This window comes from Saccopteryx bilineata, chromosome 12 (genome assembly GCF_036850765.1).
Source record: "Saccopteryx bilineata isolate mSacBil1 chromosome 12, mSacBil1_pri_phased_curated, whole genome shotgun sequence".
Lineage (NCBI taxonomy): Eukaryota > Metazoa > Chordata > Mammalia > Chiroptera > Emballonuridae > Saccopteryx > Saccopteryx bilineata.
This window is the reverse complement of record NC_089501.1, coordinates 4,552,814-4,796,606: the sequence shown is the minus strand read 5'-3', so window position 1 is coordinate 4,796,606 and position 243,793 is coordinate 4,552,814. Positions and strand designations below refer to the sequence as shown.

At 40.8% G+C, this 243,793-nt stretch overlaps 1 protein-coding gene across 3 annotated transcripts; it reads right to left on the bottom strand.

Moving 5' to 3' along the window:
- Positions 1-642: 642 nt before the first annotated feature.
- ARMC2 (armadillo repeat containing 2) lies at positions 643-139,885 on the bottom strand. 3 transcript variants are annotated; one of them, XM_066247950.1, is made up of 18 exons: positions 139,698-139,885; positions 133,748-134,007; positions 133,240-133,312; positions 125,484-125,655; positions 115,862-116,069; positions 99,975-100,051; positions 95,277-95,375; positions 91,279-91,454; positions 77,523-77,625; positions 75,539-75,762; positions 40,090-40,235; positions 36,274-36,373; positions 16,411-16,729; positions 12,708-12,830; positions 12,273-12,386; positions 10,057-10,189; positions 9,537-9,694; positions 643-1,271 (listed from the first exon to the last, which is right to left on the bottom strand). In XM_066247950.1, the coding sequence occupies exons 2-18, from the start codon at positions 133,963-133,965 to the stop codon at positions 1,120-1,122; spliced, it is 2,595 nt and encodes an 864-aa protein (XP_066104047.1). In that variant the 5' UTR covers positions 133,966-134,007; positions 139,698-139,885; the 3' UTR covers positions 643-1,119. The 3 variants fall into 3 exon arrangements, with proteins under 3 accessions (XP_066104047.1, XP_066104048.1, XP_066104049.1); XM_066247951.1 differs by having other exon boundaries at positions 133,748-133,969; XM_066247952.1 differs by lacking the exons at positions 125,484-125,655; positions 133,240-133,312; positions 133,748-134,007; positions 139,698-139,885 and adding an exon at positions 122,349-122,380.
- Between the last annotated feature and the right edge of the window lie 103,908 nt (positions 139,886-243,793).

Genomic DNA, 243,793 nt, shown 5'->3' with positions numbered 1-243,793 from the left:
CATCCTTGTCCCACTAGTCTTGATATTTTGCAGGCTGAGAGATGAACCATGAACATCAGCTTTTCTCCAAGTTGAGTAGTAAACCTACTTTAATTTCCAAATCTTCATTTGCCTTGTCTCAGATAACAACAGTAATTTTGATTTTTTGGTTTTTATAACTTATTCTAAAGCCAAATTTATCCTTCAAAGAATGGCGAACTAATAAACTAGGATCATATTAATTTATTGACTACCTACTACATTCTAGACACTTTACTAGGCAATTTGTCCATTGCCCCCCTAACCTGCACTATGATAAAAAAAAAAGGTATTATTCCTATTGTATAGTTTCAGCTCAAGAAATTAAGTTACTTGTCCATGGTCCAACCAGGGGAGAGCTAGAATTCAAACTGAGACTTTTCATACGCTTAAACCTACATTCTTTCTAGAACATTCTATCACCTCCCTGGTCATAGAGAATTACAGTTGGAAAAACTATCTGAGCTAGTGATTTTATTTTAAATGAAAACAGGTAAAATACTTCCTTCTTCATTTATTTTACTAATTTAATAAAGAGTAGATGGCCCAAAGTGGTCTTTCCTAAATTTTTTCCACTTACTTCTTCTCTTAATAGGAGAACAACAAAAAAACTGGTGCCTAACCAAAAAATTATTATTAGATGACATAAGAATTAGTACAGATGCTCACGTACTAACATATTCCCTAACAATATTGACCACTATTCTTGCTATATACAAAATCTAATAGCCTTCATTGCACAGTTCATTTAATTATTGGATTAACAAGCACTTAAATTCCAGAATTGTTAAATCGGGATTTTAAGACTAGAACTAAATTATTGAACAGAGAATAGAAAAGTCATTTACTCAGAAAACCATTCATATATTTTTTCATCTTACACTTCTCGTAGCAGAAAATACATGTACATTCATTTTCACATAATGTGTAAAAAGAAGAAATGCTTACTTTTTTAAAAATACTTCTACTGCTCACTAACATCAGTACCTGAAAAACTTTCAGTATTTGTTAATACTGAAAAAGAAAATATTCATGTTTGTTACCACTGTTTAAGAATAAAGGCCACCTGACTTCTTGTTTCTGGTGTTAATTTGCATCATGTTAGAAAGGAGGACTAGGCAGGGGTTCCAGGAAGCTGTGACGAGTCTGAATTCGGCTTAGAAGCTGCTGTGCCACAGGTTTGAATTCTGTTTCCCAGTGGAGTTTGTGGTAGTTTTTTAGGTCTTGGTCAAAACTCGCATCCAGTTCTTCATCTGTATCAGAAAAAGTAAATTACAGCAATTATTCGGAAATGTAATCCCATTGAATAAAGTTAATTTTTAATGGCATGAGTTAAACGTATCCTGGGTCATCCCAAATTCCAACATGACACTGATAGGATCTGGGGCTTAAAAGACATTTTTTACTCGTTTTTTGTTGTTGTTGTTTGTAAATTTTTTTTTTTTGGAGAAGTAATTTACTCTCTTCTGTTCTTTACAAATATTTATATATACATAGAGGTTAGTTTCTTAATATAAAAAGGACAATAATAAAAAAATTTCTAAATTGCATTGAACTTTTATTTTAACTAATCTCTTATGTGTATAAGTCCACATCCAAAAAGTCAGATCACAACTGCTTAAAACAAAGTACACGGGGTCCTCTGGTTACGACAGTCTGGACATACGCCGTTTTGAGTTCATGATGTTCACTCCCATTAAAACTTAAAAAAATCGAGACATGAGTGTTTTGGCTTAAACCGTTAGTGTCGTACTTACAGACTACGTGGGCGAACTAGTTTGGTTGCACACGGCAGAAGAATATGCAGTACAGTGTACAGTACAGTATATTTATGTCCTTTTCCTTTTTCTTTGGCTTAGTTACGTTTTTATGTTCTAGATTATGATATTACAACTATGTTAGGATAGGTAAGTGACTTAGGCTAAGGTGTGTTTTGACTTACACCAAAATTCGGGTTATATCACTGTTGCAGGAACAGAACTGTGTGGTAACCCAAGGATCCCCTGTATTAATAGGTTACTTCCTTATCTGTGCTAATTACTTCAGTGGATGACAGATATAAATGGAGTCAGGAAATTCTTTGGGAAAGTAACACAGTTGAATTTGACACTTAAAACTCGACTAGAAATCAACTTTGCTCTCTTCAAAGCAGCCTGGTGCCCTGGCTGGTTGGCGCAGTGGTAGAGCATCAGCCAGTGGGTGGATGTCCTGGCTTTGATTCCTGGTTTGGGCACACAGGAGAAGCAACCATCTGCTTCTCTCTTTCTTTCTCTTCTCCTCCCGCAGCCATGGCTCAATTAATTTGAGTGCATCGGCCCTGGGTGCTGAGGATGGCTCCGTGGAGTCTCTACTTTAGCTCGGTTATGAGCATGGCCTCAGATGGGCAGAGCATCGGCCCAAGATGGGGGTTGCTGGCTGGATCCTGGTTGGGGTGCATGCAGGAGTCTATCTCCCCTCTTCTCACTTGGAAAAAGAAGATGAAAAAAGAAAAAGAAAAGCAGCCTGGACATACTTCTTTAAAAAGACAACCTCCTATCCCTATGCTCTGACCTTTAACAGTAAAAAGTGGGAGACTTTGAGGATCTCAAGGAGTATAAGAATTTCAAATGAGTCCATGGATAGTGCAGAAAAGAACTTGTGAAAAATTGCAAAATTACAATTTTAATTTCTACTTAATCCAAAGACATCCTGAATTCCGTAAACTATCATAGGTATATCTATCCAAGCAGGGAGATGAATGGCCACTAGGGTTTCTGCGCTGACCCGCCACTGCACTTTTGCTATTTATATTGAGTCTCACACCTCAAGAGAAATACTTTAGGAAAACACACTGGCCTGCCAGTCAGAAGGCTGGCTTTGCCACTTCCTAGGTCTGTGGCAGAGGCAGGCTCCTTAAGTGGTAACCACTAAGTCCTAAAATGACCACAAATATTTCAAAATAATTTGAAAACGTTCTTCATAGGGCTAATGAAAATCCTATTATGAACTGCTTTATTGCTGTTTACATCAAATTTTCTACACTGCGTATTTCTGTACACTGTGTACTTTGGCATTATTAGTGGTAGTGTCCCCACCCAGAGTAAGATAAGGGAGTCTGGAATCCCAGTTTGTGCCTTCCCCTCCTCTCCTCACAGCTGGGTGAGCAGCTATGCAGCTCTGAGATAAGTGCTGGGCAGACAAATACTTCAGCAAGGCGCTCCATGGACACCCTGTAAGCAAACCTGCACCACACCCACTGAATTACCAGCCCTTGGAGAGGAGAGTGCTGACAGTGATGCCTTCAAAGCTCTTCCCATAAGCCTGCTGCTGGACAAGAGGAGTCTGTGAGACTCAGTGGTTTCAGATTTCTAGATCTTCTTCCTGCTCATTCTTTTCCAGATCTTCTTAACACTGAACTTCCATTTAAAAATGAATCCTCTGGGTTTATGCCCTTCTTTCCCAAGATGCTTAGGGCTGAGGTCTGTCCGTGTATCTCACAGTCCCTGCCTCTGCCCACAGCTTTGGTTGGATTTGGTGGTTTTAGCAAATCTCTATTTTCATGCTTTAAAAAAACATCTAATATCAAGACCGTGTTACTTCTTGAGGCTTAGCCTATAATTAATCTACACTCAGACTCTATTAACTCTAAACTGGGTTAGACAACATAATAAAAGTGGCCAAATAGCTACAGGTAAGAGAAAAGCAGGCCCAAAATTTCAAAGTAAATAGAGCAAATACATTTTTTAAATGCCATATTACATTAGGGATTAAAATTTGGAACTTCTATTGCAAAGAGTGGCAGAAGCTAATGTAGGAAAAAATATATTTTGATATTTTCTTTCTTTGCTACTCTATTCTTTAAAGATGCTGGCCACAGTGTGAAAAGTGCTGATCTAGGAAATCTAGCCATTCCTAAATCCTCTGTGCATAGCACACTTCCAAATACCAGCATTTTAGGCAACGTATCAGAGAAGGTTAAAAGACTCAAGACAGTGTAGTTGTCAGTGATCATTATAACACAATCTCCATTAGTTTATGTGTCCTGTGGCAGCGGTTTTCAACCTTTTCACACTTGAGGAGCGGTGAGAATAGGAGAGTTATTCTGGGGACCACTAAGGCAGAAATCACCCTGAGCATAAGAGAATTTCACTAAGATCACTGGATCTATAATTTTCATACAGTATCGGGGTGGTTAACTCTTTCGCCGACTGACATGAAATTTCTGGTGGACTGCTCCACAGCCCAGCAATTGAAAAACTGCCCTACAGCCTCCATAAAAGCTTCTCCTATTCACTGCACTATTTCCAAGCTTGCTGTTCAGCTACTTAAAGGATCCAGTATTGCCCTATTTTCTAAGAAGGCACAGTCCTCACGTGTTACAGAAGCATCTACTGGCTCTTTGACATAAGCTGAACCATGTGCTCCTCTAACTCGAATGCTGTGCCCCACTCTACCCACCCAGATGCTAAGTCCCACGCACCTTAATGGACATTAAACAAAACTGAGTGTATTCTGCAGTCACAATAATAAACCACACACCCTGGTCACCAGTTGCCAGTCCCCCAACAGAAGCTCATGGCAGACTGCTGTGCTAAGGCAACCATTTAGAAACTTCAAGATAGCCTGACCTGTGGTGGCGCAGTGGATAACGTGTCGACCTGGGAACACTGAGGTCGCCGGTTCAAAACCCTGGGCTTGCCTGGCCAAGGCACATATGAGAGTTGATGCTTTCTGCTCCTCTCCCTTCTCTCTCTCTCTCCTCTCTCTCTCTCTGTCTCTCTAAAAAAAAAACAAAAACAAAAAACAAACAAACAAACAAACAAACAAAAAAAACCTGAATAGAAACTTCAAGATAAACATAGTGATAATGAGTTTATAAAAAGTGATTGTAATACATCAGGAAGTTTTAGACAACATTCTTTTCAAACTACTTTCTAAAAAGACTGTCAACGTCCCGGCATCCCAACTGTGTTGTGGACCATTACTGTATCCTTTTCATTTTTCTAGTCACCCATCAAGAAAAAGTTGGGTAACTTATATTATTTTATGAAAAACAGTGCTCACACTTCAACACGGGACTTTGTTATTTAATAGCTCATCCTGTTTTCAAAGTGGCCTGTTTTTTTTGTTGTTGTTTGTTTGTTTTTTTAGCTATCTTTATAAAAGAACTGAAATTCAAATACACTCCCAACCACATCTATATTTCACTTACTGCTGCCCAACTGGCCAGACACAGCTACAGCCCTCTCAGAAGTAAGGTTTTGAGGCCCATGTTGTGGAGAGAAAAGCCAAGAAGCAGCCCAGTCCTCACGGTTCGTAAGAAGGGATCTCATGGATATGAGAAATCCTGACACTGTGCTGGTGACTTAGACCCCTGACCTTACTGTGTTTATTTTTGTCATCCATGCCATAGCCCCCTTCCATGGTGTGGGGTGTGGGTATACTATTGTGGACAAAAAAAGAAAAATGTTTTTTTAATAAATCAAGATGTGACCACTAACGTAACCTGACAAGCTCAGGGAAGACCTACACAGTGGCCTTAACTCAGAGAACTAAGGTAAACACAGGATGGTCTAATCAAACCTTTCTAACTAAAAGCAGTTCACCACCCTCTTGTCCGTGTCCCTGAGTCTCATTTTTATGTCCCACCTATGTATGGAATCATATAGTTCTTAGTTACCAGGTTGGGGGGGGGCATAGAAAACCAGATAGAAGGTGATGGAAGACAATTTGACTTTGGGTGATGGGTATGTAGCATAATCAAATGTCAAAATAACCTGGAGATGTTTTCTCTGAACCTATGTACCCTGATTGATCTATGTCACCCCATTAAAATTAATAATAAAAGAAAAAAAGAATAAAAACAGTTCATGGTTGGGTAGTCATGTCCTATAGGGAAGAACTTGCTCTAAACACAGGTCAATAGTTGCTTTTACTCAAGCCAGTCTGCTGTCTTTTGCAGCTACAATAATATACCTGATAACATGCCTCTGGAATGTACGGGTCATCTTCCTTCTCCTTCAGGCCAGACATCCCACCAGAGCAGAAGCCGATAGACACCTCATTGTTATTGTTATGTGAACCTCGAACTGTTAACTGTCCTGCTCCTGCCTATGTAAACATTTCAACAACATATACGTTTTCACTTTTACCCAATCCCAGAGATTTCCCTGCTTTGCCTTCTCCTGCCTCCCTAATCTATCACCAATCAAATTCATGTAACCTCCCTACGTCTTCCCCTTTGATTCTGATGTATAAAATAAGTGGTGAAACTGCCATTTTTCAGAGCATTTCCTCAATCTGTTGAGACTGCTTCCAGGCAATTGTCCACAGTTTGGCTCAAATACACTCATAAAAATTCTTACAGATTTAGAAGTTTCTTTTTAGGTGACACTATGAACTGGAAGAGCAGAAAAACACGGGGCTAGATGTTTATTTTCTGATGGAAAGTCCTGACTTTGCTACTATGACCTTAGGCAAGTCACTTTAACCCCTTAGACCTTTCTTCATCTGTCACCTAGCTGATAACCTCAGAGAGATCTTATGAAGATAGAATGAACATGCTTTTAAACATCTATAGCACTATTAAAGCAAAGGTACCACTAATGTGAGTCACTCCACAAGCATCTATCAAGAACCTACTTTGTGTGAGTCAATATCCTTTCCCTAAAGCGGCTCAATTGGAGTGGGGAAATGAAAGAAACCAAACAATAGCACAGGAGAAGTCACACAGTTCATGATTAATTGCTATATAAGTACAGATTTCCTATGATTAGACAGGGGACTTGAAAAGTGATCTGAGACGGGCTTGCAAGGACAGGAGCCTCTGGCTAGGCAGGTCAGGGCTATGCAGTTAAAGGTGCAGAGTTTGGGGAAGCACACGCAGAAGCCCAGCCTGGCTCTAAGGGAAGGCTGAGGGTGGGATTGGTAGGGAGCTGGCCCATGCCACACCGTCCTGACAGGTATGCTGCCCTGCTGAGAAGCCTACTGTGTCCACACCCCCTTCTAAGCTGTCCTGGGAGCTCGCGGTCCCACCATCCTCGTTACTTATGGTTGACTGTCCCAAACTTAGGTGCTCCAGGAAGCCACAAATAGTTGGTGGAGTCAGCTGCTCCCAGAGGCAAAAAAGCCCTATGGCCCAGAAGTGACTCTGGGACCCAATCACATCTTCTGTCCAAATGGGAGACAGAAAAGTGCACCAACCACAGAGGAAAGGCAGTTGCACACTACGGGTACAGTAAGAAGAAGCCTCGAGGTAGTTGGCATGACCAAGCAGAGCCTGGAGGAAGAAGGTGGGGAGAAAGGGCTTCTTGCATTACAGCAGAGACAGAGCAGAGCTGGGGCTCCAGCAGGTCCGGCCAGGGTGCCTGCTGCTGAGGGCTCACTCCAGGGCTCTGGTTCCGTCCGCAGCAACCTCGCAGGTCTGCTCTGGCAGGCTTTGGGCAATATGCTGGTTTCCTGGCCTCCACCCTCCTACTCTTTGCACCAGACTCACCTGTGAAGCTTTTTAAAAACACAGATTATCAACCCCCCCCCCCCCCCCCCCCCCCGCAGAGCTCCTGAATCATTAATCATTATTCCCAGGCCGGGGCGGGCAGGGATAAGGGTGTTTTCCCTACATTCCGAGCTGAGTCGATGCTCTGCCGCAGCAGAGACCTGCGTTAAGGCGGATGGAGTGTGCACGCTTGCTCTTGGCGACCTGGGAAGCCTCACGTTCACAGAGCAGTCAAGTGAACCTCAGTGATTCAAAACCGTACTCATTTTTCTTACACCCACTCCCACAAAATTATGTTTAGCTGGAGAAAAAGCAAATTTCACATCAACCTAGCAAACCTCCTAGTTGTGAATTCCTGTTTAATAACGTATGGTTACAACGCTTAAGATTTATGGAGCGCTCCGCGACCATGTCTGCAGGGCTTGCTGTGTGACAGGCGTCGCATCAAGGTCTTCCTATGCGTTGGCTCGTTCATCAGCCTAACACCTCTGCACAGTGGGCATCCATCGCGCCCATCTGAGAGACGAGGAAATACTGTATAAACCGAGAAAGCTTAAAACTTCTCCTGTAAGTGCTGACACAGGACTGAAACTCGGCCCTGACAACAGCCTGTCATTCCGTAGTGCCCTCAGGCTGTTTGTTTGGTCTCCATGGTTCCCTGCAGTGGAGCAGGGATTACCAGGTCCCCATTTTAGAGATAAAAACATGGGTTACTAAGAGATTCTCTTATCAAAGGACACCGACACCGCCTAAACCACAGCTTCCAGCAAACGGTGCCTTTTCACAAGCCCTTGCTGATCCAAAAGGGGGCTGGGTAGTGGGAAAAGTATGTCTCCATTTGGGGACAAGGATGATTGAAAACACTCATCAGCTGCCTCTAATTACTGTTGCTAGGCTAACCCAGTATGAAAACAATTATCCTAAAAATGGAAATTTTAAAAACGGACGAACCTATCTGTAAAGCCGGTAGCCACGGCCACCATCACAGCCGCCTAGCTTTTGCTGGTTCGCATTTAATTCCGGCAGACGGTAATGAAACTGCGGAGCCAAGAACTGGTGGGCCATTACCTTTATTCCTAGCTCACACTCAGCAAGCGAGTAAACACAAACACACTGGGCTCCAAAACCCACTCATTCGGCGCTCACAAAGCTAGTGACACATCCAAGTTTTCCTAGAATCAAAGGCCCCCACCAGTCTTATGCCCTCTGGTTCCCCATCTCCCTTCCCCTCTCTGCGCAAACTGGCTTCTCCTTCAGCACCATGCCAGCTTGACTACCTCCTCTCCTCTAACCACATGGCCTCTCTCCCCTGGAGCAACGTGGTCTCTCTTCCTAAAATGGCCTCCTAGCTCCTCTTTTAAAACTTTTCGGTGGGACAGTCCCTCCTCAGCACACGTTAGCATAACCAAGCCTATTCCCAAGAATGAAAGGCAATTAGCTGTATCATGTGAGGGCATCATCACGTGAGCAGCGGCCATTTTTAACAATAAAAGCGATCATAACAATCACATTATACTTATTTGCCCAACACTATCCTCTTTCCTTTGGTTTGTATCATTGATTTTCTACTTAATGTCAAATAGTTTCACAGACTCTGAACAAATGCAGACCAGTAATGCTCAGAGTTCTCAGCTGCTAATTAACACAGAGGCTAATTAAAATATACAGATTCACATAAAAGCATGACAATTTGGAGTGGCTTTTAGCCATATTTTCTCAATTACAACAATGTTGATATACTTTTAAACAATAGCATCTTGTATTTATGCAATCTATAAAAAATGCAAAAAAAAAAGAAAAAAGAAAAAAGCCATAGTAGAAACCATAAATCATGACAACGTCCAATGAGTTAAAGTTTTTGTGCCCCCATTGTAAATAACATTCATTCTCTTCCAGATATTTCTAAATTAATCGTTAACAGGCAGTAGTTGCATATAAAAATACAGACACCCAAATGCATACCAATCTTTATTTGTACAGGGCACAGGAAAAATGTTTTGTGTCACTCTGATAATACTCAAAAGTTCATAGTGAGGAGTCTTACCTAAAAATGATGACAGCAGGCCTAAGAGTGTGTTGGTATCTTCATCTCCAAAACATGACGCGTTAGTGATATTTTCACTGAAGTTCCACAATGTTTTGCAAACCAAACAAGCCAGCTGCCAGTCGGTAGGACCAAAATCTCTTAAACAGTCCACTAACCTGAGTTCATAAAGGCAAATTGAGAAGTAACTAGGTCAGAACGTCTTATATTTAACTTTTATATTTTTAGAACAATAATGATAACCCTTCTGTAATATTTAATATGTATTGTGTATCATTCAGTGATTATTTAAAATATTTTCATATCTACAAATTTAAATAGCTATAAGTTGCAGTAATCAACTCCTGAATTATTTTCGGTGTCCAGTGGAACCTAAATCCCCTCTTTTCAGCCCTAACCTGGCTCTTCCCAGTATCGTAATACCTCTGCCCTGGAGGAAAGACTAGCCGGACCCAAACTGCCTGAAAAGTTAGGTTTTCTGAATTCTGAGACAGTTGGAACTCCACGCCTTGAAACTTACTTTTTAATGCTGCCTTCTTCTTTCAGGATGACATGCTTGTCTTTATCCACAGTGAGATTTAGGAGAACACCACAGGCGGAGAAGCAGACATCCTGATGCTTCCTGTCCAGCAGCGTAATCATGAACTTGTGGACTGAGGGGGCAGAGAGCAAATGCAGACCCGTAAAGCTCGAGCTTCCCAGCTGCGCCTTATTCCCCATTCTTTAAGGGGAAAGGGCAAAGGGGACATGAGCAGGAAGTGGCTTGCAAAACTGAAAATCCTACCAGGGGATCTAACCTATTCTTCCTATCGCCTGCTAGTGGGTTCCCCAACACCCACCCACCAGGTCCTCTGTCCTCAGATATTGCTGCGGCTGGACCTGGACAGCAGTTCCTTCTCCAAGGCACTAGTCGAGTTGGAAAGGAGGAAAACATGGATTTCCACTCACACAGGTGACCCTCATCTTTAACAACTAAAGGCCTCTTTGAACCTCCAGCAGCAGTTTTCTCTACACAGCCCTGCAGGAGGGCTCCTGTTGAGATCTTCTCTGAGGTCTTCCAGGGCCACAGAAGTCTTGATCAGAACACAGAAACCGGCCTGTGGCAAGGCAGAACTTACTGAGTAAGGGACATTTCAAAAGGGAGACAGGCTCCCTGGCTCTGCGGCCTGGCTTCCCTTTCTCCTAGGAAATGAAACTCTTTGTCTTGTTTTCTGGTCCCCCAGCTGGGCTGGGCTGAGGGCTGGGGGAAAATGGATAGGTGTGTGTTTTGCCTCCCCTCCGTTTTCCTGCACACCTGAGAGGTGGCCACCCTGTTCTGACCTTGGCCCCATCGACAAGTCCAAAAGTGAGCTTGGCAAAGGCTGTGTAACACACATTTGTGTTAAGAGTCTGCAGAATGTACACCAAATGTGAAAAGTTATCTCTGTGGTAGTGAGATAGCGGGTGACAGTTTGCTGCGGCTGGGCTTTGTTCTTTTCTCTCTGTATTATCTAAATGTTTTGATCATGAACATGGATAATTAGTTATTTATGGACAAAAAAGGGGTGCTGTAATAAATCATAAATTCCTAACTGGGCAGGTCATGGTGGGTAGTCATACCCCAGACCTGTAACTTCTTTAGTGAAAGGTTTTAAGTAAGCCCTGTCCATTGTTCTTGGGCCTCTAGGTTAATACACCTTTGAGATGCCAGAAGTAATACCCTCGAAGGGGTAACCACTCTTCAGAAAGCATACAATCTTGAAACTTAATCCCCACCTTGCTTTCACCCACCTGCACATAATTCTCTTTACCTTCCCCACTTAATTTCAAATGCAGAAGAGAAGCTGCACAATCGTTATTCTCAGGAGCATTTGAGATTTTGCTCCCCAGTATATGTCATCAGTTTGGCTTAAATAAACTCATAAAATTCTCTACAGGTTTCTTACATCAACATATTTTTAGTTATTATTCTTATATGAAATAGTTGAGACATACAGAGGATGGTTAGTGTAAGCTCTTGTGTACCTGCCACCCAGTTTAAGAAATAAAACATTATAGATTCAAATTTACATTTGGGCATTCCTTGCCCTCCAAAGATAACTTTTGTCTTAAATGTGGAGTTTATCAATTCCAAATACCACTTATACCTCATACCATTACTACATGAGTCCATTACATCAACAAAACCCAAGCTTGTTTTGCATATTTTAAAGCTTACTTTAATGGCATTATTCTGTATATATCCCTCTCTCACGAATGCTTTTGCTCTTAAATTATGTGTTTGAAGTTGATCCACAAGCCTCTAGTGCATTTATTTTCATTGCTGCAGAGCATTTTTTGGCATGAATATACCAAAAAGTGTTTATCCTTTTGCCTGTTGATGGGCATGTAAGTTGTTTCCATTTTTTGCTATGACAAGCAGTACTGTAATGGCCCTTCTCATACATGAAGGAGCATGTATATCTCGAGTCCATTCCCATGGACAGAAATGAGAGTATAGACAACTTGTTACACACACACACACACACACACACCCCATCTAGGAAGTCAGAAGACCTCTCATAAGGAAGAGGGCACACAGGGCACACTGCCTACACCGCCTTGGCATTCTGAGCCGACGGACGTACGTGTGTACGGAACAGAATGTAAAGCAGAGCGGAAACAAGCACCACCCTGTCAGGACCCAGGCTTCGAGACTGCTGCGCTGTCTATCGGCAAGAAGGGCATTGTGTGTGAACGCAAGCATCATTAACTCACCATTCTTCTGCACAATGAAATCGCAGATGTCAGGGTCCTGCGAGAGATTTCCGAAAACACGCACAGCCTCCAGGATTCCATCCATGTTGTTACTCATGAGAAGCTTTAAAAGCACTGGATTTGGTGACCAGAGAAATAAAATCAGTGAATTTAAGTTTTGATTTAAAAGCTACTGGAAACCAGTATTATAACTTAATAATCATAATAAATACACTGATAACTCAAAAATTAAAAATGATAATAAAATACAAACTTCAGGGGACTTTAGCAAGAAGTAAGAAGCTAACTTTCCTGCATATTCTAATTGCTCAGAATGAAATCAGATATTTGTACCAGGAAAAGAGAAAATCTGAATGCTTCTAGTACTGTATTTAGTTAACACAACCAAAGCCGTAAATGAACATGTATCTACCCAAACCCAAGTCTGAACCTTACATTCAGCAATATGTAGCTTCTCATCTTGAATTACGGAATTCTTCACTTGGTAGTAAGATAAGTTGTTGATTGTTGTTGTAGTATTGATCACCAGCTCCTCACAATCATCAATTGACGTGTGTTCTGAAACAAAGTAAGGGCGTCACCAGCTCACAGTAGGGGCAGCAGCAATGCCATCCTAATGCAGCAACAATCCCAGCTGCAGCAGGGATGAGCTGTCGTCCTGGGCAAATTCTGTGCAAGGGTACCATCTGCCCTTGCTGTTTGCTGCTTTATTCCCCGGCTCTTCCTGCAGGGATATGCACCAAATGCAGAGGACCACTCCTTGCTCAGGATTTGGAACACTCTCTGCTCTATTGCTCTAGCCAGGGGATCTGGGAAAGTGGGCCCCGTGATGTAGGAAAGCAAAGGTGCCAACACGCCAGTCAGCCCAGCTCTCTATCTCTAATCCCCTCTGGTTTGCCCTGACCCTAAACAGGCAGAGTCTGGTCACTTCTCACTTACTCTGCTGCCAGCAAGCTCAGCTCTCATCCCCCAACTGGCTTCTCTTCATCCGCCTCTACCTCCCTGCATTATCCTCAGCATGGTGATCCTTTAAACGTTAGTCAGATGATGTCGTTGGTCTCACTTAGCCGCCAGGCCCTCCCTGCACTGCCCTACACAGTCCTGACCTCTCTGGCCTTGTTTGCTGTTTCCTAAGGCCAGTCACACTGGTTGTCCTTTTTGAACATGTCAGCATGTTCCTTCCTGAGAATGTTTGCACTGCTACTCCCTCTGTCTGGAACGTATTCTTTTTCCAGTTACAAATATTGATCGACTTACGACCTATGCAACTCATGACCATTCGACTTTATGACCACAATAGCTAGCCACGATTGCTCTGCATCTGGCAGCGCAAGCGTTGCCCAGCTGGGCGTACGACAGTGCGGACCAGCTCCCGGCAGCACTATCATCTCCGCGTGCACCATTTCAACTGTTATCCCAGACTCGGTACAGCAATTTGTGTTTTGTGTCTTGGATATTTTTCATCAAACCCCTTGCAAGATGTCTACCAAGAGGAAATTGTCTTTGCAAATATTCAACCAGTTGTACTGGTAATGCAGTGTTTTACTTAAACCTGACGAATGTAAGAATAAGAAACAAAATGGTGTAGAGATGATACAAATGGCATAAAATGAACAAAGAAAATTATGATATATAAAAATAATGAAAGAAAATTATAATAAAATATGACTTAAAGATTTTTATAACATCATTTCTGTACATATAGCCTACTCAACTTACGACCAAATCGTATTACGACCGGTCTGTCAGAACCAATTGTGGTCGTAAGTCAAACGCTAGCTGTATATGCTTGCTCACTCACGTGCTTCGGGTTGCTGCTCAGATGTCACCTTATTGGACATACTTTCCTTAATCACCTATATGAGATGGTACCCATTATTCTCTTTCCCTTACCCCACTTTAATTTTCTCCATAGAACGTGTGACCACTTGACTTAATGTTTAATGTATGTCTTCTAACACCTAAGTTTCTGCAGACTAGTGATTTGTGTTTTATTCATTGCTACATTTCCAGCATCTTGAGCAGTGTCTGGCACAGAGGGGTGCTCAGTAAATAATTACTGAATGCAAGAATGAGTGAATGAATGAATGAACAAATGAGAGAATGAATAAGCAAATGAACACTTTAGCTTAGCACACCAGACCCTTAGTAATTCTGTCCCTGCTTTCCGCTCAGCCTCCAGACTTCTCTGGCCACCATGCAGACAAGGGCAGGGGCAAGGATGCCAGTGAAGGGCCTCCTGTGGTGCTCAGGTGACAGATAATGTAGCTTAGGCTTGGGTGATGGCAGAGATGGAGCAGGGTGACAGACTGAAAAACCACTTAGGGAGGAAAATGGACAATAAGAGGTGAAGACTAGATTGGGGTGAGGGAGAGGAATCACCCAACATGATCCCTGGGTTTCTGGATTATATAATTGGATCTACAGTGATCACATTCTATGAATTAAGGTCATGGGAAGTTAGGAGAAAGGTCATGAGTTCAGCTTTAGATATCTTGAGTTGTTTTTAAAGTACCCACATTTGGTGAGAGGTTAAGGCAGTTGGATACATGGTCTGCCTCTCACCTTTGATCCTGCACATACCCCCACCCCCAGGCCTTGCCCCAGCCTGGGAGGAAACCAGCCCAGCACCTGCACACACCTGGGCCCTTGCTTGGTAAAGAAGTGCCTTTTACCTCTTGTGTGAAACCAAACTTCCTCAGGGAATAAGAGCAGGGCTGGGAGCTGAGCAGGAGAACTGTGCTAGCTCTTGTGCTCTCTGATTTCCTTCTCTCTCCTTTTGGCCTTCTTTTCATTAAAGAGAATGGCCTTTTCATAGCTTACTCTATTCAAAGGAAAATCCAGTCATTCATATGCTACGGAAAACATATACTATACTCATTTATTCTTTCTTTCTCCAAGTATTTATGGAGTATCCACCATGTACTGACCTCCACACTGGCCTCTGTGGGTGGAGCTGCCCCTGGCTGAAGGACCAGTGTGTGTTTTAAAAGCTGACAGAATTACTTGTTAGGTTTCGGACTTGCTTGGGACCTGACAACTGTTCCGTTTTTCCTATTTCTCCCTTGTGGAATGAGAATGTGTATCTGTGCCTGTCCCATCATTGTGTTTCAGAAGCACATAACTTGCCTGGTTTTATAGATTTACAGCAGGAGAGGAATTTTTTTCTGAGGATAAACCATACCTCAAGTCACACAATATCTGATTTAGGTGATATTTAACTGAGATTATGAACCTTAGACTTTAGAGTTGATGCTGAAATGAGTTAAAAGACTTTGGGGATGTTGAGAAGGAATGGATGTATTTTGCCTGTGAAAGGACATAAATTTTTAGGGTACTAAGGACCGAATACTATTGACTGAATTGTGTTCAGTCTCCCAAATTCACATATTAAAGCCCTAACCTCCAATGGGATTATATTTAGAGATTAAAGTTAAACAAGGTCATAGGGTAGAGTCCTTATTCAACAAGATTGGTGGCATTATAACGAAGAGGAAGAGCGAGGTCATTCTCTGTCTGCACACAGCAAAGAAAGGCCATGAGAACACATAGCCATCTGCAAGCCGGAAGACAGTGCTCACCAGGAACCAAACCAGCCAGCACCCTGCTCTTGGGCTTCCAGCCTCCGGAACTCAGAGAAATACATTTTTGTTTTTTAAGCCAACCAGGCTGTGGTATTTTGTCATGGCAGCTTGAGCTAATACAGGGGAAAAGATAGGACCTGAATGACTGGTGATTGTAATTACAGATGATGTAACCACCTGAAAAGTGGAAAGATAAATACATTTTAATCACATAGACTAACTGTGGAAAAATTTGGGTTTGTAAATTCTTTGTGGTTATGTTTGGCCAATTCTTGGTAATTTGATCGGCCTACGTTTTAAATATTGCAAATGCAATTCACTCTCCTAAAGTGTACATACAGTTCAGTGGGATTTACAAATAATATGTATTACCATTTTATCATTTTTTAAAAATCTGGATTACTTTTGGGGCGGTTCTGAACAGAAGAGAAATTTTGTTTCACGGGGCTGAGAAGTCTCATGAAAGTGAGTTAGTTGATTGTACTAATAAAACTGAACCCACAGAACTGCCTCTGGCTGGTGGGAGCAGCTGCCGCCTGGGCCGAGGGTCTTACCCAGCACGGCGAGGAGCATGCCCACCACGGGTGGGCTGGCAGCCATGGCTGGCCCGATGCCCGGATGGATGGCCAAATTGGTGAGCATGCGGGTCAGCTTGACGAGCACGTCCTCTGCCTGGGCCGGGGGAGCCTGGGCCTGGGGCTGCTCATCTCCTCCGCCCACTTGCCCCTTGGGGCGCGGGTCCAGTCTGTAGAAGGTGCGGAACAATGACAGCAGAGTTGGGATGCTCCCTTTCTCTTTGTAAAACTGTTCACGAGCCTGGTTACTTTTCGAGGTCAGGTTGCCAAGAACGAAAACAATACGAACGACTAAGTCCTGCAATAGATGAAAGACAAAAGGTTACAAGTGCCCAGGGGCTGGGATAAATTGTTGGAAAGAGTACAGCATTTATTCATAATATGACTAATAGTAAAATGGAACATGTTTGGCTTTGACTAACTTGTACAGGATCGAGTCCCAAGCTGGGTGCACCTGGCAGCTCTGAAACGGGACCACTGAGGGATGCTATAGGGGTCCATTAACTTCAGATCCTTCAGCTCAAATTCTGGCTTTCTTTCTTCCTTTCTTTTTTTCTTTCTTTCTTCTTTCTTCCTTCCTTCCTTCCTTCCTTCCTTCCTTCCTTCCTTCCTTCCTTCCTTCCTTCCTTCCTTCCTTCCTTCCTTTCTTTCTTTCCTCTCTTTCTTTCTCTCTTTCCCCCTCCCCCAGAAACCAACCAGTGGCATGGGATATCATTACTAAGAATACTGTGTTACAGAAATCTAAGTTTTGATACTAAGAGGTTTCTGGAGCATCCAGACCTTTTCCTGAAAGTTCACCTCCTGTGGAAGCACTGGCTTTCTGAACACGAGGCAACAATGGCCAGTCAGGTTGTGTTACAACAGGGTTTCTCAGCGGGCGCTGCTGATGGTGGCTGGACAATTCTTTGCTGGGGGTGGGTGGCGGGCCCACCTTGTATTGAACAGCACTCAGGCCTCTAGTGCTGGATGCCAGTAGCACTGCCCCTCCCCCCAGGTGAGAAGCACTGCCTTAGATCTGTGTGCCACTTTATGGCAGAACGGTACCTGTCTTTCTTGACCTGGGTAGTGGTTAATTGGGTGACACTTTTATAACTCTAACTGGTACGTATGTGATTCATGAACTTTTCTGTATGTGTATTTCACAATAAATTAATAAATGTTTCTAAAAACCCCCAAATGAGAACATTTCACAACTAAAATAGATACAGAAACAATTATGTGCTTGGTTCAACAACAGACATGAGTACAGTCAGCCTTACACGTGGTGGTAAAGGAGCCCCTGACAGGGGGAGACCTTGAAGGAAGACTTGAATCAGCTACAACCAGCCTGGGTGCTAACACTTACTGCACCAGGTGTATGCTATCTCACAGACAAAAGGTAGGCTTTGGGCGCTGGGTCGCACAGACAGTGAGGGTGGAGTTGGGGTTTGAACTAGGGTTGCCCAGACCTAGAGTCCTTTCTACATCCACGCCGTACTTCCCACCTCTTTGTCATTTAACAATCTCTCCTTCCACATGTCTTATTTCAGCACAGTTATGGAATCATCTCCTTTTTAAAATGCAAACATGTCATCAGGAGGGATTCCAGTAAACCTTGTTGTTGTTGGGTTTTTTAGATTTTTATTATTCATTTTTATTAGAGAGAGAGAGGATAGACATAGAGAGAATAGGGGGAGGAGCAAGAAGCATCAATTCCCATATGTGCCCTGACCAGGCAAGCCCGGGGTTTTGAACCGGGGACCTCAGCATTCCAGGTCGACGCTTTAGCCACTGCACCACCACCAGTCAAGCCCAGTAAACCTTGTTTATCAGAGTAGTCGTGATCAGCAGCCTTAAGGAACAGGGACAAAAGGCAGAGGGCTGGGCTTGATTTTATCAGGGATCCACATTCAGATGGGACCCGGGGGCGTGGGGACAGCACAGAGACAGTGTGGCAAAGAGACAGGGAAGATCTAGGACAAAGGACAAAACTTTGGATTTGCCCAGGGCTGCTCTGCCAGTACCAACTTGTTCCTGCTTGTTCTTGAAAAAAATGTTTTCCCTGGCCCCAGCTGCAGAGAGATGAGGCTGCTGCTTGTGCAACTGGAAGCCATTTGCCAACATCAGAGTAGGAGGGAGTCTAGGAGTCCAACATGATGGCGAGAGCTGTGGCTGGACAGGAACGAGTCCACCGGGAGGAACCTCCGCTCTGCCTGCCACCACCTGCAGCAGCGTCCAGTCAGGAGAGCCTGCCCTGATGACCCGGGGATGGACTGCTGGTCCTCAGATAATTTTTGAATGTGGGGGCTGAGGGGAATTCATGCTGAGGAAAGAGTGAAGATAAGGAATATAAAAAATGAAGTCATTTTGTCCAAGCGGCTAAAATTATTAACATTATCTTTTTTTTTTTTTTTTTTTGTATTTTTCTGAAGCTGGAAACGGGGAGAGACAGACAGACTCCCGCATGTGCCCAACCGGGATCCACCTGGCACGCCCACCAGGGGCGATGCTCTGCCCACCAGGGGGCGATGCTCTGCCCCTCTGGGGCATCGCTCTGTTGCGACCAGAGCCACTCTAGTGCCTGGGGCAGAGGCCAAGGAGCCATCCCCAGCACCCGGGGCCATCTTTGCTCCAATGGAGCCTTGGCTGCGGGAGGGGAAGAGAGAGACAGAGAGGAAGGAGGGCAGGGGTGGAGAAGCAAATGGGCCCTTCTCCTATGTGCCCTGGCTGGGAATTGAACCCGAGTCCCCCGCACGCCAGGCCGACGCTCTACCGCTGAGCCAACCGGCCAGGGCCAAATTATTAACATTATTAACATCCATTCTTGTTCTAACTAGCCTGGGAGCTTCAACTTTTTGAAGTTTCCAGTTCTGTGTCAACGCCTGGATGTACCCCCAGATCTCCAGGCTACCCTCTGACTGTCCCCTGAAGGACTAGGCCACTTGGCCTCTTTCATCCAGACTGATCACCATCCGACTGATCGCCACCCTGGACCATCCTAGGGCCCAGAGCACAGGACTGATGATTCTCAAGAACGCACTTTTTGCTGTAAGAACTCTTATTTCTTCTTTGGAACACTTATGGGTTTTTGCCTAGCTGTTGTCCCAGTTTTCAAACTCCAAGACCCTCTAATAAATCTTCACCGTTTATTTCTAGCCAAAGCCTCTGGACCCCTTTTGTTCAACAGCATGCAGAAGCATGTTTAAGACCAGGCACTCTGAAGAGCTTCTAATCTATTGGAGAAGACAGGACCATCTGAGGCAGAAACTAGACAATGGAGGGGATTATGACTCCCAGCTCAAGGGCCAGGCAGTCTCAGTTCATATATGTCACTTTGCTTAGCCTCTCTGTGCCTGCACTAACTCATTGGGAAAATAGGAAAAACAAGATATTTTGAGATTGAGACAAAACATATAAAGCACAAATTGTAGTGAGTAATGATTCATGAATTGTTTTGAACCCTTTTCATGTATTATCAGAAAATTGTTAGTAGCATTAAACTATGTGGGACAGGCTCTCTGGTCTTAAAAGAGTTTCCACTGTAGGATGCTCAGTGAACAGTGTGAGTGTGGGTGTCAGCAAAGTTACCACAAATGAATTTGAGCTCAACTTTGAAAAATATATGAAATGCAGATATGTGGGAGTAGGGGGAGGGTTTGGCAGGGGCAAGGACCTTGGGAATAAGTAGCTGGGACCACTCCCTTCCTGGTGCCCAGGGTCACCTTGTCTGTCTCTGCTCCCCAGATAGTTCCAAGCTGAGGCCATGGGTCTTAATCTAAAACAAACACATACAACTTCATTATAATACTCTTCCAACCTGGCCACATCTGGAAGAAAAGCCAACATCTTTCCAACCAGCACGAGAGTATTTCTGAGAATTAAGCCCCTTGAAGTAAAATTCTATTTTATCTTTGTTAAGCTGAAGAATAGGAGCTTTTGGCATACCCTTTGATATATGATTCCTGATTACAGACATTGTACCTAAGTTTTACCTCTGGAAAACTGTAATAACTAATGCTAGTAGTAATGGTAGCAGCAGCTAACGCCTGGAGCTTATGATGTGCCGGGCACTGATATATAAACTAACTAATTCACTAGAAGTGATAACTTCCAGTTCACCAGCTGAACAAAGCTGCTTCCAGTCTCCACCATAGGAGAGCAGCTTCAGCAGGCACTGGGCAGTAGTCGAACATCGCCGAACTCCACGCTGTTCCCTGGATGTGTGCTCTTCTCCCATTTCCACAAAAGCACATTAAGCTAGACAGAAAAGATGTTATATGTGATTTTAAATGACTTCTTAAAGAATATGATAAATACTGGTATTCTGCTCATTAAATTATTACCAAGACTAATCACTGTTATCTCCTACTGTTGTATCTGAACAGCGAGAAATAGACATTTTGCCTCACAATTGAGTAGTCAAATTTGGCCCTGGCTGGTTGGCTCAGCGGTAGAGCGTCGGCCTGGAGTGCAGGAGTCCCAGGTTCGATTCCCGGCCAGGGCACACAGGAGAAGCGCCCATCTGCTTCTCCACCCCTCCCCCTCTCCTTCCTCTCTGTCTCTCTCTTCCCCTCCCGCAGCCGAAGCTCCATTGGAGCAAAGATTACCTGGGCGCTGAGGATGGCTCTGTGGCCTCTGCCTCAGGCGCTAGAGTGGTTCTGGATGCAACAGAGTGACACCCCAGAGGGGCAGAGCATTGCCCCCTGGTGGGCATGCTGGGTGGATCCCGGTCAGGCACATGCAGGAGTCTGTCTGACTGCAATGCCCTACCTCCTTCCCTCCAAGATTTGCTTTTCTGCTCTCATTCCATCCTATCATCCCCCTTCTCTCTGTCCACTTTCCCTCTGAACCCTTTGATCCGCCTCTGTCTCAATGCCATTCCTCAGTTCACATTGTTCATTGGATTCCTCAAATGAGTGAGGTCATATGATATTTTTCTTTCTCTGCCTGGCTTATTTCACTTAACATAAGAGTTTCCAGGTCCATCCATGTTGCAAAAAGTAATATTTCCTTCTTTTTCATGGTCCTATAGTATTCCATTGTATTATATATATGTACCACAACTTGTCAATCCACTCGTCCACTGATGGACACTTGGTCTGTTTCCAGATCTTGGCTATTGAAAACAATGTTGCAATAAACATGAGGGTGCATTTCTTCTTTTGAATTATTGCTGTGGTGTTCTTGGGGTATATTCCTAAAAGTAGGATGACTGGGTCAAAAGGCAGTTCCATTTTTAATTTTTTGAGAAATCTCCATACTGTTTTCCACAGTGGCTGCACCAGTCTGCATTCCCACCAGCAGTGCAAGAGGGTTCCCTTTTCTCCACATCCTCGCTAGCACTTATTCTGTGTTGTTCTGTTGATGAGCGCCCTTCTGACTGGTGTGAGGTGATCTCATTGTGGTTTTAATTTGCATTTCTCTAATAATTAGTGATGTTGAGCATTTTTTAATCTGCCTATTAGCCATCTATATGTCCTCTTTGGAGAAGTGTTTATTCATTTCTTTTGCCCATTTTTTGATTGGATTGTTTATCTTCCTGGTGTTAAGTTTTACAAGTTCTTTATAAATTTTGGTTATTAACCCCTTATCAGACGCGTTGTTGAATATGTTTTCCCATTGTGTGGTTTGCCTTTTTATTTTGTTCATATTGTTTTTTGCTGTGCAAAACCTTTTTAGTTTGATATAATCCTATTTGTTCATCCTGTCCTTTATTTCACTTGCCCGTGGAGATAAATAAGCAAATATATTGCTACAAGAGATATCAGAGAGCTTACTGCCTATGTTTTCTTCTAAGATGCTTATGGTTTCACGGCTTACATTTAAGTCTTATATCCACTTTGAGTTTATTTTTGTGAATGGTGTAGTTGGTGGTCTAGTTTCATTTTTTTGGCAGGTAGCTGTCCAATTTTCCCCAAACCATTTGTTAAAGAGACTGTCTTTACTCCATTGTATGCTATTACCACCTTTGTTAAATAACAATTGTCCATAACGGTGTAGGTTTATTTCTGGGTTCTCTGTTCTGTTCCATTGATCTGTATGCCTGTTCTTATGCCAGTACCAGGCTGTTTTGAGTACAATAGCCTTGTAGTATAACTTGATATAAGGAAGTGTGATACCCCCCACTTTATTCTTTTTTTTTCAAGGTTGCTAAGGCTGTTCATGTTCTTTTTTGGTTCTATATGAATTTTTGGAATATTTATTCTATATCTTTGAAGTATGTCATTGATATTTTAATAGGAATTGCATTGAATTTATAAATTGCTTTGAGTAATATGGACATTTTAATGATGTTTATTCTTCCTAGCCATGAACATGGTATGTGCTTCCACTTGTTTGTATCTTCCTTGATTTCTTTTATCAATGTTTTATAATTTTCCGAGTATAAGTCTTGATCCTCCTTGGTTAAATTTACTCCTAGGTACTTTATTATTTTTTTTGTTGCAATAGTAAAGGAAATTGTTTTCTTAATTTCTTTTTCAGACAGATCATTGTTGGTGTATAAAAATGCCTCTTATTTCTGAATATTAATTTTGTATCCTGCCACCTTGCTGAATTCATTTATCAGGTCCCGTAGTTTTTTGACTGAGACTTTAGGGTTTTCTATCTATAGTATCATATCATCAGCAAATAATGATAGTTTTACTTCTTCTTTTCCAATTTGGATGACTTTTATCTCTTCTTCTTGTCTGATTGCTGTGGCTAGGACTTCCAGAACTATACTGAATAAGAGTGGTGAAAGGGGGCACCCTTGCCTTGCTCTTGATCTTAAGGGGATTGTTTTTAATTTTTGCCCATTTAGTATGATGTTGGCTGTGGATCTGTCATAGATGTCCGTTATCATGTTGAGGTATGTTCCCTGTCCCACTTTGCTGAGAGTTTTGATCATAAATGGGTGCTGGTGGGCTAGCTTTTAAAGACAAAGTTACACACTGATTGAGGAATGGGGAGGAGGAGAGAAAACAGCAGAAAAACAAAGCAGTGAAACACACCCTCTTACAATGCTTATCTATAGGATTAATTCAGGGAGAAACATTCTGGGAACACCTGCAACATTGCAGAGTCAGTTCAAGGCCACAGCCTGGGAAACCAGCCTCAAGGCCAGGGGTGGGGAGTCTTAGAAAAACTAAGTTCTGCTAAAAGTCTCTTTGTTTTAGAGAGTAAGTTCTGCTAAAAGTTACCTATGTTAAATGCCTTTCTTTTCTATATTTCACTGCAACATCTCTGCCTTCTTCTGTAGGGTGCTAGACTATTTTTAATCCTCTTCTCCCTCTTCCTAGGCCCTGCAGCTAGGAAGAGGAGACAGATGAGAAGCATCAACTTGTAGTTGCAGCACTTAAGTTGCTTCTCATATATGCCTTGACTGGGGTGGGGGAGGGGGCTCAAGCTGAGTCAGTGACCCCTTGATCAAGCCAGCAACCTTAGACTTCAAGCCAGCGACCTTTGGGCTCAAGCCAGTGACCTTGGGCTTTAAGCCAGTAACTTTTAAGCTCAAGCTAGTGACCGTGGGATTGTTTTTGATGATCCCACACTCAAGCTAGTGAGCTTGCACTCAAGCCAGACGAGCTCATGCTCAAGCCAGTGATCTCAGGGTTTTGAACCTGAAACCTCAGCATCCTCCCAGGTCAAGGCTCTATCCACTGCACCACCACTGGTCAGGCGAAAAAATTTTTTTTCCAATTACAGTTGACAGTCCATATTATATTAGTTTCGGGTGTACAGCATAGTGTTTAGACATTGGCATAACTTACAGAGTTATCCTGTGTTTGTGTTTTCTGGTAGTCTAACTCAGTGGGCTCCTGTGGCCCTGCACCACCTCCATCTCTCATTGTTGACCTGTCAGGTGTATTTAGGCCCTGGCTCTCTAGGTAAAAGCAGGTTTCCTTAAAGACTTTCATTCTGCAAAACACAAATTATCTCCACCCAATGCCACCTGTGGTCAGATCCGGGGAAAACTTAAGTGCTGCTTTTCTTTGAAAAATTTTCTTGGGTCCCTCCCACTTCTGAGAGCCTTTGACTTTAACCTCTCTGTGGGTCCTGGCATGGCCTGGATGAGTTTGTCTGGCATAGGAAGAAGAAATTCTAAGTGTTAAGACGGGAAGAGTTAACACAGCTACAATACCTCTCTCCGTGCCTTCAGAGAGAAAAAGGAGGGGGTGTTCCTGGCAGCAGTGATGCCAACTGCAGGATGGCATGCGAGCTCCACGAATCCCCATTCTATACTGAACTATGCCGTCTGTGGCAGCAAACTCCCAGCAACTGCTGTGTTCACTGTTTCTGTCCTCTTTCTCAGGGTTGGCTAAGGTTTTCTACCCTGCTCCCTTCTCAAATATATTCTCCACAAATACAGGGAGCGCAGAATAGGCCAAACTAGAAGCAGTCTCAAGGAGCTTGGCAGAAGCGTTGTTTCCTTATTCCCAAGCCAGCGCTTGTCTTGACTCATCTGGAATCCTGGAAGCGGAGGCTGAGAAGCGGGGTCCGCCTGGCCCCTTAGCTCGCCACCAGCGGCCCCAGCGCCATGTGGGAGAGTGCACCAGGACAGTTTTGTGGAGAGGTTATTTACTGTTCCACAGCCACAATTCATCTCAAGTCTATAACATATCACTTAATTAAAATCTTCTAAAGGTTTGAAAAATTGGACAAAGGTCAAAATCACTGATTTGCAGAGACTACCAATTTCACAGCAGAAAACTCTTTCAATATGTAATTCTCCTTTAAGGTACAGATGCTTTCCTTCATTCTTAGACAATATCTGAGAACCAGCATTTCTGTTAAATACAACACAATGCTGCATGTTCCCACAACAGTTATGAAAGAGCAAAATGGAGATCAGTCAGGAGAGATATTTTCTTTTTTTTTTTTTAAGGAAGGCAGTCTAGTATAACCAGTTCATGTTGACTTTCTAATCTGGCTTAAAATGGATTCAGCCTTGCAAAAGCTATGGCTAACCAGAGCTCAAATAGGTATGCCTATGGTAAGAGGCCTGATCTCAACTGTGCACTCCAGCTATAGCCCGTGGGATATTCTCTTTGGTTTCACATATGTTGTGCCCTAGTGAGTAAGCATGTCACTCAATCTGAATGAGCTCCACATGACTGTAAATACGATTCCTTCAACTTGAACAAAACAAGGAACGAGACACTGCTCACTAGGCAGAATGGTCTCTGTCAGCTTCCAGCAGCAGTGCTAGTGGTTGTTAAATGTCACTTCCCACACAAGGGACAATGGCCCAAAGTCAATAAAGAAGATTTCCTCCTACTCAGAGATCTGGAAACTGAGGCTCTTAGAGGCTCACTGACCCTAAAGTCCAACTCAGTGAAGAGAAGAGACAGAATTTGGATGGATTCAAAACCACCAAGAACCCATCTCTGAATTCCCAATGACCTTCCCCTTCCCAGTCTGCTAGGCTCAGCAGATTGGTGCAGGTGTACGGGACATCTTTGATTCCTCCTTGTCTCACTGCCCTCACCAACCAGTCACCAAGTTCCCTCTGTTCTCTCATCTCAAAATCTCCCCTAACGCCTCTTTCTAATGCTTACTCTGGTTAACCTGTTGGGAGACTCTTGCCAGAGACCCTTGACGAGCTCCTCCCTGTGCCATCAATGCTAAGACTACTCCCTGAAGCACAGCTCTTACATCATTCCCTTCCTCAAAACAGCCCTTGCCTATTAAATGTCAAAGCCAATATCTCATGCACTATCTAGCCCCATGCGACCACTCTGCATTACCTCACACTACTCCCCACCCACAGCCAGCCACAGTGAACACATTCCTCTCTGACTCCCACACCCTTCCTATCGTGCCTTAAAATAACCGATATGTATCATGTTGACCACAAGGAAGTATCCACCTCATGCTGTCACAGAAAGAATAAACTATATTCAGCAGACTTCACTTAGTAGAGGACTACTTCTTTTTTCTTCTTCTTCTTCTTTTCCAAGTGAGAGGAGGGGTGATAGAGAGACAGACTCCTGCATATACCCCAACCAGGATCCACCTGGCAACCCCCATCTGGGGCCAATGCTCTGCCCATCTGGGGTCATGCTTGCAACTGAGCTATTTTTAACACCTGACACAGAGGCTCCATGGAGCCATTCTCAGTGCCATCCTCAGTGCCCAGGCGATGCACTTGAACCAAGTGAGCCATAGCTGCATGAAGGGGAGGAGGAGGAGAGGAGTGGAGAAGCAGATGGTCTCTTCTCCTGTGCACACTGACCAGGAATCAGATAGGGTATCCACACACTGGGCCAAAGCTTTACCACTGAGCCAAACGGCCAGGGCCAAGTACTTCTAAGGAAAACATTTTAGAAAGATTTTCAAGAATGGGTTGAAACTAAAGGGGTTTAAATGTGCTTACAATTGGAACCTTCTCCTAACCAGAAAATTAATGACATGCCCTGTTTAAAACTTGGTTAGAAACCTGCATCTGAGAACCAAATCAGAATTCACAACTTGCAACATTTACCCAACTTCCCACCCTCAGTCAAAACCTCAACATGAACGGAGCTTACAGGTGGCTAGAAGACCAGATAAATTGTACCAGCCTGGAAGACAGACTGCAATGTTGTCAACATGCTAATCAATCTTAGCCAGGGTACTGAAAGTGGGTCAACAGTTTGTGTAAGTGTTGAACCACACACAACGGAAGCACTGAGATGTTTGAGACTCAAAATCCAGAATCTAGTAGAAAATCATTTAAAAACCAGAAGAGATTATCCTTGATGCCTTGATGCATCGAACCATTCCATTGGCAATCATTTACTGAACGTCCACTAGATTAGTGATTTTCAGCCACAAGAATTATTTTTAAAGGGTATTTTTAAAATTAAAAATATTATATATTTTATTTATTCACTTTAGAGAGAGAGAGAGAGAGAGAAAGGGGAGGAGTAGGAAGCATCTACTCCCATATGTGCCTTGACCAGACAAGCCCAGGGTTTCAAACCGGCAACCTCAGCATTCCAGGTTCATGCCTTATCCACTGTGCCACCACAGGTCAGGCATGAGAATTTTTAAAATACATAATACCTAACTATTTAGTCAGAGGCACTGACTTCTCCCTTAGATTGTCAAGTAAAAAAAAATTACACAGTCAACACAACAATAACCATCTGGTGTGAATGAATCAAAATTATACCTATATTTTTTCTTAATCTGACAAGGTGTGTAGCTGAATTTTAGTAATTAGTCTGTGTGCCATGAGATGAAAAAGGTTGAAATACTGCACTCTACACTTCTGAATGTGTTATCACTCAAAGCACCAGGGCAATGCTCGAATTTCACTGTGTTCCATTCTTTAAGTCAGCAGACATAAATCAGGCATTTGGGCTCTGTGCTGAGTGGAGGAAGAGCCAGTTCCACAAGGGCAAAGCAGCAGGAGCTGGAAAGAATGCGCAAGCCGAGGGTTTATTGTGCTGCCTGCTCTCCCAGTCAGGGGTGCAGACCAAGGCCAGGGCTGAAAAAGAGAAGCAAGCTCAGCCAAAGGTTTTCGGCACCCACTGGGAATGTGCCTGCAGAGGGGCTGGGAAGAGAGCCACAGGGCACACTCCTGCCAGGCAGGAGGCAGCGGGGAACCAGCAGCCAAGTCACCATAAAAAGGCGCCAGGGTTAGGGGTGGAGGGGCCTCCCTAACCAATCCTCACTGGCCCCAAAGAGGATGGAGGGGAGAGAGAGGTCATGTTATCTCTGGATGGTGCATGACAGAGCTTGCGTTGAAGATGAATGGCTAGAAACATGGCAGATGTTTGTGTGCTTTTAGCCCACACTGTCCAGACATTCCAAGTCCATTTTCAACACCCTGATGCCTCAGAGCTCCAAATCAGACAGTGCTCACATGGTTGGAGGCAGCTGTTTAAGAGGAAGTCTCAATGCAACGAGAGAGGCATGACTTTCAGAGCAGCACAAGCAAAGACGTGTCTGATGATTTGCAGACAGGGTTTGTGAAGGCTCTGATGATGGACCTTCATCTGAAAGTTATGTTTGAACCCCTCTCCCCCAAATTGACCATTTCTATAAGTAGAAAGGGTTAGACAGACAGTTGATCAATGGACAGAGTAGTGGGAATATAGATAAAGGTTATTATTATTTTTTTTTTTTGGACCATGACTTTGCAAAATATTGCCAGTCTTTAAAGTCATATTTGAGGTACTTTACCAGATATCTTGCCCAGCAGATATTTATAGAAGGAATGGGGAAAATCCCTTTATGTTCTTTCAAAAAACAAACCCACACATATTTTGCTAAGATGCTAAACGCAGCCACACTGACGTCAGAAGCACCCCCAAGGCAGGCCTGCTCCGCACGGCCACTATCCACCCTGCTCATTCTTTTGATTCTAGGCTCATCTGTTTCACATTTCGTTTGTACCAAATGCAATTTCCACCATAAAGCATACAATATGTGCATATTTCTTAAATGGAATTTGTCACTTAATTGAATTTTGGTCAGTGTTTTTAATAGATGTTTTACCTAATGCTAAAGTTTAGCTTTCAAACTGCATTAAGCCAACTGAAATGTTGTGTTTCGGTCTCACTTTTTGTGTGGATGGAAACTAGAATTATTAGCTGTACAGTGGATCTTGGACAAATGAACCTCACAGACAGGAGCCAAAGACATTTCCCTCACTGTCCCTGAGGAAGCCCTTTGTTAGAGCTGGGAGGAGCAGATTCTTTTTCTCAGAGGCTGTGATGAACCACAAAGCGCTGGCTCATTCTCGGATCATCCTACACAGCCAGGCCCATGTCTCCATGCAGAGACCTGACCATGTTTCATTTTAAATGAACTAATGTCCCTCAAATTTATTTGTTGCAAACTTATAAAGTTTAGATATGGGTATATACTGAACTTTCTCAAAGCAGGATATCTGCAGGAATATTTTGTGATTATTTTAAAATAAAAGTTCGTTGTTTTTTCACTAACAAATCAACAACTGAGCGCTGCCCTTCCTAGACCACTGGAAGTTAAGGAGTTCTCCCTTCGTCAGGCAGTTCCGAGGGTCCCACTGGAGAGGCCCTGTGCTCACCCCTCCTGAGGGGCCCACTCTGACCAGCGCCCAAAGCCTCATCATTGTGATGGCTACCTACCCATTATCAACGTTATCAGTGGGTTTGGTCTCAGGACCCCTTGTTTTAACACAAGTCTGGTGGACAAAATTTACAGATGTGTCTACAGCAGCCTCCCATTTTCTCTAGCCAAGAAAGGAGCCCTCAGCAGCTGGTACAAAAGGCAAAGGCGTGTGGCTGTCACTACTGACCGAGGAAACTTACACCAACACCTGGCACAGCTATTCGGTTCCTGCTTCGTGATAGGCCCTTTTAGCCACATGCCTGTGGAGAAAGCCTGACCCTGTGTGGCTGATTCGATTAATCATTTTTAAATCTCTCAAGGTTTTGCAGAAAACTTTCTGCTGTCAATACTGAAGAAAAAAATGTTTTAAGGAACCACCTTAATTTATACCATAGGTTCCCAAACCTGCTATTTATTTGAAGCACTGTGAAGCCTCTTAAAAATAGGCTCTTGGGTCCCCTCCCAGAGCTGAATCAACATTTCACAGGGTGGGGCCTGAGAACCTGTATTTTTAAAGCTCCCCAGGTGATTCTGATGATAAGCCACTGATTTAAATCAAGAACGAATTAGAATCTCACCACCTTAATAGCTACTGTCTTTAATAATACCGCTTTATTAGAATAATCTAAATTTATGTTCCCTGTAAATAGTTCTCACAACACACGTAAAAAATAAAGGTGAAAATTTCAGAGACAGATTTTAAAAAGACCCATTCCTATGTGCTGAAGTCAGACTTTACCTTGACAAGAGATGAATATGCATAATGTCAAAAGATGGAAAAAGTTTTTGCTTTTGGCATCTTCTCGTATAAGTTTTTTTTTTTTCTTTTAACAGGAAACAACAACAGATGGGGGAGTAAATATTGTATTTCTCCCAGCAGCAGCGAGTCTGGTGCTTACTGGATTCTAAGCAAGATTTCCCCAGAGGCAGACTGTGGAAGCGCCTGGCCTCACCTGGTTGATAAAATCACTTGAAGAGGTGTGCTAAGATATTGTGTTTATTACTAGAGAAGGGCTTCTTTCCTTTTCTTTTTAAGATTTTTGTTTCTGTTCTCTGAAAATACAGTTAGTCATAAACATGATTTAATTGAAAAATGAATCTCTGAAAAATGATATCTCTGTTGATTCCAAATGTAGTCTTCAGGCTTTGAAGACAGAGACAACACTGACCTCTCCAAACAAAGATAAGGTGTAAAGATTCTTCCGGACTGTTTAATCACTTGGTGGTAGCGGGATATATTAAGTGACTACAAAGCTTCTAAAGTCTATGTCTACAGCCCATGGTTAGTTTTGCAAAAACATTTCCTGGAGCTCCAACAAAAATAGTTATAAGAAGTGATCATTCTATTTAAAAAGTTGCTGGAGAGCTGATGGATATTTCAAAGGTCAGTTCCAAGCCTCAACTGTTCAAGTAAATCTCAGGTGTAGCAAAGTTCTTAGACACCACAAATTAATACATTCACATCAGATCATGGTGTGAATTTCTAGAAATTGCTTTTCTTTCTAGGAAAGGGAGAAAAACAAATTGTATTCAACTGGCCACCTGGGCCAAGTGGAATGTGAAGTTAAGATCTTCAAGTTCTTATCAGTTCTGCCATACTGATCTGAAGCAATTTAAAATTCATCACTTCTGTTTTGCTGTTGTGTAAGGTAGCCCACCCAAACGTGAAAAGTGTGGGGGAAATTCTTTTTTCCTCCTCCAAACAAGGAAGAAAGTAAATACTTATGGAAGTAGTACTAAAAATACTAGAAAAATATTTTTAATGCTTTACAGACTTCAAAACATTTCACACACTCAAAATTCATTCTTTGAATACTTATCATGAGCCTCCAGTGTCAAGCCTCATCTCAGTTTTATCAAGACAGGGCCATGTCCTCTAGGCTCTCCCAGTAGTGAGTGAGGCAGCTACACAAATGATAACCATTTGGAGAATTACAGAAGAAATATGTATTTCTAAAGACCTATGAGAACTTTTGGTTAATGATTTTAGGAAGTAGATAGGACACAATAATTTCCTTGTAACCTGAACAATTTCCCTGCTCTTCAAGAATAATTTGGTTTTGAGAAAGAAATAAATTATGTATCTATTTCTTATACTAGAAAAAAGTCAAAGATAATTCAAAATGGTAACATTTCATTCTTTAGTACAAGTAAAAGATAGTATAGAGTCAAAGTATAGTTTTAGGAGACTTAACAACAGTCCTCATATAAATATAAAATTAACACATTAAAAGAAGTATCTCAGGCCTCACTGGTGTTGGCAAAATCGAGAGTGTCAACCTGGGATGCTGAGGTCCCAGGTTTGAAACCTTGAGGTCACTGGCTTCAGCGCAGGCTCATCTGGCTTGAGTGTAAGTTCACCAGCTTGAGCATGGGCTCATAGACATGACTCCATGTTTGTTGGCTTGAGCCCAAAGGTCACACTGGCTTGAAGCCCAAGATTGCTAGCTTGAGCCCAAGGTTGCTGGCTTGAGTGAGGGGTTATTGGCTCAGCTTGAGCCCCCTGGTCAAGGCACATATGAGAAACAATCAGTGAACAACTAAAAAGTGACACAACTACAAGTTGATGTGTCTAATCTCTCTCCCTTCCTTTCTCTCCCTCTATCATTTAAAAAAATTATCTCATTAATGAAGGATCCAATACAATGGTAAAGTTGGTTCCAAGAACAACAAAGAACTGGGTGTTTGCAGCATTAAAAAGAATGTTGAGGTGCTGGCCATTTGGCTCAGTGGTAGAGCATTGGCCAGGCATGTGATGTCCAGGGTTTGATTTCCCATCAGGGCACACAGGAGAAGTGCCCATCTGCTTCTCCATCCCCCTCCTTGCTTCTCTCTCTCTCTCTCTCTCTCTCTCTCTCTCTCTCTCTCTTCCCCTCCTGCAGCCATGGCTCGATTGGAGTGACTTGGCCCTGGGCACCGAGGATGGCTCCATGGCTTCTGCCTTAGGCGCTAAGAAAAGCTCAGTTGCTGAGCAACAGAGCAATGCCCCAGATGGGTAGAACATCGCCTCCTAAGTGGGCTTGCCAGATGGATCTCAGTTGGGGCATATGTGGGTGTCTATCTCTCTGCCTCCCCTCCTCTCTCTGAAAAAGAAAAAAAAGAATGTTGGGTGCCCTGACAGAGTAGACCAGTTGGTTAGAGCATCGTCCCCATAGGCCAATGTGGCAGGTTCAATCCCAGGTCAGGGTACATATAAGAATCAACCAATGAATGCATAAGTAAGGGAAACAACAATCTGATGTTTCTCGCTCTCTCATCTCTAAACTCAATAAAAAAAATGTTAGGATAACAGTACTAGGTTAGATACACACCTGGCAAAAAGCCTACAGCAGTAATTTTCAAACAGTATGCCACAATAATTTTTAAAACATGCAATACTGCAATACCTGACTATTTAGTCAGGGGCAATGATCTTGTCTCTTTTAGACTGTCAAATAAAAAAAAAAACCCCAGCCAATACAACAATAGCCGTTGGTGTGAATGAATCAAAGTGATACATTTTTGTCAGGTTGGCAAAAAATGTAATATATTTTTTGGTCTGTTGCAGAACTTGGACAATTAGTTTATTTGTGCCATGAAATGAAAAAGGTTGAAAATCACTGGCCTACAGGGTAATAAAAACCATAATTTTTGAGGTTATCTTGTCTACCAGAGAGAAATCTAAAAATTAATGTATAACTTTATAGTAGCTAGGTTATACTTAAGTAGTAAATAGCAAGTTTAAACACAGATACATTCTCCTCATGGATTAAGCCCTGCCCATTAAACAATACCCCAGCATGATTTTGTTAGGACATGCAGACTCCTATACCACAGGTGATTTCTCAGTGTTAGGTAATTTTTCTTAATCTCAGTGAAATGGTTATTAAGATCATGAACACACTAATTGAATCCTTAGCTCTGAGTACACTAGCCAAACGTACTAGCTACACTGATCTTTAAGATGATACACTGATGATGGAGGAATTGACTGGTCTTAAGAGGCTTCACAGAGAAAAGAACATGAGAGCCATATCTTGAAATATACACTGGCTTTTGAGGATGAGAAGTGACAAGATAAATTTCATCAGCACCCTTTAGGTTCTTTTCACTTAAGGGTCTATTTGTATTCAATTTTATTTTAGACATTTTAGGTGTTACTTTTAACAAGCTTGGTTATGATGTTCCCCTACTAATTGCAAGCAAATACATAATTGCCAAAGGCAGGTAACCATTACCAAAGGCAGGAGTAACAACCATTAGATAGGGAAGAGAGAAATCTACAAAAAGAAGACACAAAGATTTAAAGAATCTCATCAAGAGACTCATGCTCCCTGAGGACCAAGAGCCAGAGCATCAAGAAGAGGCTAAATTATTTTTAATATCTTTTGTAATATATTTGAATATGATTTTCACCACAATGATTAAAATAAGTTTGGTAATTAAAGGGATACATTATGCATTTTCTTGATGGTTCTGAATAAACAGGTTATTTACTGTATACAGTTTGCAAGGTACTCTTTATTCTTTGAACCAAAATTATTTTATTAGAAACACAAAGTTATAATATAAATCAATAGAGAAAAATACGGCTTTTAAACACCAATTTTGCTTTGCAGATAACTATTAGATTAAGGTGAAAAATAGTTCAGTGAGCAGTGTGGTAAAATTTTAGGCCAATTAGATTTGAAGTCACGCAGTCTCTAAAACTAGAAAAAGCATACCCTTACCATACTGACATCTCAAGGCCTCATATTGGCAAGATACCAAACTTTTTGTCAGTTTACTAAACATGGCTATCATCTAACTACAGTCAGAGAAATAAACAGTAGTTTATTAAACCTATTAGTAATGCCATAAGGCTATATGTTAGTACTCAACTGATGGGTTTTCTTTCTTTTTAAAATTATAAGTATGACAGCTTGAAATCAAGCTGTTACAAACAAGTGTTTTCTTTTGTCCACATTTGAAAATTCTAGTGCAAGGCAAAGACGTCTTCTTCAGTTACAATCATGTAAGTCATGCATGATCAGAATGTCAAAGCCAAAAAGAATACCGCTGGTAAATAAAATTACAATGCAAATCCATGTAGTAAAGCCATAAAATAAAATTACAAAATGAACAATTGAATCTTTTTTTATAATCTAAAATAATTCTTATAATGCTATAGTAAACTACTTTTTCTACCATTTTAGTTTTTTCCTTAAAAAAGAAAACCAGTGTATATGCCTAAGCTTTTCATGGGATTAGTTCACTTGTCCAAAGACTTCCGTTGGGATGATATAGTTTATCAAAATATAAATTAATAAATGTTTAAAGGATACTTACATTAACAACAGATTGTGAATACTTTAAAGATTACTCAAATTGACATGGCAAATTCTTACCTTGAAATCTTTCAAAGTATGTAATTTAGAAAAAATATAAACTGCATAGGAGAAGGCCTTTGTAAGCCAAACACTCAGAAGCAGAAACTTAAGTACACATTCAAAATTCATTTTTTAACAATTAAATAAAAACTTAACCCTTTAAGCAAGGTTTTATTATCTTCAAAATGTAGTAATAATATATATAACAAGAGCATAGAATTTTCTCTGTCATCTATATAACTAAGAAAAGACCTGTAACTTTTTAATAAATAGCTAATAATAATGTAATAATCTGATAAACTTTGTCATTCTCAGCAGAAGTACTTGGCTGGGTAAAAATAAGTTCAATGGTATCTGTGGCAAATTTGGGTTATATTTTGAGGTGATTTTGATATGGTTAATATAATAATAACAAATAAATATTAGTATACACATCACTTATTTGTTAATTGGTGAAACTATGTGATTTTGAAAATTTAGCACACTTGAAATATATATATATACACACACACACACACACACATATATATATATATACTGCTCACAAAAATTAGGGGAGCAGGGAATGTGCAGATACTCCAGTACTTTCAGCCTTTTAAATAGTGCATTTTTACCAGTGAAATAAAAGTTGGTTTTACATCTTGTTTGCATAATCAAATAATAATAATATCTATATAGTATCTTCATCTATAAATGTCTCCACTGAAGATGTGATGTCACTTTAATCATTTGTAAAGGTGAATAAAATTTGACTACATTAAGTGATTATTCAAAAAGTTATGATAAATATTTATATTTGTACTATTATGGCGTAAGGAGAAGCTTTTGTAATTTCTTCTTTTTAAAAAAAACTATACATGTTTTTGCTCAATATATTAAAAACAAATTATTTCCTTTAAATACTTACCTGGGCATTTCATTTTCTAAGTACAAGGTCAAAGAATTAGAGAATTTCAGTTCTAGAAGAATCTTTAGAGTATACTATGTAATGGGTATCCCAAACTTCAGTTTGCATCAGAAGTCCCTATTGGTTTTTTTGTTGTTGTTGTTGAAATGCAGATGGCTAGGCCCCACCCCATCATCTGACTCAGTAGGCTTGGGTGGGGTCTGAAAATAACCAGTGTACCCCCACCTCACCCCAAGGGGATTCTCATGTAAGGAGCACAGATCAGTGGGAAGAACAACACTGCGGGAGTCCACTCACCCGCTCCCTAGATCAGGAATCCCTCTACCACATTGACAGTTTACAGAGGGCCTTCCTGCTTCCAACTACAATACTTCCTTCCCAACTCCCGCAGGTAACTCTATGCCTCCTGGAGCACCCATTACACATCTAATGGAAGCTTCTAATAGAAACCTTTATATTTAAAACATAAAGCCATTCAACATGGCTTACATAAATATACCAATACAGAGACATGGTGAAAAATTTAATACATGAAGAACTGACCTGCTTTTTCTGGTATTTGTTTATCAGATTCAAAAACAAGGCGTAACATCTGGAATAGTTGGCCAAGGCAACACAGCAGTCGTGGTAAGAAGTCAGTTTGCTACAGAAATGCCAAATGGGAAAATAAAAATAAACTTTGTGTTTCTATAAAAGTCAAGTACACACTGTTTTACTCTGAATGCAGACCTTCAAAGCATCACCCAGTGCATGAAAAAGAGTCTAGAAATACTGCCCATATCAGTTCAAAGAAGCCTTGGGGAGGTTTTCTGTCTGCTGTGGAATCTGGGGGCATTGAGTGGGAAAATTAAAAAAAGTTCTTTGAAAAATAGAAACCTGAAGCCCATAAAACCATGTATATTGTGTAAATTTATACAACTCACAAAACCCACATGGTTCAGAAAATGCAAGCTGAGAAATTTACACAAAATCTGGGGGGGATACCAACCAGTGAATGCCCTGGGACCTCACTAGCAGCAACTGTGCTAGGAGTATACACTAAGCTCGTTGTGATATGCTCTTATCAGGCACATCAGGGCTTAAGGCAAAAAGCCTTGAAAATAGTTTCAAATTTTCTAAATCAAGCAAGTTTGCAAACAACAAAACCAACAAGGCAATATTGACAAACACATCAAATTAGGAGATATTCATAAATTTCTCATTAACAGAGAGATTAATAGGTAAAATGTCATTAATATTTTAAAAACCTGACCATGTACCAAGCTATCAACAGGTCTCAGTCAATTTTCAGATAATTGGTAAGATACAGATCGTGTTTTCTGGTAAATGAAACTAAATTAGAAGCCAGTTTTAAAAATACATTAAAAACACACATTTGAAAATTTAAAAACACATAATTTGTGGGTCAAAGAACCATGAAAATAAAAAAGCACTTAGATATACAACAAACACTACATGTCTAAATTTGTGGGATATAGCTAAAGCAGTCTTTAGAGAAAAATTATAGCCTGAAGAAGGCTAAAAAGATAGGAATTGAATTTCTAATTAAAATGGAAGGATATATCTCCAAAGACAGTAGATGAAAGAGATTAAAAAAGAACAAAAGGAATAAAATAGAAAGCAAACATACAATAGGGTGGATCGATATATCTATTGGTTTTGCAAAAACTGGCAAAAAAAATTGCCAAGGTTTTGCAAGACTGATAAAGAAAAAAGAGAAACACCATAAATAATCAAAATTAGGAATGAAAATCAGTATCTACAATAAAGAGGCAGTATACATGGTGGTTAAATGTATGAACTCCAGAGCCAGACTAGCTGGTTTGAATTGCAGCTCTGTGATTTATTAGCTGTGTGATCCTGGAAGAACTACCAAAGCTCCATATACCTCAATGTCCTCATCTGTAAAATGAGGATACTAGTAATACCTATCTCTTAAAGTTGTTTTAAGGAATAAATAAATTAGTATTTGGTAAGTGCTTAGACTATTGCCTGGCACATAGTAGGCACTATCAAGTATTTGTTAAATAAATAAAATAAATAAAAGGGGCATAATTAGAGATGCAACAGAGATTAAAGGGATAGTAAGACAATATTTGGAACAACTTTATCTTGTTTGAAAACTTAGATAAAATGGACAAATTCATATAAAAATATAACTTTTTGAAACTGACACAAATAGAAATATGAAATGTGGTTAGGTATTTAACCATTAGAAAAAGTGATGCAGTAGTCAACAATATTCACACACACACACACACACACACACACACACATACATATCAGGATAAAATAGTTTTTCAAGCAAGTTCTATAAGCTTTTCAAGAAAAAGATAAGTTTAATTTTCACAAATTTTTCTAGAAAAGAGAAAAAGTCAGAACACTTTCCAATTCATTTTATCAGGCTCACATAAACCTGACATGAAAGCCAGACAACGCCAATATGACAGAGGAGAAACACAGGTCAGTCTAACCCATGAGCACTGATGAAAAGCCCTAAACTAAATATCAGTGAACCACACCAGCAAAGTGGGTGGTTTAACATGAGAAAGTCCTACTACATCAAAGAATTAAAAAAAAAAAAGAAAATCCACATAATCAAAATAGATTCAGGGCAAGCATTTGAGAAAATTTAATAGTCATTATTAGATAAAATTTTCCTTAACCTCTAAAGTTATCTACAAAAACCTGCAACAAATATTATTTTCAACTGGTAAAACCACAAAAATACTTTCTTTAAAGTCGGGATAAAGGCAGCAGGCTGAATACTCTCACAACGTTGCATACTAAGTAGTACAACATGAGGTACTTAGTACAACGTTGCATACTTAGTAGTACATACTAAGAGGTACGGACATGAAAATCAAAAGTTGTAATAATTGGGAAAAATACAATTCTCCAAGAGAATTTATAAAAACAGTCTTAGACTTAATATTCATCAAGATCCCTCGATACTTCGATACTTAATGAGCAAACATCAATACTATTCATATATACTTACTGTAACCTATTAGAAAACACTTTTTTAAAAGATTACATTCATAATCACAGTGAAAGCCATTAATACATAAATCTAACACAAAATGTACAAAATACTTTTGGAGAAAATGATGAAATGTTATTGAAAGATATAAAAGAAAACATCATAAAATGTATGGATGAAAGACTCAGTATCATCAAGATGTCAACCTCCTCACCACCAACCCTACTACTCTGCATACCCCAAAGTTCCTAATGCACCTTAGTTGACTCTTCAATTCATAAAGAAAGAAAAAGAATTTGGATTTTAAAGGAGAAAAGAAGTGATGGGCTCATCCTGTGGCAAGACAAATTAAATCTGTAATAGTAAAACAGTGGGGGCTGGTATGAGCACAGACCAAATGAATGCCCAGAAACAGACCTGTGGTGTATGGAACCTTCTGTTTAACTGACTAGACATTTAAAATCAGTGAAAAGGGGATGGTGTCGTCAATAAAAGGCGGGACAATCAACTATCCATGAGGGGAAAACGTTCAATTGGATCCCACATGCCGCCATACACAAAAATAAACAGATTTACAGTGCTTCAAAATGGGAGTTACTAAGTGCCCAGGACAAAGCTCAGGAAAGCGCAGTGCTGAAAGATCAAACCTGGAGTCACATTCTTGAACTGGGGTCAATTACCAATTCAGTCTTCAGGAAATTTTCTATTTTTTTTGAACAACTATAGTACTCTAGTTCAAGAAAGGGCAGTTCTCTTGAGAAGGACCATTACGTAAAAATGCTGGCGAAGAGTAGTGAGGAAGGAAATCTAAAGACATAATTTAAAGATGGTGTTTAGATTTGACATTTTGCTTTGAGGCAACCTGGATTCATCACTTCTGCAGTAAAAGTAAGTATAAATAAGACCAGTTAATGTGTGAACCAAAGTTCAGGCAAACAAGCGAAATAAATTTCCATTACAAATTGTTAGATCAGACTTTCTAAGTAATGGTTTTCTTTTTGAGTTAAAAGCATTATTATTTCTAAGTGTATCAGAAAGATTGCCATGTTTTGTGATATAGTCCTTTATCTCCAATAAACCAACAGAAATCTTTGTTTTTATTTGTTTTGTAAGAACACTAGGATAACTCACAACCTACCAAATAACTACAGTGACTTACAATCGAGTTTAGAAGCACATTTAGAAGTACATAGGAAATAGAGTCATTAGTTCAAATCATTATTTTCAACTTGGGCCATTAGATTTACCTTTGCTGCTAGGTGAAGTAAGAAGCAAAAATAAGATTCATTGCCAGCCCCACACACAAATATTAAAAATACCCTGAAACCAAGCATTGGCATTTTCATATGGCTACTTTGTTTTCTGAGTCCACTGACCTGAAGATTCTGGCAATGTTGGTGCAGACATCCTTGTCACTCATGTACTGCTCCATCACCGTGCAGAGCTGGGGAAAGGCATCCATGCTCAGCAATTTACTTCTTGCTGGTGTTGAATCAACCAAGTTTCTCAATGTAGCAGTTATCTAGGGTAAAAAAGCATGTTTGTGCCATTTTTTAAAAACTAGAAAATAAGAGCAACACTCATCAGCACAGCACAATTCATCCTGTAAGTTTCATTTCATCTGTTATGCATCTCCCCCCAGCGTACATGGGCCTAGGCACAAAGAGGATAAAAGGAAAACCAAGAAATGAATACAAAAAAACCTATGTTGGTTTAAAGGTAAAGAATGAAATAATCATGTTAATAATCAATTAGCATTCCAAAACCCCAGGGTTATAGAAATCATCATGAGTTTGTCGACAGACATGAGATTTTTAATTGACTCTGCAACATGCCACACCAGTACCACAGATTAGAAAAGGCGTGCTCCATAGTCTTATAAGTAGCACCAAATAATGCTGTGGCCAAAGAACATTTGAGACTGTAAGCTTCATTCATTCTCTTCTAAGTGGCAAGTGTTGATTTCTTGCAAATTTGTCTTATTTTATAAAAACTGTTCAGGACAACTATCTTTGTCTAAAGATGGAGGAGAGAACCACCTAGTAAATCCGTAAAGCTAACATGTTGTTATCTGATAATTTTAATATGCACGTAATCTTCCCTCATAGGATAGTTATGGGTAGGATACTGGTTAAGAGAGTCACTCAGGAGTTGGACAACCTGGTCAAGTCCCAGCCCCACCACTTACTAGCTTGTGTAAATTAGTTAACCTCTCAGAGCACGTCTTTTCCCTCATCTGTCAAGTGGGGGTTGTGGTGTTTGCCACGGAGTTGTGAGGCTTCAATGAGAGATGTGGGGACTAGCACTGCCAGTGCTGATTACCCAACAACAGCTCAAAGAGCCCGGGTCTGATATCCCCACCTCTGCGCTAGGGCTTCACATCCAAAATGCATGAAGAGATCTCTGGCCTTAGACTCAAATGATGAAGATTCAAGTCTCAAATCTCTTCCTACTTATGTGACTGAGGCACTCACTCTTTCTCAACTTCCCCCTGTCCTCATCTGTGAAAAGGGTGTTACAATCCCCACTCACCTCTCAGGGTGGTTGTATATCTCCAATAGAAAACACATAACAGTTTTCGTATACTGTCATATTACGGCGATCTTCAACCTTTTTTCATCTCGTGGCACATGTAAACTAATTACTAAAATTTTGCAGCACACACACAAAAATATATTTTTGCTGATTTGACAAAAAAAAGTATAATTTTGATTCATTCACACCAGACAGCTGTTGTGTTGGCTGTTGTCATTATTTTATTTTTATTTGACAGTCTAAGGGAAAGGGGATCAGTGCCCCTGACTAAATAGCCAAGGATTGCATGTTTTAAAAATCCTTGTGGCACGCTGGTTGAAAGTTGCTGCTATACAGCATCATTATAACGGTGACCATCAGAGGGAAAGGGGTGTGGGGAGCTGGAAGCAGGTAATGGGGGACAGATGGGGACAGGAGGAGGCTTGACTTGGGGTGGTGAGCACGCAGAACGATATACAGATGATGCATTATTGAATTGTAGACCTAAAACCTATATAATTTTATCAATGTCACCTCAATAAATTCTACTTAAAAATAAATTTAAAAAAATAAAATAAAGTTATTTTTGGTGACAATTGCACAACACTTTGAATATAATAAAAACACTGAGTTGTATACTTCAAATCAATGAATTGTATAGTTTATGGATTATAACCCAATAAAGCTGTTTTTTAATTGGAAAAAAGCATTATTATAGCCATAGTTAATAAACTTTAAAAGCAGTTATTAAAATGACATGTATCTTTGATTAGTTTTTCTTTGTAACAACAGTAATGAAAAAATTTTGTTAAAATGTAACTGACTAGCTGAAAAGCAGAAAAAAATATATAATGCTTTAAATAAATGAGTACAAGTCTTTTGCAGTCAATTGTACATCAATTTTAGTAACTACTTCCCTGGAAGCTTCTGTAGCAAAAACAATGGAGGGGAAGCAAACTATGAGTACATTCCATTTAGCTATGGTTCTACACTGTAGTCTCCTAAACTGAGGAATGGGTCTTTTGTGAAGGCTAATAAACCATTGTAGGCATCCCGGGCCATCACTGTCATACAATGGAAAATGCTCTTTATCTCTGAGCCTGGCTCCGCCTGTTCTCCTTCCTCAGAGAGAGCCCTGACATTCCAGCAAGCACTGCTGGTTTCTGTCAATCCAAGGAATGACTCACAAGCTTTCCCACTCAGACACCAAAGAACACAGATGCCCATGTGAATCTGGACCTGAACCTAGGCAGTCAGAGACTACAGGAGACTGGAACACTCATTCTAACCTCGCACACAGAAATAGTTTCTTTTCCCTGCTGCTCAAGGCTTCAGATTGCCATCTTGATCTCCAGTTGTCTTGTTCTCCACATCTAACCCCCCGCAGAGCACACTGTCAGCAGAAGCAACAGTAGTTTTCTCGAGAGCTTTTTTCTTCTTGTTTCAACATTAGTTTTTTCTCCATCAACCCTTTTTCTCACCACATTAGAAAAGGTTAAACCTGACTAGGTAATGTCACATTAGATTGAGCGTTGACCTGGGATGCTGAGGTCCCAGGTTCAAAACCCTGAGGTTGCCAGCTTGAGTGTGGGCTCACCAGCTTGAGCATGGGATCATCGACATGACCTCATGGTCACTGGCTTGAAGCCCAAGGTCACTGACTTGAGTCCAAGGTTGCTGGCTTGGCTGGAGCCCCCCACCCCAACCCTTGTCAAGGCACATATGGGAAAACAATCAATGAACAACTAAAATGCAGCAACTATGAGTTGATGCTTCTCTATTTCTGTCTCTCTCTTTCTCTCTTAAAACAAACAAACAAAATAGTTAAGACAGCTCAAGGTTCTTTTGCTCCCCAAATGCTACTTTTACAAATGGCCCAACTCAAGAGTGGAAGCACAATTCATGTGTGACACATCATCTGATTATAAATCCTTACACATTTACTGCAATATCATATTGTGTGAATGCTCAGTCAGATATGATACCTCAAATATTTTTATACTTATAGTTGTGATGCTGATAGAATAATATATGTGAAACATATACCACACAATTAAAAATTACACAGGAATACCTCAGTATGTGACACCACCATCAAGTCAGTTCTTCAAGTCCCAAATCTCAGAGACATCCCAGAATTCTGCCTTTCTGCTTTCTGTTACCCTAAGCCCTGCTGGCTTTTTGTTCATTGCTCTTAGGATAAGATTCTGTTTCCTAATCATGATTTACAAGGCTCTATACAATCTGACTCTTATCAAACGTCCTCTTATACCATATACAAACTATTTAATATTAGATTATTTAATATTATGTCTTATTGTCTATTCCTCTATATGAGGAACATCAGTGAGTGCATATAACTGTCTGTCTTTTCACCATTATGTCCTCAACTCAAATCTAGTGCCTGGTACATAGTGGGTCTTCAATAAACATTTCTGGATGGAATAAATAAAAGGTGAATACGGCCTGACCAGGTGGTGGTGCAGTGGATAGAGCACCAGGCTGGGATGTAGAGGACCCAGGTTCAAAACCCCGAGGTTGCCAGCTTGAATGTGGGCTCATTCAGCTTGAGTGTGAGCTCACCAGCTTGAGCACAAGGTTGCTGACTTGAGTGTGGGATTATAGACATGATCCCATGGTCACTGGCTTGAGCCCAAAGGTTGCTGGCTTGAAGCCCAAGGTCGCTGGCTCGAGCAAGGGGTCACTCGGTCTGCTGTAGCCCCCAGTCAAGGCACATATGAGAAAGCAACCAATGAACAACTAAGGTGCCACCGCAAAGAATTGATGCTTCTCATCTCCCTTCCTGACTGCCTCTCTCTGTATCTCTCTCTGTCTCTTGTCACACACACACAAAAAGATGAATTCCTACAAAGAAAAGACTTGGGTATAAACAGAAAGGTTAGAATATCAGGAAAACATGGATTAATCTATATTTCTGAGGTAGATGCATTTTAAGATGACTTTAAAGGAGTGATGGACAAAGACTTGACTTGGTAGGACAGGGGGTGAACACACAATAGCATAAATAAAAAGGTATTGTAGAGGCAGCAAGATGGCGATGGAGTAGGCAGACGTACCAACTACCACCTCCCAGAAACAAAGTGGATTACAACTTAATTTTAAGAACAATCATCTGGAAAAACCAACTTTGGACTAAACTAAGAGGACTCTTCAACCAAGGATCACTGAAGAAGCCACACCGAGACTGGTAGGAAAAGTGGAAACGTGGAGAGGGCTGCCCAGCTCCCAGGAGCAAGCGGCAGCCTGGAGGGAATCGCATGGCGGGAAGTGAGTTTAGTGGAGAGGGGAGGGTTCTGGGACCCAGGAACAAAGCCCCAGCCTGCGGCCCCAGAACCTAGAAGAGACGTATGAACAGTATTTAGCTGCGAAACAAGCCAGGATACTGTTTGCGAGAAAAAGATTTCTCAGACCCAGGATTCATCTTAAAGGAACTGTGCAGAAAACCTCTTTCACAACCACTCACCTGGGGCTTTAGGGGACAGGGATTGCTGAGAGGACCGGAGTAGCAGGAAGAGAGTGTAATCTAGGAGACGCAGGGAAAAACACTTTGAGGGACAGCCACCCTAACCCCTGGGCAGAGTCACTCCCCAAATCTAAAGTGAATATTTTTCCTGGAACCAGCAATACCAGCAAAGAGAAGCAGGTCACCAGCCAAACAGAAGCTCTCCTACTGCAGTCAGAGCAAAGAATCACTTAGAAGCAGGGAGCCATCAGGGATACAGTATTGAGTGCTAAAATCTGAGCTGCATCGCCATCCCCACATTGCTGAGTGCTCGCCGGAGGTCAGGCAGTGGCAGGATGCAGAAGTGAGGTCCTGTTGGCAGGGGCAGAAGCCAGGATGAGTCACAGTTATGGCCCTGTGAGCACAGTCCTGCCAGGCTGGGGTGGAGGCCAAAGGTGGCTATGGTGGCAGAAGGGGCACACAAAAGTGATCCGACCCACAACTGGAGGCTGGGCATTAAAGAACGGTCCTGCCCGCAGTCCGGCCTGCAGGGACAAGGCAAAAGCTGGGAACTGGCTGAAGCTTGCAGCCCAGACATAGGAGCACAGTGTTGCCCATGGAGTTGGGGCAGAGGCAGGGGGCCATTCAGGGCTTGCAGACCAGGTACGCGAGTGCAGTCCTACACTCAGGGGTGGTGCAGAGGCTGGGCCGGCTAAGGCTTGCAGCCTGGGCACACAAAGTCCCACCCGCAGAGGCAAGGAGGAAGCCAAAGCAAATGCTGCAGCAGGCTGGTGCCAGCAATGCCCATGCCCGAATGCCCGAAGCAGTAGCACAGGGGTTGGCGGGCCTGAAGACAGACCACACCTAGGAAACACAGAGGCCACACCCATTGGACTCTGTGGCCACACCCTTCTTATACACAGACAAAATGAAAAGGCAGAGAAATGCAACCTAAATGAATCAACAAGAGAAATCCCCAGAAAAAGATTTTAATGAGATGGACATAACCAAATTACCAGATGCAGAGTTTAAAATAATGATTGTTAGAATGCTCAAAGATCTTAGAGCAACAATGGATGAACATAACGGGCACCTAAACAGATAGCTAGTATAAAAAAGGACATTGAAATAAAAAAAAAATCAGTTAGAAATGACAAATACAATGTCAGAAATGAAGAACACACTGGAAGGAATTAAAAGCAGGATGGATGAAGCTAAAGATAGAATCAGTGAGTTAGAGGACAAGATAAACAAAAGCATGGAAGCAGAGCAGCAAAAAGAAAAGAGGCTCAAAAAAGTCTGAGGAAACTCTAAGAGATCTCTGTGACAACATGAAGAGAAATAACATCCGAATAATAGGGGTTCCTAAAGGAGAAGAGAAAGAACAAGGGGTAGAGAATCTGATTGAAGAAATCATAGCTGAAAACGTCCCTAAATTGATGAAGGAAAAAAATTACACAAGTTCAAGAAGCAGAAGAGTTCCATTAAGGATGAATCCAAAAAGGCCAACACCAAGACACATCACAATTAAAATACAAAAATTAAGACATAAAGAAAGAATACTAAGCTGTTAAGAGAAAAGCAGTCTATTATCTACAGAGGAGCCCCCATAAGGATGACTTCTGACTTCTCAACAGAAACATTAGATGCCAGAAAGAAATGGCAAGACATACTCAAAGTAATGCAAAACAAGAGCCTACAGCCCAGACTTTTTTATCCAGCAAGGCTATCATTTAAAATTGAAGGAGAAATAAAAAGCTTCCCAGAGGAAAAAAAAAACAAAAAACCTCAAGGAATTCATTACAACCAAACCAATGCTACAAGAAATGTTAAGGGGCCTGCTGTAAACAGAACAAAGGGGGGGAAATCTAGTAAAAGAGGAATGTAGATTTAAAGAATAAAATAACAATAAACAACTACATATCAATAATAACTTTAAATGTAAATGGATTAAGTACTCCAATCAAAAGATGTAGTGTAGCTGTGTGGATAAGAAAATAGGACCCGTACATATGCTGTCTACAAAAAACACACCTCAAAACAAAAGATACACATAGACTGAAAGTAAAGGGATGAAAAAAAATATTTCATGCAAATGGAAATGAAAAAAAGCTGGGGTAGCAATACTTATATCAGACAAAATGGACTTTAAAACAAAGGCTATAGTAAGGGATAAAGAAGATCACTGCATAATGATTAAGGGAGCAATCTAACAGGAAGATACAACCATTATAAATATCTATGCACCTAATATAGGAGCACCTAAATATATAAAGCAGATTTTGATGGGCATAAAGGGTGAGATCAACAGCAATACTATAATAGTAGGGGATTTTAATACCCCACTAACGTCACTGGATAGATCCTCAAGAAAGAAAATTAACAACAAAAAAAATAGCAGCCTTAAAGGACACACTAGATCAACTGAATTTAATAGATATCTTTAGCACCTTTCACCCTAAAGCAGCAGAATATACATTTTTCTTTTCAAGTGCTCATAGTACATTCTCTAGGATAGACCACATGCTAGGAGACAAAATGAGTCTCAAAAAATTTAAGAAGATTGAGATCATATCAAGCATCTCAGATCACAATGGCATAAACTAGAAATCAACTACAATAGAAAAACTGAAAAACAAACACTTGGAAACTAAACAGCATGTTATTAAATAACAAGTGGGTTAACAATGAGATCAAGGAAGAAATAAAAAATTTCCTTGAAACAAATGAAAATGAGCATACAACAACTCAAAATTTATGGGACACAGCAAAAGCAGTCCTGAGAGGGAAGTTCATAGCTCTACAGGCATACCTTAAGGAGCTAGAAAAAGCTCAAATAAACAATTTAACCCTGCATCTAAAAGAACTAGAATAAGAACAGCAAGTAAAACCCAGAGGAAGTAGAAGGAAGGAAATAATAAAGATCAGAGTGGAAATAAATGATATAGAGGCTAAAAAAAATAGAGGATCAGTGAAACCAAGAGCTGATTCTTTAAAAAGGTTAAACAAGATAGATGAATCTTTAACCAGACGCACCAAGAAAAAAAGAGAGAGGACCCAAATAAATAAAATTAGAAATGAGAGAGAAGTAACAACTGACACAGCAGAAATACAAAGGATTTTAAGAAAATACTATGAAGAATTGTATGCCATAAAATTGGGCAACCTAGGCAAAATGGACAAATTCCTGAAATATATAATCTTTCAATAATCAATCTGGAAGAATCAGAAAACCTAAACAGACTGATTTCATCAAATGAGATTGAAACAGTTATCAAAAACTCCCAACAAACAAAAGCCCTGGGCTAGATGGCTTCACAGGCAAATTCAACCAAACATTCAAAGAAGAAATAACTCCTATCCTTCTCAAGCTATTTTAAAAAATTCAAGAGGAGGGTAGACTTCCAAACTTCTTTTATGAGGTGAGCATAATTCTGATTCTAAAATGTGGCAAAGACATTACAAAGAAAGAAAACTATAGACTGATATCCCTGGTGAACTTAGATGCTAAAATTCTCAACAAAATATTAGCCAACCAGATCCAGCAATACATGAAAGAAATCATACATTATGATCAGGTGAGATTTATTCTAGGGAGACAGGCTGGTACAATATCCATAAATCAATCAATGTGACTCAACACATAAAACAAAGGATAAAAATCACATGATAATATCAATAGATGCAGAAAAAGCATTTGATAACATTCAGAATCCATTTATAATCAAAACTCTCAGTAAAGTGGGGATACAGGGATCATACCTCAACATGATAATGGGTATCAATGACACACCCAAAGCCAACATCATAATCAATGGGCAAAAATTAAAAAAAAAATTCTCTTAAGATCAGGAACAAAGCAGGGGTGCCCCGTTTCACCACTCATATTCAACATAGTTCTGGAAGTCTTAGACACAGCAATCAGACAAGAAGATAAGATAAAAGTCATCCAAATTGGAAAAGAAGAAGTAAAACTATCATTATTTGCTGATGATATGATACTATAGATAGAAAACCCTAAAGTCTCACACAAAAAAATACTTGACCTGGTAAATGAATTCAGAAAGGTGGCAGATATAAAATCAATATTCAGAAGTCAGTGGCATTTTTATACACCAACAATGAACTGTCTGAAAGAGAAATTAAGAAAACAATTTCCTTCACTATTGCAACAACAACAAAAAAAAGTACCTAGGAGTAAATTTAACCAAAGAGGTTAAAAACTTGTATTCAAAAAATTATAAAACATTGATAAAGAAAATCAAAGAAGATACAAACAAGTGGAAGCATATACTGTGTTCATGGATAGGAAGAATAAACATAGCAATCTATAAATTCAATGCAGTTCCTATTAAAATACCAATGACATACTTCAAAGATATAGAACAAATATTACAAAAATTTATATGGAACCAAAGAAGAACACAAATAGCCTCAGAAATTCTGAAAAAAAAGAATAAAGTGGGTGGTATCACACTTCCTGATATCAAGTTATACTACTAGGCCATCGTACTCAAAACAGCTTGGTACTGGCACAAGAACAGACATACAGATCAATGGAACAGAACAGAGAACCCAGAAATAAACCCACACCTATATGGACAATTGATATTTGACAAAGGAGGTAAGAGCATACAATGGAGTCAAGACAGTCTCTTTAACAAATGGTGTTGGGAAAATTGGACAGCTACCTGCAAAAAAATGAAACTGGATCACCAACTTACACCATTCACAAAAGTAAACTCAAAATGGATAAAAGACTTAAACGTAAGTTGTGAAACCATAAGCATCTTGGAAAAAAAACATAGGCAGTAAGCTCTCCGATATCTCTTGTAGCAATATTTTTTCTGATTTATCTCCATGGGCAAGTGAAATAAAAGACAGGATGAACAATTGGGACTATATGAAACTAAAAAGCTTTTGCACAGCAAAAGACACCATTAACAAAATAAAAAGACAACCCACACAATGGGAGTATATATTCGCCAATATGTCTGGTAAGGAGTTAATAACCAAAATTTATAAAGAATTTGTAAAAATCAACACCAGGAAGATAAACAACCCAATCAAAAAATGGACAAAAGAAATGAGTAGACACTTCTCCACAGAGGACATAGAGATGGCCAATAGGCATATGAAAAAATGTTCATCATCACTAATCATTAGAGAAATGCAAATTAAAACCACAATGAGATATCACCTCATACCTGTCAGAATGGTGCTTATTAACAAAACAACATATAATTAGTGCTGTAGAGGGTGTGAAGAAAAGGGAACCCTCCTGCACTGCTGGTGGGAATGCAGACTGGTGCAGCCACTATGGAAAACAGTATGAAGATTCCTCAAAAAATTAAAAATAGAACTGCCCTTTGACCCAATTATCCCACTTTTAGAAATATATCCTATGAATACCAAATCAGTAATTTTAAAGAAGAAATTCCCCCCCCTGTTTACTGCAGCATTGTTTACAATAGCTAAGATCTGGAAACAGCCCAAATGTCTGTCAGTGGACAAGTAGTTTAAAAAGTGGTGGTACATATACACAATGGAATACTACGCAACCATGAGGAAGAGGGAAGTCTTAGGTTCACAACAACATTGATGGACCTGGAAAATATCATGCTAAGTGAAATAAGCCAGGCAGAGGAAGAAAAATACCATATGACCTCATTCATTTGAGGAATCCAATCAACAATGTGAACTGAGCAATGGAATAGAGGCAGAGGCAGAATCAAAAGGACCAGAGGGAAAGTGGTCAGAGGGAAAGTAGAAGAGAAGATGGGATCAGAGAAGGGAAAGAGATTAATGATATATACATAACACAGTGTTACAAAGAACAGGACAGCAAATCCTGGAGGGAAGGGGGAGGTATTGGGGGTGGGGGAATTGGGGGCCGAGGGGAATAAGGGGTGGGGGGACATATATTTGGTGGGACACTTAAATCTATGTAAAAACAAATTAAAATCATAAATAAAAAAATGTATTGTAGAATTGGGCACCTGAAACCTGTATAATTATGTTAACAATGTCACCCCACTAAAATGAATTCAATGAAAAAAAAAGATGATTTTAAAGGACAAGTGGAATAAAAAATAATGGATAAAAGAAAAAATGAACTAGAGTGTGGCTGGTTCTCTGTGTATTCCCTATTTTATCTTATTCATGACAGCAGCTCTTCCTTAAGCACCTAATATCCTTCTCCTTCTCCCACTCAATTAGTCATCTGGTCTACATCTTCTTTCCATCACCAGGTTGCTGGTTCAGTTTAATCTCACTATAGCTTCCCAATCTCTTCAGCTCATTGAAAGGGCCCCTTCCACAGTCTCTCCCTTGTCTGGTTCACTTCTCTACAACGTCTCCCTACTGCCAGAGGGAGTATCTCAAAACCCAACCTTCCCTGTTCAAACACCTCCTCTGACTTTTGGTGGTCTATTGGGCAAAATTCCTATCCTAAAGGTGCTTCCCTTTCTAAAGTACAGTTTACACCCCCAGACTCGCCTCCTCTTCCTTCCCCTCCTCTTTCAGACTGGACATCATACACCATGTCCTTGTCTTTCACAATTCCAAGCCTTTCAATAGACCATTGCCTCTGCCCAGAACGTCTTCCTCCATCACACTCCTGCACCCTTTCTCCAACCTGCTCACTTCCTGTTTGTTTTTCTGCACACTCCTCAGGCTCCCTTCTCTATGAAGACATTCCAGCTGTTGATCACTTTCTCTTCCAGGTTTGCAAACCACCCAGTTCATGCCTGCCCCACACCCATCACAGAATCATAACTACTTGTTTTATGCACCTTTTCTCCCGTGATGAGCTCCTCTTTCTACTCAGGGGATAATAAATATGCCCAAGGAAAGCTTGCTGGGAAAAACCATAAGGTGAAGGGGGAGAAGGAGAGGAGGAGAAAGACAGAAAGGGAGATAGGAGGAGGTGAGGGGACAAGGGAGCAGGAAAGGGAGGCATTTCCCCTTTAAGGAGCCTCTGGCAAGAAAGTGCCTGGATTAGCAAGGGCTAGTGGTGAACCAGTTTAAAGCCCTGAGGGAGGAGGATCAAGAGAAGGTCACGAGGCAGATGCAGCCACAAAGGCCCCCCATTTTGAGATGCTGGCTGTGAGCTATCAATCTCACTGTGGGGGTGGGGGTGGGTGAATGCTGAGCACAGTCAAGTGGCCTTTTCTGGGAAAACTGTAAAAGGATCGGTGGGAAGGGAGTCTAGCAAAATACTGTGGTAACAGTAGAGGCTAATTCCAAGTCAACCCATTTAACTCTCAACCTCAGTCCAACTTCTAACAGAGATAAATTTGATGAGCACTGGGCTCTGTAGCAGTCTTTGTTTTCTAGCCCCCAGGAAAGCCCACCCACTGGGACTGCAGGAGTGCACGAAGTCCTCACTTTATGCTTAGAAAAATGTAGCATTTGTTTCTTAACTTTCTATTCTAATTTATAGTACTCCTAACTCCACTTAATTATGTACTTTTCTATTTTATTGCATATAATCTTTTAAGCCATCTCAGATACTTTGTGACAAAAAAAGAAGTAAAAGTTAGATGCCTATCTAGACATCTGGTGAGTTTCTAAAGGACTTACTGGAACAATTCCCAACCTCTTAACTGTCATCTCATCAAGAAATATCAAACTGAAAAACATGAGTTTCAATTTTTATTTTTCCCATTTCCTAAAGTGCAGCCCCTTAGGACAGCAGCTACACTGAGCCCAAGGCAACCAGAGGGGAGAAAAGGAGAAGAATGTGGTACTGATCATATGCAAAGAGGATTAATAAAATTTTAAGTGTCCTTCTCTAGTGGTAGTTGTTAGATGATGTCTGGGACAAAAAGGGGCCTAAATATTTGGTATGGATCAAGGAAGGAACATTCTAGTGCGGTTCTGGTTGCTAATCTGCTGAAAAATGATTCGGATCCCCTTTACAAGTTCATGGTGCTCCCTTTTTCTGAGGCAGCTATTTCTCTGTATTTCCCGATTCCTTGACATAAAAGGTACTAACTCTTCTCTCCCCAGCCAGAACATCCAGGTAAAATGCCTGGTGAGTTTGGCAAAGCTGTCCTATCTCACATTTGAATTAGTTGAGCCTCAAAGTTCTCACTGTGCGGTTAATGTTGGGAGATTCAGTTTAAAGGGAAAATTATATATAAGAAGTGCTTAGATAATTTATGAAGGCTAAAACAGCATTTGAACACAGCAAAGTTAAAAGGCAAAAGATTTAGCATCTGTTTTTTCAAATCAATTATAGGTACTTAATTCTCAGTTTCAAATTATATTTTTAGCTACTAATTAATTGAAAAACCTTAGTAAACACAAGAAATCTTACACAATAAAGCCCTGATTAGATCAGTGAACCTACAAATGCCAACACAGGCCCAGCAGGTATGGCCCCATTCCCAGCCTTCTTTATGCACTGGGGTGGGCACAAGATGCACAGGGCTGGTTGGCCCACCTGAGCCTCCACATACCATTCACTTCCCCAGTAAGTGCCCTTCAGTCTTCCCTTCGCACTATTTCCTCCATCAGAGTCCCAAGGGATCTCATCCGATTCTGCCCTAGAAGGCATTCATTCTTCAGAGCTGCCCAGATCAGAGGCTGTAGCTCACAGCTCACCACAGAACTCCTGCTTCGGGGCATCAGAAGTTATAAAGGCTTTTTGGCTAGCCCAGGAACTTCATCATCAATCATGACATTGTTTCTTGGAGAAATAGTTTCCCGATTTCAAAAACCAAGCTTTCAAAGATTTCTTTGGAACATAATGCAATTGAAAACTGTACCACTAATACAGGTAGTTTGAAAGTTATTTTTCTTCCTCTACCAAAATTAGCATCAAGATTCAGTTTTATTTATTTTTATACATTGAATGCTATTATGTAAAGGACTTGAGCAGCTACTTTATGGTTTATAAAGCTATCTCCTGCACTTGATCTCATTTGTTCCCTAAACCAACCCCAGGAGGCAGACAGAAACGTATTATGAGCCTCCCTTTTCAGATGAGGAAACTGAAGTCCAGAAGTTCATCAACGACAAGGTAGGTGGGCAACCCTGGCTCCCACTCCTTGCCTGTTGTATCCCCCACTGCATTTGGCTGTCTCTAAAAGCATTTTTCTTCTCAATCATCTGGAATATCCAAAACCAACATCCCTTGAGCTTTATTGCAACTTAGCTGCCAACTGCAAAATGGTTCACTTCCCACTGATGATGTGAAAGAATAAACACAGCAGCCAGAGACCACAAACAGCGTCAAATGATTTAAGAGCAAAGCCACACCATTTTCCAACCTCAGCAAAACCATCTCCCTCTATTAATAAAAGTACACTCATTTTTTGGATTTGTGCCCAACTGAGACCACAAATATGCCAAAACCAGAGCTTATGTGGTAACCCAAGAAGTTTCATATTGTCTCATATATCATTAGTGCAATTCTGGCTGAGACAAGACAAACCAATGACAAGATGCTACCATATCCATGAAACCACAAATTACCACTATATACAAGTACCAAGAATTCCTTAGCATTTCATTGGAGTTAAGATATATGCATATGAAAGTAATATTAATTCATAACCTCAATAACTCTTGGTGCCTAGTTATGAAGCCTGTTTGGCATTCCTTCCATGGGTGTTCTACGTCAGCAGATTATGGCTCTGTCCTCCTCAAATCCTCAGTGTCCTACTTTGAGACTCTATTTGATGTTTGCCTATGTTTATTATTATTTCTCCATTTACTGCCCTTATGTCAGTTACCTTGGTTAAAATGAATAGGTAGCTGATTCTTTTAATTGTGCCCAAATATAGCTGAAATTTTGAATGTCACTAACTTTATAGAATGCCAATGAAGTAAAATAAGGAAAATGAATCTGAAAAGGCAAGGCATCAAGAACTATCAAGTAATAACACTAATTTGCACAATTACATGTTAAACTTAATGACATGTCTTTATTGCCACGCTAATATGTCCACAGGAAGAGATGAGGCTGAAGCTGATATGACAACAATTGAAAGCCAATGGCTCTCCCCAGAAACAGCAGGAATAGAAATATACATTTCCCACTCTTGATGTTCCTTCCTTGTGAGGAGACTTCCCTTAGCATAATACTCCTGATCACTCTCCACCTCTCACTTCCTGTTGGCAAGCACAGGGTGTCTTCCGCTCCACCAATGGCACGAGCAGCCTGTGGCTAGGTGGGCAGGTCTAGTCTGGGGGTTCAGGATTAGACCTGCCTCAGTTTAAGCTATGATCCTTCAACCATGGTGATAACTTTCTTCCCTTACCCATTGGCCTAAGTTTTTTTCCTATTTCCAGATTCAAAACCCCAGGCATTACATGTTTGGGGCCTCTGAGTCTCCCCAAATCTCCAGACATGTTGTCTCTGGAGAACCAGAGAAAAAGTGAGTTGCTTAAATGTGGCTCCTTCCAAAGAAAGAGAAAGGTTAGGCTCTGATCGCCTACTCTTTCATGTTGACTGGGTGAGAGACTGTTTAGTTATACTACTGGGTATCCTTTACAAGGATAAAGAAAAATTAAGTAGAAGATAGATACTCTGGCTGGTTAATTTGGTTGGTTAGAGTGTCATCTCCATATACAAAGGTTTGGGTTCAATCCCTGGTCAGGGTACAAGGGTACATACAGGAACAGATGAATGTTCCTCTCTCTCTCTCTCTTTCTCTCTTCTTTCCTCTTTATCTAAAATCAATAAATAATTTTAAAAAAAAGAAAACAGCTGTCCCCTTTCCACTAACAAACACATCATTAAAAAATTAGCAAGCCTAATAACCAATACCAAAGAAAAAAAGTTTTATCTAATCTCAAAAACAATATGTTAACAAGCAAAATAAGCCAGACGTAATGCTCTAGTTAACTGTATGAACCCATCAATTTCCTCACTTTAGTAATGCACTATAATTATGTAAGATGTCACCACGGGGGGAAGCTGGCGATGGGTACACAGGACCTCTCTGTACTATTTTTGCAATGTCTTGTGAATCTATACTTAGTTCAAAATAAAGGTTGAAAAAAGGCAGACACAAAAAAGTACATACTCTGCATTCCATTTATATTAAATTCTAGAACAGCAGAGCTTATCTCTAATGAAAGAGATCAGAAAAACGGTACCCTTTGGTGGGTGGAGGGGCAGGAGAGTGGGAATTAACTGGCAAGAGGTAGGAGAAAATTTCTGAGAAATCTTCTGCATCTTGATAGGGGTGTGGATTACATGGCTGTGTGTTTTTGTCAAAACTCTTCAAACATATCAGATCTGAGCATCTCACTGAATTTTAATAAATTATATACCTCAATTAAAGCAATTAGAAGATGAATAGACACACCTGCTGCTTTTTGTTAAAGAGATGCTTTAAAATATTTTTTATTTAATCATCAAATCTCCAATAAAATTATCTGTATGAATTTAAGATATAGTATATAATCATGGAGATATTTGCTCCTATTTTATAGGTATGCAGTTTATTTCCTCCAAAAACCAGAGCAAGGTTCCATCAGGCAGAAGTTACTGCCTTGCTCTCACTTCAAGGTCTGAAGAGGCAGGCTGCCCACAGGTAGGGTCAAGCTATAGAACAAAAGTTAACATACTGTCTGGCTTAAGTATGCATATTCATGATAATTAATTACCTAAATATACATTTATTAATCTGTACATTTAAAAAATATTAAGTATTTCTGAAGCAAGATTTAAAGGGCCCCAACCACCTGATACAATCCTTAATTACTAATGGAATTTAAATCACTGCTTAATTGATTCTTCAGACCTCAGTCAAAGGCCTCTCTTAAACCCCCCAAGTCCTCACAGCAGAGAATAGCTGGCTCTGAGAAGTTGAGGTCCATCATGTGCAGAACCCTGTGCTGCCGATGTAACACCCTACCCCCACTTTCAATTTTACTTTATGTTCAGCAGTCTTCTCCACATAACTTGTCAAAGCCAGAAAAACAAAAAAGAGCCATGATTGGAAATCCATCTTGAATGCATCTTGAACTCTGTCATCTTAATTTCTTGTGATTATTTTTTTCTTATCAGAAGAAATTGCTCTTTGAACTTCAAATTTTGCTAATTCTGATCTTTATTTAATAGATTTCTGCTGAGTGCCAACTATGTGCTTTAATAAGTCATCTCAATTTTCCCAACTAGCCTGCGGCATAGCCGGTCCTCCAGAGCTGTGGAAAGGGAGCCCTGAGGTGGAAGAGCGCCAGGTCAGAGCTGAAGCACCAGCTCAGGCCTGTGGACTCCAGAGTGCTCAAGCTCTTCACTAGTCCACACGTGGCACTGAGTGCTGCCCCGCACTGGGTGCACACCAAACGGCCCACCAGTGTTTTCAAAGATGATGTATTATGTGGTGGGCAAGGAACGGAACACAGAGTACAGGAGTGAGCTCAGGTCAGCCAAAGTGGAGAATTTTCCTCTAGGGCTTAGAAATGTTTTTAGAACTCAACTATATCAAACATCTTTTCATTTAAAAACACAGAGATAAAGAAATCATGTAAGATTAAAAAATCATTTTAATTTATTTAGAAAATTAAATTTAACAGGGTGACATTGATCAACAAGAGTATATAGATTTTGGGTTAACATCTCCACATCATTTGAACAGTCAATTATGTTGTATACTCATCACCCAAAGTCAAATTATCCTCCGTCACCTTATATTTGTCCTTTTTTATACCCTTCCCCCAACTCCCTCCCCCTCCCCTACATCACCCTTCTTCTGGTAACCACTGCACTCTATGTCCATGAGTCTCAATTTTGTATCCCACCTATGAGTGGTATCATACCATTCTTAGCTTTTACTGATTTACTTATTTCACCAGTATAATGTTACCAGTGTTCATCCATGTTGTCCTAAATGATACTATGTCATCGTTTCTTATCGCTGAGTAGTATTCCATTGTATATGTGTACCACATCTTCTTTATCCAGTCCTCTATCGAGAAACATTTTGGTTGTTTCCATGTCTTGGCCACTGTGAACAATGCTGCAATGAATATGGGGGTGCACGTGTCTTTACATATCAATGTTTTGACACAGTAGAGGGATTGCTGGGCCATTTGGTTGTTCTATTCTTAATTATTTGAGGAACAACCATACTTTCTTCCATAATTGCTGTACTACTTTACATTCCCACCAGCAGTGAATGAGGGTTCCTTTTTCTCCACAGCCTCTCCAACACTTGTTATTACCTGTCTTGTTGATGGTAACTGATCTAACAGGTGTGAGGCGGTATCTCATTGTAGTTTTTATTCACATTTCTCCAATAGCTAGTGAAGATGAACATCTTTTCATATATCTGTTGGCCATTTGTATTTCTTCCTTAGAGAGTATCTGTTTATGTCCTCTCCCCATTATTTAATTGGATTGTTTGCTTGTTTGTTGCTGAGTTTTGTGAGTTTATTATATATTTTGGATATTAACCCCTTATTGGGGCTGTTGTTTGAAAATATCATCTCTTATTTAGTTGACTATTTGTTTTGTTGGGTTTTTTTTTGTTGTGCAGAAGCTTCTTAGTGTGATATAGTCCCATTCATTTATTTTTGCCTTTATTATTGCCCTTGCCTTTGAAGTCAAAATCATAAAATGTTCTTTATGGCCAAGGTCCATGAGTTTAGTACTTATGTTTTCTTCTATGTAATTTATAGTTTTAGATCTTATATTTAGGTCTTTGATCCATTTTGAATTAATTTTTGTGCAGGGGGACAAACTGTAGTCAAGTTTCATTCTTTTGCATGTGGATTTCCAATTTTCCCAGCACCATTTATTGAAGAGGCTTTCTTTTCTCCATTGTGTGTTTTTGGCTCCTTTGTTGAAGATGATTTGCCCATATGTATGTGGTTTTATTTCTGGGCTCTTGATTCTGTTTCATTGGTCTGTGTGTCTATTTTTTCGGCCAACACCATGCAGTTTTGATTATCATAGCTCTGTAGTATAATTTGAAGTCAAGTATTGTAATGACTCTGGCTTCATTCATTTTCTCAGGAGTGTTTTGGCTATTTGGGGTTTTTATGGTTCTATAGAAGCCTGGTAATTTTTTGTTTCATTTCTTTAAAATATGACATTGGAATTTTGGTGGGAATTGCATTAAATTTGTATATTGTTTTGGGTAAATATGGCCATTTTAACTCTATTTATTCTTCCTATCCAAGAACATAGGATATTTTCCCATTTCATTATGTCTTTTTTTGATTTCCCTTAATAATGCTTTGTAGTTTTCCATATATCAATCCTTTACATTCTTTGTTATGTTTATTCCTAGGTATTTTATTTTTTGCTGCAACTGTAAAAGGAATTATTTTTTAAGTTCATTTTCTGAAGCTTCATTGTTGGTGTATATGAAAGCAACAGACTTGTGTATATTAATTTTGTATCCTGCAACCTTACTGTATTGGTTTATTGTTTCTAATATGCTTTCTTTGGAGTCTTTAGGGTTTTCTATATACAGGATCATGTCATCTGCAAAAAGTGAAACTTTTATTTCTTCTTTTCCGAAATGAATGCCTTTTATTTCTTTTTCTTCTTTGATGGCTCTGGCTAAAACTTCCAGCCCTATGTTAAATAGGAATGGAGAGAGTGAGTATTCCAGTCTTGTTTCTGATTTTAAAGGAAACGCTTTCAGTTTTTCACCATTTAGTATGATATTAGCTGATGTTTTGTCATATATGGCTTTTATTATGTTATTAGGTATTTCCCTTCTATACTCATTTTATTCAGTGTTTTAAACATAAAGAGATATTGTATCTTATCGAATACCTTCTTTGCATCTATTGATAGGATCATATTATTTTTGTTCTTTGTTTTGTCAATATGGTGTATTACATTAATCGATTTATGTACATTGAGCCATCCTGCTCCTGAGATGAATCCCACTTGATTGTGCTGTATTATTTTTTTAATGTGCTATATTCGATTTGCTTGTATTCTGTTTAGGATTTTTGCATCCATATTCATTAACCCTTTGAGTAGTACAAACATTCATGTATATCCTTGTGCCTCCTGACCATCCAGAGTACGACTGTACAAAAATTTTTATTTTAAAAATGTGTAAGGCAACATTAAAAAAAGGCAAATGTATGTTGTTCTTGTTTCCATAACTTGGTTATCAAACCAACATGATTTTAAGTTAATAAAACTGTAACTGGAACTAATTTCATTTTTTGAATATAAAACCTCACTCCCAGGGGTCAGTGAGCATGAAAAAAAACCTCACTACTCAAAGGGTTAAAAATATTGGTCTGTAGTTTTATTTTTTGTATTGTCCTTGCCAGGTTTTGGTATTAGGGTTATGTTGGCCCTATAAAATGTGTTCAGAAGTATTGCTCTTCTTCAACTTTTAGGAAGACTTTGAGGAGGATAGGAACCAAATTTTCTATGAATGTTTGGTAGAATTCACTAGAGTAGCTGTCTGGTCCTGGACTTTTATTTTTGGGGAGGTTTTTTATAGTTGTTTCTTTTTTCTCTCTGTTCATGGGTCTATTTAGGCTTTCCACTTCTTCATGACTCAGTCTAGGAAGATTGTATAGTTCTAGGAATTTATCCATTTCTTCTAGATTGTTGAATTTGGTGGCATATAGTTCTTCATAGTATTCTATAATGATCCTTTATATATCTATAATATCTGTGGTAATTTCTTTAATTTCGGATTTTGTGTATATGAGTCCTTTCTCTTTTATCCCTAGTGAGTTTGGCCAAGGATTTGTCCATTTTTTTGATCTTTTCAAGAATCAGCTCTTTGTTGTATTGATTTTTCTATAGCTTTTTGTTCTCTATTTCATTTATTTCTGCTCTAATTTTTATTACTTCCTTTCTTCTGCTGATTTTGGGTTGCCTTTGTTCTTCTCTTTTTAGTTCCTTAAAATGTGATGTTAAGTTGTTTACTTGAGATCTCTCTTTTTTCTTGGTATATGCCTGTAATGATATAAAATTCTCTACTATTACGGCTTTTGCTGCACCCCAGAAATTTTGATATGTCATATTGACATTTTCGTTTGTATATATCTTTTGATCTCTGCTTTTATTTCTTCTTTGACCCAGACATATTTTAAAAGTATGTTGTTTAATTTCCACATTTTTATGGGTTTCTTTACTTATTTTTTGCAGTTGAATTCTAATTTCAAAGCCTTATGGTCAGAGAACATACTGGGTATAATTTCAATCTTCCTGAATTTGTTGATGATGGTTTTGTGGCCCAACATATGGTTTATTCTTGAGAATGTTCCATGTACAGAAAAGTGTATACTCTGAAGTTCTGGGGTAAAATGTCTATTATGTCCATTTGGTCTAGTGTATTGTTTAAGGCTGATATTTCTTTATTGTTTTTCTGTTTGGATGAATAATCTAGAACCTTCAATGGTTTGTTGAGATCTCCAAGTATGATTGTGTTTTTGTCTGCTTCTATTTTTAGATCTGTTAATAATGTCTTATATATTTTGGTGCTTCCTGGTTTGGTGCATATTTATTAAGAGGTGTTATGTCTTCTTGATACAATGTCCCCTTTACCATCATGAGACGGTCATTGTCTCTGGTTACCTCTGTCATCTTGAAATCATCATTGTCAGATATGAGTATGGCCATATCTTCTTTACTTTGGGTATTATTTGCTTGGAAAATCGTTTTCCAACCTTTCACTTTGAATCTACTTTTGTCCTTGCAGCTTGGATGTGTCTCTTGAAGGCAGCATATACTTGGGTTTTGCTTTTTGATCCAATCTGCTACTCTGTGTCTCTTTATTGGTGAGTCCAATCCATTTACATTTAGGGTAATTATTGACACTTGAAGATTTTCTATAGCCATTTAATATATTGCTTTCTGATAGCTCTGTGTCTCGTTTGGTTCTTCTCCTTCATTCCCCTGTCAATTATTTTTGTTTGGTAGTATTCTGTACCTCTTTCCCCTGTTTCTTCTTTTTCTAAGCTGTGTGTTTCAGTAGTGGCATTTTCATAGGTGGCTGCCATTAGGTTATTAAAAGAAAAATTGTCATATTTACAAGAGTCCATTATCTTATGAGTGCTTCTGCACTCCATCCTCCTTTGTTACTGCTGATCTTTACCCTCCCCCTTTTATGTTATTGTTGTCACAGATTATCCTTGTTTTTATTGTGATCTTGTTGGAGCTTATACATGTAGTTTTGTTTTGCTTTGTTCTTTGTTTCTGGTCAAATAACCCCCGTAAGCATTTCCTGCAGTGGGGTTTTCTGGTGATAAATTCCCTCAGCTTCTCTATATCTATAAATATTTTTATTTCTCTTCCATATTTGAAGGATAGCTTTGATGGATATATACTGCTCACAAAAATTAGGGGATATTCCATTGCTTAATATTCATTTTGAAATATCCTCTAATTTTTTAAGCAATATAGTATTCTTGGCTGATAATTCCTCTCTTTCAGTACTTTAAATGTTTGGGTCCACTCTCTTATGGTTTGTATAGTTTCTGCTGAGAAATCTGAAATTCATGGGCCCTCCTTGATATGTTGTATTCATTTTTTCCCTAGCTGCCTTGAGGATTCTTCCTTTGTCATTGATTTGTGATAATTTCATTATGATGTGCCTTGGAGTATGTCTGTTTGAGTAGAGGTGACTTGGTGTTCTGTTTGTTTCTTGGATTCAAAGCCCAAACTCTTTCCATAGACTTGTGAAGTCCTCATCAATTACTTGCTTGAGTAGGCTCTCCATTCCCTTGCTTCTTCTTCTGATATACCCATTATTCTTATATTGCTCTTTCTGATGGAGTCAGACAATTCTTGTAGGGTTCTCCCATTTTTTTTTTTTAATTTGTGAGTCTCACTCATCTCTCTGTAGTATCTTTAGTTGTCTGTCTTCGATATCACTGCTTCTCTCCTCTATCTGGCCTGTTATTTTTAGCTAAGCTTGCTACCTCACTTTTCAGTTCATGTATTGATTTATTCACCTCTGTGTATATTTTTTAATAGTTTCAACCTCCTTGATGAAGTACTCTTTTTGTTCATTTATTTATTTTTTGAGTTCATTAAATTGCCTATCAGTGTTTTCTTGTATCTCCTTCTGTATTTTTAGGACTCAAATTTTGAATTCTCTGTCATTTAACTCCAAGGTTTTCATGTAATTAAGATTTTTTGACCAGGTGGTGGCGCAGTGGATAGAGCAGCGGTTCTTAACCTGTGGGTCGCGACCCCCGGCAGGGGTCGAATGACCAAAACACAGGGGTCACCTAAAGCCATCGGAAAATACATATTTATTATACATTTTTAAATAAAATATGTATTTCTGATGGCTTTAGGCGACCCCTGTGTTTTGGTCGTTCGACCCCCACTGGGGTTGCGACCCACAGGTTGAGAACCGTTGGAATAGAGCATCAGACTGGGATGCAGAGGACCCAGGTTCAAGACCCCGAGGTCGCCAGCTTAAGCGTGGGCTCATCTGGTTTGAGCAAAAGCTCACCAGCTTGGACCCAAGGTTGCTGGCTCAAGCAAGGGGTTTCTCAGTCTGCTGTAGCCCCACGGTCAAGGCACATATGAGAAAACAATCAATGAACAACTAAGGTGTCACAATGAAAAACTAATAATTGATGCTTCTCATCTCTATCCGTTCTTGTCTGTCTGCCCCTATCTATCCCTCTCTCTGACTCTCTCTCTATTTCTGTTAAAAAAAAAAAAAGGAAAAAAAATGCATGTATTCCTGTGTATCCTCATCTTACTTCCTTCTGGGAAAGATTTTTTTTTTCTGGAGATTTTTCATTATCTATCTGAACTACATCTCTGTCTTGTGTATTCATGATATTTGATTTCTTCTTCCTTGATGGCATTTGAGAGTGGTATTGTTAATAATGCCAACAAAAGACAACTAAATATGAAAAAAAATTGAAAAAATACAGTGAAAATTCTAAATATAATAAGTAGAAAAAAAACTACAGAAAGCAAAGAGCAAGAACTGAGAAAAAAAGGGAAAAATGAAATTAACAACAAACAAAACATTAGAAAAATAAGAGTAAAAAATATAATTTGAAGAAAAATAAATTTCATATGAGAAAAAGAGAGAGAAAAGAAGAAAAGGGAAGAGAGTAGAAAGAGTAAAAGAAACTGTATCAAAAATAAAACCCTCACAAAAAATAAGAATAAAAAATATATAAAAAACTAAGGATAATGAAATTCAAATAAGAAAAAGAAAGAAGAAAAATGAAAAGAAAATATGTGAAAAAGAACTTTTTTTCAGTTTTGAGAGGTTACTTTTTACTTTTTCAGTAGGTATAACTGTACTACAAGTTTTGGCTCTATAAAATTCTTGAGCATTGCTGTTATAATGATGTAGGCAGGGTTGCAATCTCATTGGTGGGTGGGACTTGTTAGGCTTTTACAATTTAAGCTTTATAGCTTTGCAGCTTTACAGTTTTGCAGTTTTATGGCTCTAGCAATGGTGATCTCAGGTCTCTGAGTGCTCCTCCTCACATCTCAATAGGCCAGGGGATCAAGTGCTGGGTACCTCTGCCTCTCAGGGAAGAGAATGGCTCCAGAGAGTCAGCTGTGGGGAATCTACCATGGACACTCTTTTTATGAGAGGGGAGGGAGGCAGGACCTGGGAGGCTGACAGGACACACTTTGGTCCTCTCTGACACTGCATAGGGACCGTGGGTAAGCACAGGCTGCACACTGTGAGCTGACTGTGCCTGAGTGCTGTGCGGCTCACATGCCTATTGAGTGAAGTGCCATGTGGGCCAAACTCCATTGGTTAAGTGAGTGCCAACTAAGCAAGCGCTGTAGGCTGTGCATGTGCCCAGCACTGGGGATCACAAGTGGAGCCCAGTGATGTGGGCAGACCATGGGAACCCTGACCATATCCCTGCTCTTGGTTGTGCCCGCCTTAATTCAGCTCCTTCCCCTATGCCCCTCCCTCTCTCTACTTCTCTTGGCTCCAAAACAAAACCCAAACTAAATATGCCTTCCTCATCATATCAGCAAGGAAAGAGAAAAATTCAGTCTTCCAGCTTCTCTCCTTTCCAGAGTCTACTGTGAAAGCATTTTAGTTTCTGCCCCACATTTCAACCCAACCTGCCTTCAGTCCATTGGTGCACGGATCTTTCAGGCATGCCAGCAAGATCACCTGGGGTTCCTTTCCTGCATTATAGTTGTTCAATTTATTGACATTTCAAGAGGAGAGATTAGGAGTATATCTCATGTCACCAATTCTCTCAAAATCATATAAGATTTAAAGGGAGTGTGAACCCCTTGCAACATGACCTGCCTACTCAACCGGTCCATACAAAGTAGCAGAAAATTACAGATGACAAGACACTAATATCAGGGGTCAGAAACCTTTTTGGCTGAGAGAGTCATGAACAGCACATATTTTTAAATGTAATTCTGTGAGAGCCATACAATATGTTGAACACTAAATACAAGTAAATGTGTGCATTTTATGTACGACCAACACTTTTAAAGTACAATAAGTCTCTGAATTCTTTTTAATAACATTGTTATGCTGTTGCTAACCAATGATGAATAAAGTACTTCTTACCATTAATGCGACTTCTGGTGCTGCATGATTTTGCTGATGGCTTTGTAGTCTGGTTGATACGTGGTGAGGTTAAGCTTCATGTGGGTGTTGAGACTTCCATCCGTTAAACGTGATTGTAGGTTGGTCTTAATGTTCTTTATATGTGAGAAGGACTTCTCACATGCATATGTAGAGCCAAACATTGTCAATACAGCAATACTCACATGCTGCAGTGTGTGGTATGTGTCGGGAAGCGCGTTCCAAGTTTTGACAATCAGCTGGTCCACAAGTTGAAGTTTTTTCATTTCTCCCCACTTGTGTTTGCTCGCCAACTCTGCTTGCTGTCATGCAAGTCTTTCCAAATCTTCATTCAGGTGACTTGAACTTATTCACCCACGTGTCTGAGGCCTTCAGGTCAGCAGCTTGTAGCTCAAAATCTCTGATGGAGACACCAGGGATGTAACTCAGGTCGGCGCTGTCCACTGCACACTCATGTGGATGGGTGATGAACTTAAAAAAACGAGTGCACTCACAAAATTCTCCAAAGCACGCTTTGAATGACTGCAGGAGATTAGATGTGAAACCTGCTAGCTGCTGGAGATCAAGATGTTGAGCAGGGTCACTTGCTATGCATGCATCTTTAAACTCTCCCAGGTTTTCAAAGTGTAATAAACTACCTGTTTCAATGTCATCAATGAAGAGTTCCAGCTTGTTTTCAAATACAAACACTGCTTTGTTGAAGGGATAAGACTGTATTTCCAACGCCTTGCATTTTCACATTGAGCTGGTTCACATGTTCAGTCATGTCCATGAGATAGTAGAACTTCAGGAGCCACTCAGTGTTAGCTAACTCAGGATGCTCGACATTTTTCATTTCAAGAAAAGTCCGGATTTCGCTCAGACAAGCCACGAAATGGCTGAGTGCCTTCCCTCTTGACAACCAACACACATTACTGTGCAGAAGCAGACCAGGATAATATTCCCAACTTCATCCAGCAGTGTTTTAAACTGGTGATCATTTAAAGCTCGGGCAACAATAAAGTTGACCACCTGAATGACCAGTGACATCACCTCACCAAGCTGCTCGCCACACACCTGAGCACAAAGCACCTCCTGATGTAGAATGCAGTGAAAACTTAGGATGGGTCTCTTTTCATGTTCATGAAGAAGCGCTACAAATCCTCTGTTTTTCCCTACCATGCACGGAGCACCATCAGTACACACCGAAATGTTTATCCATTGGTAGATTTTTTCTTTAGCGAACTCAGTGAAAGACTTGAATAAATTATCCCCCCTTGTTGTCTCTTTCATAGGCAAAAGAGCAAGACTTTCCTTACGTAGTGTGTCACCGACAGCATACTTTGCAATCACGCTGAACTGGGATAAATGGCTTACGTCTGTTGACTCATCCAAAGCGAGAGAAAAGAATGTTGCTTTCTTTATGTCCTTCACTTGTGTTGCCTCAATTTGATTTGCCATCATGATGGTATGATCGTGAACAGTTCTCGCTGATAGAGGCATGTCTTTTATTCATTTGATTATCTTGTCTTTATCTGAAAAGTTGTCAAAAAGTTCACTGGCAACATCAAGCATGAATGTTTTGGCATACTCCCCATCTGTGAATGGCTTTCCGTTTCTCACAATTGCTAAAGCATCAGCAAAGCTAGCCGAATTCCAGTCATCTTGTTTGGTCCAAACATGGAGTTGCTGCTGACTAGCTTGCACTCTGCACAGTAGCTCTTGACATGCTTTCTTCCTGCTGTCCTCCGCTAGATATTTTGATGCAAATGTATTAAGGTGTGTGTCAAAGTGCCGCTTTATATTTGACCGTTTCATCGATGCAATTTTATCATTGCATATTAGACACATTGCAGAACCTGCTCTCTCCACAAAGGCGAATTCCTCTGTCCATTCCTGCTGAAAAGTACGATACTCATCTTTTTTTCTTTTAGCCATCTTCTTCATCAAAAGGGTTTCTGCAATTAGCTAGCTGACTACTTGATTAAAAGGAGGGAAGTTTACTTCCTGATCTCACAATGACCCATGTACATTACGCATTATCCAATAAAAATTTGCTGTTGTCCCGTAGCTGTGATTGGCCCCAGCCACCCGCAACCATGAACATGAGTGGTAGGTAATGAATGGATTGTAATACAGGAGAATGTTTTATATTTTTAATGTTATTATTTTTTTAATTAAAGTTTTGTCTGTGAGCCAGATGCAGCCATCAAAATAGCCATATCTGGCTCACAAGTCATAGGTTCCCGACTCCTGCTATATAGAGAGAACCCAAAGATTTCACCCAAAAACTACTGGAACTGATAAATGAATTCAGTAAAATAGCAAAATATAAAATAAATCTCTAGAAATCAGTTGCATTTTTATACAATAGAAAACTATCAGAAAGGCAAAGTAAGAAAACAATCCCATTTACAATTGCATCAAAACATAAAATACCTAGAATAAATTTAACCAAGAAGGTAAAAGACTTATACTCAGAAAATTATAAGATACTGAAGAAAGAAAATAAAGAAGATACAAATAAATGGAAGCATATACTGTCTTCATGAAGAGGAAGAATTAACTCTGTTAAAATGTCCTTAATACCCAACGCTATCTATAGATTCAATGCAATTCTTATCAATATGCCAATAAATATATTTTACAAAACTAGAACAAATAATCCAAAAATTTATATAGAATCACAAAAGACTCTAAACAGCCACAGCAATCTTGAGAAAGAAGAACAAAATTGGAAGGTTCATGCCACCTGATATCAAACTATACTATGAGGACAGAGTAATCAGAACAGCATGGTACTGGCATAGAAACATTTAGATCAATGGAACAGAATAGAAAGCCCTGAAATCAACCCATGCCTTTTTGGTCAATTAATATTTGACAATGGAGGTAATAACATACAATGGGGTAAAGGTAGTCTATTCAATAAATAGTGTTGGGAAAATTGAACAGGTGCAAAAGAAAGAAAGAGAGGAAGGAAGGAAGGGAGGGAAGGAAGGAGGGAGGGAGGGAGAAAGAAAGAAAGAAAGAAAAAGAGAGAGAAAGAGAGAAAGAAAGAAAGAAACAAGACCACCAACTTATACCATATGCAAGAATAAACTCAAAATGGATTAAAGAAAATGTAAGACTTGATATCATAAAAGTCCTAGAAGAAAACATAGGCAGCAAAATCTCAAACATTTCTCTTAGTAATATATTTTTTAATATATCTTGTTGGGCAAGGGAAACAAAAACAAATGGGACTATATCAAACTAAAAAGATTTTGCACAGCAAAAGAAGCCATAACAAAATAAAAAGACAACTCACTGAACTGGAGAACAAATTTGCCAATTATATATCTGATAAGGATGTAATGTCCAGATTTTATAAAGAACTTCTACAACTTAACACTAAAGAAACAATGAAATTTAAAAAATGGCAAAGGACCAGAATAGGCACTTCTTCAAAGAGGACATACACCAATAGACATATGAAAAGATGCTCAATGTCACTAATCATGTGATAAATACAAATTAAACCACAATGAGATACCACCTCACACCTGTCAGAATGGCTTTCAACAATAAATCCACAAAAGACAAGTGTTGGTGAGGATGTGGAGGAAAGAGAAAACTGATGCACAGTTGGTGGGAATGCAGATTGGTGCAGCCATTGTGGAAAACAGTAAAAAGGCTCCTCAAAAAATTTAAATTGAAACTGCCTCATGATCCAGCAATTTCACTTCTGGGTATAAATCTGAAGAAACCCAAAACATGAATTCGAAAGAACATATGCACACCTGTGTTCACTGCAATGTTATTTACAATAGCCAAGCTCTGGAAGTAACCTAAGTGCTCACCAATAAATAGATCAGTGGATAAAGAAGATGTGGTACATATATACAATGGAATATTACTTGGCCATAAAAAGAATGAAACTTTACCATTTGTGACAGCATGATTAGACCTAGAAGATATTATGCTAACTGAAATAAGTTAATCAGAGAAAGACAAATATGTGATTTCACGTATATGTGGAATCTAAAAAACAATATAAATGAGCAAACAAAACAGTTACAGACTAACAGATATAAAGAACAGACTGATGATGGTTGCCAGCGGGAAGGGGAGTTGGGGGCCTGGGTGAACAGGGTGAAGGGATTGAGAACTACAGATTGGTAGTTACAAAGCAGTTACAGCCTACGAAATACAGCCAGTAATACTGTAATAATTGTACATGCCAGGCGGGTACTGGTAATATCAGGGAGGACACTTTACAAAGTATATGATTGTCTAACCATTATGCTTCATATCTGAGACTGATACAAAATAATACTAAATATAAACTATAATTGAAAGAAGTTTTTAAAAATTAAAAAAACAAAAGCAGCAGAATTCCTCCTCCCCTGCATGCCCTCCACAACATTTGCCAAAGCTGACCAATCCTTGCTTTTGAAACCTCTACTCTCTCATATATCATCATCCTTTCTTAATTTTCTGGTCACTTCTTTATTCTTTCTTATTCCACAAATTTGTCCATTTCACAGAATCTGTCCCCATCCCTTCTCTATTCTCTTCCTATACCCTCCCCTTAAGTAATTTCATTGTCTTTGTTGACTTCAACTATCACCTCCATGTTGATGACCCTAAATCTGGTCTTTTTGGCTTTACTTTCTCTGTTAAGGATCAGTTCATATTTCAAATGGACTACTGGTCAGTCCCACTTGGCTGTTCTGGTACATTAAAGTTTTGCTTTAAGACTAATTGCATTATTTCCTTCTCTTCTCTCACCAAATCAGTTCCTTGTATAACTCTAATTTTTAACAATAGTATTATCACTTTCTAAAATATCCAGGCTCAAAATGTCTGAGTCTTCCTTCTTTGTTCAATTCACTTTTCTTGTCCCCAGACTCATGCCAAAGTGAAAGAACAGAACAGGGATTGACAAAGGGTGAGAAGACCGACCTTTCTGATACGTTTCCGTCTACAGAATGGAAGATTGTGACCCCAGAGATGTACTGAGCAAGGACTGGAACGATTTAGGTGTGAACGGCCCTCCAGGGAGAAGCCCGCAGGCTTAGACACCAGAGAGAGAAACAGGTGTGAGGGGAGGAAAAGCAAACCATATATCCGGGTGCTACAGAACAGTTTTAACTTCAAAATGTTGCATCTGGGAAGGGAAAGAATATATTTCTTTAAGGACTGAACTCCAAATCAAATGGGCCAGGCTGTAAAAAACAAATAAACAAACAAACAAAAAAACAATTGAAAATATAAAGGAGTAATAAAAAATATAGAAATTCAAGTCAATCTTGGTGGTTTTTAAAATTTTTATTGATTGATTTGAGAGAAAAGAGAAAGAGAGAGAAGAATTGATTTTGTTGTTCCATTTAGTTGTACATTCATTACTTCTTGTATGTACCCTGACTGGGGATCGAACCCACAACTTTGGTGTATCAGGATGATGCTCTAATCAACTGAGCTACCTGGCCAGGGGAATCAACATGAGGTATTTTTTTTTCTGAAGCTGGAAACGGGGAGAGACAGTCAGACAGACTCCCGCATGCACCCGACCGGGATCCACCCGGCACGCCCACCAGGGGCGATGCTCTGCCCACCAGGGGGCGATGCTCTGCCCCTCCGGGGCGTCGCTCTGCCGTGACCAGAGCCACTCTAGCGCCTGGGGCAGAGGCCACAGAGCCATCCCCAGCGCCCAGGCCATCTTTGCTCCAATGGAGCCTTGGCTGCGGGAGGGGAAGAGAGAGACAGAGAGGAAGGAGGCGGGGGGGGGGGGGGGAGGGTGGAAAAACAAATGGGCGCTCCTCTTATGTGCCCTGGCTGGGAATCGAACCTGGGTCCCCCGCACGCCAGGCCGATGCTCTACCGCTGAGCTAACCAGCCAGGGCCAACATGAGTTTTAATAGTATATTATATACCTATAAATTACCCAACTATAACTGTGAATACCTTGAAATTTTTCTTCAATTACAGTATAGCAACTTTACACATGATGTTCTCAAGAGACAAGAGGACAAACAAGGTGCCAGGGGAATTTGGGGTTGGCTGTGATTATGATGTACATAGAAGACTGTGCTCTACTCCTCAGAAAGGGGGCAGGGTGGAGACTGTCTGATGGAGGTGACTTCAGCAATCTTCCTCAGCTCCAGTGTTACGCCTTCTCACTGTTGGCCTTTACAAGTCAGATATGAACTCTAACACCTCGTGATAATCTTTTCTAGATCAATAAAGACAAATCTCTGTTTCCATGGGTCACCTCCTTGAGTCATGCAATTCACTACTGGAGCTTAGGGGGCCTTGCTTTTTACCTGGCCTGTGTTTCTTCTCTTTTTTGAGCGAGCTCTCCTAAAATTTTGGAATTTTTTGAAAATGCACTGTTTAATTTTCACTCTTAATATTTTACAGACACACTCATGTCTCCAGTTTTGCCAGACTGGAAGCATTAATGCTTCTACTTGGGTCGTAGTTGGTGGCCCCTCAGTTCCTCTGAGCACCAGCAATTACCATTTCAACTGCCTCAAAATGCTATCAGGTATCTGACAGGCAGAACTGAATGCAGCACTGAACATGTGGAAATATCATGGTTTGGTAGAAGAATATGGCATTAGAATCTAGACAAAAGCATCCCCAAAAGGTGAGCCTCTCCGGCAGCCGTCTTGTCCTCATTATCTTACTCAGCACCCAGAACACCTGGCACAGAGCAGCCACTCCACAAACACTTGTGTATCAATGTCTTTTGATGTGAGCCACACAGGGATAACATATATGTATGTGGATATATAAGAAAAAACACAAAGAAAACCTTCAAAATCACCACACTTCAGTATTTCCCCCCCTAAGCAACATCAGCCAATATGCTGTGGAGAGACTTTTTTTCACACCATTCTTTGATCTCATTCCTTTAGCTCCATTAAAATCGGTCTAAAATCTAATAACTACAGCAATGTCTCTTAATTGGGGCTTCTAAGTGTGAGATCTTAACTCTCTAACCTGTCTACAGCACTGACACATCCTTCTTCCATCACCGTTCAGCTTTTGGTTTTTTATCACTTGAGAATCTTGGGCACATTCATCTTTCTGCCACTCTGATCTCATTTTCTCCTCCCCAGAAGCCGACCTCCAGTTTCCCCCTGTTGCTCAAAATCCACACTCTGCCGCCTGGTATTCGAGACCCAGCACCGCAGCCTCTGAATCTCATCTGAATGTCTCCCACACAGAACCCTTCAGACAGAAGCACGGGTTTCACTTTCTCCTGCTGGCTGGATGAGCATGTGGGGTGCGGGTTGTGCTCCAGGGAGATGACTCAGGACATGTAAGCAGCAGACCTTAGCAGGTACAGAGGAAGGCTTGGGGAACGATCAGTGCTTGGGGAGTGCTGGTGAGCGGTGAGGAGGAATTTACTATAGTGCCTGCCCCACAACATCCTAGGGGGTACATGGGTGCCAGGAAAGGAAAGGGACATCTGACCTAGTGAGTCTGTTTGCAGTGAATGATGCTGAGGTGAGAGAAAAAGGAAAGAAAAGAGAAACACGGGGAGAAAAACACTGCACTTACATACCAAAGGTCCTGTTCTTGACTTGATATATTTTTGGTCACAATAACACCCAATGCTCCTACATATCAACTGATTATATTTTATATTATATAGCAGTATATTTTATTACATATAAATAAATAAAAGTATAAATTGATATATTTATATACATATACATTATAAATATATAATTTTATATATAAAAATATAGGTTGGAAAGAGCTTTTTATTTTTTTTATTTTTTGTATTTTTCTGAAGCTGGAAACGGGGAGAGACAGTCAGACAGACTCCCGCATGCGCCCAACCGGGATCCACCCCGGCACGCCCACCAGGGGCGAAGCTCTGCCCACCAAGGGGCGATGCTCTGCCCCTCCGGGGCGTCGCTCTGCCGCGACCAGAGCCACTCTAGCGCCTGGGGCAGAGGCCAAGGAGCCATCCCCAGCGCCTGGGTCATCTTTGCTCCAGTGGAGCCTTGGCTGCGGGAGGGGAAGAGAGAGACAGAGAGGAAGGAGGGGGTGGGGGTGGAGAAGCAAATGGGCGCTTCTCCTATGTGCCCTGGGCGGGAATCGAACCCGGGTCCCCCGCAAGGAAAGAGCTTTTTAAAACCAGGCTATCTATCTGTCTATCTATCCATCCATCCACAGATCTTTCTCTCTCTCTTTCTCTCTCTCTCTCTCTATATATATATACACACACATACATATAGACATATAGTTTATTTTATATATATGGCTTTAGATATATAGTTTACTATATAGCTATATACAAATACATATATATATAGAGAGAGTCTGGTTTTAAAAAGCTCTTCTCAATGCATTTAAATATATAGATATTTTTATTTCATTATATAAATATAATTTATCTTTTACAATTTATTTTTTTCTTAAGTAAGAAGTGGGGAGGTAGAGAGACAGACTCCTGCATGTGTCCCTACTGGGATCTACCTGGAAAGCTCCCAACAGGGCAATGCTCTACCTATCTGGGGCTATTGCTCTGTTGCTTGGCAACCGAGCTATTTTAGAGCCTGAGGTGAGGTTATGGAGCCATCCTCAGTGCCTGGGGCCAACTTGTTCCAACTGAGCCATGGCTATAGGAGAAAAAGAGAGAGATAGTGAGAAGGGAGAGCGGGAGAGGAGGAGAAGCAGATGGCCCTTCTCCTGTGTGCCCTGGCTGGGAATCAAACCCGGGACATCCAGATGCCGGGCCGATGCTCTACTACTGAGCCAACCAGCCAGGGCATATTTTAAAATTTATAACTTACAATTTTATTTTATAATTTATTTGATTATACACACACACATACATAAATGGATTGTAAAGAGCTTTTTAAAACTAGAGAAGAATGTCAGAAGCTATTGCATAAAAACTAAGAACAAGGTAACTATCTCAACAGGAGAAGGGTTGATTATCTGAAGCATAGCCTAATCACAGAATATCATGCTGCCATTAAAAAGAATAAAATGAGTCTATAGAGTTGACTCAAGGGGGTTTCACTACTGTTAAATGAGAGGAGAGAAATGCACTCCCACATTATTTTGGAAAAGCTATGAGTGTACTAAAAGATCCTGAGATGTCAGTGTGAACAGACCTGGCTCACTGGGAAGACCACAAGGAGAAACAAGGAGGGAAAATAATAATGAGAAACAAGCAAAAACAACTAAAAATCACAGATTCTATGATAAAAAGCAAGAATTATATAAAATTGTATATATGTAAGCATATATATGCATAAAAATGCTTGCAAGAATGGTTACTAAAATGTTGGAGGTGTGTTATCTCAGAAAGAAAAATAAAAGCTTTTTCTTATACTCTTCCTTATACGTTTTTGCATAATAAAAATATAATTATATAACCAAAATAACGATTTATCAAGGGAAAATTTGAATGACTCAATAACACTGGCAGCATGAAAATGATGTTTCTGAGTCTTTCTAGCCCAAAGATGGCATATCCAATAGAATTTTAAATTATTCATGACCAAAACAGGTTTCCACAATTTTTTTCAAAATGGAGATGGGTCACAAGGCCAAGATTAATAATCATCATAAACACTTTAAGCACCTTTATACCAGGGCTTAAATCTAATTTTTACCACTTTCCCAAAATCTTCAAGTGCTCTGAGTGCTTAATCAATCCTCATTAATTGACAAGCACATTTCAAATCTCGTGAATTATTACATTGAAGAGGCTATTATTTGACCTACAAATGCTATTAAAGAGTAAAGTCTCATCTAAATAAGAACATGAGAGCTGAAGCAGTTCCAATGAAAATAATTTAACTAGGAAATTTAATCTGCCACAAAAGTAGTAATAAAACTCTAACTCATAACACATTTTTTTCTTCCTGCCCTGGTTGTAGTAAATGTATTCAGTTTTGTTACCTTCGTTCCTGTTGTCTCAGGCCTGCATGTCACCTACAACCCCCTCAACAACTGTTCATTCAACAGCATTAACTTTCTGTTTTTTATTGTAGATATAAGAAGCATGACATTTACTACCCACCAACATGAACAATCTCCATATCATTATAATTCTGATGAGAACGCGCGATTGTTTTGCAGAGAGGAGCTGCATTTCCATGCTTCCAGGCCCCCCTTCTCTGCTAGGAGGGGAAAATTTGTCTGCAAGCTGCGTGGACAGCTGCTCTGCGAAAAGCCATGAAATTGCCTTTCCAGGGGAAATGGGCACACACAAGGAGGAGGTGGGGCAGTGACTGCTGCCCCTGGCCCCCAACCTCCCCATCACCTCTTACATTCACCTAACAGGTAACCACGACCATGTACCATGAAAACTAATTTTACACATCTCAGCTTTTCAAGTAAAATACTTACTTGGACTAACAAGTGGCCTAAATTAGGCAAACATGTACTACATTTCTTGGTGGTCTCATATACTTGCTTTATCAAATTCATCAATATTTCCACAGCACCTTTGCTGATCATTTCATTGAGAAATCCTGGATTACCAGAAATGAATTTGATAGCCCCCATACAGTATAAAAAGGCTTCCGTGTTAGTTTGTAGATCTTTGCTTCTCAGGACCTCCAATAATGTTTCTGTCAAAAAGACAGATTATTACAAATGTATGTATGATTATAATAGCTGTAGAGAGATATATTAAAGTGTTTGTATGTGAACATCAAACACAATCTGTAGAATGTTAGTCAGAACCTAGTCGTTTCTTGTTATGGAATACTGATTGGTATAAAGAGGAAAACCTACTTTTAGCTAAATCTTCTTAATAGTTAATGACAGGCAGTAAAAGGATGGGATTATAATATATAAATAAGAAAGTGTTCTTTAAATGTCATCCCTTGCCTCCTATTAATATTTATCAACCTTATTTCTGGTTACTAACATTTTGCATTATTATAGAATAATTATTAAAGCAATTTAAGGGTCACATTTCAACAAATCATTAAGAATAAACCAGTTGCTGCATGAATGGGAAATTAATCAAGATAGAACCTTTAAAAAAATCTCGATCAGTATAGAAAGAAAATTTTAAAATATTACTCCCACCCTTTCGCAAAACACCTTAAGAACAACTGCCGCCAAACATGCAATTATTAGGATTTTGGAGTAATCCAAGCAACTCTAATAAGGGAAATCATGTCTATATCACAATTTATTTCATTAATATCAATGTGAACATTTGTCAGAATCTTTCTTTGTTTTTAGTATACAATCTCAAGAGCTGACTCAGTGTTTGACACTTTTTTCAGTACTGGCTTGTCCCTGTTTGCTGGGGTGAAAAACAGATGAGACTATTTATCCTATGTTGTAAAATGAGGACACAAAGTATTTTCCATGCTGCCTTTCTTGAGATCAGCAATGCTATTTCATAAAAGACCTCTATTGAGTGTAGAAAAGAAAGGTGATAACATAAATGATTTTTGGCAAACTTACTTTCTCTAAAACAAAAAGACTTTTAGCAGAACTTACTTTTTCTGAAAGTAAGTTACTCCCTATTGGCCTTGAGGCTGGTTTCCCAGACTGTGGCCTTGGACTAGCTTTGCAAAGTAGGAGGTGTTCTCAGAATGTTTCTCCCTGAATTAACCCTATAGCAAAACGTTGTAAGAAAGCTTGTTTCACTGCTTTGTTTTACAGTTATGCTTTCTCCCCTCCCCATTCCTCAATCAGTATGTAATTCTCCCTATAAAACCTAACTCCAAACTGTGCTCCGGGCCACATTGGTAAACAACTTAGGTCCATGTGGTTCCTGTAGCTGGCTAATTAAAGACTCCTAATTTCTTAATTTGGCTAATAGATTGATTGATTATGTGGCAGGACATCTTATCTCGCTGTTCTGATAAAACACTACTTAAGTAACTATTAAGCATCTTAATTATTTAAGGGCATATCAAGAGATAGACCCTATTAACTAGGTAGTAAAATTTATCTAAATATTTGAAACACATTTGAGACATTTTGATGTCAAATTTCTACAACAGTTATAGACGTCTCTCAAGTTTTAGTAATTCCTACTATATCAAAAGACAGAATTTCAATTATGTCAAGTACTTTTAAGTGTGTTTTTTTTCCCTAATAGTAGACCCAAGACCAGGAAATGAATTTTTAAATAGGGAACACTTCGTAAAGTCACATAATGTTACTTTGAACATTAAAATATATAGCAGACTATCCTACTAAGCTTCAAAGGATATATTAAATGGGATGTGAGAAACACAGAGTGAAAATAGGCATCATGGGAAGTCTCCCTAATACTAGAAAATAAAATATCCCTGCTATCATTAATTGTAACCTTGCACTCAAGTGCAATACTTGGTTGATGGTAGCACTAAATGATACTCACCCAGAATGCTGTCATTTTGAATCAGAGAATCATTCTTTTCATTTCTGCTAATTTTAAATATAAGTTTGCAGACATTAAGAAGATTCTTTTTACTTACTTGAAGCTGTGGAGAAAGAAAACACACTTCTATTACAGAGGAAAATAAAGACAGGCCATAATTTCTTTTTAATACAAACATCTAATTTTAAAAGTACAGTAAGAGTATTTTTAAAACATAAAGAGAAGTTCTTAAGAAATGAACTTTCAAAAGTTCTGGCCACCTATTTGCCAACTGTCAAATATAAATAATATCCAGAGTAAGCACCTTTTAATAATAAACATTTCTTTTTTTACTTATTAGTCTCATGCTCTTTTGTGACATTACTTCAAAGAGTATATGAAGAAAAAAGGTAGGATGATGTTGATAAATTCAATTATATGGACTAATTGCTTTAAATTACAAAAGTAAAGGAGGATGTATACTAATATTTGGAAAGCACAGGAAGGTGAAAGACAGAAAAAGAAAGGTGGGAGGAAGTATGATTCTCTATCATTTGTATAAAAAAAAGTCATTTTCTCATTAGATAATATGTATTTATTTTAAGGCAAGTTCTGGAATGCTTTGAGATAGTGACAAGTAATGTTCAAAGTTTAAAATTACCTTCTAAATCACACAAAAATATTCAAGTAAAGTAAAAATAGGGGCAACAAGGAAGTATACATTTTTAAAAAATGGTGTAGGAGGGCTAACTGAATCAAATAGTTTAAATTAGCTGTGTATTATCTAAAGTAGCAACAATGAAAAAGAAAAATCCTAAATGTCTAATATCCTAAAAAATTCACTATTAGGTAATGATTTAATACATTGTAGATCATCAATTCTAGTCATATTAAGCAGTCACAAAGAGTATAACTGTGAGCACTATGTTTAAAAAGAAAGATTTATAAGCTATTATAAGATGGAAATATTATTAAGTGTCCTCATTGTAAGAGTGTAAAATATGTAGGAATAGGGTCATCTTTACAAATAAATTTATCTGTGTGAGAAGAATGGCAGATGGGTCATTATTTTATCATTAAAAAGTATCTTTCTAATGATCTTTAATATTATTTATGAATGAACTTTCAGTTAGCTTAAAAAAAGATCATGGAATTTGTCAGACATATTTTTTTTTTTTTTTTTTTTTTTTTTTTTTTTTTTTTTTTCATTTTTCTGAAGCTGGAAACAGGGAGAGACAGTCAGACAGACTCCCGCATGCGCCCGACCGGGATCCACCCGGCACGCCCACCAGGGGCGACGCTCTGCCCACCAGGGGGCGATGCTCAGCCCATCCTGGGCGTCGCCATGTTGCGACCAGAGCCACTCTAGCGCCTGGGGCAGAGGCCACAGAGCCATCCCCAGCGCCCGGGCCATCTTTTGCTCCAATGGAGCCTTGGCTGCGGGAGGGGAAGAGAGAGACAGAGAGGGAAAGCGCGGCGGAGGGATGGAGAAGCAAATGGGCGCTTCTCCTATGTGCCCTGGCCGGGAATCGTACCCGGGTCCTCCGCACACTAGGCCGACGCTCTACCGCTGAGCCAACCGGCCAGGGCCAGACATATTTTTTTAAAGATTTATTCTGTGCTTGATCCACAAATATTACTGAGCTCTTACTGTGTACCAGGCATGCACTGTTCACTGGAGGAGATGCTGTGATAAACGCTGTCAGCCCGTGTGGAGGGGCGGAGGGAAGGGAGCGTTATCCATGGAGCAGCTTCCATCTGCCCCCTGCTCTGGGTCCCTCACCTGTTATCTCAGAGCCACTCGCATATTAGCTGTTGTCATTTCCATTTTGCAACTGGGGAGGATGCTCCTCTAACAGGTCATGTCAACTCATCTTGGCATCACCTGTATTAGAAATGCAGACTCCCAGGCCCCATCCATCAGAATCTGCACTGTAACCAGTACCCCAGGGGTCCTGTGCACATCCCAGTCTGAGAAGCCCTTGGAGGAAGCCTCAGAAACTAGACATAGTGTGGAAAGGAGATTCCTTCTGTTCTCAGAAGGAAAAATGGAAACCAGAACTTGTAAACATTTTTAATGGTTAGGTGTTTAAAAAATATTGTATAAGCATCCATAAACTAAAAAAGAAAAATACAAAAAAATCGATATCAATGTAAAATAGAATGTCCTTAATATTTGGGAATATATTTTAATCAGTCAACAATCTTCTACTATATTGTGAGTCTTTGAGGTCAAAATCATGATTTATTACTCTTGCTATGATGGTATGTAGCATGTCTTATATTACTTAATAAAGCCTGTTGAACAAACGAATGAATACAACTAACCTCAACCCCGTCACCCAAGTCTTACATTTTTAGTGAAAAGTGGCAAAGGGGGAAAAATGGTACCAGAGTTTTCATTAAAGAAAACAATACATAACCCACAATTTCCTGGTCTGCTATAAGGTCAGTGTACATTCAAAGCAAATTCCAATACCTTCTCTTTTGATAAGTGCAAAATTGTGACTTTGAGACATGAAAACATTATAAAAAATTAAATTATATGCAAGGAATGTAGACTACCTCACATAAAACAGCACCCCTCCCCCCAACACTGTCCGTTTTCTTTCGTCTGGTTGATTTTCTCCCCACAGAGCTCTGGGCTCACTCGGGCACTGCATGTGTTCACCGTCTGTCTCTCCTGCTACAGAGCCAGAACCGAGGGCGGGGCTAAGTTATTCACTCAGATTCCCAGCGTCAGAGTCCCGGGCACAAAGTTGGCTCCTTTACTGCGGTATTTTTCTAATATTAAAAACAGTAGTCTTTTCTATTTAAAGCAGGTTTAGAAAATTAAAAAAAGTTTTAAAATCACTCATAATACTACCACTATATATAATCACTGTTGACATACTGGTATTTTTCTGTCCACCCCCCAGGATGCTAGATATTTTCTCCCCTTCTGAATATATATAGTTACATTTACACTGTATATGTTTGTACTCCAAAAAAAAAGGTTAATATAGGCTGATATATTTTTTGTAAGATTTTTTAATACAAAGGTTAAAATTAAAATGGTCTGACAAACCCTGACTTAATCAAAGAATGCAAGAAATCAGAACTAACATTATCCTCACTGAATTTTTTAACTATAAATAATTTTAAATGTCTCAATTATTATATTAAATTGATAGATAACATAAATATTGGCAGGAAAACATTATTAAAAGCTTCTTAGTCCTATATATCTTTAGTTATTTTGCTGATTTTTTTCAACAGCTTTATATGTGGTCTTTTTAAAATTTATATTAGAAGCCCATCACCAAAGCCTGAGCGAAACGATGCCTTGCCTGGGACATTATAGGAGATTCAGGAGGCGGATGGGAAGTTGGACTTGATGGTTTTGAAGGCCCTTCCTGACTCCTGGGTTCATAGTTAATCAGGAGGGACCACCTACCCAGCTCTGCACCCTGCAGTGCAGCCTAGGAGTCTTGTTCCTGATTCACCAGGCAGGCAATGTCCCGGAGAGGGCTTCATCTAAACATATGTTTCAAATTTTTAACTTTTAAATATAAAGTTGTTGTATTACCTCTTTTTAACTTTTTTGTACTTAAGAACTTGATAAAGCACATAAATATTGTACAAGTATATAAGCAGCATCTCAATTTTTTATGTAGGGCAAAGGATTCAATAAGTTTAAATCTAAATTAATCGCTCTGAAATAAAACAGAGATGGGGGCTTAATATCAAAACTTTGCTTTACAAATACTTTTGATTGTTATCTAAGATTATGAACCAGGCCCTGACTGGGTAGCTCAGTGGATAAAATGTCCACCCAGCATGCCAGACATCATGGGTTTGATCCCTAGTCAGGGCACATACAAGAAGCAATCAATGAGTACACACAATTAAATGGAACAACTAATGAAACAACAAGCGGATGTTTCTCTCTTCCTCCTACAAATCAATGGAAAAAAAATTTCTTTTAATTAAAAAAAAAAAGAAATGATTATGAACCAGATGAAGAACTCAGGTAGTGTTCTCCCTTTCCAAGTGGCTATTAATTATTTTCTTTTTTTTTTCCATTTTTCTGAAGCTGGAAACGGGGAGGCAGTCAGACAGACTCCTGCATGCGCCCCACTGGGATCCACCCGGCATGCCCACCAGGGGGCGATGCTCTGCCCATCCCGGGTGTCGCTCTGTTGCATCCAGAGCCATTCTAGCACCTGAAGCAGAGGCCACAGAGCCATCCTCAGCGCCCGGGCCAACTTTGCTCCAATGGAGCCTTGGCTGTGGGAGGGGAAGAGAGAGACAGAGAGGAAGGAGAGAGGGAGGGATGGAGAAGCAGATGGGCGCTTCTCCTGTGTGCCCTGGCCAGGAATCGAACCCAGGACTCCTGCACGCCAGGCTGACGCTCTACCACTGAACCGGTTGGCCAGGGCCCTATTAACTACTTTCAAAGCCTAAAATATCTGTCCCTAACCAGTACCAAATAAGTAGAGTGTTCTATTACATCAGTTTTAGCTACTATTAAACAAACTTGAAACAATAATTTAAAAAATAGTCAAAGAAAACACATAACATATATTCAAGAGTTTGATTAGTATACCTGAGATGTGACCCACAGCTGCTGTCCTCATGTATTTGTTGGTAGTTGATTATTTTACCTACTTTTTAAAGACTTGTTTGTTCAAGTTGGGCTGAATATTATATTAAATGTGAACTAATCTAATGTTGGTTGTATTAAGCCTAGGTATATTGCATAATTTCTTAATTGTGTATGTCCACATTAAATTCAGTAATTCTTTATTATTCTATTTTAAGTAATAACAATTTAAAGTTTCACATTACCGAGGATGATGTCAGCGTAATGGCGTGGTAGGAAGCGATACCGATAAATCTCCCCCAAAACTCAACAAGATCTTCAACCAGAAACAGAAAAACCTATCCTTGGAGCCTCCAGATGTTTTGCAATACAGCCGAAGGTATGGTTGAGCGAAAAATTGGCTAAATATATAATCAAACACCGAAGGAAATAGGAAGTAAGAAATGCTCCGCTTTCCTCACTAACCTAAACAGGGCTGCTTTCACTGGGAACTGAGAATATAGAAACTGAGGCAGGCAAAGGGGGTGAATAGATCCAGGCCGCGGCACAAACGGCTGAACCAGGCTGTGGCACAGAGATCCAAGCCGAGGAAAAACTGTGCCTGTGGAAACCCAGTCAATACAAGCTAACACTCACGCCAAACCCAGACAGAGAAAGACAAGCGGGGCACCCATTTTCCCCGATCCCCTGCTTGGTGCGCACAGATAGTGGGCGAGAGATTCCTCCGAGTGCCTCAGCAGTGGGATCTCGTGTTACCCCACAGAGAGGCAGAGTCAGGGGCCTTTGTGTGCGGAATCTCCGGGCCGCCCCAGCGCCCTGAAAAAGCCACGCACGGAGAGGGAGCGAGAACTAATTCCAACGCTGGAACTTTTCCATGCAGGAGGGGGATTCACTCAGAGAGTGAGGTGGCTGGCCTGATATCCTGGTCGGCGTGCACGGAGAGTGAGCGAGAGTTTCCTCCGAGTGCCTCAGGAGTGGGCGCCCGTGTTACCCCACAGAGGGGCAGAGTCAGAGGCCTCTGTGTGGGCCGAAAGCAGAATCCCCGGGCCGCCCCAGTGCCCTGGGAAACCTGCGCACGGGGACGGAGCAAGAGCCAATTCCAATGCTGGAACTTTTCCGTGCAGGTGGGGGTTTCACTCAGAAGGTGAGGAGGCCGGCCTGATATCCTGGTCTGCACGCGCAGATAGTGAGCGAGAGATTCCTCCGAGTGCCTCGGCAGTGCCCGCCCGTGTTATCCCACAGAGTGGCAGAGTCAGGGGCCTTTGTGTGGGCCAAAAAGTGGAATCTCGGGCCGCCCCAGCGCCTTGAAAAAGCCGTGCCCAGGGATGGAGTGAGAGCCAATTCCAATGCTGGAACTTTTCCGTGCGGGTGGGGGTTTCACTCAGAGTGTGAGACTGCTGGCCTGATATCCTGATCTGCGTGCGCAGATAGTGGGCAAGAGATTCCTCCAAGTGCCTCGGCAGTGCGTGCCCATGTTATCCCACAGAGTGGCAGAGCCAAAGGTCTTTGAGTGGGCAGGAAGCACTGCCTGATTATGCTAGCAGCTCTGACTGACTGAGCCTTACCCAGAGCCCTGTGCTGAGTGGGAATAGAGTGGGAAGTTGCCAGCTCTTTGAGCCTCTTACTATCCAGGCAGAGGCAGCAGCAACCCCATAGCTGGATTATCAGGCTACTAATTGAGGAAGGAAAGACTAGGAGAAAGGCTCCAGGAACACGGACTCTCTCACTGGCGGAGCCTATAAATGCTAATGAGCCTCGACTGCCAACGAGACTAAAGCACAATACATGACATTGCCATAGAGACTTATCAACTGCAAACCTCTACCTGAGCGTGCCAAAGGGGCAGAACCCAAGGTACAGAGTCACCAACCAGGAAGAGGGAGAGAAAAGAAAAAGCAAGAAGATAACCTCTCAAAATCAAGAATAATACGCAGACTTTATAGCCTATCCCATTTTATTATATTTGTTCGTTTGTTTCTCTTATCTTCATTCTTGATATTTTTTATTCCTCCTCCAATTTGGTCATTTAACTCTCTGCCGGTCTTACTCTTTCCTCTCCTTGAACTACACTACCCATAAGTGTTACATCTCCCATTATCTTTTCTTTCCTCTTCCTTTCTCTCTATGAGGGTTGCACTCCAAAACCCTTAACTCTCTCTTTCTCTCTCTCTCCTCTTTTTTCTTTTTTCTTCTTTTAGTGGTTCCCTCTCTTTTCTCTCTCTCTCTCTTTCTTTTCTCCCTCTATATTAGTTTCTTTCTTTCTCCTTTACGTCTCCTCTCATTCAAACCTCAATAATGAACAATATCTTATCTGGGACTCAAACTTATGTTTGTGGCATTTTGGGGGGTTTTTACTTCACCTTTTTAACACACTAGCAGTGCTCCCATCCCTGGCTCTCCATTTTATCTAGTTCTTGTTCCACTAAATACAATAGTAATTTTTTAATTTGTCCCCCCATTTTCCTGTTTCCCTCTTATTCCTCTCATCATAACTCTTAGTCAACCAACACCTAAAAGCAAATCATTTTATTCTTGACCCAATTTTTTTTTCTTCTTTGCTTTTTGTGGGTCCAGATGCCCTTTTTTTTTCTTTTCTTTTTTTTTTTGCCCCTTTATTACTTCTCCCCAACTCAGGCCCTCCACTACAGGCATTGTTTGTTCTATTTAGTACAATATAATTCACAGTTCACCACAAGATTTTCTCAAGAAAGAGGGGAGAGGAGAGGAGAGAAAAAAAGGAGGGGGGATAATTTCCTTTTTTTAAAAAAAATATTTTTATTTTATTTTTCTTTATTTCATTATTAATTTTTTTAAAAAAAACAACAACCCTTTTCAATTTTTTATTCTTTATTAAATGTCATTAGTACTATCAACAAAACCACCCTCAGATGCCATTAAGGAAGAGAAAATCGAATATCATCGATACAAAAGAAAGAGAGGTAACACAGCTAGATGAGGAAAAATCTATGGAGAAAAAATTTAATATATTGGAAACCCTGGAGCTAAATGACAGAGAATTTAAGATAGAAATCCTAAAAGTCCTCTGAGATATACAAGAAAACACAGAAAGGCAATTTAGGGAGCTCAGAAAACAACTCAATGAACACAAAGAATATATTTCCAAGGAAGTTGAAAATATAAAAACAAATCAAACAGAGATGAAAAACTCAATTCACGAGCTGAAAAACGAGGTAACAAGCTTAGCTAATAGAACAGGCCAGATAGAAGAGAGGATTAGTGAAATAGAAGACAAGCAACTTGAGGCACAACAGAGAGAAGAAGAAAGAGACTCAAAAATTAAAAAAAATGAGATAGCCCTACAAGAATTAGCTGACTCCATCAAAAAGAATAACATAAGAATAATAGGTATATCAGAGGGAGAAGAGAGAGAAAATGGAATGGAGAACATACTCAAACAAATAATAGATGAGAACTTCCCAAGCCTGTGGAAAGAACTAAAGCCTCAAATTCAAGAAGCAAACAGAACTCTGAGTTTTATTAACGCCAACAAACCTACTCCAAGGCATATCATAATGAAATTGGCACAAACCAACGGCAAAGAAAAAATTCTCAAGGCAGCCAGGGAAAAGAAGAATACAACATATAAAGGAAGGCCCATTAGATTATCATCAGATTTCTCAGCAGAAACTCTATAAGCTAGAAGACAGTGGACCCCAATATTTAAAGTCCTGAAAGAGAGGAACTTCCAGCCATGAATACTATATCCATCAAAGCTATCCTTTAAATATGAAGGAGAAATAAAAACATTCACAGATACAGAAAAGATGAGGGAATTTATCATCAAAACCCACCCATTCCAGGAATTACTAAAGGGGGTTCTCCAATCAGATACAATGAACAAAAAAAAAAAACAAAGCCACAAGTAAAAGCTCCAAGAAGAACACAATAAAACCAAATTTAAACTGTGATAACAACAAAAAGAAAGGGGGGGAGAGGATGGAGAATAACAGTAGCAAAGGACGATGGAGTGCAGAAGTACTCACAAAATAGTGTGCTACAGCCTGACCTGTGGTGGTGTAGTGGATAAAGTGTCAACCTGGAAACACTGAGGTTGCCGGTTCAAAACCCTGGCTGGCCTGGTCAAGGCACATATGGGAGTTGATGCTTCCTGCTCCTCCCCTTTCTCTCTCTCTCTCTCTCACCCCCTAAAATGAATAAATAAATAATTAAAAAAATAGTGCACTACAATGAATAGGGTAGGAACCCTTTTCATTACTTAAAGGTAACCACCATTGAAAAAACCACCACAGAAGCACATGAGATAAAAAAGATAGCAACAGAGGAAAGATGTATGGAATACAACCAAATAAAAACAAAAGATAGAAAATGAAAGAGAAGGATCAAACAAGACACAAAATTAACAGAAAGCAATCTATAAAATGGCAATAGGGAACTCACAAGTGTCAATAATTACAATAAATGTAAACGGATTAAACTCACCAATAAAAAGGCACAGAGTAGCAGAATGGATCAAAAAAGAAAATCCAACTGTATGCTGCCTACAAGAAACTCATCTAAGTAACAAGGATAAAAACAAATTCAAAGTGAAAGGCTGGAAAACAATACTCCAAGCAAATAACATCCAAAAAAGAGCAGGCGTAGCAATACTCATATCTAATAATGCTGACTACAAGACAGCAAAAGTACTCAGAGACAAAAATGGTCATTTCATAATGGCTAAGGGGACATTGAATCAAGAAGACATAACAATTCTTAATATATATGCACCAAACCAAGGAGCACCAAAATATATAAGACAGCTATTTATTGACCTTAATGTGGTACTAGAGGTTCTAGCCAGAGCAATCAGACAAGACAAAGAAATAAAAGGCATCCATATCGGAAAAGAAGAAGTAAAGGTATGACATTTTGCAGATGATATGATCCTATACATTGAAAACCCAAAGAATCCACAAAAAAACTACTAGAAACATTAAGCCAATACAGTAAGGTTGCAGGATACAAAATTAACATACAGAAGTCAATAGCCTTTCTATATGCCAACAATGAAACATTTGAGAATGAACTCGAAAGAATAATCCCCTTCACGATTGCAACAACAACAAAAATACCTAGGAATAAACATAACAAAGAATGTAAAGGACTTATATAATGAAAACTATAAACCATTGTTAAGGGAAATCGAAAAAGATATAATGAGATGGAAGAATATTCCTTGTTCTTGGTTAGGAAGAATAAATATAATCAAGATGGCCATATTACCCAAAGCAATATACAAATTTAATGCAATTCCCATCAAAATTCCAATGACATTTTTTAAAGAAATGGAGCAAAAAATCATCAGATTTATATGGAACTATAAAAAACCCCAAATAGCCAAAGCAATCCTAAAGAAAAAGAATGAAGCTGGGGGCATTACAATACCTGACTTCAAACTATATTATAGGGCCATGACAATCAAAACAGCATGGTATTGGCAGAAAAATAGACACTCAGACCAATGGAACAGAATAGAAAACCCAGAAATAAAACCACATATATATAGTCAAGTAATTTTTGATAAAGGGGCCAACAACACACAATGGGGAAAAGAAAGCCTCTTCAATAAATGGTGCTGGGAAAACTGGAAAGCCACATGCAAAAGAATGAAACTGGACTATAGTTTGTCCCCCTGTACTAAAATTAACTCAAAATGGATCAAAGATCTAAACATAAGACCTGAAACAATTAAGTACATAGAAGAAGACATAGGTACTCAACTCATGGACCTGGGTTTTAAAGAGCATTTTATGAATTTGACTCCAAAGGCAAGAGAAGTGAATGCAAAAATTAATGAATGGGACTACATCAGACTAAGAAGTTTTTGCTCAGCAAGAGAAACTGATAACAAAATAAACAGACAGCCAACTAAATGGGAAATGATATTTTCAAACAACAGCTCAGATAAGGGCCTAATATCCAAAATATACAAAGAACTCATAAAACTCAACAACAAACAAACAAACAATCCAATAAAAAAATGGGAAGAGGACATGAACAGACACTTCTCCCAGGAAGAAATGCAAATGGCCAACAGATATATGAAAAGATGCTCATCTTCTTTAGTTATTAGAGAAATGCAAATCAAAATGGCAATGAGATACCACCTCACACCTGTTAGATTAGCTATTATTAACAAGACAGGTAATAGCAAATGTTGGAGAGGCTGTGGAGAAAAAGGAACTCTCATTCACTGTTGGTGGGAATGTAAAGTAGTACAACCATTATGGAAGAAAGGATGGTGGTTCCTCAAAAAACTGAAAATAGAACTACTTTATGACCCAGCAATCCCTGTACTGGGGTATATACCCCCAAAACTCAGAAACATTGATACGTAAAGACACATGGAGCCCCATGTTCATTGCAGCATTGTTCACAGTGGCCAGGACATGGAAACAACCAAAAAGCCCATCAATAGATGACTGGATAAAGAAGATGTGGCACATATACACTATGGAATACTACTCAGCCATAAGAAATGATGACATCAGATCATTTACAGCAAAATGGTGGGATCTTGATAACATTATACGAAGTGAAATAAGTAAATCAGAAAAAACCAGGAACTGCATTATTCCATACGTAGGTGGGACATAAAAGTGAGACTAAGAGACATTGATAAGAGTGTGGTGGTTACGGAGGGAGGGGGGAAAGGGAAAGGGGGAGGGGGAGGGGCACAAAGAAAATTAGAAAGAAGGTGACAGAGGACAATCTGACTTTGGGTGATGGGTATGCAACATAATTGAACGACAAGATAACGTGGACATGTTATCTTTGAATATATGTATCCTGATTTATTGATGTCACCCCATTAAAAAATAAAATTATTAAAATTAAAAAAATAATAATAAAGTTTTACATTGCCAACACTGCATAATATTAAAAGATAGCAGCATTTAAAAAGTATACCATATTTTAAAAATTCTATGTATGTACTAAATGCTTACTGAGAAATAAATATTTTAGCTAATCTTCCTTTCTAAAAGCAATTAAAAATTACTGTTTTATATATAATATCCACAATTCATGAATTTTTTCAAGAAGAGTTTTATCTCACATCTTACGTTAATTTTACATATAACACTTCTGTTTTAATGTGACTATTTCTGATTATTTCAATTGCCTTTGTTTTTATCATAATTTATCTTTATGAAAAGTGTACATGTTATAAATGTATTGTCCTCAGTATCAACTCTTATTTAAAACCCTCAAAATAATATTCAACACAATGTGTAATCTTATGTACATGTGTCATAGTATTTTTTTTTTTTTTTCATTTTTCTGAAGCTGGAAACAGGGAGAGACAGTCAGACAGACTCCCGCATGCGCCCGACCGGGATCCACCTGGCACGCCCACTAGGGGCGATGCTCTGCCCACCAGGGGGCAATGCTCTGCCCCTCCGGGGCGTCGCCATGTTGCGACCAGAGCCACTCTAGCGCCTGGGGCAGAGGCCACAGAGCCATCCCTTGCTCCAATGGAGCCTTGGCTGCAGGAGGGGAAGAGAGAGACAGAGAGGAAAGCGCGGCGGAGGGGTGGAGAAGCAAATGTGCGCTTCTCCTGTGTGCCCTGGCCGGGAATCGAACCCGGGTCCTCCGCACGCTAGGCCGACGCTCTACCGCTGAGCCAACCGGCCAGGGCCTGTGTCATAGTATATTAAATGCCATTTTATTTTCTGTATTTATGTGTCTCCATGTTATAATAAAGAAAACAGGAAAAAAATAAGCATGTGTTTCATTCAGAGCATGTTCATTGCCTGGCAGATCACTTGGCCTTTTGCCCTAAAATAGTTAAATTGTGTCATATATATGACTAATTAATGGCACATTTAATAACCAAGATAATACTTCTCTGCAAAGCATTAACAAATTCATGGCATTTTCCTTCTTTCTCTTGCTCTTTTATTTATTAATTTTTGTTGGATTGGTGTGGACAAAATGTCTAGGATCTAGATGGAAAGTCATGTCAGTCCCTGGGCAGCTGGCCGTACACCAGAGCCCTCTAGTCTCACACTGGAGCTCTCTGGGGCCAGAAGGTGCCCCATATCCAGAGCCAGAAAGGGAACTGGGCAAGCATGCTGATGTCCTTTTGTCTCTACTTACAACTCTTGACTTCAAGTCCCCCTGTGGTTTATGGTCCTTTTATTTCACTAACATGATTGATCAGTTACTACCAATGAAAGGGGATTCAAATACTACTGAAGTCATTTCAGAGAAATGTGGCTTTCTGAGTCATTTATCATACCACAGTTTTTATAAGGAGGGTGAGAAGTTTAGGATGACAGCTAAATAAGAATGTAGCTGCTCTAAAACCTTCATAGCACATGCAGTCAGAATATTCTGCTGCATGAACAACATCAGAATTAGAAATGGTGGACACCTGCTAAACTGTAGTAAGTATGCCAATGCTGACTTTCATTGTGTACTTTAAGATTTTAAATTATATGAGTTATGGGGTGTTAACATAATAGCTTTTATTTTTATGGAAGTGGGTAAACAAAGCTTCAGTTGTTTTAGTGGCTCTCTTAGAACACTCTATAATAATTGTGTCTTATCTTTTGGTTCCAACTGTTTATGGCTGTGACAACAAAGGGCTCCCCTCAAACAATGGTATCATTTTGTCTGAGACAGCATTTCTATGCTTTTATTTGGTGTCTAGCCTTATCTTCTAACACCTCACAGGAACCTACCATGAGCACCTTCCCATGAATGCATGCACCTGTTCCTCTGCTTCATGCTCATTCACAAAGCACCTGCCATTGTGTCCATGGCCCAAGTTCTCTTCTGTTATTTATTAAATCATGTGGCAAAATCAAGCACCCAACAGAAACTACAGCACAGAAACCACAGCCTGCGCTCTCGATACTGATCTCCAGTCAAGTTATTTGAGCAACTAACTGTTTTGAATATATTGGCCTATTGTCACATTTTTGTAACCTAGCCACAGTTCATGTGTAAAAGTTTATTTGAATGTTTCTCTGTGTCCTCAGCCTTTGCTCCTTAGATAGTACATTCTAGTCAAATTCTGGAATATCAGTTTATTGCCTTAAGTTTTTTCAAGATTCTAAATGAATGTATTGCATTTCTACTCATCTCTGCTATCTTTACAAATAACATATTCAACAAAACTTTTACGCGCCACAGTCTACTAGACCAGAGGAAAGAAAAACTTACTTCAAGAATAATTTTTGCAAGTTTGAGGCTGAGCGGGTCTGAACCGACATCAAACAGTTTGTATAGGGTCTTCAGGAGAACATTTCTTCTCTTAAACTTAGTTCCCAGCATGTTTCCTTCCTCTAACGCACAATGAAGTTGTGTGCAAGCAGCACAGACCGTCTTGATGTTTTCTTCTGTCGGGCAGAGAGAGGAAGGCAGCACTTACTAATTAAGGACAAGTTTACCAGTGTGTCAGACACAGAAGTATAATTAAAAACCCCATAATTATTTTCCTGGGCATCTTCAAATTCCTGAACTATGCTTTTCCCCTTATCTTAGCATTTTCATTTACTTGATTTTTTTTCCATCTTGGTGTTCCATCTTCTATCATGTTGACTTATTCACTAATCAGTCAGTTAGCTTATCTAGCACACACAGTCTTTCAAAGAGCATATTCATGAATGGAATTGTACCTATTTCAGTCGGTCCCTTTTTTCTATATGCCCTCCAGCTCAGACAGGGATCTGTTTGGGATCAGGGAACAGACCACTTACACCTCCATCTTCAACCCTCTGGGGCATAATCCTGATGGCCCTAGAATGTTCTCCTCCTTGTTCCTACTGACTTTGGTCCTTCAGGGTTCTGTTGATGTTCTTGCTTATCCAGAAAAGGTGCACTACTCCACATACAACAAGTGTTATCTTGTACTATTATTTTTCACACACACATACACACACACACACACACGTATGTTGTGTAAGATGCTTGGTACCCTCAAAGAGATGTCATGCTCAGTGAGTAGGAATCCTGTCTCACATATGTTTGAATTGGCAGTGCATGGTATAGGGAGAGTACTGTGCTGACAATGTACAGCATGGTCTAAGACATACTCATTTTCTAGTATATCTGTTGTAGAAACAACAAGCAATATTTTTCTGTGAATATAAAGCTTATTATCTGACAAAAGAGGGCATAAGTGGAATAAAATGTTACAACCACCACCATTATTTGGAGAGGGGTCATTATAAAAGAGGAGAATAAAAAAAGACAACCTAGAACATTTCATCTTATTAGAATTCTTAGGAAAACAAATTTTTTAAAAGTGGCAGCCATTCTAACAGGCATATAAGGAAGGGGAAAAAAGCAGCAGACGTGGAATGTGAGGAGAATGTAAGAATCCAAGCTCTAAGGTATTCAGTTGAAAAATATTATCTCTGATAGATTCCATCACGAAATTTAAAAGTAGGAAACCAATCTTAAATAAATACCATAATGTGCTCTTAAAAGCCCACACAGAGGAAGTGTGTGCCGGCAGAAGGAAATGACTCAGGCCATTTTTAGCTCTTTTCAACAATAACATCTAAGAAAAAATTTTAAACCTCAATAGCTAAGTAACCTTCAATGCCTTTCAGTTATGCACTTAAATAAATGAATTGATGGGAAATGACTTAGACTAACTTTAAATAAAGGGAAAACCTGAGCTCTATTGTAAAAAGCACTTTTTGTTGTGTTGTTTTATTCTTCTGTGACTGGTGGTTTCTTCACAAACCTGAGCCACGAGCCACTCTCTGGCAGTGGGGACAGTTTTCAGGATATTTTCCTCTACAAAATCTCAACCTGATGGGTTCTACTCAAGAGTGTGTTCGGTTTTTGCACACAGGAGCCAAACTTTAAACTATGGATCAAATTAACACTTTATACCAGTTGGTTTGTTATGAATACCATATAGCCTCAAAAGACAGCTTAAATCAAAGAGCTATCAAGATTCTCAGGGGCTAAAGCTAGTGAGTGAAAGTTTGCTGAGTAATGTAAAACAACATAGTCTCAAAGTAATTAACCCCCCCCCAATACTTTTTAATTACAAGATGGGAAATAGTGACTTTACAGTGGAAAACCTGGCAAACACCACCTTCCTTAAGTGACCAAAGCCCCATCACCAGTAATGGACCAAGTCAGCACCACGTACCTCCTGACAGGACATGCCGAGGACACAGCATGACTGATCTCATCCCATACACCTGCCCCAAAGGCCTAACTGGGATTGAATTGTGAGAACATACCAGGCACATCCGATTTGTGGGGCAGTATATAAACAGTTAGACTACATTCCTCAAATATGTCAAGCTCCTGAAAAAGACACGGCCACTAGACCAATAATTGAAACTTGTGATTTAGGATTTTCTTTTTCTATAAAGGAAATTATTAGGATAACTGGCAAAAATCTGAATACGGTTCATAGAGTATTGAATGGTAATTTCCAGATATATAACAGAATGCTCATTTGTAAAAATACATACCAGAGTACTTAGGGATATGGGATATCATGCTGGCAACTTGTTCTCAAAGGATTTAAAAAGGGGGGGAAATGTGTATGTGTGGGAGTGGGAGGGGTACAGAGAAAAGAGCAAAGGGGGAGGAAGGGAGAGAGAGAATGATGAAGTAGAGGTGGTAAAATGTTAACATCTGGGGGAAGAACATACAGGATTTCTTTGTACTACTCTTGCCACTTTTCTATAAGCTGAAAACTATGTCAAAGTAAAAAATAAATAAATAAGGAATGAAAAAAATCTCCAAGGGTCAGGGGTCAAATGACCCAGCTCTGCCCTCTTTTGTTGTTCTTAAAGTTGTCTATGGAGGACATGTCATACTTCAGCATTGAATCCTTCTGAGGAGGGAGATCCATCCACGTTTCAAAGCCCAAGCTCCTGTTCACTCCTGTTGGCATCCGTGGAAGCAGAGCCCTCGGAGTCCTCTTGAAACCCTTCAGGATGAAGACTTCCTCCTAGACAGGCCTCCGCACTGCCAGCCATTCTCCCCACCGGTTCTTCCAAGCATGTGCTCCTTTTAGACACTTCCCCAGACTAACTACTTTCCTCACTAGTTTTTGTACACATCTCCTAAAATAAGGGCTGAATTTAACTTGGCCTACTAACAAGAGGGTGAAAATGAGTGACTCTAGAGGGAACAAAGTCATCACATCCTTATTTCCAGGGATCTGAGCTGCAGTGGACTTGGCGAGGATCTAGTCTTCCTCGCCTCTCACCTGGCAAATGGGAACTGTATGGTGCAGAGATTATGTGGTTGCTCTTGGCCATGTGTCCCGGGCTCCCACATTAACCACGAACATGGCTTAGTACCTGCAGGGAGCCAAGGTCATCTGAACCTTCGAGGAAGTAGTTCTTCTGCACTACCTTCCCTGTTTGGCTTGTCTGCTGGGGATGACCCCTTTACCTGATTCTCCTAAGGGCCTCTTCCTGTGGCTACCATGCCATTTTGCTCATCCAAAGAGCACTCATTTTACAACTCCTAGTGAAGGTCAACTGTGCACTGTGCCAGGTGCTGAGCTCTGCCCCGGGGACACGACTGCAGTTCCACTGGAGCCTGTTTCAACTTCAGAAATGGACCCCTTGAGCAGCAGCAAGGAGAGAGAAGGCGGGGGCCATTCCCCTGATGAGTTTCTCATGGGTCACCTTTGCAGAGACCTGCTGATCACAGGCATTCACAGCTGGGTACTCCAGAGTGCAAGGGCTGGGCACCTCCCAGGACACTTCCTGCTCTGAGTGGCATCCCTGACAAATGTGCTCAACCTAAGGAGAGTAGCACATCTACATCTAATCTAGAAAACCAGGGACACCTGCCAAGGATGCCTGTCAAACTCTGACTTAGTCAAAGTTTCAGAGACCTGAAATATGTTTCAATCTTTCACTTTCTTGCTTAACTGCAACCCTAAAGAGTTCAAACCAGCACTTCCTTGGGCAGAGGAGGTGATAAGTAATTTCTATTCCAAGGGGAATTTTAGAAATAGGTTGTCCTGCTGCATTTAAGGTACAATTTTACTCACTACAAATTAGGTTTACATGTGATAGTTAATACTGGGTAAATAAGTGGATGCTTTCATTTGTTTTTGAACGTGTTCACAGAAATGATAGTCAAAGTATACTAAAAATATCAAGGCACCGGGGACATATACATAACCACAGATACTCTTATTTGGAACAAAACTGTCCTTTTATTACCTTTTTCTAATTTATGCAAAATTGGTACTATCCTTGTATTCCAAAAGACATCGTCTACTTCCATTTCTGTATCCTCTTCTCGCAAGTCAGCTCTGGAAACTGCAAAAGAAATCCAGAGCCAGAGAAAGATGATTGAAAAAAAGACTTCTAAGTGGAGCACCATCAAGAGTCTTTGCTATTTGTCACTAAATTTAATAAGCTTTAGAATTAAATTACACTTTGCTCCCTAAGCTCAACTAACACTAATTAGAACTATATGTCTTCTAATCAAATCACCCCAAATTAAACTTAGATAACGTAAAGACATCAGAACTGAAAACTCTAATTGGGATACTTCATAAGATCTTAAGCTTTAAAAATGTTGAAATTATTGTCAGTAAGGCAAATAGTTTTGAATTACTTTTATTTAAACTTATTCCTCTGTAGTGTAGAATAAATAGAAAACTATAGATATGTAAAGAATAAAGATCTTAACAATGTTTAACAGAAAGTTTTCTAAAAGGAATTTTCTGTCCTATATATAATAAAATGTCCACATCATTGGGGGCCAAGAGATTTTGTAGGGGGTATGGGAAAAGCCTGGGCTTTGGGAGCTGACAAATCTCAGTTCAAATTCCAACTTCATTACTGATGCACCGGGTGACCAAAGGCCAGTTTCTCCTTCTTTCTGAACCTCATTGGCAAAACAGAGATTAGAATATTTGCCTTCAAGATTATGCGAATTAAAAGACAAGAGATAGGCAAAGCTCTGAGCCCAGTGTCCAGCAGCTACTAACACTCAATAGATAGGAACTTATTTCCCTGGTTGAAAAACAAACAGGTCATCACTGTCTGAGGTGTGTTGGGCTGTGTGATACACCCGATCACTGGGGTGCATGGTGCCCGGGAACACAGGCTGTAGAGAAGTGCTGGCTACCATTCACTGTGCACTTCCAATGCAGCAAGCCTGTCTTTAATTCTTGTAACAACACTATGAGGAGGTTCCTGAGTTGTCTCCATTTTCCAGATGAAGAAATTGGGGCTCAGGGGTGCTAAATTACCTGCCCAAGGTCAAATAGCACCATAGTCTTTGCCCTTGATCTTTATGCTATTTGTCCTGCAGCAAATCAGCAAACTAAAAGGTAACTTTGAGGGAAAACGTAAGTCATATTAGAAACTGTAAATCACGATTACATTTCATACAGGAAATACTGTATCTTAAGCTCTGAAACATGGATAGTCTTGCTGGAGGGGCCTCGCTATGCAGGGCAGCAGGGGCAGAACTGGAGGCATACTCCTCAACTCCATTCTCGGGAGTGGCACCCACTCTGCATTGGATCAGGGAACTGTGCCCTCCTCAGGTGGACCTGATACCAATTAAGTGACCACACAGTGGGTGCCTGGACCCTAAAAATGTCACATGGTGAGTCTGAGCATTCCACAGAGCATTGAAAGGGTTGCGTGGCCTCCATACATTTAGGTTGTTTTAACTACAAAAAGGACAAGCTAACCAGGGAGGCTTGTTAAGAGAACAGGTTCCAGAGTCACTGTCCGGGTCTGAGGCTCTGCCACCTACTAGCTGGCTGACTTTGGGCAAATTGCTTTTCTTTTCCTCTATAAAATGGGATGACAATGGTCATCTCAGGTATTTCTTTTATGTGCTCTTTTGTATTTTCCAAAACATCTAATATACTTGTATTACTCTTGAACAGAAAATATATAATGCATATTAAAATTTCTAAGCATAGCCCTGGTTGGTTGGCTCCAGTGGTAGAGTGTTGGCCCCACATGTGGAAGTCCTGGGTTCAATTCCCGGCCAGGGCACACAGGAGAAGTGTCCATCTGCTTCTCCACCCTTCCTTCTCTCCTTCCTCTCAATCTCTCTCTTCCTCTCCCACAGCCAAGGGTCCGTTGGAGCAAAGTTGGCCCAGGTGCTGAGGATGGCTCCATGGCCTCTGCCTCAGGCGCTAGAATGGCTCCGGTTGCAATGGAGCTACATCCCAGATGGGCAGAGCATTGCCCCCTAGTGGGCTTGCCAGGTGGATCTCAGTAGAGCACATGCGGGAGTTTGTCTCTCTGCCTCTCTGCTTCTCACTTCAGCAAAATACAAAAACAAAAAATTAAATAAAAATAAAATTTCCAAGCATACAGTGATGATGCAGAGAGGCAGGAAAGCTACACAAATTACTAGTCCATCCATACACAGGCTAACCCCATCCCTGCCCACCTGCTATGCACTCCCCGTTGAAACCAGCCATTCTTGGCTGCAGGGAGTCTATCTTGTCTTTTATGAAATCTTCCTAACACCAGGAGGGCTGATGCTTGCTGGGTAGGAAGAGCACTTGACAGTAGTAACAGGAGACAAAAGGGGTTGTCAACAAAGCTGTAGCTAAACAGTGTAAGTGCTGTCAGTAGTTTTAATTGCAATGTTTCCCTTAATTTGTCTAACCCTTAGGGAGGAATTTACGGTAGAGCGCATAGTTGAACTGAACAGAATCAGTCTGTCTCAGTCCAGGTTCACAATCCCTCATTCAAAGCCTTTGGGACCAGATGTGGTTTGAGATTCGGAAAATTTTGAAATTTAGTAAGGTATATTACAGACCACCCCACATAGGGCCTTCTGGGGCAGCCGTGGCAGCAAAACATGGGAATATTCACCCCAGTGAAACAAAGCCCGCAGTCTGCCTCGGAGCGGTACAGGTCAGGCACTGTCGTGAATGAGTCTGAAAACTCTTTCAGCTTTCAGAGATTTGAGTGCTTCATAACTGCAGGCAAAGGACTGCAGACCTCTATCTCAAACCTTTGGATCATTACTTTTATGAGTCCGCCACAACTTTAATAAGTTATTAATATGAATTCTAAAAGTAAACACGAATATTCAAACAGTTTTAAAAAACCATACTTGACCCTATTCCCAGGCATGTGACATCTTCAAGGTCCGAAGTTTATAAATAAAATCAACATGTATCCAGTGAAAAGCCAGAAGATAATGCCAGATACATAATTTAATCAACAAATACTTATGATGCACTTAAATTTACCAGGAATTCAAATTTCAAGTCCGGTAAGTTCAAATCAGCATTTTTACCTTTGATGCAATATACCCTTTAAGAGAAGAGCTCTATGAGAAAGTAGGGTTATCTACCAGTTTCCCGGGACAAACAATATTGGTAACATGTTCCTCTGAAGAAGAGTTGAATTACAGGGGCTAATCCAGAAATCACAGAACAGTTTATTTAACCTTCACAAAGGAAAGGCCCTCACAAGCCCTTCTGAATGTTTCTAACATTTTTCTTTTCTTTCTCAGAACAGGGGTTAGCAGACACGATGGTGTAAGGGTTTGCTTTCATCTCTGCCAGGGCCCCCTGCGCCCTCGGCATTCTCCAGCGTGTCCAGCGCCCTTCCCACACCCTGCCAGCTCTGCTCTCCAAAGTCCCATCCTATACACTCAGCTTCTACTCCAGAAACTGAAGCATGGAATCATATGATTACTTTTTAAGAGACACAAAAAATAAAGTTCGTCTCAGTCTTAGGTAACAACCTGATATTTTAGAAAGCACTTTTATCTAGGTTTGCTAAATATAAAAATTATGATTCAACAGGAAATTGGGTAAGCCAAGTAGAAATTTCAGCATGTTTTTCAAGATTTTGCTGTCTCAGTGGTTATAATGCTTAAACCACAGCTTTGAATTCTGGACACAAAAACTTGACACAATGTTTATTGGCTGATGTTTTTAGCATGTAAATGTAAAATCCTCAGCAACAATGCTGACACGGAAATCAGTCCGGCTAAGATTTCCCTGAGCACTGTAAAAATTCTCACCAGCCACAAAAGTAATTTTATTTATAAGAAATTAGTTCTGAAGATGATAAAACATTTTTTGAACTTAATATTAGTTTCATTTAAAAAATTTTTACGTGTACAATAAAAGTATAGAGAATATAACAAACACCTGTACACCCAAAACTACTTTGGTCAAATATTAACCATATTTTCATACTCTTATTTTAAAGAACCAAAAGTTACAGATATAGTTGCCCTCTGTATGTCTATTCCCACCTGCTCCCCCCCCGCCCCGAGGGTTACCACTATTCTAAATCAGGTGCTTATTTTTATCATGCTCAACTTCAGGTTTACCATGTTGATCTGTAGCCATAAGCAGCATACACTGTTATTTTTGCAACCTAATTTTTCATGTAATGTTATGTTTATACTCATTTCATTCAGTATTATAAATGTAGTCTACTTCATTTTTCTAATTGCTATATTCCATTCCATGATACATTCTGTATATTTTCTAATCTATGATTTATAGTGTTATACATTTTTCTCAGTTAGACAGTTTAAACATCCAAAGTGCTGTCTTCATATAATTGATACAGTTTCATTTAACTGGGGAGTAATTTTGCACTAAAGTTTTGAACTCAATAACTATCGATGTCAACTCTTGAAGCTTTCCAAATACTTTCATGAAATCATTTCAATAAGATTTTAATCTTTAGATATTTGAGCTGGGATAATGGTAAGAATAATAAGACTGTTGTGAAAATAATAAAAATTTATAAAAATAAATGTTCATGTGTGACCAATTTGGACAAAGTTCCTGAAGTTTTCAGTGAGCCAACATCAGATATTTTTTGTGCAAATGTTTTTTTGTATGAATGGAGATGTTGAAGATGAAAGAATGTTGGGGAGCTCTAAGCACACAAGCACCTCACCTGTGTTAGTTTCCAGCCTGCTCAGGCCCGAGCTGTTGGGGCATGATGAGGCTCTCGAACGCCTGTACTCCTGGTCCCTAGGACAGAGAGGAATACACACAACACTTAGCACTAAAACCAAAGAAGTTCTCCTTCTATAAGTGTCAAGAGTCTGCCATAGACAGTTTCTGAGGAAAACTGTAATCTATACCTTATCTTAATCTCTAATTTCCAACTAAGATTTATCTTTGAAAACAAGTCATATTAGCTTAACCATATGAAATATAGTTACTAGAAACAACCACCAAAATAAATCCAAAGTTTACTTTGCAAATCAAAAAATTGACTCAGGTTATCTACCACAAGAGGTCACTGTTAGAATAAAAAACTGTGGTATGCTTGAATCACAAAAGCCTAGCATTTGAGTTGGGAGTAATCTCTCTCTCTGTCTGTCTTTCTGTCTCTCTCTCTCTCCAGACTCCCCCACCCCCACCCAAATGTTCTTAAGTTGGTCAGATATGTCCAAGGTCACAAGGCAAGGTCAAATCTGGAACCCAGGTCTTAACTAATATCACTTTTTCCAATTCACATCACAGAGTGCCTTGTTTCCATTTTAAATTTAAATTAAGGTTCTCTGAAAATATTTTCTTTTTAGACATAATTTAAATGTGAAAAATTGAAGGTAAATTCAGGTAGTTCCTAGATGACAAATATTTTGCATTCCACATATAAGAATGATGGCTAGCCAATAGCAGGCTAATACACCTATTTTTTTAAGGTTACATTTAATATAGAGATAATCTATAAAAGATATAATTTCTCTGTGGCTAGAGTTGATACTTAAAAGCACATACTTTAAAATATCTGTACAAAATTCCAAGGCAAAAAACACTGAGAGAATAATGAAAGTTTTAAAACATAATTTGATTCATCAAATAAAATATTTGCTATGAAAATCATAAAAAATGTTTATACATGTTGCCAGGATTATCCATAAACAGCCGTATGTATATCTATTGTTTCTGCTTCCTGTGGCCTGAGATGCCTAGTGAAGATTCAGACTGGTCTTGCTTGACCTTTACTACTGCCCCCAAAATTAGTTTCTCCAAATATCACTTTTTCCATAAATATGTTTTTATTTCTTTCTTTTTATTTTATTTTTTAAAATTTTTCCAAAGTTAGAAACAGGTAGCAGTCAGACAGACTCCTACATGTGCCCAATCAGGATCCACCCTGCATGCCCACCAGGGGGCGATGCTCTTTCCTTCTGGGGAGTTGCTCCTTTATGGCTGGAGCCATTTTAGTGCCTGAGGCAGAGGCCATGGAGCCATTCTCAGTGCCCGGGCCAACTTTGCTCCAATGGAGCCTTGGCTGTGGGAGGGGAAGAGAGAGACAGAGAGGAAGGAGAGGGGGAGGGGTGGGGAAGTAGATGGGTACTTCTCCTGTGTGCCCTGGCTGGGAATTGAACCTGGGACTTTCACATGCTTGGCCAACACTCTACCACTGAGCTAACTGGCCAAGGCCATGTCCTTTTTCTTTAACATCTGGTTTAACATTTCTTTTTATCATTCAGAGAAAAGATCATGTTAACCTTCTCAAAAATGTCTAGTTAGTTAATACTCTGAAAAAATTGCTTCATTCTGTGTGTGTGTGTGTGTGTGTGTGTGTGTGTGTTTCTGAAGCTGGAAACGGGGAGAGACAGTCAGACAGACTCCCGCATGTGCCTGACCGGGATCCACCCGGCACGCCCACCATGGGCGACGCTCTGCCCACCAGGGGGCGATGCTTTGTCCCTCCGGGGCGTCGCTCTGCCGAGACCAGAGCCACTCTAGCACCTGGGGCAGAGGCCAAGGAGCCATCCCCAGCGCCCAGGCCATCTTTGCTCCAATGGAGCCTTGGCTGTGGGAGGGGAAGAGAGAGACAGAGAAGAAGGAGAGGGGGAGGGGTGGAGAAGCAGATGGGCGCTTCTCCTGTGTGCCCTGGCCGGGAATCGAACCCGGGTCCCCCGCACGCCAGGCCGATGCTCTACCGCTGAGCCAACCGGCCAGGGCCTTGCTTCATTCTTTATATGCATAAAAATGTAGATCTGGTGGCGTGTCTCTAGTCCCGTGATGGTGAACCTTTTTATAAAAACCTGCCCACTTTTGTAGTGCTGGTCAACCTGGTCCCTCCCTCCTGCCCACTAGTGGGCTTCCAGCTTTCATGGTGGGCGGTAGCGGAGCAACCAAAGAGCACCACGATTGGTCCACCATGAAGGCTGGACTGCCCACTAGTGGGCGGGAGGGACCAAGTTGACCAGCACTGCAAAAGTGGGTGGTTTTTATAAAAAGGTTCGCCATCATGGCTCTAGTCAATCAAACAAAAATGGGGATGAAATTCTTTTTGTCAATACTCTCAGAGTTGAGATGAAAATGAGGTAAATGTCTCAAAGAAGATAGAAATAAGGGAAATCAACACTATGTAAAGATAAAGTACCAAAAGTTTGGCAGGGTATGAGTGGAAGTTTTCATATTATTACCCCTAGAAATATAAGGTCTACTGGAAAGTTCTGTCCATTTTTGGAATAAAACAAAATACAAATTTTTCTTACTGTCAATAAATTTTATTAAATAATATAATTGCCATTATTATTAATGATTTGCTGAGCTGAATTAAGCCTTTCTGTGATCTTCGATGTTGTCAGAAAAGGATCTTGTTCCAACATGGTCTTAACATTGTCATCGATCAAAGATGGTCGCCCAGAATGTGGCTTATCAGAAAGGTCGAAATCACCTGTTTCGAATTTTTTTTGTTTGTTTGTTTCAAATTTTTTGAACCATCTTCTGCATGTCCTATCAGAAACTGTACCTTCACCAAACACTTTCAATAAATTTCTACATGCTTCTGTAGCATTTCTTCCTTGTTGAAATTCGTAAAAATTACAGTGGCGTAAATGAACTTTATCAGTAGCCATGGGTACACTATTGCTTCACACATAAGACTAACGTGAATCAACTTTGTTTTAGTTAATTTGCTACGTCAGTATGTATACATTAAGTGATAAAAATAGAGAGGCACACGTGCGCCAAATAAACATGTGCTTACGTGTTGAAACTTGTTGTGATAGAAACAAACAGAACTTTCCGGTAGACCTTATAATTAGAAAGTTTGAGGACAGTAGAGGCAAGGCCTTCTTTTCATTATTGTCCTAAACAACTGTTGAAATCAAGCAAGACAGTTTTCAATTAATGGCCTTTCAAAGTCACTGGTCTACTCTCCCTGAGGACATGGCCAGCGACAAGGTTGCCTTCCTAAATACCACATTTGTGAGCCTAAGAGAGAAGAGTCCTTCTTATCATATAAAAGAGCTCAGCAGTGCTGTTATACTGGTTCTCAAGAACAGCACAGGATTGGAATTGACCAGCATGGTGCAGTGATCGAATGTGCACGCTTGGGGCCCAAACTACCTCAGTCAAAATTTGTGGTCCAACACTTATCAGCTAGGTGACCTTGGACAAGTTACTTAACCTCCTGGCCTTTTTTTTTTTTTAATCTTAAAATGAGGGAAATGCCTCTGCTTAGTACAGTGATTGGTACATTTGAAGAACTTAATAAATTGTCAATATTATTTTTCTCTTTAGTTCTGAGTCAACAAACACCTGTCTGAGCAGTCCAGTGCTAGATGTTATTGTGGTAAAGAACACATAAAGCGTTGCCCTAAAGAAGTCTAAAATCGGCTATGAGGAACTAGGGGACTTTTTGTTTTAATGGAAAGTTCCTATAGAGTCTCTACACAAGCACTGCAATGTGAAATTCAGCAGGTTACAAGAACTAAAGGGATGCTAAAGAGAAAGTGATTACCGAGAGGCCGATGTGGACAACGAAGTGGACCTTAAAAGAATAAAAGCAAATGACAAGTCTACTCCCAGGAGGAGAGTAGCATGAGCAAAGGTAAAGAGTGGCACGACGAGCCTGGCACTCAGGGCAGGGAAACCTGCACCAGGCCAGCAAGATAGCAATAGGAGGTTTCTGCCGGGATGGATTGGGAACAGCAGCCTGGAACTTTGGGTTGAGTCAGTGGACTCATTTTAAGAAGCTATGTGGAGCTGTCATAGGTTCTTATACAAGCATGTGATGGAATTTAGAACCATGCAGTGACAAGAATATTTAGGAGACTTGGAGAGAAGTTAACAAGGACCAGTCCCTTGAGGGTAAGAGTGGGACTGGAGAAGAAAGAACAAATTCAAGAGGTCCTGTAAATGATCAGTAGGATTTAGTGGTTGATTTCAGGTAGAAAAACAAACAGAAGGTAGACCTGGAGGAATGAAATAGTAGGGTTGTTACCAACAAAAATGGGGAGGTTAAAGAGTAGAGCATTTTGAGGTATAAAGTAAGTTTGGGTTTTTCCATATTGAATTTCTGATGAAAAAGCAAACATCTGCAAAGGAGATGTGGAAATCGGGAAAAGAGCTCTGTTAGAGATCAAAGCGGTACCCAGGGACCGGAGTCAGCAGAAGACCAGACTCACAGAGCAAGACTGTCAGATAGGGGAAACGGGCAGAAAGGGGAAAGAGAGTCCAAAGGAAGAAGAAGAGAAATAAAATATGCTCTGATGTATTCCACGCATGTTGTAAAATGAGCCTGAGTAGCAGTTTCAAGAAGATAAGGACTGGAGAAGAGCTGTCTAGTCTGGCCTGGGTAAACCAGAAAGTTTGAGTTGAGTCAATGGTCTTAAAAAGAAAAATCAATCTTTTGCTAAAAAAGAAGTTAGATGACCTTATACTCAATGCAAATATGTCTTATTATAACTTCTACCCATTGGTCTTGGTTCTACTAATTGGAGCACATGAAACAAATCTTTATCCTTCTTCTTGGCAATCCATTAAATATTTGAAGGTGCGTTCACCACTTAAAGCCATCTCCTATGCCTTACATCCCATAATTCTACCACTTATTAGCTATGTGACCTTGGGTAAGTTTTTTACCTAAGCTTTGGTTTTCTCATCTATGTATGAGGGGGTGGCAAATAATGGTACCCCTCCATATAAGGTTATTGTGAGGATTAAATGATATAATGTGGAATTGCTTAGTAAGTACATAAGTGTTTACTCTTATCACATCTGCTATCACTGATTTCATTAACAAACTTCTCTAGTCCCTTCAACTGTTACTCATTTGATATGCTTTTAAATTTTCTTGCCAGACTGTTTAATCACTTTGAGTGTCATTTTGTTTGGATCCCTTTTAAAGTCTAGAACCCACACTGAGCTAAAGGGATGGCCTGAGGGGCAAAGAGGAGATACTCTAAATAACTCAGCCTAGAACTGTACTAGTGGTTGTGGTGGTCCCATCACAGTGTGGGTCAATTCTTGTCTCTTCTGACACATGCAGATCATTCTTATTCACATTCAGTGTTGTATTTGGTAAAGAGTTCCTGCCTATCAGCTGTTTTTAGATCTCAATGTAGTCATCCAATATAATTGCTCCTCTTCCCACTTTCCTGTTCCATGTTGTTAAAGGCCATAATTAAATTTTTACAGTGATTTTGATGTACCAAAGATAAAACAATTCCAGAAATTATTCCTTAAAGCTATTCTGTGGCATCGTTCTTAGAGGTAGATTAACACCATTTTATTTATTAAGATAACTTCATCTACAAATAACAAAAACCTAATTCTAACCGACAAACAATAAATGGAATTTATTGACTCATCTAACTTAAAAGTCAAGTGCTAGGGTGGGTTTTAGGCACAGTGTGATCAGGGCTCTGGCTCCATCTCTCCACAGTTCTCTGGGTCTGCCCTTCCTTTGCTTCCATCTGTAACCAGGCTGGACTCCTGAGGAAAGCAAAATGGGTGTGGCATTCGGGGTCTCTCAGCTGCCGCCCACATGTTTCAGTGCTAAAGCAAGGTCTTCATTTCCCAGTTACAAACAAAGGTCCTACGTTTTACTCCGAACAATCAGCACCAAACTCTGTAGCCAAGACAATGCCATACACAGACTGTTACTAATACCCACCTGTGAGTCAGTTACACTGGTACATTCACTGCTAGATCAAACATACACCAAAAAATAATTAAAATACCTTTCTTTCTTTCTTTCTTTCTTTCTTTCTTTCTTTCTTTCTTTCTTTTTTTTTTTTGGTATTTTTCTGAAGTGAGAAGTGGGGAGGCAGAGAGATAGACTCTGATATGTCCCTGAGCGGGATCCACCCAGCATGCCCTCTAAAGGGTGATGCTCTGCTCATCTGGGGTGTTGCTCCGTTGCAGCCAGAGCCATTCTAGCACCTGGGGCAGAGGCCAAGGAGCCATCCTCAGTGCCCGGGCCAACTTTGCTCCAATAGAGTCCTGGCTGTGGGAAGGGAAGAGAGAGAGAAGAAGGGTGCGTCTCCTGTGTGCCCTGGCCGGCTGGAAATCAAACTCAGGACTTTCACATGCAGGGCCAACACTCTACCACTGAGCCAATCGGCCAAGGCAAAATATATTTCTTTAAAACTATTCTAAAATTCAGGTTTTGCTACAATTCAGATGGTTCTTCCATCTGAATTATTATGACTAAAGTTCTTTAGTCAGGGGTCAGCAAACTTTTTCCTAAAGAGCCAGACAGTATATATTTTACACTTTGTAGCCCAAGTAACAAAATGGAGGCTATTATGTAGGTACTTTTGTGACCATTTAAAAGATAATGGATTAAAAAAAATGTATAAATAATTCTTAGCTGAAGGGCTGTAAAAAAAAAAAAAAAAGGTGTTTGGCAAGATTCGGCTCCTGAACTGTAGTTTGTTGACTCCTGGTTTAGAGTAATAACTAGGATATGAAGAATTGTAAACTAAATGGAAGAATTTGGAATTAAGGGGGAAAAGGATACATTTATTTATATTTGGGAAAAATTACAGGTAAAAATGGAAAAGGAAATTCTAAAGGAATGTTTATAGTAAGAAAACTTGACAAATTTTGAGCTAAGCTTTTCCCTGCACAAAGAAGATGAAGCTTCGTTTTTAGAATTAGACTTAAATATATAGATTATGTCAGATAGTAAATATTCCAGGCTTTGTGGCCACACGGTCTCTGTTACAACTACTCAAACTCTGCTATTGTAGTGTGAAAGCAGCCAGTTACAACAGGCCAATGAATGAGTGTGGCTGTGTTTCAGTACAGCTTAATTTACAAAACAGGTAATAGGCTGGACTGAGCCCATGGGTCTTACTTTGCTGCCCCTGCTTTAGTCCCTTAGATTCTTCGTGACTTGGAAATGCCAACAAGGGGTGGTGGTCCCTTCATCATGTCCTCATAGCCTAAAGCACCAGATATATAGTTTCCAGCATTCTATTTTAATAATATTAAAAATAGAATTCTACAGTTATATACAAACACAAGGAAATTAAAAGGCATGATTTTTATTTTTTTGGCAGAGACAGAGAGAGAGTCAGAGAGAGGGACGGATAGGAAGGGAGAGAGATGAGAAGCATCAATTCTTTGTTGCAGCACCTTAGTTTTTTGGTTTTTTTTTTTTACTTTTTTATTTATTCATTTTAGAGAGGAGAGAGAGAGAGGAAGAGAGAGAAATGAAGGGAGGAGCAGGAAGCATCAACTCCCATATGTGCCTTGACCAGGCAAACCCAGGGTTTCGAACCGGCGACCTCAGTGTTTCCAGGTTGACGCTTTATCCACTGTGCCACCACAGGTTAGGCTACCTTAGTTGTTCATTGATTGCTTTCTCATATGTTCCTTGACCTGGGCTACAGCAGAGCAAGTGACCCCTTGCTCAAGCCAGAGACCTTTGGGCTCAAGCCAGAGACCATGGGGTCATATCTATGATCCTGTGCTCTAGCTGTCAACCTCAGGGTTTCGAACCTGGGTCCTCTATCCAGTGTGCCACTGCTTGGTCAGGCTAAAGGACATGATTTTAAAGTAACATTAAGATAAAAATTTTAGGAGAGTCCTCCTCGTTATCAGTACCATTCATTAGCCTGTGGCTCAAGATTTAAAATATATACATGTAAAGATTATATAACACACTCTTAGTAGCTTTTTCAATAATCACCAACTGGTTGTTGTTCAAGTCTATATGTATAAACTTGATTAGACATTGCTTTGTAACCAACCATGTTAGCCTAGCTTAGACATAAATTTCCTTAGAGTAAAGCCCACAGTTTCATGCTTCTGCTGACCTTTCTAGCTTCACAGTTCCAAGGAACCACATGTGGAAAGCCCTGGGGACTTCTCACTGGTGCACTACGAGGACTCCGGCACAGGAGACAGTTGCTGTGACTGCCCTCTTCCAGGGCGTGTACTGGGCCAACTGATTCCACGCTGATTTCCACTCCCTGCTTTTCATCCCAAATGCCCTGGTGTGCTGCTCCAGCTCCCACATTACCATCTTCCACCAGACATGCTGCAACTGCCCTCTGATGGCCACCTCTGTCCCAGGCTCTCCTTCTGAGTGTCACCCATGCTGCTGCCAGAGTCAGCTTCTCTGCTGAAAACCTCTCGGCGGCCCTGGGGTCTGCAGCCTCAGGACCAATGCTCCTGCCGCCCCTGGTCACCTGCCTTTCCTTGAACCTGCCACCAACAAGTCACATCAGCCCTGCACCTCTGCTGCTCCTTCAGCCAAGTGTACGATGCCTCACCTATGGAAAATCGGCCCTGGGAGCATGGCAAACCCACAAACCCCAAGAAACCGTCTCTGATCTCGGTCAGAATGAGGTGCTCTCGCCTCTACATGCCCAGACCTTCCTTTCAGTTCTCCTTGCCTTCCTCGCATTAGAGAAATCATTAATAGTGCTTAGAAACTGTTTGTGCACATGCAAATCACCTGGGTAGCTTATAAAAAGGCAAATACTAATTCAGCAGGTCTGGGGTGGGGCCTGCGAGTCTGCGGTTCTAATGAGTTCCCAGACGACAGTGATGCTGCTCTTCCAGGGACACACCTGAGCAGCCAAGCCAGATGCACCTGTATGCTCCTCGGGACAGGGCCCTTTTCTACCCCTCCTGACCCCCAGCACGGGGCTCTGCTCACCGAGAAACGCTTACCACATGAAAACTGTCAAATAAGGTGGAACTCTACCCAATCATTCTGGCCAATGCCTGTCTTTTCCAAAGGAAAACAGTTTCCTGGCCACATTACACTGAATTTCTTAAAAAAATAATGACTTTATTATTTTTGAAAAAAAAAAGATATATTTATTATTATTTTTAAGACCAGGTAAGATAAGAAAGTACAAAGAAAACTATAAAAAAAAATTAGCCAGGATCCCACCACCCAGAAATAAATATTGTTAATATGTAGTAAACATCATTCCAGGCATATTTTGCATATATTCAGATAAAAAGATAAAAGAACAAAAGAATAGAAGGGTGACTTGGAGGAAGGACAGGTGTGAAAGATGCATAAAGGTGGGGTTACAATACAATACATGTTGTTGTAATTCAAAAGTGTTAAATATAAATTGTGCTTGAGTTTAACAGAGAAACAGAAATTGAGGTGAAACTGAAGGAATTGTAGAATTCGGATGAATGAGTCTTTCCAAAAGATTTTAGTTTCTAAAAGATTTCTCTGAAGTTAAGGGGGAAAAAAATAATGAAAAACATTAGGATGCTCAAATCACTTTTTTAACAATATATTTCATACTGTAGCTACTGAAAAACCTATTTCCTATTATGAAATCGAGTAATTAGTACTCACACTTCCTCCCAAGCACCGGTTCTGATCGTTTATGTTACTATGACATCGTCAAGGTTTCTGTTCCAGAGCCATAATTTTCAGTTATTTAGTTTTAATTCAGTATGAAAACAAAGACAATACTCACAAGTGCTTTTACCATAGCTTCACTTCTGAGCCTTGACTTCTGATTCATCATTTTGTTGTCTAAGAGTTTTCAAGAGAGTGCATGAACACTATAGTCCCTGAATTCATTCACATTGGAAAACGTTTGTTACCTTTATACTGAAAGACAACTTGGCTGGCAATACAATTGTTGGTTTATTCTTCTTATACTTAGCACATCACAGACACTATCCCACTGTCTTCTAGCACTGAGGGATGCTTTAATAAAGCCAGAGGTAGCCTGCCTTTTCTCCCTTTTGTACGACTTGCTTGTTCAGCCTAGATGGCCAGAGAAGACCATCTTCCATTTATCCCCCCAATCAACAGTTACTGATTGAGTGTGTCCTATGTACTAGTGGTATTCTAATGCTGAGCACTGTTGGAAATGTCTCAATATGGATTATTGCATATCAAATTTTGTTGAGACATGATGTGTTCATTTGAGCTTCAGATTACAATCTTTATTTCAGAAAGTTATCTTTTATTACATCTTAATATTTTTCTGGTTCTTTTGGTTCTGATATTTTCCATTCTCAGTGGATTGCTATAAATATCAAATGAGTTAATGGATGTAAATCACTTGGAAGAGTACCTGGCGCTTACTCTAAAGTAAGACAGTACTACGAGGAAGAGGAGGAGCAGGAGCAGGAAGCAAATGATTCTCTCCTTCAGGGATCTGTGTCACACCTCCCATATCTATCTCAATCTCTCTAATCATTTCCAGTCTTCCTTTTTTTTTTTGGTGTGTGCGACAGAGACAGAGAGAGGGCCAGTGGGATAGACAGACAGGAAGGAAGAGATGAAAACATCAATTCTTCATTGCAGCACCTTAGTTGTTCATTGATTGCTTTCTTATATGTGCCTTGACTGGGGGCTACAGCAGACTGAGTGACCCTTTGCTCAAGTCAGCCACCTTGGGCTCAAGCTGGTGAGCCTTGCTCAAACCAGATGAACCCATGCTCAAGGCAATGACCTCGAGGTTTCGAACCTGGGTCCTCCATGTCCCAGTCCGACGCTCTGTCCACTGTGCCACTGCCTGGTCAGGCTCTACTCTTTTTCAATCTTTTTACTTATTTCTTTTCAAATGATTTCTCCTTGCCTGTTCACTAGGTCTCAAACATTTTCAGTTATTTTTATTCTCATTTTTTGTTTCTAATGTGACTTTCCTCTTCACATTTATATTTTTCTTTCATTTCTTTTTTAAGAACTGCAAGCATATTTTCATCTCTTTATGTCGGCTATAATCTCTAATTTGAATTCTAATAATTCAAAGAAAAGCTCTTTTTTCCATTTTTTTAAAAAAATCAGTAACATTATCTATAATTTCTTTGATGCTATGAAAAAGTGTTTTAAATCTTTCCTTGTTTTTGGAGAGTAACTCCTTCTACGACCCATTTTCTTCATCTGTCCTTTGTTAAGTTCTTTATATATCTGTGTTCAAGTCCCATGTTAACTCTTGTCCTCATACTACTTGTCTTTAAACAGAGCCATATATTTGCTGACTAATGAAAAGAATCCAGAGGGAGAGAACTGGGGTATGCTGCACCTTCAACTTTCGTTTTCGTGCACATCCATTCACCAAGTCTGTTATTTTTCTTGATTTGGAGTGTGTGTTCCCTTGGTTTGTGTGTAGCAGGTTGCTATGACTCACAGAAAAGCCATGCTAAACTTCCTGACTCCTAATATATCAAGCTAGTCCCCTCCACATACACACATGCACACAGACACACAAACTAGCTGGCTCACAGGAGCTGAGGGAGCATGTCACCCTTGGCTTCATCCCCCCCGCCCCCAGTTGCTTCCTGATCTGAATCTTGAATGGGGTCTTTACAGTGGCTTCCTCCCTTCTTCAGTGGCTTGCCCACATCCTTGGATCTTACTTCCTTAATTAAAGACTATTGGATACACCTTTCTGAACCGAGAGACTCAGCTTTAGTGAAATCTGTTTCTTGCTTAAGGACTGGGGAGGCTTTCAAATTACCTCTTGTTTTCATTTATATTTCAGAGTCTGGCAGGTTAACTAGACTTTTTTGGTTGCAATATTCCAAGCAACAAAAACCTAATCTGAAGTACCACAAGCTGTTTCTGTTAAAATAAATAAGTAAAGAAAAGAAGAAAGAGAGGTAAGAAAGGGAAAAAAAGAAAAAGGAGGGAAGGAAGGGGAAGGAAGGGGAAGGGAGGGAAGGGGAAGGGAGCGAGAGGGAAGGGAGGGAAGGGGAGGGGAGGGAGGGAAGAGAAGGGAAGGAAGAAGAGAGAGAAAGGGGGGGAGAGAGAGAAAAGAAAAAGAACATATTGGCTCAAAACAGCGCAGTCTACAGCATGGAAGTGGTGGCCTCAGGCATAGCTGGATGTAGGAGTTTATGTGACATCCTTGAACTTGGTCACTACCTCCATTTTGTTTCCGTATACATTATTTCCCTCTCAGAGTCACATTCCACAAGGCAATGAAATGGCCACTGCTGGCTCCAAGACAACCTCATCTTTTATAGCTTGTGAACTTGGAGAAGGGGTACTTTCCCCAAAGGCTTTGGCAAAAGTAGCAGGGAAGAATTTCACTGGTCTGGCTTGGATCCTGTGCCTACCTCTGAACCAACTGCTATGGCTGGTGGGTTGGAGAATTCTTATTGGCCAGCTCTGGGCCACTTAATCACCTCTAGAAAGATGGATAGGGAAGACAGGGACAGCCTTCCTCTAAGCATGGACTGAGCAGGATTTACTATACAAGGCAAGACAGCTAAGGGGAGAGGGATGAAGCCCATAATGCAGTGTCAAGTTTGCTTCCTGTTTTGTATTTTGGGGTTGGAATCATTTTGTTTGTTTGTTTGTTTCATTGATGACATTTACTTCTCTGTTTTTTATTCTTTGTTACTTTGATTAGGTTTCTGTAGAATGCCTTTTCTGTGTCATCTTTAACCAGAAGCCCTCTTCCTTATTTTTGACTCTAACAATACTAGCAGCACTTGAAAGTTTAAATAAAAACCTTTCAAGCCTTATTAATCATTCCACAACCTACAGTGAGGGCTGGGAGGAGATGGGGGTGAGGGAGCACAGTTATTTCCATTTTAAGAAACTGAGCCCTCAAAAGTGTTGAGAGACTTGACAAAGACTACGAAGCTCAGTCAAGGGGCGGGAGGATAAGCGAATCTGGGGCTTCTGGTTCCCAGGCAAGAGTTCTTGACTCTCTACAATTGAGTGCTCTTGGCCTTTCCTCGTAAAAATTACATTTCCAAACCACAATAGTTTGAAAAATATTTACACAAAAAACCTTAAAAGGTTTTTAAGCAGAGAGAGAGAGTAGGGCAAAAGTAAGTTTACAGTTGTGAGTATGCAAAACACAGTTTGTTCTTTTATTGTTATTTATTAATTATTGTATGATTTTTCCATATGAACAACTGTAAACCTACTTTTGCCTTACCCTATATATAAAGGATTTCATCAGCTTGAACCACTGGATGGACAGAAATTTATACACATAAAGAGGTGGGCAAAAATAGGTTTACAAAGAGTTAATAAAGCTATTGTAATAATAACCTGCATGCCTTTTTCCACACAAACAGCTGTAAACCTACTTTTGCCCACCCCTTTATACATATTTGAATGAAAGCTGTTTTCAATCCATGTAGCAACACAAAGTAAGGGAAAATGGAGTGTTGCTAAGGAGTAAGCCTACCAAACTTTAAATGAATCCTTAGAGAGACACACAGAGACTATTGTAATTGGCACACCGTTTTAAGAAATGATAATTTGTTAAGTGATTGAGAGTGTGTTCTCTTTTGGAAAGTTAAATAGTTCCCCAAGTTCTTGCTAGCAATGAGACCTTGCTTAGCAAATCCTTTTCTATCACAACCAGCATCAAGTTAAACTCCAGTCCATCCCACAGCTGAGTTACCTATATTCTAAATTAAGGGTGCTCAAATCAATGCGGTTTCACTGATAAAAACTTCTCCCTTTTCTCCGCAGCCCGGGAACTCAGCATGAAGGTGGCTGTCCCACACTGGACAAGCATGTAAGGACCTGCGCCAGGAGCATGTCCTTACTGCCTCTATCCCCTCCACACACTGCTCAGGCTCCTCTCAACTCGTTGTCATCTCAAGCCTCTGTGTTTACGCATTCCCCCCCCTCCCTTCCCCTAGCTCAGCTCACTGACAACACTCATCATTTTCCAGTTTATGGGTAAAGATGAAAAAATGTTAATTGAGGGGAAGGCTTTAGCATCAAAACTGGGAATACTCCACTGCATAGCAAAGATCATTTCTTGGAATTATTCACTTAAATGTTTACAAGAAATAATTAGCAAGTGTCCCAGACTGATTCACAAATGTAATTAATGAAAGAATTGCTAATAGTTTCCATTTGCTGGTTTGTTTTAATCCTACTGTATAAAAATTTGTTTTGCACCTCAACAAAATCTCATCCAATGACTAAAGGAGGTAAAGATTCCTAAAGCAAACTGTTATTGGAAGTAAACTTGCCAGGGTGTACTGCAAACCCAAATTAGTCACAGTCATAATTTGATGCAAAAGCCATGCTAACAAAACAAAAAGGAAACAATTAGCAATTAGTGCCAATGCCTCATAATTTTGAACAGTCAGGAAGAAGTGCACTTCTCCTTTACTGTTTGTAATTGGAATAAAATATGTAATTGAAAATGCATGCCTTTGCTGTCCCCGACTGAAAAGGACATAATGAATCTGGCTTGCCAGATTATTCTGCAACATTTGAAGATTTGCAAAATAAAAAGAATACAATAAAATAAAACAGCTCTTGTCTGTTTTTTCCTGGTCAACGTTAATTATGGCAGGGATGGGTGCAGCAGGATAAATGTTTCCTTTTACTGCAGTGCTGAAAAGAACACAAGTTCTCTGGCTGCCTTTTCTTACCGATTGGAAAAGATACAAAGATACGCTGCAATGGCCAGTTTGATGTTTTGTGTTCAACTCCCAAAGTCCCAATTTGAAGTTTGTTCTCTTTCACTTAAGGAGACATTTCATTTTTCCTTTAATTTAAAAAATATTCTGTATGCAAAGCACCATTACAAGAACTACTCGGTTGCTTAATATAAATCCCGAATGTGCGATGCTCTTTGGGCTGTGACAGCAGACAAGGTCAGTCCAGCTAGACTACCCAGCTGCCAAGCAGCCAGTTCAGGGGACAGTTTTAAGCACATAACATGTACAAACCAAGGTCAGGCCTGAAATCTAAAGTGAGGGCAACAAGTACTTGGTCTTAGGATGGACCATAGAATTTAATCTTGTTTGTCCAGTCCCAGGTCTCCTGCCTACCTTAGCATCACCACTGGCTGGGCCCAGAAGACAGAGCCTGCTCCGCCCACCCCCAACCACTCAAGACCGCCTCACGAGAGCACCCGCTGAGAGAATACAGGGTCCACATGGTGAGCATTTCATAACGAATCCTTCCCATGGCAGGAAATTGGCTCTTCAATTTTCTGGGTAAAGCCCCAGAAAGCCCTAACTAGGAACATGGTATAGGGTTCCCAGGTAGGCAGGTAGTAAGGAGGGAGATGATGTGTTGGTGAGAATTGGGGTGAAAAAGCCCCATTTAGGAATTCCTAATCATTCATTTTATGAGAGATTAGTAGAGGGATATCATGGATAACAGAAATCCATAGGAATCTCCTGTTTTAACTATTAATTTGCAAAATAAATTTTTTAATCCAAGTTTCTACTGGAGAATAAAATTAAGTGTCTGCTCTTTTGCAAACAATAGTGCACTAACTCAAAAGGAGGTAACAAGAGATTCCAGGACAGGCAAAAGTCCTAAGTAACACAAACATAATGATCAGTTGTCATTCCAGCGCGGGCCGAACAGTACAGCCAAAGCGAAGGCTCTATTCTGATGGTCCTATCAGAGCACTGTTTGGCAAGTATGCATAAATGTTTTCCTAAGGATTAAATGGGGAATGATGTAAAATCAACTACATTCAGCTGTGAGAAGAAATCTTTCTTACTCATGTATCATTAACTTAAAATTTTCTTTATATAAAATAGAAAAATGCAAACCAATCATCTATATAAGATAGAAAACAAACTGGTAATAAACAAAATTTTATCCGCATCAGAAAATTCAATTAAAAGAATACTGACCTGCCACTTCCGAGATGAGATGGCAAGGGTGTTGCCCCTTGGAACAGTGCTTGCTCCTTGATTTCACTGAAGTCTCCATCATAAGTTAGCTGAAGTGGGTGACTCTTTATGTGGTCAATGGCCTTTGATTTTGTTAAATAAATCCCACTGATTTTCACCATAGAGTCCCCCATCTTAATTCTTTCTTTGGATTCCACTGTCTTCTTTTCTGTAACGATCAAGGAAATGTTTTGTCAAAGCCTTTCTTATTTTAGGAATCACCATACTTAAAATTTTTTTCAGTCTAAGAATTTCCACAATTTAAAAATTACCTATTACTCATAATCAAGTCTGGAATTATATGGATAAAACCTCTCTGAACATGTAAGACCTCACCACTATTTTAAGCTTGGCATCATCAATTCAGCAGGTAAAAATAAATATAATCTTGTTTCTATTTGTTGGAGTCACTTGAATTTAGGTTTATGAACTACCTAAGTCCACTATATACTCTGTGTCCCATAATAATAACTCTTATTTCATGTTAGTAATTTTTGATTCAAAACAACTATTTATTGAGTGCCCCCTGATGTCAGGTACTGCCCTAGGCACCTGGGATGCATCAGTGAGAAAACAAACATCCCTGGCCTCATTGGGCTTACATCCTAATAGGTATAAACAGACAACAAGCAATATACTATAATAAATAAGGTATGGAAGATAATAAGTGCTATGGAAAAGAGCGAAAGTAGAAAAGTGGAGAAGGGCAAAAGGGTCTGGGAAAGGGGGAAGGCAGCAATTTTGAGTAGGGTGGACATGGTAGACAGATCCTTAAAGGAAGGGAGGCACCCAGCCTTCAAATGATGAGGGACGGTGTCTCCAGCAGAGGGAAAAGCAGATGCAGAGGCTCTTGGGCAGGAGTTGCCTGACACACTCAAGGAGCAGCAGGAGTGGAGGGTGTGAGGGAGAGCAAAGGAGGAGAGGTGTCAGAGGGGCGGGGGCTGGTGGTGGCGGGGGCTGGTGGTGCCGCAGGCAGCCCGTCGCTGTGTGGTGAACACGGGGGTGCGTGGGAAGCCCTATCTAGAAGACCTTCTGAATGAGAAGAGGAGAGAGCTAGACAAAGATGTCCAGTCTCTGAACTGAGACATCCATCTTGTTTATGAGTGCAGAATCTTAGACTTCTATACAACGCCACTGCTTTATCAGCAGCTAACATTAGGAGTAGCTTATCTATGCTGCTGCTGCTATGGTCTGTAGTAAAATATGTTTTTCAAAGGGGAAGGCAGGATGAGTTTCATAACTCAGAAAAATACTCTTTTGCAAGGTTTTCCAAAATGACTCAAGGTTTCCTTTTCTGTACTTGAACCAATACATCAAAACAAAAACAAAAACAAAAAAACTCCAACAACAACAAAAACACCAACAATGAAACACCACCGACTCTACTCCTCTGACAAAGCTCTTTGCTTCAAAACACACTGAATTTCTGAATTTCAAAGTTGAAAGAAACTATAGAGGTGGCTAGTCTAACCTTCATTTTTCAGATGAGAAAATTGAGAACCCAAAAGCTTAAGTGATTAATTTAAGGTCACAGAGGAAGTCCGGAGAGAGGAGGACCGTTCAGTGGGAAGAGCGAAGGCTTTGTGTTTCCTCCGACTTGGAGTCAAGTCTAGGCTGTGTGACTTGGGCAGGCCACGCAACTTTCTCTCACCTTCCTCAATGGTCCCCACCTCTTGGGAATGTGGTGAGAATTAAAGTGCCTTACATGGTGCTAGCACGCTCCAAACCTGAAGTTACTTTCATTATTATTAATGGAACTCAAGAATCCTGACTCCTTGTCCAGGGCTCTCTCCATAGCACCACGCTACCTTACACATCTTTCCTATCGAATTACAAAGCACACATTTTGTTTTAGACTACAAAGCATCTTTAGCCTGTGCCTATATTTTAGCATTTCTTTCTTTCATTCATTCACTACATAAATATTTATTCAGCACCCACTGCTGTGGGCCAGGTGCTCTTCCGGATGCCGATGGTCCACTGGTGAAGAAGCCCCAGCCAGCATGGGGCCACTGCTCTAGAGGGAGAAACACAACCATGTGCACCCCTTTATCTTCAAAATCTACTAGGGTGAGCTTGTCAGTCACTACTACAGTAGGAGCTGCGCACTTCTGCTCCTGATGGCTCTCCACCGTTAAACTGAGCATGAGTAATGGTGCTCTGTGTTGCCCTGGCAAATATCTGCAGCACACTGTACTAATTTTGTAACGGATCATGGGTGAACTGCAAAAGGATTCTACAACCAGTAGCATTACCATGCAGGAACAATGCCATTTCACAGCTATTTCTTAGCACCTACTCTATACTAGACCCAGCTTTAGGCCCTCAGGCTACAATACAGAAAACATCTTTACCTACTGAAGTTGTGCAGTCTAGTAGAGGAGACAGAGAAGCAGGCGTGTGTAAAGAAAGAAATGCAGTGGCCCCAGCCAGGTAAGTGAGGTAGAAGCCGGGGTGTCCTGAGGGGCTGGGGCTGGACAGGGAAAGATTCAGAGAGGAGGTGGAGCCTGCACAGCATTCTGAAGGGTTAACCAGAGGCAAAAAGGAGTTCTGAGAAGGAACCAAAGCCGTGTCAGAACCAGCTTCATGTGTGTAAAAGCTGAACAGCCAAGCAGGGCCCTAGGCTTAGAAGGGCCCCGCACTGGTTTAATGCTTTTGCTGTTGCCATCTTGAAATTCTGATTTATTTTTGAACAAAGAGCTCTGCATTCCCATTTCCAACAAATGATACAGCAAGTCCCGCATGAGGCTTGAAACGACAGGAAGGGTGGTATAAGGAAATGCAAGGAGTCCCACATTGCTGGTGCACAGACCATGGGGCCGGGAAGGCCGAGGAGAGCCCGGAGAAGGGCCTGGAGGCTGAGACTGGGGCGGAGCAGAGCGGAGCTGCACACACAAGGACTAGGGACTTCATCCTAGGTCGTGAGTCAGCAAGCTACCGCCAAGTCTGGCTGCTTCCTGGTATTGCCTGCAAACTAAGAATGGTTTTTATATGTTTAAATGATGAGGGTAAAAATAAAAAGAAAAATATATTTTGTAACATGATAATTATATGAAATTCAAATTTCAGTGGCCATAATAAATCAGTCTATGGTTGCTTTCCCGCTATCATGGTGGAGTGAATAGGTTGAAAAGAGACTGTAAGGCCTACAAAGTCTAAAATATTTACTATCTGGATCTTTAAAAAAAAAGTGTACCAACTTCTGTGCTAGATCAGTGTTTCCCAAACTGTGTTCCCCAAAGGACAGATTCCACAGCCAAGCAAATTTGTGACATGCTGGCTTGAATCAAAGTGAAACGAGTTTCTTTACCAGATGGCTTTACCAGCCCTTCAGATATGCTCATTGTATTGCGATTCTCCAAGACGGAGAGAAAGTAGGCAGATTTATTTTAGCACTGAACCAATTTTCCAAGGAAAAGCTATTAATATTTTGCTAAAATGTTCCCTGGAACTCAGTTTGGCAAACATTCCTCTAGGCACAAGTTTTCAGGAAAAGGTGACGCAATCTGATTTTTGTTCCTGACCTCCAGTCCCTTAGGACACTCACAGAAGATGACTTTTCATGGTCCATTAGGATAAAGGGATAAGGCCACTGCCCACGGCCAGCGGCTGGGCGCTCGGCTGCCCCAGCTTCCACCGGCTGCTCCAAGGGCAGCAGGTCCTCATGCTGACCCACTGCAGCCGCCACAGAGCAGAGGGCGGAGCAGGACAGGAAGGCTAGAAGCACAGGGACAAGGCAAGAGGTGAGAAAGGCAGCGGTGGGGATGGAGAGTGCAGGCCCAGGAAGTATTTAGGAAGCCCACTTCAGAGGCCCATGGATGGCCTGGCAATGGCGGATGACAGGACTGGGGGAGAAGGAAGAGATGACCCCCGAGTCTCTGTCCAGCTTGAATAACTGGAGAGGTGTTAGCAACACTGCCCCCTCCAGCCAAAACCCCACTTGGAACACAGAACAACTAAACTGCTGGTACCACGAAGAGGACTACACACACCTCTTCCCCTTTCATTCTCTTAAATCAGAAATTCCGAACCTGTCACCACACCTCCAGACCTGCCTGTGGCAGTCAGCTGCTAATGACTTCACACCAAGGGAGGGACTCACCTCTCTCTCCACGCAAGGTTGTCTTTACAATTACCCAATAAAGAACACCTTTTCTAAACAACAGAGTCTCAGAAATAAGCCCATGGGGCTCCTGTACAAATGTCAATGACTGCAAGGCTAGAGCTCTAAAATAAATTTTTTAATTGGCCGATGTGTGCTTTTAAAACGACAGTGACTTTTTATTGCCATTGTTTCCTGTGTACCGACACAGCTCTCAGAGGTGACGGAAATGGTGACAGGCAACAGCAAACCCGAGTGGATAAAAGTTGTAACCGCAGCAAAGACATGCTTCAGTGCAGCTTGGAAGCGTGAGGATGGCTTCAGTGCTGGGACAGGAGACCACAGATGGCATCTCCCCAAGCACAGAAGGGAGGAGCTAAGCCACGGGGAAGCCCCGAGGACAGACGAGGCTGGCGGTTGAAAGAGCCATCTCTTTGGTTACCTTTACAAAGACGTGACCAGCTCGGCAAGCGGCAGGGTTCTCATGAATCAGATCCATAAACATGGATGCAGCATTAGGGTTGAGAAACAAAACCATCTAGGAACCATTTAGGAACTAGGGTTGCCATCCTGTTCATAAGATGTGACTCTGTTCTTATCTAGATGTGACCTCACTCCCAGCTTCAGGCTGCAGATCCCATTCCTCTCATGTAGTCCAGGACTTTGCTCCTGCAGATACCAATCCTTTCTGACTGGCCTGGTCTGACCTGGTGTCCCAGCGTGGAATGTTTGGAAAGTTCCACAGGCGGTGTTAATGTGCAGCGGCGGCTGAGAAACCAAAGGTGGGTGATACTTCTCCCTTGCTTAAGCCCTGCCCTGGCATTCCACTGCAAGCCTGGCCCTGCGTGGCCCTTGTCCTCAGCTCTTAACCACCTTCCAGCAACACTGGCCTTCAGGGCCTCCACCACCGGAGACTGCTCCCATCTCGGGCCCTGCTGTCTAGTCAGCGTGGCACTTCTCCACAGATCTCTACATGGCTGCCTTCTCCTCATCATTTACATTTCAACTCAGGTGCCACCCCCTCAACAACACCTTCCAGAGCCATGCGCTCATGCAAATTCCTCCTGTCACCGTCACTCTGCATCCTGTCACCTTGCTTACCTCCTTCACAGCACTCATCAGAACCCAAGTCATCTGGTGTCTTTGTTTTCCTGTTGATTGTCTATTACCCTCTCACTGGACTGTAAGTTCTTTGAGAACAGGACTCTGGTGGCCTAGAATGGTGCCTGGCACTTAGCAGGGGCTCAATAAATATCTGATCGACCAACTGTTAGAAAAGAAACAAATTGGACAGACACCAAGATAGAGTGAGTTGCCTAATGATATGCAGTTGTTCCTGTACCCCTGCGATTTCAGCAACCACAGATTCAACCAACCTTGAATCCAAAATAATCTGAAAAACTGTTACATGGTTGGTGATGTGTACTTGGTTATTAGGCCTAGATCAGTGCATCTACAGACTTTTTTCTTCTCATTATTCCCTAAATAATACAGTATGACAACTATTTGCATAGCATTTACATTGTATTAGCTGTTAGAAGTAATCTTGAAACGATTTATGGTATACAACAGGATATGCACAGGTGATATGCAAATACTATGTCCCTTTATACAAGGGACTTGAGCATCTTTGAATTTTGGTATCCCAGGGGGTACAGGGAATTTTGGTATCCCCATCGATACTGAGACGACAGTAGTCTACTGCAGTATCTCCGTGGTGTGAGTGACACTCTGTGGTGTGCCTGTACTGCCCAGCTTTACTCTCCTCCTTGGTTCCTTCTTCAGCTATGTCAGGGAGTGCTTAAACCACAGGAACCAGACAGGAAAATGAGCGGAGTGGGCTGGGGGCATGGGGAACAGTGGATCGCATCTCCTGGGCTAACGGGTCATTCCTGTGGAGGGGCTATACAGGAAAGGGGTCCAGAGTTGCCACACCTCTTGATTTTTCATATAAAGTAATAAATCTAAACTCTTCCATGAGGTCTACATTAAAATGTGAATGGTTAGGAGAAAATGCTTGTATGTGAAATAAGAAGGGTCTGCAGGTGGCAGCTTGTAACCTTTGGCATCTATCCTCTGATTATTTCCTCTCTGGGACTACTGACCCCGCCCTCTTCATCCCCCCTTACACCAGGGGTTGGGAGCCTTTTTGGCTGAGAGAGCCATGAACGCCACATATTTTAAAATGTAATTCCGTGAGAGCCATACAATATGTTTAACACTAAATACAAGTAACTGTGTGTTTTTTATGTAAGACCAACACTTTTCAAGTACAATAAGTCTCTGAATTCTTTTTAATAATGTTGTTATGTTGTTGCTACCAGTGATGAATAAAGTAATTCTTACCATTATTGTGACTTCTGGTGCTGCATGGTTTTGCTGATGGCTTTGTAGTCCGGTTGATACATGGTGAGGTTAAGCTTCATGCAGGCGTTGAGACTTCCATCCATTAAACGTGATGGTAGGTTGGTCTTAACGTTCTTTAGATGTGAGAAAGACTGCTCACATGCATATGTAGAGCCAAACATTGTCAGTACAGCACTACTCACACGCTGCAGTGTGTGGTATGTGACGGGAAGCACGTTCCAAGTTTTGACAATCAGCTGGTCCACAAGTTGAAGTTTTTTCATTTTTCCCCACTGTGTTTGCTCGCCAACTCTGCTTGCTGTCATGCAAGTCTTTCCAAATCTTCATTCAGTGACTTGAACTTATTCACCCACATGTCTGAGGCCTTTAGGTCAGCAGTTTGTAGCTCAAAATCTCTGATGGAGACACCGGGGATGTAACTCAGGTTGGCGCTGTCCACTGAACACTCGTGTGGATGGGTGATGAACTTAAAAAGATGAGTGCACTCATGAAATTCTCCAAAGCGCACTTTGAATGACTGCAGGAGACTAGATGTGAAGCCTGTTAGCTGCTGGAGATCAAGATGTTGAGCAGGGTCACTTGCTGTGCATGCATCTTTAAACTCTCCCAATATTTCAAAGTGTAGTAAACGACCTGTTTCAATTTCGGTGATGAGGAGTTCCAGCTTGTTTTCAAATACAAACACTGCTTGTTGAAGGGATAAGACTGTATTTCCAAGGCCTTGCATTTTCACATTGAGCTGGTTCAGATGCTCAGTCATCTCCACGAGATAGTAGAACTTCAGGAGCCACTCAGCGTTAGCTAACTCAGGATGCTCGATATTTTTCATTTCAAGAGAAGTCCAGATTTCGCTCAGACAAGCCACGAAATGGCTGAGCACCTTCCCTCTTGACAACCAATGCACATTGCTGTGCAGAAGCAGACCAGGATAATTATTCCCAACTTCATCCAGCAGTGTTTTATACTGGCAATCATTTAAAGCTCAGGGAACAATAAAGTTGACCACCCAAATGACCAGCGACATCACCTCACCAAGCCGCTCGCCACACATCTGAGCACAAAGCACCTCCTGATGTAGGATGCAGTGAAAATTTAGGATGGGTCTCTTTTCACGTTCACGGAGAAGCGCTATGAATCCTCTGTTTTTCTCCACCATGCACGGAGCACCATCAGTACACACCAAAATAAGTTTATCCATCAGTAGATTTTTTTCTTTAGCGAACTCAGTGAAAGACTTGAATAAATCCTCCCCTCTTGTTGTCTCTTTCATAGGCAAAACAGCAAAACTTTCCTCACGTAGTGTGTCACGGACAGCATACCTTGCAATCACGCTGAACTGAGATAAATGGCTTACGTCTGTTGACTCATCCAAAATGAGAGAAAAGAATGGTGCTGCATTTACGTCCTTCACTTGTGTTGCCTCAATTTGATTTGCCATCATGATGGTACAATCGTGAACAGTTCTTGACGACAGAGGCATATCTTTTATTCGTTTGATTATCTTGTCTTTATCTGAAAAGTCATCAAAAAGTTCATTGGCAACATCAAGCATGAATGTTTTGTCATACTCCCCATCTGTGAATGGCTTTCCGTTTCTCACAATTGCTAAAGCACCAGCAAAGCTAGCTGAATTCCAGTCACCTTGTTTGGTCCAAACACAGAGTTGTTGCTGACTAGCTTGCAGTCTGCACAGTAGCTCTTGACATGCTTTCTTCCTGCTGTCCCCCACTGGATATTTCTATGCAAATGTATTAAGGCATGTGTTGAAGTGCCGCTTTATATTTGACTGTTTCATTGATGCAATTTTATCATTGCATATTAGACACACTGCAGAACTTGCTCTCTCCACAAAGGCAAATTCCTGCTGAAAAGTACTTCTCATCTTTTTTTCTTTTAGCCATCTTCTTTGTCAAAAGGGTTTCTGCAATTAGCTAGCTGACTACTTGATTAAAAGGAGGGAAGTTTACTTCCTGACCTCACAATGATCCATGCACATTACGCATTATCCAATAAAAATTTGGTGTTGTCCCAGAGGACAGCTGTGATTGGCTCCAGCCACCCACAACCATGAACATGAGTGATAGGAAATTAATGGATTGTAATACATGAGAATATTTTATATTTTTAATGTTATTATTTTTTTATAATGATTTGTCTGCGAGCCAGATGCAGCCATCAAAAGAGCCACATCTGGCTGACGAGCCATAGGTTCCCGACCCCTGCCTTAGACTGAAGAAGAGCCAGTCCTATAAAGTGGTTTTCCAACTTCTTTGACTACACAGAGTAATAATAACTGTATGGTATGATTTAATATAAATGTACTATATAATAAATTTATACTGTGGCCCTAAACATGTGTCTGAAGTAGTCTCTCTCTCTTTTTCTCTGTCTCTCTTTCTTTCTTCTTTTTGAAGTAGTCTCTTGAAGCAATACTTAGCTTTACTGGCTGTGGTGTATCCTGATATTTTCCATTACATTCTAGTCTACTTCAATTTTTTTTTTTTTTAATGCTGGTGTGATCCACTAAATTGATTGCCATCCCACTAATGGGACATGTCCTGCAGTTTGAAAAACTCTTAGCATACCCTGGACAGGGAGTGATTCCACTTGTCAGGGCCACTCCTAGAGTTCCAGGTGTTTAGCCTCCCGGTCCCCAGGGAGCCACCCAGCAGTTCAGTGACAGCAGGACAGCCCCCATTCTACTTTTGCTTATATTTTCCCATGAGGGGCAGATAGATATTTTCAAAGACCCAAGCTTAGTTCCCATTATTACATGAATTTTAAATATACCAAATGAAATTAATAACTTTTTAAACTAATTTAAAAATCATTAATCAAATATAGATAAACCCATTCATTAGAAAATACTTATCCTAATATTCTTTTCTACCAAGTAATGGTTTTTTTTTAAAAAACTGTGATATTTAGGTATTCTTTATAAACACCCAGAAAAATATGTGAACAGTACTTCTTACTCAGCTTTTTCACAATATTAACTGTCTTAGTTAATGTAAAAATCATGTGGAGTTTGAAAAAATTACATAAAATAGCTTTTGTGTACTATCTCAAGAGACATGCCTGCCCCCGATTTTAAAGATTGTTCTTTGGCCTTACGCTCAGCGGGAGGAAGGGTGCTGTCAGGCAGAAGAAGCCCCTGGGAGGCCGCCCGGAACAAGCGCGCCCGGGCACTGCTTACTCTCCTAATCTGCGCGGGGTCCACTGAGAGCTCAGGAAGGGCAAGGCAGGGATCTTCCTCTGTGGTGGGAGATGCTGGAGCTTTCGGTCTCTGGAAAGAGATTTTTTTAAATGATTGACATGAGTTTCTGTATCTCAGATAAGACCACCACCCTGAGCTACCCGGACGCATCCAGATGAACACAGACAGGGCTTTCTGCCTGGCTTCATCCTGGCCCCTGGACTCGAGGGCTTATTGACTCATCTTACTTAACATGTTATATAGATAACACTTTTTCATTGTTTTTTTTTTTTCAAATACATTATATTAAATACTCTATTCTCCTGCTTAGCATATTTAGCCATGCTAGGAAACAGGTATCTGTATAAGACACTTAAAAATTTGGTAGAGTATATTCAACATATTTTGGAAATTTTGGGGTTCAATTCGCATCAGAAAACATTTATTGGGCACCTGTATGGGTCAATGACTATATGGAATACAAATACTACCGTTACACATTTTGGACTCTCCGAAAGTATTTTTTTAAATGATATAAGTTTGTTTTTTTAAAAAAATAATTTAAAGTCACAAAATATAAGAGCAAAAAGTTGTCTTGGACTTAGGATATAAACATGTTTTATTTTCCATGTCTCCAGAATTCTATGGAGATATCCTTAGAAAAGAAACACTATTGGAAAAAATCCAATTGCTTAAAGGCTTTTCAAAATGCCTGCACCAAGCACTGTGCCACCCAGAACACCCCCGGTCCAGCCTCCAGTTGGCAGGGCCAGCACAGCTGACACGCCTCAACTCCCACTTGGAGCGTTGCCTGGTGGTCCATCCTTCCTCCTTCCAACTTTAACATGATTATCTGTCTGTGAAAAGACAGTATTATGGAAGCAAGTGCTTTGTAGCTCTCTGACTAGAAATAATCGAGTTCAAGTTCATCAAGTCACTTACATAAAATGTGAAATGACTGCCTCTCAATCCAACAGGTTTAATCAATAAAAATTGTTTAAAATTCCAGTGTGAGATTGAAGTCAGATAATTTGGAAATGGGTGAAGTCATCTATCATATATGACATAATTTTAAACATACATTTTCTCATCTAAATTGAGAATGATGTAATCTATATGAGAGTTTTCCTTCCAAGAAGTTGCTTATCTCAATAATGATAATTTTACAACATATTTTTTTTGTTTTCTTTTTGCATTACAGTTCACATTCAATATTATTTTATTTTAGTTTTGGGTGCACTCAAAACATTTTTATACCCTATTTTTCATTTGCATCTGAAATTGGTTCACAAACCACATAAAAACATTAGTTATGACTTTAGAGACACATTCTTCTAAACACAGTTAGAAAAATGATAAATAAACAATTAGCATAATATAGAGGAAGAATAAACGACTTTGGGATCAAACTGATTGAGAGTGGAATCCCCTTACTGGTTATGTGGATCGGGCAGGCCATTTACCTCTCTGAACTTGTCCAACTATCAAATGGAGACGGCAGTCCCCTTCTTGCAGGGACACTGAAACATATACAATGACTGTCATGGCGACTCATTCACTCTTTATTTACCAAGTTTGGTTCAAACTTTTAAGTTTCAAAGCCAAGGTCCTAGCTTCTGACACAGCCTTGCTGGCAAAAGATCCTGAATTCAGAGGAGTCTATTCTGAAGGAGATGGCACTCATTTGTCTGTAATCTGCTTTATTTGCTTGATAAATAGTCACTTTACTTTTTATTCTCCCTAACTTGTTGCAAAATATGCATTAGAATGTGACTTAGGTCATGAAACTAATAATAACAAAAAAAGCTAAGAGCATAAAACAGGAAAATAAGTGCTTTAGATATAATTATGGAAGATAAGATACATAAGGATAAACTCAATATTGACTGTAGATATGAGGTTATTTTTTTTTATTTATCTCAAAACGCCTATACTTTGCAGGTACCTTGAATATAAAACAAAGACTGAGAAGTCTACCAAATAATAATAATAATAATGCAGATAAAGTAAATATTCTCTTTTATAAATGCCTTCCTTAACTATTATAAATATTTTGGGTACTAAGTAAAAAATTTTATAAAAGCCCTGGCCGGTTGGCTCAGTGGTAGAGCATCGGCCTGGTGTGCAGGAATCCTGGATTCGATTCCCGGCCAGGGCACACAGGAGAAGTGCCCATCTGCTTCTCCACCCCTCCCCATCTCCTTCCTCTCTGTCTCTCTCTTCCCCTCCCACAGCCAAGGCTCCATTGGAGCAAAGTTGGCCCGGGCACTGAGGATGGCTCTATGGCCTCTACCTCAGGCGCTAGAATGGCTCTGGTTGCAACAGAGCGACGCCCCAGATGGGCAGAGCATCGCCCCCTGGAGGGCGTGCCGGGTGGATCCCAGTTGGGCGCATGTGCGAGTCTGTCTGACTGCCTCCCCGTTTCCAACTTCAGAAAAATACAAAAAAAAATTTATAAAAAGAGAAAATATAGTTTTGCAAAGCTAATTTATACCCAAAAGAGAATATCTGAATTACCCCTGGATGGCAAGATAAAGCCCCTCAGCTGTTCCTTGATAGAAGGCATTTGTTTCCTAGTGCAAAATTAGTTACTGTTTGCATAAATATATATATATATATATACATATATATATATATAAAATTTTGTTTTATTTGTCAAATACTTTGAGGTTGGTTCCTACAAAATATAAAAATAATGGCTCATCGCTGCTGTGAGAAGTCAGGACAGTAGTCACTGGGGGAGGTGCTGTCTGTAGTGCTGATAATGATCTTTTTCTTTTGAATGCTGGTTACTGAGTGTGTTGTATTTGTATAAGTTTATCAAGCTGCACTCTTAGGATCTATGTCTTTTCTGTATGTCAATAAAAAGTTTAATAAAAATACCTGGAAAATTATGTTGTGACAATGATCATAAAGAAAGACAAAATTCCCTATTTATTCACATGGTCGCATGTCTTTTCCTTTTTCCTACTTTATACTATCCAAAGCATGAGAGCAGCTGCTCCTATGTATATAAATCTGAATACCAGCCAATTACAGCCTCTGCATGCAAATGGGGATAACCACTACCACACACAGCCCCACATCTCAGAGCTGTGGGGAAAGGTAGGGGACTGCTAAGAAGAAAGAAAGATATACCTGAGCATTCCTACATAGCCAGTAGATGGAAATGTTAATGGAGTACTGTAAACTGCAGGGCTTTCCCCTGTCTCTCAAGATTATACGTATTAATGGGAACCCTGGTGAGCTAGTCAGACCAGCCAGCCAAAGTCTGAGGGGTCAAGACCATGAGCATCAGTTTTCCCATCATTCTGTGATGCCCAGGTCATTTCTGAGTGCAGCCAGCCCACGGCCAAACATGGGGAGAACAGGGGAGAAGGGTAGGTGTACAAAAACAGCGTTGAGCTGATATGATAACCTAGGAGCAGGAATGAGTTGTTCTCTGGGTTCTTCTTCCCTGTCTAACTGCTGGTTGAAGAATTATTAAAGGGTAAACTGACATGAGAAAGTGTCCCAGATACAAAAAGTACTAAAAATTCAATTAGTTAGGCCTTCACAAATTATTTTAGCAAGTTTGTTCCCTAAGAGATGCCCCACACCAACCTTACTCCTTTATCTACCCTCCCTCTTATTTCTGCTCCTCTCCTCCCTTTGCCAATTTAGTGGATACCAGAGTCAAATAGTTCATTAAAAGGTGAAGTGGAAAGGAGGAAAGAAGGTGGACAGGCAGGTAGTATGAGGCCATCTCCAGAATTTTTTGACTGGGAGTTCTAAACTTTAATTATTGTTCAAAATAAAATATACTTAAGACCCTCACATAAGCTGCTATAACAAAAATATTTCAAACTAAAGGAGTTATTTAACTTAACATGGGGATTTCTAAGCTCATTTTTACTTTGCACATAGTATCCAACCATTCTGCAGTAAAGAAGTATAATAGCAATGACTCTAAACAGAGGCCAATGCCAACATTATCTTTGTCTAACACCTGTGCAGTCTCAGAACTGTACCAGTTTTTGACAAGGACTAGGTTAGCTCTAGAAATAGATTTTTTCAGGAAAGAGTAGGCAGAAATTGAGTAAGTCCCCCCAAACTACAATAATATTAAAACTAATTTATAGGCGGCAAATGACAGAATCATAGACTAGAGAACCATTCTACAACCAGGTGGACCATTGGGCTACCAAACCAAGGGTCCTCTTATTGTAGCTGGTTCAAAACCCAAGTGGTCTCCAAGGCTGTAGATGTAAGAAGCCATAGGTCATATTTTGCCAATGGCTGGCAAAATATTTATTTTGCTTTGGTTCATAAGTACTATTTTGGAAACTTATTTTTGTCATCTGCAATATGAGAACAAGTATAATCTTTCCCACAGAGGCATTTGGATGACTCAGTTGGTTAGAGCATCGTCTAGAAGCCCAGAGGTTGCCAGTTTGATCCCCGGTCAGGGCACAGACAGGGAAAGATCAATGTTCCTGTCTCTGTCTCTCTTACTTCCTCTTTCTCTAAAATCAATAAAGATTAAAAAAATTGAGAAGCAGCTTGAGTGATATTCCAATTCCAGAAATGTCTAAGGAATTCTTATAGTAGAGGCCTGGGGCAGAGGTACGTAAAATAAGAAGGATTGGCTGCAAGTCTGTGTAACTCCTTCCCTCCTGGCTCGAAGCAACCAGGCTACTGAACCCAGGAGTAGATGGAAGGTTTTTTCTTTCAAGAAGGTAGCACAGAGAATCTCTGAATCAGGCTAACCAGGCAAAATTGAGAGTCAGAGTGCTTTTTGTAAGCAAAGATACTAATGGAACAATAAAATATGAATGTTAGTTATTCCAACATTTTTCCTCAACCGGGCTCCTGGAAGTTAGCAATAGGTAAGAGCTTAGAGTATACTTTATCCTCCAGGCAAGAGCTTAGAAAATACTTCTAGAGAAAGTTACCTAGCCCACAGTGAAGCCCTAAAAATACTGTTATTGAGAGTTTCATAAAAAACACAGCCCAGCCTGACCCTTCCCCTCTAAATTTAGGTGTGGGTAGATATCATTTATGGTTGACCAACCCATTCTATATGCTCGCACTCTCCATTAAGGACAGCCAAACAAGCAGCATGAGCTATCAGAGGAGGGCCTCTGATATGAAAAACAGCGACCCAAATAAACAGAAAAATGTGTCTTGTTAGGCACAGAGGAAAGACCATGTGAAGACACAGGGAAAAGGTGGCCATTCACATGTTAAGCAGAAAGTCCTCAGAAGTTATCAGCCCAGCTGCCACCTTGATCTCAGACTTCTAATCTTCAGAACTGTGAGAATAAATTTCAGGTGTTTAAGCCATACACACATACACACACACACACATGCAACAGAAATTTTAAAGGGAGAAAAAAATAATTGAAAAATAAAAACTATTATTAATATGTGCAAATAAGAGGCTACAACCATGAAATAAGAACTGAATGCTATATCTATCTATCTATACATCTATCTATGATAATTTAAAGGGGGGAAGCTCTTAGATATTAACAATATGCCCTGGCCGGTTGGCTCAGCGGTAGAGCGTCGGCCTAGCGTGCGGAGGACCCGGGTTCGATTCCCGGCCAGGGCACATAGGAGAAGCGCCCATTTGCTTCTCCACCCCTCCGCCGCGCTTTCCTCTCTGTCTCTCTCTTCCCCTCCCGCAGCCAAGGCTCCATTGGAGCAAAGATAGCCCGGGCGCTGGGGATGGCTCTGTGGCCTCTGCCTCAGGCGCTAGAGTGGCTCTGGTCGCAATATGGCGACGCCCAGGATGGGCAGAGCATCGCCCCCTGGGGGGCAGAGCACCGCCCCTGGTGGGCGTGCCGGGTGGATCCCGGTCGGGCGCATGCGGGAGTCTGTCTGACTGTCTCTCCCTGTTTCCAGCTTCAGAAAAATGAAAAAAAAAAAAAAAAAAAAAAAAAGATATTAACAATATGACAGCAGAAATGAACTCAACAAAAGGATTAGAATACAACATCTCTTCTAAAAAAAAAAGATACATAAAAGAGACAATAAGAAAATTAAAGTGCCAGTCCAGGGGATCCCACATCCAAATAATAAATTCCAGAAAGAACAAACAGACGAAAAAAGGGGGGAAGACATATCAAAATAATCTAAGGGCATTTCCCAGAGTGGAAGGCATGAGATTCCTCATTGAAAGTGCCCAGTAGGATGTATGTAAATGAACTAACACAAAGGCCCATTATCATACAATTTCTAACACTAAGAACAAAAAAATATTCCACATACTTCTAGACAGAAAAATCAGCAATCAAAATCTCAAATAATTTACTTCCCATACACCCCTTTTCTCAAGAAGTTATTGGAGGGAGAGCTCCACCACAGCAAGAAGAAATCAAAACAGAGAAGGACTTCGGGTCCAGGGAAAAGGAGTTCCAGCACAGGAGGGAAAAGCTGGCTCTGTGCTGGGTGGCCGGGGCAAGTGGTCCAGGACGCAGGCTGGAAAACTCTCCAAGGAGCTGAATCAACAGAATACCTCATATGCCTGAATATACAAAGGAGATCTGGAGCACTGGGGAAGGATTTGGGTTGAAATAGTAATAATACAAAATTATAAAAGGAAGGCAATTATTAATGCCAGGGAAAACAAAAAGTGGTGCAGGGAAGGAGTGATCTTCATTAATCATTACCAGTTCAAGGCACAGCTGCAATCAGGGTTTATGTAATCAGAGAAAAAGGATCTAACCAAAATTATGATATGTCTATATTGGGAGTAGCAATGGGGATAGAAAGGGTGAATGTGTTGGGAGAGGCTTGGGGAGGATAGACAAGAGAAAAATCTTCATCTTCCTTAATGTGATGTCATTAGCTACTTCCTCCAGCTCATAAGTCAGAGAGCAGCAAAACACTGTGTTATTTAGAAATTTGGATTGAAATACCAAAAAAATGTGCCAAAAGCGTTTAAAGTGAGAGCCACTGGGGAGGGGAGAATGAAGAATAAGGGAACAGGAGACTGCTGGAGCTTTTGTGGTAGCAAATCTTTGACTCCTAGGTACATGTATTTATTTGTATATAACTATTAAAAATAAAATAATATATATGCATAACTTTTTGAATTTTTTAAAAATACTGTGAAACATTTTATTTTTTTTCTTTTCCAAGTGAGAGGATGGGAGATAGAGAGACTCCCGCATGCACCCTGACCGGGATTCACCTGGTGACCCCGTCTTGGGCCGATGCTCTGCCCATCTTGGGCCATGCTGGCAGAGGCTCCACAGAGCCATCCTCAAACTAATCGAGCCATGGCTGTGGGAGGGGAAGAGAAAGAGAGAGAGAGAGAGAGAGAGAGAGAGAGAAGGGGGAGGAGGAGGTCTCTTCTCCTGTGTACCCTGATAGGGAATCAAACCCAGGACATCTACATACTGAGCCTACAACACTCCACCACTGAGTCAACTGGCCAGGGCCAAAACATTTTGTCTACTAGGTTACTCTGTATTTCTAAAAGTCTTTATTATTAACCTATAGGTAAGTAGAAATGTTTTATTAGATACCATTATATTTGAAAAAGTATAAAAGAATTTGTTTTCATATTAAATTATTGGTACATTTAGGTCTATGTGATCATTTTCTTAGCATGCATAAGTGCTGATTCCAAGTGTTTTTGACCAATTCTATTTCACAGCAGTCGTGATATTCTCAGGTACTCACAAGCTCCAGTGGGCTGAGACGTATGCCAGAAATGGGCCTGAAATCAGATGACTCAAAACTGGAGGCATGGAGGCTAGCACAGGAGATAGAACAGAAAGGTCAGTTTGTGAAGAATCGTTTTTTATTTCTAGTAGGTATGAGTTAACTCTAGCCCAAAACAAAAGCATTCAAATGCATAAGTCTTAAGGAAGAAGAAATATTTAAAAATTATAGTACTTAAAATATTTTATTAATAAGTCTTCTTTTATGGCTTTTAGGAGAATTGAAACTACTGAATAATGAAAAGAAGAAATGCATATGATTTTTTTAAAGCTTTGTTCATAGTATTTTACAAAGTAGATATGACAACCATTATTACCATTGCAAACCAACTTCTTGGACCCAAGGTCTGGAATTAGTATTGGGAACCCTGAACAGATACAAGAACTATAATTGGTATAATTAGCAGAAGTCAAAGGGAAAATGTCATTACATAACTGAATGTACAGCCAAGAGAAATGTCACATACCTGAAGGAGGAAGGGGGTCTATTTTCTGGTGTCCTTGAAGATGCAGGTCCAAACAGTGTCCTCTGGTTTTCCTGTGGTGTCAGTGGTCTTTGGGTCCTAACTGTTCTCAATGCATTTCGTGCTTCACTTATAATTTCTGCGCTGGTCTTCTGCTTGGCCACCAAAGGTCGATAAAATGGATCCAGCTTTTCTAACTTTTTATTATTTGGAGACAGCATCTTTCTTTTTAAAGTAAAATGTTCTTCAGCTCGACATCACACCTTACAAATATATGGTACAAATTATCAACTATTTTCATCCAGTAGTTTAGAAAAGGGTGCTTACACCCATCCATACATGTTTAAACTGTCCTCTACATTAAACTTGATAAATTTAAAATATATATATACCCAACAGTTACAGTTAGATGATCAGGATGGGAGATGTGCTTTCAAAGATATGAGTTGATGGGTGGAGTTATGCCTGTGGGAATACATGTGATTGAGGACAGCGACATGCTGGGGGGAGACACAGAATGAAAGAAGATGGACTAAGAGAAAATCACCTCATATCCTCCACCACCCCCACCTCCCCAAAAAACACTGGGTTTTCATTTCTCCTGCCCTCCACACAAAATGCTAGCAAAAGGTTAAATTTAGATAGATGGGGTCCATTTCCAAACTATATTTGCTTTTATAAGTGTAATTTGTAAATTAAGAGAAAGCTTTAACCCGAAATTTGCCCATATATTTAAATGAATTGATTAAAATCATCTTCAATGTGAGAGAATGTCCTATATGAATAAATGCCAAATATCGATATCATCGAAAGATCCCTTCCCAGGCCACCTATCCTCAGTTAAAGAGTTCAAATCATGCACAAGGGCCTGGAGAATGCAGATCCTTCTTAAGCGCTGGTGTGTCCAATGGAGACATGGTTAACTTGGCGAGACACCTCTGACAGCTCTAAACTTTAAACAGTCCAGATTTTAAAGATTTATTTCTAATTAGTACATGGTACTAGGTGTTCATTTTAAAAAAACGCAAAATCCCTCTAATTCCCTGAAAATGTTATATTTCTAGGGAGACAATGGTCTGAAAATTATTCATGTTTCAGCTGCCCAATTTTAGAATAATCTGCCAAAAAGAAAAAATTGGTGATATGCCAAAGGAAGCTAAAAAGACTCTATTTCCATAAGTAGAATCAACAAGTGATTTCTTAGATAAAGATTTACTATGTCATGATTTTATACCTCAAATTGTTATATAACAACAGATAACAGAACTTGTGTTTAGTTCTGCCCATTCCTTTCATATGGAAAGGTCATGGGTCGAGGAAAAACAGTACAAAAAATTACTAAATAAGCAATACTATCCTAGGATTTAAAATATATATATTTTACTTATTGATTTTACAGAGAGAAGAGGTGGGGGGAGCAAGAATTATCAGCTCATAGTTGCTTCTCTTTAATTGTTCATTGATTGCTTCTCATATGTGCCTTGACCGGGCAAGCCCAGGGTTTCAAACCAGTGACCTCAGCACTCCAGGTTGACAGTCCACTGCACCACCACAGGTCAAGCCCTAGGGATTTTTGATGTAAGAGTTTAAACATAAGCAAGGTCTCCAAAATCACTACGTAAATGAAAACAACAGACTATATGACAGGCTTGATACATTTTACTTCTAATATATGATATGATATGATTGGTTCTTTATTAAAAATATTCAATGATAATTATTAAAAGTATGTATAAAGTGTACTGAATATAAATGCAGATTATTTTTAGATGCATAATAATATAAATTCATTCCCACATATCTAACTTAAGTGCATGGCAGGCTGGTTGTTTTTGAAAGGCCTGTAGCAATAAGAAATTATTGCACTTAATGAGAAAAGCTTTAGTACAATGAACAAGTTTATTCCAGAACCCAAATCAGGTTTGTGACTCCCTTGGCCCCACACATCACTAGTAAGTCTAGCAATGTCCAAAAGTGATCTGACAAACCTAATAAAGGTGAGAGAAAGGGCTTTGGATGAATAATAATGGACCATTATTCCCAACTAAGGTTCTCCCTGGCTACATTAGTTTGTATTAAAAACTATACTCTTCCATAGAGTAAGCAGTAACATTTACTCAAGTCAAATTCTAGGAAGTCTAAATTATTTGGGCACACAGGAGTTTAGTCGGATCAAACACTGGTGGAAATAATGCAAATAAAGGACTCTAAAATTTTTGTCCCCAATTTTTTTTTAATTCAGTGAAAGGAGGGAAGGCAGAGACAGACTCCCACATGTATCTGGACCAGTATCCACCTGGCAATCCCACTAGGGGGCCATGCTCTGCCTGTTTGGGGCATTGCTCTGTTGTTCAGCAACTGAGCTCTTCTCAGTGCCTGAAGTGGAGGCCATGGAGCCATCCTTACCACCCAGGGCCAACTCGCTCCAATCAAGCCATGGCTGCAGGAGGGGAAGAGAGAGTGAGAGAGACAGAGAAGCAAGAGGGAGAAGGGTGGAGAGGCAGATGGGCACCTCTCCTGTGTGCCCTGACCAGGAACGGAACCTGGGACATCCACAAGCTGGGCTGATGCTCTACCACTGAGTCAACTGGCCAGGGCCAATTTGTATCTCTAATTTTTACCTCAAATTCTAATACAACTTTTTCACCTTTCTTCTCCTTTACCCCCAAATCTTACTTTAACAGTTACATTGTGAAGAACTGTTTTAATAATGTAGAATGGCATAGTTAATCTATTATTATATTAAATGAATATATTATTAATTAAATCAAATTTGGAAATGTTCAATAACACAAGTGAACTGAGAAGTTGGTTTTTTGGGGGGTGCAGTGAAGATTTTTTTCTTTATCTGTTAGGTTAAAAGTTCTTATTATAAATGGTTTTTGTAAACTGAAAAACAACCACACAGAGTTTGAAAGCTTGTCTCTTTAAAGTGCTATATAATTGTATCACAGAAATTTTAACTTTACAAGAATTCTCCTGACAACTGCAATAAATTTATTCAGCTAGAACTCATTAACTGTTTCCTATGTGCACAGCCCTCTGCTTGGATCACTGGAAACAAAGATGGGAATAAATACTATCTTCACTGTTGGACAAGAAGGACCACTAATGCTAAGTACTCCACGCACTATGCTAAGTACTCCAGAGTACATCGTCTCAATTATTCCCCACAACAATTCTGTGAGGTGAACAATCTTAAGCAATAGCAAAAACAAACAAATAAACAAACAAAACAACCCTGTGATATATATCCAGAGATCATATTCAAACTAGTACCTAGTAGATGGGGTGGTGGGGGAGGGCACTCAGAGGCATCAGGGCTGCAGCTATTTGCACATCACCAACATAGAGAGAGGCCAGTATTCTTACAACTGGAGTGGGCTTCTTGGTGTGTACCAGCTGAGTATCAGCCCATTTGAATCCAAATGATTTTAATGCAAGGTAAGAAACTGATGAGGGCAATTTAAAATGATAAACCACCACCATGTGATTACAAAAGAGAAATGGTCTTCTGTTTGGGAGAAGGTGTTAGGCAGACTTCCTGGAAGAGGTGATAACTGATCTGGGTTCTGGAAAAATGGCAATGGCTGACTTTGGGGCTGGAGTAGAGAAGGAATTTATAGCAAAGGCAATGAGTAAGCCAAGGCAGAGTATCAAGAACTTATGAGGTGTGTGCTGGATAAGAAGGAGCTCTGGAAACAAAGACTGGAGTGGGACCAGAGACAGAGCTGAATGGCAGGTCAAGAAATTAAATAATAGCTGATGATAAAATTAAGAGATTTTGAGGCATGATGTTATCTGGCAGGAACTGGCAAGATGAAAAGAAGGGAATAAAAACTAGAAAGGACAGAATCAGGTGGTTCTTATATATCACCCAGCAATCTCTTAGAGGTCCTCATGAACGCTTTTCTGGACATGCCTCTTGCCCTCCCAGCCTCAGTGAGATGTCTGTCCTCCATACTCCACAAGGTCCCGGGTTGGTATCTGTCAGTACACCCTTCCACTGTGCCTCTGTAACTGATGCTGCTCCATCAGGCTCTGAGCCCCAGCTCTTCATGTGAGGCATAGCTGAAGGTCAACCATCGCACACAATCGCTGGATTCCACTTTCAAATACAAACCTGAGCTAGGAAATATCCAGACAGAAATAGAATGGCTTCCTTAGTTGGAGCCATGTTGTTACAGTGGATTATAAAAACATATTGGACTTCATTTCAAAGGCATTTGATTCTTGATGCCATGCGCTCATATGAGATCAAATGTAGCCCCCTTTTCCCTTCTTGCCTTCCTTTGAGTCACCTGGCATGGAGTAAGACTTGATAAATGTTGTAATCAGTAGATAAGTTATTGAAAGCCCAAAATATAGCAGTGAAAGTGAAATAGAGGTAAGAAGAGAGAGGAGAACTAGTGAAGAGCACCAAGAGCCAAAGAATCAGCAGGAGTTGGTATCTAAGAAAACAGGAAGGAGGCAGAGGTGACACTGGGGATGCAAATGTAGGGAGCAGGAGGGCAAGGGGACCTTTTAAAAGAAAACAGGAGAAGTAGATTTTGAAGGGAAAGAGAAAAATGGCTAAGTCTGTCTTGCATCACTGTCCTGAGTTTATGGTGTCCACAGGACTTCTAGAGAGTAAATACCATCAGCGGTAGGAAATCTGAAACTGGAGACCATTTTAAACAAAATATTTCTTATTGGTTGGTAGAAAAATTTCAAGTCATCATTTATAAGTTTAGACCTAATTATGAAGACATGTCTTCACTTTTGCAGCTAACAGTCACCTGAATCAGAGCTTTCTTGCTGTATGCAACACTGCAACAGGGGAAAGACTGGTCATCTCCATACTCTTTTCCCTGCAAATCAAACACTCAGGACCCTTACTTGATTTTGAATTACCTTTATGTTAATATGAGCATCCAAAGAGGCAGTGGCTAAGTGCTTAGATGCTGGAGTAAGGATTCAGATACTCTGACAAAAGGTATGTAACCTAGGGCAGGGCTTCTAACACCTCTCAGCCTCAGTTTCCTCATCTATATAGTATAGGTAATAATAGTAATTGCTTCATAGAATTATTCTGAGAATTAATTGACATAATTCACATAAAGTGCTTTAGCATAGTTGCCTGGCCCTTAAAAAACATGCTATAAAAGAATACAGCAAACATTTATCCCATGAATGAAAAACTTCATTAAAAAAATTTTGCAAAAGAAAAGAAATGACATTTGTTCAGCACTTTCATACACTTTTATAAGTTTTACATTTAAATGAGGGGTGTTTTCCTTTATGAACACAAGCATTTTATTAAATATTTTAATATTGCATATCAGCTATGCTAAATCAACAACTAATCAGATTAATAGATTTCCAATAGGACACAAACAGAATGGTATTCGCTTTTCTACCAAGTTAAAGTAATTTCAAATCAGGGTGAGATGGAAGACATCCTGTGATACTTGTGGGAATGGGTGATAAAAGGCATTATATGTACATATGATATATTTTAATGTATACTGTTACACATACACTTATTCATCAAGTCTCCATCTGTTGAATTGAGGAGCCCAGATACAATTTGTGTGACCTTGGCCGGGTCACTGCGTGCCTAGACAAAGACCCTTAGTCTACTATTCTCTCATTCAACAAATATTAAGTCTCTGTTTCTGCACACTTGGCTAAATGCTCAGTTATAGAAGACAATAGGGGCCCAACTTTGAGAGTATGTACAGCACTCTCATTGTCTCTTTTCCCCATCCGGGAACAGAAAGAGCTGCGACAGCAGAAAGGGGTCCCCGGTGAGCCGGCGGGGGACGCCTCACATCCCGCGCGGATAGCGGCTCCCCTAATCCCAGCAATGCCCCCTCCTCCACCAGTCCAGGTGCTTCAGCATCTTCACCCTGGCGGTTGGCCCCACCGGGCCTGCCAACGGCTCCATGGCAACCGTACACAAACTACCTACCTGGGTCACCCGCTGTAGAGCCAGGTCACTGATGGGCGATCCAGGGAGTGGGCCAGGGAATAAGTTGGGAGTGGGAGCAGGGAAGGTGACTTCTGGCCAGACCCAAAGCACCTGTGATTAGCGCTGGAGACAATAACAGCTGCAGGGATTCATCTCATTTTCCAGTTTTACCAAGGCAGCGGCGTTCTCGACGGAGGAGGCGGGGTGGGGCGGGGCCGAGAGGGGCGGGGCAGGACCTGGCGAGCGGCGGGCAGGGAGGTCCCCCGGCGCAGGTCGGTCCCTGGGCCAGCGCCCGTTCCTCCCCGCAACGCATGCGTAGAAATGCCGAGGTGTGGGAATGGGAGGAGCCTGGACGAGGGCTGGAGGCGGGGAGTGTGCGGATCTCTTGATGAGAAAGGCGGGTTGAGGCTTCGTGTGGATGAACCCCGGTGGGACAGGCATCTACTTTCAGCAATTTACCGAACCACATTTGTGGAACCCCTTGAGATTTCAGCGCTTCTATTACGTGACAATAAGAAGGACGACTGCTTAGTGCTAAGAGGATTTACTACTTCAAGTTGCGGGACTGTATAATGTCAAAGTAGTTGCTTAACCTCGCAATCTGGAAAATGGAGGGAAGTAATAGTACCTAGCCAGGTCTGGTGGTGGCGAAGACTGAGTGAGAAAGATTTCATTATGCATGTGACAATCAACAAAATGTTAAGCTGTTGCAATTCTTGAGTCCTTGCATTTGTGCAGCACTTTATAGAGATTATAAAAGATATACTGCGTATTTTCTTTTTGAGCATCCCTGCCCCTCTGAGCTAGCCAGCGTGGCATCCCCCTTCACCAGAGACAAAATAGGGGACCGAGGTCTAATGAGTGACAACCTAGATTCAATACTAGGCCTCCCATGGGCAATCAGTTTTAGTTTTTACTGCATCATCACAGTTTGATTAGAAAAGATTAAAAAAAAACACCCACTTACATATTTCTGGTTTAAATTCTGTTCTCTCCTATTAGACCATTCAGCAACACTTTACAGTGTTAAATACAAGTGAGACCATAATCACTCTCCATTCAGGTTCACACTACATTTTACAAATATAGGAATTTTTTCTGCTGAAGTGTTGTCAACATTGGAAAAATGCCACATCCCTTGGTGCTAAATATATAGTAAAGAATAATTAAATTTTGAGTACATACTGTGTGTTAAAGCATTGTGCGAGCTAGGAAATGATACTAACCTGAACTAAAGGGATGCCAGTATTCTTCAGAGTACCCAACAGGATTTTGAACAATAAACAATACATATTTACTACTTGATTGGTTAATTTGAGGGCCTCAAACAAAGTATTTGTGTTCTTCAGGGTTGAAATCTTTCTTCCATGACTTGACATGAATGATCACATCTAGTCCCTTTTACTGGCCACTGGACTCCATTGTGCAAAGGGATCTTTGCCCATTTGACATAAGACCATAACTAGTATTTGAATTCACAGTATGCGAGTGTGACCAAAATGCAACTCCACTTTTGTCTCTTACTGTCATTTCAAAATATATTCAGTGTAGTTATCTTCTCCTGCTCCTGATGTAAAGTTGGGTAGAGTTCTTGTATTTTCTGCATATTTTTTGAAAACTGAGAGTCCTATTTAATAACTAAGTCTCAACCACAACTTCATTCCAAATGATAATGTAGGGTACAAGACAAACAAATGAAGCAAACATCACATGACAGTAAGGCTTCAGCTGCTTCTCCTGGAAAACCTAAGGTCTATAATTGACTTTCCCAGCAGAGATGCAGTGGCTTTGACTTACCCCTCCGAGGCTACTTAAGACCCTGCATGGGTAAAAGTGGGCAGAAAATGGGGAGAGGAGAAGCCAGTAGCACTTCCTCCTGGAATTGATTGGCTTTGAGCTTGCTGTGCCTGGCCTATGGTTATAGCAACTCATAAGGGTCTTTCCCGGATCTTTCAGAAGTTTCCTATTAATGAGGACTTTTCTCCCTGAGACTCTGAGTGGAGGCAGTGCTATTCCACAGTTGCTTACAACTCTTTCCCTGCTGTAGAAATCCAGGATTCATTCCAACCCCTTTGAATGGTTCCCAAGATAACCCCATGTCTTGTCGAAGGGAAACCCCACATGTCTCCTGCCCTAGTGACTCTGATAGTGCAGCCCCACCCCCTGAAGCCTCCTCCCTGCTGTTGCATGGAACTTTAGCTTTCCCAGGAGTGAGTGGGGCTCCAATCTTAGCCACCTAACTGCAGTCTCTGGCAGCCCCCTCCCCCACTGTGAAGCCCCTCTAACTGGGTTTGAGATGTCTGAGGTGGCACCCCCACACTCCTCTCCAAATAAATGTCCTCATACATTCTCCCACTTCACTCTCTGGCTCTTTATTTTTAGCCTTGGAGTTTGTATGTTTCTTTTCAGCTTGCTCTGGGAGGACTTTGCCTCACCTTCACTTTGGAACCGATGATTATACAATCACCATTGCAACTGAAACTTCACTTTAAACACCTGTTGTACAGCCAGTTACTAACTATGCTCTTGCACTCTAGGATCTTGGTCTAAAATAGACCTTGTAAGCACACTATTGGACCCTAAAGCTAGCCAGCTAAGTAGGCCAGGAAATGTCTGCCAGGCAAGTTCGAACAATGGAAAAGAATGACAAGGCCAGGATTATAGGAAGCAATTATTTAAAGCAATGAAGCTGCCCAGTTTAATTCGCTGAAGGGCACGATATGGAAAAGTATTGAGGCTATCATAGTAGTGGCTTATTAGAGTGACCTGGCTAATTCTCCACAGTTACCTAATGGCTATTTAACAGAATTTGATATAGTTAAGCTTGTAAGTAGAATTATTTTAAAAACAAAGTTGTTGACATTTTTTATACCTTAGAGAGATTAAAGAGAGAAACAAACTATTAATTGTAAGTATGACATTCATAAGGCACTTTATAGTTAACAAATTGCTTTTTCATTTGGAGCATTTTATTTTTATTTTTATTTTTTGGTGTTTATAATAAGCCTGAGAGGTAGTCAGTTTAGGGATTATTATCCCAATTTGAGAGTGGTGAAAACTGAGCACATTCACACAGGTAGGAAAGTGATCTGATGCCTGGTATTTTTGATGCCCAAGTCCAGAGTGCCATCTGCTATTGTACATGTATAAATACAATTTCTTCAGGCTGACGCCTGTGATTCACAGCATTGAGAGGTACTTCCTAAGCTGCTGAATCTGTTAAAGTGTTCTCTTAATTTGCTCCCCTCACTTATCTAAGAGTATGTCCTGTGTGAGGCAACAGAGATCAAGAACTTAAGAATCTTTACGCTCACTTAAAAATGCTTCCTGGGTTTCTGGGTTTTGAGTTAAGGTGAGAATTATATAGATGGTTGGATGAGTAATATAATCTTACACACTCCAAAATGCAAACATGTAACAAAGTGATGAACTCATAATACTTTTATCCACACAATCTCCCAGTGTATTTTATAGTTTATATTACAGTGTACATCCCACACACCTCATATTTAATGTCTATAGCTTATTCTGATTATATATATTAAGTATATTCTTGAAAAGATACAGTTTAAATAAATACTTCTTTAGTGCTTACAGTTTCCCCAATGATTTTTATGACCAGAACAGAGATGTGACTCACAGAGGGAAAAAAATTGCTTCTGGCATAGAATAAAAATCACCAATTTAGAATTCTAATATTCACTTCAAGACACTTTCTGCTTTTGTAAATATAGAAACTCAATGCATTAATTATATTTATCACATAATCCCTGTGAGGAGTTCATCAAATTGATAGCCTATGCAATCTTTGCATACAGATTTAAAGGAACGAATGCATTAAAATTCAAGTTGGCGGAAATTTATAATGCATTCAAAATTAACTAACTTCATGGAACTAGATAGGCACAGCACTGTGGAATGGTTCTAAAACTTATTAGCTGAAAAAGCTTACATGAAGATTCTGTATTTAATGAGGCTCAGCTATTATGTGTGTACCTTAAGGATACTTTGCCTTTAAACGCATTATCCCTCACAGCTTTCCCACCACCCCAGGCCACATTCTCTGAGAACAGCCAAGTCAAGTGTTGCTAGGGCTACTCACGAATAAGGTCCACTTAATTACCAGTTGATTATGAAATCTCTGACTACCTAGCTTTGCACTGGAGGAGAGACGGTTCTAGTTTTCAGGGATTGACTCAGTAGGAGTCTTAACTATGAATTGCTTTGTCTGAAAGAATGGCTGTTGTACCTCCTGTATATTGAAAAAGACAATCAGCAATCCCCTAGTCTTTGTTAAGCTCACCTGTGAGACATTATTAGTGAGCATGCCTGAATCTCTTGAAAGCTCTGGACTGCAAATAACAAAATACCCCATCAAAGGTAGCTTATGTACCAAGGATGTTTATTATTTTGTTTGATAATAAATCTCCAGGTAGGCTGCTTCAGGGTTGGCCCTGCAGCTCGGGGTTGGCATAAGGAGTGTCTGTCAGTCCTGCCTCCCACGTGCTCTGGCTGTGGCAGCACTGGCCTGTGCATTCTTACATGATAGAGTCTCAAAGCAAGGAAGGGAAAGAGGGGCAGGGCCCTCTTCATATGCATTTCTTTACACAGGAAAAAAAAAATCCAAGAAGTCTTCAACTGTGTTCTTCTTACATCTCATTGGCCAGAACTGGGTCACATGCCCAGTCCCTGCCAGAGATGAATGAAATTACTCTAAAAATGATTGACTTAGATCAATCAAGTTTCACACCTTGGGGTTGAGGGGAGAAGCCCATCTTCTCTGAGCATCTTGCCACCACAATCTGAACCAAACTGGAGTCTGTTTAGCAGGAAGAAGGGGCCATGGCTGCTGGGTAGATGCTAAGGATGTCTGCCACAGTGGTCTGAGTGAACTAATGAAGAGCGTCTCCTGATAATTTTGCAGGTTGCTTGTCCTGACTGGATCAAAAGAACTGAAAGTAATGCTCTACATACAAGGCAGGGTGCTGTGGTTTGCTGCTACCTGAGGAGGCGGGGCCATGGTCCCGGGTCTCACTGCTGCTCAGTTCTGCCTGCCATTAGACCCATGTGGGAAGTTTCAAAAACTACGTCTGCCCAGCACCCACCCAGATGTTCTGATTCACTTGCAGGGGATGAGCACACAGGGAATGGGTTCAGTTTTTCAGAGTTTGGAAGCTGTAACACGCAGCCACCAGCATGGAGGCCCCAGGCCTAGTGAAGGCCAGAGTTCCCTGTCTGGCGGCCTCAGTCACAACCCAGCTGGAAGCAGAGATGTAAGAAGAAGCCTTGACTTTCAGAGCAGAAGGAATAGAGTGGACTCTCTGCGCGACCCAGAGATAAGTCTCACAGACTCATAATGCTCTCCTGGACGTCCCTCCTCCTGTTCACATGTCAGCTTGGGCACTTTTTATTTTGTTTTTTTCCCTTTTTTGTATTTTTTCTGAAGCTGGAAACGGGGAGAGACAGACAGATTCCCGCATGCGCCGGACTGGGATCCACCTGGCTCGCCCACCAGGGGCAATGCTCTGCCCACCAGAGGGCGACGCTCTGCCCACCAGGGGGCGATGCTCTGCCCCTCCGGGGCGTCGCTCTGTTGCGACCAGAGCCACTATAGCGCCTGGGGCAGAGGCCGAGGAGCCATCCCCAGCGCCCAGGCCATCTTTGCTCCAATGGAGCCTCGGCTGCGGGAGGGGAAGAGAGAGACAGAGAGGAAGGAGAGGGGGAGGTGTGGAGAAGCAGATGGGCGCTTCTCCTGTGTGCCCTGGCCGGGAATCAAACCCGGGACTTCTACACGCCAGGCCGACGCTCTACCACTGAGCCAACCAGCCAGGGCAGCTTGGGCACTTTTTATATCTCCTCTCCAACTGGCCCCTATGACCTCGCTCATTCTTCTTCTACTCCAAATTCACCCTGTGCTCAACAACCAAAGTGACTGTTATACACCACAGTCCTGGATGTGCCCATCTCTACTTACAAGCTCTCAATGTCTGTCCATCGACCAGCCAATCAAATCCCAGATCCACTGTGCCGTGCACTTCTATCTTACTATAATAACTAGGCCTTAGTTAGGGGTTATAACAGACCCTATGTTAAATGCTTTGATGAATTTAAATCAGCAAATCTTTCAACCCTGGAGTCCTACTATTATTCTCATTTTACATGCAAGGAAATTGAGGTTTAGTTTCACTTGCCCAGGTCACACAGTTGGGGAAAATAGTGAATCTAGAATTCAAGCCCAACTAGTCTGATTCCAGAGGCCACACATCTACACAGACCAGGTACTCAGTCAAACCAACTACTGCCATTCCCTGGACACTCCCTGCACCTCCCTGTCTCTGTACCCTGACTTTGGATAGTCCCTCCCCCTTAGAAAGCCTGGGCACTCAGCAGAGATATTTATGCCTCACTGGAAGGACTGCAAAGAGGAGGTGACCATGGAGTAGCCCACAGGAGGAACAAAGAAAATGAAATGAATCTGCCCATTCCCTCCTGCCTCCTGTTTTCCATTGTTCAAGTTCATGGTGGATCTCTTTGGGACACTTCTGTAGCTTTCTATACAATGTCTCATGGCTCAGAAAGAAGAGCAGAAATAGTGTGGATGGGGATGACCAGGACTGGGGATGCCAGAGGATAAAGTCTGAAGGGGCAGGCCCCAGGCCTGGGGTGATGGGGAAGGAAGGGGAGGGGAGAGGGTGCTGGGCTGTTAGGTTTAGGGGAAGCTGGAGGGAAGAGGTCATGCAATGCCCAAAACAGATGAGGCGGTTTGAGGGAAAGAACTGAGAACGTCCTACAGTAGACTGAGCTCTGGACTGGTGTCAGGAGACTTTAATTCATATGCCACTTCTGCCACTCTAGCGGTGTGCCTGGGAACATGTCAATCAATAACTGCAGTTTTCTCATCTGTGAGATGTGGCATTTGAACAAAATAACCCTCAGAATATCCAAGCTCTAGAATTCTATGGGAAGAGTTTGTAGAGAGAGAGGAGGCTGAGGGTTAGAGATTTTGGAAGTGGCTTAATTGTGAGAGCCAGATAATGAGGACCAAGTGTAGCCTGGCTGGCCACTGTCCTTGAGGAAGGCAGGGTGGTGGGAGAGGCCAGAGGAAGCACTGCTAAAGGACAGAGGGGGAGGAGAACCTGGCCTGTCAGTCGTTCATTCCTGAAGACTCTCATGCTGGGCTAACAACTCCTGTGCACAGGTGCCCCCCACACAACTGGCAGCCCCAGAGAAGGGGGCGACCCGAGGGCTCAAGTCTCCAGGAGAGACAGGCCTCCTGGTTCTCCTGGGTGATGATAGCAATGAGTTGCCTGAAGACGTTCAGCACACATGTTCATTGGGATGAGAAGGGTCACACAATTCTTTATGCTACTCAGATGAAAGGTATTACTCAATAGGGTACACAATATTTCTTACCAAGATGGCAAAAGTAATAGTCGCACAAAAAATTAAAACTTCATGATAATCGTTTGTCCTTTTTCTTCCTTTTTGCAAAGTGCTTTTCTTCACTGGAGCTCATTGAAGTGTTCATTGGAACATTGTGCATTTCCTAGAATTACACGCACACACATGTCCACGTGAAACAGAGGGGATCTGAATGTGGTGATAGACTGTATCAATGTCACTATCCTGGATGTGATATTATGCTATATAGTTCTGCAAGATGTCAAGATTAAGGAAATTGGGGCCCTGGCCAGTTGGCTTAGTGGTAGAGTGTAGTGTGTGGAAATCCCAGGTTCGATTCCCAGCCAGGGCAACAGGAGAAGCACTCATCTGCTTCTCTACCTCTCCCTCTCTCACTTCTCTCTCTCTCTTTCTCTCTCTCTCTCTCTCTCTCGTATCGTACCCTTGTGCAGCTATGGCTCAATTGGAGCAAGTTGGCCCCAGGTGTTGAGGATGGCTCCAATGGCCTCCACCTCAGGTGCTAAAAAGAGCTTGGTTGCTGAGTAATGGAACAACAGTCCAGATAGGCAGAGCATCACCTCCTAGTGGGCTTGCTAGGTGGATCCCAGTCGGGGCACAAACAGCAGTCTGTCTCTGCCTCCCCTCCTCTCACTAAATTAAAAAAAAAAAAAGGAAATTGGGCAATGTGTACTTGAGACTTCTCAGGACCTCTTTATATTACTTCTTACAACTGCATGAGACTCAATGATGATCTCAAAATAAAGAGTTTATAATAAACCACTTCACTCTCTCACTTCCTATTTCATTTCTGCAAGGCTCATAGATAAAGAGTTGTGATACAAATACAGAGGAAATATCAACTGGGATATAAACAGGATGATTATTCCACAATGTAGTCTGGATAAAACAAGTTCTGTCTGAAACTTGCAAACCAGTGGACTGGCCTTCACTAACCAAGAAAAGTGGCTTTCAGCACTGGAAGTCTTGGTGAAGTTATTCTTTCTCTGCATTTCCTAAGTTCACACCCAGAGATTGTTAAAATAAACAGGGTGTCCATCACAGTCCCTTTAAACCTTTTATTTTGTTTTTAAATTTTTACCTTTACGGAGGTATAATTGACTTATAGTTTTCTCTTATATGGTATTTCAGCATCTCTGTTCTTACTGGGGTATGGAAAGAAAAAGAAAATTTCAATTTTGCAACCATTTTGATTTTGAGAGCTCCAACTCAAGAGAAGGAATTCTTGGGCTTAGACTGCAGTGTTCAAAGCAGCTCAGTTTCTGAAATGTCAGGGGTGGGGACCCCCCCCCCTCGCTCCTCTAGGCCCCTGCTGCTCTCCGCCTGCCCGCCTACCCAGCTGCTCCAGTCTCCACCGACCCCTCTTCCCCTGCCCTCTAATTGAACCGCGGAGGCCAAGCTCCCCACCCCCACCCCCACCCTGCCAACTGTGCTCCGCCACCTCCTCTTTGGCCTCGCACCCACATTAGGGAGCTCCGCCAAGCTTTGCACTAAGTGGCTCAAGTTCTTAAGAGGCCTTGTGACTGTATCTTGTAGCAGCCGGTCTCCTAGAGCAGCTCCGGACAGAGCAGTTGACCCGCCAGGACCCACACTGAGGTCAGTCGCCGTGAGGAAAGCTCACCCTGACCAGGCGGCATCTTCTTGGCCCCCTAGCACTCCGTCCAGGAGTCCCCAGCCAGCATACAGTCCTTGCTTGCAAGAATCTTACCAAGAGGAAAGATTGATGCCCCATGTAGGAAATTTTTAAAGATATCCCAAAATACCTCCCCTCCCCAGTATAGTACACTTCTTGTTCACGGGCAGGCCCACCCCCGGAAGAGAAGGGGAAGGCTGAGCGAGCAGCAAGGACTGTCCCACCCCTAAGGTCGCAGATCTGGTCCCTCTGGCTCACGTTCCGGTGTGCTCACTAGGAGAATGGCGGTTGAACATGCAGGGAGATGTCAATAAATGTCTGTTAAATAAATGAACAAATGGATGTGGGTTTCAGCACATGACATTAGGTCAGGTATAACCCTCACGAGGCAGGATGTCCTTCCACTGGTGGTACCCCAGGCCCCTCCGACCTCCCAGCCTATCTCCCGGCAGTCATTGCTGGTGGTGCCCATGGCTGTGCTGTCTGTCTCACCTGTGCTCAGGACCAAGTCAGCTTACGGCCCCCACTCCCACCATCGCAAGGGTCCTCGCCGCCCACCTGCCCGAGCTCTTCCGTAGGGGCTTGTGGTACCACCATCTTCCCCAGCGGTGCCGCCCCGAGGGGGGACAGGCCCTCTGGGTTCTGTCTGCATTTTGTCCCTGGGTCCTGAGACAGCGCGACCCAGCCCAGAGTCCCACACAGCCAAGTCACAAACTGCGTACCCTAGGCTTCTCCCCTGAGCCACCCTGGGGGGCTCACACCCTATCCACAGGCCTGGCTGACTGTGGCCTCTACTCCATCCCTTTCATTTCCCTGTCTCCATTTTTCCCTCTCAGCACCAACACGTTCCCCCTTTCCTGTCAGCACAAGCCAAAGCTCTTCTGCAAATCCGCTCCAGCAAACAAGCGCATGCAGGGGTCACCAGCCTCCCATGTCTCCGGTAAGCCCAGACCTGTGTGAACTACCCTGAGAGGAGCACTGGGCTGGAGACGGGGAGCCTGAGGTCCAGCCTCACATCTTTCCCAGAACTGCTTTGTAATGTGGGAATTTTCATGGGAGCTCCTCGGGTCTCGGTTTCGGGGGTCTGTGAAATAAAGTGGGTTCTAGGTGCCCTGAGAGAGAAGAAAGTGGTACAGGAAGGAGACAGAGGGTGAGAAACCAGGGTTGACCAGAAAAGGCCTGTCAGGGAGCGTGCCTCCAGGCACTGGGAGGAGACAGCCCACCCAGAAGCTAATAGGGAGCTTGTGTGGCAAGTGCAGAGGTAACAGTCACCTCCTAGGGAGGGTCACCTCTTTGGCTCCTGGAGCTTCAATGGGTTAAAGAGCAGGTGCGGCTCGTTTATATTTTCTTACAGGATGGTTGGCCGCACTGCTAGTCCAGACCCACATTGTTTTTCTTTTGTTGCTTGTGATTTTGGTGTCATATCTAAGAATCCCTTATCAAATCCAAAGTCATGAAGATTTTGTTTCCTGTTTTCTTCTAAGAGTTGTATAGTTTTAGTTCTTACATTTAGAAGGCTTTGGTCCATTTTGAGTAAAATTTTATATATGGTATAGGACTTGGTCATACTTCATTCTTTTGCATGTGGCTATCCAGCTGTCCCAACTATTGAAGATGGGGTGGGGGTGGGGGTAGACTTTGTTTAGGCACAATACCTTGCTTGTGTCACTTAAATGTCCTTTGATCCAGGGCCTGGGTAACCTGCGTAGAGTTTTTCAGAAAAAGGGGCTGTAAGATCCTGAGGGTGTGAATTTATCAGAGTGACAGTGATGTGGTGGCTGTAACGTTTTGAGGAAGCAAAGCCCGCTCCTCAGCCAGACCAGCTTAGGCGCATACCTGAGGCTGGAATGAGTGAGGGTGGGAGAAGTGGCGGAAGGTGACTTTGGGACAGAAAGGGGTCAAATTATGTGCAGGAAGCAACAACGGCAGACTCTGCCCACCAGGGGGCAGAGCAGAGGGTATCAAGTCGGGCACATTTCATGGCCACCACCATGCAGTTTTTATTCAGAGGAATCTCTGTGAAGAAAAGAATGGATTTAGAGGCACGGGTTAGAACATTTCCACTGATGCACTCTGGGAGCCAAAAACAATTTTAGTTACTTTTTGCTTGTCCTCCCACAAGAGTTACAATTAATCTCTCATTTCAAAATGTGATTCAAAAAATAACATTCTGTTTTCCAGGACCCTGGCTTTCTGTGAGAAATTCTATATTAGCATTTAAAAATAAGTCATGTTCACCAAAATGTAAATTCCTTTTCATGGTTAAGTTTTTTTTAAGTGCTTATGTTTTTTAACAGAGAAATAAGAAAAAAAAAAAAAAAAAGGAGGAGTAATCTGCCTAAAATATAACAGGTTTATTTTTGGGAAGGGATGTCACAGAGAACCAATGTATTTCTGTAATATTAATCTATTTCAAGTTTTTTAAATGTCAAAATTACAATTTACATTTACTGCCACAAACTTGGTGACATTTTTCATTATATACTAAGCAGAAAATTTAGAATTAAATGTTTAGCAATGTGCAGACAAATGAAGAACTCCCCTCCCCCTGGCCATCCTTTGACATAACTAGGACAATCCAATATAATAACCCTACAGAAGGATTAATTCTGTCTAAAACCAGCTCCTGAAAAAAACCACATGGCACTTTCTGAAACGTTCTTGATTAGTGCATGTCTTTATTACATTTACAATCCATGAGCCTGGTGCTGACTCTGTCTTGGAACATTCTATGACAATGCTGAATGAGGGAGTCTTCATAATCAGAATCTTAGAAAAATCTCAATATTAACCAATATATACAAAATAAAAGAGCAATCAGATTCAATTTTGGTTTTATTAAGTTAATAAAATATTTAAAATGTACTTGTTGCTGGCGATGGTATAGTGAAACTGATGTCCAAAGATAGGTTGCTGGTAACAATGTAAAACAACTGTGCCAGGAAAAATCATTCAAAATATTTATATGATTTGGTGATTTGCATTACCCGAAGGAAGGACAAGATTTTATGCCTATTGAATACAAAATTAATATAAGAATGTTGGTAAGCTGGAAACCTACTAAATATCTAGTGTGTGGTGATTGGTGATTGGGTAAAACATGTTGTACCCACTTAACAAATATAAAGGCACAGTTGACACATTGAGATATTATTTGAGATATGCAAGTAATAGAATGTTAAGAGGCACAAGTAGGTCTGTCAAGGGGGGGGGCAGAACTCTGAGTGCAGTTGTTCTTTCTGCTATTGCAAGTTTCATTCATGTTGCCATAATCCTTTTCGTTTAATAAAAATGTTAAGGAAATTGCAGGTAAGCTACATTATCTTTGTAAGAGGATACAAAATCAAGCATATCTAGCATCTCAATTTTTAAAATCTTTTCATTTATGCTTGGCTTGGCTAGCCTAGTCTGTGATTTCTTCCACACAATATTAAGTTGCACCTACCCACTAGGCTGAGACAGGAAATTCTCAGGGCATGAAGCGTTTGGTGAAAACACTGAAGGAAAAAGATAGTAAGAGCAGATTTTCATCCCAAGGAAGGTAGTGGAGACAGGAAGCTAAGTCTGGCAGCAGGGCACAACTTCTGGGACATTGTTTACATTTTACTCCCTGTAAGTGGGGTGCAGCCCACAGAATACAGCCCCTAGTGTTTTGCAATGCCAAGTCCCTACTGTAGGAGACACAGTTTTGCCTACCCAACAAGTATTCTTCACTTCCTCCTTGCAGAGTTCCTGGTAATGAACAATAGAAACCACTCATGCTAGCTAGTTTAAGCCAGAAAGGAATTTACTAGGGAGCTCACAGAATCCCCAGGAGGGATGGAGATCGGGCTTGGAGGCAACATAACCTGGAACAAGAGCCACATTACATCACCACACTGCATCGCTGGAGCCCCTGGCCACTGCCGCTTTCAGCACTGATGCTATGCACAGGACGCGACCACTCAGCTGTCTCTGAAAACTAGACCCTTTCTGCAGTGATCCTCCACGTTCACTGAAAAATGGATCCTGCCTGTCACCTAATTCCTCCAGTCTGAATTCAAGCCTGTGCAGGTGTGTCTGATTGCTGGAGTCCAGGCGACCTGCCTGCTTACTGGGAAGGGAGTTCTGCTCCTATCTTGGATAGGCAGAACTCATAATGTGGGACGTTTCTCAAATAAAGGGAGCTACAAATATGACTAATGTCCACAAAACTTCACCCAGCTTTGTTCTGCTACCCATTTTACTCTTTGTGACCATGAGCTTTTGGGAAGGCTGACCCCCTTCACAGCTGTTGTGATTAAGTCAGTTGTGAAAATTCCATTTTCTTGATGGTAACTGGCCAAAAAAGACACGTGACCCAGTTCTGACCAATGAGGCATGAAGAGAAATCTGTTGAGAGACTTCTGAGAAAGGTTTCTTAGCTCTTGAAAAGAGACACTAGGACACAATAATCCTTTTGTTCTGCCTCTGGACAGTGGAGTGTGGGTATTTGAAGCTTGGAGCTACGGCAGCCATCCAGTGACCGACACACTTAAAATGGCAGAGCAGAAAGATGAAATTAATGTTGGTCTTTGATACGATTGCTCAGCCACTGACTCAACCAACCATCTGATCTCAGGATTTGTTGTTAAGTAAAATAATCAGTTTCTGTAAGAGTTAAACCAGTTGAGTAGAGGTTTTTCTTTCATCCTAACCTACCAACTCTATGTCCAATGTTACAATGGTAGTTGAGATAAACAGGAACTTAAGACATAGTCATCTCCTTGGGCTGGAGGAACCTGAGAATGTATAAATAAATAAAATGGATGGGTAAACTGTAGACATATTAGAGAAGTCCCTTCTGAACAACCTTCTCCTCAGAAGTGGATCCAGCCTCCATTTCCTAGAGAACAGCACGCTTTTCTCCTGTGGAATTTGATTTCCCCCAACATGTCTAGTAATTGGAGACACCCTGCCCTATCACGGAGAAGGCTGAAGGAGTTCCTGGAGGTTCTTTCTAGAAGAAACATCCTGTCACCCCCAAACAGCCAGGGGCAGGCTCAAGACCTAAACCAATCAGATTATTCCCCTCAAGACTTTACATCTCCAACCAAGTGACTCAAGGACAGAAAATAGTGGTGACTGCTCATTCATTCCAGAAAACTCCCACTCCACCTGGCTGGGACCTCTGAGTTGTTCCTGCTGCCTGGTTGCCCAAAACTGCCCTGGAGGAATATCTGTACCGTTTCTAAAACCACCGTGTTCCCAGGAAACAGATTTCAAAACTTCCCCCAGTAGCCCAGCCAGAGACATTCCAGTGTGGACGCTTACATACTTGAAGAAAATCCAAATCAGAACCTTATGAAAAGTCAGTTCTACAATTCCACCTCTTTCTCTAAGGATTGCTTCAGTGAACTTATACTGAAATGTTTTTTGTTTTTTTTTTTCCAAGAAATCTATCCTGTTTCTTCTTCTGGCCTCCCACCTCCAAATTAGGGTTTTAAATTATGAAATAAAAAGGCTGATATAAAACAAGCTGCTAAAATTAAACTCATCGAGAAGTTTACAGATGACTCAACTGTTCATGAAACATTTATGTTTATACATTTCAAGGAGTATTGTATCCCAGATCTTCGCTTGTTGGATACTTGAGGATAATTATTTGAAAAATTTTTAAAAGCATTTTATTTCTCAGAATTGTAATAGTGAGTACCATGTGACATCCCAGGACAAGAGAAATAATTATTGAGTATGTGGAAGAAAAACAAAACCATTTCAACTCTTCATTTAGAATTTTTAAAATTACATACAAATTTTAAAATTGTACTGAAATACATATAACATAAAATTTAACATCCTAACCATTTTTAAGTGTACAGTTCAGAGGGAACTATACACTGCTTTAGTGTATAGTTTAATAGTGTATAGACCATTTAATCTTTTGGGTTTAACAAATATATTCTCATACAATTTTCTAGCATGAAGACTTGTAATTTTCCGATAAAATCAGAACTGTTTAGTATGTTCTCAGAGGAAATGTTAGTTATAAAGTTCATTACCGTGACGGCATTACAGTGATGACCTCTCTTCTATTTTTGAACATTGAAACAAATGAAAATGATCCAAGAAATAAAGAAAAACACATTTATGACCCAAGCTACTTGATTTTCCATTTTTAACCTCTAGCTAATTAAAACTAGGTGATATTCAATGGGTCTTGCTATATTCAAAAGGAATTATATGTCAACGATTACATTTTAAAAACTTTTATAATGAAAAATTTCCAGAGCATACAAAGTGAACAGAACAGTAGAGTAAACCCCCATGTATCCAACCTCCAAATTCAACAATTATTCATATTCTACCGTTCTTGTTCCATCTGTAGTTCTCCCCATTATAACAGTCGTGCTCTCAATTATAATAATTCTTACTGTTAGTTCTTTTGGGTAATTTCTACACATTAAAATATACAAATGTCAATTGTACAGTTTAGACAAATGAATACTCCCAAATCACCTACACCCTATCACAATACAGAACATTTTCATCTCCCCAGAAAGTTCCCTCCTGTCTCTTCCTAGTTATCCCCCATTCACAAACATCCACACTTTTGAATTTTTCACTTTTGATTATTTTTGCCTGTTCTAGAAACTCACATAAATAGAAATTTACATACTCTTTTGAATCTGTCTTCTTTCACTCCACATACTAATGTTAATGAGGTTCATCCACGTTGTTGAGTAATTCTTTATTTATTATTGCTGAGTAGTATTCCATTGTGATAATAATGATTCTTACAGTAGAAGAACCATTGTTAAGTGGGTCTTACTGATTGAGGGACACTGAGTTATTTTTCCTAGGTTTTAGCTGCTGTGAAAGAAAAAAAGCTGCTGTGAACATTCTTGTGTAAGCATTTTTTAAATGGATCTATGCTTTCATTTTTCTTGGATAAATACTTAAGAATGAAACTGCTAAGTCAAAGTGTAGCTCTATGTTAATTGTATGATACTGTCAGGCCATTTTTCCAAGTGGTTGTACCATTTTGTAGCCCAACATATATATATGTCTTTAAAATGTAGTATCTCCAGTATTACATAACATATAACAACTGGGATGAGAATCCCAGTTACTCCACATCCTTGCTAACATTTAGCTGTCATTCTTTTAAATTTTAATCATTCGGATGGATATATAGTGGTATCTCATTGTGATTTTAATTTCCATTTCCCTGAGGACTAATGAGATTGAGCTCTTTTTCACATGGTATTTATTAGGTGTGTGTTTTCATTTGTGAAATATGTGTTCAAGTATTTTGCCTTTTAAAATGAATTTGACTGTTCATTTTTTTAAATTAAGGAGTTGTAGGATGAGTCCTTTTATATATTCTGACAGAAGGTCTTTGTCAGATATGTTTTGTGAATATTTTCTAGACTGTGTCTTGTCTACTCGTTTTATTAATAATGTCTTTTGACAAGCAGAATATTTAATGAAGACTACTAATGATTTTTTATGGTTATTTCTTTCTGTGACCGGTCTGAACAATTTTTGCCAAATCCAAGGATGTAAAGATATTATCCTGTGTTTTCTTGTTAATTCTTTGTGGTTTTAGCTTCTGTTTACAGCTATAGTCAGTCTCAAAATAGTTTTTGTGTATTATGTGAGTTTGAAAATGTGTACATCCAGTAATGCCAGCCAGCCCCCTTTTGAAAATTCCTTCCCTTTCTATTTGAGTTATAATGGCGTCTTTGTGAAAAACCAAGAGACTGTATCTGTGGGGCTCTATTTCTAACTCTAGTTTGTTTCATCGATTGTTCCAACTATCACTATGCCAATACCACCCTGTTTTTATTACTGTAGCTATAGAGTGTATGCCTTTTACAGTGGCTGCAGTAGATTCCTAAAGGCTGCTGAAACAAATTACCCCAAACTTAAGGACTTAAAAACAACAAACTTATCCTCTGAGAGTTCTGGAGATCAGAAGCCTGAGGAATGTTAGGAGCTAAACCTCGGGTGCTGTCTGGGCTGGATGCCCTGGGAGTTCCAAAGGGGAAGCCATTTCTTGCCTCCTTCAGCTTCCCAAAGCTGTGCGCATGCGCAGTCTCAGGATGTGCCATTGCAGTCCCCGCTTCTTGTACTGTATCACTTCCTCTGACTCGGATTCCGTGGCCCGTCTTCTAAGGACCCCTTATGTTCATCCTGCCAGAAGGTGATTTTGTGAAAAACTTTTGTGTCTTCTACTCATGAAATATATTGATCTTTAATTTTCTTTTCCATTAATGCCTTCGTCAGGTTTTACTACGAGGGTTCATGCTGACCTCATAAAAGATGTGAAGTATTTCTTTTTCCTGTTTCATAAAGGATTTTGTATAAAGTTGGTCCAAATCCTCGGAACCTATGTCTATGTTACTTTATTTGGCCAAAGAGACTTTGCAGATGAACTAAGGATCTTGAAAAGGGAGAATACCCTGGGTTGCCCGCAGGATTTCTGCCACCCCTCAGCTGCACACAGACAAGGACATCATCTAAAGCCAAGAGCTGCTGCATACAGCGAATCTCACCAGGGCAGATTCTTGTCTGGTTTCTCTCAGTCTTTGATTATTCTTCAATGCTTTCTAAGAGCCATATTTATTATATTTATTTTTCTTTAGATATAATAATTATTATTTGGGAAGGCTTGTCTAACCAACATGCTCTGTCACTGTTCGCTATTGTTTTTAAATATGTTCAAAATATTGGAACTACTAGATTGAGAAGCTCAAAATTGCCCAGATGCTCATATCTGGAACCCAGTGTTCCATAGGACAAAGTAAAGCATAATTTGGGCCTCGGTGCAAAAAAGCGCATAGAATCTATGCATCTTCACAGGGTGCTGTGCCTTGACTATTGCTGCTGACCGTTCTACTCCCATTGGTGAGGGATGTAGGACAAAGCAGTCTGTGGCAGGTGGCACAGGCCATATAACTCTTGACTGGTGAGCAGGGAGCACCCCACATTCTACCCCTTGGCACAACTAGCCTACCATCAGGCTTGCGGCCTTCATTATGAGACAACACAATTAGGAATAGCCTTTGCAGACGCTGGACAGTGGAATGATACATGAGCAGATGCTGTGTGCTATCCAGAAACAGAGCAACTGCAGGCAGGATGGGAAGAAAGTGCTTTTAAGGACATGCAATTTCAAGCATGAAACCAGTACAAACCAAGTTTACATTTGACAAAGGAGGAAAGGCGAGTGATAGGAAAAGAGGGAAGAGAGAAGTATTCCTATTACTCTCATGTCCAAATTTCCTAAAATAATTTTTTATTGTCACTCCCTTTTATAAATTAAGATCGAGGCCTAGACAGGGAACTGGCTAATGTGACTCCAGCGTGTTTTACATACCACCAGGCAATATTGTAAACTCTCGGAAGTTGTAGGTCAAGCTGCTAAATCCTTTGCCTTTGATGGATGACAGAGTCACTAAAGACGCGCAAGAGACACAGAGAAGGTGCCATTTTTTTTTTTTTCAAACCTCTAGCTCTGCTCTGCATGTATTAATCAATCAGTCCTCCAGTCAGTTAATTAGAGTTTTAAGTGGGTTAAAAGCCAATCTTAAAAAAATAATAAAACCTATTCCTGGGAGACTTATGTATCAGTCATGCACATCATTGTATTAATTATTTTACTTACATGGCTCTCCTCATAATGGCTATTTGAGAGAGAAATGTGTCATTTTTTTTTTCCTTCAGGAAGGGAAGAGGCAATTGTGGAGCCAAGGACACTTGGCAGAGGGCCCTGGGGGAAGCAGAGCGGGGCTGTAGGCACCAGAGAATATTATGGCTTCTAGAAGGCGGAAAGGGGAAGGATGCCTCCTCCTCTTCAATACAGTCTTGTAATTGTCAAAGCTATAGTAAAGACTCTTTGGCCTCTCTGGACTTTTCTAGGGTCTTTGTGGGGGCAGTTCTGACCACTATAACCACTGCTGAAAATAATGCCTCTGCCATGGAGAATGGGTGCTTCTCTTTTTGACCTGCCTTTCTCTCCAAGTTAGCCTCACTGGGTTGACTCATGAATAGAGTTCGTTTTGCAATATACAGAAATATTGAATCATTATGTTGCTCACCTGAAACTAGGTCAATTATACTTCAATAAAAAAGAAGAATAGGCATGTGCTTACAGACCGCTGAACCACAAGCTTAACTGAGGGCTCTCATGTGGCCCACTGCAGTAGGCACCAGATTCATCCTAATACACAGGACCACTGGGGGTGGGGGTGGGGGTGGGGGGAGCAGTATCTGGCCTGCAGACATCAAAGAGCTAGGTTTTGATTTTAAACTCTCTGGGAAATTTGTGGCCAGTTGTGTTCTCTTCTTTGCTCTGGCCCCCAGGAAATTCAGATCCAAACTCAGAATTTCTGGCATACATTTCTATATATAACTTTATCATTGTCTTTGTCTTACTATTGCATCTTTATTTTATTTTCCCCGGTTGGTGCTCATTTTCTGTTTGCTATATTGTGTAGATTTGGATAAGGCCAGCTCGAATCCTTTTGGGAGTAAGGCAGGGAAATAAGCAAGCAAGGCTGCTCTGGATTACCTTCTAACAGCCTGTGTGTGCTTCGTCCTTTGGCCAGAAGAGCTGGAGCTGCTTGGCAGCCTTTGTCAAATGAGTTGTGGAGCAGCCATGAGCTGGACTTTTAAGTAGGAAAATAATTTTTGAATGTGCCGGGTGATCTGTTGCCCATCTCAACTGCGCTGCCTTTGTTTTGTTTCATTTTTCATTCCTTGCTATCAGACATAATTGCACTACTAGCTTTTTTAAAAATAAATTCTGATTTAATATCTCTCTCCCAGTTTATGAATAATGTCAGCTAGCTTCTAACTTTATGAAAGTTAAAACTGATGAAAATAAAGAAAATAGGTCCTCCAGATTGACAAAGCTTTTTAAAAATGATTAAAAGTATGCTTATTTGTTTGGTTTGTGGAATCCTTATCTCCATGGCCTAAATGAGGGCACAGACAACTTCCACGAATGGTTTAGACACAACTCTCGGAATAACATCATAAAAAATAAAAAATTTCTGACCCACCAGTCAACTTATATCTATCAAGTGTTCAAGATATTATTCTCAGCACCCAAGGGATTGCAGAGGTGAGTAATCCCAGTTCCAGCCCTCCAACAGCCCAGCATGTATGGCTGGGAGGCCGTGTGTGTGGAGAGGTAGACAGAAGAAGAGTTTACACATAGACTGTAAGACAAAAGTTTGAGTGAGGCGCCACGAGAGGCACAAACACGTGCGAATGCAAAAGAGGGTCTGGTTTGGGGCCAAGAGGAGCACTGGTTTCATGGAGAAGGTTGTTTCCATGCAGGGAACAGTGAGAAAGAACCAGTGGGACCCCTGAGTGCTGCCATAGAGATCCTTCTGTTCAGGGTAGAGGCTTATTCTCACTTTTGCAGTAAGGGAAGGGGAGCACTGAAGATCTGCAACCAGAGAGTGATTTGTTTTATCTTACAGCAGAGAAATTATTTAATTTTATTCAGACACTAGATTAGGTGTTGCAGTGACTCGTGACAAAACCATAAAACAATTTTTCAAAAAAAAGAAGTGGAATGAAAAAAGGCCCAACTTGTGCTTCTGCAAACTGATAATGCACCAGTCAGTTTCTTCTTGAGCTATCATGGCCTTGTTTTGATTTTACAAGGGACGTAAATAGCCTGAATTGTGGAGAGAGGTAACCAGAAGTCAAATAGCATGCTTGGGAGGGCAGCTCCTCTTAACCAAGCAACATGACATTTTAACCTTCCTGCTTTCGTTTGGATTGCCTGAGTCCGCCTCCCAGAAGGGTGCTGACACTTTAATAGTATCGTTACATAACGAGCTTCCTATGATTTTACTGAATTTTCCCTCTGACTTGCAGCTTCCCTGACCTGACCGAATCCCTTGTCAGGAATAGCCCTCAAATTAAATTGCTTCCTTCACTTCTCCAGTCTTTAAAGTTAAGGAAACAATATGTTTCTAATTTCTCTTTTATTTTTGGTATTTATTCTCGAGTCAAATTTTCTGCTCTCGCGCTATTATTGATGCAGCATTTTATGTTCTCCAAAATGCCTGCACAGTTTTCCTGTAAAATAACTCCTCTATAAGCAAAAAGGGAACTTTCAGTGACATTTCCTTGGCAGACATTTTATTAGGAGAAGGAAAAATAATAGATGGGTAGAGGGGAGATAAGGTATAGGAACTAAGGCCAGGAGGTTTAGTACAGAGAAATCATTCACTGGTATCTAAAATGTTGTCACTTGTATAATAATATATGCATCTAGGAGTCTTGGGGTCAAAGACGGGCAAGGCAGGGACAGATGTGAGGAGGCGAAGGAGGTGGTCTATCTGGGGTAGGGAAATGAACATGAGAGACTGAAAAAGAGGTTCAACCTCTTCCTCTCATTTCTCTGGATCTTTTGGGCGTTGCCTCATCCTGCTGGGCCACCCTGGTTGAAGGAGCAGAGGACTCTGAGGCCCTGGCTCCCTATCCCAGGGCTCCCTTAGGGCAAACCATCAGCACAGGCCTGGAATACTTCCAGGTGGACTTACTGACTTGGGGCTATTATTCTGGAAAGGGAACACCTCCTCCTCTACCTATTGAGACATAAAACCCTGTTAAGGAGAGAAGCCTCTAATTTAGGTTAATGATAGAAGGCTTAAAACACAAACCTGGAAGGGTAACACTTTGGTGAATATCCTTCCCTACAGCCAAAGGTGGCTGCCAGGAACTTGAGACTCACCTAAAGGTGTGCTACTGAGTGAGGGGTGGTGGGAGACAGGGCAGAAAGATAGTGAGGGACAGGCAAGTGGAGAGTAAGCTACACAAGAGACCTGGAAGGCATCATGACTTTGAGGAGTCACCCTGTTACCCTCAATGACCCCAAGACAGAACAAGCTGTTCCTCGCATGGGCGCAAGGAAGTCAATGCTGGGTCACATGACCCCCCCTGTTGCTTTGTTACGTAAATTCAGCCATTTGTTACAGTTCGTAGTGTTTCCATGGGGGAACTTCAACTGGTCTTGGATTCCTTCAGTCCTCCGCCGGCTGACCACAGTGCTGGCGGAAGGGGCGGTGGGGTCCAGGCACCAGCGACGCGCAGCTCTTCTCCCCATCTTGGTTTTGCCACAAAAGGAGCTAGTGCACTGGACATGCAAGCAGACTTCCATTTTCTTCACCATTTTGCTGAGAGAGGCACCATAACCAGCCCCGTACTTGTTGACAGCGCAGACATTTTTGATCTGTTCAGCCACGTCTCTGCAAGGTGACTGCAAGCCCAGAGAGGAAGTGACCCCCTTTATCGTCAAGTCGACCCATTACCGTTGAAATTGACTTCATCCCCTGGAGATTGGGTAATTAAGGTAACATACAATTTGCTATGTTTTTAAATGACTTATTGGCCAGAGAGTGGTATTTCAATCGTTGAAACATTAACAAACAGACTCAGAAAAAGCAGAAACTGGGCACGCTCCCATTTAGGGTACTACAGGGGGACAGGGGCAGGGGCAGGATGAGAATTCTCAGGGAGCAATGCCACCACATCCTGTTTCACTAACCCCAAATCCTGCTTTCTTCTACACACCAGCTTTCCTACCTGGAAACAGGAGCTTTGCGGGAACGCCCACTCTCACTGTGTGCTGTCTCCTGTGGGGTGTTCGCTGTCCTGGCTGCCCCTGTGGGGTGTTCATTGTTCTGTCTGGGCAGCCTCAGGGCCCTGGCATGAAGCCACACCAGTGCTAAGAACAAAGCTGGGGGGTAAAGCCAGGCCGGTGAGACTATGGAACCACACTTCTGATCACAGTGCCTACCCCAGAAACTCCCCTGTTCCCTCTGGAAGAAGTCTAGCCACTCCTACCCCAACCCCGCCCCGCACTCTCCCACAGGATGTTTAGGGCACTAGCAGAGGGAAGGTCACACTTGTATAGTGAATATCCTTTTGTTCACCTGAGCTGGATTTAATGTGGCCGGTGGCAAAGCCAACCCTGCAACCAAGGCTAGGGGGGAGCAACATGGCTGAGGCCCAGAGGGAGAGGGCGATGGGGACTCCGAGGTGTCTGTGATGACAGGGAGAGGCTAGGGGAGCTCAGATACACAGGCAGGGGAGCAGGCTCCCAAATAGACAGCAAAGAACACACAAATAAATCATAGGGAGCTGAGACAAGTTAAACACCAAACCAGTCCAAGCTTCGCTTGGGGGTTGAGAAGAGTATTCACACACACAGTCCTGCACAAGGCCAGGGGCCCTCCCCCTGCCATGAGTCCTATAAAGCCTCTCCTGCCACCCACTCTGCTAACACTTTCTAAGGCAAAAGGGAGGAGGGATGTCTGGAAGATGAGTAACTGAACCACGGAAGTTGAAGTCACCCTAAAGACAATATTTAAAGATTGCATCTGAGTCAAACTGGTTGGATTCAGCCTGGCTTCTCTTTATCACCACCCAGTGGATAGGGGCCTCGTGAAGGCCATGACAGACGTGTAGTTTGCACATGTGAGTGTAGTTAGTAAATCAGAAATCCTGCTACTTGTTGCAGTTGCTTCCTGGGCACCACCTAGGCTACACTTGCCAACCTTGTTGTCTTGTTTATTTTCCATGAACTATGTCACACGCCTCTCCTAAAGGAGACCTGTTGACATCTGGGATACTGTGTGTGTGTCAGGTCTTCCTTGGTGCCATCTTCCGATTGGGGTGGGTGCCAGGCTCCCTCAGAGTCCTTATGTTCCCCCCTTTACTTACCAAGTTATATTTTCAACAGGTGGTCTCGCCTCAGGCACTAAGGTCCCTGTGTTTATCCAGCACTTGAGTTTCCACAGGGCTAGAGTGGAGGGTGGAGAGCAACCCAGGTTTCAAGGCAGTTAGCTGTGGGAGGCACAAAGCACCAAGAATTCCAGACCTGGAGACTTGGAGACTCAAAACTCATCGGATACAACCCCCTCACTCGAATAAGACAGAAAACAAAATCAGATCATGAAGACAAGACTTGAGTCCATGCAGGGGGCTCCCTCTTACGGAATGGGACAGCACCAGCGGAGACCTCCCAGGAGGACCACCTAGAGGAGACCAATTCTGCTTACCTTTCATTTTTGTCAGGCCCGCCTTGACAGTGAGAACACTTAATAGTTTACAGCTTGCTCTTTTTAAAAAATTGTATTTATTGGGGAGATATTGTTTAAATAAAATTATACAGGTTTCAGGTGTATAATTCTATAACACATCATTTGTATATTATATTGTGTGTTCACCACCCAAAGTCAAGCTTCTGTCCATCACCATTTATCCCCCCTTTACCGTCTTCTTCCTCCCCCCTTCCCTCTTGTAATCACCATACTGTTGTCTGTGTCTATGAGTTGTTGTTGTTTTTTACTTAATTCCTTCACCTTTTTCACCTAGCCTGCTAACCCCTCTTCCCTCTGACAGCTGTCAGTCTGTTCTCTGTATCTATGTGTCTATTTCTATATTGTTTATTTTGTTCATTCGATTCCCCATATAAGTGAAGTCATATAGTATTAGTCTTTCTCTGACTTATTTCACTTAGCATAAAACGCTCCAGGTCCACCTATGCTATCACTAAGGGTAAGAATTCCTTATTTTTTACACTTAAGTAGTATTCCATTGTATAAATGTACCACAGCTTTTTTATATCCACTCAACTACTGAGGAACACCTGGGCTGCTTCCAAATCATGGTTATTGTAAACAACACTGCAATGAACATGGAGGTGCTTATATTCTTTTGAATTAGTGTTTTGGGTTTCTTTGGATATACCGTATTTCCCCATGTATAAGATGCTCCTACGTATAAGATGCACCTTAATTTTGGGGCCTGAAATTTGAAAAAAAAGTATTAAAGTTATTGAACTCAAGTTGTATCCATCATAAAATTCATACAACTCCTCATCACTGACAAAACTCCCATCCAGGCCTGACCTATGGTGGTGCAGTGGATAAAGCGTCAACCTGGAAATGCTGAGGGAGCCAGTTCAAAACCCTGGGCTTGCCTGGTCAAGGCACATATGGGAGTTGATGCTTCCAGCTCCTCCCCCCCTTCTCTCTCTCTGTCTCTCCTCTCTCTCTCCCTCTCCTCTCTAAAATGAATAAATAAAATAAAAAAAACCAACTAAGCTTTTTTAAAAAAAACAAAAACCAAAAAAACTCCCATCCATTAACTTGTCCTCATCTGTGTCTAATGACGAATCAATCTTTAACAATGACACAAACACAAGCGCAAAAAAGTGGGAAATGCAAGTAAAATAATTACAACCACTGTATAAGATGCACCCAGGTTTTAGACCCCAATTAAAAAAAAAAAAAAAAGGCGTGTCTTATACTTTGGGAAGTACAGTATTCCCAGAAGCAAAATCACTGAGTTATAAGGTAGTTCCATTTTTAATTAAAAAATTATTTTTCTTTTTTTCCAAGTGAGAGGAGGGGATGATAGACAAACTCCTGCAGGTGCCCTGACCAGGATCCCCCTGGCAACACCCTTCTGGGGCCAATGCTCTGCCCATCTGGTAACACGCTTGCAACGGAGCTATTTTTGGCACCTGAGACAGAGATTCCACTGAGCCATCCTCAGCACCTGGGGCCAGTGTGCTCAAATCAACCCAGACATGGCTGCAGGAGTGGAAGAGAGAGAGAGAGAGAGAGAGAGAGAGAGAGAGAGAGAGAGAGAAAGAAGAAAGAAAGAAAAGAAAGAAAAGAAAGAAAAAGAAGAAAGAAGAAAGAAGAAGAAAGAAGAAAGAAGAAAGAAAGAAAGAAAGAAAGAAGAAAGAGAAAGAATGAAGGAAGGAAGGAAGGAAGGAAGGAAGGAAGGAAGGAAGGAAGGAAGGAAAAAAGGAAAGAAGGAGAAAGAAAAGAAAGAAAGAAAGAAAGAAGAAAGAGAAAGAAAGAAAGAAAGAAAGAAAGAAAGAAAGAAAGAAAGAAAGAGGAGGTGGAGGGGTAAAGAAGCAGATGATCACTTCTCCTGTGTGCCCTGACCAGGAATTGAATCCGGGACATCCACATGCCGGCCAATGTTCTACCACTGAGTCAATCAGCCAGGGTCTATTTTTAATTTTTTGAGGAAACTCCATACTATTTTTCACAGTAGCTACTCCAGTTGGCATTCCCACTACAAGGATTTCCTTTTCTCCACATCCTCACCAACATTTATTTGCTGATTTATTGATGATAGCCATTCTGATAAGTGTTAGGTCAGTGGTGGGATTCAGCCAGTTTGCACTGGTTTGTCAGAACCAATACCTAATTTTTTGTTGAGTTTAGTGAACCAGCTGTTAAAATGGCACTTGTAATCAGAGTTCTCTCTAAGGTGGGCGCCTGGGCAGCAGCTCAGTGTGAAAATCACAAATTTACATTCCTTACTCTTTTTTTAACATTCATCTGCACAACAGCACATTCCAAGCACCTGTAGTAATAATGTTCATTCCATCCATAGGTGAAAAATATTTGATGGAACTATGCTTATAATATTTATTTATTCATTTCATAAAACTCATTTGCCTTTGATGAAATACTACATTTTAATTCCCTTGCGATTGTTACTTCAGTAAACAAACATATAACATGAAGAGAAAAAGTGCCAAACAACCAGGGGGTGATAAGCTGTCATTTGTGTCAGCTTTGTGTTACACTGAAAATTCCCCTCAGATATTATGAGTGTGCTGGTGTTCCCCAAATGGTGAAAACAATAGGAAGGTAGGACACAATGAACCAATAGAAATACAGATTTCAAGGGTTATCTTATTGCCCATTTCAGAAGCCATGGAAGAATGCTCACAACTTTCTCGTGACAGTTTGTTGTGCACGTTATTAGACCATATTTAATCTGCATTGCCTATGCCATTTATTAATTCAGCCTAGAAATTTTCATTTAGTATTGATAAAATGAAGAAAATGCATGTGAATATTTTCATTAATATTTTAAAACTTTCTTATAACATAATCTAGTTTTGTATACCTCTTTTATTCTTATTTAAGTATTAAATGCACGAAATAATAAACTACCTTTTGGTATATTATTTTTTTATATACTTAAAACAGTCATTAGAGCAGAGAAATGGTTGTTAAAATATTTGAGTCCCACCGTGTTAGGTGATATCTCACTGTAGTTTTAATTTGCATTTCTCTGATGATTAGTGACATTGAGTATTTTTAAATATGTCTATTGGCCATCTGTATGTCCTCTTTGGAGAAGTGTCTATTCAGGATATTTGCCCATTTTTTAAATTGAATTGTTTGGGGCTTCTCTTGTTGTGTTTGGTGTTCATTTATGAAAATTCTTTATAAATTTTGTATATTAACCTCTTGTTAGCTGTATCACTGGCAAACATGTTCTCCCATTTAGTGGGTTGTCTTTTCATTTTGTTCATGGTGTTCTTTACTGTGCAAAAAATTTTAATTTGATTAGTTCCATTTGTTTATTTTCCTTGCTCAAGGAGATATGTATCAGAAAAAATATTGCTATAAGAAATGTCTGAGATTTTACTGCTTATGTTTTCTTCTAGGATTTTTATAGTATCAAGTCTTACATTTAAGTCTTTAATCCATTTTTAGTTTATTCTTGTGTAGGGTGTAAGAAGGTGATCTAATTTCTTTTTTTTTTTGCATGTTTCTGCCCATTTTCCCAACACCATTTACTTAATAGACTACCTTTGCTCTATTGTATGTTCATGCCTCCTTTGTCAAATATTAATTGACCACAGAGGTGTGGGTTTATTTCTGGGCAGCCTATTCTGTTCCATTGATCTATATGCCTGTTTTTATGCCAGTACCACCACACTGTTCTGATTATTATGTCCTAATAGTATAGTTTGATATCAAGTGGCATGAATTCTCCAGTTTTGTTCTTCTTTCTCAAAATTAGCTATGACTATTCAGGGTCTTTTGTGGTTACATATAAATTTTTGGGTATTTGTTCTAGTTCTGTGAAATACACCATTGGTATCTTGATAGGAATTGCATTGAATCTGTAGATTGCTTTGAGTAGTATGGACATTTTAATGATGATAATTCTTCCTATCCATGAACACTGTATATGCTTCCACTCATTTGTATTTTCTTCAATTTTTTTTTCACTGTCTATAATTTTCCAAGTACAGGTCTTTCACCTCTGTGGTTAAGTTTATTCCTAGGTATTTTATTCTTTTTGAAGCAATTGTGAATGATATTGTTTTCTTAGTTTCCCTTTTATTATTGGTTCATAGAAATGAAAATATTTCTGGATATTTACTTTGTATCCTGCTACTGTATTCCCCATGTATAAGGCACTCACATGTATAAGATGCACCTTAATTTTGGGGCCCGAATTTTGAAAAAAATATGTATTACATAAAATTATTGAACTCAAGTTTTATTCCTCATAAAATTCATACAACTCTTCATCACTGTCAAAACTCCCATCCATTAGCTTGTCCTCATCTGTGTCTGATGACAAATCACTGTCTTCAACAGTGTGCTCAAAAATAAGAATGAAAAAGTGGGAAATGCAAATTAAAAAATCACAACCACTGTATAAGATGCACCTAGTTTATAGACCACAAAATTTTCAAAAAAGGGTGCATCTTATACATGGGGAAATATGGTACTTTACAGAATTCATTTATCAGTTCTAGTAGTTTTTTGGTGGAATCTTTAGGGTTCTCTATGTACAAAATCATGTCATCTGTAAATAATGCCTCTTTTATTTCTTCCTTTCCAATTTGAATGTTTTTTTATTTCTCTTGTCTGATTGCTGTGGCTAGGACTTCCAGTTCTATGTTGAATAAAAGTTGTGAAAGCAGAGATGCCTTTTTTGCTTTTGATCTTAAAGAATATGTTTTAAGTTTTTGCTCAATGAGTATGATGTTGGCTGTGGGTATGTCATATATGTTGAAATATTATCCCTACATTCCCACTTTGCTCAGAGTTTTTATCATAAATGGGTGCTACATTTTATCAAATGGTTTTTCTGCATCTATTGTTTATTGACTTGAGGATATCATACCAACCTTGCATCCCTGGAATTAACCCTGCTTGATCATGGTATATGATATTTTTAATGTATTGCTGGATCTAATTTGCTAATATTTTGTTGAGGATTTTAGCATCTATGTTCATCAGGGATATTGACCTATAATTGTCATTTTTACTGTCTTTATTTGGTTTTGGAATTAGGATAATGCTGGCCAAGTAAAATAAGCTTGGGTATCCTTCCTCCTCTTAAATTTTTTAGAATATTTTGAGGATAGGTTTTAGTTAGACTTTGGTACAATTCACCTGTAAAGTCATCCAGTCCAAGACTTTTTGTTTATTAAGAGGTTTTTTTAAAAAAAATTATTGCTTCAGTTTCATTAGTTGTAATCTGTGTATTCAGAATTTCTGATTCTCCCTGGCTCAGTTTTAGAAGATTATATTTTTCTAAGAATCTATTCTTTTTATCCAGATTGTCCAACATGTTGTTTGTAATATTTTCTTATAATTCTTTGTATTTCTGTAGCATCAGTTGTTACTTCTCCTCTTTCATTTTTTATTTTATTTGGGTCCTCTCTCTTTTCTTGATGAATCTGGTTAAAAGTTTGCCAATCTTGTTTGTCTTTTCAGAAAACCAGCTCTTGGTTTCATTGATCTTTTGTATTTTTTTCCCCCCTTTAGATTCTATTTCATTTATTTCTGCTCTGACCTTTATTATTTCCTTTCTTCTACTGATTTTGGGCTTTGTTTGTGTACTTTTTTCTAGTTCCTTTAAATGTAAAGTTAGATTATTTATTTATTATTTTTCCTATTTCTTGAGATAGGTCTGTAATGCTATGAATTTTTCTCATAGGACAGCTTTTGCTGTTTCCCATAGATTTTGTGTTGTTGTGTTCTCATTTTAATTTGCTTCATGGTATCTTTTGATTTCTTCCTTGATCTTATTTTTAACCTATTCATTGTTTAGTAATACGTTATTTAGCCTCAATGTCTTTCTGTGTTTTTCAGGGTTTTTGTTTTTGTTTTGTTTGCATGTGTATGATTGATTTCCAGGGTCATACTGTATGGTCAGAGAAGTGGCTTGATATGATTTCAGTCTTCTTAAATTTATTGAGACTTGGTTTGTGTGCTAACATGTGGTCTATCCTAGAAAATATCCCATGTGCATTTGAAAAGAAGTATATTCTTCTGCTTTAGGGTGAAATGCTCTGAAGATACCAATTAAATTGTCCTGATCTAGTGTGTCATTTAAGGCTGCTGTTTCCTTGCTGATTATCTGTTTGGAAGATTTATTCATTAATGTAAATGGGGCATTAAAAGCCCCCACTATGATTTTATTACTGTCAGTCTCTTCCTTTATGTCTATTGAGATATGCTTTATATATTTAGGTGCTCCTATGTTGTGTGTATAAATGTTTATAGGGGCTATATTTTCTTATTGTATTGTTCCCTTTATAATTATGTAGTGTCCTTCTTTGTCTCTTACTATAGCTTTTGTTTTAAAGTCTATTTGGAGAGATATAAGTATTACTACCCCAGCTTTTTCTTTCTTTCCATCTCCATAAAATATCTTTTTTCATCCCTTTACTTTTAGTCTGTGTGTATCTTTCCTTCTGAGGTGGATTTCTTGTAGACAGCATATAAATGGGTCTTGCTTTCTTATCCATCTTGCTACCCTATGTCTTTTGATTGGAGCACTTAAGCCATTTATATTGAAAGTGATTATTAATAGGTGTGTATTTACTGCTATTTTATTCTTTATAAATATGTTTCCCTGTTCTTCTTTTCTTCTTTCTCCTCCTTCCTCCTTCCCCCTCCCCACTTCCTCCTTCCTTCTGTTCTTCCTCCTCTTCTTCTTTCACCTCTTCCTTCTCCTCCTCCTCCTTCTCCTTCTCCTTACCCTTAACACATCTTGTAATACTGGTTTGGAGGTAATGAACTCTTTTTGCTTTCTATTGTCTGGATAGCTCTTTATATCTCCTTTATATCTCTTTATATCTCCTTCAACTTTGCTGAGTAAAGTAGTCTTAGTTGTAGGGACTTACTTTTCATCACTTTGAATATTTCATGCCAATCTCTTCTGGCTTGAAATGTTTCTATTGAGAAATCACCTGGAAGTCTTATGGGAGTTCTCTTATAGGCAGAGGCAGATTAAGGTTGGTTGAGGTCTGGGCACTGAAGAAAATATTGGGCCCCTTAAAAAAAAGAGAGAGGGGGAAAATAAAAATACATGTTAACCATATTTTTAAATAAATTCAAAATATTATGTACTATTAATGTTAAAATTGCACATATGAAACCAAACTTGGTGTCATTAGAAAAAAGGTGTAAAGTTGGGGTTTTGAGGGTCCCTTCAGAAGTCAGGGCCCAGGGCGTGTGCCCAGTGTACCCACCATTAAATCTGCCTCTGTTTATAGGTAACTGTTTTTTTCTTGCTGCTTTTAAGGTTCTCTCTTTGTCTTTAACATCTGCCACTTTAATTATGATGTGTCTTGATGTGGGTCTCTTTGGGTTCACCTTGTTTGGGATTCCCTGTACTTTCTGAACTTGTGTGCTTTTTTCCCACTATTTTAAGGAAATTTTCAGTCATTATTTCTTTAAATAGATTCTTGATCCCTTGCTCTCCCTCTTTTCCTTCTGGTATACTCCTAAGATGTGGATATTGTTATGCTTCATGTTTCCCAAAGGAATCTTAAACTATCCTTATTTTTAAAAATTCTTTTTTCTTTTTGCTGCTCTGATTGGATGTTTTCTGCTGTATTCCAAATTGCTGATTCAATCCTCAGCTTCATCGAATTTACTGTTTATTCCTTCTAGTGCAGTGGTATCAACCTGGTCCCTACCGCCCACTAGTGGGCGTTCCAGCTTTCATGGTGGGTGGTAGCGGAACAACCAAAGTATAAATAAAAAGATAGATTTAACTGTAGTAAGTTGTTTTATAAAGATTTATTCTGCCAAACTTAGCAAAAATCCGACATAAAGTACTTGGTAAATAATTATTACTATATGCTTTAACTTGCTGTAACTCTGCCTTATAAATTTTATAAAGTAATGTTACTGCCCTACTTTATAAATCACCATTACTGTGGAACCGGTGGGCGGTTAGAAAATTTTACTACTAACAGAGATACAAAAGTGGGCGGTAGGTATAAAAAGGTTGACTATCCCTGTTCTAGTGTATTCTTCATTTATAACTGGTTCTCTTTATGGTTTTTATGTTCTTTTTTTTTTTTTTTTTTTTTTGCTTTGTTAAAGTTTGTTAAAGTTCTCGTTAAGTTCCTTGATTTTTTTATCAAAATTTTAAATGAACTTTACAATGCTACTTAAGCTTTCCTACTATTTGGCATCATCCTAGACCCTGTGTGCTGTATTTCCCCAACAGCAAATTATATTGATTGGTTGTAAATCAAGACTTTTACAGACTATTAAATTACACCAGGTCAACTACATTGTTTTCGCAAAGTTACCATTTTGGACAAACATTGTTCTTTCTTGTTTATCAGCCTCAGAGGTGAGGAAGAGTTCCCCATTGGGTGTTATGGACATCAGAGATGACCAGATTTAAGGTTCCAGGCTAAATTTAGCCCTCCCAGCTGGCTGTTATCTCAGCAACTAACTGTAGATTTACCCAAGTGTATTTTAAGCTGAGCCTCAAATTTTCCTCTGTTTGATTTTATGTTCTGCAGGATTTTGGTTTAGTTACCAAAATTATAAAGGATTTTCTTGTGGGCTTTCAAGTGAGTAAGTTTAACCAAAGAGTGAGGAAAAATTGCCTAGCATGGACATGGTAATTTGTGATTTGAAGAGACCTGCCCGGTCAGTGGAGGACATTTTCTGACCACCCAAGTTAATTGTGACCAAGAAAGAAAGAAGACCATGATTACTAATTTGCACATTCAGAAAGCTTACTGTTTTTATGTCATTATTCCTCAATAAAACTGAAAAAAACATTTTTTAAAGTTTATTGTTTAGAAGCACTTCCAAAATTTGCAAAACTCTATGAAAACAGTATACACAGTATGCTACCATCTAGGAAAACAGAAAACATATGTTTGTATATGCAAATTATATTTCCAGAAACATTCATAAGAAACTGACAATGCTGGTTGCCTCTAGAGAGAAAAACTGAAGGACTGAATGAAAGCCAGGGGATTATGTTAAATTGTTAAATTGTGTACATGGATTACTTAAAATTTTTGTGCTTTAAAAATGTTTTATTTGGATAGTGGATCTGTACACTGACATGTAAAATTGTGGCTTCATTATTCCATTATTACCATGGCAATTTGTAACATAGCATCTTCTAACTGAGAAGCTCCAGAGAAGAGCAAGCAAAAATCCACAAATGTGTGAGCATGTACCCACAGTGAGTTTACAGTGTGCACACATGTGCACACACTGATAAAATTTGTATTTTCCACGTATAATGGCACCAGTCTAGTTTTAAAAACAGAGTAGTACTAAATTAAAAGGCTGGAAGCAAATAAGTCAAAATATTAATAGTACTTACTTATTCATAGTGGGAATATGGGTCATTGCTATTTTTTTCTTTATATTTGTGTGCATTTAAAGTTCTTCAACTGAATGTTTTCTCAAAAATAGATACTAATCCTGTGTTTTAAAAAAGCAGTATCTTATACAAGATGATTGTAAAGGAATCACATGGCAGCAATTCCTCATGGTTTCTATTCAGCCTCTTATAAGAAGCATTGAGAAGTCTTCTCATTTCTGCTTACAATCATGTGTCCCATAAACCTACTGCACTGCCAGTTAAATACAAATATACATGCTATACTTGACTATGTACAGTATATAATACTTGATTATGATAATAAGCAACTATGTTACTGGTTTACGTATTTACTATACTATACTTTTCATTGTTACTTTGGAGTGTGCTCTACCTATAAAAAAAGCTTACTATCAAACAGTAGCTGTGCACCACTGGCAATATATATCTGTGCACCACTGGCCTCATATATCTCATGTTTACCACATCTCTTGATGGTATCATTTCTCTTGTGCTTGATTTAATTTTGTGTTGTTTTAGACAGCAACCATGCTATACAAGCTTGTGGCCTTGGAGTGGCTATTCCATATTGCTTCAGTGTGTAGTAGGTCATACCATCGAGGCTGTATACTCTATGACAGGGGTCCCCAAACTTTTTACACAGGGGGCCAGTTCACTGTCCCTCAGATCGTTGGAGGGCCAGACTATAAAAAAAACTATGAACAAGTCCCTATGCACACTGCACATATCTTATTTTAAAGTAAAAAAACAAAATGAGAACAAATACAATATTTAAAATAAAGAACAAGTAAATTTAAATCAACAAACTGACCAGTATTTCAATGGGAACTATGCTCCTCTCACCGACCACCAATGAAAGAGGTGCCCCTTCCGGAAGTGTGGTGGGGGCCGGATAAATGGCCTCAGGGGGCCGCATGCGGCCCGCGGGCCGTAGTTTGGGGACCCCTGCTCTATGATGTTCATGCAATGATGAAATTGCCTATGCATTACTCAGAACATATTCCCGTGTTAAGAGGCAAATGACTATATTTGACATCATTAAGCAATGACTCATCTTTGCTCATGTATCATCCTTAGAAAAGCTTATTTTAGCTTAACAAATGCTTATTGAATGAGTATTATGGGCCTGCAATGGGCCTGCTGCTAGGGGTACCAAGATGAATGAGAGCCACCATAGCTCTATTCATGTGAGATATTATCCTTTCTCTAAGAGTTTTCTGAAGCAAGAAAACTTCTACACCGACTCAAAGCTTTAAATAAAACACTGTTCAGTCATCAGCATTACATGCAGTCAAGGGCTTATGTCCTTTATCTGAAGTCTTTCTACACAGGATTGTTATTTCTGGTGCCTGGCTGGAAGGAAGGAGGCTGGACAGGATAACCTTCAAAGGCCATGAGTTTTTCTCCTCCAGCAGTTCTCAACCTGTGGGTCGTGACCCACAGGTTGAGAATCACTGGTCTAGCCCTATTCAGTAACATAATACCAAAACCAAAGGATGGCATGGTAAAGAAAAAGACAACAGTTAATCCAGGAAACTGACAATCAAACTTCTAATAAACCAATCACAGTATCTTCTGATTACTTCAGCATTTTTGCCTCCTTGACCAGTTGTAAGGTCGGTGTATTGACTGTCAGTAACGCACTTGAAACTGTATCTAGGATGGAACTAACCAACAAAAGGAACTTGGTAAACACTGGCTGAGGTAGAAGATGAAAAAGAGGTGGGGACAGGCTAGAGGAGAAGGGCTCCTGAGAGCCATTGGAAGTACCAGGAAAGTGGTCAGAGGTAGGAAGAGGAACTTGGGGCCTCCAAGGGATTTTCCGGCTCCATCAAAAGAGCTGCTGTTTTGCGGTGTCCCAACTGAGGCTGTCTGGAAGTCCTGTTGAAACCTGTCCCTTTATCTTGGCAGAGTGCTGGCCTTCACAGAGCCCGGCCAATTCTGGAACACTCAGACTCACTTTGGGATAGTTGGTGAGCTAGGCATGTGGAAGTAGAAAGTAGAAAAATGACTCTGAGTCATGGGTGGTTGTTTTTTTCCTTCTTCTTTTCATCTGTACCATAGAGACTTTTGACCCTGACCTTCAACACACCCTTTTAATAGACTCTTGATCCTGACCCTCTCCGAACTTATTCCCTAAGTGACCTCATCTATTTTCACTACAGATTTGCTGACAACTCTCAAGGTATGTATTCAGCCTGGATCACTCTCCTGAGCTCCAAGCTCATACCTACTCTACAGTTCTGCTTGGATATCTAAGGGCATCTAAAAAGTTATCATGTCTAAAACTGAACTCCTAACTTCTAACCCCAAACTGCTCCTCTTGATATTGCTCCCCCTTAGCAACTTCCAGTTGTTAATCCCAAAAGCCATGGAGTTATCCTTGACTCCTCTCTTTCTCTCATATGTCACATGACATTGATGAGTATATTATGTGAGCTGGTCTTGCCAATATAGCCAGGATCCAATATTTTCCCATCTCCTCCACTGCCACCATTACAGCCCAAGTCATCTCTCCCCTATAACTGGAATCACTTCTTTAATGTTCTCCCAGCTTCTACCCTTGGCCTTCATCCATCCATTATCAATATAGTAATCAGATTGGTCAGTTTATTTATTTATTTATTTGGTCATTTAAAAAAATTATTGATTGATTTTTAGAGAAAGAGGAATAAAAGAGAGAGAGAGAGAGGAAGTACCCTGACTGGGGATCGAACCAGCCATTTTTGTGCTTGGGCTGACACTTTTATCAACTGAGCTATCCGGCAACAGCGTCAGATTGGTCAGTTTAAACATGTTTGATTTATTATATCACTCCTCTAGTCAAACTTTCAAGAGCTTCCCATGTCACTGAGAATAAAAGTAAAAGTCAACTAATGAGGCCGTATGTGGTCTCTCCCTGACCCCGTACTTCTCATTACCTCTGCCCTCTTCCCCCACTGCCCCGTTACTCGTCTGCTCCACCCACTCTGACCTCCTAGTCCTCCAAACACAAGCGTGTTTCCACCTCAGGCCTCTGCCCTTCCTGTTTTCTCTATCTGGACTGCTCTCCCCTTGTAGTCACAGATACCTTGTGCCTCTTTAAGGTCTCATGCTCAAATGTCATGTCCTCAGCAAGGCCTGCCTTTATTTATCCTGTTGAAAGTTGCAACACCTTCTACTAAGCATTTCTTTTCCCTCTTTCATGTTTTATATTATATTATTCTCTTTATCGCAATAGGATACACTCTATATTTTATTTATTTAGTTAGTCACTTCCCATGGTAAAATAAAAACTCTTTGAGGTCAGAGATATTTGAACATTTCTTGTTCATTCCAGCACCATTAGTGCCTGGTACATGGTAGGTACTCAATAAATAATTGTAGAATGAATGTTATTGTTGAAAAATACTTGAACTTGGTGTTAAGGGGATGATTAGGAATGTTGGGGACTAGTGTGAACCACAAAATTTATGTTTCCACTCTCTACCCACATATTTCACTAACCACCTTTATCTAAATGGGCTCTACATTTATAGCTCTGATTTCCAAGTTCATATTGCTGGTACCCAACTAATGTTTCTATGAGAAACACAGAATGCTCATATTCTGAGTTTATGTCCCACATAGTACTCTTCTTGTACTTCTCATCTCACAAATAATAACTCATTGCCCACCACTCACCCAGTCATCCAAATGAGAAACTGTGATCAATTATATCTTTGTTAAGATGAGTTAAGCACCAATCCTGTGCCATCCAGTAAGCCAGACACTCATATCACAGGGCAATGCACATAGCCCCTTCCTTCAAGGAGCCAAGTTTGGTGCAATAAACACTATGATAGAGAAATGTACAGGGTCTCTTGTTTATTTTTCCAAAGTGGAAATAACTATTTTTTATGATTATTAAAATATTACATGCTCATTATAAAAATTTGATTAAGTAAATAAATGAAGTAAAAAATGAATGTTACCCAATAATGTCATATTCAAGAGAAAACTGTTTATCAAACAAACAACACAAAAACAGATTCATAGAAACAGAGAGACTAAAGGGATGGTTGTCAGGGGGGAGAGGGGTGGGGCGATGGGTGGAAAAGGGGCAGGGGAACATAGTCAATAATATTATGATAAGTTTGCATGGTGAGTACAGAATCAGAGGCGTGATCACATTGCAAGGTACAAAAATGTCAAATCAGGATATTGTACACCTGAAACTAATATAACTAGTATTATTGTTTACCAACTATACTTAAAAAAATTTTTTTAATGGGTTGGTGTATATTCCATGCAGATTTAAAGATTGCTAATATTTACTGAATTATTTTTATAGACTAGATACCATGCAGTGTATATTAAAATTAACTAATTTTAACCTCACAATGATCATCTGAGGTAGGCATTATTAACATCCCCATTTTAGAGACAAGCAAACTGAGGTATAAAGAGGTAAAATAAAACCCCGTTGGTTGTAAAGTGTCTATCAGTCTATGTAGGCTGAGTTATGCTGTGGTATCGACATCTCAGTGGCTAACAGTAACTAAGGTTTGTTTCTTGCTTATGCTAATGAACTGTGTCAATCATGTGTGACTCTGCTCCATGTTGACTTTATTCCAGGACCCAAGCAGGACCTAAGGAGCACCCTCCCTCTGGGAGCTGGTCATCGGAATCTAAGGAAAAGAGAACACGGCAGAAGCAAAAGATGGCTCTTACAGCATCTACTTGGAAGGGGCATACCTCACTTCTGCTCTCATTTCCATAGTCAGAGCAGGTCATATGACCAGCCTGGTGTCAATGCACAGGAAAGAATAATCTTCCCCAGGAAGAGACAGTAAATATTTTCAACAATAACACAATCCACTGGAAGTACTGAATTTAGATTTTAATCCAGTCTGCCTTTAGAACTTAAAAAGCTCAACTACTATGCATATATATATTATATATATATATATATATAATATATATATGGTCTACCAGAAAATTCTGTCCGTTTCTATCACAACAAGTTTTGACACGTAAGCACATGTTTATTTGGCGCATGTGTGCTTCTCTATTTTTATCACTTAATGTATACATACTGACGTAGCAAATTAACTAAAACAAAGTTGATTCACATTAGTCTTATGTGTGAAGCGATAGTGTATGTACCCATGGCTACTGATAAAGTTCATTTATGCCACTGTATTTTGGGGACTCGTCAAAAAATTGCAGAACTAGGCTGGGAAATTCTGTTGTATCCACCATATTCCCTGGACTTAACACCCTCCAACTATTACTTGTTTTTGTCCTTATAAAATTTTTTGAAGGGCAAAAACTTCAAAAATGAGAAGATATCAAACAAGCACTGGTTCAATTTTTCGCATCAAAAGATAAAACATTTTTCAAAAATGGGATATACAAATTGCCCTCACACTGGCAAGAAATCATTAATAATAATGGCAATTATATTATTTAATAAAGTTTATTGATGGTAAAAAAAATTTGTATTTTGTTTTATTCCAAAAACAGATAGAACTTTCCGGTAGACCATATATATATATGAACCTTAAACGTAGCAACTCTACACCCATTGCCAAATAACCTCCTTTTCAATAAAATCTATATTGGACATTGTGCTCAATTCACATAGACTCGGAGTATTTTTTTAAGGTTGCAGAGTTTCATATGGGATATCCACCATTTTACCTGTTGAAATCCTCCTCACTCCTAAGGTCCAGCCTGGAGGCCTCACCCGGGAATGACTACCTCCTCAGCGCTCTGGTTGCCTTTGGTGCTGTGCTCTCTTCACTTCGGTCACGTATGTGCTTGTCCTAGAGGTACTTGTATACGTGTCTGTGCCTTCAGTAGATTTTGAGCACCCTGAAGCAGGAATCATGTCTACCTAGAGATAAAGATTTTATCTTCCTGTGCCTGGGTGTGCTTGACAGAGATGAGATACTGTCTGTTGATTTTGCAGTACTGTGCAATCACCCTCTTCGTGCGCTCTGTCATGTCACTACCTATATCGGTTCTTTTGTGTTATTTGAATTTAGTGACCCCTTCAGAGTTTGTGCAGAATTTGTCAGTTAAAGGAGTCCTCAAATAGTTCTGTCTTCCCACACTTGTTAAAATTATGGCAGCAAGAACAACATTAGGGAAACAAAATGGCAAATAGACATTAATACCTCCCTTCTTATTCCTTAAAGGAAGACTATTGCAGGAGAAACACAAACCAAAATATAGTAATTGTCCTCAATACATATCATCATCAAGTTTCCCCTCTCCTCTTTACAACAAAAGTTACTAAATGAACAGCAATCTTCAAAACAGAGCTGTAGGAACAATGCTGGGGGGGTGGAAGCATGGAATAATGTCTCAGAGGCAGGAGCACTTGCTAATTATCTAAGAGAGAGTCTTGCCACATGTACTCAAACACATACAACACTCTCCGGGTTGAAAAGCTCCTTTTCTGGTGCCCAGTATGTTTATTTTTTAAGAGTGGCAAAAAAAAAAGCAGATTCCTAAACTGCATGGCAAACAGGGGGCACCAGACTTGGAAGGAGAGCCCTTCCCTGACACGAAGGCCATGGCCATCTGGAAGAAAAGCCACCCTCCTAAGCAGATCAGCAGCTCTGTCACGCTGGGGTGGATTTGCCCGGAAACAGGCATCTTGCCGTTATTAACTTATTCCGTCATTAGCAGTAATCAGCGTGTCCTCTTCATCTAATTCTTATTGAGCACCTGTGTAAGGGCATTGTGCAGCCTCTCCATAAGAGACCCCAAGGACACACTGCATCTTCTCCTGTCCCCAAGCCAGCTTTGTCTACAGGAGGTGCTTTGGGAAAGGTGTGAGCAAAACCAATCAAACGGACATAATTTCTCAAAATGTGGTACGTGTACAGGTGGACTGCCAAGGTCTCAGTGGTAAAAGGTGGTCTCAGGGGCCTCACCCACCTTCCTCATGGTCTGTCCCCTCCCCAGGCCCCTCAAGAGCATAACCAGATTTTGCTCTCACCCTGCATTCTGTGAGGCCCCTCAGCCTCACTGTTCAGGGCCCCTCCTACCTTCAGGCTAGGAACTGAGGCTAGGCTGTGCAAGAGCCCCTGCCTGGCCCGAGGGGCCCTTATCACCACTCCCCACACCTCTTCCCCTCACATATCCTGTGCCAACACTGTGTCAGGCCCATCTCACATTTTTCAAAATGTCTTTAGTATCATTTCCTGAGTCTAACATTTGCTTGTGCTGCAAAACGGCATCCCAGCTGAGAACTCTCTTTGCAAGTTCCCCACAGGGTTATTGGGACCACAGACTTCCAGAGGCAGGAGCAAACGTTTTTCTCTTATCAGTGGGGAGAGGAGGCCCAGCTTTCCTGTGAAACCCCAGCAGTTTGCAAACCAGAGCGGGTGTGTGTGTTTTTTTATCTAAGCAGAGACCTGCTCTTCCAGTTAAAAAAAAAAATCATGTAAGAATTACACTCCCCACAGAATTTGGCACCAGATTATTTTGTGCAGCCACTCCTCCATTCTGGAGGGCCAGGAGGAGGCAGCATGGACGCACTAGGAGTTTGGCTCAGTGCACAGGTGGTGGGTGTGTTAGTCTCTGCTTCGCCTCAGCCCAGCTCTCTGGAAATAATGCTGCCTGACAAGATTTCTCCCTCCTTTAGCCTTTTTCCTAACCCTTCCAGCTCCACTTGCTTACATCATCCCAGTTGGATTTAAATAGCTAACTGTGCCATGTTCTCCTGGATACAAATCACCCATTGGCCACCTCCTCACCTGGCCTCTACCTACTAACAAGTAGGAGGTAGATCTTTGGGGCCAATGGCTGCCAGAGCTCAGCTGAGGCTGGAGTCCAATGGGTTTTCTGTCACTACGGGAGAGAAAAATATAGAGGCACCAGAGGTCTGTCCTGTGCGTGGCAATACTTGTCTGCTTGGGCAATGAACTGTGTTGTGCTAATTTTACTACATCCCAGGCACAAAGGGAAAGGAGAGTGCCCATCCTTTTGTTCCCATCTGTTGGACTGCAAACAGATTATAAAATCTAACTCGGTGGCTAACTGATAGAATAATTTTAGCTCAAAGAAGAAAAGAAATCGAAGATGGATAGGAGATTTCTGGAAACTGCAGCCTTTTCCCTTTTCATTTTAAGGACAAGATAGCTGCATCCGTGGGGCAGCGGGATGTATAAATATCAAGCTGAGTGGAACTCCATTGTGCTCAACAATGAACACTTTTAATTATTTTAATGGGTTTTATAAAGTAATAATTATGAGCTTAGCAGTCTGCTAGGCTGCCTTCATCTTCAATAAGAATTCTTACAGAAAAAGGCTCTAAGAGAAACTGAGGAAGGTAAGAGTGAAACTAATGTAAACCATTGGAATCATATCATTCTAGAATTTTAATTAAGTAAATTTAAAAGCGCTGGAGAGCCATCTACACAAATAGTAGGCTAAAACTTAGTAGGCTGTGTGTGATACTGAAATCAGCTTTCAAAAGAGAACTGGAAAACCTTAACTGTATGTGTGCAACCAGCTGAGAAAGTGAACCCTTTGGGAGCAGGGGATGGAGCACAGAGAACCCTGCTTCCTAGTCAGAAAAGCATTATTAAAATCCTTGCAGAAGGTATGAGGTGTGTGGTAAAGGGCAATGGAAATCATATATATACATATAGTATACACACACATGCCTTTAAAAGAGATTAAGCCACCATCAATTTAGAAGTTAAGAATAAAATTGAAAGCTCATTCCATTTTATAAAAAATAAAATGAATTCCTGTGAAGATACTTTCTCAGATGGCTAGATATTTAGGGTGAATCTATGTGGTCCAGGCAGCCACTTTTTAGCTAATTCAGGTCTCTGTCTAGCCCCCACACTGTCAATTCAGGCCTGGGTAATCTCATTGATTAGGGGCACGCATGCCAAACAATTATACTCAGGAACACCCAGGTGATGGGTTAGAAAAAACAATTCACTTTCAACATCGCTGAGGCCATTAGATAGAACACATTTACAATCCTACCAACATTTGAATGCAGACTTTCAGATTTTAAGGCAAAATCAAATAACCTCCTTATTCTAGATCATGAAAGCATAACCCACAAATTAGTAACTTTACACTTTAATGCTTTTTAAATGAAATATGATTTTCTTTGTTGAGGTATAACAATGCTGGATGGAGTGCTAATTACATTACATTTGTACTTTCTGTGTATTTAAACTATTTCACAGCTTTTACAGTGTGCAGACAATTTGATCCAATGATTCTACTTACATAAGAATTTATTCTATAACTGTGCTTACATATAAGCATTGTTTGAAGTAACACAAGATTGCAAACAACCTAAAAGTTCTTCAGAAAGAACTGATATGGATACTACACTATATCCCTACAGGGAAACCATGCTGCTCATCAAAAAGAAAGAGGAGGTACTGACTGCAGTGGCAGAGTTGTCTCTACAATACATCATTAAGAGACAAAAGTGGCCCTGGCTGGGTTGCTCAGTGGGTAGAGTGTCATCCTGGCACACTAAGGTCTTGGGTTTGATTCCTGGTCAGGGCACATGTGAGAAGCAACCAATGAGTACACAACTAAAGTGGAACAAGGAGTTGATGCTTTAGTCTCTCTCTCTCTCTCTCTCTCTCTCTCCCTTCCCCCCTTTCTTTCTTTCAAATCAATGGAAAAATTAGAGAGACAAAAACAAGCAGAAGAACTGAGTGTACAAAATTTTGCCATCTCTATTTTTAAAAAAAGTTATATGTATATACATGTAGGAAGTTATCTCTAGAAGGCTATGCCCCCTACTCATTCCCCTTCCCCCTCAAAAAATAAAAAAAGATAGTGGCCTCTGCAGAGGGCTAGAGTGGCTGGGGATAGGAATTGTTAATATCATAACCAGATTTCTTTTCTCATTTAAGTCAGCTATATTGAGATTCCGTTTGATGAGTTTTGATAAATGGATGTTATACTCTTTTGTACTCTTTGATTTTGTGCATATATTATAAAAAATTTTAATAAAAAATAACTTTTTGAGATAGTCTTCAGAAGTCTTATAGAGTACATAAAGTATTAATATAAGATATACCTTCTCTGGTCTATGAACAAGTAGCAGAAGGTGGCCACTTTGGGATGATGAGTTATTTTGATCTTTCATAAAGGTTAATGTTGCCTTACCTGTGGTGGTGCAGTGGGTAAAGCATCAACCTGGAATGCTGAGGTTGCTGGTTCGAAACCCTGGGCTTGCCTGGTTAAGGCACATATGGGAGTTGATGCTTCCTGCTCCTCCCTTCTCTCTCTCTCTCTCTCTCTCTCTCTCTCTCTCTCTCTCTCTCTCCTCTCTAAAATGAATAAATAAAATCTTAAAAAATAAAATAAAGGTTAATGTCCCACATGGTGGTGAATCACCTGGGATGGTATGAAGGCCCCGGTTGGGAGTGGGAAAGGGAGGTGACCAGGAGAAGAGAGAACCAGGGAGATACTCTTACTTCTAGGAGCTAAAAGCACCTTCACTATGGTTTGAGTGGCTGTGTCCCCCCAAATTTCTATGTTGAAACACAAGCCTGAATGTGAAGGTATTGGGAGGTAGGGCCTTTGAGTGATGATTAGGTTTAGATGAGGTCATGAAGGTAGAGCGCCCATGATGGGATTAGTGACCTTATAAGAAGAGACACCAGAGATTCTTCTCTATGTGAGGACACAGCAAGAAGGGACCATCTGCAAACCAGAAAGAGAATCCTCACTGGAACACAACCATGCTGGCACCTTGATCTCAGATTTACCAGTCACCAGAACTGTAAGATATTAATTTCTGTTGTTTAAGCCACTCAGTCCATGGGATTCTGTTATGACAGCCTGAACTGACTAATACAATCTAGTACTGAGGATGAGACTAGAAATCTCCCCATTTTATAACCAATCACCACATCAACATTCTGAAATGCTTGCTTATGGCCCAGTGTTTTCAAAGATATAAAGAATTACAGATAAAAGAACTAAAGATAGGCCCTGACCGGTTTACTCAGTGATAGAGCGTTGGCTCAGCTTGTTGAAGTCCCAGGTTTGACCCCCAGTAAGAGCACACAGGAGAAGTGACCATCTGTTTCTCTACCCCTCCTTCTCCCTCTCTCTTCTCCTCCCGCAGCCATGGCTCAATTGGTTTGAGCAAGTTGGCCTTGGTTGCTGAGGATGGCTTCATGCCCTTGCCTCAGGCACTAAAATAGCTCAGTTGCAGAGCAGTGGAGCAATAGCCCCAGATGGGCACAGTATCACCTGGTAGGGGGCTTGCAGGGTGGATTCCAGTAGGGGCACATGCAGGAGTCTCTCTTTCTGCCTCCTGCCTCTCAATTTAAAAAAAAAGAGAAAGAAATAAAGATATATAAGAATTACTCTGTATGCTAAAGCTAATTTAATGCTCTAATTGTATCTCTGTGAGCCTAGCAGGTGAACTTCCATTTTACCTCAAATAGTTTGAAATTTATGATGTCAACTTGGTCAGAGTACTTTAGCTCTGTTCAACAAGAAGGGCCTGTGATATACAGGCAAAGTCAGGAAGACTGTGGCAGAGTCTGGGCAATGAACTGGGAAGACCACAGTGTGGGGATGTGGTGTATTAACTCCATTAGAGAGAGGGAGGCTAGAGGCTAAGTGTATATGAGGAAGAGACTGAAGGCATTAAACGGTCCTGTGTGTGCTACTCAAGATGTGATCAACTTGTGACCAACCTTGTCATGTCATCCTTCAGTTGTTTCCCATTTATGCAGCCTGTTTCCTGACCTAGAATGCAAACCTCCCAAGTGAAGAGAAACTTTTCTCTTCTCCCTCATTCTGTTTTTACTCCTAAGCACTTAGCACACATAAAGGAAGGAAGGAAGGAAGGAAGGAAGGGAGGGAGGGAGGGAGGGAGGGAGGGAGGGAGGGAGGGAGGGAGGGAGGACAGAACTACTACCTAAGTGCCAGTAGAATTAGTTATGTAAATATTAGGTAAAGTAAGCATAAGCATAAAAATTAAATTAAGCAGAGCTAAACTCTTACTTTTAGGCTTTTTTCCAGTGTACCTAGAGGTGTTGCATACCAGGAAAGTGGGGAGAACCATGGCTTCTGCTCATTAGCTGACTCCAGGAATCACTGAGCGTAGAGAGGACAGCTCCCCACACCCTCAGGTCTCCTCACATTCACACGGGGAAGGTAAAATATCTTTCCTGGTGAATTCACTTCTCTGCTGCCTAACTGTGCACCCTTAACTGCTTCTGCTTCATTTTCCACATCTATGAAATAGGTCTAATATAGTACCTTACTCACAAAGTTTCTGTGAAAATGGAATTTAATATTTATTATACACATAAATATATATTAATATATATGTTAATATTATATATTAATATCAGACACACAGAGCCCCTAGTTAATAATAAATATTAACTATTATAATTGTTAATATCATTAAATTATTTAAGGTAGGGGAACTTAAATAATTTAGTGATATTAACAACGGGATGACCATTTTGCCAATGGCTCAAGCATTCTCTGTGCTCTGGGTAATGAAGACTTGTGCAATGGTGGATCACTGGTAATAGGATAATTGATGTTGTTAAATAAAGATGGGGTTTATCTTACATTCTGGTGGCTGTTCAGTCAAGAAGCTTATTCATGAAGATACCTGCATCCATACACATCCAGGGATATTGGTTACCAACTGTGTTTATAGGAAAAATCCCATTTCCTGTGCTAATTATCACTAGAGAATGAATTCATGAGAATAATCTGGTGAAGGCAATTCTTGCCATCACACCCCGAGCATGTAGACATGGCGTGCCCCCACCAAAGGCAGAGTAATTCCTGCATCAATATATTATAATCTTCCAATGAACTCATCTCTTATATGAATTCGATTTAGAGGACACTGCCAGACAGAATTAAATATATTTGTTTGAAAAATCACAGAGAGGGTATATTTGTAACAGTCACATTTTGAATCAATCAATTTTCTAAGCACTTATCTCTTAAGAGTACTAGAGGTCTTGCTTACAGGATGTGCCTCACAGATAGACTTTGCATTATAGCATCTGCTGCAAGAAAGGTCCCTAGAAATGTTTTATTTGGGACCTTGATAGCTGTCCAAGGGGACTGCTGCAGAAGAAAAATGTGTGAAAAATCACTTAACACAAACTTTCCCACAAGCAATTGTTACATCTCTTATCTAGGTTAATATCTCTTATCTTTGTATATTCTAGGGATATGAAAGTTATAGCAAAAGGGGTATGAAGGGATAAGACTAATCAAAAGATCTCAAATACTGTATGGGGATAACTGACACAATGGCATCAGTATAGGTTAAGATTCTTATGCTGGAAGTAATCTGAATCCTTTATAAAAACCTACCATTGGCCAGACTTTGCACAAGGTACTTTATATACACCGTATCATTGGTTGCTGCAGTTAATCCTGGTGGGTCTACTTTATAAATGATTAAATTAAGATTTAGGGAAGTTCAGTGAGCTTAAAGTAAGTTGCCCAAGTCACATAACTGTTAATGCAAAACTAGCATTTGAACCCAAGTCTCTTTGACCTCAAAAATATATGCTTTTGCAGCCTACTGATCTGTTGGTTTTTAACAAATAAAAGCATAATATATATGGTCTTTCCCCCATCGCCATTTTCAGAGATATCTCCTTAGCATAAATCTAAGCATTTAAAAATTACTTATTAAAGATTATAGCCATCTTAGACATCATTCTCTATTTCTAAAGGATCTGATTAGGAAAGGTACAGTGTCATTTTTTTTTTTTTTGTATTTTTCTGAAGCTGGAAACGGGGAGGCAGTCAGATAGACTCCCGCATGCGCCTGACCGTGATCCACCCGGCATGCCCACCAGGAGGCGATGCTCTGCCCATCCGGGGCGTCACTCTGTCGAGACCAGAGCCACTCTAGCGCCTGGGGCAGAGGCCAAGGAGCCATCCCCAGTGCCCGGGCCATCTTTTGCTCCAATGGAGCCTCCGCTGTGGGAGGGGAAGAGAGAGACAGAGAGGAAGGAAAGGGGGAGGGGTGGAGAAGCAGATGGGCGCCTCTCCTGTGTGCCTTGGCCGGGAATCAAACCCGGGACTTCCGGATGCCAGGCCGACGTTCTACATCTGAGCCAACCGGCCAGGGCCCAGTGTCATTTTTTTAATATTTCAGTCCTACTCTTAAGGTTTAATATTATTTTTGAGGAGAGTTAACTGTCTTACTTTGTATTAAATTAAAAAATCACAACAAAATAAAAAATAGGTCTAAAAAGTGGTCAAAATACAGTTCACAAGATTTTTTGTTTTGTTTTTGTTTTTTTTGTTTTGTATTTTTCTGAAGTTGGAAACGGGGAGGCAGTCAGACAGACTCCCACATGCGCCGGACCGGGATCCACCCGGCACGCCCAACAGGGGGTGATGCTCTACCTATCTGGGGGTTTGCTCTGTTGCAACCAGAGCCATTCTAGCGCCTGAGGCAGAGGCCACAGAGCCATCCTCAGTGCCCGGGCCAACTTTGTTCCAATGGAGCTTTGGCTGCGGGAGGGGAAGAGAGAGACAGAGAGGAAGGAGAGGGGGAGGGGTGGAGAAGCAGATGGGCACTTCTCCTGTGTGCCCTGGCCAGGAATCGAACCCAGGACTCCCGCACGCCAGGCCGATGCTCTACCACTGAGCCAACCGGCCAGGGCCCACAAGATTTTTTTAAATGACAAAACTAAAGAATGGAAGAATAAAGTGAGAAAGTATAATGTTTATAGAACTTCTAGAAAAAGACTAGAATGAATGGAATATTCGACTAAGTGGTAGCTGAGAATATTCTAGAATTAACAAAAACCCACAAATCCTCTGACTGAAGAATCACAACAAACATTGACTACAATAAATCATAGAAACCTCAGCTATATATGGTGAAACTATAGAACCTCTAAAATAACTTTAGAACAATAGAAAAAAAAAGGCACATTTCTGCAAGGAACATTTAGACTGAGTTGACATCTCATCAGCAAAAACTGAGGCTAAAATAAAACAGAAAACCAGCTTAACCACTGACTTACAATTATATACCCAGTTAAATTATCATTCACAAATAAGAGTGAAATAAAGACATTTTCAGACAGGAACTAAGAGAATTTTTACTCTCAGATTTTTTATGAAAAAACTACAAAAGGATTACTTCAGAGAAAATGAAAAATGAACCTATAAGAAGAAATTTAAGAAGCAATAAATAAGCAATGGATGATTTGAAAATAAAATTAAAAAATAATTATATTTATATTAGAATAAAAAAATAAACTAGGAATAAATTTAACAATAGTACAAAAGTGCACTCTAAAAATTACAAGACATTATTGCAGAAAATTAAAGAATTCCTAAATAAATGAAAAGACATCCCATGTCCATGGATTGAAAGACTTAACATTGGGTTTCTTTTTATTTGTTTGTTTGTTTTTTATTAGTGAGAAATGGGCAGGCAGAGAGACAGACTCCTGCGTGTGCCCTTACAGGGATCCACCCTGCAAGCCTCCTATGGGGCGATACCTTGCATATCTGGGCCATTGTTTTGTTGCTTGGCAACCAAGTTAAATTTAAGCACCTGAGGTGAGGCCATGGTGCCATCCTCAATGCCAGGGGCCAACTTGCTCGAATGAGTGATGGCTGTGGGAGGGGGAGAGAGAGAAAGGGAGAGAAAGGAAAGGGGTGGAGAAGCAGATGGTGACTTCTCCTGTGTGCCCTTACCCAGAATTGAACCCAGGACTTCCACACACCAGGCTGATGCTCTACCACTGAGCCAACCAGACAGGGCCTTAATACTGTTAAGATGGCAATACTCCCATATCATCTACAGATTCAATGCAATGACTATCAAAATCCCAGCTGGCTTTTTGTTCTGAAATTGAGAATATGATACTAAAATTCATATGTAAATGTAAGACACCCAGAATAGCAATCTTGAAAAAGAATAAAAAAGTTGAATGACTCACACTTCCAGGTTTCAAAACTTATTACTAAGTTACAATGACAGTATAATACTGGATTAAGAATAGCCATAGAAATCAATGGACTAGAGCCCAAAATTAAACCCTACATTTATAGTCAATTGATTCTCAACAAAGGTGCACAACATTTAATGGGGGAAAGTAATCTTTCTCAAGTGTTATTAGAATAACTGATTGCTACATGTAAAAGGATAAAGTTGGACCTCTTCCTTACTCTAATACAAAAAAAATGACTCAAAGTTAATCATAGATCCAAATGTAAGAGCTAAAACTACAAAATGCTTAAAAGAAATATAGGAATAAATTGTCATAACCTTAGCTAGGCAAAACCTTCTTAGTTATGACACAAAAAACAAGCAACAAAAGAAAAAATATATAAATTAGATTTTATCAAAATTAACATTTTTTTTACTTTGAAGAATACTATCAAAAAAGTGAAGCTATAACCCACAAAATGGGAAAAATATTGGTAATCATGTATTAGTTAAATTATTTGTACTCGTATTAAAGAACTCTTACAACTCAATATTAAAAGACAACCGAATTCAAAAATGGATATTTGAATCTCCAAAGAAAATATACAAATGGCTAACAAACACACAAAAATATCCTTAATATTGTCACAGTCACTAGGGAAATGCAAACAAAAGCCATAGTGAGATACCACTTCACACATATTTTGAAGAAGGCTATAATAAAAAGATAACAAAAAATGTTGGCAAGGATATGGAGAAATTAGAACTCTCATACATTGTTGGTGGGGATGTAAAATAACAGCCTTTTTGGAAAAGAGTCTGGAAGTTCATCCAAAGGCTCAACTGAGAGTTAGCACTTGACCCAGTAATTCCACTTCTAGATACATATCCAGGATAAATAAAAATATATGTCCACACAGAAACTTGCACACGACTGTTCATAGCGGCTTTATTCATAGTAGCTAAACTGTAGAAATAACCCAAATGTTCATTAACAGATGAATGGTTAAAGAAAAGGTGATAGGTCCATTCAATGGAATATTATTCAGCCATAACGGGAATGAAGTACAGATACATACTACATCATGAATGAACCTTGAAAACATTACATTAAATGAAACAAGCCAGTCACAAAAGAGCATATTATTATATAGTCCCATTACTATGAATGTCCAGAATAGGCAAATCCATGGGTATAGGAAGCAGATTAGTGGTGGCCTAGGGATGGGAGGATTGGAGGGAAATGGAGTGACTACTAATGGGAATGAGATGCCTTTGGGGGTAATGAGAACATTCTAAATTTGATTTTGTTGGTGGTTATACAGCTCTGTAAATACACTGAAAATCACTGAGTTGTAAACTTCAAATGGGTGAATTGTATAGTATGTGAATTATTTCTTAATAAAGATGTTTGGAAAAGAGCAGTGGAGAGTAAAGAATTTGATACATATATAATCAAATCTAAACAAACATTGAATTTATGAAGTAATAGTAGCAAAAACCGTAACAAAAGTTATGAAAAAAGATGCAACTAAAATACTGGAAATAATATGTGAGAAGAGATGAAGAATGGTTACAGATAACTTATCCTAAGGTCCTCATTTTGTTTAAAAGGAAAGCAAAGGGTATTGATTAATTTACAAAATAGTTGAATGGTATGCTTGCTAAAAGTATATATGCAAAAATAGAAACATAATCCCTTGAAGGAAGAAAATTGGTCAGTTCTATGGAAGGCAGAAAAGGAGAATAAAAACAACATAGTGAATGGAAAGCATAAAATAAGATTAAAAAATAAATTCATCATGGAATGTAATTATAATAATGTAAATAGATTAAATTCATCAGTTAAAAGGCTGAGACTCAGATTTAATTTAAATAAGTTTAGCTGTATATAATATTTTTTGAATTGCATTTTTTAGGATGAAATTGTTCTTGGTATTTAGGATGAAATTGCATTTGAATGTTTTTCCTTGTCTTCCTGACTTTAAACGGGATATTTTTAAAGGCATTTTGCCATTAGGAATAAGGTTTAGGACCTTGATACTCTTTTGCAGGTTAAGGAATTTTCTTTTTATTTCTATTCACTAAGAGAAAATATATTTAGAATGTTGAAAGAAAATAACTGTCAACTTAGAACTCTATACACAGTTAAACTATCATTCAAGAGTAAGAATGAAATAAAAATATATGCCACTTACAACACTATAAAAAACTATTGGTACCTAGAAATAAATCTTTAAAAATGTGATAAACATTTATGGAGAAAACTCTAAATCTTTATTGAAAGACATAAAAGATAACCTGAAAAAATAGAAATATGTTTACATATTGGAAGACAATAGCTTAACAGTACTTTTACTAAATTTATACCACAAATTTAATAAATGCTCTTAAAAAAACCCTGGGGAATTTTTCACTGACTTGGATAAGCAGATTATAGAACCTACTCAAAAGAGTAAAAGGCCAAGAATACCTAAAACAATTTTGAAACAAAGAAAGAATTCATCCTAACAGATATCAAGACTTTCACAAAGTTATAATAATTAAAATGCTCTGGTATCAGCATTTGGACAAATATATCAATGAGACAGATTTTCTGAAAAACCTTAAAACACTAATATATAAATAGAAACTTGAAATATGACAGAGGTAATATTACAAATCAGTGGGGGGTATTTAATAAATGGCGCTGAGACTATTTGCTAATAATATTTCAAAAGGAAAAATTAGATTCATACCTCATAGCATGAACAAAAATAAATTTCAAATGTGTTAATAGAAGCTGTAAACATTTAAACAGACTATAAGAATACATATATGACATCCTAGAGGGCACAAATAAAAAATTATCATGGAAAAGTGATACACTGAACTACATAATTAAAGAAAAACTTCTCAATGATAAATGACATCAATAACAAAGTAAAAAGACAAGCACAGGATTGGAGAAAATATCTGCAACCTATATTTCCAACCAAAGAGAAGTATTCAAAATATACAATAAGTTCCTAAAATAAGCAAGAAAAAGAGAAACAACCAAACACCAAAACAGCAGATATGAAAAAGTAATTAAGAGAAGCAGATGTTTAGTGGTCAATAGACACATGAAAACATGCCTGACTTCACTAGTAGTCAAGGAGATGCAAGTTAAAAGCAAAGATATAATTTCACCGTTATTAGAGTAGAACAAAAATATTAACTCTGACAATACAAACATTTGGTGGGAATGGAAAACTTTCATCTGCTGCTAGAGGGAGAATAAAATGACATAACCATTAGAGAGAGCAGTTTGGCAGTGCCTGGTAAAGTTAATGCATAACCTAAGAGCAACAACTTCACCTTTATGTGTCTAGAATTTCCTGAGAGATAACATGGGCCAGAGGAGATACAAAAGATATGTTCTTTTTAACACTCCCTATTATAGCTAAAAAGTGGAAACTAGCTAGCTGATCCTCAGGAGTAAAATGGGCAAATGTCGATTATTTATGCAGTACAATGCTGCGCAGCAGTTAACAAGAGTGAACTAGATCTATATCATCTACAAGAATAAATCTAAAATACATAATTATAAGCTAAAAAGATGCAGAGAAAATATTCAATATGTGATATTTATGTAAAATTTAAAATAAGTGAAATAATAGTACATATTATTTACTAATATATGATAATACATTAAAGACACTAAAATCTTCTTAGTTATAATTCACACCTCCAAAGTGAAGTGAGAAGAGTCTCCTAATCCAGTGTCTTGATGCTGCATCATCCAGGGTGCCTTGAAGTTACACATCATAAAAGAGAATTTTTTGAGAATGACTCAGAACCATTCATGTGCTTATGTATGAAGAACACTAGACATTTGGTGGGCTTTGGTATCAGGGGCTAGCTCCTCGTCACTAAGGGACTGATGGTACTGACTCTCAACCAGTGGAGCTAAGAGCATGGCTCTGGCCCATGTCTCATCTTCTGAAGGTCCCGGGTTCTCCCTCACCAGCCTGGTTTGTGCTAAGAATCCCTTTCCTGCTGCAGATGTATATGTCCCTCTGCTTGCCTGGGCACTCACTAGGAGGACCTGCCCAACATCCTAAGTTTTACCTGCTGATTTCTGTAGAAGGTTCTCCAGCCCAGCTCTGCCTCTCTGATCCATGCCAGGGCTTGCACTTGTGCTTATTCAAGGCTTAGCTTCCCTCTGGGCACTGCAGTGCTGAGCAGAGGGCCTTTATACTCCATCCAGCTCCCAGTTATAGAACCATCATCCTTCCCCACACATACACACATGTGCACAGGCACACACACACACTTTCATATACACATAAACACACACACACATATACAAACACATGGATAGAGCAGTGGATAGAGCGTCAGACTGGGATGCGGAGGACCCAGGTTCGAGACCCCGAGGTCACCAGTTTGAGCGTGGGCTCATCTGGTTTCAGCAAGGCTCACCAGCTAGAGCCCAGGGTCTCTGGCTTGAACAAGGGGTTACTCAGTCTGCTGTAGCCCCATGGTCAAGGCACATATGAGAAAGCAATCAATGAACAACTAAGGTGTCTCAACGAAAAACTAATGATTGATGCTTCTGATCTCTCTCTGTTCCTGTCTGTCCCATATCTATCCCTCTCTCTGACTCTCTCTCTCTGTCTCTGTAAAAAAAAAAAAAAAGAAACATCCAATATTGTGTAGATATCACGTGGCAGATCTGATTTGATAATGGAAGACAATGGGATAATAGGATTTGCTATTCATGAACACACAGATCTCCAATATCAAAGGTCAACTGTATGATACCACTGGAACCACTATAGCATAATAGACCTCTTCTCACCCACGCTCAAATCCTGTGAATTTTCTTTTTCACTCTGGGAATAGAGTTGATTCAATTATCCTCTTTGGTTCTTGTCTCATTACATTACCAATGTGAGGCCACTCTCTAGTTTTATTTTGTGCCTGATCCACTCTCATTGCCCATTACTCCCGCCCCTCATTGGTATCTGCTGTAATGTGTTTGATATCTGTCCGATCATTATTTATCCTATTGTTTTTCTACTAGAATGGCACAGCAAAGTGCTGTTTGTTTATGAGTCATTATGCTGATTAATTTTTATCAAGCATCCATCATAACTTAGGTGATGTGCAAGAGTGGCAGCTGCTATGGCACCTAGAAGGCAAATGATGCGAACATCTGTTTAATTTGATGGTGGGTTCAGAGGTGTCTGTGATATTATTTTCTTTGTACACAAAACTTGGCTCTTTTCTTTTTTTTTCTTTTCTCTTAAGTGAGAAGCGGAGAAGTAGAGACAGATTCCTGGATGTGCACCAACTGGGACCAGCAAGCCCCCTACCAGGTGATGCTCTACCTCAGGGCCGCTACTCCGTTGTTCGGCAACTGAGCTATTTTAGCATCTGAGGTGAGGCCATAGAGCCATCCTCAGTGCCCGGGGCCAACTTGCTTGAAGCATTCAAGCCATGGCTGCAAGAGAGGGAGGGGGTGGGGGGAGAAGCAGATGGGCACTTCTCTTGTGTGCCCTGACCGGGAATTGAACCCAGGACTTCCACATGCCAGGCTGATGCTCTACCACTGAGCCAACTAGCCAGGGCAAGACTGTACTCTTACTGGGGGAAAAATGCTCTTTAAAATGGGAAAATGTGCATCTGCTGTGAATGAGTTGAGAGTGTTTTTGTAGGTGAAAAATTGTTCCACGAAGACTCTTCAATGCTGAGAGCGTGCCTGGCTGGCCACACACCACGTGCCAGCTCTCCTGGAACCTGGCCCATAGGTGGCAGTCTCCCTTCATCGTTCCTGGACTGCAGCCTCAGAAGGATAGTCTGTCCTATCTGCTTCTTTTGCTCTTGTCTTTGGGTTTCCCAGTATCTAATGTTCCCTTCACTCAGCTTCCCCGTCTTCCCCACAGAGAGGGTAGAGACTAGCTTACAGGGGTGGAGCAAAGAACAAAACAAATTTCATCTGGAATCAAAGTCAGAAGACCCAGGTTGTGCCCCACTCCAGCTCTGTAAATGGCAAGGAATGTCTTTCACTCTAAACAGAAAATAAAGCCTTCACAAATTACCATATTTTTCAAAAGCCATCATGCTATTGCAAGTGTTCACCTCCCCATTCTGTTTTGCCCCATACCTCTCTGACAGTCACAGCTTTGGGGTTCATCTTTGGAAGTGGGTTGTAATCCAACATTCCTTCTAAATGTCCCCCAGTCCTCACCCCCAGCCCCTCACAGAACCTATTTGACAAGGTAGAGAATAGTCACAGACAGAGCTGAGAAGCGTGTGTGCCTGTATGCCTGTGTGTGTGTAAGAATCCTCCCACTCTCTTCTGTGCAGAAGGAAACCAAGAGATCAAGAAAGGGGGCACTACCCAGCCTGGGCTCTTTGGGGAAAGCCTGCCCAAAGGGCTTCTGCCAGCACTACATGTCTGGCTCCTGCCGTTCATGGGGCCAAGGAGTGTGATCACAGCAAGTGTCAAATCGCCTAAAGATTGGGCTTGTCTATGATGCCAAACGGAGTAGCTCATTAACATTTGTAAAAACCGCCTCAACAAAATTGTCAAACCCAGTGCTGGCTGAGTTTTGTGTATTCCACTTGAATTAGCAAGGAGAATACCTTTTTAATCTTTTTAAGTCCTCAGTTCTGAAAGGGATACCCCCTAAGGAAAGGGTTTCCTTGTCTGTGCTGGAAGGGGGCTTTCCCTGATGCTGGGCACTTCTCCTCCCTGTGGTAGAGACCTAATTAGATGTTCTGACCTCTTTATTTCCCCAGAGGTGGGCAGGGCTCAGAGCTTGTTGCTCAGGCTTTGGGATAACAAAAATACAGGAAGTTCTTAGTGTTATAGCAAGCATTCCTGAATCATAGGTAGCCAGTGGTCAGCCTATTTTAAAGGGTGTCAAATTCATACTCCTCTAAAGGACTAGAGCAGGGGTCAGGAACCTATGGCTTGCGAGCCAGACATGGCTCTTTTGATGGCTGCATCTGGCTCACAGACAAATCTTTAATTAAAAAAATAGTAACGTTAAAAATATAAAACATTCTCATGTATTACAATCCATTCATTTCCTACCGCTCATGTTCATGGTTGCGGGTGGCTGGAGCCAATCACAGCTGTCCTCCGGGACAACACCAAATTTTTATTGGATAATGCGTAATGTACACAGGTCATTGTATGGCTCTCATGAAATTACATTTTAAAATATGTGGCGTTCATGGCTCTCTCAGCCAAAAAGGTTCCTGACCCGTGGACTAGAGCCTAGGGCAGATGGAGCATGTGTGGGCTTTAGTGGTGGTGGCAGTGGGGGTGAGGGTAGAAAGGAGGGATGGAGGGAACAGAGGTGAAGGGGGTGGTGGAGGTGGAGGAGCTGGTGGGGAGGGGGTAAGAGGATGGAGGAGGGGTAGAAGAGACCTGGCAGAAACCTGGTTCAAGTTGAAACTTCACAGAGCAGTGGCCATGACAGGCAAGCCTTGCCATTACAAGGAGTCTTCTTTTGTAGTACTGGTCTCAGGTATTTGGCCGCTCTAGGGTGTGCATGTGGAGTCACGTGGAATGTTTCTGAGGAACCAAAGCGCATCTCTTCTTGCTGGGCTGACTCCAGGGGAAACAGTCCCTCCAGTCTATCCTGTGGGGTCTTCAGGTGCACCTGGTGGCTGGAAGCCTATGAGGAGGGCAGCCAGTCGGGAGCACACAACCACAGGGAGTTGAGGTCACCTGTCTTTCAACCCTAGTTATTTCTGAGGTGGGAAGAGCTGGTCATTTGTGAGATAGACTCTATCAGGAACATCTGCTGTCTCAGTAGTCATGTTCATTTATGACACAAGGGATCATTAGTTGAAACAAGTATTGTAAAGAAACAGAATTTCAGGTTAATTTCTTTCCGAGTCAGACCTTAGCTGATTTTAATCCCAGGAAGCTTTATCATTTTGCACCTTCCACTGTATACCAACATGGGGAATGGATGCAGGCGATCTGAGAACATAGCCTTTCCTCTCTGAAGAGCTTTTCCCTTCAAAAATTCTATGAATTTAGATTTTCTTTTCTCATATATATATGACTGCTTAAAATCATTACCAAGTCCTCAAATCTATAAAAGAAAGTCTTAGCAGGATATTAAAATTCTGCTGAAACATGAGCCCAGCAGCCCTTCCCGGTCATCTCCCACCACTGACATGTCATTAGACTCGTCCCAGTTCTTCCTGAAATACCAGGGGTGTGTCCACACCTCTCCTGTCTCTGCCCTGTCCTTCAGCCTGGGTGTTCCTCTCTCCTAGTCCACTTGTCAAGAGTCTGCTTCTTCCTGAAGGCCTGTCTCAATCTCGCCTCAGGAAGCCTGATCCACCTGGCGTAAGTTAGCCGCCCCACTCTGCGCTCTGGGCCCTGGGAACTTCCACCGCCTCTTCTGCACACACAGCCTTGGGCCAGGGGCTGTGCCTGCGCCCGCCTTTCTCCTCCTCAATCCAGCTTCCTGTGAGCATCAGCCACGTCTCAGTGTATCTCCTCTAACACCCAGCCCAGTGTTAGCCCAACAACAGTTGATGGAATTTGCAGTCAACCATGTTAGCTTACAAAACAGTCACAAATGTCAGGCCTCATCCTGCCCCATTTAATGTAAGAGGCACCATGGATTCACTTTTAACAGAAAAAAATATATAGTAATTTAAAACTAGAAATGAATTAGCTAATTAAAAGAAAGATCAAGAATGTTCAGCCTCTCTGGAATTCAAAGAGTTGTTTGTAAAAATAAGGAAATGCCAAATTCAGCAAATCAAATTAACAAATTTAGAAGAAATTACAATGGTCATTGTTGCTGAAGTCACAGCCATACTTAGGGTTGCTGGCAATGCCATCAGTTGGTTTTTCTCAAAGCAATTTTATAAAATGTCTCAAGAGCCTTAAATATCTTCATCTACTTTGATTCAGTAACCCCAATGAGAATGGATTACAAGGTAACAAGCTGTGATGCAAATAATGAATTGTGTTTATTATTATGTTCACTGTAGCCAGCATGATTTTTGATACTGAAAAGTTGATAATAACCTAAATATCTAACAATATGGAAATGGCTCAGTAAATAATAATGGATCTGTGTAACAGCTGCTGTGCATTAAAATGATTTTTTAAAATATTTATCGGCCCTGGCCAGTGAATAGAATGTCAGCCCAGTGTATGGATGTCCTGGGTTCAATCCCCGGTCAGGGCACATAGGAGAAACAACCATCTGCTTCTCTCTCCCTCTTCCCCTCCCACGGCCAGTGGCTTGATTGGTTCGAGCATCAGCCCCCATTGCTGAAGATAGCTTGGTTGGTCTGAGAATCAGCCTCAGGCACTAAAATTAGCTTGGTTAATTCAAGCATGGCCCAAGCTGGGGGTTGCTGGGTGGATCCTGGTTAGAGCACATGTGGGAGTCTGTCTTACTATTCCCCCTCCTCTCAAAAAATAAAAGAAAAAAAAATTATCATCATGGAGAAATGCAGATGCTAGAATGTTAATTTCAAAAATAAGATATAAAACTGAATATGTATTAGGATCTCAAATGTGATGTTACATACATATATGTATACACATACATATGTACCTATATATGGATATATAACCTGTGCTATCTAATATGATAGCCACTAACCACATGTGGCTAGAGTACTTGAAATGTGTGGCAAGTTCATCGTGAGCTATGCTGTAAGTGTGAAATACATATTGAATTTTAAAGACTTAGAAAAACTAATTTTTATATTGGTTATGTATGGAATATTTCAGGCATATTGGATTAAGTAAATTTTATTGTTAAAATTAATCTCACTTGTTTCTTTAGACTTGTTTTAATGTTGCCACCAGAAAAATTAAAATTACTTATGTGACTCACATTCTGTTTCTGTTAGTGCCATAGAGGACAACTGCATTTTAAAAAAAGATGAAGTAAATTGCTAGTTGAGCTTATCCCTGGGTTTTAGAATTACAGGTGATTTTAGTTTTGTTTTTCTAACTCCTCTGTACTCTCTCTGTTGTCTCAGTGGATATATATTTCTAGTACTTCACTTTTAGTGGGGAGCCTTCTCCAACGTCCCAGAATGATGTTACATGCATGTATGGCTTTCTATACTTTTCTTCATAGCACTTAGCTTGAAACTAAACACTGTCTGATCACTGGATTCATGTCAGTCTGCTCAGCAGATCATTAGGTCCATAAGTCTGGGACCCATACCTTTTTTGCTCACCTTTGTGTCCCTAGCACTCAGCCAATACACGGTATGTAACTATTTTTCTTTTAAGAGAGAGAGAGAAGGGAAGGTGGGGAGGAGAGATGAGAAGCATCAACTCATAGTTGCTTCACTTTAGTTGTTTTTTATTGATTACTTCTCATGTGTGCTTTGACTGGAGGTTCAAGCCAAGCCAGTGACTCCTTGCTCAAGCCAGTGAGTTTGGACTTCTAGCCAGCAGCCTTTATGCTCCAGGCAGCAATCTTGGGATCCCACACTCAACCCAGCAACCCTGTGCTCAAGCTGGCAAGCTGCACTCAAACCTGCAACCCCACACTCACGCTGATGAGCCATGATCTAGTCAGTGACCTCAGGGTTTCAAACTGGGGCCCTTAGCATCCTGAGCCAATGCTCAATCCACTGCACCACCACAGGTCAGGAAGTATATAAGTATTTAATAAATACTGTCTGGATGAATGAGTGAATAATTAAAGAAAAAAATATTCATACTCAGAAAAGTCCAAGTCACTACAACTGTAAAATCAAAGTAAGTCATCACATAAGAGAAGTGTTTGCAAACTTTGGTAAAGGGATAGTCAGAAGAGATTTTGGAGTTGCTGTGGCTACAAGGTCTGAGGCAGACAGTGCAACTAACTGATCAAGAGGCTCAGCTGCTGGTCTTGGAATCCTTCCACAGCTGGAAGACTGCCTTTCTAGCCTCTGCTCTCAGCCAATGACTAAGCTTTTAGGGAGAGTACACACTCCCATTCCTGCTGGAGGGGGAACTCTATTGGCAGGACATTTTAGCTCAAGGACTCCTATTGGACTTGTCAAAACTTTCTTACCTCTCTTATTCTCAGGAGTCAGAACTTCATCACCACCTAAGGGCTCTCCCTGCTGCCTGGGGCTCCCTCTCCATTTTCCCAAACACATTATTTGCATGCCTACTCTTGTCTTGGGGTTTGCTTCTCATGAGACTCATATAACACATTTGTTTTCAAAATTTAAAATATGTATTTACTTTTTCAAATGGGCAATGCATGCATACTGTACAAAATTCTAACAGGACAAAATTTAAAAGAAGGATGTACTATAAAAGAAAAGTTGCTCTCACATCTTTTTCCTCCAGACACCTAACTACCATCTAAATTCCCATTTCTCTTCCAGAATTCACTCTGTTCTACTCATCTATATTATATATATTATTGTCTTATACTGTTTTTGTTGCTGAAGAGAATATCTTGACTAGAATTCCATGGCTATACACATTATGCTTCATTTTTGTTATGGCTCCAAAAAAGTCCATTGTATTTGACTGTTTCCACATTAATGAACATTTAAGTATTTCCAATCTTTTGCCATGATTTATTATACCATTATTTATTGTCTTTTCATTTATATGTAGGATATCTGTAAATAAACTCCTGGAAGTAAATTTACTGGATCAAAGGGTTAAGAAATGTTAAATTTTTTAAATAGTTTTATTTAGACAATTTTAACAAGGTGACATTGGTCAGCTAGAGCACGTAGATTTAGAGAAAACATCTCCAGATCATTTTGACATTCGATTATGTTGTATACCATCACCCACGGTCAAATCGTCCTCCGTCACCTTTCATTTGGTTTTCTTTATGCCTTTCCCCTCCCACCAGCCCCTTCCTCCCCTTCCTTCCCCTCCCCCTGGTAACCACTGCACTCTTATATATGTCCATGAGTCTCAATTTTGTGTCCCACCTATGTATGGAATCATACAGTTCTTAGTTTTTTCTGATTTATTTATTTCACTCATTACAATGTTATCAAGGTCCATCCATGTTGTTGTAAATGATCCTATGTCGGCATTTCTTATGGCTGAGTAGTATTCCATAGTATATATGTACCACATCTTCTTTATCTAATCTTCTATTGAAAGACTTTTTGGTTGTTTCCATGTCTTGGCCACCGTGAACAATGCTGTGATAAATATGGGGCTGCATGTGTCTTTATGTACCAATGATTTTGAGTTTTGGGGATATATACACAGTAGAGGGATTGCTGGGTTATATGGTAGTTTTATTCTTAATTTTTTGAGGAACCACCATACTTTCTTCTATAATGGTTGTACTAATTTGCATTCCTACCAACAGTGAATAAGGGTTCCTTTTTCTCCACAGCCTCTCCAACACTTGTTATTACCTGTCTTGTTGATAATAGCTAATCTAACAGGTGTGAGGTGGTATCTCATTGTAGTTTTGATTTGCATTTCTCTAATAGCTAGTGAAGATGAGCATCTTCTCATATATCTGTTGGTCATTTGTATTTCTTCTCGAGAGAAGTGTCTATTCATGTCCTCTTCCCTTTTTATATTTGCTTGTTTGTTGTTAAGTTTTGTGAGTTCTTTATATATTTTGGATATTAGCTCCTTATCTGAACTGTTGTTCAAAAATATCATCTCCCATCTAGTTGGCTGTCTGTTTGTTTTGTTGTCAGTTTCTTTTGCTGTGCAGAAGCTTCTTAGTCTGATGTAGTCCCATTCATTTATCTTTGTCTTTACTTTCCTTCCCTTTACAGTCAAATTCATAAAATGTTCTCTATGGCCAAGGTCCATGAGTTTAGTATCTATGTTTTCTTCCATGTATTTGTTTCAGTTTTTAAATTTAGGTCTTTGATCCATTTAGAATTAATTTTTGAGCAAGGAGACAAATCGTAGTCTAGTTTCATTCTTTTGCACGTGGCTTTCCAGTTTTCCCAGCACCATTTATTGAAGAGGCTTTCTTCTCTCCATTGTGTGTTTTTGGCTTCTTTATCAAAGATGATTTGCCCATATGTATGTGGTTTTATTTCTGGGCTCTCTATTCTGTTCCATTGGTCTGAGTGTCTATTTTTCTGCCAGTACCATGCTGTTTTGATTATTGTGGCTCTGTAGTATAATTTGAAGTCAGGTATTGTAATGCCACCAGCTTCATTTATTTTCCTTAGGATTACTTTGGCTATTTGGGGTTTTTTATGGTTCCATATTAACCTGATGATTTTTTTGTTCCATTTCTTTAAAAAATGACATTGGAATTTTTATTGAAATTGCATTAAATTTGAATATTGCTTTGGGTAATATGGTCTCTTTAACTATATTTATTCTTCCTATCCAAGAACAAGAAATATTTTTCCATTTCATTATGTCTTTTTCGATTTCCTTTAACAATGCTTTGTAGTGTTCATTATATAGGTCCTTTACATTCTTTGCTATGTTTATTCCTAGGTATTTTATTTTATTTTTTTGTTGTAATCGTAAAAGGGATTATTTTTTTTAGTTCATTTTCTGAAGTTTCATTGTTGGCATATGAGCAAGCAATTTGACTTCTGTATGTTGATTTTGTATCCTGCGACCTTCTGTATTGGTTTATTATTTCTAATAGTCTTTCTGTAGAGTCTTTGGGGTTTTCTATATACAGGACGATATCATCTTCAAAAAGTGAAACCTTTACTTCTTCTTTCCCAATATGAATGTCTTTTATTTCTTTCTCTTGTCTGATTGCTCTGGCTAGAAGTTCCAGCACTATGTTGAATAGGAGTGGAGAGAGTGGGCAGCCTTGTCTTGTTCCTGATTTTAGAGGAAAAGTTTTCAGTTTTTTGCCATTTAATATGATGTTAGCTGGTGGTTTGTCATAAATGACCTTTATTATGTTGAGATATTTTTCTTCTATACCCATTTTGTTGAGTGTTTTAAACATAAATGATGCTGTATTTTATTGAATGCCTTTTCTGCATCTATTGATAAGATCATATGGTTTTTGTTCTTTGTTTTATTGATATTGTTGTATTACATTAATTGTTTTACAGATGTTGAACCATCCTTGTGATTCTGGGATGAATCCCACTTGATCATGGTGAATTACTTTTTAATGTGTTGTTGTATTCAGTTTGCTAGTTGTTTGTTTAGGATTTTTTGCATCTGTATTCATTAGAGATATTGGTCTGTAATTTTCTTTTCTGTGTGTTGTCCTTACCAAGTTTTGGTATGAGGGCTATGTTGGCCTCTTAAAATGTGGTTGAAAGTATTGATTCTTCTTCAATTTTTTGGAAGACTTTGAGTAGGATAGGAAACTAATCTTCTTTGAATGTTTGATAGAATTCACTAGTATAGCCATCTGACCATGAACTTTTATTTTTGGGGAGATTTTTGATAGTTGTTTCTATTTCCTCCCTGCATATGAGTCTGTTTAAGCTTTCTAGTTCTTCATAATTCAGTCTAGAAAGATTGTATTGTTCTAGGAATTTATCTATTTCTTCTAGATTGTTAAATTTGGTGGCATATAGTTTTTCATAGTATTCTACAGTAATCCTTTATATATCCATAGTATCTGTGGTAATTTCTCCTCTTTTATTTTGGATTTTGTTTATATGAGACTTTACTCTTTTTTCCTTAGTGAGTCTTGACAAGAGTCTGTCAATTGTTTAGTTGGGCTCTCTCTTGTTTGTTCATATAAGCCTGTAATAATATGAACTTCTCTCTTATTACTGCTTTTGCTGCATCCCAGAGATTCTGATATGTCGTGTTGTCATTTTTGTTTGTCTGTATATATCTTTTAATCTCTGCTTTTATTTCTTCTTTGACCCAGTTGTTTTTTTAGAAGTATTTTGTTTAATTTCCACATTTTTGTGGGTTTGTTTACTTCTTTTTTGAAGTTGAATTCTAGTTTCAAAGCTTTATGGTCAGAGAATATGCTTGGTACAATTTCAATCTTTCTGAATTTGTTGATGTTAGTTTTGTGTCCTAATATATGGTCAATACTTGAGAATGTACCATGTACACTGGAGAAAAATGTATACTCTGATGTTTTGGGATGAAATGTCCTGTAGATGTCTAACATATCCAATTGTTCTAGTGTTTTGTTTAAGGTCAATATTTCTTTATCAGTTTTCTGTTTGGATGAATGAGCTAGAGCCGTCAGTGGTGTATTGAGGTCTCCAAGTATGATTGTATTTTTGTCGGTTTTTATTTTTAGATCAGTTAGTAGATGTCTTATATACTTTAGTGCTCCTTGGTTTGGTGCATATATATTAAGAAGTGTTATGTCTTCTTGATTCAATGTCCCTTTTATCATTATGAAATGACTGTCTTTGTCTCTGATTACCTTTGTTGTCTTATAGTCAACATTATTAGATATGTGTATTGCTACACTTGCTTTTCTTTGGATGTTATTTTCTTGAAGAATTGTTTTCCAGCCTTTCACTTTGAGTCTGTTTTTATCCTTGTAGCTTAGATGTGTTTCTTGAAGGCAGCATACAGTTGGATTTTCTTTTTTTAATCCACTCTGCTACTCTGTGTCTTTTTCTTGGTGAGTTCAATCCATTTACGTTTAATGTAATTATTAACACTTTAGCGTTTCCTATTGCCATTTTATGTAACACTTTCTTTTTTTGTTTTTTTGTATTTTTCTGAAGCTAAAAATGAGGAGGCAGTCAGACAGACTCCCGCATGCGCCCGACCAGGATCCACCTGGCACGCCCACTAGTGCCACTCTAGTGCCCGGGCCATCTTTTGCTCCAATGGAGCCTTGGCTGCAGGAGGGGAAGAGAGAGACATAGAGGAAGGAGAGGGGGAGGGGTGGAGAAACAGATGAGCACCTCTCCTGTGTGCCCTGGCCAGGAATCGAACCCAGGACTTCCGCACACCAGGCCGACGCGCTACCACTGAGCCAACCAGCCAGGGCCTGTAACACTTTCTAATAGCTGTATTTCTTGGTTGGTTCTTCTCTTCTGTTTTTCTGTTATTTGTTTTTGTTTAGTTGTATTCCATACTTCTTTCCTCTGTTTCTTCTTTAAGTCATGTGTTTCAGTAGTGTTATTTTCAGGGGTGGTTACCATTAGGTAATTAAAAGAATATATATCATATTCATTGTAGTCCATTATCTCATGAGAACTTCTGCACTCCGTCCTCCTTTGTTACTGCTAATTTTTGTCTTCTCCCCTTTTTTGTTTTTGTTGTCACAGATTATTCTTGTTTTTATTGTGCTCTTGTTGGAGCTTTTACTTGTGATTTTGTTTTGTTTTGTTCTTTGTATCTGGTCAGATAATCCCCTTTAGTATTTCCTAAAGTGGGGTTTTTCTGGTGATAAATTTCCTCATCTTCTCTATATCTGTGAATGTTTTTATTTCCCCTTCATATTTGAAGGAAAGATTTGATTGTATAGTATTCTTGGTTGAAAGTTCCTCTCTCTCAGTACTTTAAATATTGGGGTCCACTTTCTTCTGGCTTCCAGAGTTTCTGCTAAGAAATCTGATGATAACCTAATGGGCCCTCCTTTATATGTTGTATTCTTCTTTTCCCTGGCTGCCTTGAGTATTTTTTCTTTGTCATTGATTTGTGATAGTTTAATTATGATGTGCCTTGGAGTAGGTCTCTTTGGGTTAAGGTAACTCGGTGTTCTATTTGCTTTTTGGATTCGAGGCTCCAATTCTTTCTATAGGCTTGGGAAATTCTCATTGGTTCTTTGTTTGAATATGTTCTCCATTACTTTTTCTCTCTCTTCTCCTTCTGATATACCCATTATTCTTATATTGCTCTTTCTGATAGAGTCAGACAATTCTTATAGGACTTTCTCATTTTTTTAAAGTTGTGAGTCTCTCTCTTCTTTTCTCTGTAGTATCTCTAGTTGCCTGTCTTTTATGTCACTAATTCTTTCTTCTATCTGGCCTGTTCTATTATCTAAGCTTGTTGCCTCATTTTTCATTTCATGTATTGAATTTTTTTAATCTCTGTTTGGTTCCTTTTTATAGTTTCTATTTCCTTGATGAAGTATTCTTTTAGTTTATTAAGTTGTTTTTTGAGCTCACTAAATTGCCTTTTAGAACTTTCTTGTATTTCACAGAGTATTTTTAGGACTTCAATTTTGAATTCCCTGTCATTTAACTCCAAGGTTTCCACGTAATTGAAATTTTTTTCTAGAGATTTTTTATCATCTATCTGAGCAAGTCTCTGTCTTTTGTATCCATGATATTTGATTTCTTTTTCCTTAATGGTGTTTGAGAGTGGTATTGTTAATAACATTAATAAGAGATAATTAAGAAAGTAAAATAAAATTTGAAAAAATACAGTGAATAAATAAAAATTCTATAATGATAAGTGGAACAAAAACTACAGAGAGCAAGGAGCAGGAACTGAGGAGAGATGACAAAATAGCAAAAAAAAATGAAGTAAAAAACAAGCAATATGCCACAAAGAAAAATATGAGTCCAATATATAATAATTTGATGATAAATGACAATCAGATGAGAGCAAAAAAAGAAAGAAAAGAAAAAGAAGAAGAAAGATAAAGGAGAAGAAGTGAGAAGGGAGAAAAAAGAGAAAGAACAGAAAACAAAATACAAAACAAAGAGAAAGAAAAAGAAAAAAGAAAAAAACAGAAGGTTTTTGAAATGAAACTCTCACAAAAAAGAATGAAAAATATAACAACTATGGATAATGTAGTTCAAAAGGAAATAATAAAAAAAGGAAAAGGAAAGAAGTAAAAATGACAAAAAGTGTTAAAAAATATAATTTTTTCTGGTTTTGAGAGGTAGCTTCTTCCTTTTTTTTTGGCAGGTGGCACTGTATTATGAGTTTTGCCTCTGTGGGGCTCTTGGGCAAAGGTCTGCTGGTGTGTCCCTGTGGCAATGACGTAGACTGGGCCTCAGTCCTGTTAGCAGGCAGGGCTTGTTAGGGCTTTGCAATTATATGGCTCAAGTAATGGCAGTCTCAGTTTTCCAGGTGCCTCTCCGCATGTCCCTCCCACTGGAGCTACCAGCTTGGAGACTTAGCTGTGGGGTCCGCCTCAGCTACTGTCCTTGCAGCAAAAGAGTCTATGCACAGCCAGGTCCCCCTTCAGTGCTGCTCAAAGCACAGTTCTGGGGAAGGCAGTGGGAACCAGACCTGCCAAAGCAAGCAGGCAGGGCAGGGCAGGGCACAGACCAAGGGCCAAGTTCCTTTCTGTTACACACAAGTAAAATTCTATGGGCCAGCGGGCATATCTGGCATGCCTCAGTGTGCCGTGGTTTTAATCTCTACCAGTTTTTACCACTTGCACTCTTGGTAGCCCACAACAGGCCATGTGTGTGTCCAGCTCCCACAACTCCAGCAATGCACATAGACATTGCAGCTGTCATTCAGGGACCCAGCCAATCAAGGGTCTTAGGCCAAGGCTCTTGGCCAGTGCGTGCGCCCAGCACTGAAGATCGTGGAGCTGGGAATGCCCAAAGTCGCTGGTGACCCTGCAGGTGCCCAGGGCCAACAATGTTGGGCTAAGCACCCCAGTCCCTGAGCGTACCCCGTGTTGGGGATTGTGGAGCCAGGAGTGCCCCAAAACACTGGTGCTCATGCAGGTGCCAAACGTTGTTAATCTCGGGCTAAGCACCTCGGCCCACATGCGTGCCCACTTGCTCCCTGTGCTGGTGATGCTAGGTGGGGCCACTAGTGCTGCACAAAGATGCTGGTGTTGGCCCACGCGGGCACTGTGTGCTGGTAATTTTAGGTGGATCTCACTGTCCATGTGCACGCCCAGTGTCTGCAATCTCAGGCAGAGCTGGTGTGTTCTTTCCTTTGTTTGGGCACCCACCCTAACTCAGCTCCATCCGCACTAGTTCAGTCTCTCCTATTTGCCTGGCTCCAAACAAAAGTGCCCCTACCTCAGATCAGCGCAGAAAGTGAAATGCCCCATCCTCCGTCTTATATATTCAGCCACTTTTTCACTCAATCATACCTTTGCCTAGTGTGTGAAAATTTCAGGTGTTCCTAAGGTTTTTTCTCTGTGTTTAGTTGTTGAATTTGTTGAAATTTCAAGGGGAGAGATTGGGAGTATCTTTCACGCTGCCATTTCTCTGATGTCACTAAGAAATGTTAAATTTTACTGCTCAAATAATCTCTGAAAAGGTTAGATCCATTTATATCCCCACCAGCATGACTTCACCCCCTTGGCAAAGCAACATCCTATCAATCTTTCCATCTTTGCCCATCTGACAAATTAAAAACACATTTCTCTTATTACAAGTGAAGTCAAGAATCTTTTCATACCTTTAAGAACCATTTTATTCCTTTTCTGTGAACTATCTGTTTGCATACTTTACTTATTGTTCTATTGGGTGTGTTTGCTCTTTTAAAATTGAAAGAGTTCTCTATGCTTTAGGAAATTGACACTTTGGCTGAGATATCAATATGCTAGAAATTCCCCACTTAGAATTTGACTTTCTCTTTACTCTATTATGGTGTTTTGTCAGGAAGAATATTTAAAATTAAATTTATCATTTTTAATAGCCTCTACATTTTTGAGTCATTTATAAAGACCTTCATTTTGAGTGAGAATTATTTTTTTTTAATTAAAATATCTCCCGTATTTTCTTCTGCTTACCATGTACCCTCCTTCCCTCCCTCCCTCCTTCCATCCCTCCTTTCTTTTCCTTTTTCTTTTCCCCTTTCCTTTTCTTTCTTTTCCTTCCTTCCTTCCTTCCTTCCTTCCTTCCTTCCTTCCTTCCTTCCTTCCTTCCTTCCTTCCTTCCTTCTTTCCTTCCTTCCTCCCTTCCTTCCTTCCTTCCTCCCTTCCTTCCTTCCTCCTTTCCTCCCTTCCTTCCTGCTATTTACTTATTTTTTACTCTTTCTTCTATAATTAGTTTTGGTATTAAGGTGTGTGAGTTAGGGATTTGTGTAAGAGATTGACATTTTAGTTGTTAACCAAATCCATTTCCCTGTCCTCTTGGGCACATAGCTAGACTACATTTTCCTCTTACTTGGCAGTTAGGTGTGGACATATGACTGAGTTCTTGTCAATAAAATGTGATGGATAGTGATGTGGCCCTCCCATCTTCTCTCTGCCAGTCCATTCACCATGGAATAGACTTGAGGGATCTGGAACAGTGCTCTCCAATATAATTAAATGTGAACCATACAGCGACACACGTGCCATTTTAAATTTTCTAGTAGCTATATTTTAAAAAAGCAAAAAAAATTAAAATTAATTGTAATAACATACTTTATTTAACCCAATATATCTAAAATATCACTTTTACAAATAATCATTATAAACTGTATTAATGAGATGTTTGACATTCTTTGTACTATGTCTTTGAAATCTGATGTGTATTTTATATGGCACATCTCATTTTGCACTGGCCAAATTCCAAGTACTTAGTAGCCATATGGGGCTAGCGGCCAACATATTGGCAAGTAACAGCTCTAGTGAATGTCAAGATGAATAGAGCTTGCATTCCTGAATGACCACGTGAAAGACTGTACAACTAATAACAGTCAATTGTGTTTTATATACACAAGAATAAATCTTAATTGTGTTAAATTACTGTGGTTAGCATGACTATATATAAGTGATGTAGGTTCCAACTTTTTTTTTTTTTCAGATGGCTACCAATTTGTATTTTTTTCATTTTTAAAAAATTTATTTAGAAATTAAATTTAATGGGATGACATTGATCAAGAAGAGTAAATAGGTTTTAGGTTGAACTGTAGCATTTGAACTGTTGATTATGTGGTGTGCCCATCACCCAAAGACAAATCATTTCCATCACCATGTATTTGTCCGTCTTTGCTCCCCTCTCTTCAATTTGTTTCAATGCCATAATTCTTTTTTTTTTATTAACCAACAATTTTAAAAATCACCTTCCTCATGTTCTATATATGCTTTTGGATTTATTCTTGGACTTTCAACCCAAGTTTATATATTGATCTATTATTTTTTTATCAGAAAATATTGGCCTAGTTATTCACCAGTATCACACTGTTAACTGTTATATCTTTCTTGTCCCTTAGTAGGCAGAATTCTAAATTGACTCACAAGATTCCTGCTCTCTGGTATATATGTACTTTATAATCCCCTTGATTTGTGATTGATGGTAAAATTGCCCTCATGATTAAGTTATGTTGTTTGGCACAGCTGACCTGAAGCAAGAGAGATTACCCTGGGTGGACCTGACCCAATTAGATGAGACCTTAAGAGGGAACTGGGTACTTCTTGGAAACAGATTCCAAGTAAAAGAGGATCAATATGAGAGAAATTCCCTATTGCTGGCTTTGAAGATGGAAAGAACTCTGTGGCCAGGAATATTAGGAAGCTTCTAGGAGCTAAGAACTCCTGGCTGACAGTCAGCAAGGAAATGGGGTCCTTTTTCTACAACCACAAGGAACTAAACTGAGCCAATGATCTGAATAAAAGTGGAAGTAGATTCCTCCCCAGCCCATCCTCTAGAAGGGAGTGCAGCGTCGCCAGACCCTAAGCCAACTGTTGTGCTGTGCCTGGACTTCTGACTAACGGAACTGTGACCTAATAAGTAGCTGTTGCTTTAAGCCACTAAATTTGTGGTCATTTGTTATGCAGCAACAAAAAAAAAACAATACATCCTCAATCTATTTTTTTCCAGATATTCTTCTGGTTAGTAATTATTTTTTCAGATAAACTGTATAATCAGATTATCTAATTTTAAAAGAATATTCTGATAGTGGTTTTACTGTCATTGTTTTACATTTATAAATTAATTTAGGGGGAATTGACATGTTTACAATGTTGAATATTCCTATCCTAGAGCATAATATATCTTTCATTTCGTTGTCTTCATTTCCATTTGAAAGTTTTCTCTACATAGTCTTTGCAGATTTCCTTTTACATTTTTTCTGCATAAATTTTTGTTGTTTCTATTGCACATGAGGTCTTTCCATCACCTTTTAAACTGGTTATTATTTCTACATGATATTAATTTTCTAATGTTCTCTCTGTATATCAAGCTTCCTAAATAAATTTTTATTATCTATAATAGATTTTAGTTGACTCCTTTAAATTTTTCAGGAAAACAATATTATCTTCAAAGAATAATAATTTTACCTCCTTTGAAGTTTTTACTAACCTCTAATTTTTTTCTCTTGTTTAATTATGTTGGTTAGTGTTTCCAATATATTATAGAATAATAATGTTAACAATACTATTGTTATTTATGTCCTGACTTTAATAGAATTATTTATTTTACTCTAGATTTTAAATCAATATTTAGAGGAGACACTGGACTATGATTTGACTTATTTTTGGTACCATTTTTGTTGGGTTTTAATATCTGGTTTCATAAAAAGAATTCATACCTTTGATTCTTTTTCTTCATTTCAAGACCATTTCAATAGCAATAAAGTTAAAAATTCCTTAAAATTTTTATAGAATTTGAGAAACAAATTCTGGCCTATTGCTACTTGAGGGTTAGCTCATTAATAATATTTTCTAATTGCTTTATATTAATTGATCTGTTTAGATTTTCATTCTTTTCTAAGCAATTTTGGCAATTTATATTTTCCTAGGAAAACATGTATTTAGCCATTTATTTGCAGAGTTAAGAAAAGCAGCTGTTTATGATTCAGTTTCATTTTTCTCCAAATGAGTGTCTTCGTGGTGTCAAGATGGCTCTTGATATCACATCTATGTTTCAAGGAAGGAAGAAAAGTGAGGAAAGCTAAAACTGTACCCAAAACTCCACAGTAGACTTCTGTTTCTATCTCACTGGGAACAGCTATGTCACATGGCCACCCCACCTGCAAGGGACACAGAGAAAGTGAATATTTAGAATTTCTGAGCTCTATAGACTTCAGAGTAACTGGGAGAAAAGAACACCTGAGTAAGGACATGCTGGGATGGGAAGAGCAGCAGGCGTATCCTGGAGAAGAGGGGTGTAAGTATGTGACAGTGTAAAGAAAGTGAGGTCACAGTCCCAGAAGCAGGATCACTGAAACAGCCTTGGAGGATCAGAGCAAGAAGATTGACCTGACAAAAAACTCAAGTAATGAAGATTCGAGACGGATTTGGCCAGAGAAGTAGACATTTGTTCTTAAAGTTGTCCAGCATCTGTTCTTTTTTTCCCATGGCAACCACACCCTCGCTCCCTGTTTGGGAACTGACACTAATGCCATACTCAATCCATGGATTTCTGGAGAAGCTGAATCTACTCTGGCCCAAGAATCAGGAACCTGGTCTGGACCTGAGCTAATCCCTCCATCAAATTTCCCTAGGCAAAGCAATTGGTTTAGGAATGGACAGCAACAATGCCATTTTCCCAGGTATTCTAGAACAAAGACACTCGTTTCTGCTGGGTGTGCACCAGTAAGGCCTATAGTCCTGGGAGTTGCCGACAGCCATCTTATGGTCATGAGCCTATTTAACAATGGCTTTAACATTCAACAGCTTAAATTGACCTTCACAAAAAACTAACAGTGGTTACTTATGCAGGTGGTATTTATTGGGGTAGAGACGTGAAAAAGCTTGGTGTGCTGTAAATGTTCTACAACTTGTTCTAGGTGGCGGCTACACCAGTATATACCATATGTAAAAGTTCACTGAGTTGCACATTTAAGTTTTGTGCACTTTATTGTATAATATATATTATTCAATAACTTATTTCTCAAAAACGAAAAAGCAAATATCTATATTGAAGAAGGCTTGCACACAGGGCACTCAGAACTGTTTAATGGAGTCTAATTTATATACATGCATGTTGGGAACAAGCATTCAATGAAGTTAGATAGCCTGTAAACTAATCTGACCCTTCTGTTAGAAAGGCATTGTTCAGTTCAATAAGGAACAATCTTTTGCTGAGCATTTGTATTATGTTATGAGGCTATGCTGGGTGCTAGGGATACTAAAATGACAAAGTTGTAGTTTATGCCTCAAAAAACTTACAGTCTATCAGGGAAACAAGTCACCAAATGGACAGTTATAATATGGTATGATGGGGGTGATGATAAGGGTCACACAGGGTACAGACTTGGGTGTCTAACCTACTCTGGTGTGTGGTAGCCTCAACAGGTTACACCAGTTATGCATTCTCCCTGTTACTCTGAAGTCTCAGCAAGTGTGAAGGTGGGAATAACAGGACAATGAGATTGATTTTTCCCCCTTCTTTTCCAAGCGAGAGGAGGGAAGACAGAGAGACAGATTCCCACATGTACCCTGACTGGGATCTACCGGGCAACCCCCTTTGGGCCAATGCTCTACTCATCTGAGGCCATGCCCACAACAGAGTTATTTTTAGCACCTGAGGCAGAGGCTTCACCAAGCCGTCCTCAGGGCCCAGGGCCATGCGCTCAAACCAATTAAGCCATGACTGTGGGAGAGGAAGAGAAAGGGAAGAGGGAAGGTGGAGAAACAGATGGTCACTTCCCCTGTGTGCCCTGACTGGGAATAAAACTCAGGACTTCCACGAGCTGGGCCAACAATCTACCACTAGGCAAACTGGCCAGTGTCGAGATGGATTCTTTCCCCTCATCATCATCATTTTCCTTTCCTCTCATTATCTCCTCAACAGGACAAGAATCAGATGATCAAAATTAGCTTCTTAACTTGAACATTTACTACTATGATTCTGAAAACGTCACTTCACCATTCTGAGTCTCAATTTCTGCAACTGTAAGTGGGGCTTACGATGGCCACTTTACCTCCTTCCAGGCAGTAGCTCTTAGAAAATATTGCATAAAAGAGGGAAGTAAGAGGGTGACAGGTCTGAAGGCTGCATCTTTTTGAATGGCTGTTGAAGTTCCTGATGATACTTCTGCTAGAGAAATCTTAAAATGTGGGTTTTTCTCCAAGCATTTCAATGATTTTGAAGGTTGAATAAATATTTTGAAAATGTTTATAGACTCCGAGGCTCTCAAGAGATGCTGGATTGTATTTTGGTACCCAGACAGATCTCTGTAGAGCTCTTGTTTAACCCCAACTGTTGTTTATATATGACACTTGTCGAGGGTTTCCACCCTAGAGAACAAAAGCACAAAAGTTTCTCTGAAGTCCTCTAGTCTAATCCTCTTAAGAGTCGTTGAAACTTCTTTGAATTGATCCGGAGGTAGTCAAGTGCCTTCTTAAAACAGGAGGCTCTTTCAAATTTTCTTACCATTTCTAGTTCAGACAGACTCACTCAAGTGTTTCTGTTAAATGTTATCATTGCCCATATGGCAGTTGGAGCCAGAGATTTTGCCCAAAGTTACAGTGCCAGAAGTGACTGGACAAGGATTTTTCTAGAATTTACCTTAATTCCACATGGCCAGAGGATGCTAAGACTGCACAATCACAATGGGGACAGACTATAAAGAATGTGAAGAACACAGATTTTGCCCTACCCTAGTAGCTTAGTTGATTGGAGCACTGTCCCAATGCACCAAGGTTGTGTGTTCAATCCCTAGTCAGGGCACATGCAAGAATCAACCAAGAAGTGCATAAGTAATTCGAACAAAAAACCAATGTCTGTCTATCTCTCTCCCTTCCTTTCTCTAAAATCAATAAATAAAAAATTAAAAAATATATATAGATTTTGACTAAATCCTGCAAAAGAGGTCAACAGTGTCTGAGTAAGGACTGGACACACAAGGAGTAGCAGCAAGTTTGGAAATAAAATCAGGAAGATCAGCTCTTAGACTGGCATCAGTATATTACCCAGGATTAAAATCATAAAACAAAACGCCTTAAGGATCTCTGCATTTGCAGAGCCTAGCACAACACCTAACTCAATGGACATTCAACTAGGCTGATGATGGGGTGAAAAGGAACAGATTTAAGAGATGTTCTGGATAGTAGGCAAATAAAATTTGTGAATGGTTAAATGTGGAGGATGAAGGATAAGAAAGAGTAAACTATGGCTTTGGGTCTGGGGAACTCTAAGACAAGGGGACATTTGGATGGGATGATTAAGAGTTCAATGTACGGCTTTAGTTGGAAGCCATAATAGGTCAGCTGTAGATACCCTATCAGAAATTTTATAGTATGATGTGATTTGTTCATGTAAAATACATATGAGGCCGGGCCTGGTTGGTTGGCTCAGTGGTAGAGCAATGGCCTGGCATGCAGATGTCCCGGGTTTGATTCCTGGTCAGGGCACACAGGAGAAGCGACCATCTGCTACTCCACCCCTCCACTCCCCCTTCTCTCTCTCTCTCTCTCTTTTTCTCCTGCAGCCATGGCTCAATTGGTTTGAGCAAGTTGGCCCCGGGCAGTGAGATCGCTCCATGGAGCTTCTGCCTCAGGTGCTAAAAATAGCTCAGTTGCAAGCATGGCCCTAGATGGGCAGAGCATCACCCCAAAGGTGCTTGCCAGGTGGATCCCAGTCAGGGTGCATGTGGGAGTCTGTCTCTCTGTTTCCCTTCTTTTCACTTAAAAAAAAAGAAGAAAAGGAAAAATTCATATGAAATTCTAATAGGTCCTTATAAAATGTAAGCTTTAGACATAGAGCATAGACTATTAGACAGCTTTCCTACTTCTTTCTTACTAATGGACCTCTAATTTTGTCTGAAGCAGCAATGAGCCAGGCTCAGCATTTCCATAATTCAGCTTCCCTTGCCATATGACCATGGAACTCAATCTAGCCGATGAGACATAAATGAAAGCTATTGGACGGGAGCCGACTAACTGGCATGCACATTTTGCTCTTGGCCCTTCCACTTTTCCACTTGCATTGTGGACCTGATGGCTAGTTCCAACAGCTATCTGATGACCATGAGAATGGAAACCACATGCTAAGGATGGCAGATGGAAGAAATCTAGGCCCCTTGTGGCATTGTGAAGCTACCACACCAAGCCCTGGATGCCATCCTAAGATTTCAGCTTAACATGAGAAATAAAACTTCTAATATTTATTTATGAGTTCTTTCCACATTTCTGTTATTCACAGGCAAATGCAATTCCTTTTTGATACACTATTGTCTTAAAAACCATGAAAGACCTTCAATTTCAGAATGAGTTTGAGTTTGCAAAAGAAATAATGAAAATAAGTGTAATGCCAGTGGTCGAGGCCAAGCAGGTTCACAGTGGGTCCAGGCAGATGGCAGAGGAACTGCAGAGACAGAAAGCTCAGGGCCGTTCCTGTTTATTGAATTCTCGCACAGGCTGGCAAGCGAACAGTCAGGGGAAAACCTCTTCTCGCAGTGGTAGGGGAGCTAACAGGAAAACTGCCCCTCACCGTGGCAGGCAAGCGATCTGCCCAGAGGGAAAGTACCCATGGCCTTATATAGGTTTTCTGCCACGTGCTCACACATTAATTATGCAAAGTGCAAGTGAGCCAGCCTAACACAGCTGTTTTCCCTACAATAAGGCAATTCAAAATAATAAGAATCAACCCTAGAAGCATGCCTATCATTTAAAAGCCGAAAAGGAAGCCTTTGGAAGCCCTGTGACATTAGCCACAACTAGTGCACCCCATAGCCTGCTTGAACCTCTTGTCTAAAAGGGTGAGAGAACAACATGACTATCAATTTGAACTTAAAACCACCTACATGTACTTTTAATGCCAAAGAGTCTAATAAATTCAAAGAACTTTTGCGTTCTTGTTGTGGTAGAATCCTGTGAAAACTAACTCTTAGCAATCACATCCTAAGAAAGTCATAGTAGTTGAGGGGAAGAAAGAAAGTCTGCATTAGGCTCCCTCTCAGCTCTTATAACAGAGTGGGAGGTTTTTGTTTGAAAGCTTAAGTCTGAAAATGAGTCCTTTAATGCAGCTCTACCCTCAAGCCTAACTCCAGTCAGCCACCAATCACCTGACTGGCTGGGACTCATGCCATTCTCCAGGAATCAGTCTCTCATTGGTCTAGCCCAACCTGTAGGTGGGTTATGTCCCCACTCCCTCTAAAGGTGAGGCAGGGCCTTTGGTGGGGGGAAGTGGGATTTTATTTTTTATTTTAAAAGTTTTTAATGGTTAAACATATTTATTTATTTTTTTATTACATGCATTCATTTTTTTGGTTCAGGAGTACACATCCCTGTGGGTTTGGCCAGGGCAGTAGCAATTCTTGGAGCAAGGGAGGCTGTGCTTGGGGCGGGAAGGGAGTCCAGATGAAACCTAGCTGTGAATTATTAGGAACAAACAGCACAGGTATGCATGCAGAGATATTTTTTCTGCCAAAATGCAAATACACCCTTCAGGAAGGTACCTCAAACAGAAGCTTGTCTGGTTTCATCCCTGAAGCTTCAGGCATCATTTTTGCTGTGTCCTCAGCCGAAAGGGGGAGCTTCATGGGTAAAAGCTACTGGGGGGAGCCAGTAGCTTTTACCCATGCAGAGTTTCTTACATAGGCACCTGAACAGTTCTGTTTGAAAGAGACATTTCTTTTTTCTAGATTAGTTCGGCTGATCTATTAGGTGACCAAAAAAAAAGCCTCTAAAGAAAAATAAACAAACAAAAAAAGGAAAGAGAAACCTCAACCTTTAATTCCACAGCTCCCTTGGGAAAAACAAAAGGCTCCCCCCAGTAAACACAAGCTCACAAGCTTCAGTTCACTTGACGTACCTGGAGCAGACACACTCAAAGGGGGACCCTTTCAGGAGTTGCCTCTGAATTCCTTCCCCACCCTGAAGTCTTTGGTACTTCAATGTCCTCAGTTATGAAATGGAGATAAAAACACACTCAAAGGTCTTGACAAAGCAAGATTATTATCTCCAGTCATATTCAGAGGGACAGCAGAGCTTAGAGATAGGCTTGAAAAGTGGTGAAGAGTGAGTGTGGACAGAAACTCATGCTCCTACTGGGGACGGTGGAGAGCGTGTGCTGATCACCGTACTTCTACAGAGCGCTTAGGGTCTGCATCAAACACATGCTCTTATTTCCTAAATTGCTGGTTTCAGTCAGGTCACCTCCCTTAGCTCCAATCCCACACCTGGCAGGACCCCGTGTCCGTCCCTGCCAGGAGGTCAGGCTGCTGTGCATCTAATGGGAAGGAAGTCCCATCTCTCAAGGCTTCTAGTCCAGTGGTGCGATTCAGCCAGTTTGCACTGGTTTGGCAGAACCAATGCCTAATTTTTTGTTGAGTTTGGCGAATGGGTTGTTAAAATGGCACTTGTAATCAGGGTGATCTCTAAGGTGGGCAGTCACCCAATGTGTAAATCACAAATTTACATTCCTTACTCTTTTTTAATATTCATCTGCACAACAGCATATTTTAAACACCTATAGTAATGTTCATTCCGTTCATAGGTAAAAAAAATTGCAAGTCAGGAGGCCAGTCAAGAAGCAATATGGAAATATCTTAAATAACAGTTTTATTGATTTTTGTCAGGTATTATCTAATAATTTTTCATTAATATTTTAAAACTCTTTCTTATAACATAATCTAGTTTTGTCTACCTATTTTATTGTTCTTATTTAAGTATCAAATGCATGAAATAATAAACCACCTTTCGGTAGATCGTTTTTTTATACTTAAAATGGTCATTAGGGCCATTAATTAAATTATTTGAATCCCACCACCGGCTCCACCTCTCAAGGCCTCCCGCCCCCACCGATACCACTAGCCCTGCATCCCTTAGTTTCCACTCACTGGCCTCACACTGGCTCCGCTGCTCTCCACACAGATGATGCACTTTCTCATTGTCCTGACCATTTAATTATGTGAAGATCCCCCTCATACCACCCCATGGAGGTGTCCCCTTACAGACCTGACATAAGTGACTTCCCCACCACGTACCCTTGGTTCCAGTTTGTCAGTGGCCCTCTTAAAGAACGTTCTAGTGGAGCCCTAGGCTCTGGGGTCATGCATGCAGCTCAAGGTGAGTCCTGCTGGGCCCTGCACCTCTGTTAGTAGAGCCCACACTTACAGTAACTTTTCTGTCAACCCCTAGTCATACTGAGCCTCCACATAACTAAAACTCAAATTTTCTGCAGTCCAAACATGATGTACCTTTAGCTTTCTCAAAGCCTTTACAAGAGTAAGAAAGATGTGAATCAACAACTAATGCTGCCACTGGTCCAATTATTGTTAAACCCAAGCACGGTTCTGTTCATCTACTTTACAGGTTTCATCTCAATGTTTTAACCAGTCTCAAGATCTTCTAGAAGTCTGATATGTCATTATTAGCTACATTCTCCAGCTTTGTGGCATCCACAGATTTGATTGTCTGCTCTTTATTTCTTTATTCCAGCCATTACTACATTGCAATAAAAGTTGGCTATGTGTACCAAGGCAGTGAGCAAATGTGATCGAAATTGTGGGATGCTTGCCTGCCCCAGGCCCTGTTACACCTGAATGGATGTTCATCATTCACTCAGCAGGTAGGGCCTCTGCACAGTTTTCGGGGTACAGATCTGTTTACTGCCTTGTGTTGGCTGCCACCAAGAGCTGTAGCTAATAACACAGTTGCCTTCGACTCCCTTTCACTTCTAGACTTCAAGGGTCTCTGACCAAACCCAGCTAGATCCTTCCCCTCCATGGACCTCCCCACACCTGCCCAGCTCACCACAACAGGACAGAAGCAGTCTGACCTAGGCAGTGAGCCACTGGGGCCCTAGTGCAGCTCCCACCATGTTTAATTCTTTCACTTTGTTTGACAAGCCATTCAATTTCCCTGAGCCTCAGTTTTCTCATCTAAAACAGGAGAGCACACCACTCTACCTTACAAGGATGATTTCAGCATCAAAGGAGAGAATGAATATAAATTTTTTTTTGAAAACTCTTCAATGCTTAGTGAAGCACATTATTATCAAATGGGTACAGAGGACTCCAAAATGCATCAGTACCTGAAACTTGTTCTTAAAGCAGCTCATTGTATCCTAACCTACTTATTCATTTCTTTCTCTTTTTCCCAACAAAAACTGAATATTAAGAATGCTTGTAGGGAGAACACCAAATGCAAATTAACTATGCAATGTTCTTTAGTCACTTTGGCAGGGAAGTGATACACCTATTAAAATACCCCAGTCAGAGCTGGCGTGTACTCTGCTGATAACCCTAGCAAGCAACGACCTTGGCACCATTACAAGGGCAATATTTTCAAATGGATGAACTATTCCTGAACAAAGTGTCCAGTGTACTAGGAATAAACAGGCTTTTCATCAACCAAGCCCGTGTGTTTTCTGCTTCCAACAACCTTTCCCAAAGACAGTATCAAGGACGGGGGCGGGGGGGGCAGGAAGGAGCATCTCCTAGCAACCTGCCCTGTCTTGCTCATCTCTCCTTAAGAATCCTGTGACTGAACAGACCTCCAGACCTCTCTCTCTTCTGAACTTTTCACAATTTTTTGTCTTCACTTTTTCAAAGGTAGAACCCAGTGTTTCCCGTTGCTCTTTTAGTCAGACATGAGGGTGTCCCCGGTAGGAAAGCAGGTGAGGGAATCAGCTCTTCCCACAGTGCAAAACCGAGCCCAGCCTGACCAGATGGTGGCACAGTGGATAGAGCGTCGGACTGGGATGTGAAGGACCCAGGTTCGAGACCCCGAGGTCACCAGCTTGAGCGTGGGCTCATATGGTTTGAGCAGAGCTCACTAGCTTTGACCCAAGATCGCTGGCTCGAGCAAGGGGTTACTTGGTCTGCTGAAGGCCCGCGGTCAAGGCACATATGAGAAAGCAATCAATGAACAACTAAGGTGTTGCAATGCGCAACGAAAAACTAATGATTGATGCTTCTCATCTCTCTGTTCCTGTCTGTCTGTCCCTGTTTATCCCCTCTCTCTCACTTAAAACAAAACAAAACAAAACAAAACAAAAAAACCGAGCCCAGGAGCCTCATGAGCAAGAGTCTGTGCTGGAAACACGTACAGCATCACCAAGGGTCTGCGAGGCCCGCTCTGTGAGAAGGTGGACCAGTCTCCCAGCACAGTCTGAAACAGGGTGCACCAGAGGCTTTGAAGACAAGATCCTTGAGACAAAATTCTTCAGGAGAGCAAGAAAAGGCTGGTATAATGCTGGTGGCCGAGGCCAGGCAGGTTCTCACTGAATTTGGGAAGATGGTAGGGGAACTGCGGAGCTGGAAAGCATTGGGCCATATTCGTTTATTGGAGGCTAGCAAAGACAGGCGAGCGAATAAACAACAAAAGGGAAAGAGCTAATAAACAAAGGAAAATCTGCTTTTTGCAGTGAAAGGCAAGGGAGCAGGGAAAACCGCACCTCACAGGGGCAGGAGGGTGATCTGGGAGAGTGGACGCCCAGGGGAAGCACCCATAGTCTTACACAGACCCCCCCACACACACACACACGTACACACGTGGTGCTGCCACATACCCACACACCAATCAGGCAAAGTGCTTGCAGCCGGTAAACCTGCAAGCAAACCTAACACAGCTGTTTTCCTCACGGGCTGGATTCACCAGAAATGAAACGTACTGTATATGCAAAACTTGGCTGGTGAGACTTGCTTCCTAACTGGGGTCAATAAGGCTCAGCTGGTCCATGTAGGTAGCCATTCTTTCATTTATCCTACAAATGGTTAGTGAGTACTTCCTGTGGGCCTAACATTATTCTATGTTCTGCAGACACAGACCAAACATGACTAAGTCCCTGCCATCCTTGCATGCTGGTAGGAGTAGGCAAAGCAAATAAATGAGTAATGAGTAAATATATAGTGTGCTAAGAGGCCGAGGGAGTGTAGGTGCAAGTGAGTGTGAGTTTATAGCAGTGCAGGCCACGCTGTTAAGATAAATTTGACCAGAGGTCTTAAGGAAGTGAGAGAGGGAGTTAGAACTCTCTGGGAAAGGTGTTCCAGGCAAGAGCTTGCTCAAAACAGCAAAGGAGGTAGTGATGCAGGGATGGAGCAAGCCAAGGAGAGAGTCAGGAGAGATAATCCGAGGTAATGGGAGCAAGCTTGTGTAGGCCTGAGAGCCAATTTAAGGACTTTGGTTTCAATGCTGAATGATCTAAGAAAATATTGTGTGTTGGCAGGAGTGGGAGGCTGGGAGAATGAAGGGGGCAGCTTGGAAGAGAAGAGTCAGATAATCCGATTTATATGTGTGAAGATCTGGCTGTTTATTGAGAACAGAATGCAGGCAGGAAAGAATATGAGCAGGAAGGGTGTTAGGAGGACAATGCAACAATAAGCAGGAGGAGGGGAAGATGAGGACCTGGATATTTTAAAAGGTAAAACCAATAGTAATTGATAATAATGGAATGTGGGAAATAAACACAGTCAATGATTTTTGGCTTAAGAAATCGGAAGGATGGAGTTAACATATTTCTGAGACGGGAAAGATTTCGTGTGAAGCGGGATTAAAGGCATCAGGAGGATGGTTTGGCTGTGTTAAATCTGAGGTGTCTGTTAGACACTGAGTAGAGCTCTCTCATAGACAGGTGGACAAGCCAGTCTTGGGTCCAGGCTAGAGATGTAATCTTGGGAATCATCACTGTACAGAAAGTATTTAAGGCCAAGAGCATGGATGATGGAAACAAAGGAGTGGGTGCTAATGAGAAGAGATGCAAGAACTGAGCCTGGGGGGAGCTGACACAAAGACAGAGAGCAAAGTATATTAAACTGAGTCTGAGGATTGCAAAAATAAAGAAAGAAGGCCTAAAGACTATGTGAAGAAAATTTCTCAAGAAGTTGCCATTGATCAACTTTGCCAGCACTGCTATTTGGTCATATGTGTCAACAACTGAGACTTCACTCTTAGATTTAGAAATGTGGAGGTCACTGGTAATTTAATTAAGGCAGACTTACTTCTTTAACAAATAACCCCCAAGTCAGTGACTTAACACAATAAAAAGTGTATTTCTCATTCACATCACAGTCTAACCAAGTGTTTGCTAGATAGCCTTCCATTTAGGTACTCAGCTTCTTTCCATCTTCAGTGTGTGGCCTCCATGGTCACCCTGGAAAAGGAGGGGACAGCCCATACTGAAACACACCTGTGCCCAAACGCCGGAGCCTGAAGGTGGCACATTACCTTCATGTTCGATGTTTGAATTTGAGATTACAGAGAGAGCACAGTTTTTGGTAATGGCAAGCGGTCAAGGGCATGGCCATGGGGACGGGTGGCCAAGATGCCATAAAGAACAGTAAAGAACAGGATCACAGGAAGTTGAGGAACTGGGCGGCTGCATGCGGAAAGGATCATGTTTGTGGATGTTGAAATTACCAAGGATTATTATCAAGAGTATCATTGAAAGCGTACCGAGACCTATTGTTTTCAAACTCTCCTTACAGAATCCAGTGCTCTAAGGAGAGGACGACATTCCCAAATATAAATTCTGGCCCTCATGCAAAAATTTCCCCATGAGTCTCCTTCTAGCACTAATTGCAAAATAGGCACAGCAGCAGGGGCTGCCGGGCAAGGAGGCTGAGCCTGCAGCTGGCTCCTGTGGGTCTCAGAAGAGCCCCGCTCGGCTCTGTCCCCAAGCAGTCTGAGAAATGAAGAGTGATGACCAGATGCTGAGAAACTCAAGGTGACTCATCACGGCCCACAAATGCTCGTGTCTCTCCACACATTTAAGTGGAATAGTAGCTGCTAGTTTGTGAAACCTTAGATTTCATATTTAACTCCTGTGACTGTTCTAGTGCAGAAAGACTAAATTTAGACTTCAAATGAGGTAATCTAAAAAAGAATTTTACCAAAGCAGCATCAAAGGCAAGGACTGGAGGGGCTGTGAATGGAGGTGGGAGACACTTGGCCAAGACAGTGGTTTCTTCTCCAGCTGGGGACCCCGCTCCGTGACCACAGTGTGTCAAGACAGGAAACAACTGCTTCGATACATTATTGAGAACAAACCTGCCTGCTCCCATCACCTGCCCCAGCACAATGGCAGTTCGTGCATCCTCACTGTGTGGGAGCCACGCCAAACTCTACCTGCAACTATGGAGTGGCTCCTCTCTCCCTAGGGACAGAGTCACCCTGGAGCAGAAAAGGGACCAGGCTCTTTGCTGCCTGCTTCATTTACCCTCCAGGCCTGAGGATCCAAACATAAAACATGGCCCCTTCCCCTGTGTAAACCATTGCTGCAAATCAGTGTGGCAGTGGGTACAGGGGTGGGGATAGTCGCTTATAAATCCCATCTGGGACCTTGCACACGAGTGTACCCCTGTGTGTGGAGCAAGCACGAGAGAGAGGAAGGAAGGCCATTCACACCCAGAGCAGACTGTATTTATCCCTGGGGCATCAGATTATGGATAGCATTTCCATTTTCTATTTTCTCATCTGTATTTTCTAAAAGAAGGATGTGCCATTAATTCATGTACTAGTGTATGTGACAAATTCCTAATAAATATGTCTGTTGTTAATAAAACACTTAGTTGGATGGGTTCACCTTGCCAAGGGGCACGCAACCATACCAGACCGATCCAGACAAACAGCTAGAGACTCAGCTTTTACTAGCATGCAGTGCGTGACAATGGCAAGTATGAGTGTGGTGACTCATTGCTAGCATGACGGGCATGCCCTCTCACTTGCTCAGTTACAGATAGCCAGGGCCCTAAAATCCACATGGATGGGACAGACAAAGTGTGGACAGTGGTGGTGGTGGTGGTGTTCTCAGAGTGCGAGGACAGTTCATGTCCCCCTCCAATCTGCGAGTCTGCGTCTGGCCCAGATTGTGTGGACCAGAGCGTCTGCATGCGATTTACCTGCCTCGCGAGCAGAGGGCGCATTCCACTGCTGCTGAACATGGTGACAAAGGGGGATTCTGGGCCACCTTACCTGAAGCAGATTTCATTTTTCCCACCTGGTCTGGGCTGTCAAATTCCAGAGCAGTACCTTAAATGCCACATTAACTTTGACCAATGGTTTGAGGTCAGGTTCAAAGACCTGTGGTCTAGAACAAACAATGACCTCGGTTCAAAGGCACGTCCTAGAGAAAATTGTTAAATGAATAAAATGTATCTTTGGACATCTCCCTACAAAGGCAAAGCGGCCCCTTCTCACCAGGGTGCCCCACGTTCTAGTGTTCCGTGCAGGTACCACGCAGGACTTCCCCTCCTGAGTCCCACCCCTCGTGAGTCTCTTCCTGGACGGGCTCCCCGGGCTAAATGACTCATACATCTGCTGAGCCCCATGAGGTCACACCTCTCTCTCACCATACGGAAACTGGGTCTGAACTCTTCTGAAAAGACATGGCCTTATTAACCCTTTGAGAAGTACGAACGTTCAGGTACGTCCTCAGGCCTCCTGACCAGAGTACAATTGATTTATTTTAAAAATGTGTAAGGCAACACTGAAAAAAGGCAAATGTATGTTCTTCTTGTTTCCATAAATTGGTTATCAAACAAACATGATTTTAAGTTAATAAAACTGGAACTGAGGCCCTGGCTGGTTGGCTCAGCGGTAGAGCGTCGGCCTAGCGTGCAGAGGACCCGGGTTCGATTCCCGGCCGGGGCACACAGGAGAAGCGCCCATTTGCTTCTCCACCCCTCCGCCGCGCTTTCCTCTCTGTCTCTCTCTTCCCCTCCCGCAGCCAAGGCTCCTTTGGAGCAGAGATGGCCCGGGCGCTGGGCATGGCTCTGTGGCCTCTGCCTCAGGCGCTAGAGTGGCTCTGGTCGCAATATGGCAACGCCCAGGATGGGCAGAGCATCGCCCCCTGGGGGGCAGAGCACCGCCCCTGGTGGGCGGGCCGGGTGGATCCTGGTCGGGCGCATGCGGGAGTCTGACTGTCTCTCCCTGTTTCCAGCTTCAGAAAAATGAAAAAAAAAAAAAAAAAAACACACACACACAAAAAAACTGGAACTGGAACTAATTTCATTTTTTGAAAAAATACTCCCAGGGATCAGCGAGCATGAAAATACTCACTACTCAAAGAGTTAACTAAACATAATGTTAATGACAGAAATTTTAGGTTGGCCTATAGCAGGGGTCCCCAAACTACAGCCCCGCGGGCCACATGCGGATCCCCTGAGGCCATTTATCCGGCCCTTGCAGCACTTCCGGAAGGGGCATCTCTTTCATTGGTGGTCAGTGAGAGGAGCATAGTTCCCATTGAAATACTGGTCAGTTTGTTGATTTAAATTTACTTGTTCTTTATTTTAAATATTATATTTGTTCCTGTTTTGTTTTTTACTTTAAAATAAGATATGTGCAGTGTGCATAGGGATTTGTTCATAGTTTTTTTTTATAGTCCGGCCCTCCAACGGTCTGAGGGACAGTGAACTGCCCCCTGTGTAAAATGTTTGGGGACCCCTGGCCTATAGGATGCTAGTGGAGGAGAATTTGGGAGATAAGGTGGAGGTCTGGAGTCCCCCTAAAATAGTAACACCTTACTTATGCTTAAATATGTCTCTGCCAACAAGATGCTGACTTATTAGATGAGTAAGCTACCTCAAATCCTTTATGGAGCAACAAGAAATTTTTAAATGAAAAGAAAGGAGGGAAGAGAAGAGAAAAAAGGAAAATAAGGAATTAGTAGAGTGAGGGACTGATACTTAACACATACCCATATTCTTTCATGTGCCTTTCCCCCCCTTTACTAAATTTATTGGGATGACACTGCTTAACAAAATTATACAAGTTTTGGGTGCACAATTCTACAATACATCATCTGTGCACTGTGTTGTGTGTTCAGCCTCCCAGATTTCATGTGCTTTCTCTTCTTTGTCCTTTGCAAGGAGCAAGATGATATTTAGTCCCATAGTAATGTGCTTCAAGTCTTATTTTCAAAATATTATTTCTAGGAAAACAGTTCTCACGGTGTGTTTTAGGGAACCCTGGCAGGGCCTTTGAACCCGTTTAGGGAGATCCTTGAGGTCAAGACTATTTTAATAATAATAAGACACAATTTGCCTTTTTTATCCTGTTGGGTTTTCCAGAGGCTGGATGATGTGTGATGATATCACTGCATCAAAAAAGATCCCATGCTCTTAAAAATTTACCAAATGCTTTTAGACTCTTAGAGAATACACAGTGTCTATTAGTATATTAAAAGCTCTGAGAAGTTCTGTAATAGAAAGGAAAACAAAACCTGTTTAACTTGGTTTAATACAACATTGCAAATTTACTTTACCATGGAATTTATTTTTGTTTTGTTTTCATTGTTTTATTTAGTACCTTTTGTTATCATGTTTTGGGAACTATTCCTCCAGGAGTAAGATATTAAGCCAGTAATCCTCTGGCCGAGGAATTTATTAGCAATTCCTCACCTGAACCTGAAGTAAATAGTCAATGACTGAGCATTAGTTTACCAGTTTTGTGTAGCAGTCAAGAACAGAGCCAGACTGAATGCAAATCCTAACTCTGCCATTTACTAGCTGTGACTTTAGGCAAGTCACTTAACCTCTCTGTGCCTTATATTCCTCATTCATAAAATGGGAAAGTTTATGCACACACATATCATTCAATGGTGACTTGCACACAGAAAACACTCCACAAGAATCAGTTATCATCTATTACTGTGCCAAACATGCCAGGCTAGTCCAGGACCTAAAGCTAGGCCACAGACAGACTTCAGTTTAGCCACATGTTGAAATAGGAAGTGAGACAAGGCAATCTCTGAAGCCCCTTCTCGTGCTGATATTCCTGGATTCCTAATATCCCTGTGGAAGGCGGCACGAACCTGGAGCATGAAAGGAGACAGAAATAGGAAGGCGAAGGGTGGAGGATCCAAGACCACTCAGGTCCTGGCAGCATCAACAGAGGATGAAAGGATTCCCTAGATGGAATGGTTGACCTTGGAGGATAGAGTTATCTGCTCCAAAGCTCTGCCTCCCACCGGCCTGCCCCCCCACACACACACACCCCCGTCTGCTCTCCCTCCACCACCACCTCCAGGGCACCACCTCCATTAAACTGGTTGTTTGAGATGAGGGCCTGGCTACAGAAAAGGCAAGAGCAAATGGGTTTCAGCTTAATGAGCACCTTTCTCTGCCCTCTTCTAAGGACGATCCCCACCACCCGGCCCCAGGGAAGGCTTTGGGACACCTACCCTGATAAGATACAGTGGTGGCCATCTCCGTAAAAACTCCTTCAATATGACTTCACCGCGGTTGGGAATGAAGAGTACGCAGTCTTAACAAACTGAAAATGTCTTTATGAGAGCTTTGAGTTGCTGGCAGCTGTGGGCCAGGGTAGGCGCGCCCAACATAATGCTCACGAGGCTAAATCGGGAACATTTGAATGCTTGGTTTTACTTGTGCTTAAAAACTAAGTAGCAGCTCAACTGCCAGATGTTGGAGAACTTCGATGTGTAGCTCTTGGGTACAGGGTCAGCGATGCGTTTGCAGGTGACCACACGTCAAAGGGAGAGGTGACTTGCTTTCCTAGAACTGCTTCTTGGGAGGGAGCCCAACCCTTTCATGTTTCACTTTCACTAAAGAAATAAAATTTGGGAACACCAAAAAGGATTTCTCTCTGCAATTTTATTTTTAAATTTATTTTAGAGAGGGGGAAAGGAGAAAGAAAGAGAAGGAGAAACACTAATTTGTTCTACTTCTTTCTTTTTTTTTTTTTTTAACAGAGAAAGAGAGAGTCAGAGAGAGGGACAGACAGACAGGAACAGAGACTCATCAATCATCAGTTTTTCCTTGCGACACCTTAGTTGTTCATTGATTGCTTTCTCATATGTGCCCTGACCACAGGCCTTTGGCTGACCGAGTAACCCCCTGCTTGAGCCAGCAACCCTGGGTCCAAGTTGGTGAGCTTTGCTCAAACCAGATGAGCCTGCACTCAAGCTGGCGACACTGGCAACCTCGAGGTCTCGAACCTGGGTCCTCCGCATCCCAGTCCGACACTTTATCCACTGCGCCACCGCCCGGTCAGGCTGTTCTATTTCTTTTATACATCCACTGGTTGATTCTTGTATGTGCCCTGACCAGAAATCAAACCCACAGCCTTGTCATATGTGGATGATACTTCTAACCCAACTGAACTAACCAAACAGGGCAAGAAAGGATTTCTCTTAATTCATTAAAGAATGACACTAGAGACCCTGGCTGGTTTGCTTAGTGGTAGAGCATCGGCCTGGCGTGCGGTAGTCCTGGGTTCGATTTCTGGCCAGGGCACACAGGAGAGGCACCCATCTGCTTCTCCACCCTTCCCCCTCTCCTTCCTCTCTGTCTCTCTCTTTCCCTCCCGCAGCCAAGGCTCCATTGGAGCAAAGTTGGCCCAGGCGCTGAGGATGGCTCTGTGGCCTCTGCCTCAGGTGCTAAAATGGCTCTGATTGCAACAGAGCGACACCCCAGATCAGCAGAGCATCGCCCCCTGGTGGGCTTGCCGGGTGGATCCCGGTCGGGTGCATGTGGGAGTCTGTCTGACTGCCTCCCCATTTCCAACTTTAGAAAAATACAAAAAAAAAAAAAAAAAAAGAATGACACTAGAGCTTGTCAGGGAAAAAAAAAAAATCTGAGAACCAGAAAGAGCTCAGTTTACTGCAATCAAGGCCTTTGAGTAATCATGAACTACCTTCTGATTCTAATTTGGTGTATTAACTAGGAATTACTTTTGGTTACGAGTAACAGAGAACTGACTTCTGTGGCTTAAAAACAAAGGTTTTGTGTGGTTGTCATAAGAAATGCTCACATGGCCCTGGCTGGTTGGCTCAACAGTTGACTGTTGGCCTAGTGTGTGGAAGTCCAGGGTTTGATTCCTGGTCAGGGCATACAAAAGAAGTGACCATCTGCTTCTCTCGCCCTCCCCCCCCCTTTCTCTCTCTCTGCTGCAGCCATGGCTCAAATGAGCAAGTTGGCCCCAGGCACTGAGGACGGCTCCATAGCCTTGCCTCAGGCTCTAAAATAGCTTGGTTGCTGAGCAACAGAGAAGCAACCCCAGATGGGCAGAAAACCAGCCCCAGACTGGGGGGGCTGGGTAGATCCCGGGTGAGGTGCATGCTGAAGTCTGTCTTTCCACCTTTCTGCCTCTCACCTGATTAAAAAAAAAAAAGAAATGCACACTTGGGTAATTACCACCATTGGTTTAGTGGCTCAACAATCAATTAGAATCAAGAAAATCAGAGTTTAGTTTTTTCTTCATGGCCTTACCATGGCTGCTGCGGCCCCAGCCATCATATGCATCTATGTCCCAAACAACAGCAGGCAGGTAGGATGAAACGGTAAAGAAAGTTTCCCCAGAAGTCTCATCCAACAACTTCTGCTTTCATCTTCTACAAGAAAGGCATGAAAATATAGTCTTTTCATTGGATGCAGGCCACCCAGAATGACCCCGGGGCTCTGTTACTAAGAGACAGTGGATAGTGCATTGGAAACCAGCACTCTCTTTTTAGAGAGATGAATTTAGACAAGTTGCTGCCTGGACTGGTCCTTCTGGGAGAGCTTGTTATATAAAAGGGCCAACATGTGGGGGAGCCCGTGTTTACCCAGGAGACTGACTTCCAAGCCTCTCTCTGAGAGGGGCAAAGCTGGCTTCCATCCTAGCAGTGCCCCAGTTCCCACACAACTTGATTAGGAAAGAAGAGTGTTCAGAACACATGGAAATCTCTGAAAAAGCAATGGATTCATTCTTTGATCAAAGGCAGTGTACTAACACAGTGGGTGCTCCACTACTAGTTAGTTGTTGATGGAGTGAGGCAGGCAGCAAGTGAAGAAGCCATGGTTCTGAACCTCCAGAATGTTGCCATTTAAACTGTGGCTCACGAGCCACATGCGGCTCTTTGGCCCCTTGAGTGCAGCTCTTTCACAAAATACCACATGCGGGCACTACCTTGATAAGGAATGTACCTATCTATATAGTTTAAGTTTAAAAAATTTGGCTCTCAAAAGAAATTTCGATCGTTGTACTGTTGATATTTGGCTCTGTTGACTGATGAGATTGCCGACCACTGCCCTAATGTACTACGAAGTGGGGCCCCTTGGTGGTGACTAGGTCATGAGGGTGGGGCTCTCATGAATGGAACTGGTGGTCCTATAAATAAAAAGAGAGAGAGAGAGAGAGACCCGAGAGAGTTCCCTCTGCCCTTCTCTCATGTGAGGACACAAGAAGACAGCCACCTCTGAGCCAGAAAGCAGGCTCTCACCAGACTCTGAAAAGGCTGGCACCCTCATCTGGGACTTTCCAGCCTCCGAACTATGAGAAATAAACTTGTGTTGTTTATAAGCCATCTGATCTCATGTATTTTTGTTATAGCAGTTGAATGGATAAGACAGGGGCTAAATGGGGCCAGCAGCAAACACAGAGAAGGGAATGGTCATCACCACCAGGATGATCCCAAAGATGTCAGAGAGGAGGGGGAAGATTCAGGGCTGTGTGGGGGGGAGGGGCTGCTTGTTGCCTAGCCACACAATAGGGCTCCTCGAACTGGCAAGAGAAACAACCCTTGACCCGAATTCCCAAGGGCCGCTGTAGATTCCCCCCAAAATAATGTCCTCCCCACGTTTCCAGCTCTCCATCCAGCCATATAAAACAAAGAAGTGGGTTTAACAAGACCCAACAAAAGCCAGGAAAGGGCACAGAAGAGAGAAATACCATCGCTGGAACCACAAGACCGACTTCTGTTACAGGAGGGGGAAAACCCTTACACTGATACATGGGGGATATGTTGAAGACAGGGGGATATTTTGCCCTAGACTCTTTTCTAGGGCTTTATTTGGATTTGGGAGCAAAATGGCTAGCCAGACAACCACATCTCTGGGTGGTGGGAGAGGGAGTGCAAAGTGTGGCTGGTTCAGTCACTAGGTTACATGTTTCCGACTGCTGTTCCGTGCTTCCAGCCATTACCACGTGTTCACAGATTTTAAAATCACAGTAAGCGTCAGGGCGAGCTGCTATGGAGGAAGTCCCACCTTTGTTCCTTTTCCAGCACTCCCCATCAGATCGCATTGCTTAATGACCTCCCCACCCTCTCTCCCCCTGCACGTCAAGGTCATGGTTCCTCAGTGAGAACAGCCGGTTTTACTCTTGTGGGAAGTTAGAAGAATTGCACACTGACTGTTGAGCTTTGGATAGATCGTGAAATTTTGGTCACTGAAACTACTTTTTCTAATGGTTAGATTTTTATATAAAAATATTTCTTTCTAGTGACATCTTTTAGTCATGCAAATTACCACAGGCATATAAGAACAAAGACTGATTCCATCCTGTCCTCAGAAGAGGCTGGTAACATGGCAAGGGATTTGTGTAGTGATCTTGGAGGCAGGCTATCTGGGTTCAAATCCTACCTCTGCAACTTCTTCACTGTGTGAAACTGAGCCCATTATTTCAGAAATCTGTGCCTCGATTTTCTCATATGTGGAGCTAATAACACTCAGGTGTTATTATGAGGTGTCTACCTCAGTGTTACAAAACTGTGAGGATTAAATGAATTGACAAATGTAAATTGGTTAGTGCCGGGAACAGATGCCAATTATTATTATCAAGTAATTAGTCATGAATATTAATGTGGCTTTTTAAGCATTAATCCTTAATGTTGTTAAGTCCTGCCGGGGCCTGCACTGTGTTGGCCCCGTTAGCTGCTGGGCCAGGAAGAGGCATGGTGTCTTACATACTTCTCTTGGCCCTTCCACCTGCCTTCCCAGCACCAGCGTGCTCTCTGGCGCACGGAGCAGGTCTGCTGGCCAGAGCGACGTCCCTGGCTCACCTGAGGTCAACAGCAGGGGGGGGGGGGGGGGAGACACTAAAGAACGGCCCAGCACTGAAGGGGGCAAAAAAGTATCCTCGGCTTGGAGTTTTTCTTTTTACTTTTGGGCAGCCTGGTGGAGCTGTTACCTTACAGCACTGCAGTCTACCCAAGCATCCAATAATTTGTGCATCTGTTTGAAAGCCAGCCTGTTCCTGGGGGCAGAGATGAGCAGGCCTGGCTCAGTTCCCCGTGACACCAAACAAGCTAGCACTGCTCTTGGGAGCCCTGCCCAGTGGTCTGGCCTTGGGGGAGCTGCCAGCTACCCAGAGAGAGCGAGCTGGATCTCTGCCATGTAATGAGATTGACTAAAAAAGAACAACGTTGCTCTCAACACCTGCTCACCCTCTCATAGCTATGAAGGCTAAGAGGGGAACGGGTAACTTCAGACCGCAGGCAATGAAAGAAAAAGGAAAGAAACCAGCAGCCCTTAGCACAGCAGCTTCCCCACGATCCCTCCCCAGAAGAACCTCCATGTCTCTGGGGGGGAGGGCGTCTGCGAGACAGTGGAGCCCGCAGGGCAGCAGGTGGGAAAGGACAGAGGGATCTGGAAGAGCAGCCGCAGAATAATCTCCTTTTTGTTTAAACTAGTTTAAAATGGGTTTGTATGACTTGTACTCACTCTCATTTGTAATACATTTTGTAAGAAATGCAATATGGACCCCTTGACACAAGCAGAATAATAGCCTGTTAGCCTGGTCACATTTCAGAGGAGATACTATGAAAAGGGTTCTTAAAATCAAATCTTGCGCTTCCATTGACTGATGTAATCACACCATTAGAGGCTGCTACGATGTTTGTAGAAGGCACTTCTCCTGGTACCTGCCTCGCTCAATCCCACAGGGATGGGCAAAGGATGGTCAAGTGTATCCTATGTACCCCTGCCCACAGTCATAACTCATCAGACAAGGAACCCCAGCCCAGGCGGAACCCATCTGAATTAGAATCCAATAGAAAAGCCTGGCTCCCAGCTTGAATGGAGAGGTGTAAGCACCAGTGCCACCGCAGGACTATGTTCGGCTCTGTGAGCCAGAACCACAGAAGCCAGACTGCAGAGAGTGAGGGTAGTCAAACAGGGGATACTCAGAGAAACCTGATGTAGGGAGCTGCCTGGGGTCCCAGCTCTCCAGACCCCATTTCTGGATCCAGTCTCACTTCCTGCTCGTGGTTTCTGAGATGTTTCAACTCTGCGCCTCCTTTTTTACTTATTCATTGGGTTTCTATATATTATGGGCATCCAGAAAAATTTCCACGGAGGCGTGGGTCACAGTTTACCGAACACTTTCACATGTTACCTTGTCTGGATATTGTTTCTCACACAACTCTAGGAAGAAGGCAAGGGAAGTATCATCTACATTTTATGGCCAAAGAAGCCCAGGTGATGACCAGGCTGACCTAGACCCAGCTTTGCCTCCACCACGCCCCTTGCATGGGAGGCATGCTTCCAGGAAAAGGGACTCTGGCCCCAGGTATAATCAGAAGCAATGTGCTGTGTTCCTAAGCACAATCAGATATTTCAAGAGGAAAATGGGATCTTCAGCTTGACCATTAGTTGCCACACCTCCCTGAGCCTCTGCAGGCAGAGCTGGCCATGCCTCTGACTTTGAAAACAAACTACATGCAGAACGCAGAACCAAGCATGGACTTTCCTGGTGAAGAATCCTCCCTCTTATAAAAACATATGAAGCCTGTACTATTATATTATTTTAGCATCTATTGTACTATACTTCTTTCTCCCTTCTTTTATAAACAGTGGGCAGGTGTTACATTTCTTCTTCCTGCCTTTCTTTAGTTCACACTCTGACATTTTCACCCAAAGTAGATTAACTTGGATACTGACAGTCTCTCTTGCTGGCACACGTGTGCGCATACACATACCCACTGCTAATGGATATCATTTTTAAAAAACAGTTTTACTGAGATGTAAATTCAGACACCATACAATTCACTCATTTAAAATGTATAATTTAAACAGCATAGTACTGGGGAAAAAAACAGACATAGATCAATGAACAGAATAGAGAGCCCAGAAATAAACCCAGGCCTTTATAGTCAATTATTATTTGACAAAAGAGACAAGAACATACAAAGGGTAAAGACAGCCTATTCAATAAATGATGTTGGCAGAATTGGACAGATACATGCACAAAAAAAAAAAAGAAAGAAACTAGATCACCTTCTTACACTATACACAAAAATGAACTCAAAATGGATTAAAGACTTAAATGTAAGCCTCAATACTGTAAAAATCCTAGAAGAAAACATAGGTCGTAAAACCTTGGACATTTCTCATAGCAATATTTTTCTGCTATATCTCCTTGGGCAAGGGAAACAAAAGAAAAAATAAACAAATGGTGCTACATTAAACTAAAGAGGTTTTGCACAGTGAAAGAAACCATCAACAGAATGAAAAGACAGCCCACTGAATGGGAGAACATATTCTCCTATGATACATCTGATAAGTAGTTAATATCCAAAATTTTAAAAATTTATACAACTCAACACCTAAAAAACCAACCAATCTACTTAAAAAATGGGCAGAGGATCACAATAGACATTTCTCTAAAGAGGACAAACAGATGGCCAACAGACATGTGAAAAGATGCTCAATGTCACTAATCAGAGAAATGTAAATTAAAACCACAATGAGATATCTCCTCATACTTGTCAGAATGGCGCTCATCAATAAATCAACAAACAACAAGTGTTGACAAAGATGCGGAGAAAAAGGAACCCTCCTGCACTGTTGATGGGAATGCAGACTGAGGCAGTCACTGTGGGAAACAGTATGGAAGTTCCTCAAAAAATTAAAAATGAAACTGCCTTATGACCCAGTGATTTCACTCTGGGAAATATAGCCAAAGAAACCAAAAACATTAATTCAAAAGAATATATGCACCCCTTTGTTCATTGAAGCTTTATTTACAATAGCCAAGCTATGAAAGTAACCCAAGTGGCCATCAATAGACATATAGGTAAAAAAGATGTGATTATAGCCCTGGCAGGTTGGCTCAGCAGTAGAGTGTCGGCCCAGCATGTGGAAGTCTAGCGTTCGATTCCCGGCCAGGCACACTGGAGAAGCACCCATCTGCTTCTGCACCCTTCCCCTTCTCCTTCCTATCTCTCTTCCCCTCCTGCAGCCAAGCCTCCATTGGAGCAAAGTTGGTCTGGGTGCTGAGGACGGCCCCATGGCCTCCGCCTCAGGTGCTAGAATGGCTCTGGCCGAAATGGAGCAATGCCCCAAATGGGCAGAGCATCGCCCCCTGGTGGGCATGCCAGTGGATTCTGGTTGGGTGCATGCAGGAGTCTGTCTGACTGCCTCCCCACTTCTAACTTAGGAAAAGTACAAAAAAAAAAGATGTGATACACACACACACACACACACACAAATAAAACCAACAAAATTTTTACCATTTTCAAACAGCATGGATGGATCTAGAGGGTATTATGCTAAGTGAAGTAAGTTTGTCAGAGAAAGAAAAATACCATATAATTTTACTAATATGTAGAATTTAAAGAACAATATAAATGTACAATAAAACAGAAACAGACTTATAGATACAGAGAACAGATTGATGATTGTCAGAGGATAAGAGGGTTTGGGGATTGGGTAAAAAAGATGAAGAAATTGAAAAGTACAGATTGATATTTACAAAATAGTCATGGGGATGTAAAGTATAGCATAGTCAATAATATTGTGATAACTAAATATGTATGGTGTCAGCTGGGTACTGTAAATATCAGGGGGAACACTTTGTAAAATATTATATATGGTTGTATAACCACTATACTGTGAACCTGAAACTAATACAAAATAATATTGAATATAAAGTATACTTGAAAAAAAATAAAATAAAATGTAAAATTTAGTGGTTTTGGTACATTATACTATTTTTTAAACTGTGGTAAAATATACATGCTATAAAATTTGCCATTTTAACCATCAAGTGTAAAATTCAGTGACATTAATTCCATTCAACCACCACTATCTATTTCAGGGGTCCCAAACATTTTACACAGGGGGCCAGTTCACTGTCCCTCAGACTGTTGGAGGGCCAGACTATAAAAATACTATGAATAAATCCCTATGCACACTGCACATATCTTATTTTAAAGTAAAAAAACAAAACGGGAACAAATACAATATTTAAAATAAAGAACAAGTAAATTTAAATCAACAAACTGACCAGTATTTCAATGGGAACTATGCTCCTCTCACTGACCACCAATGAAAGAGGTGCCCCTTCCGGAAGTGCTACGGGGACTGGATAAATGGCCTCAGGGGGCCACATGCGGCCCGCGGGCCGTAGTTTGGGGACCCCTGATCTATTTCTCCTGGATACCATTTTTTGTACATGTGCTCTCCCTCCCTCCTTTCTTTCCTTTTTGTTTTTAAGCAGAAAGGGAAGTCCGTTTCTGCCCCCCCCCCAGCCCTGACTTTTCCCATGCATGCAAATTCCACTGCATTGCTTCACTTCTCATTCCTCTATTTAAACAACATTGGCCAAAACTTAAAGGCGAGATGTCGACTTGCTCCTATATGAGTTTCAGCCTGCGCTCTTCTCCAGACACAGAGCAACATCCTCCTCTGGGCTGCTTCAAGCTGCTCACCTCCCTGCTCAAAGGGGAGCTGCCTGAGGGCAGGGCTGTGTATCCTCAGTCTCAGCAGGGAAATTCTACAAATGGCCCTGGGGCCTTGAAGCACCCCCTACACCAGCCAGGACCTAGGCACCTATTCCTCAAGCAGTTTCTCCCCAGCTGAATGTTGAATTTCAAATGTTTTCTTCCTTCTCTACATTACTTTTGCTTGCCTCCTGTTACTTATTACTTGTCCTAACTGGTGTGAGAAAAGAACCTTCTGGAAATTCAATCTAATTGGATGTTAATGTGGACTCAGCATTTTGATGTTGTCGCTCAGAGCTGGAGGGGGAGGCTGGGTCCCGAGTGGGTGTGAAGTGCAGGATCCTTATTTCTGGGGTCTGGCAGCAGCATCCCCTCTAGCAATGCACTCAGAAGGGAAGAAGAGAAGGAAGGATGGGGGGGGGGGGGTTCCAGAAGAGAAAGCTCAGTTCTAGGAACCCACCTGGAAGCTCCCAATAAACCCCATCTCTTCCTCTACCAAAAGCCATCCTTTGGGGATGTCATTACTGTCATTCATCATGCATATGGACAGTCAACAGCCGAGTCTCCTTCCGAGGATCTTTTATGTAATTAAATATACAATTCTGACAGCCCCTCAAAGAAGTGGTAACCTCCCCTGGGTGTAAAATTGCTTTTCTCTAATCCCGAGTGATGGCATGCTGTTGCTAGGTGCCTATTCCTTGCCTTTCAAATACAAAGTGACTAATGGGGCATATTTCATAACACATCTGCAAGTGCATAGTTATTCTTATACTTCAATGGCCTTTAAAATATTATCTGCCAACACTTGGACTATGTGCTATTATGCAAATTAGGCATAATAAAGGAGGAAGGAAGAAGTTCTTTGCTCTTGAAAAATCATATTTATAAGGTTAACGAGATTGGTATATTATTCCAGGGAACCAGGGTTAGAATGAAAGACCTAAATGTAATATAATAGTTGGCAACAATAAAGATTCTCTGGTGTTTTCCCCTTGCACAAGGTCAAAACTTTTCATCTGTCCTGAGGTTTAATGAGATGGGGAAAAAAATTCCCACAAAATCAAAATACAGAGAATCCAACTTCAGATACAAGGCAGACACTCTAAGTTTAATGTTTTTGATTGGTAGCAACAAGAACAGGAGCAGTAGTTTAAAATCATATGACTTTGCATTTTAAAAATTCAAGTTAAATATTTCAATGAGTTGTCCTTTAAGCCAGGAAAATGGGTACTTTTGTTTTGGAAATAAAAGGAAAAAGACCAGGAAAATTCAATATAATAAAGGAAACTACACACAAAAAAAGGAAAAATGTGCATCCATTCCCTTTATAGAATTATGAACTACTCGGTAATCAAACAGGAAAATGTTTGAACTCAGCGTGGTCAACAAATGGGATGTTATGATTTAGCAACTATTCTGATTGTAGGGAACCACCTCTATCTTAGATCATGTGTGTGTGTTTGGTATTAAAATAGAAGCATAACTAAGTTTATACTTGCTAAAGAATCAGATACCAGCAAAATATATTCAATACTAGAACAATTCCGATGAGTAAGTTAGCAGTAATGACTCCAAGGGCACTTTGGGATCTTGTAGCCCTGGGAACCATTATTATAAACAGGAAGTTGTGGCTGTCTTCATTGCCACGCACCGTGCTGAAGAGCAGAGTTCTAATGGCTAGGATGCTGCCATAAGCAAATTTAGATGTTCTGCAAAGGTGTCAGGAGGCCTGCCTTGGTGGACCCACCCAGCACACCCAGGAGAAGGCCGAGTCCAGACCAGTTTTGCTCCATACCGGGTACACCTTGGCACAATCCTGAGCACATGGTACATACAGGGTAAGTGCCTGCTGAATAAATAACTGTGAATGAATTATAAGTTAATTTTTTTCAATTTTATTTAGAAAATTAAATTTAACAGGATGACATTAATCAATAAAAGTACATAGGTTTCAGGTAAACATTTCTATAGTATTTGAACTGTTGATTATGTTGTGTACTCCTCACCCCACGGAAGCTTTTTCTGTTGAGAATTTCTGCTCATGCCCAAAGCTGAGAGGAGTAACAAGTAGTCCCATGTTCTAAAGAGAGATGTATCTTCCATCTGAGCAAGATTTGTTAAGAACTGGTAAAAAACAAAACAAAAAACAATAGCTATAAATGATATAGGTTTCCATATAGATTTGGATGGACGATATGGAATTTCTAGTAAGAAGCATTATGCCTTTATTTTCCTCTTCCTCTCACCAGGGGAGTGCTTCCCACACCCATGAGCCAGCAGGTATGGCTCTGCAAGGATCACTCTGAGAGCGGGGTCTGCCAGAAGTAGAGACTAAAATCCGCCATCCTGGTGGACGCTTGCTGAGCTGCAGGGTCCTGCAGGCCGGCTCTGGCTGCTGCCCACTTTGAGACAAAGAACTCCTGGGTAAGACCTGCACTTCTAGAGCTGGCTGGGATGGACTACAGGTAAACAGTTTTTCTGTGGGCCACGTGGCCCATCAGGATGGTAACTGGGCGTGAGTCCTCTAGACAGGACCAGCCAAGGGTTCTCACTGCCAGAAAGAGGTGACCTTACATTAGTTGCCATGTGGGATACCTCATTGGCACTGGTCCAAAAGGGGAGTCATAAGAGGCAGCTAAAGAGGGCATATGTCCCAAGTCCAGGTGCTGCAAGGCATCACCCTGAGTTGGGCGGGGCAGGTCCAGGGAACCCGCTTAGGAACCAGTACCGGGCCTCCGCATCCAGAGGACACCCAGGGCTAGATTCTAGCAGGCCTGGCTAAGTAAAAGAATATTTTTTTTCTTTCTCTTTTCTGCCCTACATGGGGAGACAGAAGCAGCTAGTGAGAGGCAAGAAACAACACAATAATAAAAGAGAGCAGCAACCTTTTGTGCTTGGGTCAGGCCTGAGCTGTAGGAAGTGGAAATAGCTTTGCTTTTGATGCACTTTTTTAACACTCTAACATGAGGACTGTTTGTTGATTCCCAAAAGGGACTAAATAGGTCTGGGATCTGTCTGAGATGTTGACCAGTGAAAGAAGATCTGGTAGAGCAGTTTAGGAGGGCAGTGATGAGAGAAAGAGGAGGAAAATAAGCTATTTCCTGGTTGTAGGCACCAAGTCCAGCCCATTCAATGCACTAGTAACAAATGAATGAATGAATGAATGAATGAAATGTTTCTGTGTAACTGATTGGTGCTATGGCCATGTATCCATTGCCCCTGCTCACCCTACCTAGGACAAGAGTTCAGATGATGTCCTCCCCTCAGCAGCAGGCAAATGAAACCTCTCCACCAGCTTTGTAGTGTGGTGGAAAAAGTCACCAGGTCAGTGAGTCAGGGAAGGCTGACCTCCTGCCACTCCTGACTTCTCCCGGGTGTGCTGAGGGTTGATCATTCACCACCCCCTTATCAAACATTGTGACTGCTGTTACTTTGGCCCCAATAAGTAACAACTTTCCACAGGCAAGTTAGCAAAATGCCCAGATGTGACATCAGCCTACACTTGGTGTACTTTGGGCTGTTCAGGACACTCCCTGAAGAACTGGCTAAGAAGATAGTAAGAAGTGCAGAAACTGCTCCTTCTGGGATTCTTTGAGTTATGGAGACCAACCCTGCGGGAGAAGAGGGGGCAGTTCCTGCTTCCCTGTTTCTCCCCGGACAAGCACAGCACAGGCCTTCGTAGTGGTGTCAGTGAAATTCAGCGGGCAAGAGCCTTAAAATCCCACTCTTTAAGTGCAGGGCTCATGGTGGCTTTCATGGCATCATCCTCATGTTTCTTTTGAAGCCTAATTGCATTGTCCTGGAACTGACCAATCACTTGTCTATTTCTTCTTCTAGGGCAGGAGTTTTCTTTTGTTCATGATCTACCATAAGTGCTGGGTAAGACTTTCAACAAATGTTGGCTCAGTGAGTGAGCTTGACTGGCTCTGATGGGCCTTCCTATGACAGGTGGAGTTAGGCAGCAGACCCATTCCCCAGAAGGAGCAGCTGAGCTACAGATAGGGAGGGTAGTTTAGCCAAGGCCCCAGATGAGCAGGAGCACAGGTGAGACTAGAGCAGGGTTATGGACCTCTAGAAACAACCATGAAGGCACACATCTCAGTAAGCACAAGCCCACGCTAGTTGCCTGGAGGCCAGGGCACCCTCTCTCAGAGCACTGAGCTCCATAGAGTCATCATGCCGCCAACACTTAGTGGTGACATTTACACATCACCAGCTACTACTTACCATCTACTTACCCTCACAGTAAGCCACAACGAAGCGGAGCAGACACTATTATCCACATTTTACAGGTCCAGAGAGGTTAAATGATGCTCTCAAGGATGCCCAGCTACCAAAGGGGGAACTATGATGTCCTCAGGCCATTTGACCCCAAATATGTGAGTTTCCTACCAAGCCTGGTCAAACCCTACCAAATAAGAGCCCACAGAGCATTTCAGGACCCACAGGGCTTCCCTGTAGTTACAGCATAGTGTCAGGAGAGTTGTGTCTTCATTTTCATGTATCTTTTAGAGGTTCCTTCAGTTCTGCCCTGTAAGGACTCACAGTGCTGTTCCCAGGAAGAGCTGTGACGCAGTCCCTCCTTCTGGGTCCATTGTAGCCCAATAGCCTGTTTGTTGAATCGTATTCCACAGCTTGAGCTGTTCCCGGGCCAGATTGCTGAGATTTTGGAAGTGGCTCTGTAGCCAACACTTGCCACATGGGAGAGGCTACTGTGCCAACACTGTCATTTCCCACTCCAAAATATCAGGTGAGACTTGAGTCCGACAGCGTTCTTCCCTTGCACCTCAGATGTGTGCTTTTGTTCCTACTGACAGCCTCCGACCTACTCCGTTCTATCCCGAGGAGGCTCTCAGCACAAAGAGAAAAGACTTCCTGAAATTTGGCATTTCCTGGGGTCTAATTTATAAAGTCGGGATCAGAAGATAGTAGAACAGCTTTCGAGGTTTTGTTCCGGCTGTTAAAAGAGATGCCAAAAGATGTCTTTTTAACGTTCAGTTGGCTTCATCTTTTAATGTCAACACCAGCTAAATGCTGAAGGTAACAAATGACACACTCGTATCTTGCCCAGTTAAATTTCAAAAAGGAAATTCAGGAGGAGGAATTGAGATTACATTTTTTGGTTTTTTAGACAGACTAAACATGGCAAAGAAAGAAAGAGAGAGAGAGAGAGAGAGAGAGAGAGAGAGAGAGAGAAAGAAAGAAAGGAAAAAAAGAAGAAGTAAATGTAAGTCCAGAGACTTTGATTTACCGAAACTCATTTTCAAAGTAAGAGGAGACATGAAAGGCAAAAATTCTACTCAAATTCAAGTAGTTTCCAAGGAAAATTCCTGTAACCTTGAAGAATAATAAAGGCCCATGGATATATTTGGAATTTCTGAATGGTAGGACTGTTTCCCGAGAGCATTTTAAAGATCCCAAGTGAAAAATGAGAACAAGGCCTAAATTGTTTTTGGTAAAGAGCAAAGAAGCCTTTGGTTTAAGGAAAAGAGGGGGAGACTGTAAGAGTCAACAACAGTGGAAGGGGCTGCAGTTTCACACAAAATATGAATGACCATAGCTTTTTACCAGAACACTTATTACTCAAGGCCACATGCAAAGAATGTATATTATAATCATTTATTTTTAAAGTCCATTTCATGCCATTTTGCAACCTATGAGTTTTCTCTTTTCTTTTTAGCCCTGCATGCAGTGTCTGGGTCTCGGGCTCTGCGGGGTGGGGCCTCCAGGCACTCAGAGCCCGGCCCCCTCTCGAGTCCTTGCAGGACTCTGGCATCTGTAGTTAACAGCCCCATTTCTGTCCAGATCACTGCCAGTCTTAAGGCAGATGAGCATCTCTGCCATTATCATTTATTCTCTTCATCATTTTCTAAATCCCCTCAAACCTCAAAATTGGACAGTTACACTCTATCCTAAGGGGGATACATTCTGGAGTGAGATTTATGACGGCCCTCCAGCTGCTTATACTCCATTGGAGTGGGCAAACATCATGTGGCACACATGGAAGGTACAGTAATAGCCAGCATCATCCAACAAGTATAACAAAGTCCATCGCTGAGAAGAGAACAATTACTTGCCATGTGAGAAACGCTTCTTCAAGCAGAGGCAGTACCAAGAAGCCGCGAGGGGCGAGCTGGGGCTTGAGAGAGGGAGAAGTAGGTGGAGAGGGCACAGTAGGAGCACAGGCCCTGAAAGCCTGGATGTGACCAGGACCTTCCTCCACCCCAACCCCCGTCCTTTGTGCCTGGGTCCAGATGCACAGTGGGAGATGGGGCTGAGAAGGAAGGCTGCAGCGGTACCATGGGGCTTTGAGCACTGGGATAAGGACTCGCAGTCGATTCTGGAGATGAAGGGGGACCAAACCTTTGGGAGCAAAGGGATTATGAAGTGGTCAGGGCCTATCGATGGGCTCAGGAGGCCCGCGACGCCCCTAGAATTGTATACATTTCTGTGCTCATGCACCATATGTGTTGGTGAGCACGTCCATAGTTTTTTTCTAGTTTCTCAAAAAGCCTCATAGTTCTGAGACCAAGTTCCGGGCCCAAGTTGGAGAAGTCTCACCATTACCCTTCTCCACGCTCCCCATCCACACCCCAGATACAGGACACAGAGATGCCTTTCTGGACACAAATCAGC

Bases quoted from the DNA above. Each gene is read 5' to 3' on its own strand.
- ARMC2 (XM_066247950.1), bottom strand. From the start codon at position 133,965: ATGCTGTCTCCAAATAATAAAAAGTTAGAAAAGCTGGATCCATTTTAT. The intron at 40,236-75,538 runs GTAAGTATTTTA...TTTTTACCCTAG, and splicing joins TAGGCCACTTGTTAGTCCAA to ATAACTGCTACATTGAGAAA. The intron at 12,387-12,707 runs GTAAGGTTCAGA...CACCAAATCCAG, and splicing joins GAAGCTACATATTGCTGAAT to TGCTTTTAAAGCTTCTCATG.